The sequence below is a fragment of the Aulonocara sp. 'chitande type north' Nkhata Bay genome, linkage group LG19 (genome assembly GCF_057382095.1).
Source record: "Aulonocara sp. 'chitande type north' Nkhata Bay isolate Kocher_YH1m ecotype deep benthic linkage group LG19, A_spYH_male_GT1.1, whole genome shotgun sequence".
NCBI lineage: Eukaryota > Metazoa > Chordata > Actinopteri > Cichliformes > Cichlidae > Aulonocara > Aulonocara sp. 'chitande type north' Nkhata Bay.
Genome location: NC_141362.1, coordinates 10,105,459 through 10,322,900, shown reverse-complemented (window position 1 = coordinate 10,322,900; position 217,442 = coordinate 10,105,459). Strand labels below are relative to the sequence as shown.

The following is a 217,442-nucleotide window of genomic DNA, read 5'->3' as shown; positions in this document are numbered from 1 at the left end:
TGCACTGTTAAATTTTTATAAAGCTTTAATGTACATAAAAACCAGCTTCTTGTTTAAGTGAAAATAAATGGAAGGTTGTGTTTTTGCGCTAGTAATGTTGTGGAGTTGTATTTTGTCTCGCATCAATTATATCGTCAGTTATATCGTTATCGCAAATTTTCAAATATATATCGTGATAAATATTTTTGGCCATATCGCCCTGCTCTACTGTGAGTGACATCACTTTAAATGAACCCAGTGATGACTGTAATAATAAAGGGCGTCGCTCACAGCTGATGGTGGCGTCGCTCAGGTGGCAGCAGCAGGTCCAGGTGAGCTCTGGTGTTTATTGGGACTCTGGTCCTCTCCCCGTCCTCACCGAGCTGCAGTGACGCCTCTGTGATTTACACGCTACCAGCTCCAAACCTTCAAAATAAGAGGAGGAGCAGTCCGCCCATGCACTGTGATCAGGGAAGCCTTTAACCCTCAGCTTCAACTCAACCTGCCAGGTGTGGAAGGAGAACTTCTTTAACGGTGTGCTCACACCTCCTGTGCTGGATGCTCTTCATTGCTCAGATGAAGTTCCTGCTCTGTTCCATTAGCTTCATTACATCTCCCCTGATTTATGGCATCCTTCTCTCAGTGGTTTACCCCCCCCCCCCCCCCCCCCATCACTGCATCGACACCTCGGTGAGATTTACACACAAACATGATGAGGTCAGCTGTTGTAGCTCAGAGGGTCTATATGATGTGGCAGAGGGGGAGGAGCCACAAGGAGACGGTGGCCCCGGGCTCCATCCGATGTGATTTAATGGTCCTGCAGAGATGAGCCCGTGGAGCAGGTTTATCTTCATGCCCCACACATACACACACACACGCACACACAGATAATATCCCCATAATGCAGATCATTAAAATTTAATATGAAGGCTTGAGGATGAAGATGAAGTGATGAAGACTCAGGCTTCTCCCCCCACTGAGACGCGTGAGCAGGTTTTATATTTTTAACTAAACGAGTTTAATAAAACGAAAACTCAATGAACAGAAGAATTAATATTCAAGAGATTTAAAGCCCAATAACTCTGAGTCAGTGTGTGTGTGTGTGTGTGTGTGTGTGTGTGTGTGTGTGTGTGCTCAGTCCCTGCAGGGATAATTAAATGTGTATGAGGGTCTGTAGTGTTAAATAAATGTGGATTAAAACACACACACGCACCACAAAGTCTGACCACAGAGCGTTTAATTAAACCTGTTTCCACCTGAGGGGTTGACGTGGTGTGCTTATTATTCAGACAGGAAGTCTACTCCTCATCAGTTCCTTCTGTCTTTAAAAATGACAAATAAAAGGCTCCAACAGCACAAACACAGTCCAGAGGTCCAGTTCAGGTGAAGCTAGCAGACAGCTAGCAGCTAGAGCCACCTGTGTAACCATGCACCTGTGAGACCACGCCCCTAATCATGCAAACTGTGTTAATGTTAAAGTGTTAATGTGAATGTGAATATGAAAATGTTACAAAGGTAAAATAATCTATAAAGACCAGAACAGATGATGTGTAGGGGTGGGTACCGGTATCGGTTCTGACATAAGCGGTAGTAACCAGACAGAAAAGCAGCGCACATTTCGCTGCTTTTTTTCCTGAGATGTCACACACTTTGGATTCTAGCCAATCATTTTACCTTTCCAAGGATAGTAGGCGGGTCCAGGTACGTACGTTCTTTTAGAGCAGAGCTACAGATTAAAAATGCCCAAGGCGAAGCGATCAAAAGTCTGGCTGTACTTCACAGCAAAAGATGCAAACTCAGCAGCCTGCAACAAGTGCTTTAAGGTGATACTGTGCAAAGGAGGTAACACCTCGAATCTGATGAAACACAAGCCGAGAAATGCGCCATATTTGATAGCTTGCTGCGAGACCTCACACTGAGCACATCTACTGCGGGTGTGGTGCCTATTATCGGACTCGGAGTTAGCAACATCCCCCAGGAACTCGAAGAGGAGAGTCCTGGCCCCTAGCCCTGCCAGTGTAGCAGAAATGATGACGGATGATGATGGCAGCAGCAGCCGTTCTTCTCTGCGTGAGTAGCTTAATGTTGTTCGTGTGTAATTTACGTTGAGTAGGCTAACCACGTTATTACATTAATGCATGTAAGGTGAACTAGCAAACACAGTCGTAGCTACATGCGGCTGTCTTCTTGTTTGATGGCAGATGCTCCCTTCACCCTGGCCAAAAAGGCTAAAATGACCCAAAAAAAAGTGGAAAACAGCTAAACATGAGAGGATTTTGGACAAAGTTTGTGTTCTCCATTCCTTAAGCACCGGTTCGAGCACCATCTAAGCACCGGCACCGTTTCAAAAGTACCGGTTTGGTACAGGTATCGGATAAAACCTAAACTATACCCATCCCTAGTCAGCAGTGGCGGTCCTAGCCTGTTTTGCGCCCCCCCCCCCACACACACACACAGACACACAGGATTGTACATTAACACAGAACTTTTGTCGGAACCACACTGAATTTCACAAGAGAAACACACAGATATGAAGAGAGAGAGTAAACCTACCAAACAGCCATCATAATTCGTCATACAATGAGAACAGGTCAAATCGACAACTGACAATGACTAATTAATGTTAAAATCTGTAACATAATGTGTTGTTTGGAGTTTAGTCTGTTACTGTTACTATTTTTACCATTTCTTCTTGGAGCAACTGTAACCCACATTATTTCCTTAGGGGTTAATAAAGTATTCTGATTGTTTCAGGATGATCTGCCATTATCCAATCACACATCTGCTTACCTGCATCTGTTGCTCGTTTCTCCTCCTCTTCTTTTCTCTTTTTTCTAATCTGAGGACCTGATGGCTTTGAACCCAGGATTCAAATCATGAATACATAATGTGCTTGGATTTACAACATTATGAATGAAATGTGCTCTATTTGGAAGCAGGCCCCTCCCCTTTCCACGGCTTGTGTGTGAGACTTTAAATCATCAAAATACAAATTTTAAATTGTTATTGATACCTTTACCCCGAGTCCTAAAGTGTATATTTATTTTCTTGCTCTTCTTATATATATTGTTTGTTTACTTGCACTGCTGTAACTGGAGCCTCGTCGTCTCGTCTCTCTGGACTGTATGTAGCGGAGATGACAATAAAGTTTTCTTTGACTTCAGCAGCGAGCAGGCGCACCGAGGAAAAACACCGGTGCAAATTATAAGTCTGTATCATGATGTCTGGTGTTTTCGTGTTTATTAGTTTGTTTTTATTGTTTTATTTTGCGAGTTGGTTATTAGATGCTGCTCCAGCCGGTCAGAGACTCCCCCGCCGCCCCGCCCTCTCCTCTCTGTGCGGCAAGCAGCAGGCGCACCTCGCAAACGGAGGGCGCCCTTACTCCCAGCAAATGGGCGATAGAAAACCGATCGGTGCCTGTGATATTCCCAATATGCGCGGGCTGACGTCACGCAGCATGAGTACGAGCAATTTTTTGCCGATGCCCGTGATGCTGCCCCCCACCACGATGCTACCCCCGGGTCGCACGTATCTAAAACCACTATTGTGTGTCAGGCTGTAAACATGTTTATATGGGACGGTCTCACTGCTGCCTCTGCTGGACAGGAGAGGAACTGCAGCTTTGGCTCCAGAGTAGGGCTGGGTATCGTCACTGATTTCTAGAATCGATTTGATTTGAATCTGAGAAATTTTGCCTCAGACAGAAATATTATAATTCTGATCATGCATCAGTACATTTCCATATTTTTATATCTATAAAAACAAAGCAGACACAGTCACGGTTCTGGGCATTTTGAGTTTCTTAGGTTTTCGTTTATTTTTGCATTATGGATTGTTTTCTGATCCTCTTGTGCTTTGTTGATTATTATTAGAATTCTATGTTTCTGTTCTATTCGTGTTTAGGGATTAGTTCTTAGGGCTTGTGTCTCATGTTTAGTGTAGGTTCAGTTCTGTGTCTAGTCTACGTCTTTGTGTGGTGGTTTCTTGTTTCCTGTTTTATTGTGAAAGTCTGTGTCTCATGTGAGTGTATTCAGATTTGCCTCTCTTGTCTCGTCTCGTCAATTACTTCCAGCTGTGTCCCCCACCTGTGTGTAATCTCCCCGTGTTCCTCTGTGTGTATTTAAGTCGTGTCTTCTTATGTTGTAGTTGCTGGTCTGTCTGTGAATCTACTGCGTATCTACTGCGTGTTTTCCCTGCTATCAACCAGCATCTACCCTCGTCTACGTTCCTTCACGTTCAGGTTTGCAGTTTTGTAGTTTAGTTTTTTCCCAGTTTAGTTTAGCTTTTGTTCTGTTCTGTCATTGTTCACCCCGTGCTTTATATTTTCAATAAACCACCTTCATATATCAGCGAGTGTCTGCATTTGGATCCTCCTTTATTTTTCCCCACACAGCTCATCCCACTCGCCATGACACTGTTGAAATTTTGTGAGGTTTAACCTGAGATTCTGGCAAAATAAAATTATATTTAAAAATCGATTCAGGCTTTTAATTAATCGATTTTACGTTATCCAAGCTAGATTTCAATTGATAAATCGATATAACCCAGCCCTGCTCCCCAGTGAGGCTGAACTGAGGCGTCCTTTCACAGACGTGCAACCCTCTGAAGCCCGTTCATGTGCTGCTCAATAACAGTTTACTCGCTCCGACGTACTTTCATATGAGCAGTGTTGGTCAAGTTACTTGAAAAAAGTAATTAGTTACTAATTACTGATTACTTATTTTCAAAAATAATTAGTTACTTCATTACTTAGTTACTTTTTAAAACTTGATACACAACCTGAATACGTAATAACGTCATAGATCTTTCAGCCCAGTTCTATTTTTCTGTATAATCCATCATATAAAATGTAATCAAATGAAAAAGTCTCTTTTTAAAATTGTTTTAATCGATTTAATCTTTTAACTTTATGCTTCAAGCACGAATTAAATTATTTCAACTGTCTTTGACTGGAAGAAATGTTTAACATTTAAAGCTACTGTATGTTCTGCATATTCCAGCGTATAAAATAAAATCACGTTTTGTGTTTGCACTCTTTCAAATAGATGCAAGTAAAACACAGCAGAAAATGAATAAAATCAAAGACTCAGCAGCTCTTAAATCTACTGTCAGCTGTTGAGCAGGAGTGGGGCGGGTGGAGGTTTGCCCACAGCGGTCATGTCAGTGGGAGGATCCGGGGGTTTCTTTGCGAATGTCACATTCCCGTGGCAGCGTGCTCGCTGCTCGCTCAGATTTGAAGTTTCATTTGTTGCTGTAGAAGTTTTCTTCCCACGCAGAGTGGACAGCAGATGCTCATGTTTCTGTCACTTTTTACAGAATCCAACTCAAAGTAATGTGATTACTTCCACGCTTTAAACGCTGCATGATCGTACTCTCTCCATCACGCCATATGATCCATTGTTGATCTGCACACGTCTGTTACCACGGCCACCGCACGCTCGTACATCACCCATGAGACACTGTGACAAACAAAATCACGGTTTAGTAACGCAGTAACACTGCGTGCTTATGGGGAAGTAACAGTAATCTAATTACTTTTTTGCAATAGTAATCTCTTACTTTGCCCGTTACTTGAAAAAAGTAATCGGATTACAGTAACGTGTTACTGCCCATCTCTGTACATGACCAATAGAAACGAGGCGCTGAGTTCAAACACACGGCGAAGAAAATCATTCTGTGTCCCAGTTTGGTGAACTGGTTTACATGCATGTATGGGGACCTCCAACAGCTGTTTGTTGTTTATGAGTGAGCGATACTTATTAAACATCACAAAGCGTCGTAGAGGACATAACGTCAGAGAGATACAGAGCGCAGCGGCCTGATGTGAACAGACTTTTATGCGTCAGCGGGAAAGACCGGAAACGCAGATTATTCTGTGTTCAGCAGCTGATGCGTGTTTGATGTCAACATGAAAAATAAATGATTGGAAAACTTTTTTTCTGCTTTATCGTGAATAAAATCTGCAGGGTTTCGGCAGATTTCTGTGTTTTTGTTCTTCAGTCTGGTTTCCTCGCAGTAAAGACTGAGACCAACATAACGACTGTGATGAAGATCTCATCCTCCTCGCTGACGGCTTCAGACCAGATCAGATCTGCGTTCAGCTCTTTGGGCCTGCGGTATTTAACACATCCACCCCCTCCAGCAGGGCAGGATCCTCGTTTACGCCACATGATTCTTTACAGTGATGTTTCCCTGCACGGCCGATTTTGATGCTGTTGTTTTTCAGGCCCTGTGTGGTCGCGCTGACCCATCATCAGTACATCTCACTGTTCTTTCATTCCAAGGTGAAAAACTGTCAGACGCTCACGCGTGAGACACCGACGAGGAACTCATTAACAGCCACTTCCTGCTAGAGATGGACCGATCCGATATTACGTATCGGTATCGGTCCGATACTGACCTAAATTACTGGATCGGATATCGGAGAAAAATAAAAAATGTAATCCGATCCATTAAATATCACGAAAGCACCTCACAAAACTTGCAACACGCGTAACTCACCTCAGAACGTTAGCATGTCGGAGCAGTATGCATCACGTGATAGAGCGGCTGTGGCATGCGGGACCTGTCGGTGGTCTGGATAGCATTTGGAGCTTCGCTAGCAACCCGGCATTTCATCTCCGACAAAGTTATCCCCGAGAGAAGTAAATCAAGTGTGTAAGTCCATCTCTGAATGTTTGTAAAGCATTCCTGCGTTAAGCTTAACAAGCGATATATGGAGCGACTGCCTCTTCTTGCTGCTACTTCTATCATGAAACTGCTTAACGATCAGCTGATCGGCTTTTCTGTCGGGAGTACGTCTCTCTTGTTTGCTTTTGGCCCACTTTGCACCAGAAAGAGCAAACCAGCGGCTGAACAACAGCAGCACGTTTAAGCTCTATAAGCTGTTGTTAGAATTTATTTAATATTACTTTCTACTCGAGGATCTTTTTCTACGTAGCTGACGCTGGTAACTGTGCAGGGGCGGATCTAGCAAAGTTTAGCCAGGGGGGCCGATAGGGCATTAACAGGGAAAAGGGGGCACAAAGACATACTTTTCTTTCTTATTCTCATTTAAAATGTCTAGCTTTTAATAAATAATTATCTGACAGCCAAAGTTTTAATTTGATGTAAAATGAATAGAAGTCCATTACTGTATATAGTGACTATTAAGTCTAATATATATACCCTAGTAAGCTATAGTACTTTTTCCTTTGTGAAGGTACCATCTGTGCAGTCTGCAATTTTGTTGAAGAAAGATGTTGAATCTATTTAATATTTCTTGAAAAATAATTGATTTCTGTGCATTTTTTTTTTCCACACTGCATCAAATTAAGGTTGATTACGTCGATTAAGCATCATGAGGTGGAGCGTGAGGGGTGGTTCCCTATTTTTTATTTATTTATTTTTGTTGTTGCTGGGAGTTGGAACCCTATTAGTTAGGTTGCTTAATATATATGCTAAGTACTCTTTAAAATACCAGAATAGGGAGGATGGTGTAGGTTTAAGTTTATTAGATTGATCAGTATTGCTGAACTATGAAATATTTTTTTTGGATACAGGTATAACAGAATAGCTTTAGTGTAGTTGTTGTTTTAAACTTGAGTATGAACTTATACAAAATGCAGCAAGATATTTAAAAAACAGTTTTGTTGATTAAAAAACACTATATCGGATTCATATCGGTATCGGCAGATATCCAAATTTATGATATCGGTATCGGTATCGGACATAAAAAAGTGGTATCGTGCCATCTCTACTTCCTGCTAGTTACCAGATAAGCTGCAGGCCTGGGCCAGGGGCCTCGCTGTGAGGAGGTTTATCTGCGGCTCCTCGCTGCAGGTTTCTGCGTGGCTGAGCCACAAACCGCAGGTGTGTGTGCAGGTACACCTCCGCTCTCTCCACACTGACCCGTCTGTTACCAAGTGCAGCGTTTCACAATACGACGGGTTTCTTCAGGTCTTTTCATGAACTTTCAGAAATTGTAATGATTTAATAAAAACAGAGTTTTGGCTTAAAGGTAATTTTACGTTTCTGACTGACCTCAGATTAATGACGTAACTCTGCGGAAGGATGAACAAGCTTTCCATCGTTGGCTGCTAGCTGTTAGCGTTAGCTACGGCTAACTTTATATTGAAAAGAAAATGAGAAACAGGAATAAGAGGACTCGCTCAGGGTCAGTCCTTCATCCTGATGTTTGACAGCTAACACTTAGTTTGCAGACGACGTAATAATAAACAATAATAAACTTTATTGTCATGGCAACCTCGATATTCTTTAAGGATGAAATACAAAAATAATCAAACTACGGGGGGAGGGGCTTAAATACCGTTTATTATGTGAGTGCGGTGATAAGACGAGCATCATCATCATAAACAGTCTGTAACCTAAATCATCTCTCACACACACACTCACTCACACACACACACACACACACACACACAACACACTCACTCACTCACTCACTCACTCACTCACTCACACACACACACACACACACACACACACACACACACACACACACACACACACAGAGTGGTTGTCTGTTTGGGTCTCTACTCTCCTGCTGGACTGGTTTTGTGTCGAGGTCAGCAGCTCAGATGGGATTATCCCAGTCTGCAGGCAGCGCACACACACACACACACACACACACACACGTTTCACTACTTTCATTTTAAGAAAACAGAATGCAAACATGACCTCACCATCAGGCTGAGCTGATTTCTGGATATTCCCGTCATAGTCGTGTGTTTATTGTGTTTCATGTCCTTTTGTTAGTGGCTCCAGTTATAGTTCTGTGTTGCTATGAACTGTTCTTGTCTTTAAGGAAAGTTTTTCCACTTGATGTGTCACGTGTTCAGTTTATGTTGCTCTCATAACCAGTGAGATGATTTAACATCACTGAAGCTCTTTAAAGAAAACCAGGAAGTAGGTGTTAAAGGGTGAAGTCTGATGGAAATCAGCTGCTTTAACCTTGAAAATAAACCAGAGCTTCAGCTTTTGGTTTTATTATGAAAAACAAGGACAGGAAATGTGGTGTTATGAATCTGCAGATCCACAGCTCCCCCTGCTGTCGTTCAGCTGCTGTGACAAAGCCTGCTGCTTCATGTCTCTCTGTCTCTCACACTCACACACACACACACACACACACACACACACACACACACAGAGTGAATAAATCCATTGAACTTGTCACAGATGTGTTCTCGTTCTCTGTATCTTCAGTTCAGTTCATTTTTATTTCAAACATTTCAAACATGTGCCTTCACAATCATTACAAAATATCATTCCATTATTTGTTTGAAAAGGAGTAGGCTGAAGTATTTACTTATTTGTCCCTACCCCCTCAAGTTTTACCTCTCATTCATTTAATTTTTTTTTGTCTTAAATTAAACAAACAACATATGAAACATATAAACATATGAAGTAAAACAAAACATAACATACATAAATCAAAAACAAGAAATTAGCAAGCCCCACCACAGTATAGTTTCTTTCATATGAAAAATACAGAATGTGTATATTTGCAGATACACAAGTTATGGAAAAACAACAAACCAAAACAAAACAAAAAAACAAAAAAACAACCAAAAAAGAACCGCAACACCATTACCAGCAACATTACCATCCTGGGTTAACCCCGTTTTCTTCATTCTTATACTTATTTAAAATTAGGTTTTTATATTTTACTTTAAACTGTTTTATGTTTTGACTGTCTTTTATTTCTTCTGTTAGACTGTTCCATAATTTAACTCCTGCAATTGAGATTGACATAGTTCTTAAAGTTGTTCTAGCACTTTGTATTTTTAAATTCCATTTCCCTCTTAAGTTATACCCACCTTCTCTTTCTATGAACAATTTACAGATTTCTTTGGGAAGCAATTTATTTCTGACTTTATACATTATTTGCGCTGTTTTAAGCTTCACCAAGTCTTGGAATTTAATAGCTTGCATTTTGACAAAGAGTGCATTTGTATGGTCCCTGTACCCTACATTATTTATTAATCTAATGGCCCTTTTCTGTATTATAGTTATTGTTTGTGTGTTACTTTTGTATGTGTTTCCCCAGACCTCTACACAGTAGCTCATATATGGCAGTAGTAAAGCACAGTATAAAATGTGCAGTGCTTTCTGATCCAACATATGCTTTGCTTTCCCCAGGACGGCAATGCCCCGTGCCAATTTCCCCCGAACATAAGTAATGTGTGGCTTCCAACAGAGCTTGTGGTCAATGATCACCCCAAGAAATTTTATTTCATTTACTCTTTCTAAATATACATTGTCAACACATATTTCTACTTCGATGTTTTTCTTTTGGTTTCCAAACAACATAAATTTGGTTTTATCGAGATTCAATGATAATTTATTTATATCAAACCACTTCTTTAATATCGTTAATTCCTGTGTGATCATTTCCAAAACCTGTGGCAATTCCCCACCTGCACACAGTATATTTGTGTCATCTGCAAATATTACAAACTTTAAAATCTCCGATACTCTGCAGATATCATTTAAGTACATAATAAACATTTTTGGACCCAGTACTGAACCTTGAGGTACTCCACAAGCTATATCCATCAAATTAGATTTATATTCATTTATTTGTACATATTGTTGCCTATTCCCTACATAGCTTTTTAACCATTCCAAAACCACTCCCCTAAACCCGTACTTTTCCAGTTTTTTTAATAGAATTTCATGATTAACAGTATCAAACGCCTTCTTTAGATCTAAGAAAACTCCGAGCGCATACCTCTTATTATCCATACATTCCGTTATCTTTTCCATTAAATCTATCAGTGCCAAAGCTGTTGATCTGTTGTTTCTGAACCCATACTGACTATCTGTCATTAATTCATATTTTTCCACAAAACTATCAAATCTTTTTATGAAGAGTTTTTCCAGTATCTTAGAGAACTGGGAGAGTATTGACACTGGTCTATAGTTTGTAAAATGATGTCTTTCACCGGTTTTGTAAATGGGAATAACTTTAGCAACTTTCATTTTTTGTGGAAAAACTCCTTTTTGAAACGACAAGTTGAATATATATTTTAATGGTTTTACGATACCATCAATAACTGTCTTTACCGTTACCATATCAATATCATTCCAGTCTGTACTGGTTTTGTTCTTAAGTCCTCTAACCATGTCATAAATCTCTTTCTCTTCCACTGCTCTTAAAAACATTGAGCTACTATTCCTTTCAATATTTTCACCAGTGTCCCTTTCTATTCCATCAACCTTTATTTCTTCTGCCAGTTTTGGCCCTATGTTTACGAAGAATTCATTAAAGCCATTTACTATCTCCTCCATGTTATTAATACTTCTTGTCCCTTCTATAAAGTACCCAGGGTAATCATTATTCCTTGATTCATTTTTGATTATTCTGTTTAATACATTCCATATATCTCTTGTGTTATCTTTATTGTGTTCTAACCTTTTAATGTAATACTCTCTTTTACAGGATCTCATTATATTAGTTAATTTATTTTTGTAAGTTTTATACTTCATTTCAGTTTCTATTGTTCTCTTTTTTATGAATTCTCGATATAAGGTATTCTTTTTTTTGCTGGCATTTTGTAGTCCTTTTGTCATCCATGGTCTTCCTGCATAGTTGTGTTTCCTATTGATTTCAATTACTGGGCAGTTTTTATCAAGTAATGTGTTAAATGTTCTTAAAAATCCTTCGTAAGCTTTATTAACTTCTGTTTGTTCATATACAATATTCCAATCTTGCTTTAAAAGTTCATTTCTAAGACAATTTAAGGTCTTCTCTGTTCTTATTCTTTTGTAAATAATCTTATGTCCATCGTTGTTCACTTTATAATGGCAATTATACGATGCAAAGACTGGTAAATGGTCACTTATATCATTGATTAACAGCCCACTTTTTATCTTTCCTTCTATTATATTTGTAAATATATTATCTAATAGAGTTGCACAATGAGATGTTATTCTGGTCGGTCTTGTTATCAGTGGAAATCTTGAACTGTAACATCATCGTTAAATATCATTAACTAAAAAACAACCTTTTATATTGTAAAGACCCAACAATAATACTGAGAAACCCCAACAATCATATGACGCCCTATGAGCAAGCACTTTGGCGACAGTGGGAAGGAAAAACTCCCTTTTAACAGGAAGAAACCTCCGACAGAACCAGGCTCAGGGAGGGGCGGGGCCATCTGCTGTGATTGGTTGGGGTGAGAAGGAAGACAGGATAAAAGACATGCTGTGGAAGAGAGACAGAGATTAATAACAGATATGATTCAGCAGAGAGGTCTATTAACACATAGTGAGTGAAGAAGAAACACCCAATGCATCATGTGGCGCACGCTGTGACTCAGACGGTGCAGCAGTAATCGGTCGGCAGTAAGCAGGTCACTTCCTGCTGATACTGCTCCACCAGGAAGTGGACACAAGGACGCAGATTCTGTGCTGTGTGTGCACTAACAACTATATAATGGTTCATTTTGAACACACCCCTGGTTAAAAAAAAAAAGTGCACTTTGCGGTTCAAATGTAAAGGATGGTGTGGGGGCGTCCCTGCAGGTGTTCACCGACGTGTTTGCGGAGCTGCTGGAGGATTACCTGAGTGCTTCAGACATGCAGTCACTCCACCACACCTGCTCGGTGCTCGGTGTCAGGTGTGTGTAGGTGTGGTGAGACCCATGTCCCTGGTGTGAGGGGAAACTTTAACATTACAATAAAAAAGGAGACATGTTTGAGGCGAGGATGAAGAAGATTAACAGAAGGACGGCTTTGATCCTCACTGCTTCCACAGGAGTGTGAGGTGCGGCCAGGTGCATTTACTGACTCATCAGTGTGAGTGCCTCGATGAAAGCTGACGTCTTTCCAGTTTGCAGGTATGGAGCGTTCGGCCGTGTTAAACCAATGAGGCAGTCTTTCAAAGAGTGGACGTCGTGGAAAATTCACCCCAAGATCAGAACCCTGAGCTCGATCTCACTCTCTACTGTTGTGACCTTTGACCCTGTACAGTCAGAAACAGGTGGAACCAGTACGGCCGGTTTGTAAAGCACCAGGACAAAGAGCCTCCTGTGCTCTGTCAGACGAGACTGGGGAGCAGATATTCTTCATGCACAGCAGCACGTTTGGAGGAAATGTGCAGTTTCTCCTGTCTGTTGTTTATTCCTGCACACCTGGCACGGAGCACCCATGATTACTTTGTACAATAACAATAAAGGGCTGCTCTATTCTGACCAAACACCTGACAGCAGCTGTGAGCACGGTGGAGGAGGGACGATGAACTCCAAACTGTCCCAGAGTCAGTGTGAGGACGTCTGTCCCACAGATAAAGCTGGGACCAAACTGGGTCATCAGCAGGACAAAGATCCAACAGAACGGCTGAAAAGGGAAAGAACGGAGCTGCTGCAGAGCTCAGCGAGCTGTGCATGAACGAATGCTGCAAACCTCAACGACCAAAGCTCGTCCAGACGCAGACCGATCACTGCTGCTGAGTCACAGAGGGACCAGCTCGTCAAACCGAGTGTTTCTTTCACATGTGAAGCACATCCGTCGTCCTCTGTGGGTCGTACCCTCCACAGCAGGGTCAACACCCGTTTACTTCAATCTCACTTAAACTTAAATCACTAAGTACAACAAAAAAGTAATCTGAGTATTCCAACGGCCCGCTGTAATCAGTATCATGTTCGACTCTCTGGTCCACCAAGTGGAAAAAAACAAACAGCCATGACACGAGGTGGGCGGGAACTTCCAGGAATCAGGGTTGGGAAGCTCACCTGATCCTGGGAAAGAGCGAAGGAATGTTATTACCGCCACATGGAAAGTTTCTGCGTGTGCAGTAACCATGTGACACGCTGCAGTTTCTTCTTATTTGTTTCTGCTTTTATCCTTTTGTAACATCTCTAACGTCCCCTTTGTGCTGCTGTAACAGGTGAATATTGTCCAAAACAATCGTGTTCTGTGTAGTGAGGGTGTGGTCTGATTGGCTCTTCAGGTTTCCTGGTAACATAAAAACAGACCAATCAAACCTGCAAAGAACATCATCAATAACTATGTGCTAAATCCGGCTGTCAGCAAACAACAGCAGGGTTCAAAATAAAAACACACCCAGCTGTGTGTGTGTGTGTGTGTGTGTGCGCGCGCGGTGTGGGTGTGGGTGTGGTCTGCATACAGGAGCAGGGCGAGGCTCAGGACTTAAAGCGCGTCTCCTGTTTCAGAGTCTGTGTGATCAGCAGCACTCAGGTGAACTCAGGTAGGTCTCCTTCCCGTCCTCGTGCTCTCTGCCTGCAGGTTGGACTCGGTCCGGCGTCTCTTCCTCTGATGCTTGAATCAAAGCACGCAGACAAACAGGAAGCTGCCGAGACCCCCGATTCGGTTCGTTGTTCAGAAGAAGAGGAAGTTGCTGAACTGTGAGGTTTCGTGTCTGTTACTCAGGGAGCTTTGACTGTGAGTGCTTTCATTCAAACTTTATTTACACCGAGCAGCGCACAGAGGAACAGACGCCTCTTTGACTCGAGCTCAGGAGCAGCAGAGAGGTCTGCTGACAGCCATGTGATCCTGGGCGGCGTCTGCTCCTGCTGCAGGCGCCATGTTTGTTTCTTTAGCATGAGAACGTTGCTCCACCCCCCAGCAGCAGGAAACCACAGGAACATCTGGAAAACATTCAGAGGGCACTTCTGCACAGTCTGATTTTGCGGTTTCACACCTCGCTGACAGAGTCCTGCAGGGATCTGCGTCTCCTGCTGGAATCGAACCAGCAACCTTTTGATACCAAGTGACAGCATAGACTAATACATCGATACCAACACACAGAAAGCATTTAACTTCCAGATGACTTCAGAGAACGTAAACTGGGTGATGTGGTTCTGTTCCCAGTTTGAGACCAGGAGGAGACAAGATCATGTGACATGCTGCTCTGCTAGCTGTGGTGCCCCCTTGTGACTAACGCAGCAGCTGCTTTTCACTGATTTCTGATCATGTCGTATTTCTGCATTCAGAAATTCAGCATTCAGAAGCCACTCTGAGGTCAGCTGGCTATGTTTAAACAAGTTTAAATGTGAAGGTTTGTTAGTTTGTCTGTTTCTGGGATCCATGTAAACGACACGAACACGGTTCAAAGGTCGAGTTCAGGGACTCCAAACGAGCTGCAGCTGAGCCTTAAAGGGCCGAATCCCCAAAAACCAAAACCTGAGTGTAGCGCCTGCTGTGAGCGCGAGCAGAGAGGAGAGGATGGTGATGAGGGCGGCGTTTTTTTGCAGTTTGTGTATCACTTTCAGCTTTTTGTCATGTTGTTTGCGCTCCGTGTCACGACTCGCACCACCACACCCTCAGACCTCATTTTCTTCTTCTTCTGGTTTTAATGCTTCTTCCTGTCTGTGTGTTTCAGGTTGCAGAAGAGCAGAATGGACGTGAGTCACTTTCTTCTCTTTCATCTTCTCTCACAAACTTTCACCTGGATGTTTCCTGATGTGCAGCTTTCAGGTTTTATCGATGCTTCGGTTACATTAGGTGGAACGTGCAGCACGGTCCTGTTAATGTGGTCACGAGGCAGCAGCTGATTATCTAAACGAAAAACTCAAACTTGTGTGTGTGTGTCCGTGCGTGTTCCTGTCTAGCTATCTTTGTGAGGACCGATACATGCATACTACTATACTTGTGAGAACCAACAGGCACTTGTGACACACACAACCCGGTCCTCACAAGTTTGAAGTGTTTTTGAGGCTCAAAATGTGGTTTTAGTGTCAGGGTTACAATTAGGTTAGGGTACGGGTCAGGGTCAGGCATTCATCTTTAATGGTTAGGGTGGGGGCTCTGGAAAGCATTATGTCAATGAAGGTCCTCACTAAGATAGCTGAATGGGGTTGTGTGTGTGTGTGTGTGTGTGTGTGTGTGTGTGTGTGTGTGTGTGTGTGTGTGTGTGTGCGCGCGTGCGCGTGCGTGTGTGTGAGAACAGGGCGTTATTATTCCTTCTTTAGAGCCAGTTCATACAGAACATTCCAGAAGAGTCTGTCACTGAACACACCCTCAGTGTGAACCGTGGTGCGTTCAGTTGCACTCGGTACTTCAGACGGCCACTTCTGGCCTGAAGGTCAGACAGCGTCTCTTAAACGTGTCCCTCTGGCGTTGCGGGCGCTGCTGCGGTGAGGTGAAGCTGGACCACTGACGTGGGGTCGTAGCAAAGCTTTGGCAGCGTCTCAGCTCGTGTTTCAGACACATTGTCTCTGTGGCGGACTGAAGAGTAGTCACTGTTTCATATGTTTTACAAACTTTTATTGTGAAGTGTTGACTCTTCCTGTTCATAACCTCTGCAGCCCTCGGTGGAATTCATCCTCGACTTCTTCTCCCAGTGATCCCAGAGCAGTTTGACAAAGTCCAGCATTTTCCAGCACAGGCTTCTTCCTGTTAAAATGCAGTTCTTCCTTCCCGGTATCACCTAGCACCTGCTCATAGTGTGGTTGTTGAAGTTATTTCCTACTGTTTTCGGGTCTTTACTGTTTAAAGCACTGGGAGGAGACTGTTGGCAGAGACAGACTCCTCAGATCTTAATCCCATCCAGAATCTGTGGTCAGTCGGCTAAGACCTGTGAGGCAGGATTTGGCTCAGAATCTGCAGAAGTGATGAAGAAGAAGGCTGAAGAGTACAAATCCTGACTCTGTGGACATTTAGACTAAAAGTTTTTGAAACTGAAATGATTTCCCTCTCACAGAAACAGGTGAAACAATAACGGCATGAAATGAAAAACACCCCATTAATAACACTTTCGTGACCTCAGTCCTTGTCTGACGGTGCACTGCTATGAATTATGGGATGGAATGACCTCCTTTCCTCTCATAGAGGATGCTCCAATGTCCCCTCTGCTAAAGGAGGCAATGAAGGAAGCACCTTAGCCCTGCGTGTTTCAGGGACTGTGCTCAGTCAGAAACCGTCCCGAGGACAAAACGAGCTCAGGGTTTCTTTGCTTCTGGGTGTCTGCAGCTCTCAGACGCTCTTGATGGTGGCACCACCCAGTCAGCAGCAGGAGGAGGTCTCTGGCCCGGTGGTGGAAACAACCAAGCAGGAGGAGGTCTCTGGCCCGGACAGCCCAATGCACCCGCGTGGCCAGGTAAGAGGTTTGAAAATCTGACGGTGAGTTTCACACCTTTCACTCTGCACATGGTTGAAATGACAATGAAGCCACCTGACTTGACTTGATCAACCCAAGCACAAGCCCAACCCTCCGCTGTAGAGAAATGAGACTTTTACTGACCTCTGACAGTCACGTCTCTGAAGGGACTTCAGTCTTCACGAGGCCTCATTAATAGCAGCCTCTTTACATCCACCAGGTCACCTTCTACCTGTCTAAGGTTAGGGTGGGGTGTCACCTGTCAAACAGTCTCCTACAGTTATTTTGCCATTGCCGTTCGCAGCTTCCATCTGGGGTTATGTGTGGACGTTAGCCTGTGGTGCCCAGGTGGATGTTCGCAGGTTAAATAAACAGGTGAATGTTTGTGGAAATGACTTTTGCCTCCACTGAAACCTCAGGTCAGCCCAACCAGCCCACCTGGCCCGGAGGTTCCACTGCTCCAGCCTGGCCTGGAGGTCAGCCTGCTAACCCTACCTGGCCCCAAGGCCCCAGCCAGCCCAGCGGACCTTGGGGTCCAGGTCCAGGCCCTTCACCCGGACCTGGACCCACTCCTCCTGTTGCACCCCAGCAGAATCTGGTGAGCCAAACAGAGACGGAAACAGAGGACAGGCAGAAGGACAGATGTAGTAAACAGCTGTTTTCTTCTTGACAGACGGTTCCCTTCAATATGCCTCTGCCTCAAGGAGTGTACGACAAGCTGCTGATCACCATCGCTGGAACTATCAAACCCAATGCTGACAAGTCAGTACGAATGCTGTGATGTCACATAGTGACGAGAGAGCAGAGGTCAGACTAACGAAGCGAGCGGGCGGGTGTAGAGCAGAGTAAACAGGAAGCACAGAGCGATAAACTGACAGTGGTTAAATCCAGTCATTACTGAGTAACAGTAATGAAAGCAGGGCAGTAGAAGAAGACAGTGAGCTGTTACCCGTAGTAACGCACTCATGTCACCTCATTGGACAAACTTTAGGTATAATCACACAAAACCTTCATGTTTGCTGTGAACACATGATTAAAAAACAACGAGAGATGTGAGGACAGCTGGTGTCTCGTTCACCTTAACAAGGATGAGCGAGGTCAGGCATCAGCTACACTTTCATTTGTTTGCATTCGTTTGCTTGTTTCAGTGAAGCAAAATCAGACTTGCTTCGCTTAACGCCGCATTAACATTGGCCAAAAAGAGAAACGATTGATCCAGATAATCAGATCCTGATGGAGGAGAAGCTCTAATAGAGTCAGTAATTCACTGAGGTCTCTGTGATTCATCAGGATCACGGTGGACCTGGCCACAGCTCGTGACATCGCCTTCCACTTCAACCCTCGCTTCAACGAGGGCGGCAAGAAGGTGATTATCAGAAACAGCTGCATCGGTGAAAAGTGGGGCAAAGAGGAGAGGGAGCTGCAGCACTTCCCGTTTGTGCCGGGGCAGAATTTTGAGGTCAGACAGCTTAAAAAAAAATCCTCAGTTTGATTTCTGTGAGGCGGAGATGACACCAACAACAGTCTCTCATGTTTCTCTTCCAGATCAAGATCCTGTGCACCAACACGGAGTTAAAGGTAGCTGTCAACAACTCTCACATGCTGGACTTCAAGCATCGTATCACCAACCTGAGAGACATCAAGAGACTCAGCATCTACTACGACCTCACGCTGTCCAGGGTCAACTTGGAGATGTTGCCCTGAGACAGGCTGCTGACCCAGCAGAGATCAGTCAGGAGGAAATTATCAGTGAATGTTTGAAGGTGATCATCAGCAGATGCTTTGATTCTTCCACATGTTTCTGTTCAGGTGTCTAATGAATAAAGACTTCATATTCTGGGTTTTGTGCTTATTTCTGTGTCCTGCCTGGATGCCTGAAAATGATGAGCCTAGTTAAACCACGACAAACTCTTCAAACAGGAGTTTTAAAACAGCTGGGGTCATCTGCAGAGGAGTGAGTGAGCGTTACCAGAGACCGTCTTATGGCCTCTGACAGCAGAGATGTCAGTGCAGCATTTAATGCAGCTTCAAACAGAGACTCCAACACAGCGTTGGTGTTACAGGAAGCACTGGAGTGGCTGAATCTTCCAGTTTATAGGGACGAGGATCAGGGCCACTGGAAAAAAAAAAGTGTGGACGTATTTTTTTCAAAATCAGAATTCTGAGAAAAAAGTCTGACACTTTTTTGTTTCCTCCTCTTGCTTAAGTTTGTTCACGTAAACAAGGAATGTTTTTTTACACATAACAGCTATTCACGAAGCTCCACGGGGTTATGTTCTGGGAACAACACTTTTAGAAAACACTGCATATTTTTCATTGCTGTGCGGATGATACCCAGTTTTATTTATCACCTGACAGAAACGTTCAGCCTGCAGTTCCTCTAATGTCCAGCAGGGGCTCCAGCGGCAGTGTTGGGAAGGTTACTTTTAAAATGTATTCCATTACAAAATACAGAATACATGCCCCAAAATGTATTCTGTAACGTATTCCGTTACGTTACTCAATGACAGTAACGTATTCTGAATACTTTGGATTACTTAATATATTATCATGCTTTTTACAACAACGTGAATGTACTATTGCTGTGTGATTTATTACTATTACTGAAGGTCCGCGACTCCGAACTGTAGTAAAGGGACCTCTGACTAATACGGCGGGGTCCCTGTCGGCTGGTAGCCAAAAAATAGCTCTACTTTGTTGTGTGGGTCAACTTTTCTTGCGAGAGACAGAGAGAGGCGTTGAAAGACTGCTCCAACGGAACTTATTGTTTTCGGAGGAAAACACGAACACGGTGTACAGTCGAGTCTTAATAGCTTACTTACAACTGGGCTCGTCAGGCACTCTTCTTGGCTGCAGTGGTTATTATTATATTTACATGCTTCCAGCTCCCGTTTTTGCTCGATGACAACTCGTACCTTTCCACTCCCCTTTTTCTCCCTCCTCGCGCTCACAGACCCATAACGTGTATGGCAGTCCATTCTCCCTGCAGCACGGACTACACTGCCCATGATGCTACATTCTTTAGAGTTATGCTTGTAGCATTCTGCCTGTTAGCTTAGCACAACAACAACGAAAAGGCGCTCTCTCACCCAGGAAACACACAGTCGCAGAGAGAGAGTGAGCGTCACCCTGTAACCATGGCAACCGTAACGCTGCCGCCTGGAACAACAGCACGTAGCTGTCAAACAAAACCCAAACAGTCCTGACCCGCGACAAAATGAAACAGGAAAGTACCGCAGTGTAATCCATTTATTTCAACAAAGTAACTGTATTCTGAATACCACCTGTTTAAACGGTAACTGTAAGGGAATACAGTTACTCATGTTTTGTATTTTAAATACGTAACGGCGGTACATGTATTCCGTTACTCCCCAACACTGTCCAGCGGTGAGTCGTCCCTTCAGATTCCCATGTTAAAATAAACATGTTTACAGCCTAATGTAAGAAACTGGTCCAGAGACGTTTCCCCTTCATAACAACTACAGAGAGGAAGAATGGCATCGTGGCTTCAGAGCCTGGCAGCTTAGTGACAAGCAAAGGTTTTGGATTCACATTTAAATAAATTCATTTTTCTTCCATCCATTTACTTCAGCTTATCCAATTCAGGGGGCCTGGAGCCCATCCTCGACCCCATAAGGTGAGAAGCGGGGTTCGCCGTGGGTATTCACATTCACACCTACCAGCAGCAGAGATGGGCCGCGTTACTGCAATCTGTAATCTGATTACTTTTTTCGAGTAACGAGTAAAGTAAGGGATTACTATTGCAAAAACGGTAATTAGATTACCGTTACTTTCCCGTAGGAACGCTGCGTTACTGCGTTACTAAAACTGTGATTTTTTTTGCGAGAATGTCTCACGACAGTGACGTAAGCGAGTGCGCCGTTAGTGACAACAGCTGTATGCAGATCAACAGTGGATCATATATCGATTGTGGGAGAGAGTATGAGCATGCAGCGTTTAAAGCGTGGAAGTACTGACCTTACTTTGAGTTTGATTCCATAAAAAGTGACAAAAACGTTAGCGTCCATCGTGCGTGGGAAGAAAACTTCTTTTTACAGCGAAAAACCCCCTAAACTTCCAAGCAGGCACCGAGTGCGCTACGACGTAATGGGAAACTCACAGAAAAACTCACGGATTCTTCAACTGACCGCGGCACACCTGCATCAGGGCAAACCTCCGCCTACAGCAGTCCTGCTTTACAGATGAAAATAGAGCAACAGGACCACTGAGTCTTTGACTTTATTTATGTTCTGCTGTGTTTTACTTGCATCTATTTGAAAGAGTGAGTGTAAACATAAAAAATATTTTATTTTATGTGCTGGAATGTGCAGAAAATAGGTTTAAATGTTAAACTAATTTATTCAACTCAGAGAATGTTGCATATAATTAAATTTTTGCTTGATGCATAAAGTTAAAAGATTAAAACTGATAAAACAAGTTAAAAAAAGAGACTTTTCCATTTGATTACATTTTGTATGATGGATTATGTAGAAAAAGTAGAACTGGGCTGAAAGATCTATCGCTTTATCACCTCTTCAGGTTGTAAATCGTGTTTTTAAAAAGTAACTAAGTAATTAATTACTTTAGAAAATAAGTAATCAGTAAAGTAACTGGATTACTTTTTTGGGGAAGTAATCAGTAATTAGTTACTGATTACTTCTTTCAAGTAACTTGACAAACACTGACCAGCAGTGTGGAACTGACTGTTGGAGGTAGCCGGAGAGAAGCCGTGCAGACACGTGGGAAAACATGCAAACAAAGAAAGAAATCTATGACGGACTGTCAGAGCTACATTCAGGAACAAATGTGTCCCTAGTTCTCCTACATACACTCGAAAAAATATAGAATTACTTTAAAGTTAGCGTGTCAGCACAGCCAGTAACTCTGAGGAAGAGTTTACCTGAGTCATTCACAGAGGTGGCAAAAGTACAGACTCTCTTTACTTCTAATACATAAAGATTTTTTAAAATGTTTTTATGGATGATGCACTGATTGGAAACCGCTTTTAATAATAATAAGGGATTGCATTTATATAGCGCTTTCGGGGCCCTCAAAGCAGGCGGTAGGTGAAGTGTCTTGTCCAAGGACACAACCAGCGAGACTGTCCGAGTCATGGCTCGAACCGGCAACCTTCAGGTTACAAGACGAACTGCAAACTCTTTGAGCCACGATTGCTCTCGTACCTGCAGCAATGACAATAAAGACATTCTGATTAAAAATACTCCAGTAAAAGTTGAAGTACTGAAGCAACTTTTTCACTGAAGTAAAAGTGAAAAAGTACTGCTCTGAAGTATACTCAGCATAGGAAAGTAACAAGTAGCTCCTTGAAGGACAAGTCTACAGTTACAAAGGAAACTGAACCTCGTGCTGTATGAAACAAAATTAGTACATGAAAATGCAAATATTAATCCAATGTAATTCTGTATGAACTCAGTTTGAATCTGTTATGTAGGAACCCGCACTGACAGAGAATTAAAAAATAACGAGTTTCTGTTGTCAAGATTACACAGTGTGACTTCCCTCCACACCTAAACAGACTGTGCACAGTGGACTGTGGAGTCAGTGGGTGGGGAACCCGAAGATCAGTGTAATGATTCCGTGTGGGGAAAACAATCAAACTAACGATCATTTCTACTGAGAGCTGCAGAGGATTGTGTTGGTGTGCAGGCTGTGATCAGCTGACCTGCTGTCTCTGTGGATGTACACCTTTAGTCTTTTGGGTTATTTCGGGTGAACTCCGTGGCTTTTCAGTCTCAACACGTAAAGTGTAAAGTCCGTTCTTGTGAGGTGCTTAGCACAGACCTGGAACCCTGCTCGGATTCAAACCCGGGACCTTCTTGCCTTCGTGCCGTTGAGCCATCATCGTCCATACTGATGAAGCGTGTCGGCCCTCTGGGTGTCGCTAAAACCGAACCTACATGTTGTTGATGCTCAGGCTAGGACTGCTACGTCATTACGCACAGCCGCAGGTTGACGTGCGCGTGCTCGATCGGGAGCTTTACTATGTAGTTAGGTGAGGAGCGCGCACCTCCGTGCTGCGTTTAAGCGTTAAACAGTTTAAAAGTGGGTCCACGCACCGGCGAAGCGAAGGCACCGACAGCAGCTGGGCTACGGACAGTCAGGACACCCCGGACCGGAGGACTGCACCGTCTGCGGTCGCTGCCAGCGGAGCTCCCCAGTGGACGGACTCAGCTTCCTCCTTCAGGTCAGTGCGACCCGCGGCCTCTCCTCTCCGAGAGTCCGCGGCTCGGGGCCGCTGCTGGGTGTCGGTGTGGGGGTGGAAACGATCCGATCTCCACCCGCAGCGTCTCCTCAAACTTCCTCCGTGTCCTCTGGAGTATCGACGTGCCGCTCCGTCCTCCTCTGCTCCCCGCTAGTTAGCTGCAGACGCTAGCTAGTTAGCCAGGTGTTTAATGAGAGCGAGCGGCTGCAGCTAGTAGCATGCTAACTAGCGCTGCGGCAGCGAAGTTTGTTTTCGTGTAGCTCGGTTGTTTGTTTGTAAACAGCGCACTTGTGCAGGACACTTTGTTTACCGAGTGTGGCTGCGGGTGTGGCGGAGCTCCAAGCCGCTCCCAGCTGGGTTACCGATTAATGTTCGCCGTTAGCAGGGCGGAGGCCCAGGAGGGTGGGAAGTTTACAGGCTGTTAGCTGCTAGCTGTTAGCCTCGGAGTGCAGACTCAGCAGCTGGCGGTCGGTTTGGCCCGAGTCTGCCCCGGTCTGATCTGAGACTGAGCTCCCACAGGGTCTAATGTCCTCATGATGATTATAAAATCACTTTAGAAACACACATTCCTCTAAACTCTGTCACACCCTGAGATGAGTCAGAGCCCACAAACACTCTATGTGTGTGTGTGTGGACGTTATCAGCTGGTGTCTCTGTCTTCAGCCCGTGGAGATCACAGCATGTGAGTGAACACAGTTTTTGTGATACTCGCTCCTCTTCAGGATCCTCGGGGTCTTCACAGGACTTTGAGCCTCTGCTGGAGAAGCCATCAGGACCTTGTTCCTCAGCAGCTCCCTCCTCTGCTTGTGTTAAACCTGACCACTCATATAACCTGTTAATGTGGTGCTTTCTTGGCTGTAAATGGACTTTAGTCTCAGGGGTTTCCTGGTTAAGTAAATAGAAGAATCAGTGGCCTGAAACACAGACCTCTGTCATTTGTACAGAATGTTTTAGGCTCCTGATCAGTGACTCAGCACTAAAGATGCTAATGATTAATCACTGATCTAAAGAAGCTTTTAATTTGAAGGCTCAGGACACTGCAGAGTTACAGATCTGCAGTGTGACACAATTTATTTGGATTCTAATCAACTTTTTGTGGAGATGTCATACAGATTATTATCATGAATGTTACAAATGTAAATGAGGTCACGTGCTTGAGTGCTCCTGCTCACCCTGAAGGGAACAGGCGTCGGACAGGCTGGGACACAGTTAGAATGCCACTCGGTGGACGGCAGCATGTCTTAGAGATGAAACCATAGGCAGATGTTGGTGTTTGTTTATCTTTACTTTCGCCCGTGTCAGATCAGACCTGACGGCCTCAGGCTGCTGGATCAGTGTTCCATCAGGGGAAGGTGGAATATAAAAACTTCAGTATCATCGTAAAATCCCCAAACAATCAATAATCTCCTGTTAACACAGTAAATAATGAGGCCTGCAGTGCTCCAGCATAAGCTCGCTGTCTGTTCTTTAATCAGAGTCAGCATCTGGCTCATTAGCATTAACAAAGCTTTGAAATGATCCCTGTTTAGACTGACTCGGCTTGTGTATTGATCCTGATCAGGATGTCTCTGACTGGTTCACGTCAAACAAAAGAGAAGGAAGCTGCAGATCCAGCAGCAGGAGGTGGTTTCAGGAGAGGGAGGAGGGAAATGCCTCCACTCCATCCCCCGCTCGGGCTCCTCGGTGTGTGTGGTTAATCAATCAGCTGATCGGTAATCATTTCTTATCATAATCTTTGACGCTTGAAGGAACAGAGTCAAGAAAGAAAAAGAACAAAGTGTACTTTATTAATCCCCGTGGGGAAATTCCTCTCTGCATTTAGCCCATTCACTCAGTGAAGCAGTGGGCAGCCATTGGGCGCCCGGGGAGCAGTGTGTAGAGATGGTACCTCGCTCAGGGATGCCTCAGGGTAGCTCTTCAGGGGAATCAAACCCCCCACCTTCCGATCATGGGCCCCCCACTCTACCTACTGAGCTATCCCTGCCGTCCTTTTTTTACGTGTTGAGCAGAAAGGGGTGAAAACGTGAGGCTACAGGACACCTGCAGTCCTGTCACACCTGTGCAGGTGAGCAGGTCCATGTCATTCAGGTTTCTCCTGAACTCTTCCTGTTGTGGGAGCAGGAAGCACCTGCAGATCGTCTCAGCTGGGAGACGTGGCGGGAATTAATCAGCTATGAAGCTGTGAGGAGAAACGGCTGGTCACTAAACTGTCAGCTTTTATTTTGAAATATTTACAGTTTCCTGCTTCAACAGCACAAACGCACACCAGTGCGCACTCTTGTGTTTGTGCGCCTGTGTGTGTACTGAACACACTGTGACCGGCTCCTTATATAGACAGAGAGGACAGAGCTGGCAGCTGATTGGCTGTCAGGTATCATGAGCTGGTGTCTCACTATAGACGCAAGCTGCAGGTTTGTCTGATGAACGGTGAGCTTTTCCTGCAGGCTGTGAGCTCGCTGCTGCTCCGCGTGTCGTAAACTGACTTCTGGCCCTGCTGGTTCACTCCCAGTCCTCCCAGTCTGAGTCTGCATGTCTGATCCAGCTGTTGTAGAACATGTTTTCATTTCATTTTGAAGATATTGATGATTATGAAGCTGCTTACGGTGTGAGGATTATACACCTGGGCCGTGACCTCAGGTGTGTGTGTGTGTGTGTGTGTGTGTGTGTGAGTCACTGATGTGTTGGTGTGTGCTTGTTTTTTCCTGCAGGGTGTGTGTGTGTGTGCGGTCACATCCTGACTCCTTTGGAGACCTTGGCGCAGGAGAAACAGCGCCTGGTTTAGCTTCCTGTGTGGGAGGAGTCAAGGCGAACGTCTGAGAAATGTGAAGCTGAAGGATCAGCGGAGCTGTCACTCAAACCAGTACCACGCCCCCCAGCACCACCACCGGCCAATCAGCACACAGAGTGGAGGTAAACACAGTTAGCATTGTGTAAAAGTGACGCAGAGAAACACATGAATACAACTCCCAAGATGCTGTGCGACAGATCAGAGCTCCGGGTTCTGATTCTGGATCAGTTTGTTCACATCACCACCTCGGCAGCCATCTTGAAACACCACTGGGCGGCTGTTTTGAATCTAAAGAGCTGACCAGGACATGAATACCTCAGAAACGCTGCTGATGACACAGCTGTGCCTCATCCCTCGCTGCATGCGTGTGACCTCTGACCTCCGTGTGCTCCCAGTGTGTTTTATACCTGGCTCTGATTGGCCGCCCTGCTGCGGTTTGTGTAATCCTAATTGTTCTCAGGCGCAGTGCCGACGGCCTGGAAACCAAACTCCTCTCGCTCAGAAACCTTAGCTCGTCTCGCTGTGGATCCGCATCTGATTGGATGAGAGCCGACTTCACTGCTACTGTGTTCAAACGGGCTTTTTGTTTCTGAGCACGGTTGTGTAACTGTGATGTGTTCGTACAAACACACCTTTTTCACGGGTTACATCATCACTGAGGTCATCCTGCAAACCCAGAGCTCTGAGTGCGTCCTGCCTCTGTAAGCTTCACAAGGTTGTATAAGCTCTGTGCACGCGGGACACTTCACACGGAGCTGTCTGCACGGCCCGGCTGGTATTTGCAGGGTTTATCCAAGCCAACTTTATTCATAATGGGCTTTAAAACAGCTTTTATCTGCTGGGAAAGCTGTTCTTACGGCGATGCTGCTGCTGCTGCAGTATTAAAATCCTGCTTTAAATTCATGAATGCGGGCGTTGTCTCGTCACCTGTGCGGGTTCAGTTCAGAGATGAGTCCAGCTGAGGGGTTCAGACATGTCCTACTGGGAGGACGCGTTGGACACATAATGTCTCTCAGCTGGTCTGGGAACACCTCGGTGTTCCCTCAGCTGAGCCCGAGGAAGACTATGTTCTCCCAGAAAGAACCTGACACGGCCGTCGGGGAGCAGGAAGGTCCTCCTTCACTCACAGCTGTAAACCTGATGGCGCTCCTTTAATCTGTCTAGTCTCACCAAGGTTATTATCGTTAACGAAAACTAGAAGTGAAAAAACATTTTCGTTAACGGAAATAAAAACAAAAAAAGGAAAACTAACTAAAATGAACTGAATTTATAGCAAAAATGTGTTTAGTTTTCATTGATGTGTGCGTGTCCTACAATAGTCAAGGGTGAAAATGAAGTTTAGTTTCCAGTGTTTCTGTGTTGCTGCTCTGTCCACGTGCAGAATCGTGTCAGGAAAAGTCAGGAGAAAGCGCCAGAGTCCAATTTGGGATTACTTTGAGTATGACTGTGTTTTGGATAAAGCAAGTGTCTTGTAGTGGAAAGAGACAAATTATGAGGGACATTTCTAAAGGGAAAAATCCCACAAACCTTAAAGTGCACTTGAAAAGCTCACACAAGAAGACTAACCTAGCTTACCTTGAGAAGGTAAGGGAGCACACTCAACCCTCATCCCCAGAAAACAGAAGCTAACCCCAGGCAAGGCAGCGTGATGCATCCCGAGACAACAGGACGGGGATATCTACATAACTGTGTGAGTCAATTGCCTTCAAAAAGTTTATCAATTCACTTGAACCAAAATTACGAACACGCGGTGGTGCAAGAGTTAATAGTCTCATTGGGGCCAAGATATACATTTTATAGTTGCCTGGTATCAATGGTTGTTCATCTGCCTTTATGTATTTATTTATTTATTTATTTATTTATTTATTTATTTATTTAAAGAACCCATAGGTGGGAATGTGAGTTGTCTGTCTCTGCGTGTTAGCCCTGCGACAGACAGGCGACCTGTGCAGGGTATGGTAGCTGGAATAGCAACATACCCAAGGATAAGCAGAAGAGAATGACTGATATGATGAAACTGCGATTTTGTTACACTTAATTATTGCAAACAACTAAAACTATAACTGAAACTAATCAAAACTAAACTGAAACTAAGGATTTTCAAAAAAATAAAAACTAAACTAAACTAGCAAACAATTGGTAAAAACTAATTAAAACTGATATAAAATTGAAAATCTGAAGTCAAAACTAAATCAAAATAAAAACTAATTAAAATTGCAAAACTATTAAAACCCTGTGTCTCACCCTGAACGGCTGAGACGCAGGCGTGACAGGGAACTCTGCCGGTCATGTGACTGTTGGCCAGGTGACATGGCTTCACTGAAAACAAGTAATGATCAGCGCTGGGTGAGATTGACTTTATTTATCCCGAATGTTCAATAAACACAAAAAATGAAATGAACAGAATAAAATCACTTAAAAAAAAAAAAATCCTCATTAAATTAACTTTAAAATTTAATTAATTAATTTTTAATTTCTTTTTGATATTTGGGCTCATTGGGACCCGATAAATGTAAAAACAAAGAATTACAAGGTTTGTCCTGAACACGTCACACACATGCGAGTCCATGCGACTGATAGCCGAGAGCATGAAGCTGTCGTGGTTTCCTCCACATCTGTGCGGGCGTGTCTGCGGGCTCGGGCCCAGCCGAGCGCTGAGGTAATGCTGCTTCACCGAGCCTTCGTCATGATGGCATCCACCACCCAAAACGTTAAAAACATGCGTTTCTGCACATGCTCGGTACATGTGGTCAAGAAACATGAGGAGGGCAAGTGAAGAACGAAGAACAAACAAATCCAAATTATCCGGTTTAAACCTGCAGTTCCTGTGACGCCCACAGTGAGGCAGTGTGCACATCAAAGGGAGCTGAACATGTGTGTTTTTGGTCTCTGCAACTGACTCCCCCCCCCCCCCCCCCCCCCCCCCCCCCTTCATATCAGCTGTCCCCCACCACCAAACATAAGCAACAAGCTTTTCTTATTCGCTTGAAGGAGGAGAGTTACAGCAGCCCCCGGTGGACGCGAGAGGAGCTGCAGTCTGTCAGGGCGCTGACCATAAACACACATGAGTTTGTTCATTACTGAGGCAAAAAGGTGCCGCCTTCACCTGAGTAACAGGAAGTCCATGGGCCTCCTCCACATCCCAGTTTTACGAGCAGAGGTAAAGTGTTCCAGTAAAACCAGTGTGGCCCTCCCTCGGACTAATAAGGCGTTCTTCATGAGGAGGAGAGGAAGCCTGACCTCAGATCAGCTCTGACGTGATCTCGTGTTGAAATGTTTACACCACGATCGGGTGATGAAATATCTCAGAATCACCTCGGAGAGAGTCTGACCTGCTCTGATCTGAGACGCACCCACAGGAAACACCTCTATCTGACTTTTATTTTGAAAATCTGAATGCCAAACATGTCGATAATTTCCTGGGGTCTTTTATTTTGATAAGTCAATATCTCGGTTGGGTTTTAATCATGTGACCTCTCTGTCTCCCCACAGGACCTTCATGCACCTGAAGTCTTACCCGAAGCTCGTGCGTTCAGAGCTGCGTCTCGATGCGTCCGGCGTTCAGACGGGGACGCAGCGGAGCAGTCTGTTTGTGAGCCAGCAGGGGGGGCTGCTCAGGACGTACACTGGTAACCATGGCAGCAGCAGCCGCTTCCCATTCAGTGTAATCTCCGCCAACACGCTGCGATGCCCAGCAAACGCCATCACAAGCAGCATGACGTCGCTCTGCCTCAAGACGCAGTCCGGCACCACCCTGCAGCACTTCCCACTGCTGCCGCCAGGCTGCGAGAACAACACGCCCAAACTGTTCCAGACTGCCGCTGAGGATGCCGACACGCCGCTGGATGTCTGGACCGTCATCAAACCCGGACACGTCCGCGAGAAGATCGCCATCTTTGTTTCAGAGAGGGGACGAGAAGATAGTGCCGGAGGTGGCGAGTGTGCTGCGAACAGCAGGGACAGGGCGCCGGCACCATGCACCAACTACAGCGTTGGGACGGGGCTGTCACGAGCCGTGAAGGCAAAGGGCAGCTGGGATGAAAACTGTACCGCCAAACGGCGCCGCCGGTCCGGAAACACCCAAAACCTTCAGCAAGACCAGAGTGCTTGTGACCTCAGACCTGCTCCGCAGCGCCCGAACTCCGGTCAGCAGTGTGGTGGCGAACTGGGGACAGCAGAGGAGGCGGACCTGAAAGTGTCAGTGGTGGACATGGTGGCGTTTCTGGAGCAGAGAGTAAGTGAGCAGCAGCTGGACTCCAAACCTGTGCTCGCTCTCCAGAGGAGCTGCACCACTATCATGCTCTCCAGAGCCCCGCCCACCAAGCTCAGGGATGGCTCGGAGCACAGGGGGGAGGAGCCAGAAAGCATCAGAGTGTCAGATATGGTGGCGAGACTAGAGTCTAAATGTCTTAGGCGGCGGGCAGAGGGCAACCTGTCACGTAGCAACAGCCTGCGGAGGACAGCGGGGCGTGTGCTGCTCGCCGCTGCCACAGGTCACAGCTCCACCCCCAGCCAGCCTGCGTCACCATCATCACCTGCAGCTCAGTGTCTGAGCAGGGAACCAGTCGGCTGTCTTCCGGCCTCAGCTTTGACCACGCCCCTTTCAGGTGAGCTGGTCAAGTCGGAGGAGGCTGCAGGTGTGGAGAGGGAGCGCACTGTAACAGAGACTCACCTTAAGGCCCCGCCCTCTGAGGAGGAGGAGCCTGTGCCTGGCTTATTGTTTTTGTCTCCAACACCTGAGAAATGCGAAGACTCCACCCCCTCCCCCACACACTCGGCACACCACCCCCCATGCCACAGAGCCACCTATGTGCTTCAACCTTTTAAGCCCTCCCCCTGCAGTACTGACAGCCAATCAGAGAAGACTAGGAGGAGAGGAACTGAGGATGCTGGCGTAGTTAGCAACCCTGCCTCGGCGCCTCTGGTGTGGCGTGCGTCGGCGTCGCAGGACTTCCTTGAGAAGCGTCAGCGGCTGCAGCAGCTGCTGGAGCCGCAGCCGTACCTGACAGCGCTGCCGCACCACCTGCTCGTCAAGATCTTCCTACTGCTGCCGACGCAGAGCCTTGCCGCGCTCAAGTGCGCCTGCAGTTACTTCAAGTTCATCATCGAGAACTACGGCGTGCGGCCCGCTGACTCGCTGTGGGTGTCAGACCCCCGTTACCGTGACGATACCTGCAAGCAGTGCAAGAAGCGTTACGGGCGCGGCGATGTGTCGCTGTGCCGCTGGCACCACAAGCCGTACTGCCAGGCGTTGCCGTATGGCCCAGGGTACTGGATGTGCTGCCATGGCGCCCGCAGGGACACGCCTGGCTGCAATGTGGGTCTCCATGACAACCGCTGGGTCCCGGCGTTCCACAGCATTAATGTGCCCATCTACCGCAGGAGTAACCATGACGACTGATTGTGAGTGTGTGCCGGGCAGAGGCTGTTTGTGCTCTTTGTGTGTGATGTCAGCAGCGTCCAATCAGAACGCTTTCACGCAGGATACCACGCCCACAAATCAAAAAGCCATGGAACTTTAAGCTGGATGATGTTTAGGTTAAAGATCGGTGCTCCGGCAGACGTAGTGACTGATTCTGATTATTGATTGCTGATCGATTAGATGTTTGAGCATCTCCCTGCGTCTGACGGAGCGCTGGCCTTGCGGCGCCGCCTGCTGCTCACCCCTCCCCCCCACAGCCTGATCTGCAGATCGATATCACTCACTGATCAGTGATCAGGTTTGGAGGAGGAGTCTCAGCCAGGACTCTTCCTCACTGGCTGGTTCCTGATCATCGTATTGATGAGGCTGAGTTATCGATAATATTTATTCAAATTCAGCCTTTATTCATTTATTTTTACAAACAGGAGCCGTACCTCCAAAATAATGCAAAATAATAACAAAAACAATTTGCATCTCAGAGGGATTGATTGGTCAAAAGGCCTGAAATCCTGAACTTTATTGATCACGATCGCCAACAGAAAAAAAACGTCCTAACCGTGGGTTTCCTTCAACTTTTAATTTGAAAACAGAAGCTAAGTAGACTGCTTCATGTTTTTGCAGAGATGTATGACCCGATAATTAGATTTTTTTTTTTTTTTTTTTTTTTTTTTTTTTTTTTTTTTACACAGGAAGGGGTGGGTCTAACTGGTTAGCAACAGCTGAACTTTCAAAATAAGGGCACACAGAGTTATCTGATAGCAGCATCAAAGCGATGAAAAGTAAAAATATGACTCAGCAGCTGTCCGTCTGAGCAGCGTCTGGTGGGAGCAGAGCAGGTGGTCATCACGCGTCTCGCCCCCTTGTCCCGTTTCCTGTTGTCAGAAACTTATAAATATATATTTCTTAAAACAGATGAAACTTTATTAGTCGGACGTCTGTAACCATGACGGAAATCCACCCGACACCTCCACGTCTGCACCAATCAGGATGGCTAAACTTTTCTTCCACCTCCCTCCCTCAGGGGCGGAGCCTAAAACAGCTGCATGGTCAATGTTCCCTCTGAGGTCATGCGCCAGTTTTTAAAGAAACTTTGTTTTATCACAGTAGAAGAAGTTTATTGATCATCATTATGTCTGATTGATTGGCCCAGCTGATCAATCAGCTGTTCAGGAATAATTGTGGGCGGGTCCTTGTTTTGACTTGTTTAAAATAAAATTTGGCTTCCTGAACTTTCTGCAGGTTTATCTGACCCTCTTACTGATCGATCAGCTGATTGGCTTATTGATTAAGCTTCATCTTTTTGATTCTGAGATGCAGAGGTTCCTGATGATCACCTGACTGATGGAGGCTGAGAGATGGGTGAGTGGGTGGAGCTTCAGGGGTCGACGACCTCTCTGTGCACCTTGTTTGTTTACATTTGAGTGTTTGTTTCCTGTGCGATCAGCTGATTGATAATCATTGATGAATCGAGGCCTTGAGCGTGGAGTCGGTGATTGAGAGTTTTAGAGTGTGTCGTTTGTCTGCTCCGTTTTTCTGTGCTTTAATAAAGAGCTTTTTTCATTGTTTCCTGTCTGTGTCGGTCCTTCCTTCGTTAACTTCTCGACCTCCGCAGGCAGCGGCCGTTCAGGGAACGAAACTGTCAGTAATTCAAATGTTAAATTCACAAAGAGAAAGTTTGACTTTTATTTTTATTGATCCGCAGCTCGTTCAAAGGCACTAACAGGAAGTGGAATCAATCCACGCCAGGTGAACGTTATTGATGAAGTTTTCAGTGACAGAACAATAAATTTTATTCTCAAAGTGAATAAAGAATCGTGGGAAACCATGGCTGGGCTGCTGATGACGACTCAAACGATGAAGGAGAGGAGTTTTAGTCAAATGTATTTTCTGACCAACTTTGACCTGCAAACACCACAGAAACAAAACTTCATTGGCCATGTGGCACTGTCGCTGTGATGTCACGTGGACCTTGTGACCTCACACAGAGCCTCCAGCAGTTGAAAGTAGTTGTACTTGATGTCGTAGTCCATGTCGTACCAGAAGTTCACTGCAGACAAAACGGGAGCGGATGTGTTTAGTGTGAAGGCCTCACTGAGATTATCTGATCGATTATCTGCTCGTGTCTGTCCATTATTGATCAAAGTAAAGTTAAACACAGCGTGGTACGTTCAGGTACCTGCGATGCAGCCGTGTGACTGCTGTACGTGGTGGAACCACAGCGACGGCAAGTACAGCATCTCTCCGGCCTTCACGCTGCAGTGGAGCGGCCGCGCCCGGCGGTACTGCGGGAACCGCTCCAGGTCCGGGTTCAGTGGGTCCAGAGGGATCCATGGGACCTGGGAGGGGGAGTCATGGAGGTGTGTGGTTTGAAATGAGGTGCTGAGACTTAGGCTGCGTCCACACTAGCCCGGATAGATTTGAAAACGTGATTTTCGTCTGAAAACGTTCCGCGCCCACACTTTCAGTTGTTTTCACAGGGTTGTGAAAACACTTACGTTCCAGTCCTGCACAAAACTGAGTGAGAATTAAAGGAACTGAAGAAAAGCTATGCAGCATGTACAAAGTGATTTTAGAAAGTCTGCGTTGTGTCCAACTACAACGGGACAGCTCTGTCGTGTTTTCAAAATGCTGCGTCTCAGTGAGGCCAAGACTGAGAGAAAACGTTGCGTTTTCAAACGAAGACGCATTAGTGTGGACGTAGCCTTACAAGAAAACCTGAACGCACCATCTCTGAGTCGCTCTGATCGATGACCTCGAACTCGCCGTCATCTCTCTGATGGTAAACGGCTGGTTGGAACAAACCTGCGGAGATAGTTACCATGGTTACCACAGGTGGATGGTTATTGCTGTAGAGAAGACTTGGTGGTTGCCATGGTTACCATAGGGGATGAAAGGGCGGTCTGTGGGCGGCATCAAAACAAAGTGTTTCTCTCCAGAGACGACGCAGTAAAGATTCTCGTAGTGATCTTTGTGCACTGAAACACAGAAACACGCATCAGCATCACCACGCCGCAACTCGCGTGTGAGTGAGTGAGAGAGTGAGATCAAGGCGTGGGTCTCACTGGAGGTGATGGCGTTCGCCTCTCCGAGCCAAAAGTTCACAGCGTCCGGCAGCTTTCCTGAAAGGAGAAAACAGTAGGATAACAGTCAGATCAGCTGGTGGTCAAACTGGGGTGGGTCCCCCTCTGGGTCACACAGTTACTGCGGCAGGGACGACAGGAGGAGAAACATGGAGGGCAGTCTGTTATTCAAAAGCGGGGAGGGGGGTCCTTCCCTACCATGATGATTTATTTTCCTCTTTAATCAAAACAGAAGCTGCTGGATCTGCTCCGCTGAGCTTTTTGATTTAATAATTGATTTTAATTTCATTCAATAATTATTGTTATATCATAATAATTCAATTTCTTAGTGAAGGTTACAAATGATCGTCTTATGGCCTCTGACAGTGGACTCATCTCTGTGCTTGTCCTGCTAGACCTCAGTGCAGCGTTCGATACTGTCGACCATAATATCCCATTAGAGCGATTAGAACATGCTGTAGGTATTACAGGTACTGTGCTGCAGTGGTTTGTATCATATCTATCTAATAGACTCCAGTTTGTCCATGTAAATGGAGAGTCCTCTTCACACACTGAGGTTAATTATGGAGTTCGGCTGGACCTGTTTTCTCCGCAAAGGTGGAGATGGAGAGACCAGTTGACAGGAAACGCACTGAAACTGCTTCCTGTGAAGATCACCGTCATCACGCACACATCATTTTCACAGACTGGATTGTGATGCTCTCGACTTCCTGCGATGTTTGTGGATTCTGCAAATCTGTGAGAGACACTCTGATTGGTCAACATCGCAGACAGACTAACAGCTCACCAAGTGCCGTGCTCATCCAGGCAATGTGCGGCTGTACGTCAGCAGTGAGCTCGGGCAGCTCCTGCAGCAGGTTGGAGCACTGCTTCTGGACATAGAAGACTCCGCCCCCTTTGTCCACCTGCACATTCAATCAAGACAACTTTATTAGTAAGGTGGCATTCATGCAGGGCCATTCGGACAGCAGCGTGCAGTCTCACCTTCCCCTCGATGATGTCAAGAACAGAGGAGAAGCTCATCTGTCTCTCTTCAGGCATCACAAATCGATCTCCATTTACCGCGTCGGCGTAGCCATTTGGAGTCACTGCCACGCTTATGACCTTTGACCCCACCTTCTCCCTGCAGAGAAAAAAAACAATCATGTGACATCTACACCTGACGAGGACAGCTGAGCGCCTTCGAGCCTGAAAATGATGATGCACGAGCTCCACAGAATATCTCTCTCTTATCTGGATGAACTAATCCTGACTTCATTTATTAGGAGCTGACCTGTTACCATAGTGACAAGGGTGGGTGGGGCTTGCTTACCTCAGATAGTCAGGGCTCCACTTGGCCAGGGCTGGCCAGTGGCTGAAGGCGTTGCGGATGATGCAGGGCTTGTTTGGAGCGATCCAGTCACGGTGGAACTGCAGCGGCTCAGGTGGCCCGTCCAGGTAGGGCACCGATTGGTTCAGGTACAGATCTGAAAAGTAATCAGTGATCAGCAATGCTGATTGATAAGCAAACACCTGAGATACATGGGTGGGTTGGGCACTGATGTCAGCATTGGTCATTGATATTATAATCACGTGAGCTTATTTCCTGTTTGCTCGGTAAAACTACATGATCACACCTCTAATGACAGTCTGGAGAACTCTAAAGCCCCGCCCACACTCGCGTGGTTGGTCATGATATTCCAGGTTCACAAGCTGACACAGACCAGTAAGGACAGCAAGGGTCACCACAGCGACATTTAAGCTGAAACCATGGAAACGAATGAAAAACACATCTTACCCACTCACTCAGCAAAGTCTGCCCTGCAAAAGGAGGCCCCACCTCAGACCCTGCCCTCCATTTTTAATCATCCAGACTTCTTTCGCTGACCTCTGCACAGCCTCTCAGCAGTGGAAGGATCTGCATGTTGTCAGGTGTGTTTAAGAGACCAACGGCATCACGTGACAGGAAGCAGACGGCCAGGTTAGTTATTAATCTGCTGATGGGTGGGTCTGGATATACAGTCTGTAGTTTTATGACCCCTCCCCTCACAGCAGGGCAGGTGTGTCACATGTGTAATTCAACCAAACAGGTAAACATCAAACATTCAGCCCGATAACGAGCATGCGCTGTGAGCCGCTCTGAGTCGGATCTACTTTCTGTGGCAAAAGAAATAGTCCCAGAGCCGAAGCTGTCACCTATCTGTGATCAATGCTCGGATCGGTGCTGTGAGCCTCACCGTGAGCCTCCTGTGAACACTCGGCCAGTCGATTCCTCACTGCTTCCATCCTGCAGCTGACTGATTAAACCATCAGTTGATCGATGATCAACTCCTCCCCTCAGCAGCGACAATAACTGTATCGATACGTTTATCATCAATACTGCCGATCGCTTCTTTCCAAGCAGCGTGCTGCCATGCTGATTTGTTTACTTCCGGTGAGCATGCGCAGAGATTGAGGGTTCCTGCGCTGTTTGATGTGAGAGCAGGATTCCCCCTGCTGGCGGGAGGAGGGACTGCAGCAGCACATAAGCAGTTATTGATCCAGAGCGCCGATAAATCCGCTGATCATGATCCAGATAATAATCAGGCATAAAATATTCAGTCCCAGCTGCTGCTCCGTGGCTCAGGCTGAGGCTCGCTGCCTGAGACACTTTATTGTCAGGTGGGAGCAGTAGCGGTTTCTCTTATGGGCCACATGGGCATTTGCCCAGGGCGGCATCACGGGCATCGGCCAAAAAAAGTTGCTCGTACTGATGCTGCCCCGACGTCATGCCAGCGAATTTTGGGAATGGCACCCATCGGTGTTCTTACGGCCTTTTGCTGGGAGTAAGGGCGCCCTCCGGTTGCGAGGAGCGCCCGCTGCAGGGAGGAGAGGGCGAGGCGGCGGGGGGTTCTCTGGGTGGCTGGAGCAGCGCCTAATAACCAACTCGCAAAATAAGTATGTACAATTTTATTTATATAGCACCTTTCAAGATAAAAATCACAAAGTGCTTCACAGAAGCTAAAACATAAAAATCAACCAAAAGCAAGTTTAAAAAGATGAGTTTTTAGCTGTTTTTTAAAAGCGACCACTGAGTCCACAGATCTCAGGCTCAAAGGGAGACAGTTCCACAGTCTGGGGGCCACAGTCACAAAAGTCGCCTTTTGTTTTCAGCCTTGTGTGTTTTCAGCCAGCAAGCCCTAGTCACATGACCTCAGGGACCTGCTGGGAATGTATGGATGTAAAAGTTCACTTATATATGTTGGTGCTTGTCCATGCAGAGCCCTGAAAGTCAAGGTCAAAACCTTAAAGTGGATTCTGAATTTAACGGGGAGCCAGTGCAGCTGGATCAGCAGGGGTGTGACATGGGAGGACTTGGAGGACTTGGTCAGAAGCTTTGCAGCAGCGTTCTGAACGACTTGCAGACGCTCCAAAGAGGCTTTACATAAACAAGTAAACAAAGAATTAGAATAATCCGGACGAGATGAAACAAATGCATGAATGACAACTTCCAATTCGGAGCACGATACAATATGACTCAGCTTAGCAATGTTTCTCAAGTGATAAATACAGGAGCGAACCAGAGATTTTACATGAGCGTCCAAAGTCAGAGCTGAGTCAATGGTAACACCAAGGCTCCTGATAGAAGGTTTAGCAACCAACACCATCATTAAGTTTGCAGATGACACCACGGTGATTGGCCTCATCAGTGACAACGATGAGGCCGCCTACAGGGAGGAGGTGGATCGTCTGGCTGAGTGGTGCGACACAAACAACCTGCTGCTTAACACCGAGAAGACCAAGGAGCTCATCGTGGACTACAGGAGGAATGCTGACCCACATCCACCCATCCACATTAAGGGGACCGCTGTGGAGCGTGTGAGCAGCTTCAAGTTCCTGGGAGTCCACATCTCCGAGGATCTCATCTGGACGACCAACTGCTCCAAGCTGGTCAAGAAGGCTCACCAGCGCCTCTTCTTCTTGAGGACTTTGAGGAAGAACCACCTGTCCTCAGACATCCTGGTGAACTTCTATCGCTGCACCATCGAGAGCATCCTGACCAACTGTATAACAGTCTGGTACGGGAACTGCTCTGCCTCGGACCGGAAGGCGTTGCAGAGGGTCGTGAAAACTGCCCAGCGCATCGCCGGAGCACCACTTCCTGCCATAAAAGACATCTACAGGAAGCGGTGTCTGAAAAGGGCTGGGAAAATCATCAAAGACCCCAGTCACCCATCACATGGACTCTTCACCCTCCTGCCCTCTGGGAGGCGCTACAGGAGCCTCCGGACTAAGACCACCAGGTACCGGAACAGCTTCTTCCCCACAGCTGTCAGACTCCTGAACTCTGCCTCCTGACATCTGACCCACGTTAACACATGGACTGAACACACACACACCCACAATGGACAACTGTACCCTCAAACACACAATAATAACATGGACTGAACCACCACTCACAACCACTAGCACTTTATATAGCCTCTGTAGAAATTATCCACACCCTCACTTATCTTAACTGCACTACTGTATAGCTCTGTGTAAATAATCTTTCTGTACATACGATAATTTTTAACCCTACAACTGTTTACAACTTGCATAGTTCCCATTTCTGTATAACTGTATATCTCAGATTTCTGCAAAGTTATTTATTTCATATTCTGTATAGTTTTTCATATTTATATCCTGTTCATATCCTGTACATAGCTTGTACTCACTACAGCCTGTACATACTTATAGTTATAGAATATTCACAACATACTTCATACCGTGTACATTATAACATACCATAATAGACCCATTTCTGTAATATACTCACATATCTATATTATTGCTAATATATATTGTAATATATCTATATCACTAAAGCACTTCTGGATGGATGCAAACTGCATTTCGTTGCCCTGTACCCGTGCATGTGCAATGACAATAAAGTTGAATTCTATTCTATTCAAATGTAGCAAGTGGACCCAAGTTTTCCATAACTCTAGGTACAAATTTTTAGAAGCACAAACAAGGACTTCAGTCTTCTCCTCATTTAGTTGAAGAAAGTTTCCAGCCATCCAACATCTAATGGAGTCTATGCACTTATGCAAAATCTGTAGCTTGGGAGCATCTTGGGGCTTAAAGGAGATATATAACCAGTGTTGGGTAAGTTACTTTAAATTAGTAACTTAGTTACATTACTAGTTACTTCTATCAAAAGTAACTCTGTTACTTTAAGTTACTTGTTACTTTCAGAGTAACTAGTTACTAGGGAAAGTAACTTTGGTTTTACTCAGAATTCTCTTGTTAATGTGTTGCCTCCGTAACTGGATACCCAGCCAGACTGCCAGTCTTGTAGCTTACATGTTAGCACTATCCTGCCACAGTGCACTGTGCCACCTACCAACAGAAAGGAAAAGATAATGTTCATATTTCCACGAGAGAAATCCCACGCCTGGACCGTCGTTGACCGCCGCCATGATTCTAGCCTACGTCACAGCGTCATGTGCGCTTTTTACATCCAACACAAAAACTGCAGTCGTGGTGCTTTTGATTGTACTCAGAACTCAGAAATTCTGCCTTCTGAATAGGAAGATGTAGGTAACACCAGACTGCAGATGAGCTGCATACAGGGCTGGACTGGGACAAAAAATAGTCCCGGGCGTTTTGACTAGAGACCGGCCGCCATTATAGGAAAAATCATAAAGTCTTTGAATGAAATCAAACACTGTTGTGACAGTGATGTACACTGTTCTGATGGTATATATGCATCAATCTATCAATCGGTTCAAGGTGACAAATAAAGAACCTTGAACCTTGTTTGTTGTAAGATTCAGATAATTATTTATTAAGAGCGAGACATTTTAAATGAGAATAAGAAAGTATTTCTTTGTGCCCCCCTTTCCCTGTTAATGCCCTACCTGGCCCCCTGGCAAAACTTTGCTAGACCCGCCCCTGCACAGTTACCAGCTGTCAGCTACAAAGAAAAGGATCCTGGTGTTATTTGTCTCTCAGAAACAGTTCATAACTTCAACTCATTCATGTCACCTAAAAGGTAAACCTGTTTCTCCATCACCTGTTCAGCTCTGATGATCCAGTAAGGACATCTCCTGGTTTCATCTTCATGTTTCCCTCTCACCAGATAACCAAACCGATATCATGACCAGCAGGTTTACAGCTGTGGCTCCAGCAAACATCAGCTGATACTAGAAATTAATATTAAATAAATTCTAACAACAGCTGATCAAGCTTAAAAGTGCTGCTGTTGTTTAGCGCGACATCCGCTGGTTTCCTCTTTCGGCGCAAAGTGGGCGATAAATAAACAAGAGAGAAAAGCCGATCAGCTGATCATTGATCAGTTTCATGATTGAAGTAGAAACAGGAGAGGGAGGGGAGAGAACAGGAGGAGAAGAGGCAGCTGTGCAGCAAAGACACAGTATAACTCCAGCTTTGTGTCTTTTTCATTGTAGCTGAAGTCCGGGACAAACTGTTCCTTTTTACCTCAATAAGAAACGCGTAATATTTTCTCTGAATCCCTCGGGTCTCTCCTCTTGCCTCCCTTTTCCCTCATCCACCTGCTGGCCTCCACCACTTGCTAATGCTAATGCTAATGCGATAGCCACCACACGAAGTAACGAATAACGAGCCTATCTAAATCCCAGTAACGAGTAACGTGTTCCTGGTTTTGGCTTAATAACTAGTTACCGTGCTCGTTACCACAATAATAATGTAGTTACTGTAACGTGTTACTTAACACGTTAGTCCCAACACTGTATATAACTGAATATCATCGGCATAGCAGTGATAAGAAATGTCCTTAAAAGTCCTCAATAAGTGCTGAAGAGGAAGTAAATACAGCAAGAACAATAAAGGCCCCAAAACTGAACCTTGTGGCACACCATAGGCAAGAAAAAGTAGAAGAGGAACTGTAGAGGTAGCCACAGAAAAGCATCGTTCATGCAAATAGGATTCAAACCAGGCCAAATATAAAACAAAATAAAAACAAACCAACAAACATGAAAACACCAGACATCATGATGCAGACTTATCATTTGCACCGATGTTTTTTCTCGGTGCGCCTGCTCGCTGCTGAAGTCAAAGTAAACTTTATTGTCATCTCCGCTACAGACAGTCCAGAGAGACGAGACGACGAGGCTCCAGTTACAGCAGTGCAAGTAAACAAACAATAAATATAAGAGGAGTAAGAAAATAAACATACACTTTATGACTCGGGGTAAAGGGATCAATAACAATTTAAAATTTATAATTTACAGTTTGATGATTTAAAGTCTCACACACAATGATGGGTGTTCATACTGGAGTGCAAAATTAAACCAATGTAAGATGGACAAGAAAAGTTCAAAGCCATCAGGAGCTCAGTTTAGAAAAAAAAGAGAAAAGAAGAGGCGGAGAAACGAGCAACAGATGCAGGTAAGCAGATGTGTGACTGGATAATAACAGGTCATCCTGAAACAATCAGAATCAGAATACTTTATTAATCCCTAAGGAAATGATGTGTTACAGTTGCTCCAAGAAGAAATGGTAAAAATAGCAACAGTAACAGAGTAAACTCCAAACAATACATTATGTTACAGATTTTACACATGTAAGCAATAGCACTAATATACAGAGATCACTCAATTATAAATATCAGGGACTAACAGAGGGGATTATAAGTGAATATCAAGAAATTTGAGGGTTTCGGGGGGGGGGCTAGGACTGCCACTGGGTGGGAGCATGTGCACGACCCCCAGCAGAGTAGTGAAACACCACGTGATCTTCTTTAAACCTTTATTCAAAAATGAAGTGAAATATGCATCACTGTCGGGGGCGTCTTCTCTTTTTTTCTGCTTCATCAGAAAAATCAGTGGAGAAGCAGAAAAGTGAGAGGAAACAAAAAGGAAGTTTGTGTGTGAGGCTCCACCCCCCACAGGTGAAAATAAACATGATAATTTGACAGACAGGAGCAGCCTGTGAATGCTGTTATCCTGGGAGCTGAGTCTGTTTGAGTCTGAGCAGCAAACAGGAAGCTGTCAGCAGCTGAGTGCTTGATTGGACGCACCTGTGCTGAGATCAGGTCTGGATCAGGCTGTCGATGGTTACCTGGATCAGGTCAAATGCTGTGGCGTCATGGACGAGTCGGCTTTGGAGCGTTACTTTGAAGACTCCATTGCAAACGTGAGTGTGAGAAAGAGGTGATGTCAGCAGGTTTGGGTGAGTCTGGACTCTCTCTGGTCTTCAGTCCTCCGCCTGAGCCTCTAAAAAAAGTTTGTTCTGCTCATTAAAACAGAAAATGTGCAGTGAAAGCCAGAGTAGCCGATCTTCAGCGCACATCTGTAAAAACGAAAGCCATGAAACATGAAGTAAACCAGCAGTCGAGTGTAGATTTGGTACTGAAGGCCAGCTCTGGGTCCTCTGAGCTTCTGTACTGAATGACTGTTTCCCGTCTGTGCTCGTTCGGCTCACATCTCAGATCTGTGAAAAGTGTTAATGTGTGTTCAAAATCCTGCAGACAGTCCTGAACTGAGAGGAAGAACGTCACCCTTACGTGCAAACCCATTCAAAGTGAACAGGAGCTGCACAACTATCAAAAAACTAGTGCGAGTCATCTGAGAACAAATCAGTAAATGTAATCATTAGGGATGGGTATCGTTTAGGTTTTATCCGATACCGGTGCCAAACCGGTACTTTTGAAACGGTGCCGGTGCTTAAAGAATGGAGAACACACAATTGGTCCAAAAACCTCGTGTTCAGCTGTGTTTTTTTTTTTTTTTTTTTTTGTAAAAAGATAACAATGTTAGCCTTTTCTGCAGCTATGGGGCATATATGGCATCACTCTTGGCTGAAAGCAGTGCTTAAACAATGGAAAAAACACAAACTTTGTCCAAAAACCTCTCATGTTTAATTGTTTTCCACTTTTTCTTTGGTCATTTTAGCCTTTTGGGCCAGGGTGAAGGGAGCATCTGCCATCAAAGAAGAAGACAGCCGCATGTCGCTATGATGATGTTTGCTAGTTCACCTTACATGCATTAATGTAATAACGTGGTTAGCCTACTCAATGTAAATTACACACGAACAACATTAAGCTACTCACGCAGAGAAGAACGGCTGCTGCTGCATCATCATCCTCATCATTTCTGCTACACTGGCAGGGCTACGGCTACACCCGCAGTAGATGTGCTTGGTGTGAGGTCTTGCAGCAAGCTATCAAATATGGCGCATTTCTCAGCTTTAAAAAAAACCGCTATGCGTCGCCAGGTGTTTTGTCAGATTCGAGGTGTTACCTCCTTTGACAGTATCACAGTATCAGCTTAAAGCACTTGTTGCAGGCTGCTGAGTTTGCTTATTTTGCTGTGAAGTACAGCCAGACTTTTGACTGCTTCACCTTGGGCATTTTTAATCTGTAGCTCTGCTCTAAAAGAACGTACGTACCTGGACCCGCCTATTATCCTCGGAAACGTAAAATGATTGGCTAGAAGTGTATCACAGCTCAGGAAAAAAAAAAAGCACCGAAATAAAGCACCGAAATGTGCGCTGCTTTTCGGTCTGGTCATGGCACCGGATACCTTTACCCATCCCTAGTAATCATTAATGAAACTGGTGGTAATTAAATAAGAGATGAACCTGGAAAAAATGACAGATGGTACAGGTGGCATTACTCAAACACAAATGTATAATCAAACTCTTATTCAGGCTTCTTTCTCCTGTAGGACTCTGGCTTTATGCTGGGGGAGGGGCTTGGTCTTCAAAGCCCTGCCCTCATTCCACAGGACCCCTCCCAATTGGCACAGGACCCCGCCTACCCATCAGAGAAGTCTGGAGTGAGCGGTGAGGCCGGTGATGAGCTTGACCTCAGTTTCCTTCCCGATGAACTTAGCACACAGGAGGAACCGAGACATGACGTATCAGGTATGACATCGGCAGACAGTGGGTGTGTACGACCTAGCAGCCAGTGACATTAGTGTCTCACCTGTACGCCATGTTATTCCAGGAGAGGAAGGCGGGTCTGCAGCTCTGGACGTGTCTCAAGACAGCGGTGTTGGTGTGGACCACAACTCCCAGGAATCCACAACCACCGAGGGCACACAGGAGGCGTCCACATCAGGAGCGGGGACCAGGGCCTCCCCCTTCTATCCCATGACCCCCATGACCCCTATGACCCCCGTGACCCCTGTGACAGAGAGGTCAGGAATCATCCCGCAGTTACAGTAAGTCACTGCTGAACAACACGGAAGCCGTTCTTCATCTGGTGTTCTCATACAGTATTAAAACTCCCCATAATCCCAGCACCTCGGAAGGCTTCCAGGAGACAGCCAATCAGAACTGAGGGTGACCTGCATAGGTGCGCTGTGTTTTTCTTTCCAGTGACGCGGTCAAAAAAGCTGAATTTTAGTGCAGTAAATGATTAACAGGATTGCTTTGAAAACCAGTTGTGCAATAATACAATCTGGATCAGACAGGTGTGGCTGTGATGTCATTAATCATTAATCCCGTAAAATGAGAAGAATGGTGCCTAATGACAGTTAATAATACAGACTTTATAATATGTCACGCGAAGATTCAGCAGCCAGATGAAGTGTTTACTGGCAATTGACAGTGATAGCGGACATTATCATCACTTTTCCAACAATCCTCTCCACACAGACAAGCTTAAACACACTCGATTATCACTAAATCACATTTAACACACGTTTGTAATGACGCTAATTCAGTTTACAGTAGGGTTCATTCGCTCAGTCAGCAGGTGGCGGTATCCTCGTACACTGGGGAGTACACTGCCATTAAACGAACAGAAGAAGAAGAAAACCCCTGCACATGCACGGTACGGATCAGGTATGTCACTACCCGATCCGTACCGGAAACCCGATCGGTACCCCGCATGCGCGAAAGGTGTCTACTTCCGGTCGAAGCATTTTACGATAGTTACAGGTCAGAGTATCTGTTAAGATGTTAAGAATAACAAGTATCTCTTAAAATGTTTCCGATAATGAAACATTTAATATAATGTAGACAAAAACAAAAAAATAAAAAGATAGTGACAGATCGGGACTCCCAATCCTTACTGCGCATGTGCAAAGTCGGACCGTGCAAATCGGGTCTACCCGATCCGTACCGTTTAATGGCAGTGTACTCCCAGTGTACGAGGATACCGCCACCTGCTGACTGAGCGAATGAACCCTTAACACACTGTTTGCTGCTATAACTACACATGTTTCTTTTTCAGCTATTTATTTATGAGTGACTTATGTATGTATATATATGTATATATTGTACTATTCTTAGTTAGTGTATTGTCTGTCTTGTCTTAATGTTGGTTTATAATGGAGCACTGTAACAAAAAATAATTTCCCCCAGGGATCAATAAAGTATTCTGATTCTGATAATGTCCGCTATCACTGTCAGTTGCCAGTAAACACTTCATCTGGCTGCTGAATCTTCACGTGACATATTATAAAGTCTGTATTATTAACTCTGTCATTAGGCGCCATTCTTCTTATTTTACGGCGCTGTTGTTCAGTCGGGGAACGCTCTCTGTTGAGGGGAAAAAAGCAAAAATTTGTTGCGGATACGGATTATCCATTGTTTAAATGTCCCGGTAGTCGAAAAGGAGGCAGAGCTGTTGAGAAATGCTAGGAGCTAACTGGGCGCTAACCGTATCATTCAAATATATTGAATGTCGCAATGTTGGCAAAGAGAGGAAGTGACGTAAGATTTGCGCATGCGGGGTACCGATTGGGTTTCCGGTACGGATCGGGTAGTGACAGGGTAGACCCGATTTGTACGGTCCGACTTTGCACATGCGCAGTAAGGTTTGGGAGTCCCGATCTGTCACTATCTTTTTATTTTTTTGTTTTTGTCTACATTATATTAAATGTTTCATTATCGGAAACATTTTAAGAGATACTTGTTATTCTTAACATCTTAAATGGTAAATGGCCTGCATTTGTATAGCGCTTTTCTAGTCCATAGGACCCCAAAGCGCTTTACACTACATTCAGTCATCCACCCATTCACACACACATTCACACACTGGCGATAGCAAGCTACATTGTAGCCACAGCTGCCCTGGGGCGCACTGACAGAGGCGAGGCTGCCGGACACAGGCGCCACCGGGCCATCTGACCACCACCAGTAGGCAAACACGGGGTTAGTATCTTGCCCAAGGATATTTGGCATGCAGCCAGGGTGCAGCCTGGGATCGAACCACTGACCTTCTGATTAGTGGCTGACCTGCTCTGCCACCTGAGCTACAGCCACCTTAACAGATACTCTGACCTGTAACTATCGTAAAATGCTTCGACCGGAAGTAGACACCTTTCGCTCATGCGGGGTACCGATCGGGTTTCCGGTACGGATCGGGTAGTGACAAGGTTAAAGCTCATGACTGTAAAGTCCTGAGTACAGCAGGAAGTGAAGAAATAACTGCTGTGACAGAGCACCGAGGCAGCGCCCACAGGTGAAACGCCGCCCCCTGGTGGTGATAATAACAAAAGGTGCCTTTAAACTAATCTTGCTCGCAGGCGTCCGAACTGTCGTGTGAGTGGTGGGTTTCAGACATGGGGCACGGGTTAACCTTCACTTCCTGCTTTGCTTCCTGTGCAGGAACATCGTCTCCACGGTGAATCTGGGCTGTCCGCTGGATCTGAAGTTCATCGCCCTGCAGGCCCGAAACGCAGAGTACAACCCAAAGGTACTGACATCGCTGAAAATTCTGATCTGAATCCCACGCCATCCAGCGGGGTTCATCGCTCTCGTGTCATTTCAGCGCTTCGCTGCGGTCATCATGAGGATCCGCGAGCCACGAACAACAGCGCTGATCTTCAGCTCTGGTAAGATGGTGTGCACAGGAGCCAAGAGGTCAGTCCATCACGCAGATGGTTCAGGTGTGAGCAGCATGCTGTGTTAAAGCGTAATCTCCCTCACGTCTGTGTCTGAGCACGTGCAGTGAGGAGCAGTCGCGCCTGGCGGCCCGGAAGTACGCCCGGGTGGTGCAGAAACTCGGTTTCCCCGCCCGCTTCCTGGAGTTCAAGATCCAGAACATGGTGGCCAGCTGTGACGTGTGCTTCCCTATCAGACTGGAAGGACTGGTTCTGACCCACCAGCAGTTCAGCAGGTAAGAAGCGCACCTGATCCCCGTGGTGTTTAACCTTGATTTAAAGCGCTCCTCAGACCGGCGCTGCATTCCCTCCACAGTTACGAGCCGGAGCTGTTTCCGGGACTTATCTACCGGATGGTGAAGCCTCGAATCGTCCTGCTCATCTTTGTGTCGGGGAAGGTGGTTCTGACGGGTAATTGCCTCCACACGTCCGAGTTCATCAGCACAGACACAAACTGAAGCTTCAGCACTGATCTGTCACCAGATTACAGACAAAACTCTTCTTCGTATGAAATCATTATTAAGTCTGTCGTTCAACACAGATCTACAAACAGGCCTTTCATTTACAAAATGACTGCAGTCACATGATCTTAAAGGGCACCAGCTCACCTTTACCGGCGAGGGGCGTGGCCACAAAGTAGCGGCTGGGTTTCAAGTCCGACCTGTGCTCTGTGCCCACTGTCTCTATCCAATTAAGAGGCCAAAACGATCCTATTTAAAGAAAATGATATGATCTTTAAAATATCTTTGAAATACAAAGTAAACTGAAAATCTGTCGTGTCTTCAATTTGTTGCTAAGTCCAAAATGTGGATCTGATCTTAAAAAAACGACTTCCTGCAAAAAAAAAAAAAACTGTAGAAACATGACTAAATGATGATGTAACACCGGCTGCTTTCTATCCATGCTGTATTTTATTTTGAAAATGTCTCAGAAATGTGACTCTTATAATCATGAAATGGGACCGAATGACACCGTGCTAATCACCGAGCTGTTGCCTTCCAGGAGCCAAAGAGCGAGCCGAGATCTACGAAGCGTTCGAGAACATTTATCCAATCCTGAAGGGCTTCAGGAAGCAGTGAGAGCGGCACTTCCTGTTCCTGTGTACATATCTGATTCGATATTTGGGCTAAATATGTTTTACTTTGAGTCGCTCTGCAGAGTTATGGGATGGGATATGTTTTAGTCTGTGCTCAAGAGTTCACCATCCTGAGAATCTGTTTTCTAAGAGTCATGTGACTTCAGTGTTTTCATACACACATTTCCACTGAGTGAATAAATGTGGAGACATCAGCTGTTGAAAATAATCAAGGTTTCTGTGTACGTTGTACGGCCCTTAAAACCATCTTTACTGAGCGGTTGAAGCTGGAGCGCAGGAACAGTTTGGAAGAAGGTGTCACTCAAAACCCCAAATTTAATACTGAGCTTTTCACACCTGAGCTTCTGTAATTGTGGGAAACACACCAGATACAAAAAGACAGTCTCATCTGGATTACGTTATTCCAACAAACTGCTCTTCATAACCTTTCAAGATGGCTTTCAAACTTTTATTCTGAAAAACATTACAGCGGTTTTATTCTGAAGGGCAGGCCTTCACCTGACTGATCAGACATTCAGAGACGGCCTTCGTTTTGTGAACTGGGCTCAGGTTCGAGTCTTTGACGATCCTGGACAAACACGCAGCAGCAACAAACCCTCAGTCTCACGCTGACAGTTCATTGGCCCACCTGTAGCTGTGAGGACGGCGTGCACTGCTGTGGTATCGTTTCATTTGTCTGTCATCTGTAAACTAAACCCCACAGACGAATAACTTTGTAGGTCATATGATGTGGCTGAACTAAAACCTGATTGGATCATAACCTGCGCTGTAGACTTGAGGCACGAGTTACCTTGGCCAGGAGCTCATCAGCCCACGCAACCTTTCCCAGCCTGGAGACGATCGGAGATGATGGTTCACTTCTGTCCTTCCACGTTTCACTCGTGATTTTGTTTGCTCGAAGAGCACCAATAATTGGATCCTTCTAATTTCCCACAGTCACAGCACATGTCGCCCCACAGGTTTTTATTTTTTTATTTTTGGGTTTTTTTTTAAGACATCTGAGAGTGCTCCTCTCTGAGATCCTCACCTGTTCACTGAAGCTGACTTTTTTTGTGAGTTAATTGTTGTTATGATGAAACTGAGTTTGGGAGCTTTTCGGCTGTTCCCAGTTACGATAAGAAAAGAAACTTTTAGTCCCACACGTGGGAAATTTGTTTTGTCACAGCAAAAAGTGGACAGTGCAAAGTTGTATAGCAAAAATTAAAGAACACTGGAATACAATAAGAATAATATACTATACACAACTGTACAGAATAGAATAAAATATACAATAGGATAAAAATAAATAAATTCAAGTGCTTTAAACAACTGAGTAAAAATGCAACTTTGTCAGAAAAGAGTATTGCACATGTGTGGATGTGTTTGATCAGTTGGAGTCTTTGTTGTAGAGTCACCGTGGGTGCTGCAGCCACTGAAGGAGCTGCTCAGTGCTGTCAGTCTCCTGCATGGGCTGGGAGATGTTGTCCAACAGGAATGAAAGCTTAGCCGCCGTTCTCCTGTCACTCACCACCTCCACTGGGTCCAGAGGCCATCCTAGAACAGAGCTGGCCCTTCTGATCAGCCTGTTCAGTCTCTTCCTGTCCCCGGCAGAGATGCTGCCGCCCCAGTAGACCACACCATAAAAGATGGCTGAGGCCACCACAGAGTCATAGAAATTGTTAAACCTATTAATCCCTGCAGTAATGACCTAGTAATGACCCAATGGGAGGCTCGTGTTTAAATCTCCGTGGGGGCTGCAGAGTTCATGAAAACTTCACAGAATAAATGGACTGATTCTTATGCAGCACTCGGTGCTTTGTACAACATCCACACTCCGACGGAGCATCAGAGAGTGACCCGGGGTTCGTATCCTCTATAAGGATATTTGGCATGCAGATGTGGAAGCCAGGAATCGAACCACCAACTCTCCGATCACCTGATGAGTCGTTCACGTTGAGCTCTGTGAGCAGAATTACTTTTAACAACCTCCCATGTTTTTATGGTGACGTATGCCTGACCCCGCCCACCCGTGACGCCATCAGATAAACAAACCCGTCACGCTGTTAGAAAGAGGAAGTGGCGGTCTGTCCTCGGGTTACAGCTGTGCGTTGGCTCTAAACTATGAGACGTTAGCGGCAGGCCGACCTTCGCGGAGCCGCAGACAGCGCAGCTAGCATGGCGTCCTCCGCCGGCCCGGCCCGGCCCGCTCCAGCCTCTGCGGCCCGGCCGTCACCGCGCCCTCCACTGCCGGCCTCGGCCCATTCCGCGCAGGGCTGCTCGGCCCATTCCGCGCAAGGCTGCGTTATGCTGGAGTCCGTGGACGACGCGGAGGGGCTGTACGTAGCCGTGGAGCGCTGCCCTCTGTGCAGCACCTCCCGCCGCAGGCTTACCTGCGCTCGCTGCGTGCAGGCCGGAGACTTTGTGTACTTCGACGGCAGGAACACAGAGAGGTAAACACCGGAGCCGAATTCCACCGACGCACGCTCAAAGTTTCCCGTTCCTACGTTCCTCTGCGGACACGCAGCACCGGGGAGCTGCTCCGTTTCGCCTGGGGTTAACGGGAGCTGTCGGTGCCGTTCGGCGTCGTTGTGAGCACCGACTGCGTCTTAAAAAAACGCTTTTTTACGGCTTTCTTTGTCTGACTGCTCTGTTGGTGGGGACATTAGCCGAAGCCTGGAGCCCAAATAACACTGCTGTGGTGAAACAGGTGTTTCAGCTAAATCGAAGCGCGATTATTGTTAAAATCAGAAACTCTTCTTTATTTTCTCAAACGTCAGAAGTTACGGTGTAATGACCGGAGGTGTGACACGCTAATACTCCACAGTCGCACCGTCTCGTCTTTAAAAAGGTGTAAACTAACCTGAAAACGGCGCTTAGCATTAGCAGCTAACGGTGGTTAGCTAAGTAACTTTCAGGTAGCCTGTTAGCTCGGTTAGCCTTTGTATCAACATTTGTTACTGTTAGCTCAGCTAGATTAGCCTCGGTTAGCCTGTTAGCCTTTTTAAGCTTTATTTGGCCGGTTAGCTCAGTTTTGTAAGTCTGCTAGGTCTCAGGTTATCGTGTGTTGACCTGCTCTGGTATTGTTAGCCTGGTGGCTAGCTGCTGTGTTACAGTGCAGGGCTCGCAAAAGTTCAAAATCCCTGGTAGCCCTTCGGGCAGGGACTCTTCAGTTTTTGGTAGCCCAAAATAAATTTAAGTAGCCCGAATAAAAAAAGAGCAATTTTTTGATTGATGTTTTGTTTCCGTTACAATATTCTACATTAAAGTATAATATTGTAACGGAAACAAACCATTAATCAAAAAATTGTTGAAACACAAATTCACACAAACACAACATTGTATAAAAATTACAATCATCAACTCAAATACTTGGTTCTAATTGAACAGAAATTTCTATGAACCTGTAAGAACTGTGTAGGACATGAATCAGTCTGTGTCAGATCCTGAATTTGAAATTTCCACTGAAGTCACGGGTAAGAGACAAGTGGAACCAAGATCGAGGCCATTTGCTTTTTGAAGTTTGCAAAGACTGCTAAATTTTGCCAGTGGTAGTTCACTCTTTGCAACATAGTACGCTGTTCTATTTGCAATTGGTGTTTGTTCCGGGAAAGATATTGCAGACTGAGCAATAATGCATTTCTCATGGGTTCTAATGGGGGCCTTTCTTAAAATGACTGGTCCCAGTAACAAAGGCGCTTGTCGACTCAGAAATCGAGGGAAAACCAACAACACACTCGGCAGAACATTATGTTATTTACACGGATGCACATAAGCGGTCCACATGTTCGCATTCGCTGTCAAAATAAAAGACGCGCACCAGATAAGAAGTTGCAACGCGCGTTTGCGTCCATATAAAAGGCAGTGTTTTTGTCCGCTAGAGTGGGATTTTCACGGCACATTCTGCACCAAGGCTGAGGGTCGCAGATGCCAACAGACTCGATAAACTGATCTGTAAGGCCAGTAATGTTGTGGGGATGGAGCTGGACTCCCTCAAGGTGTGTCGGAGAGGCGGATGCTGTCCAAGATAAAGACAATGTTGGATAACACCTCCCACCCTCTCCATGACATGCTGGTCAGTCACAGGAGCACGCTCAGTGAGAGACTGAGATTACCCATAATGCACCACTGAACGACACAGGAAATCATTCCTGCCTGTGGCTCCCTGTACAACTCCTCCACCCAACACACTGTTTACTGCTATAGCTACACATGTTTCTTTCTCAGCTATTTATTAATAAGTGACTTTATGTGTGCGTGTATATATGTATATATTGTACTATTCTTAGTTAGCGTATTGTCTGTCTTGTTAATGTTTGTTTATAACGGAGCACTGTAACAAAAAATTTCCCCCAGGGATCAATAAAGTATTCTGATTCTGAATGCGCACCTGCGGACCACTTATGTGCAGCTCTGGTTATTTAGCTCGTCATGTTGCAGCCACAGAAATTATTTTGTCCATGAAACCATAAAGCTGCACTTTCTTTTTGCCTTATAGTCCGATTTGTCATAACTTTTCCGTTTTGTGGTAAGCTTTTCTTTGGCTGTTACTTCTTCACCTTGACCTGTCTTATTTGGCTCAGCAGAACTAAAATATACACTGAACAAAAATATAAACGCAACACCTTTGTTACTGCTCCCATTCCCCATGGGATGGACGTAGAGACCTAAAATTCATTCCAGATACACAATATAACCATCCCTCCCAAACAGTGGTCACAAATCAGTCCAAATGTGTGGTAGTGGGCACATCTGCTATATTGAGATAATCCATCCCACCTCACAGGTGTGCCACATCAGGATGCTGATCTGACATCATGAGTAGTGCACAGGTGTACCTCAGACTGCCCACAACAAAAGGCCACCCTGGAATGTGCAGTTTTGTCTCACAGCAAAATGCCACAGATGCCACAAGCAATGAGGGAGCGTGCAATTGCCATGCTGACAGCAGGAATGTCAACCAGATCTGTCGCCCGTGCATTGAATGTTCATTTCTCAACCATAAGCCGTCTCCACAGGCGTTTCAGAGAATGTGGCAGCACATCCAACCGGCCTCACAACCGCAGACCTCGTGTAACCACACCAGCCCAGGACCTCCACATCCAGCAGGTTCACCTCCAAGATCGTCTGAGACCAGCCACCCAGACAGCTGCTGGAACAATTGGTTTGCACAACCAAACAATTTCTGCACAAACTGTCAGAAACCGTCTCAGGGACGCTTGACTGCATGCCCGTCGTCCTCATCGGGGTCTTGACCTGACTCCAGCTCGTCGCCGTAACAGACTTGTGTGGGCAAATGCTCACATTCGATGGCGTCTGGCACGTTGGAGAGGTGTGCGCTTCACGGATGAATCATGGTTCACATTGTTCAGGGCAGATGGCAGCTGAGAATGTCCCAGTTCTTGCATGGCCAGCATACTCACCGGACATGTTACCCATTGAGCATGTTCGGGATGTGCTTGACCGGCGTATACGACAGCGTGTACCAGTTCCCACGAATATCCAACAACCTCGCACAGCCATTGAAGTGGAGTGGACCAACATTCCACAGGCCACAATTGACAATCTGATAGACTCCATGCGACGATGTGTTGCACTGCATGAGGCAAATGGTGGTCACACCAGATACTGACCGGTTCTGGGTCCCCAGACCCCCAATAGCGCAAAAAACTGCACATTCCAGGGTGGCCTTTTGTTGTGGGCAGTCTGAGGTACACCTGTGCACTACTCATGATGTCAGATCAGCATCCTGATGTGGCACACCTGTGAGGTGGGATGGATTATCTCAATATAGCAGATGTGTCCACTACCACACATTTGGACTGATTTGTGACCACTGTTTGGGAGGGATGGTTATATTGTGTATCTGGAATGAATTTTAGGTCTCTACGTCCATCCCATGGGGAATGGGAGCAGTAACAAAGGTGTTGCGTTTATATTTTTGTTCAGTGTATATCTGCTGCTTTTACACACGCACTCACATAACGCTCAGCGATTCTCTGCGCGATCAACCTCTCACATGTTTAAGCTTGCTGCGTGAGATTTCACTTGTCATGTTTGCATAGTAAGCTAACGATTGATAAGACGATGTCAGAGGAATTGGTGCGAAATTATCACCACTCACAGATCAGTGCTGTCGCTCTCTATACACAGTTCGCTCGATTGCAAAGTGAAAGCAAAAAACAAGCGCAAATTCAAACGCGACTTCAATATGTCACATATTGACAGTGGCTCACCGATGCCAATGACATAATTACCCAGCTACATTTCCGAAAGAATGCAAAAGCATTGACATATATTTTTCCTTCCTACAATAGCCCGACGGGCAGGGCAGAGAGAGATTTTGGTAGCCCGACTGGAAAAATCGCTAGCCCCGGGACGTCGGGCTAGCGATTTTGCAAGCCCTGGAGTGAGGTCATATGCTCCGGTTAGACGTTTCCCAGGCTGGAGTCAGTGAGATGACCTCAGGCCCCCCTTCTCTTTGTTACTGCAGCTGTTGCAGAGGTGTGCTGGGTTTAATCAGACTGTCTGGTTCTGCTGGCTTCTGGTTCTCCATCCATCCATCCATCCATTCGCTTCCGCTTATCCTTTTCAGGGTCGTGGGGGGCGCTGGAGCCTATCCCAGCTGTCATAGGGCGAGAGGCGGGGTACACCCTGGACAGGTCGCCAGTCTGTCGCAGGGCCAACACACAGGGACAGACAACCATTCGCACTCACATTCACTTGCACATTCACACCTAGTGGCAATTTGGATTTATCAATTAACCTATCCCCACAAGCTTCTGGTTCTGAAACTGTAAAATCCTCTCAGGTGTGAGGCTTTATCTACTGCAGGTGAACTCGTCTGCTGTTTGTCTGCAGGTACACTGAGAAGCTTGAGCGGCTGAAGAAGCTGAAGGGGGAGAAGGAGCAGCTGCAGCAGAGGTAAAACCTGCTGCTCACAGGTACAGGTGATGTCACAAACGGCTGTGGACTGAGGGAGGGCGAGTGAAGCTGTTTGAGGCAGCACCTGTGCAGGTGTTGCAGATGTTTGTGTGTTTTTGGTAACAGCAGCTGTGGCGATAACCTGTGACATCTTCTGTCCTCACAGCGTTGTGCAGGCCATGAACAGGAAGCTGCTGGCTGACGAGATGGTGAGTTCACAGCTGCATAGGTGTGCGTTCAGGCACGTGGCTGCCTCCTTATCGCTCCTCTGCTCTGTAATGTTACCTTCAGTGAGCTCACCTGCAGTTTTTAATGCGCTGTAGCTCCTCCCATCCTCTCCGAGAGCACGTCAGGTGCATCTGTGTGGCACCTCTGACCTCCAAACATCGGCCGAGAGCTGAGAGGCAGAAACGAGAGAAATAAATTCAGATGTTTTAACTTGTTTGCATAAATAAAAATGTGAACATTCAGATTAAAGTTCAAATCTGATTAAAAGCCAGTTCGGAAGAAATTGATGTATCTGTGTGTTGTCCTCAGAAATGGAAGATCATGTCGTGTAAGATGAAGGTGGAGCAGCTAAAGGAGGCGGTTGCCTGGGGCAACGAGGAGGCGAGGCACGGTGAGAGTCAGCAGGTTTAAAACTGACACGGTTCGTGAGCTGTCGCGTGACCCGTTTGCCCCTCCTGCCGCAGATAATGAGCGGCTCTCCAGGTGTCAGGAGGACGTCCAGCGGCTGCAGCGCCGGGCCGTTCGCCACGGTGAGAAACGCGACAAGATCGAGCGCCACAACCGGCGCCTCGGTGAGCTGATGGAGAAACGCAGTCGAGACCTGCAGAGCCGACTGAGCCAGCTCGCCGCACTGCGGCGGGAGCACATCCGCGACCTTACCACCCACATCTTCCCCATGCAGGAGGAGAAACTGGGCAGCAGGTAGGGGGTGGAGCCTTCTGAGTTTCAGGAACCGCTCTGATGGGACTGATGGAGCAAACGTGTTGTCATCCCACTCTCTGCCCCTACGTGTATCTATTAGAGACCCCGCGGACGTCCTGGCTGAGTGCGACCCGCTGACCTCGAGCACGGTGAGCGAGCTGGCCGAGGCCCGGAGGACCACCTACCTGTCGGGACGCTGGATCTGGGACGACCAGAACGGAGAGACAAGCATCAGCATCACGGGGCCCCCTGTGGCCCTGCCCAGCAACGGAGACTGCTCCGCTTACTACAGCTGGGTGGAGGAGAAGAGCACCAATCAGGGCCCAGGTGAAGAGTGAGGAGGCGGAGCTTTAGTGGTCGTACTGATAACTGATCTCATTTTTTCCCTGAGTTCAGATTTCTTCTCAGCCAGAAGTTTGTTCTTGTATTTATCTGATGATGTTGTTGTTGTTATGATGATGATGATGGATTGCATTTATATAGCGCTTTTCGAGGCCCTCAAAGCGCTTTACAATTCCACTATTCATTCACTCTCACATTCACACACTGGTGGAGGCAGCTACAGTTGTAGCCACAGCTGCCCTGGGGCAGACTGACAGAGGCAAGGCTGCCATATTGCGCCATCGGCCCCTCTGGCCAACACCAGCAGGCGGTAGGTGAAGTGTCTTGCCCAGGGACACAACGACCGAGACTGTCCGAGCCGGGGCTCGAACCGGCAACCTTCCGATTAACCTTCCGACGAACTGCCAACTCTTGAGCCACGATCACCCAATAATAATAATAATAATAATAATAATAATAATAATATAAATCATGGTTATTATAACTCGTCTGTTTTTATTTTAAAATTATTTTAAAATACTTAATTTACTTGTAATTTTTTTAATAATGAGTATTTTTATGTGGGTGCTCAGAAAACTTTCATTTGAAAAGGTTTCAGGTGACCCTGTCCTGACCTTTGACCTCCTTTTGCCGCAGAGCTGGACCACATTAACCCGGCTCACACCATCAGCGCCGCCCTCTGCTACACCACGCAGCTCGTCACCATCTTGTCCCACATGCTGGACGTCAACCTGCCCAAGAAGCTCTGCAACAGGTGGGAACGTTTGAAAAGTGGCGCCACTCAGCGGTAGGTCGATTTCGCCGATGTCGCGGCGTCCATCTTTAATCTTCGCTCTGTGCTGTTTGTTTTCTCAGCGAGTTCTGCGGAGACAATCTGAGCCGCTACCGCTTCACCCGAGCTCTGAGCAAGCTCAACACCAACGTGCTCCACCTGTGCTTCTCTCAGGTGAGACTCGCACGCTGTTTGTTTGTCCGTCTTCTGTGTCGAGGGGACTCTGAGACGCAGCAGGACTGATTCTGATTGATTGATCCATCTGTGTTCCCGCCTCTCACCCCCTTTCTCTGTGTTCAGCACGTTGACAGCGAGAAGCTCCACCTCCATCACACCCTGAGGAACATCGTGTTTCTGGTTGCCCCTGACAACGACAGCCTGGGCAGGTGAGGGGGTGAAGTGTTTGATTTCAGGAAAATGTGGGTGCGATCTGCTGATTGAGAGTGACGCAGTGTTTACCCGTGTGCTTCAGGACGGGTCCGTTCGAGGTGTGCGCCGACCTGGAGGAGTCCATGGAGTTCGTGGAGCCGGAGGCGGAGGGGCCGGCGGAGGAGAGCGGAGACGAAGCGGTGACGGACGACGAGACAGACCTGGGGACGGACTGGGAGACGGTGCCCAGCCCGCGGTTCTGTGATATCCCCTCACAGGTAAACACACCTGAGGCGTTTGTGCCGAGCTGCTCGATCATTTAGATCCGTAACCCTTATTATCGATCGGTTATTAACTCGGTGTGAAGGACGACTCGCGCTTAGAGCAGCAGCGGGCGGGGGCGCCTGAGGGGAGGAGTCACTTTGACCTCCATAGGTCAGACATCAGTGCAGAAGAGTTACAGGGCTCCGCCTCGTGACCTCTAACCTCTCCTCTTCCTCCTCTGTCCTCCTGCAGTCCATGGATCTTTCCCAGAGTGCCCTGCAGGTCTCGCAGCCCGCCGCCAACACCGGAGGGATGATCTCGTCTGCCGCCGCCTCAGTCAGCTCCTGGCTCAGAACCTACACCGGCCAGCGCTGACCCTGCGGAGTCCTGGGGCTTGTTTGGATCTCAGGGGTCAGAGGTCACCATCAGCGCTTCAGACTCTGCAAATAGAAACGTACTGTTTGAGGAGCTGAGAGGTCCTGCTGACGCGTCACTGCTGATTTGATTGGTTTAACTTTTTTTCTCCTACTGTGAGGTCGTATCGCGGAGCCACTCAGTCTCTGATTGGACGAGGTTGTTGCAGTCTGGAGGGGCGGAGCTCTTTTGCAATAAATTCTCTGCAGTAAGCTCCACGCACAGGCGTGGCTCAGTCTCCAGCGTGTCGGCGTCACGTTGACCTGACGTGTCCTTTGTGACCTTTAAGGTCGTGATGAGAAACTGGAAGCGCTCGCATTCAGCAGACTGCAGGATGCCACGAGGTCAACATGCGCTCTGATTGGAGGATTGTGCTCCGGCGCCGAGGCCACTCCAAGCCTGACTCATTTTTATTAAAACACTATTTTCAGTTTTTCTTGTACATTTTCAGCCTCATTCAAAAAAAAAAGTTTCTTCCTGTGGGCGGAGCGTGCATCATTGTCTCTTCTGATTGGCTCCAGTTTAGAAAATCGAGCTGCCATCACAGAGCAGCTGGAATCAAACCTAGACCGAGCCGCCTCACGCTTTTTCGCTGAGCTGGTGACTCTGAAGTGGGATTGATGATGATGGCGGTTTATGGACGAACATGTTTTATTTGAAGTGTTTCAGTTTGTGTGACGTTTGAAATAAAATCCTGTTTCTGCTTTTTGAATCTGAAGTTGAGTTTTTAATAGAGTGTGCGTGCGTTGACCTTTAACCTCAGGGTCCATGGGCCACAGGAGGTGCTGACATCCACATGCTGTACAGGCAGCTTCACCTGTGCCTGCAGGTGGATTGAAGCACAGGTGTACACACACCTGTAATAGCCGTGTGTGTGAGGACTCACAGCATCTCCACAGTAACCGCACGATTCACGCCACGGCGTGCTGTGTTGATAGATTTAAAGACTTCACCCGCCGATGCTGGCGGGACGTCAGCGTCTGCTGCTTGTGCTCTGCAGGTGTGAACACCTGAGCTCAGGCTGTCTGATTGGACGGCTCCAGCTGATGGGTCTGTTTATTAGGCTGTCACAGCAAGCACAAGGTGAGCACGGACAGGTGATGATTTCACACGACTGAGCAGTTCCAGTGATGTCACAGGGATCCCAGGCTGCATAGTGTTCGTGGCACAGGTCAGACCAGGCGAGCAGCACGGTTGGTGGAAAAACAAAACGGGTGGAGACGGAACAACAGGGCCGGCCCGGGGCCAACAAAGCTTGTTACAGTCAAAGTTAATGAAAATGTTTTGGGATGTGTGGTGCCGTTCATTCATCCAACAGGCATTCGTCACATCTGCAGGTTTACTTCACTGCATGCTGCTGACGCCCACCTGCAGGATCGTGAACTGTACAGAGTGACTGTAATGAGTGCAACCATCCGTTACCACGGTCCTCCTGACCCACCTGGGCTTCCTTCAGGTGTGCTTGTAGTGAAGGTTTACCTTCCCTGACGCGGAGTTTACATGTGTTCGTTTTCTTTCGTTGTGAGTGTACTAAACAGTTCTTATTTTATTTCTAGCCAGTATCAGATGAATCTGACCCCAGATCTGCTTTCTGTGTCCCTGAGAGCACCATGCAGCCTTCAGTCTCAGCAGGTGTAAGTACAAACTAAACCTTATTTAAACTACACTTTAACTGACCCCTGCTCTCTCCTTTGACTGCCTCTCTTTCATTCTCTTTTTGATGGAGAGCTCTTTTGTCTGTATTCATTTACACTCTTACTGATGTGGATGAATCCCTGAGCAGCGACAGATCAGGTTTTAACACGATTCCTGTCAGCTGCACTTTATTTTGCAAATCACACAACGTGCACACACCTGAGCTGAGCTGCGATTTTGAGTTGTAAGGGCCGCTGTCGTTTGGATGCTAGGTTAAAGTTATTCCGGTTACCCGCCCTCGGGTTCAACGTTATTCCGGTTACCCGCCCTCGGGTTCAACGTTATTCCGGTTACCCGCCCTCGGGTTCAACGTTACTCCGGTTACCCACCCTGGTACCGTTGAGTTATTATGGCTCAGTGAGCAGTTATTGCAGCTGTCAGCTGTTTTCTGACGCGCAGGAGGACGTGAGAGCGTAGCTGTTGAAACAGTGCTCGGATTCATAAAGGCTGAAGGTGAACCACAGTTCTTTCTTTCACACTTGGAATTCTTTGCATGATTATCTGGGTTGGAGCATGTGGGAAGCCGTGATTGAGAAAGGCCTTTTTATTGTGAGGCGAATGATTACTGGATGCCAAGTGAGTGCAAGCAGCCTTTCTTCTTTGGGTAAGCTGCTTATGGAGCGCAGGGTTCAGGAGGAAGCGGGTGAAGCTGCTCTGCTTTCGCTCTTATTATTCTTGTTAATAACACCCACTTTTACAAACTGCAGTTTTGTGTTTTCTGCTTGTTTGTTTTGAATCGTGTTTGTGGGGAGACTCCACCCCCTCGCCCTTGTGCTGAAGGATTTCTGCAGGTGGAGGACAATGGCGAGAAGGTCTGCTGCTCTGTTTCTGCTGCTCTGCTGCTCTGTCAGTCGGGGCCAGTCGGAGGCTTCTGTCCCCCCGCCGGCGGTCATCTCCCAGGCCCTCCCCATCCTCTGGGATGAACTGCGAGGGCTGAAGGAGCTGGTGCTGAGCCTGAAGGCGGAGGAGGTGGGCCGGCGTCAGATCCTGAGGAGGGTGGAGAGCTGGCTGAGGGATGGAGAGGTGCAGGCCGAGCAGCAGAGACGGAGCCTGGAGGGACTGAAGGAGGAAGCGCTCCGACAGGCGGAGGAGCTGAGGGGGAGGGTGGAGGAGCTGGAGGAGCAAAGCAAAGGTGAGGCCTCCTCCGTCACATTAAGTGTCATAGCTGCTCCTCAGACTGAGAGGTGGTGCAGTGGGTTTAGCTGGTGTAGCACAGGTGAGTCCTGCTGTCCTCAGGTAGGCGAAAAACATCAAACTGTTTTGAGCCTAAACAGCAGGAACCTGTTCGTGTATTAATCACTAGAGGCTGTCGCATAACAAGAGGCAGAAGAGGCAAAGCTGGAGCTGTAGGTTAAGAGCTTCGTGTTAGAGCGGGGGGGTCGAAGTTAATAAAGCTTACAAAGGATTCTTGAGAACATTTAACACGTTACTTGATAAAAACTGTCCAGTAATTGAAATCAACAGGAAAACAACTATGCAGGAAGACCACGGAGGACTACAAAATACCAGCAAAAAAAGAATCCCCTATATCGAGCATTGATAAAAAAGAGAACCATGGAAACTGAAAGGAAGTATAAAACTTACAAAAATAAATGAACTAATATAATGAGATCCTGTAAAACAGAGTATTTCATTAAAAGGTTGGAACACAATAAAGATAACACAAGAGATATCTGGAACGTATTAAACAGTGTAATCAAAGATGGATCAGGGAATAACGATGGGTACTTTATAGAGGGACAAGAAGTATTAATAACATGGAAGAGATAGTAAATGGCTTTAATGAATTCTTCGTAAACATAGGTCCAAAACTGGCAGAAGAAATAAAGGTTGATGGGACACTGGTGAAAATACTGAAAGCAATAGAAGCTCAATGTTTTTAAGCGCAGTGGAAGAGAAAGAGATTCATGACATAGAGAACAAAACCAGTACAGACTGGACTGATATTGATATGGTAACAGTAAAGATTGATGGTGTTGTAAAACCATTAAAATATATGTTCAACTTGTCGTTTCAAACAGCGGTTTTGCTAAAGTTATTCCCATTTACAAAACTGGTGAAAGGCATCACTTTACAAACTATAGACCAGTGTCAATACTCTCCCAGTTCTCTAAGATACTGGAAAAACTCTTCATAAAAAGATTTGACAGTTTTGTGGAAAAACATGAATTAATGACAGATGGTGAGTATGGGTTCAGATCAACAGGTCAACAGCTTTGGCACTGATAGATTTAATGGAAGAGATGACAGAACGTGTGGATAATAAGAGGTACGCACTCGTTTTCTTAGATCTAAAGAAGGCGTTTGATGCTGTTAATCATGAAATTCTAATAACAAACTGGAAAAGTACGGGTTTAGGGGAGTGGTTTTGGACTGGGTAAAAATCCATGTAGAGAATAGGCAACAATATGTACAAATAAATGAATATAAATCTAATTTGATGGATATAGCTTGTGGAGTACCTCAAGGTTCAGTACTGGGTCCAAAAATGTTTATTATGTACTTAAATGATATCTGCAGAGTATCGGAGATGTTAAAGTTTGTAATATTTGCAGATGACACAAATATACTGTGTGCAGGTGGGGAATTGCCACAGGTTTTGGAGATGATCACACAGGAATTAACGATATTAAAGAAGTGGTTTGATATAAATAAATTATCATTGAATCTCGATAAAACCAGATTTATGTTGTTTGGAAACCAAAAGAAAAACATCAGTGTAGAAATATGTGTTGACAATGTATGTTTAGAAAGAGTCAATGAAATAAAATATCTTGGGGTGATCATTGACCACGAGCTGGAAGCCACACAGCACTGATGTTCGGGGGAAACTGGCACGGGGCCGTCGTGGGGAAAGCAAAGCACATGTTGGATCAGAACATATGTTATACTGTGCTTTACTACTGCCATATATGAGCTACTGTGTAGAGGTCTGGGTAAACATACAAAAGTAACACACTAACAATAACTATAATACAGAAAAGGGCCATTAGATTAATAATAATGTGGGTACAGGGACCATACAAATGCACTCTTTGTCAAAATGCAAGCTTTTAAATTCCAAGAATTGGTGAAGCTTAAAACAGCGCAAATAATGTATAAAGTAAGAAATAAATTGCTTCCAAAAGAAATCTGTAAATGGTTCATAGAAAGAGACGGTGGGTATAGCTTAAGAGGGAAGTGGAATTTAAAAATACAAAGTGCTAGAACGACTTTAAAAACGATGTCTATCTCAATTGCAGGAGTTAAATTATGGAACAGTCTAACTGAAGAAATAAAAGAAAGTAAAAACATAAAACAGTTTAAAATATAAAAACCTAATTTTAAATGAGTACAAGAATGAAGAAAATGGGGTTAACCCAGGACGGTGCTGTTGCTGGTAATGGTGTTGTTGTTCTTTTTGTTTGTTTGTTTTTCCATAACTTGTGAATCTGCAAATTTACACATTCTGTCTTTTTCATATGAAAGAAACTGTACTGTGGTGGGGCTTGCTTATTTCTTGTTTTGATTTCTGCATGCTTGGTTTGTTTTGCTTTACTTTTGTTTCATATGTTGTTTGTTTAATTTAAGACTAAAAGAAAATTAAATGAATGAGAGGTCAAACCTGAGGGGGTGGGGACAAATAAGTAAAAAACAAAAGCGCCATAAAACAAGAAGAATGGTGCCTAATGACAGAGTTAATAATACAGACTTTGTAATGTGTCACGTGAAGATTCAGCAGCCAGATGAAGTGTTTACTGGCAACTGACAGTGATAGCGGACATTATCATCACTATTCCAACAATCCTTTCCGCACAGACAAGCATAAACAAACTCGACTATCACTAAATCAAATTTAACACACGTTTGTAATGACGCCAATTCAGTTTACAATAGGGTTCATTCACTCGGTCAGCAGGGGGCAGTATCCTCGTACACTGGGGAGTACACTGCCATTAAACCAACAGAAGAAGAAGAAAACCCCTGCACATGCGCGGTACGGATCGGGAGTTCTGATCTGTCGCTATCTTTTTATTTGTTTTTGTCTACATTATATTAAATGTTTCATTATCGGAAACATTTTAAGAGATACTTGTTATTCTTAACATCTTAACAGATACTCTGACCCGTAACTATCGTAAAATGCTTCGACTGGAAGTAGACACCTTTCGCGCATGCGGGGTACCGATCAGGTTTCCGGTACGGATCGGGTAGCGACAAGCAGAACCGAGTTGTATGTGTGGAGGGACTAGGGATGGGTACCGGTATCCGGTGCCATGACGGCACCGGTTCTGACATAAACGGTAGTAACCAGACCGAAAAGCAGCGGACATTTCGGTGCTTTATTTTCCTGAGCTGTGACACAATCATTTTACGTTTCCGAGGATAATAGGCGGGTCCAGGTACGTACGTTCTTTTAGAGCAGAGCTACAGATTAAAAATGCCCAAGGCGAAGCGGTCAAAAGTCTGGCTGTACTTCACAGCAAAAGATGCAAACTCAGCAGCCTGCAACAAGTGCTTTAAGATGATACTGTGCAAAGGAGGTAACACCTTGAATCCGATGAAACACCTGGCGACGCATAGCGTTTTTTTTTAAAAGCCGAAAAATGCGCCGTATTTGATAGCTTGCTGCGAGACCTCACACCGAGCACATCTACTGCGGTTGGGTTGCCTGTTAACGGACCCGGAGTTAGCAACATCCCCCAAAAACCAGAAGAGGAGAGTCCTGGCCCCTAGCCCTGTCAGTGTAGCAGAAATGATGAGGATGACGATGGCAGCAGCAGCCGTTCTTCTCTGCGGGAGTAGCTTAATGTTGTTCGTGTGTAATTTATGTTGAGTAGGCTAACCACGTTGTTGGGGCGACCGTGGCTCAGGGGGTTGGGAAGCGTATCTGTAACTGGAAGGTCGCCGGTTCGATCCCCGGGCTCTCTGTCCTGGTCGTTGTGTCCTTGGGCAAGACACTTTACCCTACCGCCTACTGGTGTTGGCCAGAGGGACCGATGGTGCGATATGGCAGCCTCGCTTCTGTCAGTCTGCCCCAGGGCAGCTGTGGCTACAACCGTAGCTGCCTCCACCAGTGTGTGAATGAATAGTGGCATTGTAAAGCGCTTTGGGTGCCTTGAAAAGCGCTATGTAAATCCAATCCATTATTATTAAATTAATGCATGTAAGGTGAACTAGCAAACATCATCATAGCTACATGCAGCTGTCTTCTTGTTTGATGGCAGATACTCCCTTCACCCTGGCCAAAAAGGCTAAAATGACCAAAGAAAAAGTGGAAAACAGTTAAACATGAGAGGATTTTGGACAAAGTTTGTGTGTTTTTTCCATTGTTTAAGCACTGCTTCCAGCCAAGAGTGATGCCATATATGCCCCACAGCTGCAGAAAAGGCTAACATTGTTATCTTTTTACAAAAAACAGCTGAACATGAGAGGTTTTTGGACCAATTTTGTGTCCTCCATTCTTTGAGCACCGTTTGAGCACCGGCACAGTTTCAAAAGTACCAGTTTGGCACCGGTATCGGATAAAACCTAAACGATACCCATCCCTAGGAGGGACAGTAACTGTGTGTGTGTATATGTAAGCATTTAACCCTTTAAGACCTACCATAGAACCAAGTCCGCCAGAGCTTATATTATATTTTTACATGCTGTGGAGCCATTTTTGGGAGCATTTCAAGTTGCTATACATCAATACAACCATTATAGCCCAGATTTTAATAATATGTATTCATTAAGTGCATAGTAATTACATAAATTGCAAAAAAGTGCAATAAACTACAAAAAAATTGAAAATCGTTTTTGATTTTTTAACATATATGGATCCAGGACCGAACCTGGCCTGGGTTCGGTCCTGGATCAGATTCTTCGGCCTCTAAGTCCGAGGTGGCTCTGATGTCCTGTGTCGTCCCTCAGCTCGAGCCGCCGACGTGTCGACACTTCAGTCCAGGCTGAACAGCAGCGAGCGCTCGACGGACGACCTGAAGAAGAAGAACTCGGGTGAGTCTCGGACCCTCGTCGTCACCTGAGCAGCGGCTCGCAGGTTTGTGGACCTTACACTGGGTTACTGCTGTGTCTGCAGCTCTGGCGGCGGAGCTGCCGTTCCTGCAGACGAGACTGAGGGCGAGCGAGAGCACCGTGGAGCAGCTGAGGAGGAAGAACGCAGGTCATCATCATCATCAAGCACTCACTGTTTGGTGACTTAGTTCTAATTTCATAGATTAACCAACTTTTCTTTGAAGCAGGAAGTCCCACTGACGGTATTTAAAGATGGACATAAAGGGTGTACATCTTTTATATACAGTCTGTGGCTGTGAGCCAGACTTATGATGAAAAACAGGAAGTTGTGTTTCTACTGACTGGTGACGCTGTGTGGCCACTGGGGGGCGCTGCTCACACTGACATTCAGTTGTACTTCCTCAGAAAAATTTCAGACTAAAAGTCTCCACCATTTTATTTTGTCAAGCAGTTGTGTGTAAACTTCCTGTGTGTGTTTGCTCGTTTTCAGTGTTGGCGGCCAGACTGTGTAACACCGAGAGTCTGATGGAGGAGCTGAGGCAGCAGATCTCAGGTCAGATTCGCTTCCTGTCCTGCTGACTCGAGGGTCGGCTTAAAAAATCACCTTTAAAAAGCTCCCGATAAAGCTCTGATAAAGACAAACTAGAATGTTCCAACTACAGGCCAATAAGTGTATTAAATGTAGATTACAAATTGTTTACGTCAATCATAGCACGGAGACTTGAAGGGATCATCCCAAGGATAATAAACCTAGATCAAACTGGATTTGTTAGGTCGCGCCAAACCCATGATAGTGTTAAGAGAACTCTGCAAATTATTAGACATATTAATTTAAGTAAAATACCAGCTATATTATTGAGTCTAGTTGCTGAAAAAGCTTTCGACTCCTTGAGATGGGAATTTTTATTCCAAGCAATGCTTAGATTTGGGTTTAATGGGTCCATCATCACTATATTGAGGGCCTTGTATAATAGCCCAACTGCAAAAATAAAGATTAATGGTGAACTTTCAGATGCTTTTAAGCTTGAAAGGTCCACAAGACAGGGATGCCCACTGAGTCCACTCTTATTTGCTATTTTTATAGAGCCATTGGCTCAAAGGATTAGGCAGAATGGTAACGTAAAAGGGATTAATATCGCTGGAAGTGAGCAGAAATTGGCCTTGTTTGCAGATGACATTTTGGTTTACTTATCAAAACCTACCGAATCACTTATGGAGCTCATGTCAGTGTTAAAGGAGTATGGGCTATACTTGGGATATAAATTGAATATACAAAAAACACAAGTTCTTAGTAGCTTTTATAGCCCCCCCCCCCCAAAATCTGCTCAACAAATACAAACTAAGCTGGGACAAAAGAACTATCAAATATCTGGGCATAAATTTATCAATGGATATAACCAGTTTGGAAGAAATCAACTACTCCCTACTTAAAAAAGATATCATGCTAGATATTAGCAGATGGTCATTAATCCCTTATCTAAGCATCTCTTCTAGAGTGGACATCATAAAAATGAATATGCTCCCAAAGATATTGTACTTATTCCAGTCTGTTTCTATAGAAAACCCTGATAGATACTTTGTAGAGTGGGATAGGACCCTCTCAAGATTTATATGATTTATATAAGGGGAGCTACCAGTCCTTCTGTGGACGAGCTACTTTCTATTTTAAATTCCCTGAATTTAAAATACTCTCTAGACCCAGCTGGGGAGCTACCCAGAGCTCTAACCCACTTAACAAACAAGCAAACAAACAAAACAGTATGTAAAATCAAAACAGATAAAATCAGAACAGTAGATAGTTAATGTAAGTTTTGAAATTTAAGCTTAACTAATTAACAAACAAACAAAACAGTATATAAAATCAAAACAGATAAAATCAGGGTAAAAAGCCAAGAGTTAAGTTCAAAACACTTCAGCTTCCCAAAGATAAAGGAGGATTAGGCTTCCCTTGCCTACAGGACTACTACAGGGCAACACAAATAAGAAATCTGGTGGGCTGGTGTAAACCTGGATACTGTTCAAGATGGAAGGAAGTGGAATTGTCCTTGGGAGGTAATTTTCCTGTCGGGGCACTGATAGGAGATCCTTCAGAGTTACGACTCCTGGGAGACCCGGGCAACCCTTGGATAGTAAGTTCAATAAAAATATGGGAAAGAGTACTTAAAAAGTACCAATTAAACCAGAGGGCCGGATTCCTTAAATGGTTTGCATATGACCCAGAATTTTTGCCTAGCAAGATCGACTCGACATTCAAAACATGGGCAAATAAAGGTCTCACCACATACAGTACCTTGTTGAAAAATGGAAAAGTGATGAGTTTCCAAGACCTTAAGAAAAAATTCGGGTTGCAAAATCAAGATCTTTATTTAGATATTTGCAACTGAGGGACTTCCTGAATAAAAAGCTAAAAAATTCTCAGTTTTCGACTGGGAATGAAGAGATTATAAATATATTCGAGAATGCATATAGAGATGCACCCTATCAAAAAATTATTTCCAAATTATATTGTTCACTGATCAATCTATGGGGTCATGATACAAGATATGTTAAAGGAAGATGGGAAACGGAGAGCAATCTATTCCTAACAGGAGAGGAATGGGATGGGTTTGTAGGCAGCAGTGGTCAGTAACAAGCTCCCCCTTGTGGAGGGAATTCAGCTGGAAGAATGTATTTCGTTATTTTATTACCCCAGCCCAAAAATCTCAGAATACAACATGCTGGAGGCATTGTGGACATGCAACATCAAATCATTTCCACATTTTTTGGGAATGTCCCCGTGTGGTTCCATTTTGGAAGGAAATACATAAGGACAAGGTCATGGAAACAATCTTCCAAAAGAAAATACAATTTCATTTTGCATTGTTGTACCTAGGCAACCTAGAGAGTCTTAATCTATGCAAACCGGATAAGTATTTGTTCAGTGTGCTGTCGGTAGCTTGCAAAAAGGCCATAACTCGCCTTTGGATTAAAGAGGATATTCCTACCATAGATGGATGGATTGATGTGATATATAATATTTTTGTTATAGAAAGAATAACTTTTAGGCTAAAGTGCCAGGCGGACTCATTTGAAGAATATTGCTTGAAATGGTTGAAATATGTACAAAATGGGAGGTCCGATTTTGTATAATGTCATTGTATTTCTTGGTTTGTTTGTTTGTTCTTGTGTTTTGTTTGGTCTTGTTTTGGTCCGTTTGTCTCTTCTGTTGTTGTTCGCTTTGGTTTTGCTTTCCCCCTCACGGTGATTAAATTGAATTTGTTGTACATGTTGTATAAATAAGAAAACTAATCAAACATAAATTTAAAAAAATTAATAAAAAGCTCCCGTCTGAGATTTTTAAAGGTGATTTTTATAATTGACGCTGAATGTTTAAACCATCACCACCGGGGGCGCTATTGTTTTCCGACTAAAATTTCATTTTGTCCCCGCCCACCTGAGCGTTTAATGTTGCATGTCGACACTTTGCAGAGTTTCCGGCCTCCAACGCCTCGTCTCTGACGCCTGACATGTTGGAGCTGGAGGCTCGACTGGGCGCCCGTCTGGAGGAGCTGAGCGCTGACGCTGAAGGTGAGTCAGCTGATCAGCTGTTCATGTGCAGAGTGACGCTGCCGGGTGGGCGTGTTGTTTGCAGCTCTGCGGGGTGGACTGAAGTCGCTGCAGCAGCTCAGCTCCTCACCAGGTGCAGCATCCGTTCGTCCTGCAGGGAATGATTTCACATCAGAGTTCAGAGAGATTTCATTTCATTCAACTTTATTGATCCCGAAGGAAACCGGGTTAAGGTGTCGGCGTTCCAGCGCCACCTTACCCTTCAGACCGTACATTATGCAAACATCACATAAAGAAGACCGATCAGAGAGGAAGAATGATGGAAATACACAATATGAGGAAAGACGAGGAGAAAAACGAACTCAGACTGAGCTCCTGAAGGGAGAACAGGAAAAACTCCTCAATTGTTGTTCTAGTTTCAGCCTCGGAGCTTCCAGCTGGTGGAGGAAGCTCGTGATTGTTTGGGTTTAGGGCGAACAACTGCATGTCCATCACTGGTCCCAATTCAGTGTTATTCACACAGCGCAGAATCACAACAACGGTCGCCTCACTTTTGTTTCCCACTGTGCAAGAATTTGCAGGCTAGTTTAGGACACATTATTTCACAGTGAACCTCTCTATCAAACTTTGCTGCCACACCGCCCCCCCCGGCCTGTGCTTCGAGGTTTCTGGTAGTTAGAATGACTCGGGGGTGTTGATTCATTTAAACTAACATAATCATCCTGCTGCAACCAGGTTTCTGTAAGGCAGAGTAAATCAATTTGTTGATCAATTATTAAGTCATGTACTAACAGAGACTTGGAGGAGAGAGACCTAATATTTAATCATCCACATTTCACTGTTTTACTCTTTGGTTCAGATGTGGATACTTTATTGTTCTTTCTTTGTGTTTATGTTTAAGTTGTTTGTTGCTGGTTTTTAGTTTGTTTTTCGTCTGTTTGGGAGCTGACACAGTCTCTATGGTATGGAAGCCCGTTTCCGCCACTGAATAAAAAAACAAAACAAAAACAGCTAGTATCCATAACTCAAAATTTCGAGTTACTTTTCTCAAAATTTCGAGTTAGCTCTCCCAATCAAAAATATACGTGAATGAGGTCGCTTTCTTATTACCCGGAAGCATATGGCGCAGAGGAACGCGCTCTCAAAAACGGATCCCAACAAATTGGCGCTTTCGCGAGTACGTTTGCTGATAGTAACACCATGTGATTCAGCTAATAACACAGGGATTTCATCATTTGTGAAGCCAGGCTGAAAACACTCAGCAATCTCTGCATTCACGACTGGATGTAATACCGGTAGCTTAGCTGTAGCATTTGTAGCTGAGGGCTTCAGCTTCCAGGTAACAAGGAAATGACATCATTCACGTAGATTACTGATTGGCAGTGCTAACTCGAAATTTCGATTTATTAACTCAAAATTTTGAGAAAAGCAACTCGAAATTTTGAGTTATGGATCTTTTTTTTTTTTTAAGTGGCGGAAACGGGCTTCCATACTATGGAGATGGGTTTTGGGGGTTAGCAGGAGGAGAGAAGCTGCAGAGAGGCGTGTAAGACTGCAACTCTGCTTCCTGGTCCCAACTCTGGATAGTCATATTTTGGGGGGTTTGGTGTTGTCCTTGGGTCATTTTTGTCCTCTAAAGAAATCTTTTGCTATCAAAAATGTGTTTTTTATTCATCAAATGGTCTGAAAATAACAGACGTTATTCATTACTATGCTATGCATGATTGGAATAAGTTTTAAGTAATTTGATTTATTTATGGGATTTTTATTGGATTTTATAACATTGGTGGTCCTCGTAGGACAAAAATGACCCCAAAGTACAAAGTGTTGCAAAGAGCCGTATTTTCACACCATACTGCTTTCATACATCTTTGATCTTGGATCACTGATGTGTGGGGTCAAGCACTGGTCATAACAACCACAACAACAACAACAACAGGCAGCACAATGAGGAGGCAGGTGCTCTATATTCAATGAAATTTTATTTATACAGCACCGAATCACAACAACAGCCGCATCAAAGTGCTTCATATTGTAAGGTAGACTCTACAATAATACATACACAGAAAGTATGCTCACAAGCCTCCATTGCACTGGAGATTTGCATACTTTGATGAGCATACTTTTTTTACCATGTTGTGCAAAGCAATGACCAGTAGAACAAAGCACATATTGTCCTCTAGTATAATGAGGAGGGAGAATCAATGTTCAGGAAGATCCAGGGTTAGAAGATATAGAAAATATTGTCAATATTTAGAGCACATGCTACCCTTTCTCTGAAAAAGCACATCAGCCACCTGCAGAAGTGGAAGAAGGCTATGAAGTGAAGAAAAGTGATGAAGAATCTGAACTATGTTCAAGTAGGTTCTCAGGCATCCAGGACATGGTAGTCTGAGGAGCTTGGAGAGAAAGTGACTGGGCTTCTTGAAGTTTCTTGAATTTTCAGAATGTGAAACTGAAATAGAAGATGTGTCAGAGGACTACACATCATCCATTTCAATTATGATGAAGACAAAGAATCAAGCAGGAAAGAGGAATCAGCTGAGACAGAGGAATATTTGCAGTAACGTGAGGAAACACTGATCTGGTCTTCTAACCTTCCCAGTGACAGACGATGCATGACTCTCTCATGTGCCTCAGAGAAAGATGATCTACCACAGTCCAAGCACATGTGCCAGGTCCCATACTCCTTCAGTGGCTCTTCTACTCGAGTACTGAAAGCATTATACACAGTGTATTCTGCTTGTATTCTGCTTTTTAACGTTCACATCAGGGGCGGAGCGTGGGGGTGGCTTACGGGGCTTAAGCCCGGGTTGTTTTGTCAGAAGCCCGGGGTCTTTTGGAGTGTAATTTTTTCATAGTTAGATGCCTGGCTGACAACTGTATAAAACAAAAAGTACACACAATATTCGAAGCACATAGTGCACACTGTGGGAATTTACGACTGTGCGTGAATCCCCCCCTGATATTGGTATGATCCAAGCTCAGGCACTAAGCGACTGAGCGAGGGGGCGGGGCAGCTGCTGCCCGTGAGTGCGCTGTTGGAGAGACGGAGCCAGCCATACTAAGGAGAGCTTAAGTTTGACCAGGTACCAAAGCAAATCATTCGTACCGTACAAATAATGTAAATATGACGGTGCATCACGAAAGATTGATATGAAACTGATCACTTGACCAATATTACGTTACTCGCTCTTCAAGGGAATCAACAAATGGCAAAATGAAAAGCCGAACAAATGCTATTTTTTTTAGAGAGTCTTAGCTTACGTGTGTTTATTTCATATTTTCAGTTCTTACCCTCCCCGACTAATTCGGTTTCAGTTATGTACTGAAATATAAGAATGGACATTAGAGGGTTCTTTCAAAGAAAAAACTCAGGTAAATGTTATTTTATATATTATGCTTTGTATGTTGTTCAGTATATTTCTATGCAAAACAAGAGGGATTTCAGTACACAGCAGGATATTCACATTTGTAACCAGATATTTACACTTTAGGGAGAAAACATAAAACATTTTTACTGTACAACATCAATTTAGAGTAAACTTTTGTTTTAGATAAATATTGAAATATATTTTGAATTAGTTAAATTTCAGAATAAAGAGAGACAGAGCTATTTTTATCACTTTCATCATATTAAGGAGTACATGTACACTAAGTTTATTGTTAATTAATAAGAAAACTCCAGACGATTCCATTCTGAGCTGAAGAAGCTTCTGATAGGTTAGTAGAGTCCATGTGAGTAAATTGGTGGCACAGCTGTGGATGCATATAAGGCAAAACACAGAGCCTTCTTCTTTGAAATGGGAAAATCAAGAGATGTCAACCAAAACACCAGGAACAGAACTGTGGAGCTCCATAAGTGTGGCTCAAGTTTGAATACAATTTGGTGCCATTTACAATTAAGAAATACAGATAGTTTCTCTCTTTACTCTTAAAGTTAACAAATGTTTTTTATATTTATCAATCTAAAAAAATAAACATTTAGTCTGATTTGATGTTACAATTAAAAAAGTGTTTGTGTTTTGATCTGAAGAGTACATAAATATGTGGTTTCAACTGTATATTTGATGATTGTCAGCACAAAGAGGGAGAGAGAGGAGAACGAGGACAGAACAGATGAACAAGAGCAGGTGAGACACACATGTTAGTCAAATGGTTGCTTACTAAAAGTATCACCGTATCATAGGTCCTCATGTATCTCGTACCTAGTGTTTCTTTTTAGGTTTGTTATTTTTCAAATTCTGTATTTATTAAGTTCTGCAGGCTTGTTTGCACAACAAGGCTAAATAATTATATAAACTTTTCTCAATCTAAATAGTGTACTTTGGTAGAATTAAAAAATAAGTGTAGTGCAGGTCTATGATGATTTTTAGTGCTATCATCTAGTTCTGATTCTGGTTCTGTCTTGGTTAAGTCCTCAGTAGTCCTGATTTTGAACTGTTGTAGTCCTGTTTTAATTCTGGATCAGTTCTGGGTCTGGTTGAATTGGGGTTTAGTCCTCGTGTCTTGATACAGCCCTGACCTTGTTCTGCCTTGCTGCTTAATTAAAAAACTAGTTTAAGGTGTCCTGCACATGTGATATATATTTTTCCCTATATGAAGTCATTCTTTTTTGAACAGAGCCTATTAATCTTTTAGTCATTTCTACACCCCCCCCCCCCCCCCCCCCCCAAAAAAAAAAAAAAAAAAATCCCACATGCATACTACTCTTTGGGCTAAGCCCCGGGTGTTTCAAATGTCTGGCTCTGCCTCTGGTTCACATGCCAATGGATGCATCAGAGACCAAGTTGGGGTTCAGTAACTTGCCCAAGGACACCTTGGTAAGAACTCCAGACTAGAGCACACAGAGATTGAACCAACAACCATCCAATTAGCAGATGACCTGCTCTACAGCCAACTCAATGACAACGAGAGAGGAAGAAAAATGGACCGAATGCAGCTGTAGGCATATGTGGGTGTGTTGATTCTTACTGCCGCGCATCCAGTAGAGTCGCTACGGCCAGTTTATGACATCCTGAGTCTGGTAGAGAAGTTTTCATGCTGACACAAGATTAATCATAGAAGCACAAAAAGGACATAATTTCTTGATAAAGACACAATAGATGATCGTCGTTCATGACACAAACGTGCTCCCATGAGGTGTATGGAACAAGTGGGTGTTTCTCCTGCTGTGATGTAAGATCCTGGTACTGATGTGACTGTATGAGCACCAAGTCCCCTTCAGAGGACTCTGTCCAACAGAACATCCAAGTAAACCAGGGAGCTATGAGATAAAAACATGAGCAGCATGTGATGCAGGTCCAGCTGTACATGGAACATGCTCGTGTACGATGGCAAACCGTCTGTCCTGCAGTCAGGACACGCGAGTTGTCCCTAACATTGCAGGTTTCCAAAAGAAAACAATCACCTGTAACAGCTTGTTTACTGTATATGACCCTTGGCCTGCAACTGCAGAAAGAAAGCTGTCCATGATGGGACCAGTGCAGAGGAATGAACCTGAGCTTCCTCCTGCACTTGGGTCAAATATGGACACGCCTTTGTCCTCATGAAAGTTTGCCTTCACTCAGACTCATGCCCTAGTGTTCCTACCATGCCAAAATATAGAAAACTGTCAGGCAATGAGTTGGAATAAAGTTGAATAAAACCTTGAAACACAGAGATGGATGATATTTTATACTTGTTGCTTTTATAAACAGTCAAAGCAAACAGGGTCATTTTTGAGCCCAGAGGACAACAGATGTGATTATTTGCTGCCAGTAAAAAACTTGAAGTAGTTTAAAAACAGCTTTCTAAATTAACTTTGACATAAACCCGTCTGTGATCATCTGTTAAAGCAACCGACTCTGGTTGTGAAACAATAATCACAATAACTGATGATTTAATTTATTTTTTACCCAAAAACAAAGAAAAAATTCATTTTTATGAGATTTTTTATCAGATTTAAATTTGAAATGGAATAAAAAAAAGTGTCAAAATGTTTGAATTAAGTTTTAATAAAAAGTAGGGGAAAATCCACTTCATATTAATTAAGTATCAATCAAAGCAGATGGGGACATTTTTGACCCCTGGGGACCACAGGTGTGTGGAAATCGGGAGGACATTATGAGGGTTAATAAATGTGTCCAAAGTGGGATGGAGCAGCTCTCATAATCCTATCAATTCTAGCTCTCCCGTTGCAGAGTTGTGAGCTTCTCCATGATTTTATCCAGACTGTGTTCAGTTAACAGTGTGAGTGCTCGTGGGATTTTGAGCAGCTGTAACAGGTTTTCATTATTCGTCGATACGCCAGGGCCGAGCAGCTCCAATCAGCAGGAAGCCCGTTATCACAGCCCAGAACAGGTCGATGTCTTCAATGTCCTCCTCTGAGAGTGTTGGCAGACACACGATGCGCCGGTGTCGTGCCAATCCGGCAGCGCACGTTCCTGCAGGAGGATCAGGCTCCCAGCACCCAGGTTTCTCATCGAGAGGGTGTTAGTAGTGTTTAGAGACCAGTTGATCAAATCCATAATTCCTTGTTATTCTTAGAGAACACGCGGAGAGCGTCTCCGAGATGAGACGAAGATAAGGGAGAGGAGACCGGAGAAGATGCGACCGCCTCCGCCGAGAGCCAGGAGAGAAGATTAGAAAAACAAAATTAAGTTAATTCTCACCGTTGTGTGCATGAAACTGAGACGGAAGTACGCCGTGAGATTTATAGTCTGATGCAGCAAGACGCACAGAGAAACGAGCGCCAGCGTGTTTATGTTACTGCGAGGAAGCAAACACGTTCACGGAGAGCATCTCTGCGAGTGCTCGTGTCCGTAGATTACTGTTGAAGCCGTTCGTCATCAAACATGTTTCACCGACCCTCCATCGCTTTTGTTCTCACATTTCAGTGGAGTCGGCGGAGGTTTCGGCGCTCGGCAGCAGGCTGAGTGAGGCTGAACGCCGCTTGGATGAGCTGCACACACAAACCTCAGGTGAGTCGGTCCACAGGTGTGAGTTACCTGCAGCAGCTGCAGCTGACCTCAGAGCTCACCTTTCCAGATGTTCACCAACCTGTTTGTTTCATCGGTGTTGGCTGGATCCAGATGTTGTGTCCAATGATCAGATCTGTCTGCTGTAACACGATAAACTGCGTCCGTGTCGACTGGAGAGCGTGTCCCTCAGACAGCTGCTGAAGACGTGTGAAGGACGCGCTCCAGTCCTGTGTTCATAAACGAGCTCTGATCCAGTAAAGGTGAAGAGTTTCTGCATAACTGGGATCGTCTCCTCCCCTCTCAGCTGTCACAGCCTCGTGGGAAGAAAACCTGTTGGCTGTGAAGAGTCAGGTGCAGCAGCTGGAGCTGACCGGCACAGGCAAGTCAGGTGATCTGAGGGTGCAACATGTGACAGCATGCAGCTGCTCTCAGTTTACCTGTGATGTGTTTCCTGTGCTGTTTCCAGCTCAGACCGACTCAGTGAAGCAGCTGCAGCTTAAACTAAACTCCACAGAGCATCAGATCCACGAGCTGCAGACTGAAACATCAGGTAAGTGAATGAAATCTCCGGTGAAAGGAAGCGTATGTGTGTGAGGGCCCTTTGTTTGTCTACTGTTCACGTTTCAGATCAAAGCTCCAAACTGACGAAGCTGCAGACAAACGTGAGCGCGAGCGCGAGCCTGCAGGGCAACCTGAACACAGGTACAGCTGTCAGAGAGCACGCAGTGAGAATCGCTCTGAGCACGCTCACAGCTGCTGTTTCTGTTTAGAGATGTTCACCAGGCTGAGAGACAAACAGCTGGAACAGCTGCTGTCTGAGCACACAGGTAACACACTCTGACTTTGACTTCATCCTGAACCGAGCTGGTTCTCAGAGGAACTCTTCATGGCTCCGTCACACTACAGTAAAAAAGGCGGAACTCTTTTGTGTCTGGGAACATTTGGTGCTGCCCACGTCGCATTCACTAAGTGGCTGTAAACTGGTCAGCCTGAGGTCGAGTGCTCCGCCTCGGTGCGAGCACTTTGCCTCACAAGGTGACTGCACAGGGCGGAGCCAGCAACCGTGATTTGACTGACACAGTCATCATCACACTGGTGAAGGTTATTTCCAGTTCATCTCAGTCTGCTGAATATTGCAACTCTTAGCGCTTCTTGATGCACCAAGATGGCAGCTGACTGCGAGCGGTCGCATATTTGAAGCATTTCAAAGGAAACGAGATCCCAAGTTCATCTCACATGGCCGCAGTACGGCAAACACAGTTTCCTGCCTGGTCTGGTGATATCGTCTTATTCATATTCATCCAACATCTGACTTTGTGTACGAAAACTGTAGTTTATCCTCACATTTAGATTTAGCTGTTCGAACTTCACTGTAGGATTTGTGTTTGCATAGATAAAGCGTGTGTGCGCGCCTGCGTGCGTGCGTCAGCATGATCTGGTGAAAGCTGCGTGGCCTGACCATGTTTCACTCTGTTACCTGCTGGGGTGCAGAAGGACGAAGCGTCCTCCTGGAACAGTAAAGTCTGCCCAGAAACAGCCCGGCTGGGCGCTGTAACTGAAAAGATACAGAGAGTTTGTGCGATGCTATTAAAGGGACGCTGCAACGCTCAGAAGAGTGTACTTCAGACACACACTCGGACACACACACTGGTTCAACACAAACTCAGCAACGTAGCTGTGCGGAGCTCAGACCTACACTGGCACCACCAAACAGCCGCAACATAGAAGAGCCACCTCCACGGGACAAGACATGGCAGTCCATCTGCATCTAAAGGTCAAAGGTCACTCTTTCGAAGATGCCAATGTTCACATGTTGGACAGAGAAGACAGACGGTTTGAAAGAGGAGTGAAAGAAGCATCTGTGTTCACTGTGAACAACAGTCTTTGAACGCAGGGCGGGGCTTACGACACCATCTGTCTGCCATCTATAATCCAGTCTGAGATCCTTCCCAGACGCCTTAACGCCCACTCACATCCTCACCTCAGGAAATCACATGATAGGGTGGGGCCAGGTCTCATCCTGGCTGATTGGGACCCACACCTGTTTTCACACCTTGGTTTGTGTGATTAGGTAGAGGATCAATAGTTGGTCCACGACCCTCTCAGGGACTCTCCACCATTTGACCCTAGGACTGAAGAAGCTTTTTGGAAGTCCAGACGCTTCTGTTTCAGAGCTGCTTCGATCACACTGATCAACAACGATTTTGAACAAGTTGCTATTTGGATCAGTTTAGTTTAATGGGATACTTTAGTCATGTGTGCCCACCTTTGATTGTAAACCTTCATACAGCCAGAGCAGAGAGAAACATTCAGTCATGTAAGGATCTAACAAGGTTCCCTGAAGAACCATCAACCGTGTTTACTTTACTTTGCAGAGATTATGAACCAACTGAGAGATGGTGAAAAACGGCTGGAACAGCTGAAGGCTGAGCACACAGGTAACACACGAAGCTTTCAGACTGGCATGTTGTACAAATGCTCATGCGATACATGAACGTTACATCCACACAAACAGAGTGAAGTGTTGCAACTTTATGTAGCAAACACTGAACTTTGAAGCTGAAACTGAAGAAAATTTTAATGCTTCCCTGGAAGCTTCAACAGTTTCAGTAGTGAATAAATAAGATTTATTTTGAAAATCCTCTGATTTACCGTCGGTGTAAACAGTGAGTTTGGACGCTGACAGAATGATGAGATAAAACAAACGGCTCCTCCTCCCAGTGCTTTGATTGGTCGACACTGACAAAAATGATTGTGTGGTGTTGACGATTCAGACTGAGATGAAAACTGAGCATGTTGATCACTCTGTGGACACGTACGTGCTGGTGATTGTTGCAGCATCTGTCTCCGTTTCAGTTTAACAACATTCAGGCCAGACACACTCAGGATCATCTCCCAGGACAGAGATCGGAGTGTCGTCTGCGTCTAAACAGAGACTAACCTGTCATTCACACTCGATGTGTCGCTGTCAGACCTGTGATGTGTTTCCTGTGCTGTTTCCAGCTCAGACCGACTCAGTGAAGCAGCTGCAGCTTAAACTAAACTCCACAGAGCATCAGATCCACGAGCTGCAGACTGAAACATCAGGTAAGTGAATGAAATCTCCGGTGAAAGGAAGCGTATGTGTGTGAGGGCCCTTTGTTTGTCTACTGTTCACGTTTCAGATCAAAGCTCCAAACTGACGAAGCTGCAGACAAACGTGAGCGCGAGCGCGAGCCTGCAGGGCAACCTGAACACAGGTACAGCTGTCAGAGAGCACGCAGTGAGAATCGCTCTGAGCACGCTCACAGCTGCTGTTTCTGTTTAGAGATGTTCACCAGGCTGAGACGTGGAGACAAACAGCTGGAGCAGCTGCTGTCTGAGCACACAGGTAACACACGAAGGTTAACGTCACACCTTTGTACCAACTGTAGACATTTTAAAGCAAAGCAGAAACTGAGAACCTGTTTAGAAATTCTGTGTGAACGATGACAAAGTGGTTTGTTGTGCAGCCGTGGATGTCAGATTGAGATCCTCTGAGACACAGCTGGAACAGCTGGACACTCGTGCTGCAGGTACCGTCATCAGCTCCTACCTGAGGTTTCAAGAGTCGCTCATTAAAGCTCTCAGTCAGACATGAAGTGACACTGAGGTGACGCGTAGCACCCTACACACCACTGTTTATTGTTGCTGTTGCTCAGCTTGCAGAGCAGATGTTTACAGCTGAAGACGCAGATGAAGGTCGGGGTCTCATTTGTTCTGCAGGTCATTAAAATAAAAACTGTTTTCAGGCCGTGACATCGAGCTGTTGGCCACGAAGCTCAGACTGAACGTCACCAAGCGGCAGGTGGACGAGCTGACGACACAAAACACAGGTGACCTCTGTTACGTTGCCGGACTGTCGGGAGGTCTGATGGCGTTTATCCGAGTTCACAGTGTCACGCTCTGTTTTCAGTGCGAGCCGCTGAGCTGGAGTCTGTTTCGGACCGACTGACGGCGGCACAGAGACGCGCTGATGGTAACGAACGACCTCGAAGCTTTCTGCGTCCGATTAACTTGAATCACATCTGAATGTTTTCTCTCAGAGCTGCAGGTCAGGCTGAACCAGCTGAGCGCCTCGTCCGAGGAAGCAGGTCAGCCACGCCTGCGGCACTTTAAATGTCCTCACCAGCCAGCTGTGGGTTAAACATCACATCTGTCTCTTCTAGGTGAGCTCAGGGTGGCGTTTTCAGCCGGTCTGACCGATTCAGGGTCAGTGGGACCGTTTGATGAAGAAACAACTCTGATCTTCTCCAAAATCATCACCAACATTGGCGAAGCCTACAACCAGACAGCAGGTAGAGCGTGCCGCCCACATGACGCTGAAATATTCAGCTCCACGTAACATATGTTTGACTGCAGAATTATATTAATATTGTCAAAGGTGGAGGGGGTGGAGCTCCTCCCTGAGGTGCTTGTCTGATTAACACCTGTGCTGGTCCTCAGGTGTTTTCACGGCTCCTGTCAGCGGACTGTACGTCTTCAGCTTCACGGCTGCAGATTACCTGAAAGGCTACATGGGCCTGTACCTGTACAAGAACGACAAGCCGATCGTCTTCAGCCTCGACCTGAACGACCACGGCGGCTACGCCTCCACAAGCAACGCCGTGTGTCTGCAGCTAGAGGAGGGCGACCGGGTGCACCTCGGCCTGCCGGCCAGCTACCGCCTCTATGACGACTCGCGAAACTTCAGCGTGTTCTCCGGCTTCCTGCTGTTCCACCTGTGATGGCGACGTCCTGGGATGCACCCAGATTATCCAACCTTTGTACGGCAGAGCGAACAGGAAGTGGGATGAAAGAGGCCACGCCCTTAATAACGCAAACTTTACTCTTTACTCTTTAATATAACGTAAAGCGGAGGAAATGATCCTGTAAACAGGTTTAACGAGTCTCACTGCTGCTGTTTCTGCTCCAGTGATCATTTCATGGAAAAGTCTCAGGAGGAGCGTGATTTTAGCCCCGCCCCTGTGAATGTAGCAGTCAGTGAAATAGCGTTCTCGTCTATCGATCAATAAAGTTTTAACAGACCTGCTGATTCTTGTTTGTTCTGCAGTAAAGTCGGAGATCACAGCGAGTCTGAAACTTTTATTAAACGTGACAAAAAAACATGAAAACGTTTCAAACTACAAATTTATCCCCACAAACACCCGAAGACATCAAAATGCACGACCGCGGTAAAAGCAGGGCCGGTCGGCGTGAGGCGAGGGGGCGGAGTCAGTAGTGTAACAGCTCATCATCACAATAAATACAAAGTCCTAGCATCAGATCACAAAGTGTGGTATTGCTCAGTCTAACGGCGATCAATAATCCGATCGCTCCTTCAGACTGACGGCCGCTGGGAAGTTCGAGGAACGAGAAACGTCTTTGATAAAAACGAATAAGATCATTGCATCAGTTTAAAAACAAAATGGCTTCAGATCCTTCCGGAGGGGGGCGGGGTTAGAGGGACGGGACTCAGGTGCTGCTGTTGATCCTCCTGTGAACCGCCTGCAGGAGTAGCAGCGAGTACTCCTCCAGAAGCGCTGCCGTCTTCACCTCTCCCACACCTCCCAGCCCCCCCTCCGCTGCCAGCATGCCGAGCGGCAGGGCGTCAAGCTCCGCCTTCATCGCCTGGAAGGCCTCTGATAGGACGCGGGACATCTGGTGCTGGTCGAGGGCGGACTCATCTGAGGAGGAGCCACTCACCTGGAAGAAGAGGAGGAGAGGTGAATACTGCTGTGACCATCAAACATAGATGGTAAGGTGGGCGGAGTCTGTTACTCACTCTCCTGTACAGGTGCGTCGCTTTCTTAAAGCAGCTCTGCAGCTCATTGGTCAGAGCCCTGCAGCTCTCCACACTGATTGGCTCGTCTGCATAAAGAGAAAGCAGCAGGTGAGGTCACTCGAGCGTCATTTTATTTATTTAAAAACAGACTGTAAACAATGATGCGATGAAAGCAGAGACGACAGAAACGTCTCACCCGTCACACAGGAGAGGAAGGGTGAGGAGGAGGAGGAGCCAAAGAGATGACAGGATGAAGGGATGAAGAGGAGGAGGGTTAGAGTCCAAACCTGCGTCGTCCATCTGCCCGGCGCCGCCGTCTGTAGGAGGCCCCGCTTCTTGTCGTGCGGGAGTCAGGGGGGAGACGGATACCGGAGGAGGCTGCGAGGAGGATGAGGACACCGTTGAGAAAGGGGGGAGGGAGGGTTTGTCAGGAAGCGGCCTGCTGCTACTGGAGACGCGAGCCTGGAGACAGCGGGTGGGTGGGGGCATCTGGTTACCATGGTTCCCCAGAAACGAGGAGCAAGACGAAGAGACGACAACTGGGACCACAGCTGCGTGAGGGGGCGTGGCCAGAGTAACAGAGGGAACCACGGCGACAACAGGAGGTGGAGTCTCTTTGATTTGAGATGAAGGAGTCGGTGATGTCACTGCCAGGTCGTCAGTGGGTTCGGGGACGTTAAGGCCATCGCCCATGGAGACAGAGCGGGACATCTTAGCCATGGAGCTGGCGGTGGGGCTCATGTAGGAGCGCGGCCCCGATGCAGTCAGGGAGGATGACGAAGACTTCCTCGGGGTGGTGGTGGCCAGAGCGGCAGCAGTTTCCTGTGATGGGGACCTCGGGGAGGCAGGGCTTGGTCTCTGAAGGGGAGGTGCCGTAGATGGGGGGCGTCTGGGGGTGCTGGGAAGGGTGACGGGACGCTCAGGGGGAAGGAGCAGCTGAGGGGGCACCTCCTCTCTGAAGGGACGAGAGATCATCTGGGAGATGGCGGAGTCACCTGATGATGAGAGAGACAGGAAGTGATGTAATTAGGTCCAACAAAACATGTAAACTCAGAGTAACACTGAGACCGTTTCCCCCCGTGGCCCTCCGTGTTTTTAATCTCCAGTGTGTGAACTGACTCTAACGAATAGTCGAGACCTTCTCTGATTAGTTCAACAGTCTGCGGAGTAGCTAACGAGTTGGAGTCACAACACAGAAACTCTGACATCACACAGCAAGCTAACGTTAGCTAACACTAGCCATAAGCCAGCCCGTTTAGAGTAAAAGATCCTGCAGACTGAAATGTTGCTGATATACAAATATTTCAAAACTTGAGTCGGAGGAAATAGTGTGAAACAAGCTGTGAGCCATCTTTGCAGTAACATCTTATCCTGAGAGCTGGAACTGGACACTTTCAGGTAACGTCATGAACTGCCACCAAATTTATGCAGTGTGTTAAATTCTTGCCAGCTAACGTGAGCTGCTTGTTAACGCATAAAGCAGGGGCGTCAAACTCAAGGCCAACTTCAGGTCGCGGGCCAAAGAAGATAAACATTTATTGAACACTAAAACAATGTTTTTTAAACATAAATGTGAATAAAAACAGACAGGAATATTATTACAGATTAAATAAATTTAAAAAAATAAACTTTAACTTTAAATATTTTGCTCTTCATAAAAATATATCCTGTCAAAATTATGCAAGTTAGAAATATGAACATGCTGCCAAAACCCTAGAAAAAATAAATGAGAGCAAACACAAGGTTGGAGCCGCATGTAGACGGAGCTGGGCGTTGCTGCAGGAGTGGAGCTAATAAACTGTGTGGGCCATTCAGTGTCGTACTTTCCCTGAGTGCATCATTACACTGCAGCTGCATCTGAATCTGCACAGGTGCAGCTCAGCAAAGTGCGCTGACTTGGTTCAACATTACTGCAACAGGGAAAGTGAGGCAGGTTGCACTGGTGCATTTGTGACAGCTTCACTTTGTTATTTTGCTCTGGTGACAAACGTCTGCTGAAATGTCAGATTCTTCTTTAGCTCTTCTACTTCCTGTAGTTTCTGCGTTTAGGTTTTTCAGCTTATCCTGACGTCAAAGGAGCTTGGAAAGAAAAGCGTCTGGACTTCTTTGATTTGCTTGAAGACGTTTCACCTCTCATCCGAGAAGCTTCTTCAGTTCTAAGGTTCACAAGCGCATGGCACAACACAGAAGAGCCACCTCCACAGGACAAGACTCTGCAGTCCATCTGCATCTAAAGGTCAAAGGTCACTCTTTCGAGGATGCCAACGTTCACATTTTGGACAGAGAGGACAGATGGTTTGAAAGAGGAGTGAAAGAAGCATCTATGTCCACTGTGAGCGACCATCTTTGAACAGAGGCGGGGGTTTACGACACCAACTCTCTGCCATCTATAATCCAGTTTTGAGTTCCCTCCCCAGACGCCTTAACGCCCACTCACATCCTGGGCCGTCTGACCTCAGGAAATCACATGATAGGGTGGGGCCAGGTTTCACAATGAACTCACCCGAAACTCTGGCTGATTGGGACCCACACCCAGTTTCACACCTTGGGTCAGGCGATTAGAGGATCATCAGGGGGTCCTTTTGTCCCTCTGTGGGGGGTCACTCCCACTAGGTTTATATCTGGGACTCTCCACCATTTGACCTTAGAACTGAAGAAGCTTCTCGGATGAGAGGTGAAACGTCTTCAAGCAACTTAAAGAAGTCCAGACGCTTTTCTTTGCAAGCTCCTTTGACTACGATGACCTGGATGACTGAGAACCTTCACAGACAGCTTATCCTGATGTTTTGTCTCGTAGTGCCGTCTTAAATTAAATTCCTTCATTACAGCCACATTAGCTCCACTAATAAGACACACGGGTTTACCAGCCTGTCTGTAAACATATATTTAGCCTCCCACTGGCGCTGAAAGGCTCTGCTTTCAGAATCAACTTTTCTCTCCACCATTGTGAGCAGCTAGCTTCAATAACAGAAGTTTGACTTGATTGATGTGGGAATGTTCCCAGTTAGCCTAGCCAAGGAGGATGCAGCGCTGCATTATGGGATCTGTAGTTTGTATATTATTAGCGCCTCATATCGCCGGGCCATGCATAACAATAATAATAACTCTGTATAAAATGATCTCGCAGATGTGATGTGGCCCGCGGGCCTGGACTTTGACACATGTGGCATAAATGAAGTTAACAGAGCCACAGTGCTAACTTATATCAAACAGCGTTGGTTTTACTGGCTCAAATCAAAGACGTAACATTTAATTTCTACAGTCACAGCCAACGTGGGTGTGGTTAGCCTGCTAGCTTTAATTTAGCTTCTTTATGTCCAGGTGAGCGCTCATACTCAGGTGTACAGTGTATGCAGCTGCTTGGGGGTCCACAGTCTCTTTTGGTTCTTGTGCTGTTTACCTGTTTGTGTGGTGATCTGAGTGTTACCTGTGTCAGTCAGCAGGCTGTGGACTGACTGAGCCTTTCGAAGTCCAGCAGAGTTCAGATGGGAGGCAGCAGCCCGGGCTGTCGGTCCCTGGTTCCTCCTGCACTCCACTGCAGTTTGGGCCTTCTTCTTGAGCGGGGAGGGTCGGTGGACCTGCTGGGTCGAGGGGGTCTCCTCCTCTAGGATGCGGAGCTGGTTTGAACCATGGGGAGGCTGGGCTTGGTCCTGAAATGAGGTGGCCTGAGCCTGGTTCTGTTTTTGGGTTTGGTCCTGGGTCCACGGCACCTTCCCGTCCTGCCTCTGGCTCTCTTCCATCAGAGGTCGGACCTCGGAGACCAGCGGACGAGTCTTTGGCTCCCCCGCACCAGCCCCCGAGGTCCGAGATGGGAGAGGAAGCACGGTCCGGCTGAGAGAGCGAGAGAAAAAAGGTCTGAGTGATCTACCACACGTGTGCGTGGAGACCCCACAGAGTCAGTGTTCAGGCCACACTGTGTCTACAACAAGTATTCTCCTGTCCCATAGCTGAGCTGCACGTCTGCATTCAGGAAGCTGTTATCGTTTTTCAATAAAGTTTGGTTTAAATGGACCTGTGTGTGTGTGTGTAATTATTGACCTGTGTGTGACGGTAATCCTACCTTGTGGCTGTGCTTTGGGTGAGGAACCTGGACGAGATGCTCAGACTCTCACTGGAGCTGTGAGACGCTCTGCTCGGACTTCCTGTCAACACACAGGTCACATGTTCAGGTGTAGGTGAGTCTGCTGTGATTCAAATCCTGTCGCTTAGGACTGGGAGGAAAAATGCTGAAATCAGTTGCTAAGCTCTGCCGCCGTACCTGAGGCAGAAAGGTCAGCGAGCGTCACAAAGTGCTCCTTCAGGAACGCCTCCTGGTCGGGAGTCTGGGGTACGGGTTTCCTGCACTCCCCGCCACCTGGTCCTCTGTCTTCCTCGTCCTCCAGCTCAGAGGAGTTTCCGTCCATGCTGAGAAGCTCTGTGGGCTCCGAGTCTGATGGGCAGAAGAAGAGGGTTGGGCTGATAAAGACAGGTGAGAGGAAGCAGCAGCGAGGCGGCTCACAGACAGGTGAGTGCATCTCACCGTATCCTGCAGGTTTGCTGGGACTCGACAGTCTGGAGCTGAATCCCAGCGAGCAGCCGCTGTCGGGACTCGGTTTGTCCGGCCGTGCACCTTCAGCAGCAGGACACGCCTCCTTCACCTGGAACTCACTGACAGCAGGGGGAGGGGCTTATTTGCTGGTAAAAGCTAACGTCATCTGTGAATTCTCAGGACAGGAAGCAGTCCTACCTGCCTGCCAGGCTCACTCTGTCCTCCCATTGGTCCGGATACAGCACTGGGTTCTCTCTGTCTGCGCTCTGATTGGACAGGAGGATAAACTCTGGTCTGTGTACCTGTATGTACAGGATGACATCACACATCTGAGTAAGGTTCAGCTCACAGTGCCCTTCAGAGCTGGAGCCACAAAGCAGCATCAAACCCACGAAGAACTTCCTGCTGTTACTCAGTGGTTCAATCCCAGTCTGCACGCCAAGTATAACTGGGCAAGATACTGAATCCATCGGAGTGTTAATGTTAGACAGGAAGTGTGTGACTGTATAAGGGAGGGAGACAGGAAGGGTGAGGCGGAGCGAGAGAGAGACAGGGTGTGCGGCAGAGAGAGGGTGTGGGAGTCTGTCTCTCTCCCCACACCAGCGTGTGGGAGCGACAGGGTGTGAGTGAGAGAGAAACAGGGTGTGGGGCAGAGAGAGAGTGTGGGGGAGGGGCTTATTAATTTTTTTTACCAGCTGCGCCCCTCCCAGATCACAGTGAGAGACGCCCCTGACATACACAAACCTGCAGGCTGATGGTGCTCCCAAGCTCCTGATTGGTCCTGTGAAGCTCCTCCGCACCTTGACCCTTCCTCATCTTGCTGCAGTGGGAGTGGCTAACATCAAGTGGGCGTGTCTTCACAGAATAAACAGGACCGTTAATGCTAGTTAATCACTTGCGGGTGTTTTTTTTGAATAGTGTCTCTGAGTGTCCTGACCTCCGCCTGCTTGTCGGGGCAGAAAGAGTCCAGCAGTCTCAGGTCCAGCATGGACTTCACCATCAGAACCCCGTCAGCGTCGCACATCCTCCTGGACCAGCGCCGGCGAGGGAGTCGCGCCCCAGATAAGCCCCCATCCTGCTGAGTCACAAACAGAAGCCCTTCAAATATCTGCTTGGGTTACATCATCAGATCATATTTTAAACATTAGTTCAGTTCTCAAACCCAGCAGCTGTCTGTTATACATTTGAGTGTTCGTTCTAACGTCACACCTGTTGTTACATACGTACTATGTTTATTAGAGGAGCTTAACTTGTTTCTGTCATAGAGCTTATTAGACATAAATATGTAAATGCAAATTTTGCCGATGAGCTTAAGATACTTTAAAAAAAACAAAAAACAAACTAAAAAAAACAAAAAACAAACAAAAAAAACCTATCTTTTTATCTGAAGTCGGATTTAACGAGGTGGAGCTTTAGGCCTAATGAACAGAATCAATAACGATCTACCACGCCTGCTTTATCTTTTCCAAACTCTCCCCACTGAAATCCCGAAACAACAATTCGTGGAATGGGACAAGATAGTTTCCCGCTATTTATGGTTGGGGAAAAAACCCAGTACAGTACACTACAATTACCAAAGGACAGGGGCAGTCCATATTTACCATGTCTGAAGGACTGTTATTATTCTGCCCGGCTACGGCCATGAGTTTGTTTATGTGATTCTTTGTTTAAATCTCGGTGGAAAGACACAGAAGAACGAGCTACTAATGGCCCTCCAATCCAAGCCATAGTAGCAGACGGTAAACTAAAGTCGCGTTTGAAAGATCCTGATGATCCCTGGATAAAATCAACTTTTAAGATCTGGAAGGAGGTGTGCCGAGAGAACAAGCTTAACAAGGCAGAATTGATGCTAAGATGGTTTGCTTTTGGTACAGGGTTCCCGCCCAACCAGGGTGACATCATCATAATAATCATGATAATAATAAATTAGAGAAATACAACTGGGAACTATTACTTACATCTTACTACAGTTTTGAGAAATTGAAATTCTGTTGGCTATTTGCATGTTGTAAAGTTCCTTCTGTAAATTCTTTGTACAAGATCGCCAATGAAAACTACAAATATATAAAAAAACAACAACTCTCTCTCACGAGGACTGACTCGCTAGAGCGCCCCCTTCAGGTAAAAACCATTTAATGAGCTGCTTCATCCCAACAACGAAACAGAATGAAATAATCAGTTAAAGGTCAAAGGTCACATGCACCAACCTTCCTGCTGCTGTACACCTCATCAGACGCCTCTGAGGGGAAGAAACAAGAAACGTTGTCAGTGCAGGTTAAAGGTCACCTGACCTCTGACAAATCCATCGAGTCATTCAATTTCTAACACACCTGTTTCCTGTTGCACATTTCCTGCTGTGTCCGAGTACGGACAGCCAAGCTCCTCCCCCTCCTCCTCCTCCTTGTCACTGTCAGACAACATGGTGACCACAGGAGTCGTTGACGCCTCCCTGCCGCACAAACACTTAAGTTCAAGTCAGCACGCAGAGCCGCGACCATGTGACCTCACACCAGGATTCAGGACAGAGGTCACAGAGGTCAAGCTCACTGCAGGTTATTTTATTTTAAATCAGGCTGACTGTGGGTCAGGTTTTTTGTTTTCATGGATGCGTTTGATCGCAGAGTTTGGTTTGTTTTCTTCAGGTGAGTCTGAACATCATCATCACGTTTACCTGAGCTTCACGGCTCGCTGCTGAGGTGCACTCTGGGAACTGGGATTGCTGCAGGGGGGTCTAAGGTCAGCGAGACGCTGCCTCATCCTGATGGTGAGCTCTGGACTCAGACGCCACACGAAGATACAGCTACACACACGCACACACACAGACATACACGTGTGTATTTATATCCTTGTGGGGACACCTCATTGACATAATGTTTTCCCTAGCCGCTTACCCTGACCCTGACCCTAAACATAACCATAACCATAACCTAATTGTGACCTTTTTTCAACCATCTTTGTTCTGTTAATGGAATGAAACTTCCCACAGGTGTGTATTTTTCTCAGATTTTTTAATTTTCAACATCAGCTCCTTAATAATGTCAATAATATTCACTGTACACCAAATTGTTCCTCTTGACTCTATCGTGGCCATTTTTGGCCAATTGAAACCCATTATAACCACCTTTATTGAGTCCTTGTTATTGACAGTACTATATCATGTGATTTAGGTCAAATTGCTTTCATTCTGAACTCAACACAAAAAAAATTGTAGTTTTTAATGTTTTTTACCAAATTACATCATTTACCCATTTTTGGCCAATCAAGCGATTTCATGTAATATTCTGAGTTTCTAGTAGCAGCCTTTGATGGCCTACCACACTCCAATGGACCAGAATAATGAAACAATTTTGACATAGGTTTGGTCTTAAGGATCTAATAGTTTGTGTTTGTGCATGACATTGCAGCACAAACATGTATTTGCAAGATAGACTGGAATAAATAATGATGCATCAAACATTACATAGCTTTACATTACAATGAGCTTTGAGGTTCCCAGTCAAACTTAGCTTTGAAGCGCATGTTAAAAGCACTTTTACTCTTGTATTTTTCATAAAAGATACCATACCCAAAATATTAACTCTAGAAATCATTTATTCTGGCTATATGGCAAGAAAGTCATCACTGCTTCAAGCACTGTCTGTATGATGGTCAGAGAGCAAGGACAGCAAGCAGTCCTCTGTCCTTGAAGAAAAGACATCTGCCCAAGATGAAGAAACTTCCTCTCCAGAAAATGAGGGGACAATCTCCAAAGAGGCTGACTGCATCACCACTGATGTTGAGTACTAGCCATTGCCTGAATCCTCTTCTTTGGGGGAGGATTGGGGTCAAGGGGCATGGAGGTGGAGGCCAAGCAGCTGATGGAAAAGAACATAGGAGCATTTTCTGAGACCGAGGAGCCGGTGACTGAGTGGATCCCTCGTGAAAGGAAAACCATGTGGGTCCCACAACTGAAGAGAGACTGCTCTACAATCCAGTACCCACTGGTATCAAACCAGGAGTCACCCTGTATGCCGTTTCCTGCATTAGCAGCCTGAGATCTACTTTTGACTTTTTTTATAACAAAGGAGATCTTTTGGCTGCTGTGCACCCTTACACGGGAGGTGAAGGTGTGAGGATTGGAGGATTATAGATGAAGTGGAGATGTGAGCCTACACCAGAATAAAGCAATACATAGCATGTTGGATGACAACACTGGAAGTTCTCAAGAAGTAAAAAAAGGCATGGGGTTCAGACTCCAACTGACGGAGGAGCTCCGAGGACAACGTCTTTCCTTCGGGCACCTTGGCAGAGGAACTCCTCAGATGAAAACTGGCCCAGAGCTTCCTCCCCAGCTCCTCCAGTTGCAACAGAGGAAGATTTTGTTGTCTGTCTTTGGCTTCACCAAAACTACCACAGCAATATCCCACATGCCAAAGCAACGGAGGAATGTGCTTCATTTGACAGCAACACACAAGGAACCAGCAGTCAGTGATGGGGAATAAAGGATGCGTGAAAGCAAGAGGCAATCCTGGACTACAATAGGCACAAATATTGCTTGGATAACTTAGAGGGTGTTGGCACCTCGAGTTGTAGCAGGAAAACTAACTGATGGCTGATGGCTCTTCTCTCCAATCTCCTGGATGTCTCGGGATACGATGCCTTTGTCCCACCGGAAACAAGTTCACTGAAGTGGGGGAGTCCTCTACAACCTACAGATGAAGAGTGATCCTGGGAGAGCTGGGACACATGCTGGTGACCTCAACAACTGCAAGACACCCTTGTCCCTGATTCTCAGCCACTTCTGCCATTGATCTCAAGATACAGTAGTCTGAACCAGAGTGTGACCCAGAGTGTGACCCACACCCCACCAACGAAATGAGAAGAAGGTGCAAAAGGTGCACCTCCAGGATTGGAACAGCAGCCCCTTGCACCAGGTGCAGAAAGTGTGCCTACAAAAACCACTCTACTGTGGCTAGTACATCCTGCTGCTAATGAAGATGCACACAGAAGCACACTGGAATATAAAGTTCAATCATTTTATTGGTCATTTCAGTGGTTATTTGGTCATTAAACTGCCTTTCTGGCCACTAACACACCATGTGTGATTTTCTTTTTGGCCATTCAACCCCCCCCCTCCAAAAAGAAAAAAAGTAAAAATAAATCACTGTTACTGACCTGCAATGATGATAAAAAAAAAATTAGGTTTCATCATTCATATGCTAAAAATGTGAACTTTATTACTATTTTTACTATAATAATACATAATCTGACTGGTATTCAAAGGGTATAATATCTGAATTTGAATTATATTTTGGTTTTAAAAAATCAAGTCAATGAAAGTAGAAAAATGTTTTAATATATATGAATTTTATAGCATTTTGTAAACATAAACAGGGGGTGGACATTTTTGGCCACGAACAAGCTGAGAGGGAGTTTTTTTGTTTTTCTGTCACTGCACAAAAAAACAAAGATGCATAAAACTCATTGATACTTTTAATTATTGCTACGCATCTAACCTCCACCATGGTTAGAAAATAAATCAGTTTGCATGTATTATTTAGAAAAAAATGGGGATTTTATGCTTTTATTCCTATTTAATTCATTACAATTATGTGATCTAACTGGTATTTAAAGGGTTAAAATTCCGGATTTGAATAAAATTTAGATTATCATGAACAGCACTGATGCTAATCTAAAAATTCAAGTAAAAAAAAGTGGAATTTTTTCTTAATATATATGAATTTTATAGCATTTTGTAAATGTAAACAAGGGGTGGCCATTTTTGGCCACGAACAAGCTGAGAGGGAGTTTTTATGCACAAAAATAACAATGCATTATAATCAGTGTTGATGTGAATCAATTACATGCCCCAGACTCTACTATTAATAATACAAGAAATTTCAGTAGCAATGCAATTATATAAAATTGCGAGATTTGAGGTTGTCTTCCAGCTAGTGCAGTGGGCAAACAAACTGGTGTTTAAAGGGTTAAAAAGTAATAATTATTTTATATTTATGACAAGAACTGAAGTTAGTTAAAAGCTTTATGCAGAAAAAATGGCAAAAAAACATAAAAATAATAAAAATTACAGACCTAATCTGTTGGTGGCCACTTTTGGCCACGAACAAGCTGAAAGGGTCGTGATTTTGAACAAACCCAGAGGGTTAATAAAGGTGTGGAGGGCTGTGGGTGGGTGCGGGGGGTTCAGGTGAGGCGTACCTGTCTCCTGACACGGTGATCAGGTGTCTGCAGTCATTGCTGAACTTTAACCCCGTTATGATCTCTGGAACAGGAAGAAAAAGGGCCAGATTTGAAATAACTTTACTGGAATCACAGCCGTGTGTAAAAGCTCTGGTTTTAAATAAAGCTTTGAAAGAACTGGCTCTGCTGTCAGCGGTCATTAATCGTGTCTGTAACTGACGGCGACTGACCCGAGTGTCCGAACATGGTGGCCACGCACTCTCCTGAGTACAGGTCGAAGATGCCAATGTTCTTGTCTGAGCAGGAGGTGGCGATGAAGAGCCCCGACGGGTCTATCTGCACCTGAGGACGCAAGAGGAGTCGGTTATTGTATGTCCCTGTTCCCATGGAAACATCATCATGGTACCCACACCTTTCTGACCTTAATGAGCGTCCCATCTTCGCCCTGAGAGCCTTTGTAGAGCTTCTTCTGTTTCCCGTTACTGATGTTAAAGATCCTGCAGGGTGAGACACAGCACTCCACCATCATCGTGATTATCATCATCATCGGCAGCAGTATTTACAAACTAAAAACATGATCCACAGACAGGAAGTGAGGGGATGAAGCGACCGGAGACCAGCTGCCACAGACCTCACCAGAAAAATAAAACTACTTCCTGGATGTAATGACACTTACAGCCATAAGGTGGCAGCAACGCACCTTAAAGCAGGAAGGAAGCTGCCGGAAGTTTGCATGGCAGTGAATGGGAGCGCCAGTAAAGGTTTAAATCCAAACAAACATGTGATACACCCGTGTGTATTTGTACACATTCATGTGTTTACATCCACAACGCGCAGGTATGTTCAGAAAACCAGCTCGAAGCTGAGAAACGCTTCCGTTTGGAGCTGCAGAAGGTTGAACAAGTCAACTCTGAACTAATCCCATCAAAACCATTCACAGGAACAGGAAACACCAGTGCAGGGGGCAGCATGACTGGTCGGATCGTCCCCACTGATAGATAATCAATACATGAAGCCTTTCCCCTAAAAGTGGGGCTTTTAATGTGAAAGTCATTTGGTTTCTGCTTCTCTGGGTTTGCTGCTTTTAATGTGAAATACTTTGGAAGGTGCTGTAAACATACAGAAGGAAGAAAGAACCCAGAGAGAAGGAGGAGGTGGTTAATCCTGCTACTCCCACTGGCTGCTGGGTAATCTGACTGATCTGAGCTAAAGGTGGATTAAAGTCCAGGCTCATCCAGCGTCTGATTGGCTGATTGCTAGTCACTTTTCAGTTCCAGCTTTGAAACGGCTTCTGCTGATCACTGACTAGACGCCTGCAGGCAGACTGCATCATGGGAGTTGTAGTTGGTCACAACCTTTCATCGGTCGGCCGTTACCTGATGCTGCGGTCCTGACAGCCCACCGCTGCGTACGTCCCGGTCGGCTCGACGTCCATGTCGTACAGCGTCGTCTTCCTGACGGCGTGATGCGTCCGCGTGAACTCCAATCCCTCCCCTGTCTGAGGAGGAGCAGAGAGAAGAGGAAGCACCACATGACCACGAAGTACCAGAAGGAGTTTATTTTACATCATTTCACCTGGAAACACGTGAACGAAAACTGCATTCAACTGACCTCGGATCAGTGACGGAGCCACGAGCGCGACACTCAGCAGTACTATTACTCCGCTACAGGTACTATTAATATGTTCAGAAGTACTAATGTGTACTCACACGGGCCTCTGTCTCACCTGCTGAGCCGTGCGAAAGTAGACACTCTTATCGGCGCCGCAGCTGATCATCCTCACCTTCCCCTCATTGGCTGACAGACAGGAAGAAGAACATCACAGGTTAGACGCTAGCAGCAAACTTACAGCAGCAAGGGGTAGAGGGTAAAAGAGGTCAAAGGTCAGACAGTACCAGCAAATCTGACGGCAGTGATGGAGGACGAGTGCTCATCCAGAGTCTGAACCAGGCTGTAATCTCTGCCCACATCCAGGACGTGGATCAGACGGTCCCGGCCGGCCGTGGCCAATAACTGGAGACCTGAGAGAGACGCGTAAATGTGGTTGGACCAACGTTCTCTTTAAACGCCCTTAAGTGTCACAACGGTGAACGGTCTGATCGCCGTAACGCCTACAAGACAAAGCTGAGGGAAACGTTAGCCCTTTATCGCTAACCTGCGTTTCTCCTTGTCTGACATCACATCACACAAGCCAATAGGAAGTCTGAGTGAACATTTTCACGCTGATATTTATTTCGGTGTTAAAAGGACCTGCTGTAATCAGCTGACTCAAAGCACAAAAGAGCCCCGCCCCCTCCCCCAATGCCTCGCTGCAGTCAAAAATAGAGTCCCCACAAACCGCCAAGGCGGGTGCACGCACACACACACACACACACAGCTGTGGCTTCATCTGTGTGACTCCAATAATCTAATGAACCTCTGGAGGAGGATGAAGACATGTCTGAAGGCCAGCACGGCGCTGCTATGGCGTTATTTTTGTGCCACTATTCTGAGTGCACGTAAAAAAAAGTTTGCAGGTGCAAGTGTTGCATTTTGAGGAGAAATTTATTTTCAGCAAAGAAAAGAATTTGAGTGAATAAAATTCATTGCTGCGTGCAAAAACTGTATTTCAGTGTTTGCTATTATACACACACACACACACACACACACACACAACAGCAGCCCCTCTCGCTCAGTTTTTGCATTTGCGCCTGCTCGCAATGTGTTGCTCGCGCTCTCAACATTTCTGCCTGTGCGTGCTCAACCCTTTTGTTTTGATTTTCTCAGATTTTTTTGCATCCAAGTCTGTGATTGGCTGGTTTTGTGGCACAAATATAACGGTGTAGAGAAAGAGTTGAGCGCACACGGGCAGAAATGTTGAGAGCGCGAGCAACACATTGTGTGTGTACGTGTGTGCACCTGCAAATTTTTTTTTTTACATGCGCTCAGAATAGTGGCACAAAAATAACGCATACGCTGCGGCCCAGCCACCACTGCACCACGTTAGCGTCTGCTTTTAGCCGTTCGCGATGGTAAAGTCAGTTATAACGAGCACCGTGTGGGTGTAAATCATGGAAGCACACGGCTGACTTTAACTACATTAGCTTATGTCAGCAGCTCTTCTCACAGATAAAACTCTCCCACTCTCTTTATAACTTTAGAGCGTCCTTTCACACAAAACAGAAAATGGTGTAAAACCAAACACACAGCAAAATGACCTCACTTTTACGCGTCCTGAAAATAAGGGCCAATTTACAGAAACACAAGTACTTTTATTTTGAAAATCTGAGGTCAGTCTTGCTAGTTGGATGTTGCAGGTTTATGTGGTGGAACACAGGAAATTCTCTCTGCAGGGACACCAACGGTCCAAAATGACTGAAAACCACAGACGGAGCCGGCTGTAAGTCAGAAAGGAACACTCACAACCACAGAAACACATAATTACACACATACCAATTTAACAAGCTCCAGTGGCATCACTTCCTGTAAAGAGATGTCGACTCAGCAAAAAGGACGAGCTTTTTGTTTTCCAAGAGGAAGAGAAACAAAGGACCTCGAGTCAGAGGACAACTAATCTGTAAGACTGAGCTCTGACCTTCAAAATCAAGTCAAACCAGCAGGGGGAGGGGCGGGGATAATGTCAGGTATCGTAAGCGTCTACGTTTCCTCCCTTTATGGCAGGGGTGTCCATCTCCATCTCCAGGCCTCGAGTGCCGGTGTCCTGCAGACGCGTCCCTGATTCAGCACAGCTGATTTAAATGGCTGAATGACCTCGTGTCCAGAGGCTGGACTCAGGTGTGTTGACCCAGGGTGAGATCTAAAACCTGCAGGACACCGGCCCTCGAGGCCTGGAGTTGGAACCCCTTCTTTAAGGGGTCCTTTCAGTAATCGTTGGCTGTACATTCAAGGCTTCATTAGCATGAGGAGAACATTTTTTACAATAAAGCTATGAATAAAACCCATTTCAAAATAAGAGCGGTGATGGAATATTTTAGTTTTCCATCAGGGAATAAAAACGGATGTTGGGTTTATAGCACAGCGTTAGTTTCACAGAGTGAAAATATCTTTAAAGTATTTATATCTTTTCTTTAGGATATATTTAAACTGTCTTCAAAAACTGAACTGTTTCCAGCGCTGCGTTGTGTTCCCGCACTGGTCTGGGATGGTTTCTCACCTGTGTCCGGTTTGGAGAACTCGAGGCAGAGGATGTCGGAGTCGTGAGCCTGAACGTTCAGAATTTCCGCCATGCCGTCTAGGTCGTGGATCCTAAAACACATCGACGTCACACCAACGTCACACCAACGCACACGCACCTTTTCCGTGGCGACCTGCCCACCTCCACTCACCTGAGGATCCCTGTGCGATCTCCAGAGGCCAGGTGATGTCCATCGGGGCTGACTCTCAGGGTCCTAATGCCCGCTCTGCTCTGGTCCACCTGCTGCCCCTCTGTCACCGATGACCCCGCCTTCTCCGTACCCGCAGCAATGCTGACGCTCTCCGTGTCCAGGAGGCCAGTTACGTTGTCGTCCACGTACACGACCTTCTGCAGGTCCTGCGGGGACAGAGGCCATAGGTCAGTGTAGCACAGGTGTAGGTGTACGATGTGCAGGTGCGTGCTGTCCTACGTTGCTCAGGATGTTCCTGTGGAGGGCGCTGTGCCCGTCAATGCTCCACAGTCGGATGGTGTTATCTGAGGAGCAGGACAGGAAGGAGCCGCGGGGAAGGCACGTTTTACCACCTCCTCCTTTTTCTCCTCCACCCTCGGGGTACATCTGCACAACAGTGACAGGTGAGACACAGGTTAGCAGACTTTGTACGCACAGTAATCCAGAGTTTGGATTACTGTCCAAACTCTGGGTCCTGCTGTTGGGTGGAGGCGGCACAGCTGGAGGCAGAGTAATCCCCGCCTGGTGGATGATTTACTCACAGAGCTCAGAGTGTGGTTGGAGAGTAAAATTTTACCGAGGTTAGAGCTCACACCTGTGCACCACACCTGTACCCGTTTCCCCTCAGACGCTGAGCTTCACGACACACGTCTATAAACTTTAACCTGTCGGGAGGGCGTGACCGAGGCCAGGCTGTGCTCTGTTTGTGAGGTAGCACACTCGTTAGCTTTGTTTGGCAGTATGAACACGTCCGACACAAAACTACACAACGAGTAGCCGAGTCTGAGCTGCTGACGGTCTGAGAACCATCATCATCATCAACTTTATTTATAAAGCACTTTAAAACAACCACAGCTGACACAAAGTGCTGTACATTGGAACTGTAAAATAAAATTACATGAGATATAAGTAAAAACCAAATAAAAGAAGAGTGAAATCATTAATTAAATAACTACTTCAATTAAAAGAGAAACTAAGTCTCACTGAGGTTAAAAGCCAAGGAATAAAAGTGGGTTTTAAGACGTGATTTAAAAGTGGACAGTGAAGGGGCCTCTCTAACGTGCAAGGGCAAATTATTCCATAATTTTGGAGCCACAATAGAGAAGGCCCTGCCCCCTCTGAGCTTCCTCCTGGATCTCGGTACCTCCAGGAGCAGCTGGTCAGCTGACCTGAGAGACCGACAGGGTGTGTGGGGATGAAGAAGCTCAAATAGGTAGGGCGGGGCAAGACTGCGAAGGCATTTAAAAACAAACATAAGAATTTTAAAATGAACTCTAAAAGACACAGGCAGCCAGTGCAGAGAGGCTAGCACGGGGGTTATATGCTCTCTTTTTCGAGTTCCTGTTAGGATTCGTGCAGCCGCATTTTGAACCAGCTGCAGACGTGAGAGCAACAACTGACTGACCCCCACATAAAGTGAGTTACAGTCGTCCAGGCGAGAAGAAATGAAAGCATGGATCACTGTTTCAAGGTGCTGCCTCGAAAGAAAAGATTTTACTCTTGCCAGTCGCCTTAAATGATAAAAACTGGACTTCACCACTGCTCTGATTTGGTTGTCCAATTTAAAATCACTGTCCAACTTAAAACCAAGGTCAGTAACAACAGGTTTAACCACACAAAATATCCTCACAAACACAGACATCGATGACACACTGTTACGCCCCCACGGTTTCAATGTATGAGCAAGGCCCCATTACATCAGTAAAACCAGCACACTGACCTCCAGGCTCCACACACAGGATGAGTGATAGAGGGCGGAGTAAAGTTTTCCCGCCTTGCGGGGGTCACGGAGATCGCGGATATCCCAAACATAAACGCTGTGGTCGTTGTAGACACATGACAGCCAGCGATTGGCGGGGTCGTAGGTCACTGCCACGGTGTCTGGGTAACGAGACTCCGGCCTGCAGGAGAACAGCTGACTGACGAAGACAAAGAGGAAGAACAATGAGAGCTGCGGTTTCCATGGAAACTGTTTCCACGATCAGCTGAGCTCTAAGTAAAAACCAGGTTTCCTGTTCTGTGTTTAAACAAAGATGTGCAGACTGGCGCCATGTGACCTCTGACACGTGTTTGTCAGCTAAACATGGCGACGGCATTCTCAGTGACGACTACTACGGGCTAACGTGCACTATAGTGGGGCTACATACCGACTACAGTAAGCTGTAGTAAAATAAGGTACAGGTGTGTGTTACCTGGCTTCCACCATACTGGCGACATCAACGCCAAGGCAGTGTGGCCGGGGCAGGGTGCACAGGAAGTGCAGGTTGGCGGGGCTGAAGGCTCGAACCGTCCCATCGGAGCAGCCACAGAAGATGAAGTCATCAGTGACACACAGACAGGTGGCCTGAGACGTCTGAGGACACACGGACAGGTAAGTACACGCACCTCCACCTGAGCTGTGACAGAATGCAGTAATACTGCAGTACTAACGCTAAAGTGCTGATACTACTGCAGTGCAGGACGGTGCTGCGATGGAGAGGGTAACGTGCCAGAGTGGGTGTGGTGATGTTACAGCCATGAGGTAGTTAAACGTGGACCTCGTTTGAAATTGACCAATGAGGGTGAGATGAAGGGAGTGGGTGTGTCTGATCTTTGTCACCAGAAACGTTTTACTGCTGTAAAAATCGCTCCTCGCCATTCAGCCGCCACGGCGCCGTGTCAGAGAGGATCGATAGCAAATGAACATTGTGATTAATAATGATGTCACACAGTCAGCTGCTGTGGTGGGAGGAGCTGTGGTGAAGGGCAGAGTTTGAAATGAAACAACGTAAACACGTTTGGTGGCGGCGTGTGTGTGTGGGATGTATTCGCGGCGGGCTGAGGTGGGACGAGGACTTACGGCGACAGAGTCGACCCTCTGCGCAGGAAGCAGAGGAGGAAGCAGAGCATTAGAGCAGAAACAGTGACATCACGCGACCACTGTGTAGACGCCTGCTATCAGGCCGCACGCACTCACCCTTAACTCCACCCACTTGTCGAGGAGCCGCCGGTCGTTGAACTCGCACAGCAGGCCGGAGGAGGTGATGCAGAAGGTGGAGGCGGCTTGTCTGCCCCGCCCACACGCCACATCACTGAAGAAGTTATTCCTCAGCTCGCCGAGCAGTCCCGAGCGCCCGAGCAAGGGCACGGTGGCGTTCACCTGCAGACACAGAAACCATCAGTAACCGCACAGGAAGTCCCAGCCAATCAATCTTTAGGTGGGCGGTCACGCGGGAACCTTGCAGGTCTTGGCGTGGTCCAGGTACCAGAACTTGACGTGTCGGTTTCCAGCGGTAACGAAGTAGGAGCTGTCATCCGAGAAGGAGACGGCGGTCACTTTGCTGGACACCTTATTGGACGCCACGACTACGTTTTTCTGAAACGGACAGACAGCAGCAGGTGAGCACGAAGACCTTTTCTCAGGTGGCATCTCTCAGGTGCACTCGGCCACGCCTCCGTCACCTTCCAGTTCCATACGTTGACCACCATGTCGTGCTGGTAGCCCACGCTGACAATGTACTTCCCATTTGGAGAGAACGCCACGCACGCAATGCCATATTTATGTTCCTGCAGCTCGCACACCTGAATGCACTCTGATACCTCCCAGACCCGGACTGCCGGCATGTGACCACTCTGTGGAAGACAAGAAGGAAAAAAATAAGCATCATCTCTCACCTGAGGCACCAGGTGAACACCTGAGCGCTGTCGTGGCATGCTTACCTCTCCTGTGACCACATACTTCCCGTCCGGCGAAAATGCCAGCGTCGTGATTGCCTTCCTGTAACAGGAAACGGTCTTTATTCCATGTTTTCCTTACAGAAGCAGACAAGAAGTGTGATCTGATTGGCTGCTGGAGTCTTACCTGGAGCTGTTGAAGATGTGATGCTGTTTGTTCTTCCGTGGATTCAGCAGCACGACCACACACCTGCAATGACACGGCCAGGTAACATGATCAAAACACTCATTCACAGGAAGTAGGGCTGCCACAAACGATTATTTTGATAGTCGACTAGTCACCGATTATTTTTGCGATTAGTCGACTAATCAGATCATCATTCATTGGATGTAAAACGTACAGCTTATTGCACCAGTAGCATCTGCTCTTATATAACTATTATTAGCTTACAGCTTTAAGTGTTTAAGGTCTGTGCTAACTAAAAATAAAGACAAGATGATAGTTTATTAAATTTTAATGAAATTTGCAGATTGTTTCGGTGAAGTTTAATAAACTCCTTGCTATCTAAAGTATAACAGGACACCGGAGTAAATTCTGGAGCATCTCACACTTCTGATAATCAGCTGTTTATTCAGCTGTGTAAAAACTATAACTTTAATCTCAGCCAAACCGATTTACTCAGGAACAAATAAAATACTAAATAAAGCCAAACAATAACATTTTTAAGTTATCTAAGTGACTTATATATCATGTTTAACCTGAATAGTGAAAGACGGCGGTGGGTTTGAAAACGATTTGCTGGGAGTCCGGTGTTCTCACGGCTCTAGTGAGCCTTGCCCCCGGCTAGCTATCGAGCTAGTGGGTAACAGACGTCTCCGAAAACATCGGAGCGCTTTTGAAAATATGTGGTGTCTTGACAAATTGAGCAGATATTTGAGGTTTACACAGCTACATTCTCGCCTGAAAATATGTTAAACGTTTATTTTGTGACCCAGAAAGAATAATAAGAGTAATATTAAAACTAATTAGCTGCCGCCATTGTTGGAAACTGAGCTGGGCTGCGCTATGAATTCTGGGACACAGCTTCTTCTTCTTCTTCGGGGTTTAACGGCAGCTGGCATCCTTGTACATGCAGTGCTGCCATCTTCTGTTTCAGTCCGTTATTACACTCTTAAATCCTACTACTTATTCCTGCGTCTTTCAGGTTCTTACAAAGCTTCAAACGATGCGTCGACTATTAAATTAGTCGTGACTAGTCGACTAATCGTGGCAGCCCTAACAGGAAGGCAGAGAAAGTTGTCTGGTTTCCAAAATAAAAGACCTGGGACGGTTTTCCTTCAATCCGATTGTTAAGTGATGACGTGACGAATCCTACTTCCGGGCCTAAAGTAGTCTGCGTTTAATATGGCTTTTGTGTTGTTAACATGTTTAATGTTATGTATTTTCTTCTATTTAATCTCAAAAAGCTCCTAAAACAGTCAGTGATCACCGTTGACCTCCCTCGGCTTTTATTACCGCTAATCATTTATTTAAGCTCAGTTTTTAAAACCTTAGGATGTAACTACAGCCCAGCCCATGCAGCAGTATATGAATGACTAACCTCGTATTGTGGATGGATTATCTCAGTTGTTCTCCTGGCTGAAGTTTGGTCCTTTTACAGCATCCTGCCATGCGATTACATTTGTTCCTGACCACCGAGAACACTCACGTTAACTTTTATCGAGTGGAAAAAAAGTTAGCTTGTTTATATTATGCTAACATAGCTGTGTCGCTAGCGGTCACATAGCACATCATTATATACCAGCTAGCCTAACTTCAGTAACCCTACAAACGTCACTGCTGTTTAGTTTTCTGTCTTCATTTATGTTGGAAGTGATAACAGAGCTGTACGTTTGAATTTGTTTCCAAAACCCCGCAGTCAGGACATGCTATATTGTAGTTAGATAGAAGCTAGTGAGCTAACTTCCTGCTAACTTCTAACTCCGTTAAATGTCATAAATTCCGTTTTCATTGATGCCTGGATGTTAAACTCAATTGTTACACCTGGTAGAGCAGAACGCTGATCATTTTATTAAAGATGAAAGGATTTAGACAGTTTTTCAACTCTCATAATACCATAGTGCAGCAGTCCCCAACCCCCGGGCCTCGGACCGGTACCGGTCTGTGAGTTGTTTGGTACCGGGCTGCGAGAGTTGAGGCTCAGGTGTGAAATGTATAGTTTTCAGGGTTTTTATCGGTTTTCAGCGTTATTTTGTTATCATTTTTATCGTTTACTCGGCTTTCCTTGGTCTTTTCACGTGTGTTATGAATAAATCTTCTTTTTTTCGGTACCGGTACTAGTTTTATTTTGTTGTATTTATCCGCGACACCTTAAAGGCCGGTCCGTGAAAATATTGTCGGGCATAAACCGGTCCGTGGCGCAAAAAAGGTTGGGGACCACTGCCATAGTGATCGTTTGATATATGGACCTGCAGCGGAGTTTAGGCCAAGACACGGCTAGTGACATCAGACTTAATGACCAGATTGCCCGAGGATGGGGCAATAGGATGAACTATTGAAACCAGCCCACTGAAGGAACAATGTCATTATGCAAATGTCCTGTTTATAAGATTGTGGAAACCTGCAGTCAGCTGAGACTGAAGAAGTCACCTGGATGAGTGACGAAACGTTTCTCCCACTGAAAACATCCAGATGAACAGAATCAACTTTTGGAGATGGAGGAAAATCTCACAGTTTCAAAATAAAAGCTTTCAGTTAGCTATTGGCTGTTACCAACATGCCTTAAATATGTGAATTTTGCAAAACAAAAGGTCAGACTTAATTTTATAAAATAAACAGGATGCTCAGCAATGCCAGGTTTTCAAAGTAAAAACCTCCCAAGTTTCCCCACTTCAAGCGTTAGCAGGAAGCTGCAGACGGAGTCAGGCACAAGCAACAATCCCACGTCGATTCTGTTTCTAAAGCAAAATTCACCAAGAAGAAGAAGGAGCAGAGCATTCTGGGAGATTAAAAACCCTGAAACAATAAGCAGTTTATGGCTGCATCCCAATCCAGGGTTTAAGGCACAGTGGCGCGCCGAAAGCTGTCCCAATTCAAAGGCTGCTCGAAATGCGGCCCTCAAATGCGTCCTTCATTTCCCTGAATTTTAAGGATGTGGCGGCGTAGACTTCGCGGTCCCATATATCCCACAATTCATAGCGCGGCAGTCGGTGTGGATAATTTTGCCGCAGACGGCAGAAGCGGAGCAGCCGAAGAGTAAACTTTCAAAAGTAAGTAGTGAATATTATGTCACTTATTTATGTGAAAATGTTTAATAATGAGGAACATTAAAACATTACTGTTGGCCACATGTCGGCAAAGTTATTTGCCATTAGTGATGGTTGTACGTTCAGCTTTTACTTGCTTTTAAAGCTATTAAAATATAATAATACAATAGTCGACCTTAATCTTACAGAGAATGTGGATAATTAAAGTCAGTCATATATCCACAAACACAACAAGCTGAAAGTCAGTGATGCTGCTCGGTTTGCAGTCCTGAATATCACGGCACAAGCAGGATTCACTGCACTGTTAATGTTAGCTATGTTATATTGCTGCCTCTGTTCGGTGGTGTCGAGCCAAACGGACTTTAACGTGTGTTTGAACGAGCTGACGGTTCACTCGTTAAGCTGAAAGAAAGATGCTTTAATCACAGCAGTCACACATGTGTCCACTGCACCATCTGGGAACTCTTCTTGTTTAGCACTCATAATGACACAAACACTAAATCCTCCTTCTCTGGTGCTGTTGTGTAGCAGTGTATACACCTGAGACTGCCACCTGTCTGTCTGTCCTGCACTCTCTCTCTATTTCTTTCTCTCTGATTGTGGAATAAAAGTATGAACATGTGTTTATAAGTCACACTTGTGTTTGAATCCTGCAGCTTATCACACATTTGATTTCCATGTGTGACAACTGCAAGTGTCCAGAGTGAGGACAGACTAAGGGACCCACTGCTGCACATCATCTGTGAGGCTTTGCACCCCTATTGATCCACCAGGACAAACTCAGCAGTGTGTGAGGAAGAGGAGGAGGAAGAGCCAGCAGCAGCTGACAGATGGAGAGAATAGACAGACTGTTCCCTGTTTGTGAAGGACTGCTAGGAAAGTTTAGAATAACTAATTGTCTGTCCTGAATCAGTCTTATTAGGTAATGTTCAAATAATTTTATCATTCCAGTGTTTTCAGTGTGGGAGAAAGTACTCAGGGCCTTCAAGTTACACACTATGAAAGGCAGCAACAAGTTTAATGTTCAGAAACCTAAAGTATGTATCAGCAGCAGAATGGAGCTAAAAATAAATGTTTGTTTCAGTTCTATGAAGCTTTGAGTATTTTGGATTAGTAGCACTGCTGTGTGTGTTGCATCATATTGCTGTAATTGTTTATATGCTTTATATATTCTGAGCTAAGTTGATCTATAGTGTTACATCATATTCTGTAAGGATGTTATGTGTTTGTAGACTTTCTGCCCAGTTTGACCCATTTAGCAGAAGTCAGCCTGTTTAAGGCTCTGATATCTATTCTGTATGACTTAAAGCAGTTATGACATGGTCTGATTTTCTCACCCAATAAAGGAATATTTCATACATCAGTCTACTCTTCATTCTATCAGACACAGTTACCACAGCTCGCACATTTTCCTTTTACACATGTATGTAAGCATTGAGCCAAATTTAGTAATGCCAGCATACTGAAGGAACGACATTTGTCTCTTATATATATAATACATCTATAGATACACTGTCAAAGATACTTGAGTGTCTTTGAGTGAAGATTTAAGGTGACAGGAAATATAAATAACTGCAACTTAAATCTTTACTGAAGCTCAGTATTTGACACAGAGTTCAAACTCACTGCTGTAATAACTAATAATGATTTAATATAATAACTATAATATTGGCCATCTCATATTTACACTGACTTTAGTCTCATGAACGACATCAGCTAATTGTTATGTACTAGCTAATCTTAAATGACTGTTCAGTACAGAAATGAAGCCCAACAATCATGATTTACAGTCTTGTGGTCTCAGTCTCAGATACTTATTAAATCACACAAAGCTCACGTAGAAACAAACAAACGAACAAAATGTGTTCTCGTTCATTTCTGTCAACCACACGTTTCCAGCTATCATGGTTGCTAGGCAACCTGGGCAGCGCGACGGAGGCTAGACCGTCCCATTTCACAAGCCTCGCACTTCCGGCCTCAGCGGTCTTTGAGTACGCGGCCCTTGAGGACCGTTGAGGCTGCAGACCCTGAATTGGGATACAGCCAATGATCCTGAGGAGACTACTACAACCTGTGAACAGGTAGCCATGGAAACCACACCTGCTGTAAACAGCTTTGTTTCCTGTCAGCTGATGAACAGAGATGGTCAGCGTGCTGCAGTAAGTGGGCGGTACAAGTCCTGAGACACCTGTGCAGGTGTTTCCTCCCTGTGACTATCTCAGACCATTGTTTATGTCAACCCCCCCGCCGTGGTTCTCTTTATGTTCATGTTAAATAAATGAGACTCAGTGCCCCCCCCCTGCACCTGTGGTTACTCAGAAGCATCAATTTTACCGTGCACGGTTACCTGCAACAGCAGGTTTGATTCTCCTCCCCTCACTCACGCCCCCTCTGTCAGCCGTCTGAGCTTCTGTCTGCGTTCACTGAAAACACTTTTGTCTGTGCGGTTTGTGTTCAGGGCACACCTGTGTGAAGAGCTCACATGTGAACAGCTCTTCTTCCGATTGGATGGTACCTGTGTGGGAGCGGTTGCCCACAGCTCACACACAGGACTGTGTCAGCATGGCTTCAGAGAAGGTTTAAAGATGGCGGTCAGACCTGCTGTGCAGACTTGACATCCATAAACACGCCCTCACGCACACACCACCCTTAGCGTTCACACACACACACTCTGTAAATGAAACTCATGGATGTGGGTCACACACCTGCAGTCACACTGCAGAGCACTCAATTCTCCCACAGGACACGAAGGCAGTGTGGACCTGCCTGACCTCCCCTGTAAAACAGAGCAGCTCTAATGTGCGTCTGTTTGGTGACTGTGTGCGTCCGAGCTCAGCCTTCATCCAGCAGATCCACAGAGACCCCATCAGGACCTCATGCTTCCAAACACGTCACCCGTGTTTATAAAAAGCTCCATGTTCACCTAAACTTGACCCTGAAGAGGTCACCAGGGTGCAGCGGACGTCAGCGGCAGGTAGAGTCACTGTGGAACCCACAGAGAGCCAATGAGCACGTGCAGACGGCTGCTCTGAAACAGACCTGAGATCAACGAGTGAGCTGTAACACAGAGCCAGGAGAGCTCACACACACACACAGCTAGATGACTCACACACACACAGGGATTATACATGTGTCTGTCTGTGTGTGAGTCTGTGTGTGTGTGAGATCAGCTGTGAAGCCTGCAGCAGATTAAAGGAGCAGCCACGAACAACTACCCGCTGACGCCTTATTGGTCGGATCAGTTCATCAAAGCAAAACAGCTTTGTTGCTGAGGCGGATCTGGACCTGCTAGTGAGTGAGTGTGTGTGTGTGTGTGTGTGTGTGTGTGTGTGTGTGTGTGTGTGTGTGTGTGTGTGTGTGTGTGTGTGTGTGTGTGTGTGTGTGTGCAGATAAACATGTCGTGCTGCTGACTGTTCGTCTGGAAGCCGCTGAATCAGCAGCCAGTTACAGTCTTCCTCTCACACACACGCGCACACACACACACACACAGAGTCGACTGCGCCTCCTTCACAGATAGAGGAGGACATAAAGACAGTTAAACCTCAGTGAAGCTGCTGCAGTTCTCAGTGTGGCCTGATGGTGGCAGCGCTTGATGCGGCAGAGAGCGTTTATTTAGTTTATCGTCATGGAAACATGTAGGAGGTTCACGGGAGATGCTGATGGACATTTTTTAGCCTTCGTGTACTCGTTAGCTGTGTAGCTGTTAGCCGTGGCAGCGTGGCCACGCCCACACACAGCACCAAGCAACTGGGTTTAATCAGTAGACGTACGTGGGCGAGCAGTAACGCAGTACATTCTGCAGTAATGCAGTAATTTCTGCAGTAACACAGTACAAGCTGCAGTAATGCAGTACAAGCTGCAGTAACGCAGTACAAGCTGCAGTAACGCAGTAATTTCTGCAGTAACGCAGTACATTCTGCAGTAACACAGTATATTCTGCAGTAACACAGTACATTCTGCAGTAACACAGTACATTCTGCAGTAACACAGTACAAGCTGCAGTAACGCAGTATATTCTGCAATAACGCAGTACATTCTGCAGTAAAGCAGTACATTCTGCAGTAACACAGTATATTCTGCAGTAACGCAGTACATTCTGCAGTAACACAGTACAAGCTGCAGTAACACAGTACAAGCTGGAGTAACACAGTACAAGCTGCAGTAACACAGTACAAGCTGGAGTAACACAGTACAAGCTGCAGTAACGCAGTACAAGCTGCAGTAACACAGTACTGTGGATGCAGAGAATCAAACTGCGTGTTCTTCTTCTGTAGTGCCGCCGGCCTTCATGCACTCCCTCACATTAACCCATATTCACGCCGCCGCTGCACTGACCCACTTCCTGTCACTGTGTTTAAACGGCGCTTCGTCAGCCGTGACCTGAAAGCGCAGCTCCACACAAATGGACCAATCAGCAGCCCCTCCTCCCGTGCCTGCGGCTGATTGCACAGCATAAAATCCTGGAAACTGGACGCCTTCCCAGACCCCCGGTGACATTCCCATCATTCCTCTGGACTCCGACTCACAGAGCACCGTGACCTCTGACCTGTGATTGTTCTCATAAAGGAAGTTTTTCTGGGTTCTTTTGTGACTAAAATGCGTCTCTGTTTTGTTTCACACGGCGTCGCCGCTGCTCAGCTCCACCCACTTGTACAGGCTCATCGCCGTCTGCCGAGGTCTTCTGATCGTGGTTTCAGACATACGTCTAAATCCTAAAATGAGTTAGTGTGCATGTCATCGGCTAAGTCACAGATTGAGATGAGACTTCCCACTATCCAATCACATGCTGAGACTGTTGTTTCTGGGATAGGCTCCACCCCCCTGAGAAGGATCTGGATGAACACGTTAACCTTACTGCAGTTTACTGAGTGCAGATAAACATGTGAGCTCGTTTCAGTGTGAACGCTGTGTCTGCTTCTAAGATCTGCCATCTATAACAACAAGCAATAATGATGACTCTATTTTACTTGTTAAGCACCTTGGCATACCCTTGGTTTTTAAGTGTGCTTTATAAATAAAGTTTATTATTATTATTATTATTAAAAGTGTTTTCAGAGCTCTCCCCTCACACTGACCGCCTCCTTTAGTCTGTTCGTGTCTCAGCAGCTGTTAAACGTGTGTTAATGACCTCACTGCGCTAGTGGATCGTTTCACCTGAGGATCATCTGGATCATCTCAAACTGACTGTTTCTTCTGTGTGTCTGCTCACGCCGTGGTAACGACTCAGAGCCTAGCTGATGCTGCAGCATCAGGCCTCTTCCTGTTATCACACACTTCCTGTGCAGTGGATCGTCCTCGGGGCGCAGGTTAAGCATGCCCACCCCAAGAATTTGGCTATCGGGCAAATGTTGGAGTCGAGGATGCTATCCTCCACCTGTTTCACCTCGATAAGAAAGCAGCACAGTCAGGATCCTCCTCCTGGACCCTGCCCGGTGACCCGGACTGGCAGCTGCCTCACAGAGACCAGGACATCCAGTCTGGGCGGCAGCTCCAGTCTGGGTGGCAGCACTGCTGCACCACAGGGCAGTACATCCAAACAGGAGTCCGGGCTGGAGAAGCTGGACTCATGCTGCTGAACATCATGGACGATGTCAGATATTTACGTTCTAGAATCGATGCTCTTATTGAAATATCAGCATTTTAGTAATTTGGGGTGAATTTGAATTTAATCGTTAAGAGGAACACAGCATAAAGTAACTTATTTATTGTGAAAAATACTTCTTCCACCTGTCACAATGATATGCAACATAAGGCTGCATAGATGCGCCACGGCTCACCTGAGCTGACTGACATTTGATAATATGTGATCGTAAGCAGCCGAGGTGGTTTGTGGCACATGTGGCAGGAAAAGTAAATCATGACACAGAACATGAAGAGTTTATGACAGGTGCTGCTGGGTGGAGTCCTGTGGAGCTGCAGGCAGGTACTAAATGTGGAGTTGTTGGTGGCGTGCAGCACTGTTGATGAATTTTGGAAAATGACTCCGGTCTAGGCTTCAGTGTTTGCATGACGGGAATTCCTGCATCCTTAATCTTCGTGAATAAATATGTTTATGAAATAAAATCGTGCTACAAAAATGAGCTGAAGGAGTTTAGTCCCTGAGACTCAGCCACTGTAGGCTTCCTGAGTAAGACAGATAGATAATAACATCCATCTTCTTCCGTTTATCCGGGGCCAGGAGGCGGAGGCAGCACCATCCGTCACTCATAAACGTGACTCCTGCACCTGGAGCAGGAACAACGGAAACGAAGTGCATCTGCTTTTCTCAGCTGTCGTGTTATTTTCAGTCACATTTGTTTTTGATGGCTGACTGAATATTTTCAAATGTAGATTTTTACATCATGTTTGATAAACGTTCATAAATACGCAATAAGAATAAGCAGTGTGATGCTTGTATTTATTATGAAGGAGTCATTTGAAACACACCAGTAACACCAGCTGGAGGAACAGCCTAACAGCCTGATCAGGCTGGCTCCTCCTCCTCCTCAGGAGCCTCTTCCTTTGTACCTCGAGACAGCCAACTGTACAACTCGGAGAGACGTGGAGGAGTGGCAGGAGGGGTGGAGGATGGACGACATCAACCCGGTAAAAAAAACACACGTGAACAGTTTTCCTGAGGGGACCTCTCCGAGGGCTTAAAGCGCTATTCTATTCTTTTCTATTGTATATGACCTCATCTTCGTCAGGTCAGCCATCGCCATGACTACCATCATCATATCATTTCATCATCATCAGCTGTGACAGAAAAAAACCCAAATTTGGCATAACTAAAGTCACCGTTTTCCCATTAGCCCTCAGTGCTCTCTCACCCTGCTGGATACGCCACCAGTCCACTCCGGGGGTCACAGGCCAGCGCTCGGTTCCCCGGTGCTGTGATTCCCAGAACCTTCTCCAAGGTCACCTGAAGGGCAAAGGCCAGAACGTGACAGGTTAACTCCTGCGAATGTGTTCGTGTTGATCTTTCTTTCACAGGAGTGACAGCGCCGCGAGCGGCAGGCCCCACCTGCTGATTTAAACACTACAGCTCACATGATGCTTTGGGACACACACAAAGCTGTTTCTGTTCACAACAAAAGCAGCACTGCTCTGCAGAGAGCCTTCAGTGATCGGATTATTGATCAGATCACTGATCACTGACAGACTGAAATTAGGCAGGTCAGAGGTCAGAGAGGAGCGCCAGCGTCAACGCACAGAGACCGAGTCTCTCTCTCTCTCTCTCTCACACACACACACACACTTACTTCTGCCTCCATGCTGCCAGAAAATGTCCTGCTGCTCAGTCTGACTGCTGAGCGGCCAGATGCTAAACTAACAGCACAGAGAGAGAGAGAGAGAGTGTGTGTGTGTGTCCTCCTCACATGACTCCCCTCCCCCTGCACCAAACTCTATTCATGATTTCACAGTTTTTGGCCCTCTCAGCTCAGCACGAACGCTTTCCTCCAAACCGTCCAATCAGATTAAAAGAAACCACGAGGATGAATCATCAGGCGAGTCTGCAGGACGCCGCTCGCCGGGCAAGTAGCAAGTGATTTTCTTTGCCTCTGAATGGCGATTCAGGAGAAACTACTCAGGAACAGTGAGACGCTGCGTCAGTCGTCAGAGACGTGACGAGCTTGCCGACAGGAAAGGCTCGCATCCGAGTGGCTCAAAGGTGCCACGGTCTTTCGGTTTGAGCTCATATTGTTTTAATGTGTAATTTCAGTTTATCTACAACTGCTTCTCACTCCTGCCTGTGCTCAGAAACTTTTAGTCTTCCATTAAACGCCATGGATGTGCGTGTATCCATCCAGTAAACTTTACTGCTGACACTAATAAGCCTCTGAAAGGGCCGCTGAGCTCAGCCTGGACACCACTGCATTAACACGACATGATTCTAATGTGAAGCCCAAACTGGGCTGCAATGTCCCCATAACAAAGATCGTCTCCAAGGAGCACAAACAGCCTCACTGCTGAGTCTCTGCTCTCCATTTCAATGGGGACAAACGGCAAAGTCCCCACAATGCAGTTGTGTGAACAAGTATGCGTTCCCACAACATGACCAGAACAGGTGGGGCGTGTCCCAGTAAATCAGCAGGCACACAAAGGATTGTGGGAAGTGAAGCTGCTAACAGATGAAGGGGCCCACAGGTGATAGACCAGCTGGACGGGACAGACAGGTTCTCACAATGTGAGCGTCCGCACAAGTCTACAGCACAAATCTTGTGATTCAGGATGGTTTGGTGCACAAAAATGCTTTCAGACAGCAAGGACCATATTTACAAAGGAGGAGGAGGAGGAGGCACTTTGAACCAAAGACTGCTCCATACAGTGAGAACAACGTGAGGACATCTGCAGAAACAGAGAGCCTGTTTAGCACAGTGTTTGGCATCTGAGAACAAAATGAGGACCAGTCAAAGGTCTTTATGAGGACCATCAGAGGAAAGGTCATCAGGGAGGGTCCTTATTTTCCACACAGACCAGTTCAGGTGTGTGTTTTGCACCGATAACAGCAATGATGAGAAAATAAAAATGTTGAATTTTAAACAATCAATTTTAAAAAATTCAATAAAAACAGACGACAGCTAATGTCAGTTAGAATAAGCTCTATTTATCAGTTAGAAACAATTAAACAATAAAACCACCAGACTCCAGCAGAAACACAATAGGTTCCGTGTGTGTGTCAGTCGCGCGCACCTTGTCGCTGAGCTCGCGCCTGTGCCGCGCGCCGGTGCCGCTCCGCCGCAGTTTGATGGACGGGGAGCGCAGCAGGCTCCTGATGCGGCTGCGGATCGTTCCGTCCGCGGCCATCGCGCCGTTAGCCGCCGGCTAGCTGCGGCTCTCAGCGGCTGCTCTGCGCCGCCATGCCTTCAGAGCCGGGCCGGACCGGGTGTTCCGTGAGCACGGTCCTGGTTCGGTTCTGCGCTGTTCCGGGCCGCCGTTCCGCATCGTAGTCCTCCCCCGCAGCGAGGAAACGGGACGACCGGGACCGGACTGATCAGAGCGGCGATCCGTTAGTGTCAATGCCGCACGCGACACCCGCACTTCCGGTCACACCTTTCAAAATAAACACGTTCTCTCAAATAATTTAGACGCTACAGTCCAATCACAGCTGTTATCATTAGCTCATTTAGCATGGACATTACTTCGGATTTAACACAGCAATGCCTCAAAAGCAAGATTTACTGATCACTTACTTTTATTGACATGAAACAAGATTTTTCTTTCGAAAGTTGTTTTTTTCTTAAGATGCGATGCTTTTACTTTGACAGTCATCGTCCGGTGTCGCGTGTCAGAAGTCGGATGACGCGTCTTCACTGTTAGCGCAGAGCATAAGCGCCTCTCAGCGGCACCGGACACTAACCGCAGCTTCTTTTTTTCCTATATTAGCCGTAACTTACCTGTAATGACGCCATAAAAATCGATGGTGAGCCAAAATAAATCAAACACTTTAAATCAGAAACTCAAACAACTCATCTGGATAGAAACTTTTTTTTTACTGATTATTTATTTTTCCTCGTTTGCTGGATGATGTGTTCAGGTACTCTGAATCAGAAAACTCAGCTTTAACTTGAAAGTTTCAGGTGAGAAACTCATCAAACACACCGGGAAACCTTTTGTTGAATAAAAGTAGGATGCAGACTCAAATATTTAACTTTTATTGGTACCTGTTTTCCTTCCAGCTGAGGTAAACATGTAGAAAAAGTCATTAAGAAAAAGAAAAGGTGAGTCCAGGTGAGTCCCCTGTGATGACTGCGTTTTTCCTGCAAAACATGAAGAAACTGAAACATTCCACCATGGTGAGACACTGACCGCTTTCACAAAGTTCCTTTAAATAAAAAAATAAAAGCAGGAAACAATAGCTGGACCTTCAGAATAAAGTATGAACGTTTGGAGGCGAGTAGCCCGAATGCGCTCTCTTTGTGACGTGGACGCCACTCTCAGACATGAACTTGCAACCTGTGAAGGCGTCTCTCGGCTCACCTGGCGCCGATACAAACAGGAAGACATTTGAACGCAACATCAGAACATTCTGTGGGGACAGGGCTTCTTCCTCAGCACGCCATCAAGTTTCTCTGAATGCAGCCACTGAAAACAGGATGCTACAGTAACTCTTTCAAAGACAGATGTGACAGGTTCAACAGACATTTTTAAAAACTGAAATCCCCACTATCTTGGCTGCGAGGAAGAGGGGCGGGTCTGACCATGAAACCGCTCACTCACTGGATAACATAGTGACTGACGAGTCATTAGCCAATGAGCAATCAACAAAACACCACAGCTGATCCTCCATTTTGAAAGACATGATTGAGATACATGAACTCAGCATGAAGCGTGTACAGAGGTCAGAGGTCAGAGCAGCGTCGTGCTGCAGACTTCTATAGGACAGAACTGCAGTGTTGCCCCCTGGTGGCTGTCAGGTAGAACGCAGGTTTAAGCACTTCCATATTTTTCAGAAGCAGCGTCTGCGTTTTTTCCGGTCAGCGCGTCGGAAAACCAGGACACCGTCGCCCTGTTCCAAACCAATCAATACCTGAATATTGATCCTTAGTAATCCACAAACGATAACTGATTGTTACCATGGAAGCGCCACAATCAGTCTATGCTTTTCTTTTTTTCCTCCCAATGTGCCAACTCCCATCAGGACCCAACCAGGAAGGTGCAGCTGCTGTGACATCATTATTTCTGCGTGTGATGTCAGCTGGGGGCGTTTCCTCTTAATCCCAGAGGAACCAGCCTCGGCATCGGCCTCCAGGCCACGCCCCTGTGCCCTTGCCCCTCTTCTCCCCCTGCCACTGTGCCCTCTCTTTCCCTGTTGCCTGGGCTTGCCACTTTGGCTCCGCCCACCTTCATCTGCAGCAGAGGGGGCGGGGCCAGCACGCCTCCTTTAGGACTGCCTGAAGTGGTCAACATCGTTTCTGTATTGAGGTTAGGCCCAACCCCATCTGTGTCAGAGTCTGAGTCCAGCTGCAGCATCCAGGGGCTGTGGGTGTGTCCTTCCTCGTCAGCTCCATCCACCGCTGCAGCGTCCTGGTTTTTTTCCACCTGCTGATTAAGGAAGACAAACTCATCGAGGAGCGACGGCAGGCTCTTGTTCTCGCCCCTGCTCTCAGGCTTCGCCTCTCTCTCCTCTGTTTGGCTGTCAGAGCCGCAATACGACCAGGATGCAGGTGTGACCTCACCGAGGGGTGGAGTCTGGTCCTGGTGTATGATTCGATCTGAGGACTTAGATGATGCATCGCAGACCTCTAGAGGAGGAGCCGGAAGACCAGGGAGCAGCTGATGGGTTGGAGGCGGAGCCTGCTGTTGTGTGTTGGTCTGAATGAGTTTCAGCACCCCGCTGAGGCTGGAGCCTGGAAGAGTAAACAGATGATCAGCTGATCGGCCAAACAACCAATCATATGCCGTTACAATAACAACGTTTTTGTATTTCTCGGAGGGTTTTTTGGTTTAATTTGTCCATCTGACAGATGCTAATGAGTCCGACCTGGAAGGAGGAGGAGCTTACCAATGCTGTGTGAATGTGGGTGGAGCTGAGAGAGAGAGAGAGAAAAAAGTGTGAGCTAGGCGCAAAGGGCAGCGGTTCACGGTAAGCTGTCCTGCTTCCTGTTATGAGATATTCGGAGCGAAGCTTTGCGGACTGTACGCGGCGTCACGGCAAGCTCAGAGCTGTTGGACAGGTCGCCGCTATCGTCCTCTTAGCGCCGTTGCTGAGTGATTCAAGGTGAATTTTTCACACTCGTGTTTAAAACCTGCGTGACTGAACTTCTCTTCACGCCGTCTTTCACAGATACGAACAGGCGGCGCCTGCACAACCGCTCATTAGACGCACCTGCTGTATAAATGATATCCAAGAATGTTTGTTTGGCCTCGAGGACAAATAAAACCGAGGAGGAGAGTGTTGGTTACCTGTCAGGTTGGTGACGGCGAGAGGCCTGGCCGGTGGGCAGAGCAGTGGGGTGAGATGGATCTGCTGACTGGTCAGAGTGGGAATGTTTAGGGTGACTGAGGCCAAGCCTACACAAAAAACAGAAACATCTGAGTTTCTAAATAAAAGCACAGCCAACCAGAGAGCGTTCAGGCTCCACGTGTCAGTACCTGGAGACGGCGCCGGCTGCAGCACCATTGAACCCGCTCTCACAGCATTCAGGGTCAGGACTGGTTGCCTGGGTAACGGTGCCCCGACCACAGAGAGAAGATCAGCTGGAACGAGACTCTGAAAGGACGACGGGTCACCTGGAGGATTACCTGGGCGAACAGGTGAAGGAAAACAGGAAGTTTAATCTGAAAACTTAAAAAACAAACTAATTAGTTTTAATCTGCAACGATCTGTCGAGTCTTTGCTTCAATGCTTTGTTGTGACGGTGACCTCATCACTCGGGTCACTCACACAGACTCTCCACTGGGGGCTTTCCTCTTGTCTGCTCCTGCACAGCCGCGTGCAGCACCCATAATTTTGTTGTACATGTACAACGACAATAAAGGATATTCTATTCTATTCTATTGAATAGATCAGCCGACAGCAGCCACCCTGTTTACATGGAGTCAGCACCCCCGGGTGAGACTCACCTTTTCTTAATGCAGCCGTTCGCAGGACGAATTTATGGTACCGTATTTACCGCACTATAAGGCGTAGGTAAAAGCCTTGAATCTTCACAAAAATCGACAGTGCACCTTATGTATGAGTTTTGGTTTGTGCTTACTGACCTCGAACCGATTTTATGGCTACACGATGCTCAAAAATCTGTCAAAAATAAATAAATAAAAATGTAGTGCCACTTCTCAGAGCGTTACGGTTACCATTGCCAGGAGCCTTGCAGAGTAATACGTACTGTGCTTTAACTCAACATTACCGTGTTGTGTGTGTACGACGACTTCAAAATGGCACCAGCGAAGAGACACGCTTACGAAGCGGATTTTAAACTCCGAGCAATCAGAGTAGAAAATGGAAATAGAGCAGCTGCGAGACGATTCGGCATTATTGAGTCGATGGTGTGCAAGTGGAGGAAGCAAGAAGATGACCTAGAACAAGAGGAGTTTCTGAGGGAACACGGCGCGATGGCCGCAGTTAGAGGACAAAACTGAACAGTGGGTTATTGGACAGAGAACAAATGGTAAATGGTCTGTATTTGTATAGCGCTTTACTTAGTCCCTAAAGACCACAAAGCACTTTACAGTCACATTCACAGCAGGTAGAAGTGTCTCTACAGTCTCTACACACTCAAGGCAACAGCGGTTTGTCTCAATGCGCCTTATAGTGCGGAAAATACGAACCAAGCTCGATTTTTCTGATGTTTCAGATAAACAGATCTGACCAATCACATCACTGCATTTGGCAGTGTGCTTATAGCTCAAATCGCACACTTGTACTGAATATGCAATGAAATCATAAAATAGCGTTTTACGTCAGACACGCAGCTGAGCGCTGATGTCGTCCCAGCTCAAACTGCCCGCCTGACATCCTGACACGAGTACGAGCGCAGCCGGACAATAAACCGTTCTCCTGACAACGGACGAACCCACAAACTGTTTCTTACTCGTCGCTTCGTGTCAGCAGCTCGTTGTTTTCCAGTCGGTTTGTTGAGGACGAACGCTCAGTGTTTATGTAGGTTACGCTTCAGGGGCCCGTTCTTCGTACGTCGCTTACTACATCCAAGATCAAATGACACATCCAAGACCAAATCATCGCGCTAACCGTGAGCTCGCTAATCCGGTTCTCCGAACACACCTGCTGTTGACGATTAGTACAGCTGGATGAAGTAATGTGAGATCACTGGGTGTCGTAAAAGGGGCTACGCATCGATAGTAGAAACATTGATCGGCAACCCTCTGATTGGTCGGCGAAAATGTCGAAGGAGAGCGCTCGGTATTTTTCGGCAGCAGAGCAAGAACTCTTGAGTGAGGGATTTCAGGAGTTTCAGAGTTTAATTAAAACGCAAGGGAACACTGCAACGGCTGCAAAAGCAAGGAGAGAGGGCTGGCAGAAAGTTGCTGACAAATTAAACTCGTAAGTGATTTAATAATAACAACAATAATAATGGATTGGATTGATATAGCGCTTTTCAAGGCACCCAAAGCGCTTTACAATGGCACTATTCAGTCACTCTCACATTCACACACTGGTGGAGGCAGCTACGGTTGTAGCCACAGCTGCCCTGGGACAGACTGACAGAAGCCAGGCTGCCATATCGCGCCATCGGCCCCTCTGGCCAACACCAGTAGGCGGTAGGGTAGATTTATTATATTACACTATATTATCCAATATTATATTACATTATATTATATTATGTTATATTATATCCCCTTACACATTAGAGCCACAACAGGACCCACTAGAATATGGGAACAAGTAAAAGTGAAATATAAGAATATTCTACAGAATGGTAATATTTATCACTTATATTGCTTTTCGTCTCTTGGAAAGAGACCCTGGAATAATCTGTTTGTTTATAACAGCAACCAAGAAAAGGGCAGAGCAAAAAAAAGACAGGTGGTGGTCCTGCACCCCCTCGTCAACAAGTTGGTTAAGTAAATAATACCCTCACGGGAAAATCGATATCTCTCAATGAGCACACTGTCGCGCTGAGCTAAAGGATCCTGTCTGTCCCGCAATATACGCTGAATTCTGAGGACTCTCCTTATCAATCTTGCACCTTCCGCAATGGGTGGCTCGCGTAAACGGACAGGACATGGCTGCGACAGACTTCCCAAATCCACCTTCGCTTTTATAGCCGTGGTCTCTCAGCTTGATTACACGAAGTAATTTGCAATTGCTACTCTAAAATATGAATTACATCTGTAATAATCACATACATGTAATAGAATGTTAATAGTACATTTCCCTTTTTTAGGAAATGACCTGTATGTATCTGTGTGAAATCAATAAAAGGATCAAGTACTGCATTATCTTTAGTTACATTGATGTTATTTATTTATGGTGAAACAGTGGTGGAATATCGCTGTTGCTTTCGTATAAATGAAGCGGACATACCTGAGTGGCCGCGATCTAATCCTGTTTACATAAAGTAAACCTGCTCCCGAGCAGGTTTACGCTTATGGCTCTGTTGCTATGGCAGCAAGTCCCGGATGAGCTTCGGGGAACCGAACGATCCAGGATCACGCGAAATCGTCAACAATCAAATCCAGCTAACTTACTTAGCGCGGTACGAAGAACGGGCCCCAGATCCGTAAAATCTCACGTTGTTTTTTAACGCACCACGTTCGGCGTTTAAACGTGAAACAAGATAAAAACACTGTTTACTAAATTACGTTACTATTTAAAAATATAAAAATAGAAGCTTTTTCCACAAACCAATCACAATGACAGGAGCAACATCAGGTCGGACACAGAAGCCTGCCTCCTGTTACCTGACCTTTGACTGTATCTTACATTATTCATTTTTCACATAAAAAAACATTTCCTTTAAAAACTTAAACCTGAATATTTCACAAACACAATCACAGACATTTGCATTACTCAGTGGAATAATCCATCATTTCATTAGGAGCTCACAGGTCTTGGTCTCACCTTCTGCGGCCTTTGTGATCACAGATGGAGGCGGAGCCTGAGTCTTACTGCGAGACAGGATGTTCGGAATAGTCCTTGAACGCTTCGTGTCCACAGGTGCATTGTGGGCCGATGACACTTGGACAGGTGTAGGAGTGGGTGGGGCAGAAACAGAAGTAGGAGGGGCATCTGTGGACTTCTGTTGGGCTGCTGTTGTCGCGATAATGTTGTCGACCTTGTCACCTGCTCCACACCCATCGCTGCCCGCAGGTGGAGGAGCAGAAGTCCCACCCCCTGCTGTGACCTGATTGGGTGCTTGCCGCCTCTCCTGCTCGGACGAAAACTGCTGCAGCTTCCTCAGGATCCTCCGCTCGCTCTTACCTGCAGCCAAACACACCAACGGGTTAGAGCTCCGCCTCCAGATGAGCAGGCAGGTCTTCGAGGCCTTGGGGTTCATAGAGCTCTTTGAGTTTTCAGCTTCACACGATGAACCTACGCCTCACCTGTTCTGCTGCAGATGTCCCTGACGTGTCCGTCCCTCTGCTGCGTCAGACTCGTCCTCAGACTCTTCAGGTCCTCCATCTCCGACTGCAGCGCCTCGATCTCGTGTCGAGCCTCGAACACAGAAAAGCACAGAAAACGTCAGGCTCGTCTTCATCAGCGGAGCGTCGACAGCCCCTCCCCCTCTGCGTTTAAATCGCAGTGATCAGCGAGAAATTGAAGGAAACCCGGGAGGTTCCTGATCAGAGGAGGAGGAGCTAAGAGCACCTCTGATGATTTACAGGTGTTTCCTGGTTACCTGCTCCAGCAGTAGCTCCTGAGGAGAGTCTGAGCTGCTCGTGGCCGATCTGAGAGCCGCAAGGAGGGCAGAGCCGGCGCGAGGAGCTGTCACCTCCTTCAGCCTGAAAACATGAAGAGACACTTTAAACACGGGCCCACTAACCTACAGTTCCTTTGACCTCCACCAGGTGAGCAGTTACAACTTCCACCACCGTGGGGCAGCGTCCTCACAGTGGTTGTTGTTTCATATTTGGTTTTATCCCCGCCCCCTTTTTCTCTACTGTAGTTCTTTTTGGAATCAGGTGACCCCCGGAGAGCCGAGGGAAGGTTCTTACTCTGAGCTCCTCCTCTTCCTCGCCAGCCAACTGTTCACTCCCACCGTCTTCGTGGCAACGCCCCAACCTTCATCATCTTCTTGCTCCACCTGGCACAAACACAGACGCCTTGGGTGAGGCATGGCTGGACGGGCTTCAAGTTCAACCGATCAATAATCAAAGCTCTTTGTAAGCACAGTCTGACAGTTAATCCCACCTGACGCTTGTTTTTGAAATCTTCATTCGTTTCCTCATCTTCATTTTAAATCTCATCAAACTCTTTAAACTTCATTCTGAACTTTTCTTTACCTGATCAGGGTCACATTTAATCCCAGGGTTTTTAATCCTAGTCTCACTTCCTGCTACTTCTTGCTTTTTCATATAAATTAAGTTCGCTTCTCTCACTCTCCTCATCTCAGTTTTCCCATAAATTATTCCCTGTAAAGCTGTGCTTTTATTTTGAAAAAATAAACACTTAGGGAGCTTCCTGTGGTCAGAGTGAGTTAAAGATGAATTTCCATGATGGTTTCTTACATCGCTGTCCGTGACAACCACTCGTTCTTCATCTGATGAGATAACTGTCGGCTCATCCAAAAGTTCTGGCGCCGCCGCCATCACTGCTGCTGTTGGTTTGATCGGATCTAAATAAGAAGCAGACACACGAGTCAGAGACGCGTCTTCAAACAGGAAGTCATCGCATGCCTGTCTCGCAGTTTCTCAGTAGAGTTTAAAAAACACGCGCTGGAGGCGACATCCGCCTGCTCGCTGTCAGAAACGCTCCGGGACGATCAGAGAACTGAACGACTACTCGCCAGAGTATAGAGCAGCTTTACGGTTCACCAAGCCACAGATTCATCACCGCCATCATCACCGTCGGCATCATCACAGCATCGTTGCGTCAGCTTCCTGACTGTGTCAGAGGCGTCCTGTAGCGCCGCCCTGAGGACCCGTCTGACACCTGAATAAATAAACACTTTGATAAACATGATGCTAAATCTGTCACGTGGTCGTGTTAACCGCAGTTTTATTGATCGTGTGGATTTTACAGGTGAGAGAGCGCACACTGTCAGCATCACATCCTTCGTCAGTCATTAGGCAACGCCCCCAGCAACTTCCAAGTCCAGCGGCTGTCAGCTGACCTCTGGCGCACATTGCTGATGGGGCGTACTAAACTATTCATTCATTATCGGGACGCAGCGGTTGATTAATCTTCACATGATTGGCTGTAGAGCATGTCCTGGTCACGCCCCCTAAGCTGTATAGTTCCTGCGTGAACATGACATCGCTCTGTCTCGTCTCCTGCTCGGTGCTGACGTTCCCAATAACCAGGCCACTGTCAGGGTCACATGACCCACCTGAGTCTTTCTGCCTCTCACCTGCTGACGGCGCGATGCTCCACAGGTACTCATCCCGCCTCCTCCTCAGCCTCCTCTTCTTCCTCTTCAGCTGTGACTCCTTCCTCCTCAGCTCCTGGATCACCTCCACCGCCTGCAAGCAGACAGCACCACTCGTTACCCTCCAACCCACCTATCCACCGACCAATCAGAAGCGTTCATTTACTGACCGTCTTCAGCGTCGAGACCTTTGACGTCTTCTCCCCCGACTGTCCCACCGTCCTCCTCAGACGCTCCAACAGCTCACGCAGCCGCACCCGACGCAGCCGCTCCAACGCCGTGTGGAGGAGGCGCTGCAGTACACACACGCAGACACATCTGTGAGCAGGAAGTGTGTGAGATCTTCTTCATGTGTGTGTATTTCCTTTTCGCCTTCCTACCGTGTTGTTGGCGAGCGGCGCCCTCTCATCGTCGCTCTCTGACTCTCTGAAGTCTGACGAGTTTTCCGTCTCACTGCTTGACGTCACCTCTAACGACTGTGTCTCCGTGGTAACATGTGGCTTCTCATCCACGCAGATGATGTCCAGCTCCACTGGGTCCTGAGCCGCCTCAGGTTGAGGACCTGGCGGTGGCGCAGGCATGACCTTCAACCCTAACGAAAGTGGGGATGTGGGATTGCCCTCTGAGGGTATCTGGATGGTGGGCGAGATTTGAGGTGGTGTACATTTGAAGATCAGCCCCCCTGCTCCCGTGGCGACCACAGATGCCGTTGCGCCTTCGACACCCTTCTCGGCGCCATGAGGCACGGGGGCTTTGAGCGACAGGAGCTTCACTGGGGTCATGGGGGGGTTGGAGGGGTGTGTCTGCAGCAGGGTGAAGGAGCCTGGCACCGTTAGCACCTTGGTCGGGGTCTTGGGCGGAGCTTTGGCACAAGTGACAATGATGGGGTCCAGGCTGGAGTCAGCAGGGAGGATCTTAAAGGTACAGGTGCCCTTCTGAGACAGGAAGCCAGAGCTCAGGGACGGCGAGGAGGGCAGAGGCGGAGCCTGGGGACTGACTGTGTGGGCCACAGGGGAGAGGAGCGAGGAGGAGGAAGGACCTGCAGGGACAGAATCACAATCAAGATTTTAGTTTAACCTCAGATACGCCCCGCCCATCCCCAAGGTCTGCAGACTCACCTGGCTGTGCAGGCGAAGTGGGCATGACTGCCCTCAGCTGGCTGACGGGGACCAGCTTGACCAGTTTCCCGTCGGGTCGGCGGTAAAACTGGACGCCGGAAACCATCTGGACCGGCTTCAGGAGCATCCTCTGAGACCCGGGTGCGGGGCCCGGAGGACGAGGGGCCACGACAGGAACCGTCCCAGGGGGAGGCGGGACCTTAATCAGCACTACCTGAGGGGCTTTAGGGGTCGCTGTGCCTGGAGATGGATTAACAGGTGGCGCTGGCGAGCTGCTGGACAGAGACTCTGAGCACAGACGGATTCATCAATACTTTATTGATCGATCAGGCAGAAACAGAGATTATTTATTGATCAAAGGCAGACTATCACACGGAAACGCTCACCTGTGATGGAGGTCAGGAGGGTGAGCGGTGGGACCGCTCCAGGTGGGGTCACAGAAGAGGAAGCAGTGGTGGTGACAGTGGGAGAGGCTGTAGTGGCCGCTGCGCTTGTGGTGGTCACAGCAAGGTCAGAGACCACAGAGGAAGCTGAGGAGACGTCAAGAGGCGTCGGCCCCGACCTCCGAGCAGAGGTGGAGGAGGGGGGTCGCAGAGATGGCTGCTGCTGACGGGATGAGCTCACCCGTCCCGTCAGGTAGGCCGCCAGCCGGTTGGCCGGGTGGAGCGCCCCCATCCTCCCCAGCTGGATCTTAGCCAGCGGGTAGAGCTTCCCGTTCACCTGCAGGACGACACGGAGGGAGAGTCAGGTGAGTGGCGAGCGGCAGGTTAATCGTGATGCTGGTGACGCTCCGCCCAGGTCACAGGTCAGCAAACACAGATAGAAATTAAGGGTGACATCGTGACGAGCGTGTGAAGAAGCTCAGCTCATTCTTTTTTCCCCACCTGTCCCGTTTGGCTCTTTTGCATCAGAATTTTTGTCTAAAGGCGAATAAAGATGCCCAACAGATTTACTTTACCAGATGGACCATCCCAGCTTTGCCGTAATGGTCCATTTGATTCACCTTTTATTGTTTATTTTATTTATTTTCACTTGCTAAATATGAGACAGACTTGACTGGGGAAAAGAAAGAAAAACAGCGGGGCAGAGGGACGGGGATAAAGGGCCATCCATTCGCTTCCGCTTATCCTTTTTCAGGGTCGCGGGGGGCACTGGAGCCTATCCCAGCTGTCATAGGGCGAGAGGCGGGGTACACCCTGGACAGGTCGCCAGTCTGTCGCAGGGCCAACATACAGGGACAGACAACCAATCGCACTCACTTTCATTCGCACATTCACACCTAGTGACAATTTGGGTTATCCAATTAACCTATCCCCAGTGGGATAAAGGGCAAAAAACAAAAACAAACAAAAAAAACACAAAATACATCTATGAATCACCTGGATCACCTGTTGAGAAAGAGAAAAGAGAAAACAAGCAGAAGAAAACGAGAGTAATAGAATAAACAACATCACAATGATCTATGTGAATATAACAGTAAATACTAAATATTAAACATTATTGTGCAGCACGTAAGATCGACAGCGCACAGTGTGCTTTGAGGTAGGAGCCAAAAAGGGTGTAGTTTGTGTGTGTGAGCACCCGTGTGTACACCTGTGAGCATGGATGCGCTCGTTTTTAAAAGGTTCCTTCATGTAATGACCTGCTAGAGGGTGTGGGGGGGCCACAGCCCCGTCCACCAGGGCATGAAGCAGGTATGGAGGAGATCAAGACTCCAGACATCCAGAGGCCCCCAGAACACAAGAGACCAAGGAAGACCAACAGAGGGGCAGCCGCGCCACTGTCCCAGAAAGAGCTGAGGAGAGTCCCAGATGAGGGGCTCAGCTCATTCTTACCTTGATTGGCTGGTCCGTTCCTCCCGGCGCTTTCCTATTGGCTGAGAGGAAGCCGGCAGGCGAGATTCCCGTCAGGAAAGGCAGAGCCATGTTGACCTTCGCCTCTGACGTCACTTCCTGTCCACTGCTCTCTGTCCAATCGTCCACCTGTTGATCCGTGAAGCCATCCTCCTCTGTGATGTCATCTTCCTCCACCTCCCTCTGCCAGTCCTCCACAGGCTCCGCCTCCTGCATTCTGTGCTCCTTCTTCATGTTACGTTCCTTCAGAGGCTCCACCTTCCTGCCCACCCATGCTGCATCCACCTGAAAGACATGAGGTGTAATCAACCATCACACGTCAGGCGAGTTTATCACTGTGACACACGCGTAACCATGGTTACAGGCGTTGTGGTCATTTTCTGGATGACAGGAAATGGTGACCACATAAACTAAAGCTCATTTGTTTCACAGGTGAACGCAGCTGTGATTGGTGGAAACAGCCCAGCAGCTAACCAATCAGCTGGCAGGACTGTTTCTGAAACTCAGACTCAACCAATCAGAAACATTTCTACCACCTTTATGACTTATCAATGAAAATGCACCATTACAGAGGAGGCTGCGACGGCACCCACCTGTCTGCGCGGCGCTGTCGATTTCCTCGCCTTCAGCGCGGATCTGGATATCTTGACGTGGTACTGGATGCAGCGCTCGGCGCCGCTGCCTTCCACAGACTGGCCGGTGGGATGGATGAGGAAGTTCTTGATCCAGAACGGGCGGTCTAGCCGGTTCTGAGCCATCGCCTCGCACAGCTCCATCAGCACGAGGGTCCGGTCGGCCTCGCTCTTCCACTTAAAGTCGGCCCTGATGAAGAGACGCTTCGACGGCTTCGGGGTCGGCTCAGCAGGAGGACTCGGAGGAGGCTCGGAGGGAGTCGGAGCCTGAAGGGCTTCACCTGCAGAGGAAACCTCCATGAAAGGACAGAAAACATGGCAGCAGGGGCTGATGGGAGAGCAGCAGCGTGAACGCACCTGCAGGAGGCTTAGAGGTCTTCTTCAGCTTCTTCACCTTGTGGGGCTTCGGCCGATCAGGTCGGACGGTGCCTTTGGTTGCCTCCCGGTGGACAGACGGTGTCGGTTTCACCTGGCAATGAATCAGGTAATGGCACAAATCACAGCAGAACAAACATTTACAGTAAGAGCCTCGTTCCCTCAGGAACTGCTGGCTTACCTTCTGTTTCCGGATCTTTCTGGAGTATCCTCGGACTCTGGCGCAGCTGCGGTGATCTTCTCGGACCTTCTGGAAACAAAGAAACGAGTAGTTTGTGCAGCGGATAAATGTGCGGAACGGCCTTTAAAGTGCTACGTCCATGTTTAAACAGGTCCTTACCGCAGGGCGGGTCTGTGGAGCCGCCTCAGGCATGCGTACCGGCTCTGGATCCGAGCGCCCGAGATCCCTCCTCCACAGAGTCCGGACCCGCTCGGCAGGCTGGGAGACGCTGTCCGCCTCCTTCAGAACTGCGACATGACCACGGGGTTATTATTTTTATCTATGCTTCTCTGACGCTTAAACCGTGAACCGCAGAGACTCACCGTAGGCCATCTTCATCCTCCTCTTCTTCTTGGTGCTCCCGTGGTGTGAGGAGGGGCTGGAGTCGGACCCGTCCAGGTTCTTGAGGAGGACCACCTTCTGTTTGAGGCAGCTGCAGCCGAACATGCACGCTGGCCGGCCGCAGTGGCTGATCCTGGAGTCGCGGGAGAGGCCGAGGCAGACGCAGCCCAGCCGGCAGAACTCGTTCAGACACGGCGGCGCTCGTCTGCGGCTCAGCTGGATCGGCGCCGTCGGGTTCTCGCTCACGAAACCCTGAAGAAGAACGTCAGACCTGTTTATTCTAAACGTGCGTGAAAATCTGCCCACTTCCTCATGAGTGTTTCGCATTCGTTTTTTTTTCTTGCTTGTGTTGCACTGATTTCCTGTCACATGACATCTGTGCTTCCTGTTGATAGCAGCGTCACACAGTCAACATGTCTACTTTAGTTTTTGACCTTTAAATAAACGCAGATAACCCAGAGTTTGTTTAAGGCTCGGCACGAGAGCACCGCACCACTGCTCACTAATCTGTAATTACTTTACCTGAGCGGTCTCTTGGACGTGTGCGCTGTAGTCACGCCGGCATCGAATCATCCAGGTTACGGTTAAAATAATCAAATTACAGCATTTATGTTAGACGACTTTTAATTAACTGCTTCAGCCCACTTACAATGAGAATGTAAAACAAAAATGTAGTCACTGACCTGTGTAGCATGTTAACACTATTGGAAGTAAAAATAACTTTAACTCCAATTTTGAAAACAACCTTTTTTTTGTATAAAGCTGACTGTATTATGAGTCTGTGGTCTGGGAGAGAGTCTGCAACTGTCTGCAAAATACAGTAAATAATGACCAATGTTGGGCAATTAATTATATGATGATTGATGATGAGATGAAGGAGAACAACAGCCTGATACCTGCAGGCCTGACAACAGCAGATGTATCACTGCTGTAACACCTGTAACACAGCAGTCGCCTCATTGTTCTGACACACACAACAAAACTACTGACTACACTACACACTAACTACACACTAACTACACAAGACAACACACTAACTTTAGACCAAAACACGCTAAACGTCTCAAATCTCTCACATCTCAAACACGCTGTCACTCCTAAAACTTCCCCCTTCCTAAACTACTAAGTGCCATGTTGCCATATCATTTTTTGATTGGTCGACATGGTACATTTTTGCACCAATAGCAAACGGGAGGGTAGGAGGAGTTTGGGTTTTGTCTTTGCTCACAGGCTTTCGAGCGTTTTCCCTATAAAACGCGGTTTTTACCGTTTCTTCCCGCAGTAAATATAAACAACGACAGTATTCAGGAAGAAAACCAAACATTGCAGATATTTTTATCGTAACTCTGGTTTTACGTGGCCGATCAACACAATTTAAAAACTGGTATATACGAATGTGAATCGCATCATTGGCTGGACTTTGGGATAAGGTGGCATCGTTCTGATCCCATACGGGAGCAGCCAGACACTCACTGACTAACACTGAAGAACAGAATCGTTAACGTATTAATTTTAATTTCAATTCAGGTTAGATTTTTTTTCTGTGCGCAGACACCTGCCAGCTTAGAGGGAACATTGGTTGTAACCTTGTAATAGTGTCTAATTATCTTTAATAGTCCGTGATTATTAACAGTGTGTGGTTGTTATTACTGGTCTGTAATAAACACCTGTTAGTTTGCCCTTCACATCATTTAAACTCACACAGCACAAAGTTCCTGCAGTATTTTTCAAAGAGAACATTAAAATGATCATTTATCACAAAAACAAACAGCTGTTTTACACTGAGCTGCACTTTCACCCCCACCCTCTAGGAGATGCTGCAGCCAATGAATGCTCACCGTCTGAGTGAAGAGGGACGTGAGGGCGATGGCGGCCCTCTCCGTAGTGATGCTGGTCCGGCGCAGGCCTTCCCACACGGCACCATCTTCCAGGACCTTCTGTTTTTGCAGAGCACGGGTCATCGGCTGGCGCCGACTCCTGCCGCCGTCCTCGCTCTGCCCACCCCCCAGCTCAGAGTCCGACTCCAGCGGGGCCAGGTCCCTGGACATAACCGATGGGGGCACTGTGGCCCTAGAGGGACTGAGGGTCTGAGATGAGGTCCTGGGTTTGAGCCTCCTCCGCCTCTTGATGGGGTTTGAATCTGGGCGTGATGGAGGCGCTGAGGGGGCGTGGCCCACAGGCTGCTGAGGTTCCAGTTGACTGGGTTCAGGACCCAGAGCAGCTGCAGGTTCTGGTCTGAGTTTGCTCTGTTTAGAACCTTTCTGCTTCCTCTCACCCCTCCGGCCTGGTTTAGGCTCTTTGAAGCGGGGCCTCTTGGAAGGGGGAATGAACCCAGATATGAGGTCAGAGGAGGCGGGGTCGGCGGTCTGCTTCTTCAGGACGTGGTCCAGGGTCCGGACGTAGCTGGTACTCCTGGTGGGCAGCTCGTACACCAGCGGCTCCACCGGCGGCTGGGAGAAGCTGGCGGCACGCTCGTCGATCAGCTTCCCCTCACTCTCCAGATACTCGTCCAGCATGTCGCTGCAGAACGCCGACAGGTTCTTCTTCTGCGGCTCTGAACTCGAACCGGCTGCAGGATTCAACACAAACCAGTTAGACCAGCACACGGCCCAGCGCGGCCGGAGCCGAGCTGAAAAACAACAAAACTATAACCAGCTGTGAGCACATGGCGTAGAAAAGCACCTTCAGGTCTGCAGGCTGAAGGTGTGGGCGGAGTCTCAGACAACGTGAACTTCGCTCTCCAACCTTTAATCTGAGTGACGTCTGTGGTTTTTCCTGTTCGGGACACAAATGCAGCAGAAACACCTGAAACAGAAGAGAACACAGGCGGAGCTGTTACCTGTAAACGGACTCGCAGGTGTTCTGCTCAGGCTGGGTGTTCAGGCACAGGTGAGTCAGGACACTTTGCTTGTTCGTGCTCATGCTCACCTTGAGACGTTGACAGCGGCTCCATGCTGGCGCCCGGCAGGGGGAAGGGCAGGCGGACTCCCAGGTACTGTAGGTCAATGGCCAGAGACGGGTCCAGCAGGTTCATCTTCAGACCGACTTTCACAGAGAAGAACAAAAGCAGTCAGAGACAGAACAGAGAGCTTCTACCTGCTGCCTGCAAACAGGAACCAGGGGATCGTACCTTCCTGCAGCACAGGGTGGATGACCTGCCTGTGCTTCATGAGCTTCAAGTCTCTCAGCAGAATCTTCTGGAAGGAAGCGATCATCTCTGCCAGACTCTCCGCTTTGGGTTTGGATGGGTTTAAGTCGGAGCTTTGTTCATCGCTTATGTCCAACCGGTCACCGCCCTCAGGTGAGTCTGCAGTTCTTTGACCGTCAGGTGTGGGCCGTGGAGCCGGCCTGTCGGAGGAGTCGGCCAGGTGGAGCTTAAGAGCCTCCTGAAACAGGGGCTGTGTGTTAACCCTTAGTATGCATGCTGTATTATGGTGGTTTATGATCAGTTATCTATCCAACGTTACCTTTGAAGTGAAAGAGATGAATAACTGCTCCTCCACTTCCTCCAGGTTCGGCTGCATGCTCCTGTAGGTGGAGTTGTCCACCTCCTGCTCCACCTCGCTCTTGCCAAGCCTTCGCTGCCGAACCTCCTTCTTTCGCTTGCAGGGTTTTCTGGCTGGGAGCGGATGGACCTGCTGAGAAGGTTCATGTGTTTCTGTCACAGGTAAGCAGGGAACAGCCGCCGCCTCAGTGTTCGAAAACTCCACCCCCATCCCGAGGTCGACGTCATTGGACAAAAACTGCACGAGGTCAGCGAGTGAAGGCGTGGGAGAGAGTCCGTCGCCGTCTATTGACGAGAAGGTTGGCGACAGAGGCAGTTGAAGGGCGAGTGGGGATAGCTCTGCGGGGAAGGGCAGCGACTGTTCACTCTCTGGGAAAGATGCCGGAGGATCAGGAGCAGGCATGGAGGTGTTTGGACTCTGTGGTTCAGGGTCCTCAGGTAAAGTCTGCGGTGGAGGCTGAAATGTTGTGAATGACGTGTCTACGAAGGACTCGGGTGGAGGTAACACTGTATGCCATTTAAACACAGACGGGTCTTCGGTGTCCTGCGAGTCTTCAGGAGGTCCTGCTGCATCACATGCTTCAGAGGCCGCAGAGTCGAGCTCTAAAGCGATCGAGGCCGGCAGGTGAGGTAAAGGTTCTGGAGAACTCGCAGGAGACATCGGCTCATAGCCGAAGGACGAACACTCTGGGTCAGGAAGCGAAGACCTCAGGGTGGGGGAGTCTAAAGGTGGTGTCGATGATTCAGGTGGTGTTTGTGGTGAGTTCGGGGAACATAACACTGTGTGGAGGGGCGGGGGGGCAGTAGGAGGCAGTGAAGAGGTAGTAAGAGATGCCCCGAGGGAGCAGAATGGCTGGTTTAAGCCGGGTAACACTTGGGTACTGTCAGGGCCTCTCGGCTCTGGGCCCGGGCTTTCGGAAACGCGAGCCGAGCGGTCGTCAGTTCTTGGACCCAGCAGATGTGCAGCAGCAGCTGGACCAGGCTGCTGAGGAGACACGGTTTGTCCAGAGACATTAAAAACCATGTCAGCTAGAGGATCTGTACATCCGGAGGTCGTGAGGTCGGGCTTCAGGCTGCCGAGATCCTTGGAGGGATATGCTGCACCGGCGGTACCTTCCCAAAGCGGATGTGCAAAAGAAGCAGCAGAACTGGCCAATACGGACAGGCGCTCAGGAGGAGCTGCCGGGGCCAGAGAGTCCGGTTTGTTCTTTGTCTTTTTAGAGTGCTGCCTCAGAAAGAGAGCGAGCGCCGGCAGAGGCAGCCGAGCCGGCCGCTTGTGCTGCTTCATGGCTGTCTCTGTTGTAGCGTCTGGGTTAGGTCGGTGCTCCAAGTCCTCAGAGGAGTTCTGGGATACTTCTGGAGCAGCACGACCAGGACCACCCCTCCCAACACCATCGTTACAGTTTAGTGAATTCAGCGACTGCCCGTCGTCCTTAATGGTCCCTCTTATTTCACATTTCCTTGGAGGTGCTTTAACACATGTACTGTCTTTAAGGGCTTCTCGTCCTTTAGCTTTTACACTCGAGTTCTTAGTGTTGGTTTGCTCTGCTCTGAGAGAGGCGCTGTGATTGATGCCGAGCTGCTCCAGGTTGCATCTCTGCAGTGAAACGTGAGCTTCACGAATCAGCTCCGAGAACAACTTCTGAGCTGGACGTGAGACGCTGCTGAGGCAAAGCAAACGAAAACACTGGATTAGTGACATCGGTGTTATTTATGAGGTCAATCAAAACCTGCAGCATTAAACTCGTTGAGAGGACTGTTTACAATCAAGCTTCATACATGGAGCTAAAATTAGCCCGTTTCCTCCTGTGCAAAGGGGTTTGGGATCTCTGATTCTCTGTGATGTTGTATTTGTCTAACTTTAAAAAAAAATAAATCAAGTAAAGGCTTCGGAGCACTGTTTCTTCTTTTTTTAAGCATTTAAAAATCCCTTAATAATCTTATTTTCATGGTTTTATTCACTTTTACTCATGCAGAACGGTTCTCCAGGGAATAGAAGAACCACAAACTGACCCGCCACCTCAGCCTTTATGATTCTCCTGCAGTGTAACGATGTCACAAACATCTCCTTCAACTTCAGTTTTGAATGCACCAAACAACCACCATCATGGAGGCTGTGACACGTCTGATTTGCCGTTAACCGCTGTGTTAGCTGATTGGCTGATGGTGAAGAGGAGAACTCGACATCAAGAGGACAGAACCTGCCAGGTAGTCTCTGAGTTCCTTGGCTGGAACACGGACAAAGATGTGGTTAGCACCTGGTTGCAGACCTAGATCTACAACCAGGTCTGCAGGTCACACAGCAACTCAAGTTTGCAGATAAATGTTCAGTCATTTATCCAGGGGAAGAATTCCAGGGAGAGCTCGGTTCTAGATGTCCTAACAATCATTGCATTGAGTTTTTCCTTTCCAGTCACCTTTCTCACTCACTGTGTGTCAACAGGCCTCTCTGCATTGAATCATATCTGTTATTAATCTCTGTCTCTCTTCCACAGCATGTCTTTATCCTGTCTTCCTTCTCTCACCCCAACCAATCACAGCAGATGGCCCCGCCCCTCCCTGAGCCTGGTTCTGCCAGAGGTTTCTTCCTGTTCAAAGGGAGTTTTTCCTTCCCACTGTCGCCAAAGTGCTTGCTCATAGGGGGTCATGTGATTGTTGGGTTTTTGTCTGCATGTATTATTGTAGGATCTACTGTACAATATATAGCACCTTGAGGCGACTGCTGTTGTGATTTGGTGCTGTATAAATAAAATTGAATTGAATTAACAGATATTCAGTCATGTGTGACTGCTTCTATGATACCCACAGACTGCCAGGAGCAAAACAAACCAAAAACCATCCCATAATTCAGACGCTAAAGTACTGGGTGCGAACACCTGCTGGGCTTCACGAACCAGAGCTGAACATTTACAGCAAGTAACTGGGACCATCACAGACTGCTTTGTGCTGTCGTTATGGAACAGATAAAAAAATAAGTGTGTTCAAGGTAAGACACTAAAGATCAGGAAACGGTGTGTAACGCCTTCCTGAATATTCTGATGGACAATCAGAACAAGACGCCCTTGGTTCGGTGGGGAACCAAAGACCCTCAAAATTCAAACGTTGCCCCAAAACTGCTCCCATTGAAGAACTTTTACTTTCTAGTTTCTCTGGAACTCTGGCCCTTTTAGTTCTAAACAAGTACAGCATCTCTCCACCAATTTAAAATCTCTGCAAACAGTTTTTGAGTTTTCAGCAGGAAGGTGGAGATCCATCAAACATTTATTCATGTCACCATCGATTTGTAGTTTGTGCATGAAACTAAAGCTTGATGTGTAGCTCACACAGGTGGCTGAGGTGGACAGCAGCAGTTGGGCTGGTGGTGGGTTTCTCAGAGGTAATCCACTCTCTCCACTACCTAACAGACCCACCCCAGCTGCTGTGGCACACAGAGATATTTCTCTGGAGGTGCTCGTCAGTGGAAGAACGATTACGACACACCGACGGTTAACATGAGCCTAAACACAGGAAGTCCGCTGGCTGACTGGAAACACGTCTTTCTTACACACCTGATACTCAGTACAGAGAAACTAAAGAATCAAAGTCTTACCCCAAAATCTGCCCGGGGGGCATGGCAGCAGGCGGATCTCTGTTTGTAGTGGAACTGTCTTTGAGGTCTCCGGGCACTGAAGGTTTGGACTCCACTGATTTGGAGGCTCGAGGTTTGTGGCTTGCCAGCAAAGACCTCAGGCTCTCCTTCACAGGAAACTGCTCAGCAAATCCTCCTTGTTTATGGAACGGATCCCCAGAGTTTGCTTTCAGTTTTCCTCCCCATGAACCAGACCCGTCCTCCTTCAGTCCCTTAGTGAACGGGTTGTAGTTGACCTTCAGCTGAACAAACCGAGCGTTCTGATAGGCTGTGACCGCCATGAATTCAGTCTGGGGGAATGAGAAGGTAATGACACCGGGATCACTCAGTTTTATGTCTTTAGCAGCTTTGTCTGTCTGGACCACGTGCAGTCGCGGTAGGTAGCGGTGCATCGGATGCAGAATAGTGTTCCCGTCTCGGTCTGAGATGTTGTTTGTGAGCTTCATCCTGTAAAAGGACACCGGACTCTGCATCCAGTGTTGGCCCGTCGCCGGGGACTCTAGATGAGCAAAAGGCTGACTCTTTGCATGCCGTGTTCCTTTACCATCAGCTTGCCAGTTCTTGCCGGTCCATCTATAGTGACTGTTGTCTAATGGCTGGACGTCCATCATCAGAGTGTACCTCCTGGATGGCTGCAGGCCGGAGATGCGGAAGCGGCAGTAGGGGAACATCCTGCTGCCTTGTTCGGTCAGAATCATCTCTGTTCCACATCTGAAGAACACGTTCCACATGCTGTGGTTCTCCAGGGTCACTGTGATGCCCCCGCAGGTGTTCTCCGGTGGCAGAGTGTCCGACTGAGGCTTTTCGCTGGCGGGATGTTTCTGCTCAGTGCCCCTCCTGACAGCCTGCTCCACCCCGCCTTCGCTCGCCTTCCCGGGTTTCGGGGTGACGCACCATGACAAAGGGGGGCTGCTGGCAGCGGTTGCTGTTGCAGGGGTGGTCGCCCTTTCCTGATGGAACACCATGTTTTTCTGCTTCTTCTTAGAAGCCATGAACAGGTCCAACGAGGATCCTGGAGTTTATTCATCTGCACGACAGGTCAGGACAGCATCCTGAAAACAAGAAGCACAGAGTCAATAACAGCTGCACAAGATGCTCAAACAGAGTCCGGTGATGTGTTAAAACATCATCCGATGGTTTCGTTAATGCCCGAATTCTCCACACAGAACCACAGGATGCACCTGGATCACAAAGCTGAGCTGTCAGGACCGTGAGCCCTGGAGAGGATATCAAAGACCCCCTCACACAGACTTTAGCTCCTGAGGACCCGGCCTTCGCGGTCTACGTGGGCCGGGTCCTCAGAAGGTCGGGTAGGCCGGAAGTAAAGGGCTGTGAAATTGGACGGTCTAGGCTTCAGATTTACGTCACCGCTGTCTTGGTGGAGTTTAATAAACTCGGCCGTCTGCTCCTTGCTGTCTAAAATATAACAGGACGCTGGAGTAAACTCGACCATCTCACACTTCTGTTTAATCCGTTTTCTGTTTGACGTTTATTCAACTGTGTGAAAACCAGAACTTAATCTCAGCCAAACCGATTTACTCAGGAACACATAAAACACTGAAAAAAGCCCAACAATAACATTTTTAAGTTATCTGAGTGACGTATATACAGTGTTGGGTAACTTACTTTTGAAAGAACTATGTTACTTCGTTACTTTCAAAGTAACTATGTTACTTCGTTACTTTGGTTTTACTCAGAATTCTACGGTGGCCCTGAGAGGCCAAACGGACTGCAACTTCAGAAAACACTTGCAAAAGAAAAACGCTGCAAAAAGAAAAACGCTGCAAAAGCACACACAACACAACGGAAATGTTTCTGAGGAGACAATAACCGGACGGACCAGTTGCACAAACCAAAACATGTATGTATGGCTGTATCCCAATTCAGGGTCTGCAGCCTTAACAGTCCTCAAGGGCCGCGTACTTAAAGACCGCTGAGGCCGGAAGTGCGAGGCTTGTGAAATGGGACGGTCTAGCCTCCGTTGCGCTGCCCAGGTCGCCTAGCAACCATGATACTAACAGCTGGAAACGTTTCATACAGCTTTGTTTGACAGAAATGAAGGAGAACAAAATGTTTTATTGTTCGTTCATGTTTTATGACATCACTTTGATTAGTTGAGTATCTGAGGCTGAGACCACAGGACTGTAAAACATGATAGTTGGGCTTCATTCCTGTGCTGAACAGTCATTTCAAGATTAGTTAGTAAATAACAATTAGCTGATGTTGTTCATGAGACTAAAATCATCTCACTGTGGTAATGTATATACAATATGGCCAATATTATAGTTATTGTCAGATTATTATGATAATAATAATAATAATAATAATGGATTGGATTTATATAGCGCTTTTCAAGGCACCCAAAGCGCTTTACAATGCCACTATTCATTCACTCTCACATTCACACGCTGGTGGAGGCAAGCTACGGTTGTAGCCACAGCTGCCCTGGGGCAGACTGACAGAAGCGAGGCTGCCATATCGCGCCATCGGCCCCTCTGGCCAACACCAGTAGGCAAGTAGGGTAAAATGTCTTGCCCAAGGACACAACGACCAGGACAGAGAGCCCGGGGATCGAACCGGCGACCTTCCGGTTACAGATACGCTTCCCAACCCCCTGAGCCCGGTCGATACATTACAGCAGTGAACATGAACTCTGTGCCAAATACTGAGCTTCAGTAAAGATTCAAGTTGCAGCTATTTATATTTCCTATCACCTTAAATCTTCACTCAAAGACACTCAAGTATCTTTGACAGTGTCTCTATAGATGTATTATACAGTGGGGCAATATAGTATTTTTTCCATGAATTCACATGGTAGGATTTGTAAAGAATTCATTCGTAAATCAGGGTGGAAAATAAGTATTTGGTCACCTCAAACAAGGAAAATCTCTGGCTCTCACAGACCTGTAACGTCTTCTGTAAGAAGCTTTTCTGTCCCCCACTCGTTACCTGTATGAATGGCACCTGTTTGAACTCATCATCTGTATAAAAGACACCTGTCCACAGCCTCAAACAGTCAGACTCCAAACTCCGCCATGGCCAAGACCAAAGAGCTTTCGAAGGACACCAGGAAAAGTATTGTAGACCTGCACCAGACTGGGAAGAGTGAATCTACAATAGGCAAGCAGCTTGGTGTGAAAAAATCAACTGTGGGAGCAATCATCAGAAAATGGAAGACATACAAGACCACTGATAATCTCCCTCGATCTGGGGCTCCACGCAAGATCTCATCCTGTGGGGTCAAAATGATCATGAGAACGGTGAGCAAAGATCCCAGAACCACACGGGGGGACCTGGTGAATGACCTGCAGAGAGCTGGGACCAAAGTAACAAAGGTCACCATCAGTAACACACTACAACGGCAGGGAATCAAATCCCGCAGTGCCAGACGTGTTCCGCTGCTGAAGCCAGTGCATGTCCAGGCCCGTCTGAAGTTTGCCAGAGAGCACATGGATGATACAGCAGAGGATTGGGAGAATGTCATGTGGTCAGATGAAACCAAAGTAGAACTTTTTGGTATAAACTCAACTCGTCGTGTTTGGAGGAAGAAGAATACTGAGTTGCATCCCAAGAACACCATACCTACTGTGAAGCATGGGGGTGGAAACATCATGCTATGGGGCTGTTTTTCTGCCAAGGGGACAGGACGACTGATCCGTGTTAAGGACAGAATGAATGGGGCCATGTATCGTGAGATTTCGAGCCAAAACCTCCTTCCATCAGTGAGAACTTTGAAGATGAAACGAGGCTGGGTCTTCCAACATGACAATGATCCAAAACACACCGCCCGGGCAACAAAGGAGTGGCTCCGTAAGAAGCATTTGAAAGTCCTGGAGTGGCCTAGCCAGTCTCCAGACCTCAACCCCATAGAAAATCTGTGGCGGGAGTTGAAAGTCCGTGTTGCTCGGCGACAGCCCCAAAACATCACTGCTCTCGAGAAGATCTGCATGGAGGAATGGGCCAAAATACCAGCTACTGTGTGTGCAAACCTGGTAAAGACCTATAGTAAACGTTTGACCTCTGTTATTGCCAACAAAGGTTATGTTACAAAGTATTGAGTTGTATTTTTGTTATTGACCAAATACTTATTTTCCACCCTGATTTACGAATAAATTCTTTACAAATCCTACCATGTGAAGTCATGGATTTTTTTTTCACATTCTGTCTCTCACAGTTGAAGTGTACCTCTGGTGCAAATTACTGACCTCTGTCATCATTTTAGGTGGGGGAACTTGCACAATCGGTGGCTGACTAAATACTTTTTTGCCCCACTGTATATAAGAGACAAATGTCGTTCCTTCAGTATGCTGGCATTACTAAATTTGGCTCAATGCTTACATACATGTGTAAAAAGCAAATGTACGAGCTGTGATAACTGTGTCTGATAGAATGAAGAGTAGACTGATGTATGAAATATTCCTTTATTGGGTGAGAAAATCAGACCATGTCATAACTGCTTTAAGTCATACAGAATAGATATCAGAGCCTTAAACAGGCTGACTCCTGCTAAATGGGTCAAACTGGGCAGAAAGTCTACAAACACATAACATCCTTACAGAATATGATGTAACACTATAGATCAACTTAGCTCAGAATATATAAAGCATATAAACAATTACAGCAATATGATGCAACACACACAGCAGTGCTACTAATCCAAAATACTCAAAGCTTCATAGAACTGAAACAAACATTTATTTTTAGCTCCATTCTGCTGCTGATACATACTTTAGGTTTCTGAATATAAAACTTGTTGCTGCCTTTCATAGTGTGTAACTTGAAGGCCCTGAGTACTTTCTCCCACACTGAAAACACTGGAATGATAAAATTATTTGAACATTACCTAATAAGACTGATTCAGGACAGACAATTAGTTATTCTAAACTTTCCTAGCAGTCCTTCACAAACAGGGAACAGTCTGTCTATGCTCTCCATCTGTCAGCTGCTGCTGGCTCTTCCTCCTCCTCTTCCTCACACACTGCTGAGTTTGTCCTGGTGTATCATCAGGGGTGCAAAGCCTCACAGCTGATGAGCAGCAGTGGGTCCCTCAGTCTGTCCTCACTCTGGACACTTGCAGTTGTCACACATGGAAATCAAATGTGTGATAAGCTGCAGGATTCAAACACAAGTGTAACTTATAAACACATGTTCATACTTTTATTCCACAATCAGAGAGAAAGAAACAGAGAGTGCAGGACAGACAGACAGACAGGTGACAGTCTCAGGTGTATACACTGCTACACAACAGCACCAGAGAAGGAGGATTTAGTGTTTGTGTTATTACGAAACAAGAAGAGTTCCCAGATGGTGCAGTGGACACATGTGTGACTCCTGTGATTAAAGCATCTTTCTTTCAGCTTAACGAGTGAACCGTCAGCTCGTTAAAACACATGTTAAAGTCCGTTTGGCTCGACACCAACGAACAGAGGCAGAAATATAACATAGCTAACATTAACAGTGCAGTGAATCCTGCTTGTGCCGTGATATTCAGGACTGCAAACCGAGCAGCATCACTGACTTTTAGCTTGTTGTGTTTGTGGATATATGACTGACTTTAATTATCCACAAAATCATCACATTCTCTGTAAGAGATAGATATATATATATAGAGAGCGAGAGAGAGAGAGCTAGAGAGAGAGCGAGGTACAGGATTTCAAACAAAGTAAACGCTGAAAGTACAAACATCACTAATGTCACATAACTTTGCCGACATGTGGCCAACAGTAATGTTTTAATGTTCTTCATTATTAAACATTTGCACATAAATAAGTGACATGATATTTACTACTTACTTTTGAAAGTTTACTCTTCGGCTGCTCCGCTTCCACTTCTTTGAAGTGTCTCCCAGTCCCAGTGCACTTGTTAGCATTTTTTGGTTCGTGCAACTGGTCCGTCCGGTTATTGTCTCCCCAGAAACATTTCCGTTGTGTTGTGTGTGCTTTTTGCAGCGTTTTTCTTTTTGCAGCATTTTCTTTTTGCAGCATTTTCTTTTTGCAGCATTTTTCTTTTTGCAAGTGTTTTCTGAAGTTGCGGTCCGTTTGGCCTCTCAGGGCCACCGTAGAATTCTCTTATTAATGTGTTGCTTCCAGCAAGGATGCCAGTGTTCTAGCTTGCTTACATGTTAGCACTATCCTGCCACACTGCACTGTGCCACCTAATGGCAGTGTGAGTGCAAGTTAATGATGAAATTAATGAAACTAAATTAGAAATTAACGATGTTTGTTTTATGTGTCACTTTTTTTTCCCTGTCTGTTTTAATCTATTTCTATTGTTTCAACCCTCTACAAATGCAAACACGTCATTTTGGGGTTGATGCAGCAGTGTTATAAATCTAATCTAATCTATCACTAGGAAGAAGCAGTGGATCCTAAAACAAACAACTGGACCGTCGTCGACTGACGCCATGATTCTAGCTAGATTCTAGACTGCAGATGAGCTGCATATGTGTTTAGTAGTAATTTGTTTTTGTAGAGGGTTAGCAAAACAACCATGTTTGAGGGTGTCACCCTGGCGCTAACCAAAACGCTATTTAGTCGAGTGTGACATCATTCCCAGGTCCGTGTTCCGATTTCCGAGGTCAGTCGAACGCAACACAAGTAGTAACGAGTAACGACCCCATCTAAATCCCAGTAACAATAAATGCTTTACTGATTTTGGCATAATAACTAGTTACCGTGCTCATTACCACAATAATAACGTAGTTACTGTAACGCATTAGTCCCTACACTGTTTATATATCATGTTTAACCTGAGTAGCGAAAGACCGCGGGGGTCTGAAAACGATGTGCGGGGAGTACACTGTTTTCGAGGCTCGGACCTCTCGGCTAGCTATCGAGCTGGTGGGTAATAGACGTCTGCTTATTCCTGCGTCTTCTGGGATCTTACAAAGCTTCAAACGAGGTGTCGACGATTTTGATCGTCGATGTAATCTTGACAAGTTGACTAATCGTGGCAGCCCTAATTCAGACCGTTAAGTTCAATACTGGTTACTGACCAGTTACTTAACAGAGCAGGCACCAATGAAAATATCAGACAAGCACCATCATCTGTGTGCATGTGTATTGCCAGTTTGCTGATAGGGGAATCGTTTCTCTGTTATTTTTATTCTTTCCTCTGCTGCACAGATTAAACAGGCCTTTATTTCTTGTTGTAAATCAGCAAACACTGACCTCAGTAACACGATCACCACTGAATCTTTAGACGCAAACATGGTTTTCTTATCCATCGTATGCTTCATATACACCAGAGTCTGTTAAAGCTTTTGGGTGGAGGCAGGCCCTTGCAGCGGAGACCTCTGTAAGCTTAGCTAGCGATCACACGGGGAGAGAGCGGCAGCGACCAGACATCACGGGAAAGACGTTTTTTAACTGATGAACAACAGAAACGAAACAAAATCACAGATTCTGCTATAAAAACACAACAAGACATGGTGGACATTATGGTGAATCAATAGCTGTGCATAAATATGTTTCTATATACATTCATTTTAAAAGTGCGTGTTTCAGTTTGGGTTCCACGCTGAATCAGGAACGTGACACAAAATCATGTCCCGTCATCACAAAGGACACGACAAGAAGCCAGAGCGGGCTGAGCTTCAACCTCACAAAAAATACTCTGGACTGGGGCTGGGCTATCTCATACCGTTCACGGTAATACGGTGTAATTTTGGGCAACGATAGGAAAACGAAATATCGCGATAGAATATGTGTAAAACGCGCATGCGCAGTGCCTTTGTTTACATACGCACATGGCGGCAATGCAGAATGAGAAGAGCGAAAGCGGATCATTGAATGAAACAGATGAACCAGAACTGGTTTGTAAAAATGCTGCAGCTTCACTGGTGTGGAACTGGTTTAGTTTTCGTCCGTCAGATACACAACAAAGCACTATTTTCGGTAGAGCATGCTAGCGGGCCGTCGTTATTACCGCGTTGTTTGGAAAATACGGCACACTTAAAATCAATCCTTTGATTTTTCTGAAAGTTGACAGTGCCCCTTATAATCCCGTGTGCCTTATGTATGAACTCTGGTTGCGTTTACTGACCTTGAAACAATTTTATGTACACGGCGCTCGAAAATCTGTCAAAGGACTTTGCTGAGCTACGAAGCCGCACCGCTGTACCGCGGAGTGATACGTACTGTGCTTCAACATAATATTACCGTATTGTGTGTGTATAACCTCTTTTTAAGTTTTGTGGATATTATACATGGTTATGCTGAGGATATGTCGGTCAGTTTCCACTGGAAATGCCTTTTGGTTAAACTGTCAGCAACGAATTTGCATTTGCACTGTTACATTTTTATATAACTTTATTGCATATAAAAAACAGCTGCTTGTTTAAGTGAAAATACATTGATGGGGGTTTTGCACTAATAAAATTGTGGAGTTGTAAAGCATTTTGTCTCGTGTCAATTATATCGTCAGTTATATCGTTATCGCAAATTTTCAAATGTATATCGTGATAACTATTTTTGGTCATATCACCCTGCTCTACTCTGGACGAACATTTACTGAAACATTTTGTGTTATCATTGCTGAAACTGACATCCTGATTGCAATCACGTTAGCCTGAAAGTGCTAGCTGATAATGCCTACCGCCACGTCACATCCAAATACAGTCAGGTATGGTCACAGGGTGTGTGATGTCATGTTGCAGGATGTTTACCTGACACAGGTGTAACCTGCTGACGACCTACTAAATTGAATTTCATTGTGCTAACCACATAAGATGTATAACAGTCATAATGAGTGAATAACTAATTCTGGTGAGCTAGCCAGTGCTAGCACTCGCAGTCATGTGTGGTCAAAAATGTCAGACTGCAGGCTTCGTAACAGGTAACTGTGCTATCTTAAGTCTCATATACTTTAGCACTGTAGTGTTCACGCTAACTGGGCAGGTTAGCTGCTATCTGCTAACATGTTAGCATTGCAGCTATTATGCCACCTGAAGAAAACAGAAGTCTTGACAGGATTGCATACTAAGGTGTGCTTTCTGCAGGTGTTACAATGAAGTCCAAGTAGTCAGTTTTTAACAAGTAACGCAGACTCTTACAGGAAGCTCTAAAACACAGCCACATCAAGCCCTGGGTAGCAGCAGGAGGTCTGAGGGACACTGAGGTGGTCTCTGGGCGCTGGAGCTGCTGACTTTAGTTTAACTCACCCGTGAACGTGGCAGAGCTGAGGTCAGAGCATCTCAGAAACATTCAGGGCGCAGACACTGTGCAGCCTGCTAGCTCTGTGCTACTTTCCCGCCCTAACCCCACACTAAAAACTACAAACTGAGGCCCTCGGCTTTGTTCCGCCCCTAACCATGACCCATCTGCCCTCACCTGGCCTCCTGGATATAAACACATCCGCAGGAGCCGCGTGCTAACCTGCCCTTTAAACTGCACGTGCTCACAGACACCCGAGGTTCCGGTGAAGCAGCGCGCGGACGCGGAGGTTCGGTCTCGGTTCCGCTGGGCTCGTTGTGCTCCGTGCCGCCCTCAGAGAGCAGCTAGCCGCAGGCCTCACCGAGCTCACCGTGGCTGCCGTCACCCCGAAGCTCGGCCACGCGCTCCGGTACCGACGCAATCGTTACCTTGTGTTCGCCCCCGCGCGCCCGGCGCTTCCGAGGGGCTCCGTGGATCCGTTGTTCGGGTTCGGTGGTCGGCCTGGCCGCGGAGAGTCTTTAATGGTGGGAGGCAAACAACAGCGCACGCGGCGTCCTCCGCAGTCACGTCACCTCCGCCAGTACTGCGCAGCCTCCGCCGCCATCTTGGGGCCGCAACCTGGCTGTGACGGCAGGAATCCCCGTGAGCAGCGGCCGTCGGAGACCCGTGAGCGACCGCGGGACTCGAACGTGCCTTCCGAGAACACAAAGATGACTCCGGTGAGACCCCGCGGCGCGGCTTGATCCCAGGCGGCCAGCCCGCCGCCTCCCGGGGCTGCGTGCCGTCGGTTCGACCCGGACTCGGGCCGCGGGCTTGGGGCGAGCTGACTCTGTTTAGTCACACTCCGAAGCGGAACCGAGCCACAGCACGGGAACCACAGCTGCCGCCACACTACTCACGTGACCACAGCTGGATCATTCAGCCCGCACTGATACTGCGCGTTCCTGTGTCTGTGTGCGCGCTTTATTTTGTGCGTACGGGGTTCACCAGGTGCCTCGTTAGCTCACGGCTAACACTAAGTTAGCCAGGTGTGGCTGCCGCCCACCCGGCACGTTATAAATGCACTCATTTATAACACTCACAGGTAAGTCACGTGACACAGCTCGTGAATAAGTAATCTATTACAATAAAACATGTAGTGCAGGTAACAGTGTGTCCAGTGTTTAATAGGAGTCCTCTGATTACTTTGTCTCTCTGTTTTAAGCACAAGTGTGTGCCTCTGACCTCAGTGTCACCTGCATACCTGCCCCCGGGCTTCTGCAGTTTAACATAACGTTGTTATGAAGAATGAAAGTACAGGCGTGGTGATCAGGTGTGTGTGAGAGCTCTGCACGGTCGGACTTGCAGCCTGGAGGAGGAGGAGGGTGAAGCTTCATGGACATAGTGAAGGACTCAGCGGGCTGTGGTTAACTGTAAAGGGTGGAGGCTTTTATAAGGTGTAGATGCAGAGGGCTTCACACGCGGAGCCTGATGAAGATAACAGGAAATTCAGAATTTTTGGATTCACGCGTTCAGCAGCAGGTTTCCTGGTTTGATCCCAGGAGGGATCATTTCAGTCTGGAGCAGCAGCGAGCGGTGAGTGAGGATTATTTTAGTGTTGCCGAGTCGCATGTGTGTTCAGTGACGGTGCGCGCTTTGGGATACGAGTACAAGTGCAGCGATCTGATTGGTCAGATCTGTTTATTCACAGCCAAAAAAATCCAAATGTTGAGCTTCATCAAAATTTTGCATCCTGTGAAATCTCGCGGTCTGTGTGGGCGCGTTAAGAACAGGTAAAAAGAAAAACACTCGTGTGTGTGTGTGTGTGTGTGTGTGTATAGAATTTTATTCTCAGGTTTCTGCAGCATCTCCGTGTGATGGCGCAGGTACGAGTACAGGTGTGCTCTGAAACTCTGGAGACCTTTGAGCACAAAATATCTGGAAACCACAGCCGCGAAGACAGACTGTAAAACACCTGGATAAACAATCACCATGGAGTGTGACAGGTAGCTGGAACCAGAACCTCCACAATGTTAGTGTTTGTCCTGGGGAAATGCTCCTGTCAGGTAAACTCAGCTCACACTTTCTACCTGGAGTTCAAACATTGGCCGGTAAACACCTGACACCTCGTTTAAACATCTCTCAGCCTGATTGGAGGAAACCGTGAGGTCAGGACAGCGCTTAAGTCTGCACGGGAACAGCAGTGAGGTTTCTCCAGAGTCTGCTCCCTGATGCTCCCCACGACAAGCCACTCTGGGCGTCGGCCTTTGGTCACATGTTGGCGTTTTAAAGAAGAAGAAACTCTGCGTTTACCTGAGGAAAACTGAGATTTAACCTCGTCGATGGTGCGCACAGCTATCTGCTACTTTTTTGCTGCGTTATTCTTTCTTTTTTGACCAACATTTCTGCACAGGTAGGGTTGTATTGCCTTGAGCAGGTATTTTAGTATTTTTGATCTTCTAGTTTAGCCAAACTTCACCTGCAGCTCAAACGTCCCTGGTGGCAGGTGAGGCTTCAGCTTCTGCAGCAGTGATCAATAACAGTCATTGACAGGTGATCAGGTCCACGTGGAAACATGCAGAGGGTCAGTCTGAGAACAAGCGTGTCTATGAAAGTGTGAAATATCCAGCTTCTGTCCCAGCGCTGAACACCTCCCAAAACCTCCATCCTGATCCTCTCCACAGGTCTGTGCGGCCTCCTCCTGTCCTGTGGCGCCTCCTCCTGTCCTGTGGCGCCTCCTCCTGTCCTGTGGCACCACCTCCTGTGCGGCCTCCTCCACACCGTCTGTTTCTGTGTGAAGTCTGAAGAACCACAGCGAACTGGGATTAACGCTGTAATCAGCTGATCATCGTGGAGTTTCCGATGTTAACCAAACTGACTAATCGCAGCGCTGTGATGTCATCAGTACACCAGATCCTCATATTTAAGAAACCATGAAGGTTCATCTCTTGCTGTGATGTCACAGCTGTCATCACAGCGACCTGATTGGTCAGTTTATGGTTTGTGTCGTTGTGTCTTCAGGTCTGTCGGCACGCTCAGCTGCTCCTTCAGAGTTAAGCCGCTTTTTTTTTTTTCTCTTTTGTGTAGTAAACCAACATAGTTTTGCTGTTGTGAATTAGAGTTAAGGTATTCCTCCCAACTCTGGCACTATAAAGACAAGACATAGCAATGTTACACTTAAGACATAGCATTAGGGACTGCTTTGGCCTTCCTTATAACCCTAGCCACCATCCTTATTATCCCAGTTAGCATAGTCACAGTCGTTAGTATAGACAGAGAAACAGAGAGCAACTTCTGGAGCTGAAAAGAAATGCATTGCCACTTAAGACTGGCTCCAGAAGATGGCCAGCTCTATAGACTAAAGGACTAAACTGCACAGATTTAGGGCAGATATAAGCATGTTTGCACTGTAGTATGATCAACAGGTCGAATTTAGGTATAAATTCACCCTTTAAGTTAACCCATTAAATTATCTTAATGATATTTCAGTTCATGTTAACACTGATTAGCAGATATTTATACCTGTGTTAAACCCATAGTGTCTGTTTATACAACCTGCTACCTAAGCAAATTCACACTAGCTGCTAAGTTAGCGCTCTACTTTGTTGCATGAATATTAGATTTTACAACAAAAAACAAAATTCTACATTCAAAACAGGATAATGTATAAGTGAGTAGAATTAGCCTTTATATACATTAAATCCAAATCCAAAATCAGAACATAGTATAGCTTTGGCCATAGAGTTAAGCCGCTCTTGTTTGCATCACAACCGACGTAAACAATGAACAAACCAGCAGTGAAACGTCCAATCACAGCACAGAACCACGACCCGTCTCAGAGACTTGGGATCGCTGTCTTAACCAATGGGCGGGGCCTAAGTGCCGCACTTGATGCTGAAGCTCAGTGTGACGGTCTTCATGTGTTTTCCCGTTTATTCACACGGTTCGTTTCTCACCGACCTGCAGGAACGTTCTGCTTCCATCAGAGCGCCGCCTGGAGACCAGGCGCAGGTGGAGCAGTGTGGTGTTCTCTAAATGTCATGTTAAACAAAAGCAACACGGTCCTCCAATCAGCTAATAGGAAGCAGCTCCACCCTGATGATATCATAACTCATGTTCAGAGCCGTTACATCACAGTTATCAGGAAGCAGAGCGGCGCCACACGGCGAGGCTGCCCTGCAGGTTTAGTGTTCACAATCACAGCGACACACTCACATACACACACCTGCTGAATGACATCACAAATCTGTCCAATATGAGGTTATTTTAAATATTTGTAAGCCTAAAACCTGACAACAGTAAAAGGTTTTACATCACTAACACTGAACATGTATGACGAGGCATCCTCTACCGTGTCACACGTCAGATTACCGTCACATCATAATCAATAACCTGAGCCGTCGCCTCTACGCCCTTCAGCTTCCTGTCACATGACATGTCAGCAGAGGAAATGTCAGGCGCTGCAGCAGAGCGCCCCCTGCTGGAGTGAATAAACGCCAGGGACCAAGTCTCAGTCCTTCAGACCACAGACTGTAAATGAATGATGGAGCTGAACTGTGAGGTCAGAGGTTACCATCTTAACCGCTTCCTGTCCTAAAACGCGTCTGGAAAAACTTCAGCGAGCTCACAGATCAGCTGGCTTCTGTCCAATCAGACTTCAGAGTCAGCCCCGGATTAAACAGGATGCAGGTGTTACCTTTACATCCATCCTTTATGTACAGTCTGATTTTGGCCAGCAGAGCCGCAGTCAGGGAGGGGCAGAGACTAGGGCTGTTCGATGTAACGATATATATCGGATGACGATATAAGAACGTCTATCGTTTCATTTTACGCTATCGTTTGTTTCGTGGTGTCGCAAAATAAACTGTTTACGGCAATATTTTTTCATCGTTTTGATGGTCACTGTAGTGGCTATATTCATTTCTTAAAGTTCTCTCTTTCTCTTATATTTAATATAACCACACTACGGACGGACAAGCGCCTGTTTTTATGCGTTGTCGTTAGCGGACACAGGTGGACACGCGGTAAAACCACCGCGTGTCCGCTTGTTTATGTTCCACATAAACCTTTCACAATAAAGCTCAAGATCCTGTTGAGACTTTTCAAAATAAACTGAATCACGTGAAAGAGCAGATTATTTACGGATGAGAAGTAAAAAAAAGACGCCAGGTGCTAAAAAATAAACGGAAGACTCAAACGTTAGAACAGGCTTTTCCCCGCAGCACGCCGTGTAATAAATACAAAGAAAACGGCAGTCGTTACAACTTATGTCTAAAAATGTATCATTTCATGCATCTGTTAAAACGCCCGACTCCAGGTACACGACGCCCAGCTGAAAACACTTCATGCAAGTCGAGCTGAATTAATTTTTTGTGATTTATATCGTTATCGGACGATATAATTCTTATATCGGGATATGAGATTTTGGTCATATCGCACAGCCCTAGCAGAGACCACAGACTCAGGTTAAGACATCACCGGCTCACTGACACAGCTCGAGGTGTTACGGCTGAATACGAGTCTGTTTAGAGGTGTGAAATGACTGTCAGCTGTTATTGATGGGCATGCGGTAAATAAAGTACGAAGAATCATGTGGAAGAAACAAACCCGCCCTGTGGTGTGACATCACTTCCTGTCTCTTTTACCTCATTTTTTCGTTTTACATTTTAAATACCTGACTTGATCTTTACCCCGTATTTTAGTACATTTATTCCTTAGTAAAGATTTTATTTTGATCCATTTTATTTGAAGAGCTGCAAACCTGTCGATAAATATTTGTCTGATTATTTTTGAATTTGAAAAAGGGCAGTAAACGATGAAACTGAAATGATTTCACAGAGCTGGACGCTGATTTTTACTGACCACGGCTGTTTTCAATCTGACCTCAGATCAGAAGACAAAGCGCAGAAAACAGGAAACACTTTATTTAATTATCACTTTCTTACAGACCTGAAGTCAGTGAGACATCACACACAGAGGTAAGAGTGTCGTCATAGCAACACAAGACACTGCAGACACGAACGCAAACCAGGATCAACAAATCAATAAATCAGTTAAGTCTGTCACCATTAAAACTTCAAGTTAATTCAGTAATAACAAAACACAGCTTCACTGTTACAGCAACAGCCACCACCGGGGGCAGCAGAGAGACACTGACAGAGGGTGGGACACCCCGTGAAGAAGAAACCAATAGAAGGCACATGTAGGTCACAGAGGCCTCACATGACACGTCCAGCAGCTTTCACACATCCCATAATTTCTCAACACATCATAAACTAAAATCAAAGCGCTTCAGAAAAATGCTTTGTGAGAGGAGCTTCAGCAGGAAGGTCAAACCTGAAATGTTTCCCTGTTAATACAGGTTCAGTGCAGGGTTGTCCAACTGGAGGTTCCCGGCCCATGTAAGGGTCACAGGTGTGTTCAGGAAACCCCCAGTCTTTCAAAATAAAAGCACAGCTCCAGACCTAAATGGTAATGTCCTCTAAAACACAAGCTGCAAAGAAAATATCCAGGCTGATTAATTGATTAATTAACAGCAAGTGATTAATCATCGAACAAAGAAGCGGCTGCTGATCGATCAATAAAACGTGAATTATTGATTTACTGATCTGAAAATAAAACGTTTATTAATGAAATGAATGTGAGGCGTTTCGGCGCCCCCTTCTGTTTCCTCTCGGTGACTAACAGCATCTCCCTCCGTTACCGATTCACCTGCTGATCGACTCCTTAATGGATCCTTTGACTCTTTGTTCTGAAACGTAGTGGGAGGAGTGGTCGTGATTGTCCCTCAGTGCGTCTCCACCCGCCCGCTGCTCCGTGCCTTAAAGTGAGTCTGATCAGCTGACGGAGGAGCGCTGAGATTGGCCAGTCTGTGTCACACGTTGATGACGACGTCGTCGTCATCTTCGTCCCTCGCCTCCTCCTGTAACGTGTCTGTGGGCCACCTTCCCCCTGCCTCCTCCTCGGAGACTCCACAGGGGCCGGTGATGTACCTGTAGTCACCACCGATGGCAAACGCCGCCCCAGACCCAATCAGCCAGTCTTTCTCCTCGTGCTCCACCTGCCGCTGCCATGGGACGCCCCAGTTTGAAGCCGCCGCCGCCTCCTCAGGCCCTTGGGCCCGGGCTCCTTCCCCATGCTCGCCATTGTCGCCCTCCAGGTTGACGTAGAATAACGGCTCCTTCTGAGGGGAGGCGGGCAACAGGCTGACCCACAGCGCCTCCAGCTGGCCGACCAGCTGCTGGAAGCTGGGCCGACATTTAGGGACAGGACTCCAGCAGCTGTGCATGATCTCATATCTGACAACCACAGAAGAAGAAAGAGGTTAAAGAGTGCACACAGCTGACGTGATCAGCTTTATTTTGAAAGGGGTTTCGTTCTCTGTGTTGTTGTTTCTTCAGTATGTTGTTTGTGTCGTTGTGTACACACTCACATGTCGTCTCTGCAGTCGGCCGGCTTCTTCAGACGTTCTCCTTTGATCAGGAACTCGTAGATCTCCGAATTTTCCACGCCAGGATACGGAGTCTGACCGCGAGTCATGATCTCCCACATCGTCACGCCAAACGCCCACTGACACACACACACACACACACACACACACACACACACAGAAGGTCATCATTCGCTGAGTGCACACACCTGAAACTTTTAAAGTCATTATTTTACTCCTAACATGTTCCTTTAGTTTGTTTCCATGACAATCTAATCATGTGACAAAGAGCTGGTCTGCTGACGTAAGGTAGTGTTTATGTCACAGCTTCACTCCTCATCAGCAGATGGCAGTAACGAGCACTACAGCTGTGATGAGGTGACAGCAGAAACCACCTGCACAGGTGTGTTTAAACTAGAGATGGCACGATACCACTTTTTTATGTCCGATACTGATATAAATCCGATATAGTGTTTTTTAATCAAACTGTTTTCTTAATATCTTGCTGCATTTTGTATAAGTTCATACTCAGGTTTAAATAAACAACAACACTAAAGCTATTCTGTTATTCTGTTCTGTAAAAAACACACAGCACCCAAAATATTTCAAAGTTCAGCAAAACTGATCAATCTAATAAACTTAAACCTGCTCCATCCTCCCTATTCTGGTATTTTAAAGAGTACTTAGCAGAAATATTAAGCAACCTAACTAATAGGGCTGCAAACTCCCAGCAAAAAAAATAGGGAACCACCCTCCACCTCCTGATGCTTAATCGACATAATCAACTCTAATTTGATGCAGTGTGAAAAAAAAATGCACAGAAATAAATTATTTTTCAAGAATAATTAAATAGATTCAACATCTTTCTACAACAGAACTGCAGACTGCACAGATGGTACCTTCCCAAAGGAAAAAGTACTATAGCTTACTAGGGTATATTAGACTTAACAGTTACTATATACAGTAATTGACTTATATATATTTTACATCAGATTAAAACTTTGGGTGTAAGATTCAGATAATTATTTATTAAAAGCTAGACATTTTAAATGAGAACAAGAAAGAAAAGTATGTCTTTGTGCCCCCTTTTCCCTGTTAATGCCCTATCGGCCCCCCTGGCTAAACTTTGCTAGATCCGCCCCTGCACAGTTACCAGCCGTCAGCTACGTAGAAAAAGATCCTCGAGTAGAAAGTAATATTAAATACATTCTAACAACAGCTGATCAAGCTTAAACGTGCTGCTGTTGTTCAGCCGCTGGTTTCTCTCTTTCTGGTGCAAAGTGGGCCAAAAACAATCAAGAGAGACGGAGTCACGACAGAAAAGCCGATCAGCTGATCATTGATCAGTTTCATGATTGAAGTAGCAACAGGAGAGGGAGAGGCAGTCGCTCCATATATCGGTTGTTAAGCTTAAGGCTGGAATGCTTTACAAACATTCAGAGATGAACTTACACACTTGCTTTACTTCTCTCTGGGAAAAGTTCCTCGGAGATGAAATGCTGGTTTGAGGCTACAAATACACACAGCTGCTCTATCACGTGAGCACACTGCTGCGACGTGCTGAGTTACGCCATGTTGCAAGTTTTGTGAGGTGCTTTTTTGATATTTAACGGATCGGATTACATTTTTTATTTCTCTCCGATATCCGATCCAGTAATTTACGTCAGTATCGGACCGATACGTAACATCGGATCGGTCCATCTCTAGTTTAAACCCGTCTCAGCGTTAAGCTGCTGCAGGTTCACTGATGCCACAAACTCAGCGGCGCCTCCTCTCAGGTCATATCGTCTTTACAGTGGGGTGGCTGTAGCTCAGGTGGCAGAGCAGGTCAGCCACTAATCTGAAGGTCGGTGGTTTGATCTCAGGCTGCCTCCTAGCTGCATGCCAAATATCCTTGGGCAAGATACTAACCCCATGTTTGCCTACTGGTGGTGGTCAGAGGGCCCGGTGGCACCAGTGTCCGGCAGCCTCGCCTCTGTCAGTGTGCCCCAGGGCAGCTGTGGCTACAATGTAGCTTGCTATCACCAGTGTGTGAATGTGTGTGTGAATGGGTGAATGACTGAATGTAGTGTAAAGCGCTTTAGGGTCCTTAAGGACTAGAAAAGCGCTATACAAATGCAGGCCATTTACCATTTTTACCATTTGCAGAGAACAAAGCGTCCCTGCGTGCTCGCATCAGCACTCGCCTTCTGCTTGATCAGCAAACTTACAATAAGTGCTGAGACATGTCAGCTCATGGATCTGTCAGGATGGATTTTTATGAATCACAGTGTCGAGCTGCCGCCAGGCATCGTTTTCAGGCTGTCTGAACGTGACTATCAGCAGAAACTAAAAAAGAAAAGAGCCTGAAATGTCCTCTGCTCTGAATCAGGATCTGTAATCTGGGACAGCTACGTCACAGACGTCTGTGTGTCCCAGGTGTGTGCGTGCGTACCACATCGCTCTGCGTGGTGTACACGTTGTCAGCCAGACTCTCCAGAGCGATCCACTTGACGGGCAGTTTGGAGACGGAGCCCTGACGGTAATAATCACCACTGTAGATCTTCTTAGAGAGGCCGAAGTCTGCCACACACACAGTCATGTCCTCGTTCAGCCTGAAACACACACACAGAGCTCGCTAAGGCCGGCACAGCGCCCCCTACACTCAGTTTTATCCTTCATCTTTAAAGTTTCACTTCCATGTAGACGCGCTGAATGTGACACACATGACAGAGCACCAGCAACAGCAGACTCTCAACGTTTGGCTGGAGTGGAAGATTGCTGCCACTCCTCCTCCTCATTTAAACTCACAACAACAACGACTATCTGAAGCGAATCAGATCATTGATCGACTGGTTGGCTGTGATTGGCGGACTGACATGCAGTTTCTGGCGGCGAGGTCTCTGTGGATGATGTTCTTGCTGCTCAGATACTCCATTCCCTGCGAGATGTCCAACATGAACCGGACCAGCGTGTGCAGAGACAGGTCCTAATGCAGAGGCACATTGGTTATTGATCAAAGCATAGCGCGGTTATTGATCAGCTATCGATCAGGGCGTGTCTTACAAACGGCTCGTCTCCCAGCCTGGACAGCAGCAGGAAGGTGTGCAGGTCTCCGTGCTTCATGAACGGCAGAACCACCATCGGGATCGGCAGCCGCTGGCCGGGACGCCGGTGGAGGCTCACTCCTATTGGACAGATCGGCACATTAATCACGCTGCCTGACCTTTGACCTCCGGTTAACCACTGTGTGGTGAGCGGGGTTACCGATGAGCTGGATGACGTTGGGATGGTGGAAGTCCTTCATGTAGGCCGCCTCCTTCAGACACTGCTCGATGTCACCTGACGAGGTGATGTCAGCTGGAGGAAGTCACGTGATCTGGTTATTCAACACATCGGCTGCTTAAAGAAGGAGAAGAAGAAGAAGAAGAGTACAACTCACATTTCAGTACTTTGACCGCCACCTTCTGGACAGACGAGTCCTCAGTCTTCAGGAAGGCCTCACGCACTGAGCCGAACTCACCTGCACAGGTAAACACACCGTGATTTTCTGTTTGCATTTGTTATTTTATTGCACTTTTATTTATGTTTTAACATATTCTACAAATTATTTTCTGACACGTTCAATGAATATTGATATTTTTAAACATTTTGTGTGTGTGCTTGTGACCTCCTGACTCTTGGAGTTTCCTCACACTCAGCACTCTGTTGTATTTTGTACACACACACAGAGCTGAGGTTATACAGGTGTTTCTGTCGTGTTCCCACCACCTGACTGTCACCCATCTATATAAAAGGTCAGGTGACATCAGCGCGAATCATGTGATTTAGTTTCATTTAAAAAAACAAAACAACCCACATCAATTCATAAATTAGTGTTTGTCGCTCTGATTACAAGAGAAGGTGAGGAGTTTGCTGACAGTTCCTGTTTACACGTCTCATTTGTTGTCATAGCGATACCTTTTCCCAGCATGTGTCCGAGCGTCAGCCGCCGCTCAGAAATCAAAACGTCCTTCAGTTTATTCTTCAGCTCGTCGTTGATGCAGAGACCGTCCACTGGGGGGAGACACAGGCAACGAGGTCTGATACACATTCCCGTGTTCATCGTCTGTCACTTGACTCAACATCGTGTCGATCAACAAACACACTGAGCGTGCTCACACTCACAGGTGGACTCCTGCAGGTCCGTCACGTTCCTGTTGAAGGACCGCGCTGCTGTGAAGGACACTGAGGTCTCTGCACCCGGAGACTTGAAGGCCGAGCTGGAAGCATGAAAACACATGAGAGAAACAGCCACAGGCCTGATGCTGGCAGCTCATTGGTTCACACGTGGAAACGTACAGAAACATCTTTAAAAGTTCACATGTTGCGTCTGTTTGGGACTACTTTCAGCTGTGGATAAATAAACTGCTGCAGCGCGTCTGTGGACGCAGGAAGGCGTGCTGCAGTAAGGTCAGTGGTGTGCGTGAACACGTTCGTACCCAAACTGCATCTCCTTCCCGCGGCGCTGAGCGACGACAGCCAGCAGCAGCCCGACGATGGTGGCGACCAGGAGGCCGAGCAGCAGACCGACCCACATGTGGCTCCGCGGGACCCGGACCTGCGCTGAGAGAGCAGCCAGGCAACAATCAATCCATCAATGTCCTTCAAACACCCCGCGGTGACATCAGAGCTGATGTCATGTCTGAGAGTACCTGAAGGGGGCAGCAGCAGCACCGGGGAGCTCCACGGCCCACAGCCCACCGCCGTGCAGGCCGCCACCTGGAAGGACGCGTTAAAGAAACGACCACCTCCAGAGAGGTGGGCGGAGTTCTCCTTAAAGAGGAGTGGCTCCTGCAGGCAGAGATAATGACATCATCACCGTCACCTTCTACCTCCAATCACATTGGAGAGACAGGTACGACTGTCTCACCTGAGCCTCTCCTCCCACAGTCCACTGCACCTTGTAGGCCAACAGTCGACCCTGCAGCTCGTCCACCTGAAGCTCCGCCCACTTCAGAAACAGCTGCTGCTCCGAGAGGTCAAATGTCAGATTCCTGGGGGCCGCGGAGGGCACTGAGGCGGGACACACAGACTCACAGTCACATGTACATAAAAGCACATACGAGCCAACAAAAACTCGGACCGCACATCAACTGATTCCTCTGGTTCTATCGATTCTATTGGTTTCTATTCTCCTGCCGTGTTTTACTGGGTGTTTGTCTCTGTGCTCAGCTGCTCAGGCCTGCAGCTGAATGTGGGTCACTGTGGCTCAAAGGGCCCAGTGTGAGCTCCGCCTGCAGGAGGCGCCGCTGGCCCTGCTGCAGGCCTCACACTGGATTTAGGACACAAACAAAAGCTGATTGTACGCCGAGGACTGGAATCTTCCCAAATACACACACACACACACACACACACACACACACACACACAGCTGTAGCTCGTGTTTACTGACTAAACTGTGAGGTAGTAAGACACCAGCTGGTCACATGACACGGTCACATGTTTGCTGCAGGTAACGGTCAGCGCACCTGTCTTACCTGCTTCAGGTGTGTGAAAGTGCAGCCAGGGTGAGAAGGGCGACGCCCCCACCTCGTTCACACAGGAGACCCTGGTGCTGTAGTTGGCGTGACTCCTCAGACCAGTCAGAGTGTGGAGGTGAGGAGGAACCTGGACCTCCCGCTGTGGGAGATCCCACCTGCGGGTGGAGCGCCTCGACACCTGGTTCAGAGGGGGGGGAGTGAGGACCTTTTTGAGGCCTACAGGTGAGGTATGAGGGTAAGGTGTGCATTACCTGGACGATGCAGGTGGACAGTTCAGAGTGACCAGTGACTCCCGGTTTCCATGACAACGTTACGTTGTTATCCACCATCCCAACGATTTGCAGGCTGACCGGAGCCTCTGGCAGCTCTGAGACACAAAGGCACACTGTTTACAAGCCACGCCCACACATAGCCATGCAATCACAGCTCAACGTACACCTGTGTGGGTGTGGCCTCACCTTTGATGTGAGCGGTTCCAGTTCTGGACACGGAGACGCCCCTGGCATTCTTCGCTTCACAGTAAAACTTGATGCTGCTGTTCACACCTGCGCGCACACACACATTAATCGCACACACAGAGGAGCTCCAGGCGCATTATGGGTGATGTAGTTTAACACAGATGACACAAGAAACTGTGTGTGCGCGTGTGTAAAGCTTCCATTTACACTGAAGCTGAGTGTGAGAACACTGGGCGTGAGCTGACAGCAGGAGAGCAGCACATCCAGAAGGCCCTTAGTAAATGTGTTTATCCAGGATAGAAGGACAACTGCTGCCTGCCTGAAAACCCTCAGTGATCCCGTGCGTGCCAGCTGAAACACTTTTTCTCTAAACACCGCATCTCTGTGGATTTTAAATCCTAAACACTGGTCCACCCCAAGGATCGGGTCCCCCGACACAGAGTAACATAGTGTACGCAGTTAAGTGCAGGAGGATTGGCAGGATTTATACATCGGGGAAACCAAACAACCTCTGGTGAAGAGGATGGACCAACACAGAAGAGCCACCTCATCAGGCCAGGACTTTGCAGTCTGTTCACACCTACAGGCCAGTGGACACTCTTTCAGTGATGAGGATGTAACATCCTGGACAGAGAGGAACGCTGGTTTGAGGGCGGAGTCAAGGAGGCCATTTACGTGAAAAGGGAAAGACTATCTCTGAATGGAGGAGGGGCCTAAGGCTCCATCTGTCGCCATCTTACATGCTGTGATTGCAGCCATTCAACTCTCTGTGAATGGGACTCATGGACACTGATCAGTGATAAATCAGTTTGCATATCAGTGATCATAAACTGACCTCCCAGCCCAGTGGTTCCCAAACTTTTTCGCTGGGCCCCCCTTTGTTTTACAGAAAAATGTTCGCGCCCCCCCTCGCTCGCGCACATTTTTTTTTAAAACTCATTTTTTGCGTTTCCGTGTGGACGAGGAATACAGAGTTCGTCACACAACGTCAAAGGTATGTGCCTTTTTTCACGTCAGCTGTGCACCACATTATTGCTTACATGAGAGGAATTGCAGAATAGCAGATAAACAGTATTTTGTCTCTGTCTGCAGGTTTTACAGCTTACATACACACACAGTTACTGTCCCTCCATTCACAAAGGCAGAGGCGTCACGGTGTGATTATTTTACATGTAGTTGTTTTTTCCTGTGTAATAATATTCAACATTGCATCAATACATTTTCCAAAAATGCCTCTCTGTGCAAAATGTGTTCAAAAAAATAACAGCTGTGGGATCCTGTTAGTCCATGATTTGAACCGGGGGAACAAATTGTGGCAGGATCAGCCTGATGTTATTTGTAACCTGCTGTAACTTTACTGTGTAAAGAGCTAAATGTCAGGAGTAGTTAGTCATTACAAGAAGTGTTTGTGAACTAAAAATCAAGAATGTGGGATCCTGTTTGTCTGTGATTTGAACAGCCCAGCGCTGCTCCCGATGCAGGGAAAACCAATAATGCAGGGAGACCTACCTCAGCACCTGTGCAGGTGAAGCCAAAGGGCAGATTTGCTTCACCATATTTTCTAGTCTTTGGCTTAGAATGAAGTTGGTTTGGAAACATATTCAGCGATGCTTCATCTCCTGCTTTGCGTTTGTGTGGGCGTCCCGTGCTAGCAGTGTCCAAGCGTTGTGTTGTGTTTTTTTTCCCTTTTCATGCCGCGCCCCCCCTTGCAATGGCTCTGCGCCCCCCTAGGGGGCGGGCCCCACACTTTGGGAAGGTCTGTCCCAGCCTATCGTGAGTCAGTGGTGCGAGTATCAGGCTACGTCCACACTAACACGTTTTCGTTTGAAAACGCATCATTTTCTCTCAGTTTTGGCCTCCTGTCCACACTGAGACGGCGTTTTGGCTCAAGGACAACGCAGCGTTTTGAAAACGGTGCTTTCGTGTCACAGTGTGGAAAACTGAGACTTTTTGAAAACAATGACACGTTAGTCATGTGATGCAGTCATGTGACCAATTAAACTAAGATGGCGTTATACAGCAGCTGCTCTGACAGCCCTGTTAAAGATGAACATCAGTCTGCACGTGCTCCAGAGAGCTGTTCTTCACATTCTTTTCACTCGCTTTTGCAACTTTGTACCTTTGTGTTACTCGCAGCAACGACTCCACCTCATTGCGAGTCCATTTAACAAACTCGCTGCTTTTCCTCGACATTTTGCCGCGACACTTCAAAGAGCCGGAAAGTAAATAGGCGGCAGAGAGAAATGAGGCAGGTCGAGTCTTCTTGCGTTTCACGCATGCGCAGGACTGGAACGTAGGCATTTTCGACCGTTTCAATGTGGACGCACAACTCTGTGAAAACGACTGATAGTGTGGAGGCGGAGCGCTTTCAGACAAAAATGCCATTTTCAAATCCATCCGGGCCAGTGTGGACGTAGCCTGAATCACTGCACATGTGCTGTTTGTAAACTGAAGAGGTCAGCTGATGACGTTTCTCCCACTGCAAACACCCCCCCCCACACACACACACATACACCACACACTCTGAATATCAGAGATATTTTAGGTATGAATCAGCTGAGGCTGTGTGGGAAAACTTTAATCTGGAGAAACACGGCGTGATCTGGCTCCAGTTAAACCTGTGGATTAAATCCAGCTTGTGTGTGTGTGTGTGTGTGTGTGTGTGTGTGTGTGTGTGTGTGTGTGTGTGTGCGTGCGCGCATTGGCGTGTCGTTAACTGCTGAATAATGGGGTCATAAAGCTGTGTCTGACTCATTTATCAAACAGGTGTGTGTTTTATCATTTCAGTAATAACGTTTCTGAATTTAAATGGCACACTGTAGCTCCTCCCACAGGCTGGTTGATACTTGAGGACCTTTCCCATGATGCACCTGGATGTCATTTTTCTCTGACCTGGGACGTGAAGGATGGAAGGTGAGGGTCTGGGCTCCCCCTCCTGGACTCCCCCCAGCCACCACAGCACCTCCACGGGCTCGGGGGGGCCGATGGCGGCACAGGTCAGGTTGAAGGGTGTGCCGGCGAACATCGCCACATCCTGAGGCTCCTGGGTGAAGTGAGGAACTCCTGCAGGAAGAAGAGGAGGTGAACCTGGAGCATGATGGGAAACGTGAGGAGGAGGCGACCATGTTCAGGGTCCTCACCTTCCACTGTAATCCAGGCTCGCTCAGAGGAGAAGGTCAGGCCGTGGAACTCCACCTCACACCAGTACTGACCCGCATCCTGCTGCTGGACCGACTTCACACTGAAACAGACCACAACATCAGACCCAATAACAGTCACACAGCACCGGCCCAGCACAGAGCAAGGTTCATGAGAGCTTTGGATCCACGAGCTGAGGGCTCTGCTTCAAACATCTGCACCTCACGTAGCAGATTGTGGGTTTTTCCTCTGGTGTCCATCCCCAATATTTTGAACCTTAACAAGGTCCAGAGGCATCAGGACTAAAGAACCCAGTACAGAACCCTGTGGAACTCCAGCTGCTTTCTTACAGTGGATTTAGCCTAAAAACTTTAATATTGTGTTTCTTCCCTTTTAGAAGGGAGACTGTGATGCTTCACACTGAAGGAATAACCTCCGGCTGAGTCAGCAGGAAGCAGCCGCGGAGTGAGCGCCGCTGGCTGATAATTAAACGAAGAGACAAACGTGGTTTGACAGTACGATGACATCACAGCACTCTGGCAGCCCCGCCCCCCAGTCTGAAAAGCACTTTCAGGAAATCAAACGAAACGTTAGTAGAAAAACATTGATCGACTGAGTGTTCTGCACCTGTGTGATGTCTCCCAGTGCTGCTCTCCCAGTGTGAGGAACACCTGATCTGTGCTGTACAGCTTCTCGCCATCCTTCATCCAGGTGATCTCCGGCTCCGTCACGCCTTCTACTGCACAGCCCAGCCGCACCTCGTTCCCCTGAGACACCGTCTGATTGGACGGATGCTTTGTGAACACCACACCTGCTGGAGTAGGAGGAGTCGGCTTGATCCATTCACCCAAGCTCTTCAGTCTGAATCATTTCTTTTGTCATACTGAAAGTTTAACACGTTTTCATCAGCAGATCTGTGTGTGTGTGTGTTTTCCACGCAGCAGTGTTTCATCTCAAACTTAACACACTTCTCTGAACTTTCTGGAACAGCCTCATCATCACTGACGTCCTCCATAAGAACTTCATTCAGAAGCTGCCTGAGAATCTATTATTTTATCTTCCTTCAGTCTCTCCCCGATCACTGATCAATAATCTGAACATTTAAAGGGTTCATGAAAATACAGGAGCTCAAACAGTTCAACTGCTTTTATTTTGAAAGTCTGACTGAAACCCAATCAAACATCAGATCCAATCAGAGAGCAGCCAGGTGAAAGCCTTTCTATGCGCTGATGACATCACAAGGCAGCAGTCATCACTTCCTGGAAGGATGACGTAATGGTGCACTGGGCGAAGCATCAGTAAAAATACCAATAACCAATACTAATCAATGCTCCGCCCCTGTGAGCAGACTAACTCTGTGGTTCAGTCTGACACACAAACAGGTGAGGCGCTACAGGTGTTCATGTGATCCTGAAACTTCGGGATTTAGACGTGATATCAATAAAAGAGTTTAGATTATTTTTTACTTGAAACCTGAGGACATGAACTCAGAGCTGTGCTGAGAAGTCTGATGATTTAACCTGAGGAACTCTGGTTATTCTGCAGTGTGTGCGCGCGCATGTTTACAGGTGAGTTGCAACACACCCGCAGTGACGTGGGTCCTGAATAAAATGACTGACAGCTTCACATCATGACTCGGGGACCATAAAAGCTTCCCGAAGCCCACGGCTTCAGTATCAGCCCGGAAAGCTGCACTTTGCCCCCTGACCTCTGTTTACGAGTCCCCACACCAAACTCCATTTAAGAACTGCCCGATATAATGTGTCTGCGAGCTGCTCCACGTGCTGTAAATGACTTCATGGCATGACCTCTTTAGTTTGTCACGAGCCTGAAGGTAAATCGTCGCGAACGCAACAAACCAGAAAGAACTCGGTTAAAATGTGAAGTTGTCACGGGTTCGGGTCAGAGCAGGGGTCTGTACGTTAGAAAAAAAGCGAACCAGCTTCAGATAAACGCTGCTTGGTGTGACTCGCGTTGCCGATTTACTGAGAGGCTCCATCACCTCGGAGCGTCAGGTGAGCCTAACCCTGTGAGTGTCTGACAGGCGGTAAAATCTTTAAATCTGACAATTTTCGGGCGGAGTTCGGCGGATGTAAAGCGGTCGCATTAGCTCCTGTGCTAACTGCCCACGACCCCCGGGACACTCACCGCTCCCACAGCTCCCCGCGGGGCTCCGCAGGGATAACACGACGATCCACAGCAGCAGCTTCATCTCCGCATCCTCCTCTTCCTCCGGCTCGGTCTGTCCGTCACGGGAGCCTCACTGCCCAGCGGACCAAGAGGAGGAGGAGTGACTGATGAAGATCATGAAAACAAAGGAGAATAGCTCGACACTCCGGGAAAACTTCTCCTCCGTTTGTTTTCCCACAAACTCCGACCCGCCAATTTACCCAGCGCGAGGTCGCGCGGGCCGGATGCGCCTTCACAATAAAAGTTACACGCTAAACTAAAATTTCATTATCATTAAATAGCAGGGTTATTATAGTTAAATAAAACTAAATATGAAAATAAAAACACATTCTAATTAACTAAAATAACTAATCAGTTTCATTAAATAGCAGTGTTATTATGATTAAATAAAACTGAACTAAAATTAAAAGTGACTGAAAACTGAGTCAAAACGGAATAAAAACTAATTAGGCACTACAATAACTCTGTTAAACACACCTTTTTTTGCATTATTCTTACAGATGTTATTTAAAAACACCAGAATTACTTTTTCTTCAGTTTGGTTCATATTTTCTGCTTTTAATCTATAAATAATTTTTGTTTTACTTTGTTTCAGCCCATTCCATGTTTTCTTATATTTCTTTTAACATTTTTATTATGACACATTTTTCCATTTGTTTCGTTGTTGTTTTCTTTATTTCTTTTCTAGTAAATATTTATGGGCGTCATTATATTTAATCATATCAGTGGGATTCAAACCGGAAGTGCAGCTGACTTTCAGTTGTTTCACAGATGATACCGGTGGTGTGTGTGGGGTTTTGTTTTTTTACTGCGCATGACCGCCACCTGCTGGTGTGACATCAGAGTTCAGGTAGTTTCCGCCTGATGCGGAGTACTCGGATACTTTGGAATAACGGCTTTAATCAATGATCAGTGTGTTTCAGTCGATTGATTTTGACAGTTCATTGCAATATTTTTGCTTCAGGTTTTGTTTTTTTTTACCGTTTTCTTTGACATCATAGTTGCTAAATTATTTCAATTTCCTTTGGAAAAGTTTTCATGTCACTTTTAATTTTACTAATTTTATTTCCATTTAGTTTCATTAGTTTTACTTTTTCATCCAAATTTTATTCTCCTGTTAAAAAAAATAGTGACTTCAGTTTCACATTCATTTAATTTAATTTAATTACTCATACAGTGTTGGAACAGAACACATCACAGTAATCACATTACTGTTTTCAGTAATGTGATTACTGCATGGATTAGGTAATCACATTACAGTTACAGGCTCTTCAGTTATCTGTACGTACTCAGCTGGTTTTGGGTGGTGTGCAGGGGCAGGGCGATAGTGGAGCAGCTGTAGGAGTGTGGACGTGAAGAGATGGACACGGTAGCACCAAAGTAATATAATGACTTACTTTTCTTTAATGCAGTTGCTCCCTGGGGGAAGTAACGAGTCTGGATAAGCAGTTGTCCTCAGTGGAGGGTGAGAAGTGTTGCTGGGATGACTGTTACTGATTTACTGAGGCTCCCTGTTAAATCCTGAGTTTAAAATCCTGCTCCTCATATACAAGCTCAGATGATACAGGTGTGTAACGGAGGCCAGGGGTTCCATCACGCACCTGTATTTGTATTCATTTGAGTGATTGATATTTTAACAACTAAATAAAAAAAGAAACACATTTGTGGTAGTGATTCTTTATTAGGTCATTAGCTGGTATCTATGGCTACGTTCACACTGCAGGCGAAAGCGCATCCAATCCGACTTTTGTGACCCTCTGCGACCCATATCCGATCATGGTGTGACAGTGTGAACGGCACAAATCCGATATTTTCAAATCCGATCTGGGTCACTTTCGTATGTGGTCCTGAATCCGATACATATCTGATGTTTTATAAAGCGGCTGCTGTTTGATGGTCATGTAGCATTAAATCCGTCTTTTACGTCACTGACACAAGACAGACGCCGATTATCAGCGCCGAGAAGACATCGCGAACGCTTCCTGGCCATCCAGTGTAGATGTCAGTGAAACTGTTGGGAAGACAACGTTGGAGAAACGTGAACATTTTATTTGTACTGTATAACCTGCAGATTCTGACAGAAATCTGCAACTATCCTTTGAAGCACCGCTCCTCTAAAACAGCAATAAGGATCATTATTAGGACGTATGTAGATAACAAAATAACTTTATACCTTAAAGCAAAAATTGGGAAACGTAAAGTCCGAAGTCTTTATATTAAGGCCATCAGCAAACATACTGTTGCTCTGGGTCTAAACAGAGCGCGCTGTGTGTGACGTCTTGTTTTGCGCATGCGGGCCGCTTTGAGCGTTCACACTAGAGCGCATTTGCTGTCGCATTTTTTTGTAGTGTGAACGAGCAGACAAAAAATCGGATTTGATCCAAAAATCGGAATTGAGCATTAAGACCTGCAGAGTGAACGTAGCCTAAGTGAATACACAGAGTGAGTGGACATCATACTTGTGTCAGGAAGAAGAACCTGAGTTCTATCATTGGTCTGTAACCAAAATTCTTTGTGTTTTAAGAGCAGTGTGCTAACAGTACTCGCCTCCCTGGTGTTTTCCTTTGCAGCCCAATCACCTGCTCGTGAGCTCCTGGAGCGAACCAAAGTGTGAGTTAGGGGAGAGTTTTACTTTAAATAGTGTGGTTGACATCTATGTGTTATTGAATTAGTTATAGGACAAATATAAATATGTGTTTCATGTGTTGTATTGTGGTTTAATGTTTGTGGACGTTTCTGTTTTCATCTGGTTTGCGAACCCCAGACTTGGTCTGTTTCTATGGAGCGCCAGGACTGCCATAATGAATTAATTAAATAAACCATTAAATAATTAATTTAATGTGTCAATAATTAATTAAAATTGGAATTAATTAATTAAATAAATAGTTATAACACATGTAATTAATTAATTATTGACACATTTAATTAATTATGTATTTCACATTTTAATTAATTATTGACACATTTAATTAATTGTTGACACATTTAATTAATTATTTAATGATATATTTATTTATTTCATTTTGGCAGTCCTGACGCCTGGCTCTCATCATGAAATAATTTTATCTGTCAGCCTCACCCATCAAACTCAGGGGGCGGGGTTAACGCTGCCCATGCAGCTTCTCTAACATTTGATTGGTTGCCGTGCAAAGTAAGTCAAAACAGGTCGATCCTAGATAATCGATTGCTTGTGTAGACTTGGGGCAGCCAGGTATCCCAGAATGCAGATCAAATCACAGGCAGCAATGGTGGTGGTGTAGTTTTAAAATACCCCGTTTTTCTGTCACCAGCTACACTTTTAACAGTGTTTTAGCCGCGAATGTCGCGCCGTATGTCTGGTCAGGTTGTCAACATAGAACATGTTTGCAAAAGTGCTCAGATGTTTTCAGAGATTTCACTAGCTCTGCTAACAATTAGCATGCAGAGTGCACCCAGGGGGTTACGTTAACTGGTTTGTTTACATATTCCACTCTCCGTGTTCCACATGTTGCATTCGCAGATTCTCATTTTCACCGAACGATCGTCTCTTTCCGCCTGGTCTTGTGTCTCTGTGCTTCTGTAACATAAAGAACGAGCTGACATTTTTCTCACGAAACCAGCGATCAGCTCAACAGACCCTCAGTTTACCTGCATGCATCCTCCTCCTCATCTGTCAGCTGTTTAACACCTGCTGCTAATTCAAGAAACACGCCTAGTTACCTGGTGATAGTCACAATTTAACTGGGCAGCCGGTGCTCGATATAAAGCAATGTCAGCGCATTTTTCTGCACAAGATAAGTAAATATAGTGTTTTCCCTGAGCGCAGAGCTGCTGGAGCTTGTTTCCTTACAGAGCACTTTATAGGCGAACCAGCTTCATCAGCGGCTGATGTCCAATCACCGGCACACAGCTTTGAAACCTCAGCTGAGTTTTAGCTCTCAGTGGTTAAACGCTGGACTTCATTCACTCAGGTTCTGTCTGTCGGGTCACGTTTACTTCGCTGTTTTATTTACAACTGAGCAAATCGGTTTGGCTGAGGTTAAAGTTACGTTTCATAACTGCATAGTTTCACAGACGTTTAATGGTTCACTGGCACATGTGTTAGACTGAACTATCATCTAAATATCATCTGTTTTTTAATAGTTATTCAACTGTATTCTAAGCACCAGCTGTCTGTTAGAATGTGATTTTTTTTCTCTCTCTGTTGGCAGAGGTATAAAAATGCGCAGGAAATTCTGACGTGCATGGCAAACTTCACCGACGATATTTAGGGAGGAATAAACACACATCAAACATAAATGAACCATTTGCCTGTCTCCATAATTGAGAGCATTTTCTCTTCTTATGTCAACACTCTCTCTTTTTTTTTTTTTTTTTTGCTTTTTCGGTCATGTTATGTTTACCTGTCAAAGGCTTGTTACAAACTATGAAACACATCGTGCAGACTTCTGGATGTTAGAAGAAAACTAATACTGCTCATGAAGGAGACTAAAGGCAGGAAGGTGTCCTTTAAAACTAAACATGTTAATAGGACCTCCCTGTTTATATCATAGTTTATGATATAGCACGTGTATTTCAGTAACAGCCTGCTGATTTCAGTGTGGTGGTGAACAGTCGCACAGCTCACGTAGGTGTTATCTGTGATACTCCTTAACTATAATTTATCCAAGTTAACTTCAGTTAACCATTCAGACAGTTCTTTTGCGATGAAAAACATAAACACCCATGCTGCCGGGAGGTTTCCTCAGTGCCAGCTGTTAACATTATAGCTGCTTATGCAGTAACCATGGTAACCACGGACTCTGAGCGGCTGGATCGACGGAGGTCAGACAACAATTTTACATGTATGATCTTAAAACAGGACACAGCCACTATACGTGCTGGCCTCATATCAAATGTGAAGGCAGACTGAGTCTATGTTTGACGTTTTTTATATCTAATCTTCCTTTTCAAACATTTAAACAGCAGCGAGTCTGCAGCTGAGGGAATACAAACTCAAATTGTCGGAACAGGTTTGCTCGTTTCTTGGATTCATTTGGTGATTTATTAAATGTATAACTGTTATTCTAATCTGCTGCTGAGTCTCTTACACTTTTCTTTATGCTGTATATTTTCATGTCTCTGGAATAGTTGGCAGTTAGATAGTCAGCTGGGAAACTCTGTGTTAACTCATGGAGCTGAGGATATCGTGGATATGCTGACCTCGCTGCGTGGTGTACAGAGCGAGGTCAGCATGATTAATATTCACTATAAAAATATTAGCCGAACATCATGAAGTCTGTATGTGTTTCATAGTGTCGAACAACCTTTGTACAGTTAAAGCCAGCAGTTACTACATGACAGAAACACCAACGTTATCTCTTTTATGTGTTTATACACAGGTCACGCTGATTACTGAACAAAAACCCAAAGATCAGATGTTAAACAGATTTATTTGCTCTCTCTCTCCTCCTTAAACATGTTTTTAATGTTAGTTATAATTCAGAATTGGCGACTGAAACACGTAGGACACATAAGAACTTCAGGAAATAAAACACTGATAAATATAAACTCAGTAAAAGAAGTCAGCGGGGGTTACTACAGCTGTGTACCGGGGCCTGCGCTTTGTCGGTGGGATTGCTTGCGAGGCGAACGGGTCTATCCCACGCTTTGCCGTGAGACTGGGCAGACATCTCCGAAATCATCGAAGCACTTTTGCAAAGAGGCTGTATCTTGACAAACCGACACATGAAGATTAAACCACTACATTCTCAGCTAAAAAAATATTAAAACGGTATTTGGTGACACACAAACAGGGTTTTTCAAAGTTCAGTTCTGTTAGCTTCCACATGCCGGTTGTTGTGTGCTAGAAACAATGGCCACCAGGCCAAAGCAATGGTTTTGACTCGATCAGCGTTAACCCCGCCCCCTGAGTTTGATGGGTGAGGCTGACAGATAAAATTATTTCATGATGAGAGCCAGGCGTCAGGACTGCCAAAATGAAATAAATAAATATATCATTAAATAATTAATTAAATGTGTCAATAATTAATGAAATGTGTCAATAATTAATTAATTACATGTATCATAACTATTTATTTAATTAATTAATTCCAATTTTAATTAATTATTGCCACATTTAATTAATTATTTAATGGTGTATTTAATTAATTCATTATGGCAGTCCTGGCGCTCCATATATTCCAGGTGCTCACCTCCATCAGGTGGAGTGTGAAAGGAAGCCTGCTGGGTTCTGCTGTGTGTAAACTCGGCTCTCTTTAATAAAGTCTTCCAGTCGATGGATAAATGCAGTGTTGGGCAAGTTACTTAAATAATTAATTATAGTTACTAGTTACTTCTTCAAAAAAGTAACTGAGTTAGTAACTGAGTTACAAGATTCTAAAAGTAATTAATTACTTGAAAAGTAACTATTGTGTTACTTAAAATAAACGTTTAACCCTCTGAGGTCCAGGGTATAATTGGCCATTTTAACCACTTTGATGTTTCCTCCACATTTCACCTTTAAAAACTGTTTATTTGCCGTGTTTGGTCTCATCCTTTTCAGCACAACCTCACATGTCTGAATTTACAGTCATGTTTTCATTTTGACAAACTGTATTAACAACATTGATCTAGAATCAGACAAAAAACATAAAATCTGAGAGTTCGTTGAATCATATTTCATAACTTTAAATGCAAATATTTGTCAGTTTTAAAATCATATGCACAAGTTTTGCAAACAAAGTTATTTGCAGCAATTTACCTTTTACCCTTTTTTTATAACCACTTGAAACTGTTTACAGAACAATCAGCTGTTCTGCATTTAATAAGACAAATTATTTGTGCCACTCCAAAGGAGAACATCACAGCCTGATACCTGCAGGTCTGACAGCAGCAGGTGTATCACTCCTGTTTCTACCTGGAGACAACAGTCGCCTCATTGTTCTGACACACAACACAAAACTATCCACAACACTACACACTAACTACACACCCCAAACACGCTAAACGTCAAACGTATCCCATCACTGGATAAATGTGATTCCAGTCTCATGCCGTTTCGTTTGGACTGACACGTGGATTGTGTGTCTACTCACTGCGCATGACCGCCACCTGCTGGTGGGATTCATAGTTCAGGTAGTTTCATCCTCTGCCTCCTGATTAAGAGTACTCGGATACTTTGGAATAAAAACGGTAGTAAACAATTATCAAAGTTTAAGTTTCATTTTCACAAATAATAAAAAAACTTTTTATTTAGATTTTATTTTAAACATTTGTTCATCTTTCCGCTGATCTGAAGTCAGATTCAGTTATGAAACACAGCAGCAGACCTCTGTGTATGTATGTGTGTCCCACGTTTAGGTAGGAGGACCACAAATTTACTATACTTACCTCTCCCCTCCTTTCAAGAAGGATGCTGCTGTGTCTCCTCTCCTGAGTAAAGGAAGCTCAGACCCAGACAGTGGCTGTGTCCCAATTCCAAGGCTGCATCCTCCGGAGGCCGCATTTGTTGTCGTTGCCGATAACAACGACAACATGACGAAGGCTGTGGACTCCTCCTAATACAGCCAAATGCATCCTCCTTTTTCCAGAATTTGAAGGATGGGATCGGGTGTGTCCTTCGTGGCCCACCTTATCCCAGAATTCATAGCGCGGTCCAGCCAATTTTTTTTTCACACAGCTGAATAAACATCAAACAGAAAACTGATTAAACAGAAGTGTGAGATGCCTGAGAGTTTACTCCAGTGTCCTGTTATATTTTAGATAGCAAGGAGCAGACGGCCGCGTTTATTAAACTCCACTGGTGGCTCAAATCTGAAGGCTAGACCGTCCCATCTCACAGCCTCTCACTTCCGGCCTTCTCGGTCTTTGGAAGACCCGGCCCACGTAGACTGTGAAGGCCGGGTCCTTAGGAGGACGCAGCCCCTGAATTGAGACAGTGCTGAGCTCCACTCCACCTGCTCACCTGCAGCGTTTTAGCAGAGGTGTCTGTTTCTGTGGGTGTGGCACATGTTGAGGACCCCACAGCTTGGCTTATTGTTTTTACCTGTGTGAGTGGGAATGCTCAGATGGTGAGGCGGGTCACTCAGGTTAATTCAGGGTAAAAGTCGGACTCTGTTCGACTGACAGCAGAAGCTCCTCGAGGGTCTGTTAGGTTTCTTTTCCTTTTCACACTTTAAAGGAAAAGTGTGACCCTAAAGTGGATTTTTAAATATGGGGTGGTGCTATTTGCTGGGATGACTGATGGTGTCTGAGCAGAGGTGGAGGCGACCTCAGTCCTGTGATCATCTTGTCTACAGCCGATTACAGTTACAAACAGACCGTCTGCAGGGTGTCAGACAGTGCTTTATAAAACACTGGGCTCAGTCACACATGCATAGGTGCTGCGTCTCTGATGACATCAGAGCTTCACGTTTCAGAAGAAGACAAACTCTGTAAAATTCTGCAGATTTTATTAGAAAGACGAGAACAGTGGCAAGGTGAACCTCTGCGCTCGTTCTCGGTTAGTGTTCAAACACAAGCAGACAGCTTCGCGCGCTCAGTGACATCACATGCTTTCTAAAAAAAACAAAACACCTCACTTCCTGTTTCCTGTTCCTAAATTTAAAAAAAATCACATGTTAAAATTTTAAAATCAATTTGAAACCTTTTAGGGGGGAAAAACTCCCGACGGCCACCACTTCCTGCTGTTGTTTCACAATAAAAGCTTCACAGACTAAAACTACACAGTGGCTTTTATTTTGAAAGCTATCACTGCCGCTGTCTGAGAGGATCAACCAATCAAATGCAACTTAATTTTTTTTAAAAAGGCCAATTAACAATAGCATCTCTACACTGTGAGGTTACAACTCTAAACCTGCTGCTGATTGGTTGATGGTGCTTGTGAACTGTTGCCATGGAAACACAGGCAGCGAGAAAACAAATAAAAAGCAAACGGATGAGGACAGGTGAGCCGATGGCACACTCAGGCGGCGCTGGAGACAGCGAGCTTCTTCAGGTGGTCCATGAACACCTGCAGGCTGACGTCGTCTGTCAGGATCGGAGCACCGGACTCCTGCGGTGGGGGGGGGCGGACTTGTGTAAACACAGCGTCTGATTGGTCCACATTTAAAGGTTAAAGATTACAGGTTAAAGTCTTACCTGCCCCCAGGTGTACATGTTGTTGTGGGTCTGGGAGGGGTTCACTTTGGAGAGCAGGAAGCGAGCCTGAAAACAGCAGAAGAAGAAAACCTTTCACCTGCTGATCATGTCTACAGGTGTGTATAGGTGTGGGCACAGGTGCAAAAACGAGAGTTTGCACCGGGAAATTGTTGATGATGTCACATTGCCGCTGTGCTGATGTCACGCCTCGTGATCTGAGGTGATGTAAATAAAGCTGATGTGTTTCTCAGGTGTGTGCCTGCGCCCTCACCTGGCTGCCGCCGTGCTCCGTGTCGATGTATCTCGGCATGGGGAAGCGGGTGTGCAACAGCTCCTGGGCGTCGTCCACTGGAGCCTGAAGCAGGTGTTTGAAGTTCTCGTACTCGGGCATGTCCTGATAGCCGGCCTTCCTCCACTGAGCCACAGTCTAACAGAGAGACGCAGTGAGACACAACTGTACACCTGCACGGGTCAGCTCATTATCATGGTTCTTTAAAGATTTGTGTGTTTTGAGCTCATGTGAGGTGAATTGTTGAGTTAACGAGAGGATATGAACGAGCTCAGCAGGTAAAACTGCAAACAGCTGATTGAAGCACGTTCAGGTTTGAGAGTTGGACTGAAATCAGGTGGGAACTCAGCTCAGCGTCACATCTGTGATGGAAACAGCTGGATCACGTTTAAAGAAACCATCTGAATGATAATTGTGGCTCTATCCTAATTAAATTACTGGACCCTGATTGGCTTAGACAGCTGTGATGTCACGCGGTGCTGGGGTGTGATTGGTGGTGTCGGGTGTACCTCTCCGTGGTAGATGAGGATCTGGAAGAACGTGTCCATCAGAAGGATTCGGTCGGGCAGGATGCTGCTGCTGTCCAACAGGACGGGCTAGAAACACACACACAGTCTGATCAGTTAATCGATCAGTGATCAATAACTCACAGTTTGTTTCCCAATGAGAGCTTCAGATTCTGAAACATGAAACACCTGCACATCCAGCTGCTTACTCTGCACTGTGTGCACACAGGTGTACAGGTACCTCAGGCGGGCCGTTGAAGGAGTAGGCGTAGAGCACCGGCTGGATCATGATGAGCGCCTGCGTCAGGTCCTGCCGGTTGAAGTGGTGTCGGTAATACGAGCTCTCGTCAGGACTGTTGTTGAACACCTGCAGGAACGGCGAACGCCGCAGGTGGAACATGAACTGAAACACACAAACACACGTCAGCCCTGTGTCCCGGTGCGTGTCACAGGTGTGTCTGCGCAGAGCGTTACGGGAGTCGGGTCACCTGGGGATACAGGGAGAAGGTCTCGGAGAACCGGAAGGAGTTCGGGTCGTCTTTGTGGTAATCGCCAAACTTCTGACACTGAACACAAACACAGGTATCAATTGCTTCCTGTTCGGATCAATCGTGGCGCTCACTCTGCAGGTGTGTTCTCCTACCAGTCTGATCAGCTGTCTGTCTAACCACCTGAGCACGTCCGGCCCCTCCTCCGTCTCTGCCCGGTACACTGCCAACCTCGCCATGAGGATGGCCGCCGCCTCCTGGTCAAAGGACGCCGCGATGCTTTGAATCTGCGTCTGAGCATCGGCCCAGCTGAGGGGAAGAGAAGGGACCGGGATTAATTCAGGTGTGTGTGTGTGTGTGTGTAGTGATGGGGTGGAGGCAGGTGTGTTCGTACTTCCTGGCGGTGGTGGTGACCCGGATGCGTCGCTGGCCTGACGAGTGCTGGTACTGCGTGACAAACTGGATCGCCCCGCGGCCGCCCTGAGGGATCGGCGCGTTGTGCTGCAGGAAGTGACCGCAAACAGGCAAGTTAGAGGTCAGAGGTCAGGTTAATCAGGTATCAACATCATAGAACGTTAACCCCAACTCCAGCATTTATCCCGCCCCTGAGACCTCGCTGTCAGGGTCACGACCCCTTGGACTGTTTATTTCCGTAGCACCTGCTCAGGTGTGTTTCTGTGTTTGACGCTCGTTTTCTGCCTCCAGACGTGACTCAGAGGTCACTTTCTTTAACAAAGCTGAGCTATGATTGGCTGCTTCACACCCAACCCCGGCCTGAGCTCCTCAGCGGTCTGAGGTTCAGCAGGTGGTGAGGGTGATTACACACCTGCACACCTGTTATTACCTGAGTCAAGCTGCGTGACTGACACACACACACACACACACACACACACAGGATATTGGATGTTCATCTTGTTTACTTTACAGCCAGCAGGTAAGTGTGTGTGTGTGTGTGTGTGTGTGTGTGTGTGTGTGTGTGTGTGTGTGTGCTCATCATCGTCACAGCAGGTGTCAAACAGGTGCGCCATGGCAACACCCCCCCAGGAGAACACGCCCCCTGCGGTCCACCCTCCCCCGCTCAGACTGAGCCGATCAGACTCGTTGGACTGCGATCAGAGTCACACACACCGACTGATCAACTCCAGCCAACATCAGTGTGACCTTTAACCTCTGAAGACCACAGACCGCGCTGATAATCAATCGATGAAGGTGACGGCATGGTTCTTCCTCCCGATTGGTCCGGTCAGCTGCAGGTTCAGGTGGACTCTTCTTCTGGTCTTGGCTCTTGTTTTTGATTGGTGGAAACGTCCTTGAAAGGCGCTCTCTCTGTTTTCAACTGCAGCTCAGGTGTGACTCACAGAGCCTCAGGTAATCCCAGCAGTCTCCGTGGTGACGGCGGGCTCTCAGCAGCTGCGACAGCCTGCTGAAGCTGCTTGTCCTCTGCTCCTCGTTTCAGAAGAAACCAACAGCTGATCGATCAGCTGATCAGAGAGCCTGCAGGTGATTGGATCACTTCGGCACGGTGCACGTTCCTGTCCTGCGAGTCCATGTGAAGATGGCGGACATTTTGAGCACGCTGTACGCCGCTCTCATGCTGCTGACGAGCGTGGCATCCACCTGTGGGAACCTCCTCCTCCTACTGGTGCTCCTGCTGAACAAGGAGCTGCGGTCCGACACGCTGGGCCTCACCCTGAGCTTTAGCCTTAGCGACCTCGCTCTCGGACTCTCCGCCATCCCCTTCAGTGCGTACAACAGCCTCTCCCAGCCTGTCAGACACTCCAGTGAGGCCGACGTCTGTCAGGGCGGCGGCTTCATCTTCCTCCTACTGCAGACCGCCTCCCTGCACTCGCTTGCCTGGGCTACCATCTACAAGTTCACGGAGATCTGCTTTGCACTCAGCTTCCACAGTATCTGGACGGCGGGGCGGAGCCGGGCGGTGCTGATCGCAGTCTGGCTGTTCTGCCTGGCCAACGCCACCATGCCACTGCTGGGTTTCGGCAGCTACGCCTACAGCGAGTCACGGTTCCTCTGCTGCCCGAGCTTCACCCCGGAGAACAGGTACTTCGTGCTGCTGTGGATGGGGGCGGGCATCGTAGCGCCGATCCTCACCATGTGCTCGCTGTACGGATACATCGTGTACGTGGCCAGGAAGCAGGCCAGGAGGGGAACCTTCATGTGCAACGAGCTGCACTGTTTCTACGTTCCTGCCAACAACTACCTGAGGAGCTCCATCGTCATGGTCACCACCTCAGGTGAGCTCAAGCTGTTCCTTGACGTTGCAGGGACATGGGTTACACCTCCACTTCACCGACTCACGTTCTTTGTGAAAACTTCGTCCTCTGAGTTTTACTCCAAGTTTCCCCCACACAGAGGTCCGACGACTAGTTTCCAACCTCTGTAACTAGCCCACAAACATCTCCACAACTCCTCAAATCAGCTACAAACTTACAGCTGTGTGAAAGTAATGCTCAGGCTAGTAAACAAACTTCAGTACACAGATGTTACTAACTAATCTCCAACTCCTGTTAAACGCTCAAAATCTACAGCTAGTCTAAAAATCTCTGCAGTCTCTTAAACTTCAGTAAGTAGTCTGAAACTTGTCCTCTAGATTCTTTAATTGGTGCAACAGTCCTAGTAATTACCAGTGATTTCATATGGAGTTCCAGTATTTCTCCACTGGGACTGAACATCCTGCCTAACGGGAAACAGTCTGATGCATGAAATTATTTTGTTCCTTCGACAGAAAACATTTCCCCGTTCGTAAAGCCGGGCAGATCCAATGTCCTCATAATCTCAAACCAAACAGCAGGACCATGTGACCACGGGGCCGCAGCCGTTTACCCTCTAAACTAAAACCTCGACGTCACAGCGGCCGTCTTTGAGGATCAGCGTCCATGTTTATCTTTGTGACTCACTGCCATTACTCTCATTATAGGGACAAACACTGAGGTCATAAACACAGACAGGGTCAAAGGTCACCACAGCCGGCTGCAGACGGTCTGAGTGACCGATAAACCAGGTTAATGTTTTCGCCATAAGGTCAATGAGAGCGCTACGAGTGAATGGCTACTGGCTCTAACACAGCACTCATCCACTCTACACGCCACGTCCACCTGTTCATGCAGAGAGTGTCTCCAGCCTGGAGCGGCCAGGGATTGAACCGCCCACCTTCAGATTGGTAGACAGATCTGCAACTTCAAGGCCGTTCTCTAGTCCCTACGCCTCTTTAACTAGTCCACAGATAACTAGTCTCCAAACACCAGCTCACTCATAGAGGGGCTGCTGATGAAGTCATGTGACTCTGTTTCCTGTCTCCTGGCAGTGTGTTTGCTGGTCTGCTGGCTGCCCTACATCTCTGTGTGTCTGTACGAGACGCTGAGCGGTCAGCAGAGTCCGTCCGTGACCGCCGCCCTCTCCTCCTGGCTGGTTCTGACCAGCGCCGCGCTCAACCCGTGGATCACCTGCATGACGCAGACGTGAGTCAGACTTTCTTTATCGAAGGCTCCGATCAGTTTTGAAGCAGTAATGAAACGTCACTATGACGCGCTCATGATGTCATAGTGAACAGGAACGTCACTTCCTGTCTGTCTCTCTGTGACTCCAGCAGGTACAGGGCGGCGGTGTGCCGAAGTTTCCGCAGGTTCGTTCCTTGTGCCGGGATGTTCCTGGAGTCCCACTCCCAGAGCTCCGCCCTCCATCTACCTGCGACCAATCGCCCTAGCACAACAACAACAACAAGTATGACCGCAACACAGCCTCCATCTTCTCCCAAAACACTAACAAGACCATGACCCTCCCATCACCATCACTGGACCTGTGCACTCTGGGAAATGTAGGCCATACTTCTCATCTTCTTCTTCAGCGTGGACGAGTTCTGACGTGACGTTGTGTTCGAAGACCGCACACTGATGTTCAGCTGATGATCTCCCGCAGTCTCACAACACGAAACATTTCCTGATCCACTCAGAGTCACAAACAGTCCGAGCTCTTTCAGCTCCATTTCAGCAGAGGTGTGTTTATGCTGACGTGACCACATCAGCACAGAGTAGACGGAGGACGAAGGTCAAACTGTTCCATGGGCTCAGTTACACTGAGCGTTTAAAACTCTGAGCTGGACGCCGTGCTGCACGTGAACAGAGCTGAGAAACAGCCGGAGACTCTGGGAGTGACGAGCGGCTTGTGCAGCCCAGCAGGATCGAGGATGATGGACAAACTCGGCGGAGCCTGGAAGTCAGCATCTCCGCCCTGATGTGTGCACTTCAAATTCAAACTCATTTCCTGCTTATTATGACTGAGCATCCTCTTAGAAAGACTGTCAGTTTGGCTGCTTTAGTTTTTTGCCGTTTTCATTTTGAAAGCTGTCCCGCTAAACAGCAAAAATAAAATGATATTACTTTTAAAATAATTAGAGCGAATAAATAAAAACTAAAAAAATAAACTACAAACAGATGATCACTGGTCTAATTGTTGTTTTAAACACCAACATTTTACTATCAAAACATCAGTGGGGCTTTTATTTTGTCAGCTTGAGCTCTTATTTTCTCAACAGCAGGATCTATGACATCATCCTGTACCATGACATCACTGCAGATCACTGAACTTTCTTTTAATTGGTGGATATCAATAATTCAGTAGCTTCATGGTGACAGTGACAGAATCAAAGGTCAGAGGTCAGGTGTTTATACCTGGTTGACGACCTCAAAGTAAAGCGCCAGCGTGGTACTCGGATCCAGTCCGCAGACCTTCCACTGACAGGTTCCTCCCGTGCCGATCTCCTGGAACACAAACAGTCACAGTCTAAGCAATTCTGCCCCTGCAGGCCGGACACAGGAATTACACCCACCTGAGGGTTCACCTGTACCTGACAAAAACACACAATCAGCATTTATATGAGCAGTAAGATTCTGAGGCGGCGGTGTTGTGTACTTCCTGTCTCTGCCTGCAGGGGGCAGTGTTAGTGTACTTCCTGTCTCTGCCTGCAGGGGGCAGTGTTAGCGTACTTCCTGTCTCTGCCTGCAGGGGGCAGTGTTAGTATACTTCCTGTCTCTGCCTGCAGCGGACAGTGTTAGTGTACTTCCTGTCTCTGCCTGCACGGGGGAGTGTTAGTGTACTTCCTGTCTCTGCCTGCACGGGGGAGTGTTAGTGTACTACCTCTCTCTGCCTGCAGGGGGCAGTGTTAGTGTACTTCCTGTCTCTGCCTGCACGGGGGAGTGTTAGTGTACTTCCTGTCTCTGCCTGCAGGGGGCAGTGTTAGTGTACTTCCTGTCTCTGCCTGCAGGGGGCAGTGTTAGTGTACTTCCTGTCTCTGCCTGCACGGGGCGGTGTTAGTGTACTTCCTGTCTCTGCCTGCACGGGGCAGTGTTAGCGTACTTCCTGTCTCTGCCTGCACGGGGCGGTGTTAGTGTACTTTATGGTCGTGTCCAAATTCATGGGCTGCATCCTCCTGAGGACCCGGCCCATGTAGAACGCGAAGGCCGGGTCCTCAGAAGGTCGGGTAGGCCGGAAGTAAACGGCTGTGAAATTGGACGGTCTAGCCTTCAGATTAGCATCACCGCTGTCTCGGTGGAGTTTAATAAACTCAGCCGTCTGCTCCTTGCTATCTCTCTGCATTGAATCATATCTGTTATTAACCTCTGTCTCTCTTCCACAGTATGTCTTTATCCTGTCTTCCTTCTCTCACCCCAACCGGTCACAGCAGATGGCCCCGCCCCTTCCTGAGCCTGGTTCTGCCGGTTTCTTCCTGTTAAAAGGGAGTTTTTCCTTCCCACTGTCGCCAAAGTGCTTGCTCATAGGGGGTCATATGATTGCTGGGTTTTCTTCCTGTTCCTATTATTGTAGGATCTACTGTACAATATAAAGTGCCTTGAGGCGACTGCTGTTGTGATTTGGTGCTATATAAATAAAATTGAATTGAATTGAACTAAAATATAACAGGACACTATTGTAAATTCTCGACTGTCTCACACTTCTGTTTAATCAGTTTTCTGTTTGATGTTTATTCAGCTGTGTGAAAACCAAGGAGGAACCCACCCGGGGGATTAATAAAGTTTTATTTTATCTAATCTAATCTAATAACTTTAATCTCAGCCAAACCGATTTACTCACGAACAAACAAAACACTGAAAAAAGCCAAAGAATAACATTTTTAGGTTGTCTAAGTGACTTATACATTACGTTTAACCCGAGTAGCAAAAGACCGCAGTGATCTGAAAATTATGTGTTGTGCCGTTCTTGGCGGCTCTAGTGACCCTCGAGCTCCCGGCTAGCTATCAAGCTGGTGGGTAACAGACGTCTCCGAAAACGTCTGAGCACTTTTGCAAATATGTGATGTCTTGATAAACCGAACAGATATTTGATGTTTACACAGCTACTTTCTCGCCTGAAAATATATAACTGGTGGTGGTCAGAGGGCCCGGTGGCGCCTGTGTCCGGCAGCCTCGCCTCTGTCAGTGCGCCCCAGGGCAGCTGTGGCTACAATGTAGCTTGCTATCGCCAGTGTGTGAATGTGTGTGTGAATGGGTGGATGACTGAATGTAGTGTAAAGCGCTTTGGGGTCCTATGGACTAGAAAAGTGCTATACAAATGCAGGCCATTTACCATATGTTAAAAGTTTATTTTGTGACCCAGAAAGATTAGTAAGAGTAATATTAAAAACTTAGTAGCGACCGCCATTGTTGAAAACTGGAGTTTGGCTGGGCCGTGCTATGAATTCTGGGATATGGTAGGCCACGAAGGACACACCCGACCCATCCTTCAAATTCGGGGAAAAGGAGGACGCATTTGTCGGCTGCATTCGGAGGAGTCTACGAATTTGGACAGCCTTCATCGCGTCACTGTAACGTAATCGGTCTACAAATGCGGCCTCAGGAGGATGCAGCCCATGAATTTGGACACCCCCTTTGTCTCTGCCTGCAGGGGGCATCGTTAATGGCGCTGTCTTAGCTTCACGTACGTTCTCGGAGACGCAGGGTCCTTTAGCGTTCAGAGACACGCAGGGGCCAATGGCACCGGACACTTTGATCTCTCTGGACGTCTGCATGGGAAAAACACAGCAGGGGTCATTAACCTGTGATAGAGATGTGCTGGGGGCGGCGCCTCCCTGTTCTTCTGTGCTTTTCCTTCATACCTTGATCTCCAGTGTGGCGGCGAAGGCCATCTTAAAGGATCCCTGGACATCTTTGGTGAAAACCCTCTGGAAGGTCTGCTTGAACAGAGACGTGTTGAAGGAGTCGGCCATCACCATGTAACCGCTGCGACACAGAGACACACGTCACGCACGAATACGACCACAGAGGGCACTACACAGCCCACCAGCCTTTGACAGGGTTCAGGAGTGAGTGTGTGTGTGTGTGTACCCGGTGTAGTTGGTGCAGCACTTCATCTCCAGCAGGCCGGTCTGATCTAGGGCACAGGCGTAGATGTCGATGATGTGACCGTTGCTGGACGCTCGATTGGCCAGAGACTCGTAGTGCTGTGAGCCAGCGATCAGAACAACGAGAGCAAAGCTCACAACAACCATTAAAAGTCTTAAAGAACGATAAAGTAATGATGAAAATAATCAGGTAAAAAAAACGGGTCACATGGTCTGTAAATGGCGTGCACTCACTTTGGTGGCCTTCTTCATGAACTTGGCGTTGTCCTTCTCGATGTCGTGCCAGGACCTGATCGGCGTCTTCAGCTCGTCTCCCACCACCATGCCGGGCCCCTGCGTCGCCGGGCCGCCTATGAAGGTCATGATGCGTGCGCCAGTATTGGGAAAGGTGCACTGTGGGTAAAAGAACACAAACAAAACCGATGATCAAAGTCTTTGAGACATCCACGCCATGTTCTGTCTGCCTAAAGCCCCGCCCCCTCACCTCCAGAAGCCCCACGGCGATGGACATGGCAACGCCCAGTGAGCGCAGCGGTCTCTTGCCCTGCGTCACAGGCCAGGGGTCGCGCTGCAGCTCCCCCAGCAGGTCGGTGAGGTTCATGTCAATCTTCTGCACCGGCTGCAGAAACCTGCAGGAAAATTCACAGTGAGGAATGCCGCTGCTGTGACAGCACCTTTACTTAAACCACACCCACTCAGGCTCACAGGAGGCTCACCTGTTGAATGACTGCTGTGGCGCCGCCTGCGGCCCTCGTCCCTGAGCGGCCGAAGGTTTGGTGAGACCCAGCATCTCCTACAGGAAGCACAGGTGTTGTTAACTCACCTGAGTTCTGACGCTCGGGAAGCCCCCAGCCCCACCCCAGAGGGACATGCAGGTGACGTACCTGCAGCTGTTTGGCGTTCAGATCCTTGGTCCCCCTAAAGACGTAGCTCTTGGAGATACCCTCGCAGCCGAGCTCGTGCACCTGAACCATGCGTCCGAAGGTGATGAGTCCGACGAGCGCGGTGGGCGGGAGCAGAGACAGCGACATCTGCAGAGACTCCTTCAGCGCCTGCAGGTCCTCGTCCTCCATGCAGGTGTCCACCACATACAGGAACACCAGCGGCATCTGAGGGCCCCTCTGGGGACAAAGAGCACAGCGGCTCACACACCTGACGGCACGGTCGTTACCTGTCTCACCTGTCCTCAGGACTCACCTGAACCACATACTCGATGGTGGAGAACAGAGGCAGCAGCTCGGCAGGCTGGTTCACCTCAGAGATCCCGGCGTAGGACGGAGGAAACTGAGACAGAGACAAGGTCAGACTCCACCCGTGACACCCGGAACACCTGACAGGTAGGCGGGGCTTGCGGCACTCACCTGGTTCCTCTGGTAGCAGAAGTTACAGGCCCACAGCTTGGCTCTGTAGTCCACCTGGCTGAAAGTTACAAACACACAGACAGATGAGTGCGGGGCACACAGGTAAAGGGTGGGCGGACAGGTGAGTGTTGGAGGCTGTGATGCGTACCAGAGTGGGTTGAGTACAGCGCGGCAGGTGGCGCGACTACAGAGAACCGGCTCGTACTGGATCGGGGGCAGGTCGGTCCTCTCCTTCAGCGGAGTGAACAGAGCCGCCACCGGCACCACCATCCGGGTCGCCTCCAGCCGGCTCGACGGCCACACGTTCCAGCTGAAACGGACGCCGTCGCGCTCCTCATTCTGAGCGATGTACTCTGGAAAGGTCGTCATGGAACCACCAGGAAGTGGGAGGGGGGGGTCACACTGTTGGGTATAAGCTGATGAGAGGAGGAGAGGGTGGGGGGTGGGCAGTGTGAGGGTAGTGCAGTGATATTGGCAGCGTGGGAATAAGCCCCGCCCACTTTCTTCTAAAGTTACGTTGGTTCGGATTGAAGTGATGTTTTCGTGCAAACACCTGCGTCACCGTTTCAAAGGTGAGGCTTTATCTCTCACCAGACTGACACACCTGTGAGAGGCGATGTCATCCTGGTGTTTATCTCAAACAGGTGTCCATGTTTATATGCGACCAGGTAGCAATTTTACTTGTCCCCCCAACCCACATTCTCACTTTCTAGACATAAACACAGGTGAGTCTCAAAGGTAAGAAAAATCACACCCAAAGACAGGCACAGCTCCAGGTGAGCAGTTACTAAAAGAGAAAAACAGCAGGCAGTGCCTGAACCTGCGAGATGGATTTTTATGGTGACGTTGAAATGATTTTATGTTCTTTGAACACGTTGCAGAAAAACGAGTCACTGCTAAACCTTCATAAAGCACAAACAACAACAACAATAACAATAATAAGAACGAACCAACAGAAAGAATTAAAATCAGAAAAAAAGTTTCTCCCTAGTCTGGTTGATACTGACACAAACAGGCTGATATGGGGTCAAAGGTCAGTGAGACTTCACTCTTAAACTGAAAAAGCTCCAGAAAGCCTTCATTTCTTGTAAAAACTGCAGAAAATGCACACTGAGCTACCAGCCCCGATGCTCACAATGGAGTCCAGCTCAGGCCGAACTTCGCAGGAAACTCCGAGAAATGAACACCCAGCTGCTGCTCCAGCAGAGACCCGCGAAAACGAGCCGAACACAAAATCCTACAAAAACCGAACAGTCTGGTGGGCGGGCTGCGGGTCCCTGTGGTCCTGCTGGATGCTCTGGTCTCACTATGGGAGAGTTTCTAACGTCACACCTGAATCTGAGGCTTCATCCCAGAATCATCATCATCATCATCATCAAGACAGTGCCACTCTTAAACACGTGACCTCACCGGCACCCACCGACTCTGCGCGACCTTTGCAGGATTTAAAGTCCAGCAGGTCAGAGATGCTGCGCCTGCGACACTTAAAAAAAAACTGACGTCAGCAGCTACCTGTGGGACACCTGCAGGTGTGTGACAGCAGGAGCCGTGTGGCACAGGTAGCTGCTGGCGTCGGCACACCTGGAGCCGAACCCGAGGACTCAAACACCAAAAGTCAGCCCCGTTTTCTCAACATCACACAGCAGCTAACTCAAGCTAACGGCTAACTGCGACACTGACGTCACACGGGTGACAGTTACGGGACGCGAGCACAGGTGGCTGGACAGAGGCCAGCTGAGGTTGGAGCTCTGCCAGGCCCAGGTGAGTCCGTGCTCCAGGTAAACGAGACTCACCGCTGCTGAAGCTGCCGCCGCTCTCCACTGACAACACAGCAAAACAATATGGCGGCCGCCACGTCAAGACCCAGAGAGGAAAAACGCAGGCAGAGGGCTCACTCCGACAGAAATCCCGGAACCAGACCCGAGAGGGGCGGCGCAATGAAGCTCCAGCCCGGAGGACTCATCCGTTTCATCTCACTGTGACAACCTTTAACTTGAAACCTGAGAAACTCTGACCCACAGCCCGGGAGGAGCCGCTCTAACCTCTCAGGGTCTGCACTCTTCACACCCAAACCAGATGCCACTCTTCTGTTTATTACCCGTTATTTATTACCTGTTATTACCTGAATTCTGATACCGTTTTCAGTCACGTCTCTGTTCAGTCTTCATATTTTTATTAATCATCATTAAACAGGCTGAAGAACAGCCCACACACTTCCTGTTCTCACTGAATTAAAAGTTCCTGGAATAAACTCAAACTTTTACCTCACATTTTATTTTCTACTGAAAACTTTTACAACTCACTTTATTTATTTTACAGCTTTACTCAAAGCAAACAGTACGATTTTATTCTGAAAATCCCAGACTTTACTACTTGTGTGAAAAAACAAACAAACAAACAAAACACAGCAGGTGTAAAATGGTGTAAATACAAACGTTTATTAAACACCAAAAATACATCACTAATCTTCATCATCATCATCATCATTAGCTCGTCCAATCAGGACACTCCATTTTCATCCTACACATTTAAATTAATGAAACATCCTCTCCCCCTCTCTTTGAAAGCAGCAGAGAACAGGTAACTCTAAGCCCCACCCCTCCGACTGTCTGGAGGCGGAGCCTGTAGATAAGGCAGCAGATTGGTTGGTGGTCACATGTTGTTGAATCCCATCATGCCTTTCATGTTGCCCGCGGCGCCCTGCTGAAACTGACGCATCATCGACTGGAGTCCCGCCATCCCGCCTGCGTGCGCGCGCGCACACACACACACACACACACACACACACACACACAGGTGTTACTCTCCAGGACGCTTGCAGGCGAGCAAACCTGTGTTTGGGTCTGGGTTCTGGTCTTACCCATGTGGTGCAGGACTCTGGGGTCCATCATTTTGGCCATCTGCTGGTTCAATTTGGCCATCTGAGACGGGTTCACGTTCTTGGACATGTCTCCTCCTGAAACACAGCGAGCACGCCATAAACACGTCAGTGGCAGGACGCTGTACACCTGCAGACCCGCTCAGTTCCCTTTGACCTCTCACATGTTCCTGAAAACCTTCTCAGACCCCCTCAGCAGGTGTCGGTACCTTTGAAGAGTCCTTTGATGCCTCCCATCTTCTTGACCATCTGGGCAAACTTGGTGTACTGGGTGAGGAGTTCCTGGACATCTCTGGTGGCGACCCCTGATCCCCGGGCCACCCTCTGGATCCTGTTGGGCTGCTTGCTAAAGAGCTTCGCTCCATCTTTGCTGTCCAGCTCTGCAGAACCCAAGAGAGTGGAGAGACATCGGGTCATCCATCAGGACCAGCTGTGTGTGTGTGTGTGTGTGTGTGTGTGTGTGTGTGTGTGTGTGTGTGTGTGTGTTTTACCCTGGTCATTCATGCTGTCCATGATGGTCATCAGTTTCTTCAGTCGAGCCATCGACTCCTGCTCGTTGCCTTTACTCATGAAGTCTGTCCCGAAGCCTGGAATCATACCCTGAACGCAACACACACACACACACACACACACACACACACACACACACACACACACAGTCATCAAGCCGTCTCTCAGCCTCGGGTGAGTTTCAGGTGAGTTTCAGGTGAGTGTGTACCATGATCTGTCCAAAGGGGCCCATCTTCATGATGTTCTGGAACTGCTCGTACATGTCTCTGAGGGTGAACTGGCCTGCGGGTCAGAGGTCAAAGGTTAAGATTAGTGAGGTTACCCAGAGTGCAGTGTGGGTGGCGTGCTCGCCGTCTCACCGTGTTTCAGCTTGTCGATCAGCTCCTCGTTGTCATCCAGCTTCAGCTCATTCACTCGGTCGATCAGGCCCTCGATGTCACCCATTCCTGACAGGAAGAAGAGTCGACAGGTTTCCATGGAAACGGCTCAGTTCAAATATCCAGAATCAGTCAGATTAAAAAAAAATTGGTGGTGGACTATCAGTTAGTCCACCAATGACAGCCGCTCAGCGTGCGTCCGTGCATATGCCCCTCCCCCTGGCGCGTGCTTACCGAGCAGCTTGCTGATGAACGGCTGCGTCTTAAATGGCTCGAAGTCGTCGATGTGCTCGCCCGTTCCGATGAAGATGATGGGACTGCGTGTGGCCGCCACACTGCCAGGAAACAGCAGAAGAAGAAGGTAAACCGTAACAGTCGTATGACAGCATCATGCAGCACAGGACGCTAGGCTTACGCGCTCAGAGCTCCTCCTCCTTTGGCGTGCCCGTCCAGTTTGGTGACGATGACCGACGCCACGTCCACTTTGTCTTTGAAGGCTTTGGCCTGGGACTCGCAGGCCTGCCCGATCGAGGCGTCCATCACGTACACGATGTTGTCGGGTTGCTACGGAAACAGGACCAGTGACACACATGAGTCCAGAACAGGCAGGCACCTTCACACACAAACACTTCCTGTTGCTCTACTTAGCAGGACTGCACCTGAGGTGGTGCGTTCAGGGACTCACCACAGCATTGGAGACCTGCAGCATCTCCTCGAACAGCGAGTCCTCCTGTTTGTGTCGTCCGCTTGTGTCCACGATGATGATCTCAAAGTTCTCTGCTTTGAACTTCTCCACGCCCTCTGAGGCGATCACCACCGGGTCCATCTCTGTGTAACTGAGGAGCACGGACAGTCAGGAGGTACGTGAATGCACCACACACACGTTCGGCAGATCCCTGAACTCATCACCCAGAGGTAACACCAGGGACGCCGCCTGTCCGAGACTCACCTGCCGTAGAAGGGGATCCTGGCTTTGGTGGCATTCTGTTTGAGCTGATCGAAGGCACCTGAGAGAGGAGAGGAGATGATGATGGCGGTCATGTGACTGACAGGAAGTGAGTCTACGAAGTGACGCTAACCTGCTCTGAAAGTGTCGGCGCAAATCAGGCAGGTCTTCCAGCCTTTCCTCTGGTAGTAATACGCCAGCTGCAGGAAACACACCAATCACAGTGAGAACACAGCAGGAGGCGGGGCCTGTGTAAGGGGGGGGGGTCTATGACAGGTGAGTGTGGGTCACCTTGGAGCAGGTTGTAGTTTTTCCGCTGCCCTGCAGACCGACAAACATGATGACATTGTTCTTGCCTTTAGTGGGGGTCCACGCCTTCACGCCGGGGTCCACCAGCTGGTCACATGACACACACACACACACTGCATGGTTAGACTCAACAACTTCCTGTTGGTGTTTAACCTGATCGAGCATTGGCAGCGAGACGATCTGACCTTGACGAGCTCCTTGAAGACGGCGTGCTGGATCATCCTCCTCTTGTTCAAACCCGATGCCATCTCCTCCAGGTCTATGGCAGACCTGCAGGGACAAAAACAAGCAGAGTTCAGCACACCTGGACGGGACACTCGGACGCCGGGATCAGGACGATCACACTCACTTGACGTTCTCTCTCAGCTGTTTGACCAGCTTGATGTTGACGTCGGCCTCCAGCAGAGCGGCGCACACCTCCTTCAGCATGGCGTTCAGCACCTGGAAACACATATGGTGAGTCACAGACCATGGCGGTGTCAGCTGGGCGCTCAGATTCGACCCACTCACCTCTTCATTGATGATGGTGGCGTTGCTGAGTGACCTCAGCGCCGAGGTGATCTTCCTCCCCAGGTCGGCGAGCACCATGATGGCGGTCCAAGTTAGACCTGAAAATAAAAAGTGTGGTCACGGCGTGCTTGTGTGCGGCACGCTGCCACTTCTTATCTCGGTTTACTTGCAGAGGAGTCAGTGACATTTACACACTTACTCCCAAAAACTTGATTCTGTTCATCAGGATGTTTTCAGTGGGAGAAACGTTTCATCATCATCAGGTGACTTCGTCAGTTTCCAACCTTATAAACAGCACATCTGCACCACTGACCAACAACAGGCTGTGAAGTCAGTTTATGATCATTAATCATGTTAATGATCATCCTGAATTGTCATGACTACTGATTGATCGGTGACCATCAGTACCATTCATGGGGAGTAGGGATCGGCTGCTACGTCCACATGAACAGAATCAACTTTTTGGGACTTCCTCACCTGGATGATTGAGCATGCATCAAGTCACTTACTTACTGTGTTAATCAGAGTTTTGTGGAGGGTACCCCTCCTACTGAGCGTGCTCAGCAAGTCAGCTGACAGGTGGTGGTGGCAGCCTCACTCTTCCTGTCCAGAGGAGAGAAAATAAAAGTTGTTCAGATTTGAGAGATTTATCCTTGATGAAGACCATCCACTCTGAAATCTGAACCAGCGCCCGAAGCTCACTGTAAAAATCAGACACTGCAAAACTTCAGATCGTTCGTTCATATCGTTTCTGCTCACTTCAGACTGGCTCTGAGTTCGACCTTTGCGCCCGCTCACCCTGAACGAGCTGTGGATTTTGTTAAATGTATCTGAATGCATGAAATGATTTAAAGTGAATCCTCAGACTCCTGCAGCAGCTCTCAAAATGAAAATGATGCACATATTTAACAGAATAATGCTGTAGGCCACAGGTGTCGAACTCCAGTCCTCAGGGCCGCTGTCCCTGCTGCAACACGCCTGAATGACACAAGTAGGTCATTAGCAAGACCTGACAGGTGCTCATGAATGAACACGATGCATTTAAAGTACTTTTAGACGTACATTTTTCCAAGCACTACTTCACTTGAGTGGAGGTGGGGTTGCCACCTCAGCATGCAGCTCTATAGAGTCTTGTTACTAATGTTATTCAGGTGTGTTGCAGCAGGGACACATGGAAAAGTTTCAGGAGACCGGCCCTCGAGGCCTGCAGTTTGACACCCCTGCTTTAAGTGATAATTATAGAAACATCTGGAAACTGCCAAACTCCCAGATTACAGATGCTGTTCATGCTGATGGTGAGAATGAGCCGTGAGGACAGTTGTGAAGAAACCTGCTGGAAGTTTTTAAAAACATCCTGGAAAGTTTTTGATATTTGAAGCACTCATAAACGTTCAAACTCTGGAGCACAAGATTTGCAGCTAAATTTGAGATGGTCGAGATGTCATCATCGTGGACGCTGCCCAGCCTGTCCAATCAATGCTTCTGTCTCATGGCTTCTAACAGCTGATGGAGGGCTTCATCATCTCAGCAACTCTGAGACTCCGGCACTAAGAGCGGAAAACAGCCCCCTGCATAGCTCTCTGGCTGTCCTCACACCTGGTTCAGTACACGGACGCACGATCTGTGATTTTGGGGTCGATCCTTTCTTTGTGTTCCGATATCTGAAAGGAGCTGCCTGGAGCCACCGATCAATCAGATGTGAAGCTGAACACATGTTCACGCTTGAGCCAGGAGGTGACAAATTAAAGGAAACCCCTCCATGGAGCTTCTCGGTGCCTCTCACCCCTTCGGCCTGTCCGATTACACAGAACTGATCAGAACATCGATCAGCTCCTCATCACGTGATCGATAGTCGCGCGGATCGATCGCCTGTTTATCGAATAACACGTCAGCTGTTTACAGTTAGCACGGACCGAGCGGCTAGCATTAGCTCTGTTAGCTCGGTGCGCTCACGCGGATAGAGACGTACTTCCGGCCGTGGCAGCGGGCCCGGTACGGAGAACCGAGCCTCGCGGGAGCGGAGAGAGGTGCGGGTCTTACCGTGTCCGTGAGTGTGCTCGTTAAACGGCAGCAGGACCAAGACTCCACCACAGGAGCGTTATCCAAAACACCGGAAACACCGCGTCATTCCACCAGCCCAACCGGAAGCACTCAGGCTTTATTTAAAAAAAACAACTTTATTCAGAACATCAGATGTTTCATTTCCCTTTAATTTGTTGTCTATTAGAAGTTTTTCCATAATGGTTTAGTTTAAAATTGATTAAAATGAATGCAGCTGTAGTGGCGTCATCGCGTAACACCGAGCCACATGGACGTTAAAGGTTTAAATCAGCTGATCTGTGAGCAGCTCCCACGACGGACAGAAACCACACTTAAAAACGTGTACAGGAGGGGGCGGGGCTCTGTGGATAACCACCTGAGCCTGTTCCATGATCTCATCATTGCATCATGATTTCATCAGTGCAGCCCTCTGAACACACCTGTCTGCACCACAAATGCCTCACCTGTCCACTTTTACCTATGCAGCATCAGTGCAGGCTCTTTGAGAAACTTCAGCCCCCTCACGTTTTTTTTTGTTTGTTTGTTTGTTTGTTTGTTTTTAGGTAGGAAGATCACATGCCCACACCCAATGACCTCACACAGCTTAAACATGCATTTCAGTTACAACCGATCAGATCCTCCCACACCTTCCTGCATGCTCAGAGTTTCAGCTCTCATTTTGAAACCAAGGCAGAGGTCAAAGGTTACCTTGTTTCTGTGTTGAATAACCAATCAGAAACTGCATATGGAAAATGTGAAAGATTTTATTGCAAACGTTTACTAGAATAAATTCAAAGTGCAACACATGATGAAGGTTAGGGGTCAGAGGTCACCAGGTTGCATCCATCAACTGACTTCCACTGAAGAATCTGACTGGACAAAGTCTCCATCTCTGAGGCCTGGATCAGCAGCTGGGCGAGCGAGGAGTCCTGAGAGAGAGAGAGAGAGGTAACAGTTGAGCTGGGATGAACTCTGCAGCCAATCGGAGGATGCTATTCAGTGTGTGAGAGACTGACAGGAAATGACCATGAACAGGGAGGTGGCCAAGGGCGGAGCCAAGAGACGAGCCCAGTCAACAATACTAATTTGTTTTTATCAATAAAGCTTGATGCTGCATCGCACAAAGAGTTTTTTCAGTCAAGCCCCGCCTCCCGTCTCTGACCCATTTCTGTACAATACCCCACATTGCTGATGTCAAACCCACCAGACTCCATTCATAAAACATCGGTTTTTAGCTCACAGAAAACAAACGTTTGCATTCGACTGTGATGATCCAAACTAATGAGTTCAGACCTCAGGGTGACACTAGCTCACCTGTTCTCTCAGGTAAATTTCCTGTTTTTGTGAATGGAGTCTGGTACACACAGATTCTCTCAGGTGTATCAAATGAACAGTGGCACACGGCTTTAGTTTGTCTGCGTACCGCGTGGCCTACTGCCATCCCCAAACCAGTGAGTTCGTGTGACTGACCAGCAGAGCGAGACGGTCTCTGGCTGTGGTCCTGCTGTCGGCAGCGCTTAGCTTCTCCTCCAGAGTCTCAATGAAGTCCATCATCAGCTTCAGGGACTCCACCATGAACCTGAAACACACCACAGACCGTTACAGAGTGCCACGGACCACTTTAATCACACTGAGCATCAGGCATTACCTGTGCAGGTGAGCGTGCACGGGCAGGTTGGTGCAAGCCAGCGGCTTCATGAGTCGCTGCCTCAGACTGTTCTGCTCTCTCAGCAGTTCCTGCATATGATCCCCGAGCATCTGCAGCATCTGGAACCTCTGAGCTGCAGGACACAAAAGCACCTGATCAGAGGGGGCGTGGCTCAGAATAAGGTCTGGAGTGAAGGTTGGTTTAAAAACATCGACCCCTCGAATGTGATGATGACGTCACCTGGACTCACCGAGGTGGAAGCTGTGGGCGACATCGGCGCTTTGCTCGTCGACCTGCAGCAGCTCCAGCCGCAGCCGCATCTGCACGAACAGGAAGCAAACAGGAAACAAACACCTTTACGTTAGCTGACACAGTCACATGACTTCTAGCCCCGGTGCAGTCACCGTCTTTTTAACACAGCTCCTGCAGGTAAAGCTGTTTCATTCACACAACAGCATCTCATTCTCCTGACCGGACCCACAGCGAGCGCACACCTGTCACCGCCCGCAGTCGACGCGCTTAAGACGTCAGTGCTCAAATCAGAGTTTCTGCGATGGGAAGCGTTTGGTGAGACGTGTTCATAAATGACACACCGAGCACGCCAACGTACAAAACAGGAATCTATTAATAAAGCGATACTGCTGCTGTGGAGATGCTAGCATAGACCCGCTGTGATGCACAGGACTAGTTACAAGATACAAAACTAGCTACTGGTTTCATTAACCTGTGAATGAGTCTGAAAGCTGCAGAAATGTAGGAATAGTTACAAAGCCAAGAGGAGGGACTTACAGCGCGTTAGGGGACTAGTTAGTAATTAGTGTGGATGCTGATTAAGCATCCACGGTATTGTTCTTCTACTTTTCATCTTCCATACGTTTTTCGCCGTCTATCTCCTTCACGCCGCTCAACTTAGAAAAACCATTCAACCACCATGTGTACTTGTATTTTTCTCATCTTTAACATTTATATTTGTTTAATTATTCAACTTTATTTAACAAAAGTTTACAATCTATTTCAATGGGAGAATCTTCAAATTCTCATTCAACTTACTCTCAAAACAAACAGATTCAAACTTTTTGAACTTTTAACATTCGTTCAGATGTTTTCTGACTCTAAATTTTCTTTTGTCATTACTCGGCTTTTTCAAATGCACATTTTAAACATGTTCGGCTACTTTTCAACTTTTTCTTCTCTGTGATCGTCAGCTTTCAGCAGTTCTGAACTTTTGTTTTCAGGTGAAAAATTCTGTATTTTTCAGTTTATTTAACATTTTTAACTTAACATTCAGCTATCAGCATCCACACTGCAGTTTCTTCAGAAAATGCAGAAGATACACAATCCAAAGTTTAATTAGCTAACCACGACTAGAAAAGGAAAACAACAAAGTGAAGGCGCCGTGAGCAGCCAATCAGAGACACCAGGATCCACGAAGCTGCTCCGTGGAGGTTCTTAGTCTGCCTTTAAAAACATGACGACTGTGCTCATCATCAGCACTAGGCCCAAATCAGAGGCTGTCTCTCACGGTGACAGAGCGTGAAAGACTGCAGTCAGCTTAGAGGGGATGATGTCATCCCTCAGGAATGACATCATTCACTCTGAGCTGCAGGCAGGAGAGCAAAACAACGTTTCTCCTGAGAAAATTAAAAAATCCGATCTGGCCGACATCCGGCTCAGGCATCGAAGCAGGCGGGGCTCTGCACTCTGACATAACGTCCCAGCACATCCCCGAGACAGCTGCATGCACATACCTCATCCAGCTGCTTCTGCATTCTGATTTGGTCTTCAGCCTCCTGCAGATGAGAGGAAAAGACGGGGCCTGTACCATTGGAGGCGGAGTCTATTTCCTCCTGAGGACAGGTGGGACAGAAGCAGATTCAGATTTTACTCACAAGCTTTAGTCTGGATCAGAACCGGATCACACAGGTCAACTCTCACTCAGATCTGAACCTGTCCTCAGACACCTCTGAACCGTGTAAAGTAGGGCTGCACGATTAATCGTTAGAAAATCGCGATCTCGATTCATACTTATGTGCATCTCATTTCCAAATGACAACGATTAAAAAAAACAAAACAAAAAAAAAAGACGACGACGATTGTACCGCATTTTGATCTGGGACGTAATCTGCATGAAAACAAGCGCTCACTCTTCCTGCTCAACAAATGACAAGGGCGGAGCCTTATACCAGGTGATACAGAAGCGGTGCCGTGTGATGCTAAAATTAGCAGGGAAAAAACAACGGAGAGCACGTCAGGGATGACGAGAGAGTGACAGGAGAAAATCCGTCCCGGTCAACCACCCAAACATCAATAACGGGAACCTTATACAGCGCTTCCCTATACCCGTCGAACTCCCGCAGGCACAAAGAAATTACGGAGGCTATCACTTATCACCTGACCAAAGATATGGCTCCCATCAACACGGTGCAAAACGAGGGATTTAGGAAAATGATCAACACCCTAGACAAACGCTACACAGTGCTGTCCCGCAACTATTTTTCTATTGTTGCACTACCTGCTCTATACACGCAGTGTCGAGCAACGGTGGAGACGGAATTTCAAGCAGTACAACATTTAGCGGCGACAACAAAACGTGAGACATTTGTTGTTTTTAATGTTTATTTATTGTTTTTATGTTCGGTCTCAACTGTTACGAAGTTGATGTGCAGTTAATAAGTGCAATAAATATTTATACTGGAAAAGAGAATCGTGATCTCAATTCTAAGCCAAAAAATCGTGCAGCCCTAGTGTAAAGCTGCTCTGACAGACCGCCTCAGCCTCCTAAACACTTGTTCGTGTCCTTACCTGAGACAGCGCTCCCACGGAGACACACTTAGAAAGCAGGCTGGCAGCTGGAGTCACGGAGAACGGAGACAAATCCCACTGATGCATCTGAAAGACAGGAACGTCACCTGAACCACACCAGCCTCAGACTCTGATATTCACCTGGACCAGGTGTTCAAACCTGAAACCGGATCTATCCGAACCAGAACCCTGTTGGGTTCCAGCTCACAGCTCTGCGTGTGAAGGCAAGCGCCATCAAACTAAATCTCCACATTTTTAAACGGACTTTGAAGCAGCTTTAAAAGGCTTTTTTTAACGGACACACCGGCACCGTTCAGCTGCCTCTGGCGGTAGGTTAAACACAGTCTAGTGTCGGTTACCAGCTTTTTCTTACCGTTAAAACCGAAGAACCGAACCGAACCTCACCGCTGCCCGCCCGACCGTTTGTTTTTGCTGTTTCTCTTCTTCAGCGAAAACGTTTGGCGGCTGCTGACCGCAACAGCGACCCCTCAGGATCCAGAGAGATCTTTTTTTTTCTCAAACTTTATTGAAATTACAAAGTGAACAGCCAGTCATTCCAGTTCAGCGTGAACAGTAGACATACAAGGCAAATAAAAGTAACAATATACAGTACAATGAAATAAGAAGGACAAATAAATAAAGGGGAAAAAAAGGGGGGGGGGGGGGGGGGGGAATGTGACAGACTTCATAATTTAGTACTTGAAAGTCGTGACAGCTCATTTGTTAAACATTTCTGAATGAATTTCAATCAATGATAAACCTTTTTTATTGGAAGTTAATTTAAGAGATTTTAAATAATATTCAATTTCAATCAAAAACAAATTAAATGATGGGGTTGAGTTTTGAAATTTACATTTATGTATATGGAATTTCCCTAACAAGTTATAAAGATTGACAATGGCACATATTTTTTTTCCTTTAGTTTCAAAATAAGTGATAATGTTTTTCCCTTCAATTTTGATTTCGTATGTTGTCTTGCACAGTATATAATTTTCAAGCTCTCTCCAAAATGTAGCACTATATGAACAGCCATAAAACAAATGAGTAACACTTTCAAGTTCAGTTATACAAAAGGTACATTTTCTATCAATGTCGCAGAATCTTGAAATGTACATGTTGGATGGAACTAACTAACGTGTCTTTCTGCCTAATCCTGGACCAAAATCTGACGTCACACCCTGCTGAGGTCACATGACAAGAAGAAAGTCGTTCAGGATTTCAGTGACGTCTGTCACCAGGTGGCGGCGTTGCAGCCCTGAGCGGGACTTTCATTAGAGAAGAAGAAGAAGAAGAAGAAGCAGGAGCGCAGAGTCAGGGCGGCTTCCGAGCTTCACTTTTCTACTGATCTTTATTTTTTGTCCTTTTATCGGATAAATTTAAGCACAGCACCTGGACACGCGACACTTGCACACTGGGGTCAAAGGGCGACATTGTGTCGGTATGTAAACAGAGCCGTTTCCGGTTATCTCAACTGTTAGCAGGGTGGCGGTGGCATCAATGTTTACAGTGTGTTTACAGTGAGGAGAGACTGGGGCCGATTAGGCTGCTGACGGTGAGTGTGTCACCTCTCAGGTGAACACGTGACTCACCTTTACCTCCTGTGACAGCTGAAGGGTGAGCGTTAGCCTGCTTTAGAGAGACAGGTGTGTGAGTGTGGGTGTGCATCAGGTTGCCCCGCTGCAAGAAATTGACCACCTTAAATACCTCTTAAAGTCCACCTTAAAGCTGAAGCCCCTCTCTGCTGCCACAGCATTGATCTGGAACGCCTCAGTTTGGGGGATTTGGCGGCCCCTGTGGTGACCGTGGAGAACTCCAGGTGTGTTTAACACTACAGAGGAGGAGGTTTTCCCACAAGTGCGTTTACTGAGCTCAGGCTTCAACACTAATGCATTTTACACATTACTGGGGTGTGCTGTAGAAAGCCAATGATAAGTCCGGTTTCTTCCCTCACACTCATTATTGACAAAGCTGGGTCAGGACCACTGATGGTCAAATTGGGATAAAGCGGCAAATTTAGAAGATTAATGTTGTAAATTTAGGGAAGCCTGCCAGAGTCAGCGTGGTGCTTGGTGAAGTGCAGTTATTAACGATGCTAATGGTTTGTATGTTAGTTAGCTGAGGATTTTTAACGTGAATGAGTTATTGCAGACCTTCTCTGTTATAAAACACCTTTAATCCACAGGGAGTGTTTGATCTGTTCATCTGTGCATCAACATGGGAAAAAGTTTAAATCCTACGCCGCCCAGCACAGGTGGATATTGATACTGTTTCCCTCAGCTCAGGTCAGGACGGGTCGCTTAGAGAAAAGAATCAGGGTTTTCAAGCCAAACTCGGAGCCTTACGTTGGCATGATGCTGCGGGACGTGGAGACAAAGCACGTCTGTGAGCTCAGCAGCAGCCCATGCAGAGCTTTTCTCTGAATATTCACTTTGTTCTTCAGTCTTCAGTTTCAGAGTGAAACATCTGCACGCTGCCTCTGTTCAAATCTCACTAATAAACACAAACATTCACAATGGAAATCTATAACATGGAAAAGATAACAGCTTCTGTTAACCACAAGCTGGAGAAATTTACATCATACTGGGAAAACTGGGTCAAATATATCACGCCTCATAGGCCAGATTTTATTTTTACAAACCAATAACTGTGATGCATGAGAGTATATATTTATAGGATCACCCCCTACCAACACATCCGGTTTTTTGGGGGTTTTTTTTTGTTTTTTTTTGTTTGTAGGTTTGTTGGTTTTGTTTGTTTTTCTTATTTCGGATTATGTGATTGTTTCAATTGCTTCTATAGTTGTAAATATTCTCTCTTTATGACTCGGATGTAAATTAAAATACTATTTCGGTATCTAAGGCAAAAAAATAAAAATAAATAAACACAAACATGTTCACAGGTCTGTGAGCGAGGACACCTGAGAGACTGTTCACCTGCAGGGATTCACTGTCTGATCTCATCAATACCTGCTGACGAGGAGGAGCGCTGATACGGCTGTCAGCTGATCCATCAGCCTGTCTGGAAGGACTTCGGGTGGCCCTGCAAGTGGAGGGCTGGTACCTGGCTGCGGGTGCAGATGGGGAACAGCGCGCTGAAGTCTCACCTTGAAACCTCCCAGAAGACGGGAGTGTTTCAGCTGACGGGGAAAGGTCTGCAGGAGGTGAGTTGACTCACACATGCACAGAAAGATTTAAACACCCGTTTGACGCGTCAGACGTCTCAGTCCGGGCAGCCTGTGATTGGACAGTTCTCCTTTCAGTTCAGAGCCTTTACTGTCATTGCATGAAACTGGAGTGGTATCGCCGGGATGCAGAACAAACACACACAGAAACGTGTTCACACATGTATAAAAACGAATAAATCAGCAGGTGATCACCTTTTCTACACCTGCCCAGATGGTGTTTATCTGCGATTTGCTGAAGGGGTGGGAGCTGGGTCTGTAACTTTTTTGTGCAGTCTTTATGATGCGTTGGAGTCTATTTTTGTGCGTGTATGAGGAGCTTGTGATACAATATGACAGCAGGCCTTCTATGGCGGAGTGGTTGAAGGATTCGACTGTAACCTGTTTCGCCTGCTGAGCTTTCTTCACCGTGGTGGTGGTGTGGGCAGTCCAGGAGATGCTCCTGTGTGGGTTCCTGGGAGTCAGGAATCCTGGATCCTGTCCACATGGTCAGAAGAAGATGGCCTGCTGTGTTTTTCCCTTTGGTGGCACTTTCCACCTACTGTGAGAAGTCAGGAACCGTCTTTAAACAGTTGTTAAAATCACCAGCAATGATGACGGCCCGATCCGGATGTATCTGCATCCGTTGGTACTGTGCAGCTTAGAGCCATGCTGACCTTAGCAACAGGAGCTATGTGTACTATTGTAAAAGCTCTGCAGCCGACTTGACAGAGGATAAGTCCGGGCAACTGAAGCTGTCGAGGACTCAGCTGTGTGTCCACCAGTTGTTATGTGTGACGATGCAGAGTCCTCCGCTCGGTTCTTTCCTGACTCTTTATGTGGTCCTGATGATGGAGAGTCCAGTCCAGTAGCTGGATGGTAGCATCGGGAGCCGTGTTTCCGTTATGATCGATACACAGCAGTTTCAGACAAGTCTGTTGGTGGCCAGCTGCGGTTCGATTTCGTCCATCTTGTGGATCGCTATCTGGCACCTCCTCATTTGTTTTTGTCTAAATCACAAAGCAAAAAACACAAAATGACAAAAAAAAAAAACCACACAGAACTGGAGAGCTCAGAGCTGCAGCATGTAGGCGTACACTCGCCTAGGGCTGCTCAATTAATCGAATTTTAATCACGATTACGATCTGGGCTTTCAACGATCATTAAAAATGACTGAGCCGATTATTAGCCCCTCCCTCGTGCTTTACTCTTGCGCTGCTCCGTGTGGCAAATCGAGCGCACCTCTCTGCATTTCGAACACGCCTCACAACAATTAAGAGGACCCGAGGGAAGCTCGGAAAGCTAAGCAGAAGTTATTTGGAGAGGAGAGTGACTGCCGTTGGTTGAAAAGAGAGGTAAAGAAAACTTCAGTGGTGTGGAAACATTATGGGTTCGCGGAGTCAGACGTGGATCAAGTAGACACAGTGTGTAAACTTTGCTATGGTGTAGTAGCTGCACCACAGAGCAACACTGCAAAGTTCACTAAACATAGATGTTTACATTTTTCATTCATTTTTTATATTGCAAACATTTGCACTGTTATCAGTATTTGCACACTGTTTTATATTATTTTTTGACAATCTTTAAAGTCATTATTCAATACATTGTTATTGTTAAATAAATATCGTCAAATAATCGAGATCTCAATTTCAGTGAAAATAATCGCGATTATCATTTTTGCCATAATCGAGCAGCCCTACACTCGCCACCATTAGAGTGTGACACCCCAGGGCCTGATCATACCAAGCTTAACCTATACAAAACAGACAGCGTCCCGAGTCGCCTGTCCCGCTTGTCCTGAGTTGCCTGTCCTGGTCTCGGTCTGCTTTCAGTTTCCAGAGGAGCTGCAGAGGCTCACGGCCAACCTGAGGACGGTGGATCTGTCCGGGAACAAGATAGAGGTCCTTTCTGCCACCATCGGAAACTTCCCCCAGCTCAAGAGTCTGACGCTGAACTCTAACCGGCTCGGTGAGTGTTCGACCCGCAGCAGTTATACCTTTACACCTGTGTTTTAAAGCTAAGCAAAAAGCAACCACATTATTATTTCAGCATTTGATTTGTTCTCTTTGGATGCTTTTTTTAGTTTAATTTAGGGTTGGAACGACTTAAAAATCCCCAGATTGTATGTCTTTAGATCCGGTTTAGCTGCAGAACAAACCGGATCCACCCCGATGCTCAGACCTGTGAGACCCGGTTGTGTTGTGGTTCTGTTTTCAGCTGGGATTCCCTCTGAGATCGGGAAGCTGAAGAAGCTGGAGACCCTGAGTCTGAATGGAAACCGGATCCAGCAGCTGCCCCCCACTCTGGGCCAGCTCAAAGCCCTGCGGACCCTCAGCCTGGCCGGGAACCAGATTTCAGAGTTCCCCTCCGGACTCGGAACGTTGAGGCAGCTGGACTTGCTGGATCTGTCCCGAAACAAGATCCAGAACGTCCCTGCAGAGGTGTCCGAGCTGCAGGTCATCGAGATCAACCTCAACCAGAACCAGGTCTGTAAGTCCACCAAAGAACCAGAACCAGGAGGAAAGCCTGGAAGGGCTGACCCTGTGCTGTCAATTCACCCAGTATTAAATATCAGTTTTACTTATAAAGCACCACAACAACAGTTCTCCAAAGGTGCTTAATCAATCAGTTATCAATAATTACTGATCGGTCACTCCATGACGTCTCCCACAGCTTTCTATCCCACAGACTTCCAAGGAGGTTCTGATAATCCCAGCCCGGGTCTGGTGTTGTTCCTCTGTACTAACCCGGTCCTCTATTCTCGGTCCAGATCTCGGTGGTGTCGGCGGAGGTCTCCCGCTGTCCCCGTCTGAAGGTCCTCCGCCTGGAGGAGAACTGCCTGGAGCTCTCCTCCATCCCTCAGTCCATCCTGAACGAGTCCCAGGTGTCCCTGTTCTCGGTGGAGGGAAACCTGTTTGAGGTGAAGAAACTCCGGGACCTGGAGGGATACGATCAGGTCAGTGCTGCGGTCTGAGACCAGATCGAGTCCAAGGCTGCGAGTCCTCCTGCGGTCTCTGATGACGCTCTGTTTCCTCCTCAGTACATGGAGCGTTTCACGGCCACAAAGAAGAAGTTTGCCTGAGAACCCTCAATGCAGAGTCTGGATCTGTGAGGTTCACCTGGAGGTGGGCTCGGCTGAAGCTCCGCCTCTCTTACCCCTGCACTTCCCACAGCTGCTGCTTCTGCTGCTGCTAGAAACCAGACTACAGCAGCCGGGACTCCTCACAGCGCCCCCCAGAAATCCAAACCTCCAGAGCACCATGGAGACAGGACATGTTTCACGACACTGAAGAAGAGGACCGGTGCCATGTTTGACTGCATCAAACTTTATTGTTCACTCAGTCATGGACAGAGAAAACAGTGCAAGTGTTTAGTTAACCTTGTAGAAACATGCTTTGTAAAATGTCAGCAGCCGGTTGATTGATTATTAATTATTAACAGCTATTAAAGACGTCTAAAACAAAACGTGTCTGTGTGAAGAGTTAACAGCTGGAAGTTTCCAGATGTTTTCTGTGTCTGAGTAGCCGTTTCCTCAGCTGTAATCAATATAAACTACTAATGAAGGACCTAATCAGATGATCAATAATAAACAGAATGATCCTTTCATGTTAACTGGCCCAGCTGATCTGACAGTAATGGAAAAGTCAGTAAAGTTTGATTTTTGAGGTGCGGTGCGCGGCAGGAAGTTCATCTTAAGTCTTCTTCTTCTGTCTATTTAAATGCTGAAGACTAACATGCAGAAGGCTGTTAATCCCTCTGTGGTTTAAGCTCCGCGCTAATGACTGCTCAGCCTGTGCCAGCTGTCAGATGAACATCTCTCGTCCCATATTTAGGAAGCAGTCAAACTTCTCTTTTCCTGCGTGCTGATTGGTTCTCCTTCCCACCAGACGCCCGGGTCCACCTGAGAAAATTCTTTGGTAAAGAAACACCTTTTATTATTACTGATGGAGAATTTCACTTCCTTTTAATAAAAACTCAGTTAAAGGGTGACGTCCCACCAAGCATGCGAGCTTATGAAGCGCGAGCAATACGCCGGAAAGGGGATCCCAAATGGGTCGCTGCGCCGTTAAAGAGAACGGGTGTGTCCTGCACCAGAAACTGGTAGAAACATTGCTTGCAGACATCATCAGAGAGCTGCCGCATCAATAATACGGCTCTCCCGTTCCTCCACATCCTGCTGGGCTGAGACCCGTGACTGAGGGGGCCATCTGAGCTTTGACACATCAGAGGATGAGATGGGCAGGCAGGCTGTGTCCCAATCCAGCGACCGCAGCGCTTCCTAGTACGCGCACTTCGCGGAAATGGGTCTGGCCTTCGTCGCGCTGGCCAGGTTGCCTAGCAACCATGATACTAACAGCTGGTGTGACAGAAATGAAGGAGAACAAAATGTTTTGTTGTTCGTTCATGTTTTATGACATCACTTTGATTAGTTGAGTATCTGAGGCTGAGACCACAGGACTGTAAAACATGATTGTTGGGCTTCATTCCTGTGCTGAACAGTCATTTAAGATTAGCTAGTAAATAACAATTAGCTAATGTTGTTCATGAGACTAAAGTCATCTCACTGTGGTAATGTAAATATAATATGGCCAATATTATAGTTATTGTCAGATTATTATGATATATTACAGCAGTGAGCCTGAACTCTGTGTCAAATACTGAGCTTGTGGAGGTAAGCATCAACGACACAGAGCTCTCAGTTCTCACTCCTTCTTTATTCGTCTCCAACATCAACTGCGCATATCGCGCCACAAAACACAGGGACATACTTCCTATACACTGGGTGTGAGTGGAGCCCTCTAGTGGTCCACCACACATGCGCCCCCCCCCCGAACACCCAGCAGAACTAGTCCAGGACCCGGGGCTTAAGCAAACGGCTGAACTGAACAAACCGCCGCCCATTCTTTCACCGTCTTGCGAAGACCCAGCCAAACAAACCTGACGCTGACCAGCTTGACCGAAGCCCGGGCGCCGGGATGAGAGAGGGCATGCACCAAGTCAAAAACATGACGACGCCACGAAAGGGGAACCACCGGGCAGGGGTGGCCGGTGGAAACGTCGCAAAGAAGGTGCGGACCGCCGTCCCACACCGGGGTGTCCTCCAGCACGAGGCCCGTTTTTGTTGACTGAAGGGCAAGGACGTCCGGGTCAGCACATTGCTCGGCGGCCATGGCAGCGTAGTCAATGCCGACATACACCGGAGAAACCAACACACGTGAGAGACAGTCAGCGACGTGATTGGACTTACCAGCCACATGCTGAATGTCTGTGGTAAACTCTGAAATGGCTGCCAACTGGCGCTGCTGGCGTGCGCTCCATGGGTCAGAGACCTTGGACATCGCAAACGTCAAAGGTTTGTGGTCAACGTACGCAGCAAAGTTGCGACCCTCAAGGAAAAAATGAAAATGTCGTGTCGCAAGGTGCAGGGCCAGCAATTCCCTGTCAAAAACACTGTACTTGCGTTCAGCATCCCGGAGCGTACGACTGAAAAAGGCGAGCGGTTGCCAGAGATCTGAAACCCGCTGTTCCAACACCCCACCCACTGCCACGTCAGAGGCATCGGTGGTCAACGCGATCTCCGCCGACGGAAGCAGGTGGGCCAGCAGGGCGGCGTCAGCCAGCGCAGACTTGGCTGCGGAAAACGCACAGACGTGTTCCGGCAGCCAGTCAACCGGATCTTTGGCTGTTTTACCTTTCAAGGCAGCATAGAGTGGCTGTAGCAGGTGGGTAGCTCTGGGGAGAAAGCGGCTGTAAAAATTTATCATCCCCAAGAACTCCTGCAACGCTTTAACCGACGTGGGACGCGGAAAAGCCGAAACAGCCTGGACTCTGTCGGGCAACAGAACCACACCTTCAGCGGAAATGCGGTGCCCGAGGAAATCCAGAACAGGCAACCCAAACTGGCACTTGGAAGGGTTGATGATCAGGCCGTGCGCTGCCAAACGCTGGAAAACCTGGCGCAGATGGGACTCGTGCTGGCTCACTGAGCAGCTGGCCACCAATATATCGTCCAGATAAACAAAAACGAATGGCAGCCCACGCAAAACGGAGTCCATCAGCCGCTGAAAGGTCTGGACGGCACCTTTCAGGCCAAACGGCATGCGCAAAAACTCGAACAAGCCGAAGGGGGTAATGACAGCGGTTTTAGGAACGTCTTTGGCGCGCACGGGAACCTGGTGATACCCCCGCACCAAGTCAATTTTAGAAAAAATCGACATTCCGGCGAGATTGGCAGAAAAATCCTGAATGTGGGGGATGGGGTAACGGTCATTCTCCGTGGCATTATTTAAACGGCGGAACTCTCCGCATGCAACAAACACAGCAGTGCTACTAATCCAAAATACTCAAAGCTTCATAGAACTGAAACAAACATTTATTTTTAGCTCCATTCTGCTGCTGATACATACTTTAGGTTTCTGAACATTAAACTTGTCATTCACCTCATGCAGCGTTCCCGCTCTCACCTCGAGACCGCTGGGAGCACTGTGAGAATCATGTTCTTTGATTTCTCCAGTGCCTTCAACACCATTCTTCCCATGGTCCTGAAGGACAAGCTGGAGAACTCTGGAGTGGACCATCATTGCAGAGTCGTCAGAGAACTTCTGCAGGAAGCACTGGGTGGAGTTGTGGGAGAAGTCTGCAGTGTAGATGGTGAAGAGGAACGGTGCCAGAACCGTTCCCTGTGGGGCCCGCGTGCTGCAGACGACCCTGTCCGACACACAGCCCTGAGTCCTCACATACATATTGCTGTAATTGTTTATATGCTTTATATATTCTGAGGTAAGTTGATCTATAGTGTTACATCATATTCTATAAAGATGTTATGTGTTCGGATACTTTCTGCCCAGTTTGACCCATTTAGCAGAAGTCAGCCTGTTTAAGGCTCTGATATCTATTCTGTATGACTTAAAGCAGTTATGACATGGTCTGATTTTCTCACCCAATAAAGGAATATTTCATATATCAGTCTACTCTTCATTCTATCAGACACAGTTATCACAGCTCGTACATTTTCTTTTTACACATATATGTAAGCATTGAGCCAAATTCAGTAATGCCAGCATACTGAAGGAACGACATTTGTCTCTTATATATAATACATCTATAGATACACTGTCAAAGATACTTGAGTGTCTTTGAGTGAAGATTTAAGGTGACAGGAAATATAAATAGCTGCAACTTGAATCTTTACTGAAGCTCAGTATTTGGCACAGAGTTCATGTTCACTGCTGTAATATATCATAATAATCTGACAATAACTATAATATTGGCCATATTATATTTACATTACCACAGTGAGATGATTTTAGTCTCATGAACAACATTAGCTAATTGTTATTTACTAACTAATCTTAAATGACTGTTCAGTACAGAAATGAAGCCCAACTATCATGTTTCACAGTCCTGTGGTCTCAGCCTCAGATACTCAACTAATCAAAGTGATGTCATAAAAAAAATGAACGAACAACAAAACATTTTGTTCTCCTTCATTTCTGTCACACAAAGCTGTATGAAACGTTTCCAGCTGTTAGTATCATGGTTGCTAGGCAACCTGAGTAGCGCGACGCAGGCCAGACCCATTTCACAAGCCTCTCACTTCCGCACTTCGTAGTACGCGCCGTACGTAGTCCACGAAGTGCGTGTACTTCAAGCGTGCGGTCGCTGGATTGGGACACAGCCTGTGTGAACCTCAGCCTCAGTTCCTGTTCTTACAGGAGTGACACTGAGCTGCTGCTCTGCGATTGGCTGATTGCATGTTTGTGTTAGCAAGCAGCTATATGACTTTAACATTTATCAGCTGTTCACTTCATAGATCACCAGAAGCTTTTTATAACGAGCCTGTTTGTTTGATAATGTGCTTTATTAGTGACGGTGGATTTCTGCACACCCACCACACCCACACCGGGGAACATCCCGGGAACTGACACTGAGATAGTGGACTCTAATAAGTACCTGGGTGTTCACCTGAACAACAAACTGGACTGGAGTAAAACACTGATGCTCGTTACAGGAAGTGTTGAGTGGACTCTACCTGCTGAGGATACTGAGATCTTTGGACTGCAGTGGGCGCTCCTGAAGACCTTTTTTTTTTTTTTTTACCTTCGTGGTGTTGTCTGTTGGAACAGCAGCTCGTCTACAGCTGAGAGGAAGCGGTTGGATAAGAAGGCCGGCTCTGTCCTTGGATGCCCCGTCAACCCAGTGCAGGGGGTCGGGCAGTGTCTCCACCCCACGCCTGACGCTCACGCTGCAGGTCCTTCCTCTCAGTACCTGTTAGACTTTATAACCATCAAACACAATAAGTTGTTTACATCCTGCTGGTATTTGCAGTTTTTCCATTTTCTGTAAGTAGTTATTGTTGCTTTTAAGCGCTTTAGAAAAGCTTCACATTTCTTTGGCCCAGACTAAGCTATTCATAAGTATTCATTTTTTCATGTTGTAAGTTTGCCCAGTTCGTTCTCGTTCTTTATTCGTTCCTTCTGTGTAAATGGACTTTTCTGCTCTCCCGGAACAGTCGGAGCGCTTCACAACATGCCAATTTCCCCAATGAGGGACAATAAAGAATATTTCTACTCTGTTTCTGTCATGGTCCTGGGTCGTTGACCCAGCGTTTTGTGTTTTGTGATTATTTCCCTCTGTTCTAGTTATTCTGTGTCCTCCCCCCTTGTGTCCGGTTCGGGTTCTAGATTTCCTGTTTTGTTCTGAAAGTCTGTGTCTGTTGTCATTGTGTTCAGCTTGTGTCCTCCAGTCATCATGTGTATTCAGATCAGCTGTTCTTCCCTCCTGTGTGCGATTACCCGATTACCTTGTGTGTGTGTGTGTGTGTATATATAGTGGGTGTCGGTCTGTGTTCGTTGTCGGCTCGTCTGCGTTCTATGGTGTTCCTGTCTCTGCGTCTCTCTGCCCCGCACCCCTTTTGTATGGTCTCAGGTTTGTCATTTAGTTCTCCCAGTTTAGGTTTCTTCAGTCGTTTTGTCATGCCTCACTGCCTGTTTCTGCCATTGTCACTTTGTAAATAAACATCACTCGTATCATCAGTCACTGCTGCATTTTGGGTCCTCCCTTTCCTCCACACCACACGGCTCATTCCGCCAGCCATGACAGTACGAGCCGACCAAACATGGACCCAGCGGCATCCGCACCTCCCGAGGAGCTTCGGGAGGAACTAATTGGCTCTGTTTCCAGGTTGGTTAACCTATGGCTCGAGCATGAGGGGGAAGAGTGTCTCCGCGCTGTAGAAGCCAGGCTACAGCAGCTCATCTCTGCTCACTCCTGGCTGCTGGACTCTCTTCACCCGCTCGCACAGGACTTCATACTCAACGAACTGCACCTTCACCCACCAGCCGCTACCGCTTCCCAACTCAGCCCGGCGGCGAAGATTTTGCCCGGCCCGCCGGAGGTTTTGCCCGGCCCGCCGGAGGTTTTGCCCGGGAGGAAGCGACGATCGCGCCGTCGGCGCATCACCCCACAGCCGAAGACTAGGACTTTGGAACTGCCAGCTGTGGTGAGTGAAAAGGACCCTTTTTCTGTTTTGGACTGTGTGTCTGTTTATTCCGGGGCTGTGTTTTTTGAGTCGGCTGCCCTGCCGGTAGCTCAGTTAGCTGCCCAGCAGCCACTAGCTCAGTTAGCCACTCAACCGTCACCCCCATTACAGTCACAGCCAGACCTATTAGACACTTGGTTACAATCCATAGCTCAGTCAATAGCTCAGTTGACAAGAGACTCATCCGCCTTATTATCACCTATTCAGCCATCGTTGTCACCAACTCCTCCTGCACAACAAGTTAAGTCCATCCAACCCGGAAAGAACTATTTTTCACCTGTTCATGTCAAGCAGAGAGACACACCACATAATATTGTAATCAGTCCTCAAAAGCTGGCCAGCCCAGAGACTGTGACACACTCCAGGGCCTCCCCAGAGGCTGGGTCCCAGCCCCCGGCCGACTCTGGACCCCTGGAGATTAAGAAGCCAGCTGAGGACTGTATCCGGCTGTCGCTGCCCGAGCTGGGTCAATGCTCTGTGCAGCTGCAGTCTGCCTTGTGTTTGCCAGAGGCCCGTGCGCCTACTGGTTCTGACCCGTACCTGCCAGAGGCCCGTGCGCCTACTGGTTCTGACCCGTACCTGCCAGAGGCCCGTGCGCCTACTGGTTCTGACCTGTGTGTTCCAGGGGCCCCGGTGCCCACTGGTCCAGAGACTGTTTTCGCTGGGGGGCCCGAGGAGCCCGTCCAGCCTCAAGACTCGTCAGCTGGAGGTTCAGGAGAACCTAGCCAGCCTCCTGCCTCGTCAGCTGGAGGGCCCGAGGAGCCCGTCCAGCTGCCAACTGCAGCCTCATCATCCTCGCCAGCTGCAGCTTCATCCACGCCACGGGCAGCAGCAGCTTCTTCCACGCCTGCAGCGCTACAGTCTCCGGCTTCCACGCCGTCGCCTGCTGCAGCCTCATCGTCCTCGCCAGCTGCAGCCTCCGAGCCTTCATCCTCGCCTGGCCCGGCTGCAGCATCGTCATCTGCCTCGCCTGGCCCGGCTGCAGCATCGTCATCTGCCTCGCCTGGCCCGGCTGCAGCATCGTCATCTGCCTCGCCTGGCCCGGCTGCAGCATCGTCATCTGCCTCGCCTGGCCCGGCCTCTGCTTCGGTCTCGTCTGGTGCTGCGACGGCCACGCCACCTTCGGGTCCCGAACTGCCGCCTCGACATCGGCGGTCATCTACCAGGCCGCTGGTGGAGCGTCATCGTCAATATGGACGACCTCCTAGACGCCGCCGCTGCCTTCCGTGCGGTCGGCCTCCAGACTTGTGTCATCGCCGCCATTTCTGTCCGCACGGTCGGCCGCCTGAACGGTTTCCCCGTCGCCGCCGCTGCCGTGTGCACGGTCGGCCCCCTGAACTGCCTCCACTCCGCCACCGCTGCCTTCCGCTCGGTCGGCTTATGGATCTACGTCGCCGACGTGGCCGGCCTCAGAAGATGAACTGTCCTGGACTTCTGAGTTGTCAGCCTCCGGGCCGGCCTCCTGAACTGTGTTTTGTTCTCGTGCTCCAGCATGTGTGTTTTTGTTTTGGACAATTCTCTCGGTTCGCTGGAGCTTGTGTTGGTCCCTCCGTCCTGGGCCCCCGCCGCCCGCCCTGGGTTGGTCGTCTGTTTTTGTTTTGGGCTGTCTGGAGCCAGCCCTTGGAGGGGGGGTACTCTCATGGTCCTGGGTCGTTGACCCAGCGTTTTGTGTTTTGTGATTATTTCCCTCTGTTCTAGTTATTCTGTGTCCTCCCCCCTTGTGTCCGGTTCGGGTTCTAGATTTCCTGTTTTGTTCTGAAAGTCTGTGTCTGTTGTCATTGTGTTCAGCTTGTGTCCTCCAGTCATCATGTGTATTCAGATCAGCTGTTCTTCCCTCCTGTGTGCGATTACCCGATTACCTGTGTGTGTGTATAGTGGGTGTCGGTCTGTGTTCGTTGTCGGCTCGTCTGCGTTCTATGGTGTTCCTGTCTCTGCGTCTCTCTGCCCCGCACCCCTTTTGTATGGTCTCAGGTTTGTCATTTAGTTCTCCCAGTTTAGGTTTCTTCAGTCGTTTTGTCATGCCTCACTGCCTGTTTCTGCCATTGTCACTTTGTAAATAAACATCACTCGTATCATCAGTCACTGCTGCATTTTGGGTCCTCCCTTTCCTCCACACCACACGGCTCATTCCGCCAGCCATGACAGTTTCTACACAAATAGATGGACATTCATTAAAGGTACAGGTCAAGGACAAGTTTATTTATACAACACATTTCCAAACAGTCCATGTTGCACAAAGTGCTTCAAAGTGTAAAATGCCACCAAAACAAAAAAATAAAACAATGATGTAGTAAAATATAGAAAAAACAAACAAGTAGATGAAATAAGTCAAAAACAACTAAAATAACAACCAAGGCTGTCAAAACCAAAATATTTAGGTCAAAGTGTGTTAAAAGGCAGAGCATAAACATGTGTCTTTAGTAATGATTTAAACTGTTAGAGTTTGTGCAGATCTGATCCCATAAAGATTATTCCAAAGTGTGGGACCTGCCACACAGAAGGCTCTGTCACCACGAGACTGAGGTTTGGTCCGTGGAATGAATAGCATTTGTTTTGAACTCTGGAGCATAAATAAACAGGAGCTCAGACGAGTGAGAGGCGGCTCGGCTGGTAAGTGCCTTAAAAACAAAAGTAAGAGTTTAAATTGGATCCTGTGAGAAACAGGGAGCCAGTGTAGAGGCTAAAACTGCAGTTACGTGCTCCAGTTAGCAGCTGCATTTTGGACGAGCTGTAGACGACAGGAGGCCAGGGCCCTATTTCAGGAAGCCGGTTTAGAGCAAAATCTGAGTAAGTATACCCTGAGTTAACGAAAACTCTGGGTTTTCGGTTTCACAAAGCGAGTTCAGATTAATTCTGAGCGAGTTACTATGACAACACACTCCGTGAAGCTAACCTGCCCCCTAGCAGGTTTACTTCAACTAACCCTAACTTTCTCCGCCTCTTTGTCGGAAACCAGACTGTAGGAAGTGTCAGACATGGCGTGTCCCTTCCTTGAAGAGCCAGTAGATGTTGAAGCCCAAATTCTCCGCAGAGCTCTCCGCCGGGAGAGAGTGATTAGAGCGCGTTTGGAAATTTTATCATTTCCTGATTTCCTGTGTGAACGTTACCGTTTTTCAGCACAATCTATAATTGATTTGGATAACATCCTCAGGCCTAATATTGCTCATGTGACACATCGCCGACATTCTCTCAGTTCTGTACATATTATTTGTATTGCACTTCGGTTTTTTGCAAACGGGAGCTTTCTGTATAATATTGGTGACGCTGAGCACGTTTCCAAGGCTACCGTCTGTCGGGCAGTCAGGAATGTTACAGTTGCACTGAAACGTCTCCTGTACTCGTTTGTGGTTTTCCCTGGTCATAGACCCACAAGATTTATCAAAGAGGGATGCCACAAAATTGCAGGTATCAGGATGAACAAAATTTAATTCATGATGTGGTGATACTTGAACTACTACTTAAATTTTACATTTATTTTCACGGTTCCCAGGCGTGATTGGCTGTATAGATGGCAATCACATTCCAATCATTGCTCCTTCAGTAAATGAAGGAGACTATGTGAACAGGAAGTCTTTCCACAGCATTAATGTGCAGGTACATAGCTCCCTGTAGCATTTCAAACTAACAAATTATTTCATTATAGTAATGGATGCTAATTTGTGTTCTCTGCACTGTGAAGATCATATGTGATGCTGCCAACATTATCACAAATATGGAAGCCAACTGCTCAGCCTCTGTGAGTGGTGGTGGTGGACGACCTCCACCTGTTTTTCGGGCCTCCGCTTTTTTTCTGTTGGCTATAACGGGTCACATTTGAGCATACAGAGTAAGCAAATATGTACTTGTAATGTGCTCAGATAATTTCAATAAGTGCTTACAGAGGGGAAATTAATGTAGCCTCTAACTGCAATTGATTTACATCGGACAAACAGACCAAGCACTATGGCTCATAATACAATTACACCTTACCTGTTTGGACTATATTTTTATATTTCATTTTTACTTGCTGCCAGGAACGTTTGGGGCCTGTTGGGTTGCACCTGCGCTCAAATCACATCACAAAATCAAATGTATGAAATAAAAAATAAAATAAAATATAATAAAATAACGTGTTAAATGGGTGGAAATCCCTAGATCAATGTTTAAATTAACACTCATGCATTGACTCTGTCGGCCATGTTTTGCCATGCATGCTCCCTTTCTTTTGCAGCTGAGGCTGTGTTACTTTTTTTCTGCAAAATTTGCATGTTATCGCCCACCCCCGTGACATCACGCTCCAAAGCCCTATACTGCCATCAGAATTTCGGCCTCAAGCGCTGTAAAATACATTGACCGCGCCTTCTTTCCCTCCGTCTCCATGGTGACTCGCTTAATCTGTGCTCCACTAATCAGGGCTTTATGTATCCTCGTGCGCGCGCTTAACTTGGGGTTAAAGCAACTCCGCGTTGATTGAACTAATTGTTATCAGCCTTTCTGAAACCGAATATTCCGAGTTGGACAGTTCGGGGTTACTCAACCCTGAGTATCGTTTTTCACTCTGAGTTTTCTAAACCGGCTTCCTGAAATAGGGCCCTGGTCCAAACCAAAGAATTGCGGTAGTCCAGTCTGCACGTAATGAAGAGACGAATAACATGTTCAAAGACATTGGCTGGAAGGTGTGGCTTAACCTTGGCCAGCTGTCTTCGATGAATAATGCTGGATTGGACTGCTGCACTCACCTGACTACACAGTTTGAAGGAACCATCGACGTGCACACCAAGGTTTCTAACATTTGTCTTACAGTAGCAGTATAATGGGCCCGGAGCACTGTCACTGTGATTATTAACGAAGTTACCAAAAATGACAACTTCTGTTTTGTTTTCATTTAATTTTAAAACATTTAAAGACATCCAGGCAGCGTAATAATAGCTGAAGTTGGTCTGTCCCTGCTTTTAAAGGCAGATAGATCTGCAAAACAGTGCAATGAAAGGTTGTAGCGTGAGAAAAGCACCTGTGATCTCTGATGAAGGGCTGGGGTTAGCAGAAGCAGCAGGACCGAGTCTTGGAATCAAACTACCAACCAAGATTACAACAAGACTGTGTGAGGTGCGCAGGACTTCAGGTTCAAACTTCAGGCCTAACGCGGCTGTGCCGCACGCAGGTGTGCCTCAGTTTCACAGCAGCCAATCAGGAGCAGGTGGTAAAACAAAGCCCTCCAAAATAAAAGTTTCTAAACACTGGACCGGAGTTCAACTCACGCTCTCACATACTGTTACTATGACAACAGCAGTCCATTACTCATGGCCCCGGCCTCCACATCCTCTGGCTTCCTGACATTCTTCATACACTTCCTCCAGGAAACAGGAAGCATCTGAGTCACCATAACAACAATCAACCCCCAGTGTGTGTGTGTGTGTGTGTGTGTGTGTGTGCGCGCGCGCTGATCTAAATATCTGAAATAGAGTGGAACTGTTCGTCTCTGCTGACGAGCCGTTTCTGGGCTTGTGATGAGAAGCCGAGTAAAACAACATTGACACAGACTTCCCATGATGCACTTGATTACTGAAGGGGACGACAGATGTGTTGATTGGTTGCACCGACTGAACTAAATGATCCGTTTGTGTCTTTTTAAACAGAAACAAACTAGGTTTAGGGCTGAAATCAGAGCTCCTGTTCACAGGCGTGATTAATCAGATCATCAGTCACATGACCTCCCCCTGGGTCAGGGGTGGGGGCAGTTTCCTGTCTGAACTTTGCTGTTCTTCAGGAAACAGGAAAAGCAGTTTGTAAACACAAAGTGGCTGCTTGCTGTCCTGCAGAAACCCCGGTACATGTGGCCAAAAGTATGTGGACAGCTCACTGTTTCCATCATTGCAGCAGCAATAGGTTGGCCTTCGGGTGTCCACAAACTTATGCCTATAATGATGCACAGGGATGCTTTCCTGTACCAGAAACAGCTAAACATCGTAATTATGATTCACTTTAGACCTTGTGTACTTTGCTGTTAACCTCTCTCCAGAGATCTGGAGTTATCCCAGCAGATGTCCCAATAATTTGGGCCACATCCTGATTAAAAAGAGACAGCAAGTTTCTTGAAGACGTTTCATCTGAGAAGCTTCTTCAGTTCTGAGAGCAACTGGTGGACAGTCCCAGATTTAAGCCCTATGGGAGTTGCTCTTAGAACTGAAAAAGCTTCTCAGATGAAACGTCTTCAAAGACACTTAAAGAAATCTAAAAGAAAGATGCTTTTTTTCAGAGCTCCTTAGATTACGATGACCTGGATGACCGAGAACCTTCACAGACACTAAAATATGTGGACAGCTGTGATACTATAGGATCATAGATGCTGGTGTCCACATACCTTTGGGACGTTTTGGGAAGTGGAAGACTGAAATTTTTGTTTTTGTAAAACATTTTAAAAAAACTTATTGATGAACATGTAAAAGTCCAGCATCATCAGGTAACAAAGTTTAATAAAGTTCTGTTTAATTCAAAGATTACTCAAAAACAGGAAATCAGCAGATTGAGCCAAACCATCAGTTTTTCAAAGTAAACTTAACTTCCATGTCATTCAGCAGTGAAATTACCTTTTTCTTTAAACATTTACAGTGAAGTGAAATGAAGATTAAGTATATTCTGTCCTTAAATAAAGAAGAATATTTAAACAGGTGAATTTAAATGAGCAGTAAAATGAATTTAAAAGTATTTAAACTATTTGTTCTGCTACTAGGCAGAACGAGTGAATTTTATTGGGTCATTTAGATAAAACTGATCAGATGTTAACTCAGTTCTTAATTTATTGATCTTTTCTAAATTAACCAATAATGAATTCAAGAACATCTACCTGTGAACAGTTTGTGACAGAGGTCAGGGGTTATTTTGAGCCTAAGTCCACAGACAGGTAAAAGCCTTCAAAATGTCCAATAATTGAAAAACAATCAACAATTTTGTAACTAAACACAGCCAATCACAGCTCTGTTCCCTCGTATCACTGGCTTCTCATTGGTCAATTAGGCTGTTTAGGCCAATGAGAAGGAATCTTTCCTGTTTTTGCTTTTCATCTCCATCTTCTCCGCCTTCTTTATGGCCCGTTTCTTTGACCGCCTGTTCAGGCAGCATTTCACCGTCACCGCGATGACCACCAGCAGAAAGACCAGCACCCCCGTGGCTATCAGCACAGGGAGCAGGATGGTCGACCACAACACAGAGTCTTCCTCTTTCTGTGTGGCATTGGCACACTCTATTTTGATGGCAGTGATGTTGGCCAGGGCTCCGTTCTCCAATCGCCACACGGTGGGTTCTCCTGAGCAGACCAGGTCAAAGCTAATGGAGGACCAGCACTGCACCTGGATCTTCATGTTACCCGAGAGCATTTTGAGTGAGCGAGCCTCGGGGATAGAGGGGCGCTGGCATGAACGCAGCTCTGCGGAATGAGAGTCATTAATAAATTCAGGTTCACGCTTTGGTTTTGATGGTTTTATAGGTGTGTCCTCAGGTGGAGGTGGTTCTGATCCTAGCTTGATGGTGGTGTCCCCATCCTTCACTTTGCAGATAAAAGCGTTTTTGTCCTTATGGCAGTTTAAAGGAATCAGACCCCAGGTCACATTCGACCCATCAAACTGTCCCTTCAGCGCCGCACACCGGTCTGTGGTACAGGTATGTTCTGGGTCCTCCGCCCATTGGCTCACCTCTGACTCCTCGCTGTTGTTCTCTAACCACTTGAATCCCCTCAGTGGCTTGGACCTGTCTATACACTCTGAGCTGGTGATTCTCAGCCCGACCCAGAAGGTGAACTCGTTTTGAAACGGCTCTGATTTGAAGATGAGCTTGAGGATTTCATCCACTTCCTGTTGGGTGGCAATAGTGGTGAGGACACTGCTGCCGGGACACTTCTTAGCGGCATTGTTGAAGCTGAGTTTGTTGTGGTTCAGGGTGTATTGTGAAGACTGGGCAGAGGAAATATTTCTTAGCAGGAAGACAAAGATGCAAAGATGCAAAGTCCAACAGCTGCAGAGCTGAAACGCCATATCCTCTAGCTCCACCCCTCTGGTGATGGTGTCACTATGTCCAGAGATCAGAAAATCAGTTTGTTATTTTTAAATTAACATAGTCATAGACAGGATTTGACCTACTCTAAAGCTAACCTAAGCTGAACTTAACCCAATCTAGACTCTGTCTAAACCTGACCTAAACTCAGTCTGATCCCAGCTTTCACTCGGGCTGAACCTCTAACTGCCGTGCGAATTGATCATTAACAGTGGCTCATTTGCAGCTTTGCTCCTGGTGTGCAGAGATTCTTCCGAATGTTACAGCAGACGACGACTGAAGCAGCTTTTCGTTGACACACATTAAATCAGCGCTTCACAGTTTTTCGGTGAACACTGCCCCCCCCCCCCACTGGTGAATATCTGAGTTACATTTGACCGAAGGGGTAATTACAAAAAGTACCTTTAGAGCAGTTTGTCCTGAGAGACGCTGAAAGACCTGAATCTGCAGAAAAACTCTTTTTACAGCTGATCCTGGCAGAGTAACTTTTGTCGTCTTTGTTAAATGTCCTGAGCAGATTTTTAAACAAATAAAAGTTCTCAGCTTCAGCATTGGATTTTCTTCTGTTTTTATTCTATTCAAATCAATAATCAATAATCACGTCTGTTTATTTTACACTTTCTAACTTGTCCTCCTCACCAGTCCAGTCGGTTTCTCCTCCTTCCTCCTCCCTCCTGCTCCTCTTCTCTCTGTTCTTTCCTCCTTTTTCTCGCTCTTTCCAGTTTCTCCTCTTTTTGTTTGTCACTCCCGCTTTCTGTCCTCCTTTATCTCTGGTTCTCCTTCAGTCACACTGCCAGCCTCACCCTCGACCACACAGTGCCTCCCCCTCCTCCTCCTCCTCCAGGACAGGATGTGTGTTGTGTCTTGATACGGCGAGCTGGTTTCCTCCAGAGAAATTCTGCAGCCCAACTTCAGGTTTCAGATCAGAGCACAGATAAGGAACACAAGTGCTATGGACGTCATCGCAGCTCTTTTACTCAAAAGAAACTAAGACCATGGAAAGCAGAACGTACCGAGATCAATGCACAGCAGCGTGAGCGGTGGGAGGAAAAGTCAACACAAATAAAATGTTCATTTTTTTAAATGGACTCTGGTTCAAAGCCATTAAAGGCAGATCATGTTTAGAGTCATTCTCTGTCTTCAATGTAGGAACATGTGAACATTCAGTGGAGGATAGAGAAAAAAGGTCCAGCTTTAAAATTTAAAACATGCGTTTATCTACCAACCTGAATGACTTTTATTTTGAAAATCCCACAAACACGAATCTTCAGCTTGTACAGACGCACTCCTGCGACACATGCACACGTGTTATGATGCTGATGCTTAGCGATGCTGAGCTCCATTTGGTCTTAGACAAATAAGTAAATTCAGATTATGCAGTCAGGTGCAGACTGTGTCTATGAATCCTCTTCAGAGAGCTCTGCCACTCGTAGTGCTGTAATAAGCTTATTTTATATCATTAATCAAGTCAAGTTGGCTTTATTGTCACTTCAACCATATACAGTTAGTACACAGTGAAGCGAAACAACGTTCCTCCAGGACCAAGGTGCTACATGCAACATAAATTTACAACATAAATTAACAGAAAACACTAAACTAGCTAACTAAGAGGCCTAGTTAGCTGGCTAGCAGAGACAAGACAGACTGACCTAACATAAATTACAACATAAATTAACAAAAACTAACTATCTAGGGAAGCCTTTTTTATTTTCTTTTTTATTTATTTATTTTTTGTTAACAGACAGCAGACAACAAAGTGCACGTGCAAATGTGCAAACAAGAGCAGTAAAGTGACAGAATGATAGAAAAACACAACGTAACATAATAATAAGGTTTTGTGATGATGAGTTGAGGTAGTGGAGGAACAGTAAGCATTCCTTAGTGTAGCAGCAGAAATTAGGAAGTAAAGAAGTTAGTGCAAAAAGTCCAGTAATAATATTGTGCAACAGAACATTTACAGGTTGGTGTGTGCGATAGATTGGTGGTGTAGGTCAGTGTGTTTGCGCTTGTGTTGATTAGTCAGTCCAGTCTCAATGTTTTGGGGTAGTTGAGTTAAGGTGTGTGTGTGTGTGTTTATCAGTCCAGTCCCTTTTTGCTGAGGAGACGGATGGCTTGTGGAAAAAAGCTGTTGCACAGTCTGGATGTGTGTGCCCGAATGCTTCGGTACCTTTTTCCAGATGGCAGGAGTGTGAAGAGTGTGTGAGAGGGGTGTGTCCGATCAGCCACAATGCTGGTGGGTTTGCGAATGCAGCGTGTGGTATAGATGTCCTCAATTGAGGGGAGAGAGACCCCGATGACCTTCTCTGCTGTTCCCACTATCCGCTGTAGGGTTTTGCGGTCCGATATGGCACAGCTCCCAAATCAGACAGTGATGCAGTCGCTCAGGATGCTCTCGATAGTTCCTCTATAGTTTAATAGTTTAATAGTTTAATTATTTATATAGCACATTTAATTACAACAGGAGCGTTGACCAAAGTGCTGTACAAGAATACAACATACATAATAAAACAACTCTATAGAAGGTGGTCAGGATCGGTGGTGGAAGCTGGGCCTTTCTCAGTCTTCTCAGAAAGAAGAGACGCTGTTGGGCTTTCTTGTGCAGGGAGGAAGCCCAACAGCGTCTCTAATGTGACCTCCGTCTCCTCCTCACAGCCAGGTTCATGAGGAGCAGCCCGTGGAGAAAAGGAGGCCAGATGTTTGGAGATGCTTCTCACAAGAAAGCTGCAACTGTAACTTCAGCAGGTCAGCGCTCAGAAACCACACAGGATGAAGCTCCACCAAAAACAAAAATTACTGATGTTTTTGGTGGAGCCTCCATGAGTGACCTGCTGGATGTGAAGGTGAAGACACCTGAGTCCAGTTTACTCAAAGAAGCTGCACGTTTAAATACAGAGGAAATGACTCCTGCGCACCTGTTCGATGGTCCAGCGTCGGATCACCAGACTGAGTCTGAAGCAGATTCGCCTCTTTAGTGTATCATCGACGTGCCGGCCTGAGAACCTGCGCGCACACACACACACTGGACTGATGCCATCTAGTGGACAACAACAGTGTTGTTAAAGTGCTCTAAAATAAAATACTGCTCCAATGGAAACAGAAATGAAGAAACGGTGAGGTCATGTGACTGATGTGATTGGGTGGAAAGTGCAGCTGTGCAATGCAAGCTTTGATGACTGCGCATTAATCATTCGATTTTCTGTGTATGTCTAAAATATCTAATAATCCCATTAAAAATGATCGATCTGGATGGATTGCACAGTCACACCTGGGGGGCTGATGCATGCTCAGGTACACGCTTCATCAGCGTTAACAGCACAGGAAAGTGGTCATGGCTGCTTCCCCGCAGGTTTTACATGTACTGTTTCACACGGCCACCAGAGGGCTCCCTCAGCCTTCAAACAGGTGTTAGCACACGGAGGCTGACGTGGGGGGGGGCTTGGGACCTGGGTTGGGCCACCTCGACCTCAAACAGTCACAGCATGGATAAAGTCACTGAGCTGCAACATCAGCGTGACCAACAAAATCTCGCTCTGGCTCCTCAACTTCGGCCCTGACACAGACCTGAACACCAGATCAGACGTCCCTGCATTTATTTCTGCTAACACCGGCGTCACCTGCAAAGAATCACCTGAGCCTGATCGCGGTGAAG

At 46.8% G+C, this 217,442-nt stretch overlaps 16 protein-coding genes and 2 long non-coding RNA genes across 38 annotated transcripts; 10 read left to right on the top strand and 8 right to left on the bottom strand.

Moving 5' to 3' along the window:
• Positions 1–14,086: 14,086 nt before the first annotated feature.
• lgals3b (lectin, galactoside binding soluble 3b) lies at positions 14,087–18,883 on the top strand. The gene is made up of 7 exons (XM_086274325.1): positions 14,087–14,194; positions 15,329–15,350; positions 16,918–17,044; positions 17,464–17,642; positions 17,718–17,806; positions 18,335–18,503; positions 18,590–18,883. The coding sequence occupies exons 2-7, from the start codon at positions 15,345–15,347 to the stop codon at positions 18,746–18,748; spliced, it is 729 nt and encodes a 242-aa protein (XP_086130451.1). The 5' UTR covers positions 14,087–14,194; positions 15,329–15,344; the 3' UTR covers positions 18,749–18,883.
• Positions 18,884–23,017: 4,134 nt separating this feature from the next.
• Positions 23,018–33,040, top strand: fbxo34 (F-box protein 34). Of its 2 annotated transcripts, XM_086274308.1 has the most exons (3): positions 23,018–23,249; positions 25,976–26,177; positions 29,548–33,040. In XM_086274308.1, the coding sequence occupies exon 3, from the start codon at positions 29,555–29,557 to the stop codon at positions 31,454–31,456; it is 1,902 nt and encodes a 633-aa protein (XP_086130434.1). In that variant the 5' UTR covers positions 23,018–23,249; positions 25,976–26,177; positions 29,548–29,554; the 3' UTR covers positions 31,457–33,040. The 2 variants fall into 2 exon arrangements, with proteins under 2 accessions (XP_086130434.1, XP_086130435.1); XM_086274309.1 differs by lacking the exon at positions 25,976–26,177.
• Positions 31,958–36,991, bottom strand: jmjd7 (jumonji domain containing 7). Its single transcript, XM_086274310.1, has 9 exons — positions 36,774–36,991; positions 35,870–36,023; positions 35,542–35,680; positions 35,345–35,462; positions 34,540–34,596; positions 34,357–34,452; positions 34,203–34,279; positions 33,654–33,813; positions 31,958–33,524 (listed from the first exon to the last, which is right to left on the bottom strand). Exons 1-9 carry the CDS (start codon positions 36,820–36,822, stop codon positions 33,436–33,438), a joined length of 939 nt encoding a protein of 312 aa, XP_086130436.1. The 5' UTR covers positions 36,823–36,991; the 3' UTR covers positions 31,958–33,435.
• Positions 36,992–42,459: 5,468 nt separating this feature from the next.
• Positions 42,460–49,863, top strand: tbpl2 (TATA box binding protein like 2). 2 transcript variants are annotated; one of them, XM_086275187.1, is made up of 8 exons: positions 42,461–42,678; positions 44,211–44,409; positions 44,492–44,708; positions 47,104–47,191; positions 47,267–47,358; positions 47,447–47,614; positions 47,695–47,789; positions 48,381–49,855. In XM_086275187.1, the coding sequence occupies exons 1-8, from the start codon at positions 42,631–42,633 to the stop codon at positions 48,455–48,457; spliced, it is 984 nt and encodes a 327-aa protein (XP_086131313.1). In that variant the 5' UTR covers positions 42,461–42,630; the 3' UTR covers positions 48,458–49,855. The 2 variants fall into 2 exon arrangements, with proteins under 2 accessions (XP_086131314.1, XP_086131313.1); XM_086275188.1 differs by lacking the exon at positions 47,695–47,789 and having other exon boundaries at positions 42,460–42,678; positions 48,381–49,863.
• A 616-nt stretch (positions 49,864–50,479) lies between these two features.
• Positions 50,480–59,177, top strand: atg14 (autophagy related 14). Its single transcript, XM_086275208.1, has 11 exons — positions 50,480–50,903; positions 55,312–55,374; positions 55,541–55,583; positions 55,912–55,993; positions 56,067–56,304; positions 56,405–56,631; positions 57,283–57,400; positions 57,502–57,592; positions 57,719–57,804; positions 57,891–58,065; positions 58,304–59,177. Exons 1-11 carry the CDS (start codon positions 50,629–50,631, stop codon positions 58,424–58,426), a joined length of 1,521 nt encoding a protein of 506 aa, XP_086131334.1. The 5' UTR covers positions 50,480–50,628; the 3' UTR covers positions 58,427–59,177.
• Positions 59,178–60,353: 1,176 nt separating this feature from the next.
• LOC147306521 (uncharacterized) lies at positions 60,354–81,746 on the top strand. Of its 4 annotated transcripts, XM_086275762.1 has the most exons (19): positions 60,354–61,292; positions 66,056–66,139; positions 66,222–66,305; positions 66,648–66,710; positions 69,626–69,724; positions 76,582–76,665; positions 76,970–77,044; positions 77,132–77,215; positions 77,293–77,367; positions 79,041–79,103; positions 79,669–79,752; positions 79,830–79,904; positions 79,973–80,035; positions 80,157–80,219; positions 80,436–80,519; positions 80,600–80,662; positions 80,730–80,777; positions 80,853–80,981; positions 81,130–81,746. In XM_086275762.1, the coding sequence occupies exons 1-19, from the start codon at positions 60,962–60,964 to the stop codon at positions 81,408–81,410; spliced, it is 1,932 nt and encodes a 643-aa protein (XP_086131888.1). In that variant the 5' UTR covers positions 60,354–60,961; the 3' UTR covers positions 81,411–81,746. The 4 variants fall into 4 exon arrangements, with proteins under 4 accessions (XP_086131888.1, XP_086131890.1, XP_086131889.1 ...); XM_086275764.1 differs by lacking the exon at positions 77,293–77,367; XM_086275763.1 differs by lacking the exon at positions 80,157–80,219.
• Positions 81,747–81,753: 7 nt separating this feature from the next.
• mapkbp1 (mitogen-activated protein kinase binding protein 1) lies at positions 81,754–113,470 on the bottom strand. Of its 5 annotated transcripts, none has more exons than XM_086275751.1 (32): positions 113,114–113,470; positions 111,250–111,341; positions 101,361–101,423; positions 101,219–101,276; positions 100,961–101,131; positions 100,737–100,874; positions 100,476–100,658; positions 100,359–100,376; positions 99,712–99,872; positions 99,240–99,438; positions 97,760–97,906; positions 97,481–97,686; positions 97,309–97,400; positions 95,051–95,176; positions 94,882–94,952; positions 94,532–94,653; positions 93,577–93,652; positions 93,386–93,497; positions 93,174–93,237; positions 89,647–89,775; positions 89,306–89,424; positions 89,183–89,214; positions 87,913–88,053; positions 87,720–87,830; positions 87,174–87,277; positions 86,967–87,094; positions 86,706–86,876; positions 86,508–86,589; positions 85,875–86,278; positions 82,735–83,442; positions 82,448–82,533; positions 81,754–82,368 (listed from the first exon to the last, which is right to left on the bottom strand). In XM_086275751.1, the coding sequence occupies exons 1-32, from the start codon at positions 113,225–113,227 to the stop codon at positions 82,138–82,140; spliced, it is 4,659 nt and encodes a 1,552-aa protein (XP_086131877.1). In that variant the 5' UTR covers positions 113,228–113,470; the 3' UTR covers positions 81,754–82,137. The 5 variants fall into 5 exon arrangements, with proteins under 5 accessions (XP_086131877.1, XP_086131878.1, XP_086131879.1 ...); XM_086275752.1 differs by having other exon boundaries at positions 87,913–88,050; XM_086275754.1 differs by having other exon boundaries at positions 82,229–82,368; positions 82,644–83,442.
• Positions 113,471–114,058: 588 nt separating this feature from the next.
• On the bottom strand, positions 114,059–144,150 carry mgaa (MAX dimerization protein MGA a). Of its 3 annotated transcripts, none has more exons than XM_086275748.1 (26): positions 143,666–144,150; positions 134,047–135,137; positions 130,420–132,121; positions 130,083–130,338; positions 129,881–129,997; positions 129,635–129,757; positions 128,791–129,521; positions 126,934–127,204; positions 126,731–126,858; positions 126,572–126,640; positions 126,373–126,484; positions 125,977–126,296; positions 125,366–125,668; positions 123,917–124,250; positions 123,531–123,818; positions 122,793–123,451; positions 122,583–122,705; positions 122,395–122,506; positions 121,553–121,659; positions 121,040–121,128; positions 120,724–120,826; positions 120,428–120,539; positions 119,946–120,305; positions 116,516–116,665; positions 116,327–116,434; positions 114,059–115,770 (listed from the first exon to the last, which is right to left on the bottom strand). In XM_086275748.1, exons 2-26 carry the CDS (start codon positions 135,075–135,077, stop codon positions 115,115–115,117), a joined length of 8,364 nt encoding a protein of 2,787 aa, XP_086131874.1. In that variant the 5' UTR covers positions 135,078–135,137; positions 143,666–144,150; the 3' UTR covers positions 114,059–115,114. The 3 variants fall into 3 exon arrangements, with proteins under 3 accessions (XP_086131874.1, XP_086131876.1, XP_086131875.1); XM_086275750.1 differs by having other exon boundaries at positions 126,572–126,637; XM_086275749.1 differs by having other exon boundaries at positions 130,420–132,118.
• Positions 143,847–146,756, top strand: LOC147306518 (uncharacterized). The gene is made up of 2 exons (XR_015126498.1): positions 143,847–144,321; positions 144,442–146,756. It is a non-coding gene; the product is annotated as an uncharacterized LOC147306518 (long non-coding RNA).
• Positions 146,757–149,118: 2,362 nt separating this feature from the next.
• On the bottom strand, positions 149,119–162,136 carry tyro3 (TYRO3 protein tyrosine kinase). 4 transcript variants are annotated; one of them, XM_086275757.1, is made up of 19 exons: positions 161,891–162,136; positions 160,370–160,556; positions 159,745–159,845; positions 159,497–159,667; positions 156,605–156,691; positions 156,398–156,513; positions 156,135–156,324; positions 155,537–155,679; positions 155,319–155,457; positions 155,106–155,229; positions 154,792–154,886; positions 154,585–154,680; positions 154,067–154,147; positions 153,892–153,984; positions 153,691–153,812; positions 153,504–153,613; positions 153,080–153,239; positions 150,649–150,785; positions 149,119–150,514 (listed from the first exon to the last, which is right to left on the bottom strand). In XM_086275757.1, the coding sequence occupies exons 1-19, from the start codon at positions 161,952–161,954 to the stop codon at positions 150,091–150,093; spliced, it is 2,640 nt and encodes an 879-aa protein (XP_086131883.1). In that variant the 5' UTR covers positions 161,955–162,136; the 3' UTR covers positions 149,119–150,090. The 4 variants fall into 4 exon arrangements, with proteins under 4 accessions (XP_086131883.1, XP_086131885.1, XP_086131884.1 ...); XM_086275759.1 differs by having other exon boundaries at positions 156,144–156,324; XM_086275758.1 differs by having other exon boundaries at positions 160,370–160,553.
• An 8,190-nt stretch (positions 162,137–170,326) lies between these two features.
• On the bottom strand, positions 170,327–183,026 carry sec23a (Sec23 homolog A, coat complex II component). Of its 2 annotated transcripts, none has more exons than XM_086275710.1 (20): positions 182,841–183,026; positions 181,196–181,449; positions 181,048–181,105; positions 180,884–180,970; positions 180,571–180,807; positions 180,403–180,479; positions 180,171–180,315; positions 179,921–180,079; positions 179,670–179,785; positions 179,441–179,564; positions 179,267–179,347; positions 177,000–177,089; positions 172,709–172,815; positions 172,470–172,623; positions 172,315–172,392; positions 172,068–172,229; positions 171,830–171,916; positions 171,303–171,458; positions 171,032–171,097; positions 170,327–170,945 (listed from the first exon to the last, which is right to left on the bottom strand). In XM_086275710.1, the coding sequence occupies exons 2-20, from the start codon at positions 181,414–181,416 to the stop codon at positions 170,856–170,858; spliced, it is 2,295 nt and encodes a 764-aa protein (XP_086131836.1). In that variant the 5' UTR covers positions 181,417–181,449; positions 182,841–183,026; the 3' UTR covers positions 170,327–170,855. The 2 variants fall into 2 exon arrangements, with proteins under 2 accessions (XP_086131836.1, XP_086131835.1); XM_086275709.1 differs by having other exon boundaries at positions 181,196–181,463; positions 182,841–183,025.
• Positions 173,618–177,125, top strand: LOC147306516 (histamine H2 receptor). Its single transcript, XM_086275713.1, has 3 exons — positions 173,618–174,566; positions 175,637–175,790; positions 175,919–177,125. Exons 1-3 carry the CDS (start codon positions 173,870–173,872, stop codon positions 176,103–176,105), a joined length of 1,038 nt encoding a protein of 345 aa, XP_086131839.1. The 5' UTR covers positions 173,618–173,869; the 3' UTR covers positions 176,106–177,125.
• Positions 183,027–183,461: 435 nt separating the features above from the next.
• srp54 (signal recognition particle 54) lies at positions 183,462–188,759 on the bottom strand. Of its 2 annotated transcripts, none has more exons than XM_086275712.1 (17): positions 188,618–188,759; positions 187,087–187,180; positions 186,578–186,675; positions 186,417–186,508; positions 186,253–186,337; positions 186,050–186,154; positions 185,892–185,958; positions 185,762–185,819; positions 185,498–185,648; positions 185,228–185,376; positions 185,047–185,147; positions 184,795–184,881; positions 184,644–184,717; positions 184,417–184,525; positions 184,135–184,305; positions 183,908–184,003; positions 183,462–183,791 (listed from the first exon to the last, which is right to left on the bottom strand). In XM_086275712.1, exons 3-17 carry the CDS (start codon positions 186,653–186,655, stop codon positions 183,700–183,702), a joined length of 1,515 nt encoding a protein of 504 aa, XP_086131838.1. In that variant the 5' UTR covers positions 186,656–186,675; positions 187,087–187,180; positions 188,618–188,759; the 3' UTR covers positions 183,462–183,699. The 2 variants fall into 2 exon arrangements, with proteins under 2 accessions (XP_086131838.1, XP_086131837.1); XM_086275711.1 differs by having other exon boundaries at positions 187,091–187,180.
• A 602-nt stretch (positions 188,760–189,361) lies between these two features.
• On the bottom strand, positions 189,362–193,601 carry haus2 (HAUS augmin like complex subunit 2). The gene is made up of 7 exons (XM_086275719.1): positions 193,441–193,601; positions 193,068–193,154; positions 192,014–192,112; positions 190,516–190,585; positions 190,266–190,398; positions 190,088–190,196; positions 189,362–189,546 (listed from the first exon to the last, which is right to left on the bottom strand). Exons 2-7 carry the CDS (start codon positions 193,152–193,154, stop codon positions 189,433–189,435), a joined length of 612 nt encoding a protein of 203 aa, XP_086131845.1. The 5' UTR covers positions 193,441–193,601; the 3' UTR covers positions 189,362–189,432.
• lrrc57 (leucine rich repeat containing 57) lies at positions 193,104–199,771 on the top strand. 4 transcript variants are annotated; one of them, XM_086275716.1, is made up of 6 exons: positions 193,104–193,291; positions 195,967–196,227; positions 198,060–198,195; positions 198,445–198,713; positions 198,998–199,183; positions 199,268–199,771. In XM_086275716.1, the coding sequence occupies exons 2-6, from the start codon at positions 196,144–196,146 to the stop codon at positions 199,307–199,309; spliced, it is 717 nt and encodes a 238-aa protein (XP_086131842.1). In that variant the 5' UTR covers positions 193,104–193,291; positions 195,967–196,143; the 3' UTR covers positions 199,310–199,771. The 4 variants fall into 4 exon arrangements, with proteins under 4 accessions (XP_086131842.1, XP_086131841.1, XP_086131840.1 ...); XM_086275715.1 differs by having other exon boundaries at positions 193,104–193,396; XM_086275714.1 differs by lacking the exon at positions 193,104–193,291 and adding an exon at positions 194,309–194,505.
• Positions 199,772–200,651: 880 nt separating this feature from the next.
• Positions 200,652–203,188, top strand: LOC147306511 (uncharacterized). Its single transcript, XR_015126473.1, has 2 exons — positions 200,652–201,792; positions 202,040–203,188. It is a non-coding gene; the product is annotated as an uncharacterized LOC147306511 (long non-coding RNA).
• Positions 203,189–205,306: 2,118 nt separating this feature from the next.
• On the top strand, positions 205,307–211,843 carry LOC147306510 (uncharacterized). The gene is made up of 2 exons (XM_086275883.1): positions 205,307–207,092; positions 211,767–211,843. The coding sequence occupies exons 1-2, from the start codon at positions 205,346–205,348 to the stop codon at positions 211,841–211,843; spliced, it is 1,824 nt and encodes a 607-aa protein (XP_086132009.1). The 5' UTR covers positions 205,307–205,345.
• Positions 211,844–212,206: 363 nt separating this feature from the next.
• On the bottom strand, positions 212,207–214,598 carry clec14a (C-type lectin domain containing 14A). Of its 2 annotated transcripts, none has more exons than XM_086275729.1 (2): positions 214,433–214,598; positions 212,207–213,808 (listed from the first exon to the last, which is right to left on the bottom strand). In XM_086275729.1, exon 2 carries the CDS (start codon positions 213,772–213,774, stop codon positions 212,767–212,769), a length of 1,008 nt encoding a protein of 335 aa, XP_086131855.1. In that variant the 5' UTR covers positions 213,775–213,808; positions 214,433–214,598; the 3' UTR covers positions 212,207–212,766. The 2 variants fall into 2 exon arrangements, with proteins under 2 accessions (XP_086131855.1, XP_086131856.1); XM_086275730.1 differs by lacking the exon at positions 214,433–214,598 and adding an exon at positions 214,196–214,425.
• Between the last annotated feature and the right edge of the window lie 2,844 nt (positions 214,599–217,442).

Bases quoted from the DNA above. Each gene is read 5' to 3' on its own strand.
- lgals3b (XM_086274325.1), top strand. The intron at 17,045-17,463 runs GTAAGAGGTTTG...CTGAAACCTCAG, and splicing joins CAATGCACCCGCGTGGCCAG to GTCAGCCCAACCAGCCCACC. The intron at 17,807-18,334 runs GTCAGTACGAAT...GTGATTCATCAG, and splicing joins ATCAAACCCAATGCTGACAA to GATCACGGTGGACCTGGCCA.
- fbxo34 (XM_086274309.1), top strand. From the start codon at position 29,555: ATGCACCTGAAGTCTTACCCGAAGCTCGTGCGTTCAGAGCTGCGTCTC.
- jmjd7 (XM_086274310.1), bottom strand. From the start codon at position 36,822: ATGGAAGCAGTGAGGAATCGACTGGCCGAGTGTTCACAGGAGGCTCAC. The intron at 35,463-35,541 runs GTGAGACTGCAC...TTGAATGTGCAG, and splicing joins TTGACATCATCGAGGGGAAG to GTGGACAAAGGGGGCGGAGT. The intron at 34,453-34,539 runs GTGAGACCCACG...TCTGTGTTTCAG, and splicing joins GGCGAACGCCATCACCTCCA to TGCACAAAGATCACTACGAG.
- tbpl2 (XM_086275188.1), top strand. From the start codon at position 42,631: ATGGACGAGTCGGCTTTGGAGCGTTACTTTGAAGACTCCATTGCAAAC. The intron at 44,709-47,103 runs GTAAGTCACTGC...CTTCCTGTGCAG, and splicing joins GGAATCATCCCGCAGTTACA to GAACATCGTCTCCACGGTGA. The intron at 47,615-48,380 runs GTAAGAAGCGCA...GTTGCCTTCCAG, and splicing joins ACCCACCAGCAGTTCAGCAG to GAGCCAAAGAGCGAGCCGAG.
- atg14 (XM_086275208.1), top strand. From the start codon at position 50,629: ATGGCGTCCTCCGCCGGCCCGGCCCGGCCCGCTCCAGCCTCTGCGGCC. The intron at 55,584-55,911 runs GTGAGTTCACAG...TGTTGTCCTCAG, and splicing joins AGCTGCTGGCTGACGAGATG to AAATGGAAGATCATGTCGTG. The intron at 58,066-58,303 runs GTAAACACACCT...GTCCTCCTGCAG, and splicing joins TCTGTGATATCCCCTCACAG to TCCATGGATCTTTCCCAGAG.
- LOC147306521 (XM_086275761.1), top strand. From the start codon at position 60,962: ATGGCGAGAAGGTCTGCTGCTCTGTTTCTGCTGCTCTGCTGCTCTGTC. The intron at 69,725-76,581 runs GTGAGTCAGCTG...CTCACATTTCAG, and splicing joins GCTGAGCGCTGACGCTGAAG to TGGAGTCGGCGGAGGTTTCG. The intron at 79,905-79,972 runs GTACAGCTGTCA...GTTTCTGTTTAG, and splicing joins GCAGGGCAACCTGAACACAG to AGATGTTCACCAGGCTGAGA.
- mapkbp1 (XM_086275751.1), bottom strand. From the start codon at position 113,227: ATGGCCGCGGACGGAACGATCCGCAGCCGCATCAGGAGCCTGCTGCGC. The intron at 100,659-100,736 runs GTTCCCGCGTGA...CTGTGTCTGCAG, and splicing joins ACCACGCCAAGACCTGCAAG to GTGAACGCCACCGTGCCCTT. The intron at 87,095-87,173 runs GTAGGACTGCTT...CCCTGCTGTCAG, and splicing joins AGAGTGAGCCTGGCAGGCAG to TGAGTTCCAGGTGAAGGAGG.
- mgaa (XM_086275748.1), bottom strand. From the start codon at position 135,077: ATGGCTTCTAAGAAGAAGCAGAAAAACATGGTGTTCCATCAGGAAAGG. The intron at 130,339-130,419 runs GTAACGTTGGAT...CCCCTGTTTCAG, and splicing joins TCATCTCTTTCACTTCAAAG to GAGGCTCTTAAGCTCCACCT. The intron at 129,522-129,634 runs GTGCTTTTCTAC...TGAATCCTGCAG, and splicing joins TTCAGCCTGCAGACCTGAAG to CCGGTTCGAGTTCAGAGCCG.
- tyro3 (XM_086275757.1), bottom strand. From the start codon at position 161,954: ATGAAGCTGCTGCTGTGGATCGTCGTGTTATCCCTGCGGAGCCCCGCG. The intron at 156,692-159,496 runs GTCAGAGAAAAA...GTGTGCGCGCAG, and splicing joins TTCCATCCTTCACGTCCCAG to GTGTGAACAGCAGCATCAAG. The intron at 154,681-154,791 runs GTGAGTGTGAGC...GTCTCCCCCCAG, and splicing joins GGACCTGCAGGAGTCCACCT to TGGACGGTCTCTGCATCAAC.
- LOC147306516 (XM_086275713.1), top strand. From the start codon at position 173,870: ATGGCGGACATTTTGAGCACGCTGTACGCCGCTCTCATGCTGCTGACG. The intron at 174,567-175,636 runs GTGAGCTCAAGC...GTCTCCTGGCAG, and splicing joins CGTCATGGTCACCACCTCAG to TGTGTTTGCTGGTCTGCTGG. The intron at 175,791-175,918 runs GTGAGTCAGACT...CTGTGACTCCAG, and splicing joins ATCACCTGCATGACGCAGAC to CAGGTACAGGGCGGCGGTGT.
- sec23a (XM_086275710.1), bottom strand. From the start codon at position 181,416: ATGACGACCTTTCCAGAGTACATCGCTCAGAATGAGGAGCGCGACGGC. The intron at 179,786-179,920 runs GTGAGTGCACGC...GCTGGCTCACAG, and splicing joins TCATGAAGAAGGCCACCAAA to CACTACGAGTCTCTGGCCAA. The intron at 172,624-172,708 runs GTACGAACACAC...TCTTCCCCTCAG, and splicing joins GTCACCACCACCGCCAGGAA to CTGGGCCGATGCTCAGACGC.
- srp54 (XM_086275712.1), bottom strand. From the start codon at position 186,655: ATGGTGCTCGCCGACCTGGGGAGGAAGATCACCTCGGCGCTGAGGTCA. The intron at 186,509-186,577 runs GTGAGTGGGTCG...ATGTGTTTCCAG, and splicing joins CCACCATCATCAATGAAGAG to GTGCTGAACGCCATGCTGAA. The intron at 184,526-184,643 runs GTACACACTCAC...TGTTGCGTTCAG, and splicing joins GCCCCTTTGGACAGATCATG to GGTATGATTCCAGGCTTCGG.
- haus2 (XM_086275719.1), bottom strand. From the start codon at position 193,154: ATGCATCAGTGGGATTTGTCTCCGTTCTCCGTGACTCCAGCTGCCAGC. The intron at 192,113-193,067 runs GTAAGGACACGA...ACCTGTCCTCAG, and splicing joins CCGTGGGAGCGCTGTCTCAG to GAGGAAATAGACTCCGCCTC. The intron at 190,197-190,265 runs GTAATGCCTGAT...GGTGTGTTTCAG, and splicing joins GTGCACGCTCACCTGCACAG to GTTCATGGTGGAGTCCCTGA.
- lrrc57 (XM_086275716.1), top strand. From the start codon at position 196,144: ATGGGGAACAGCGCGCTGAAGTCTCACCTTGAAACCTCCCAGAAGACG. The intron at 198,714-198,997 runs GTCTGTAAGTCC...TTCTCGGTCCAG, and splicing joins TCAACCTCAACCAGAACCAG to ATCTCGGTGGTGTCGGCGGA. The intron at 199,184-199,267 runs GTCAGTGCTGCG...TTTCCTCCTCAG, and splicing joins ACCTGGAGGGATACGATCAG to TACATGGAGCGTTTCACGGC.
- LOC147306510 (XM_086275883.1), top strand. From the start codon at position 205,346: ATGGACCCAGCGGCATCCGCACCTCCCGAGGAGCTTCGGGAGGAACTA. The intron at 207,093-211,766 runs GTCGGCCCCCTG...ACCTCTCTCCAG, and splicing joins CCGCCGCTGCCGTGTGCACG to AGATCTGGAGTTATCCCAGC.
- clec14a (XM_086275729.1), bottom strand. From the start codon at position 213,774: ATGGCGTTTCAGCTCTGCAGCTGTTGGACTTTGCATCTTTGCATCTTT.